Consider the following 266,253-nt stretch of genomic DNA (forward strand, 5'->3'; position numbering starts at 1 on the left):
AAGATAAAAGTGTGAATAGTGAGAGGCAGAGAAGAGCTTGTCAGAATGCATGATAGATAAGAGAAGAAAATGTGAAGAGAGTGGATTACTCAGGAAAAAGGAGGAATTTAGGGCTCCATAAATTTTTAATGTTTTTTAATAATTATTTACTAAAATAAAATTAAAAATAAACATATTTTTTGAAGCAAAATTTTGTCACGTTAAAGTATGTTTCGTAATAAAATTAATATTTTTTATTTTTAATTTATCTATTTAGTCTAAAATAAGGATGAAATCAACAAAACTTAACACGTATCATGTGTTTCCTATATAATAAAGATAAAAAGTAAAATAAAAATTTGAATTTAAGTTTGCAGTTTTATAAACACACGTGACCCAATCTGAAAAGGGAAGAGAAGGGAGAGAAAAATAAATAAAGTGTGTTAGTAGTAAAAGAATGAAAAATAAATGAATTATGTTAGTGGAAGATAAAGAAAAATAAAAAAATAAATGTAATTATAATTCTACGTTTTTTTAATAAATGAATTATTTTTTTTATTTTTCTCTCTCTTTCCACTGACATAATTCATTTATTTTCTCTCTCCACCAACAATATCATTTAATATTTTTTGGGGACTCTACATTCTTTACATAGCATAACTCATTTATTTTTCTCTTTTTTTACTAACACAATTCATTTATTTTTATCTCTTTCCCTTAATTGGGTCACGTGTGTTTGTAAAACTACAAATTTAAATTTAAATTTTTATTTTACTTTTTAATTTCTATTGTATACTAGAGATGTGACACGTGTTATGTTCTAACTGATTTCATCTTTATTTTAGACGAAAAAATAAATTAAAAATATACAAAATTAATTTCATTTTATTTAAATATAAAACATAGTTGTATCAAAAATTTGTCCAAAACAAAAATTATATTTATTTTTAATTTTACTTTAGTATATAGTTATTAAAAAAATTATTAAGTCGGAACTTAGAGAGGTCTCCTAAAGATTACTTCTATTTGATTAGGAAAATAATGTGTTTACACTCTAAAATGGACTTTAGAACCAAAGAGGAAATAAATAAATAAATACAAATATAATAGTTATTTTATTATTAATGTGGAAAAAAGAGACGTGGTTTTCCAATGTCAATAAACACTTTCATTTGATAATTATGAAAAAATGTATTTGAATTTAGGTGTGGATATTTGTCCAAAAATGAGAAAAGTCAAATGTATTTGATTTTCTATTTGATAGAACCTCCAGCTTAACACATTTTTCTTTACGTTTCAATCAAGACTTTTACTTGGAACACCTGTTTGTTGGAAAATTTGAATAGAGACAAAGTAAAAAGGAAAATAATAAATAATAATAAGAATAAAAACATTTTATATCATTTGATTTAAAAAATAAGAATAAAGCAAGTGAAAAAAAAAGTTAATATTACACTTTTTTCTTAAAATAATGAAAAGAGAAAAGGTTCATGCAAAAATATATTTTTATATACATGTAAAAATGATACGTAGTGTAATAATTTTTCAATATTAAATATTAAAACTTATTAAAATAAATAACTTAAAATTTATTGATAATTATTTTCATATTTTACAACAAAATTATTTATTTAAAAATAATTTTTTAATTAAAACAAATCAATTTTAATAAACACTTTCTAGCTGCATTTACTAGTGGTACACACTATGGCGCTTCTCATTTTCTTATATTTTGAATGAGTTTGCATTTTATGTAGGTATTACAGCCTCTCTTTTTTTTTAATTTAATCAAATCATATATATATATATATATATATATATATATATATATAATATCTCATTCATATTTATAAAATTACAATACTTAATTACTTATCATTAATTTTTTAAAGTTACATTTTATTGTTTTAATATATTTATAAGTATATTTTTAAATTAATTTAAAATAATTCTTTTATATTATATATTCTCATATAAAATTTATATTTTTTTATGTATTAAAAATTAATTTAAAATAAAAAATAAGCTAGTTTATTTATTTATATAAGTTTATATAAAAATTAAACAACTTAATTCAAATAACTTTTAATTAACTTTGATTTAGATTAATTTCTCTTAATTGATTCAAATATAACCAAACAATAATTTTATGATATAATCAAATAATATTTTTCATCTAAAAACTAATTCAAATCTTCCTGTTTTAATTGCCTGTACAGTTGCATATTGAATGAACGCTGAAAATCAGGAATGGAAGAGGGCTGGTTTCTACATTCATGGGATAATGTTTCCTCGGATTGACTCTGTAAACAATTGACCCTGGTAAACCCTGTCATCATTCGATGACTAAATTGGTAGAGTTGGTCCCATTATAAGTCATGGATTGAGTGAAGTCTTGTTGTGTGGCTGTTCCTTGGTCATCAGTGGCAACTTGTCCACTATTGCTAGTATTTTCAGAGAAGATACCCTTGCTGAAATCTATATAGTTTTCATACTCCATGCTTGACTCACTGTTTAAGTATAATTTAGATGCTTCAAGAATAGAAAAATCAATACATTTTATTAAAACTTTGCTGCAAGAATATTCTGGACAAATTGATCATTGGTTGTTTATTCCATGTATATTGGTATTCTCATTGTCAGTTCTTCCTTTACTTACAATATTACTGGTGCATTAGTGGTACCAACCAGTTCAATTTTGGTTTAAACAAAAGGCAGTATAGTTGTGCCATTTCTCGGTGAGGAAAAGCAGAAAATTGAAAGTTATCATAAAATCTCATCATTCGTATGGAAACAAACAAAAATGCCACAAAGATAATTTTTAACAAGGTTATATTATAAGATATGTGTGAAGTCATCTCACGTGAACCACTCATTCTTTAAGTACTCAACAAGTTAGTTACATGATTTTTTTCATTATACTTTCTCATACTTCCAGTGTAACTATGATACTAGAGTTAATGATGCTCTAAGGACAAGAAAAAGGAGTAAGATACAACAACATGCAAAATTGTCCATAGATTTATAACAATATAGGTAAGTTATCGGTTCATAAATATGCCACTTTTGTAATCTCTACAAAAATTATATTGAATCCTAGTCTTAAAAAAATTACAAAAGTTAGAAGATAAATAGCAAACTTTTCTTTTTGGTTTGCTATAAAATAAGGTAGGAGAAAGAAATTTAGAGCTAGTTAGCCCACCAAAACATTTTTAATTTAAAAATTATATATAAAAATTAAAAACACAAAAGTATCTTCTATGAATAAAAACATAATGTAATAAAATTGAATAATTAAAATGTTATGATTATTATAATTAATTTTTTTTATCTAAATTTGTTTATTTTTCATTTTCTCTTCAACATATTAAAAAACTTTTTATTTATATAAGTAACACTTTTTTTTTCATCTTACTTTTTTTTGTTTTTTTATTTATCGTCTAAACTACCTTAATTCTTATCAATGGATATAAATCACGTCTTATTTTATTAAGTAAAATTTAAAACAATTTTTTTAACATTTTAAAAATTAAAATTTCTTTAATTTTTTTAATAAGACACATTTTACTAAGTTAACAAAAGTTGTTAAAATTAGTTAATATAAAGTGAATTTTAAAATTTACGATACTCTTTAAAAAAATTTAGTATCATTTCTTACACGTAAAATAATTTTGATCATTAAATTTATATAAATAAATAATAAATTTGATAGTTTAATTGAAGAAAATATTAATAGCCTTTCATCATCTTTAAAATATTATAAAAATTATTAATTTAAAAATATATAAAATACCCTTTTAAATTTTCCATTACCGCAACAAACATATTTTAAATATTACCATAAAATGACAATTCATTTGACATCAACGTACTTAACTTCTTTATCAATACTTGTCTTTGATAAATTTAATTTGTGTTTCTATTAAATTTATTTATTAAATATATTAAATGTTTTAAAAAAAATACAATGTGCCCTATAAGAATAATTTCTAAAACTTTATAAAAAATACAAGAGAAAGTAACTTATTTCATATTTCAATTTATCTTTTTGTTTCCTGAAAAATAAATTCCATCACCAATTTTTTATCTAGGCCTAAGTTTGTGGAAGATTAATAAAATAGGTGCTATATTAGTTATAATTGAGGTGTCTTGATATTAAATGGTTATGCAGGTTTGCAGGTGTGTTTTTTTTAAAGATTCACAAATAAAATGCTTATCAACGCTAATGACAAAGGATATTAAACGATAACAGTATTACAACAATATATAATAAATACCTAAAAAACAATCAAATACATGTTGATAACTAAACACAAATTAACAATTTTATAAACTTCAAACATAAAAAACAAATATTCCTGCCATGACACGTGAAAGAGAAAAAAACAACTCTTTTTTTTATCCTTTCGAATTAGTACAGAATTTTATAATAAATGAGATTAATAAGGACCCACATTAAACTTGTCTATCCACAAAAATTGTTGCTGCAGATAGCCAGATACGGATTGGGCTGTGGCCTGTGGCATGACAAAGCGCTTACTAAAGGTACAACAGGGGCTCCGACAAATTTGATGTCAGAGAACAATGAAATTACTGTGAATGGAAAAAGAAGAAGAAGCGTGATATAATGGAAGAGAGATACATGTTATTCTTTTTTTAAAATACCCATCAAATGGAGAAGAAAATTCATCAAATTTACCAAAGAAAACTCTCTCGAATCAGCGATAGGATGTGGGTTAAGGGATACAGGATGAACTTTACTTCTTGGTTTTTTTTTTTTTTGGTCAACGCTTTACTTTTTAGGTAAAATATTAGATTTGATAGTATAATCTGGGCAAGATATGGTCATGAATCCATGGTCTACTTTTTGGGCCTGAAAGAAATAAAGGTATGGTTCATCGTTATTTTGACTAATTTGGGGTTTGAGTAGCAAAATGAAAACTCTGGGTTTTCTTTTTGGTACAATGCGGTTGTCTTGTTCATATGTGTCTTAGACCGTGGCGTAATTTATTTTTTGGGTCAGTGATCTTAGCATCTTATATGCGGCTTCTTTTCACATTCCAGTGAGCTAGCCAGCAAAATGGGCTTTTGTTGGGCTTTGTATTTGTCGGCTTTCTTGTATTGTTGAAGATGTGGGCTACTAAATTTTAATAAAATTACTCTAAACTTTTTAACTCAATCCATGACCAGGTTGGAATCTTGAGTTTAGCAAATTTTCACAATTTTCTCTCCCAATTCCTTAAAAAAGCTTGGTCAGGTTAACAAGCTCAGGCTGCCCATTTGACCGAAAAATAAAATAAGATTCTCAGGCTGCCCATACATTATTTCTTATTATCAAAAACATTTTGTTACAAGCATTGTGTTAAAATCGGCCATTGATTTATGTCAGTAAAAGAAAATTATTACCAGAATAATTATAGTGCAAAAAAGTGTAAAAAAATTAATAATGATACTAATGTGTGATTGCATTATTTGTATTATATATATTGTAAGGACTCGTCTAATCACTTTATTGTACATTTTGTGTTATATAAATTCATTTCTGCTTAAAATAACGTATTTATCTTTTCAAGATTATGATTAAATAAATAGACTATGCAACAAATTATGACATTAATTTGTAACTCCACTAGCTTTTGTGTTATATATATATATATATATATATTTTGCAAGTACTTATATGCAGTCATATTATCTTAAGATCCAACGTGTTATTTTAAGAAATTTTATTTATCTTTTCTTTTAAAGAAAATTAATTTACAGAATGAATTATATATATGACACTGATGTGTGGACAGATTAACAGGATGCTGCAAAAACTACACAAGGAGCCACATGTACAACCGAAGCAACTCTTAATTGTGAGAACATAACGAAAGTTTAATCACCTAACTTCGGAGCTTTAGTCTACATACATACCATTATACTTAATCCACAAACCAACAATAAATTTAACTAGTCACTAGAGGATTTGGCCCACTTGGACGTTGCCTTTCTTGCCTGTTGAAAAATGGGTACACATAAAACTTGCACGCTTCAAGGCGTAAGTTAATCCTGGCTATTTGTATTATCTTAGAAGCTACGCATCTCATTCAATAGTCAGAAAGTAACAAAAAAACTTGAAAATTGAAATGGATAATAGCGCTTCCACGTGAGTAGAAAATAACATTTACCTCTCCGTCACTAAACAGGTTTTAATTAGTTGAAAAATCACCACGTTGTTCCAGAAGAGCAAAAGCAGTAATTATTTTTGTCTTTTTTAACTCATTAAACTCGTTGTATCAACTTGTCACTAAACTAATAGTGTTGTTTTGACATGCACAATTGCGAGATATCACGTAAAGCAATCGCAACGCTTGCTCTTGTGATTAGCTTCAGGTCCTACTCATAGTCTCATACATATATATACGGTGCGTTTCTAATTAAGTGACAGTGAGGAGGGTGGCTTTCCATGTAAGATAATTAAGATCTCACCAAGAATTCTATTAGCTCGTCGTCAAATCAAAGGAAACTGAGAGAGCGAAAGTGAGGAGTGGGAGAATCATGGACAAATTGTATGGGTTGAGCCATCTCTTTATGACGGTATTTCTTCATAACTTCTCCACATTCATGGTGGTACCAGCCATCACCGATGTCACAATGGCTGCGCTTTGTCCCGGACAAGATGAATGCTCACTCGCCATCTACCTCACTGGTTTTCAACAAGCGGTGAGTTCCACCAATGTTACACCATTTTCTTATGTTTTGTTAGTGTTGTCCGTTTTCTTAGATATTTTAATTTTTTGATCTAACCTACTCTTTCGATAGCAGTTTTAAATTAATAAGCAACGCAAAACAGCAATGAACAAATATGAACTTTTATTGAACCGATCCTTTTATTACCTCAATATTTAACTAAAATCCAGTAATGTTTGTGTTTTCATTTCCTTTTTCTTTTCCCTTGATGTGTGGAGATTTATATTAATATTGGATTTAATATTTTCTAATCCCACATTTAACAGGCATATTTCTGCTTATAAATTTTGTTCTTTGGAAAAAAAACTGTGGGTATTTTTTAATTTTGTCAGTGAAGTTAACTTTTTAATTTATTTTATCAATTAAATATTGATATGTATTTCATAATGAATAATTAAAATGATTTTATTTGTGAATTAAGTTAATTTAAACCAATCATCTTAAGCAAAATTACTTATCTAAATTCGGTTTTTTAAAAAGAATTATATGATTGTTAAGTATAATTTTATTCTTATTAAACACAAATTGAATTTGTTGATCAATCAATGACGCCTCCATTGTTGTATCCGTGATGAATATTTCGAAGACAGATATCCTCAAAGTTCAAAATCCCATTCACTGGGAAAGGTAAACTGCCAACGTGATAACGTCCTTTCGTCTGTTAAAGTAAGCCTGTCCCTACTCAACCAAAGAAATTTCCTTGTGGCTTCGATAGTTTAATCGGCTCCCATTTTCTTTTACTCTTTACAACTGACTCCGTTGGCCCACTTTGAAGCCGTTTTTGTAATGCATTGCCATGCTTTTTCCTCGAATTTTCGTGGCTTTCCTCACTTTTTCTTATGTCTTGTCTTATGTGGACTGGATATAGTACAGTTCAAACTTTTACTATATGTTTGTCATTTTCAAGGCCCGTTTTAACTTGGCTGTGTTACATAAATTGAATTTTTGAATCCCCAAATTTTTAATTTGGCCCCAATCTAACTAAGATCAGGGGAAAGAGTTAATGGGTCTTGTTTAGTCCTTGGGCTTTTGTCTTGTTATGAACAGTACTGGTTCCTAGCGGGCCAGCTTCCATTCCTCGTCCCAGTCTACATTTCAAAAATAAAAATTGCTATATCTATTATTAATCACAAGAAAAACAATTTTAACATCTCTTTTTCCTTTTTAATTTAAACTATGATGATCCACAATTATGATTGACAATCTCATTCAATCCTACTTATTATACGGACTCCAGTGCATTTTTATGCTCTTTCGATTTACTTTGGTACGAATAACAGTTGTGCAAATGCACTATGCCAACCATTTTCTCATTACAATCCCCCCCTTCCTCTCAGTTCTTATATTTTTTCAATAATCTATGACCTTTGTTAGCATGAAAATATATATATACGTGTGATCTATGCAGATGATAGGGCTGGGCACGATTGTGATGATGCCCCTCTTGGGTAATCTATCGGATAAGTATGGGAGGAAGGTCATTCTCACTGTCCCTATGACCCTCACAATAATTCCCATAGGTACTTTTGCGTTCAGTTTTTCCCTTTGTTATGTTAATATGATAGTGAAAGAGTTAAATTTTGAAGGTAACTTTAATATGCAGAAGTTAAATTCATACCGTAATTTAATATTACAAATTAAAATGATAATATAAGAATATTTAGCTTCAATGTTGATTGTCAAGTGAACTTTTGCAATGGACTGCTGGCTGTTTCACAGGCATATTAGCTTACAGCAGGACGAGACAATACTTCTACGCGTACTACGTGTTTAAGATACTAATTTCAATGGTTTGCGATGGAAGTGTTCCTTGCCTCGCACTAGCTTACGTGGTAAGTCCTCACTACTTATCTAGTTATCTCAAATAATTACATTAGCTTTGCCCAGATGAAAAATATATGTCCTTATTACACCATTTTCCCCTCTTATGTTTTTATCCACTGTAATTGGTCGCGAAATTGGTTTATTAATGTTGTTATTTATGCAGAAAGCACCGCTCTAATGCTCTAGTTTATTTGATGTGCGAAAATGTTATAATCTTATTTAAAAAACTAATTACTGTTTGCATAATTTTAATAGAAAAATAAAAATACTAACGATGTATTTTAAATATAAATTATATTAACTAAAATTTATTAACTAGTGTAAATTAGTCTTACTTTCTATCAAACAATTTTACTAATAATTTGCGAGCTTTAATCAATTTTATTTGATAAAAAGGTCTTAATGGTGCATTATCTAGAAATAGAACTGCATAATAATTTAATTAGTTAATCAATACATTCGTAAATAACATATAAATAACTACGAAGAATCGTAATAATTCAAATACCAGGTTTTGATTTTAAAAAAAAGTAATATGCTTTTATTATCGGATAAAGTTTTTATAGAACTCACTGTAAGATGTGTCATTTCGGTGTAACTAACTTTATGCGAACTTCAACTAATATTAAGTAACGTGTTGAAAAGATTATGCTACTAACTTTTTTAAATAAATAATTGATTTAAAACTTACTATTAATATATTTTTAAGTCATTATTTGTTATTATATACAGTTTATGTAGAATTTATTAACTAAAAATGACATCACATTATTTAATTAACATATTTCTTATATATATATTTACATTTGTTTTTTCTATCACATCATAAATTACAATTTTTTTTCTTTCTCTTTTTTTTAATCTCTTTTTCTCCCTGCTCACATCACACTTAAAATGTAGTCATCAAAGTATAATCACAACTCATAAATTTAACTTAATAATATATAAAGATATTAAAAAGTATACACTAAAATATGTTACTATTATTTATCTTTGATTTGTTAAACAAGTAAAACAACTAATTAATTTATGAAAAATTAAAATTATTGCTTAAAATCCTTTTATTGTATAAAAATATAATATTTATTTTATCAATAATTAAAAATATAATAAAATATTCTAAAAATTACCAAACCTACGTTTAAAAAACGGATAGCAAGTAAGAAAAATAAAATATAAACACACGCTATTAGTAAAGGGTGATGATATTTTGACTGTTATTTTATATAAAATATTGTTTTAGTGCAAAGAGGAGAAAAATAAGAATAACAAAATGGAGAAAAAGTAAAGAAACATAACGTATGACTTGATAAAAAAAAAAGTGAATAAAAATAAGATTTAAGAGGATGAGAGAGTGAAAATATTATAATTTATAATCAACCATGAAATTAGCCAATCGTAGAAAATTTGTTAACTTTCCCTTCAATTTGTTTATGTTTTTTCAGGCAGATAACATTCCAGAAGGTGGACGAGGCACTGCGTTCGGAATTCTATCAGGAATAGGGTCTGCTGCATTCGTGTGTGGCACCTTATCAGCTCGATTCCTATCCACTGCCTTAACTTTTCAAGTATTTTACTCAATGCAATCACATATTTAGTTTTTTCTTTCTTTTATTGCAATGCTTACACCTATTTCTTTAAATAAGGTTTCCACTTTTGTCGCGGTGATCGGAGCAGTGTACATGCAGTTTTTCCTTCGTGATTCCGTCATTGATGACAACTACCTTTATTCCCCAATCATTTCACAAGCAAAACCCGCATCTTCTAAAATTGATGGAAAACCGAAAAGCAACATGGATCTTTTTAAAGCATTGCGCTCTTTGAAGGATTTAACCTCTTTCCTTAATAGCAGGTGAGGAAATTTTGCCTCCTTTAATCCTATCAAGCAAGCATTTTTGTTTTGTGTATAATAAATACTCAAATTTGCAGCTTAACTATTACTCAAATTTGCAGCTTAACTATTACTCAAGCAGCAATTGTTGCATTCTTCAGTAACCTCGCAGATGTTGGTCTTCATGGTTCATTGATGGTACCTTTATACCTTGTTCAAGTTCTCTTTTGTATACTTTCTATCATGCATATTTCACATTTATTTTATTTTTGAACGTCAAGGTTGTAAAAGCTAATGCACTTTTAAATCAATACCATTAATGCTTATACATATTCCCTGTTGGCTATTTAAAGACATATTCTGCTATAGGCTTCTAATATTGTTAACTAGCAATTTGACGCTTGATTTCTTGGATTTTCAACCTTTTCATAGTGGAGCACCCAAGTCCATCAGAAATTTACTATTGCATATTTTTGGCAACTTGACGATAAAATAAAATACTTTTTGCATAAAGTAAAGCTAGTTAGCCAAGTATAATATTTGATAACACTTTTTTGTCCGTGCAGTATTTCTTAAAGGCTCAATTTCATTTTGACAAGAATCAGTTTGCTGACTTGATGGTCATTTCTGGAATTGCAGGGACTGTGTCCCAGGTAATTTTTACATGACTACATTTCAATTATCAACTGCATTCGATTTTCTTTTTGTCCTTTCACAAATCTTTAATTTCTTTGAGTTTTATCATGAATCTAAATATTAAACATTGATTTTCACAGCTTCTGATCATGCCCATTTTGGCTCCTATTTTGGGAGAGGCAAGGCTGCTTTCAATTGGACTATTCTTTCATTGTGTACATGTAAGCATTTTACTTTTTACGAAATTGTAAGTAAAAAAAAGTCGTTCATTTATGAGGTTCTAAATTAGCGAAATGGAATGGGATGCAGATGTTCCTTTACAGCATAGCATGGTCCTCCTTGGTATGTTCTTCGTAACTCTCTTGCTAATTTTAAGTGTGTTTATGTTAATTGTTTTTTAGCATGTAGTATAAGGTTGTCACATGAGATAGTGTGGTTGATTATTTGTGCTTTTATACGATTCTAATATTCTTTTTTGTCCTCGTTTCCTCTTTTTTATGTTGTATAATTTCTAGTGTCTTGAATATTGACAGGTTCCTTATGTTGCTGCTATGTTCTCAATCTTGTTTGTTTTCTCACAGCCTTGTGTAAGTTTATTTCCTTATTTTATCTTCCTATATTACCCCTTAAATGGATATTGATCTTTCTCTCTTTGCCCTTAAATAAGTATTTGTTCAAAACATGATGTTGTGTAATTTACTTTTGCATTTTACAGATACGAAGTATTGTGTCAAAACAAGTTGGGTCTCATGAGCAGGTAAAATGTTTATAATTTTTGTGCCATGCATAAATAAATGGGATCTTGAGAAAATTTTTCTTCTTCAACAGTGCTTTTTACATTGCTAGAATTGATTTTCTTTGTCCTTATTAGTAAGGTCAAATTTAAATAGCTTTCAAAAAATTTAAAAATTTTGTTCAATGTAAGTAATAGACTTAAATTTCAATTTATAGATACATAAATAATATTTTATTAAATAAGTTAATTTTTATGAGTTGACATTGTGGCGTTTTATGAGTTAACGTGATATATAGCTCAATTGCCTTCATTTTGTTGGTACTGTACTGCCAATAAAATATAGTGTAATTGTTTTAATTAATGTAAATGGTTTCTTTTTCCTTCACTCTTCCTAGAGTTGACATGTGAATCGTATTCTAAAAGGTAAACATGAGTACAATTTTCTCAATGGAAAAATTGCTTAGTCTTTTATGATAGAATGCTCTTTGTTTAACATAGTTCCTATTTTAATTGATAATTTACCCTCATTGTCTTTCTCTTCAGGGAAGGGCTCAAGGTTGCATATCGGGCATATGTTCAGTTGCACATATAGTTTCTCCCTTGGTTTTCTCTCCATTAACAGGTGAGAGGAATGACATCATGTCTTATTAGGTTTAGATTACCACTGAAATTTATTAACAACTAGTGCTCTCAATTATCAGCACTCTTCCTGTCTGAAAGGGCACCCTTTGATTTTCCTGGCCTCAGTATTATGTGCATTGGATTTGCTTCGGTAAGAACATAACTTCAATGGAAATGTTGTACTATCTCTCTCTCTCTCTCTCTCTCTATCTATATATATATATCTTTGATTCTCTGTTATCCCAATGAATCTCCACTATTATATGTTGATTGCATAATTATTAGCTTAGGTCTGGTATAGAATTGAATTGTAGTTATTCGTTCATGTGATATAAAAACACAGCATAAAAGTAACGTCGCAGTGCATAATACTCTTTTGATGTCGGGTATTTCATCTCAGTACATGAATTTTTGTATATATCTACGTTGACATATTTATTTATATTTTATTTGGCATTTGTATGATTGAATTTTGTTTTGCAGATGGTATCTTTTGTGCAGAGTATAATGCTAAGAGTGGCTCCTCCCATTTTGAGTTAGTAGGAGAAAAATTGATTGGAGCCTTAAAAAAAAGATCGTGAATATTATTGTGTGGAACCATTCCTCTTCCATTCAAGCTTTGCCTTTAACCGTGCTTGTGATGAGGAAACAAGATGCTAAAAAAAATATATTGTTAAAAGTAGATATTTGAGAAGCTTTAGTAGTCTCTTTTTAGTAGACATTTTATTTCTCTGTTCATCTCTTATGATATTTAAATCAATAGATAGAAGGGTAAATTTTTTACTCTTACTCTTTCATTAGTTATGTTGTTGTAATTTAGAAACAGAGATAAGATATGCAAGTGCAACATATTATGTCTTTAATGCTATCCTCTTTGTAAGTTTCCTTTTTATGAAATGGGCCTTGATATTAAGGATAATTAATGATTTGTGTAAATTTATTTTATTTTAATTTATAATCTAAAATTTTTGTTTTATTAAATATATTTGTGTTAAATTCTTAAAGATAGTACTTTGTTATTTGTTGTAATTTTATTAGTTTAAGCTCTTATTTGAAGTTCAAGTTTTAAGAGAAATATTTTTGTCGTCTATTGTGTTTAGTAAAATCTATAAATCTAAACCTTAAAAAATAATGTTAATAGAATACTTCATATACTAAATATAAGATCATTTAAAAAAATTATCATAATTTTTTATATATATTATGTTCTTATACAAAATCATTATTGCAGATAGAATAATTAATTAGATTAAAATAACTAACTTCAATCATTTTAAATAAATTTTGAAATACTTTATATTTAAGATCAGAAATAGAAATTCTAATTAAACCCGGCCAAGAGTATATACAACTGGTAGGAAATTTGAATCATCTACTTTATTTTGGTCAACGCATCATGGACTTTTTTTTGGGGTCAAAATATCAGCGACCGAACATGACATGATTTAATGCAACCCTGTCCTGAGGCCAAAAGAGTCAAAAGGCCGTGAGGTATAAACCTACACCGTGGGAAGTAGTTGTAATGAAAAAACAGACAATACCTCCTGTCCTCCTCCAAATCCGTAACCTCCACGTGTACTTTAATTTGTTCAAAAATAGACGTCAACGACAACGGAACGAGTGGCCAATCCCGTTACCTTGTGTTTCCCGCTAACACCATCTTAATATTTATTGCATTTAGCCATTCGGTTTCGCCGCCAAACAAATTGATCGACCAAATAATGCTGTAGAGTCCGAAACGCCGATCTGCGTGTGATAGTGAGCGTTTGCGTTTCGCATCATTCAACGCTCCCTATCACCCTTTTCCTCTCCTCCTTCAATCTATTCTAACCTCCCCCACCGGTGACTCCTGCATGGTCACAATGCCGCAGAAATCGAATCCCGTGGTCTACGTCCACGGGACCCTCGATCTGAGAATCGTCGAGGCTCGGTTCTTGCCGAACATGGACCTATTTTCGGAGCGCATTCGAAGGTTCTTCTCCGCTCTCAACACGTGCAGCTCTTCCATCACCCGCAAGAGGAGTAACCACCACTCCCGTCACCGACACCGCAAGATCATCACCAGCGACCCTTACGTCACCGTTTGCCTCGCCGGTGCCACCGTGGCACGCACCCGCGTCATCTCAAATTCCCAGAACCCCACCTGGAACGAGCGTTTCAAGATTCCCCTGGCGCACCCGGCCTCGCAGGTCGAGTTCCACGTCAAGGACAACGACATGTTCGGTGCTGACTTGATCGGAACAGCCACCGTCTCCGCCGAGAAGTTTCTAACCGGCGACGTCATCAGCGATTGGTTTCCGATCATAGGTTCGTTCGGGAAGCCGCCGAAGCCTGATTGCGCGGTTCGGCTGGAAATGAAATTCACGAGGTGCGAAGATAGTGATCTGTTCCGGCCCGGCATTGCGCCGGATCCGGATCGGTTCGTGGTTCGGGATTCGTATTTTCCGGTTCGGCATGGAGGATCGGTGAAGCTTTATCAGGACGCGCACGTGCCGGAAGCAATGTTGCCGGAGGTTGAGTTGGAGGATGGGGTGGTGTTTGAGCATGGAAAGTGCTGGGAAGATATTTGTCACGGAATTCTGGAAGCTCATCATTTGGTTTACATTGTGGGCTGGTCCATTTACCACAAGGTGAGGCTCGTTAGAGAGCCCACGAAGCCCTTACCCAGCGGTGGGAATTTGAATTTGGGGGAGTTGCTCAAGTACAAGTCACAAGAAGGTTTGCGAGTTTTACTGTTGGTTTGGGATGATAAGACTTCCCACAGCAAATTTTTCATTAACACGGTATCCTTATTATTATTATTGTTATTATTATTATCATTATTATTACTATTATATCTTTTCGCTAAGTTAAGGTGAAAATTGATTTATTGGCTTCAATTCTGTTTTTGTTGGTTTTCCTACCACATGTATGTTTCATATTGATTAATATTATGGTCAACATACTCCTTATAATATGTTCAATCCTCCTCTCATAAGATAGCATGCAATAATTGTACTTATTTTTTGACTATTTGACGTGGTTGCTGATACACCTTGGGTTTTTTATTTTTAAAATCACGTTATAAGCACATGACTTCGTGTGCATTTCTGAATTTGCTTCCAAGTTCTAACTGATCTGCATTCAGCTTTTGTTTCCTTAATGTTACTTTTTATGAGTTTTGCACATCCAAGTTGCTTAAACAGAGACACTGGTTTGGGCAGATTTACTTTGTTTGGCATTCTGCCTGATTACCTATGGTGTTCGTTGAGTTTTTCTTTTTACAACCTTATAAGTTGGTTATTTGATTGCAGACTGGAGTAATGCAAACTCATGATGAAGAAACTCGAAAGTTTTTCAAGCATTCTTCAGTTAATTGTGTGCTGTCACCAAGATATGCCAGCAGTAAGCTTAGCATTTTCAAGCAGCAGGCATGCTTTATGCTATGGTTTAGTAGCTTTCCCCCGACTTCTTTAATTTTCCTGTTAGAGAGTTCTTCATACTTATTCATGCTTGCTTTCCATCCTTTCAGACTATCACTAATTTTTATTAATGGATCTTAACGTGAGATTTTTATAATACAAAGTAATATGAACTTTTTAGTCTTTTTCTTCGTAGACATTAAATAGGGGAAACCATATCCAAATCTATGAGTGTTTAAGAGAGAAATAAACACAAATTTTCACATAACATGATCATGTGAAAATGTAACATGCGATTATTCATTCCCATGCACGGGATAAATTCCTTCCTTGAACCTTTTCATTGATGTGTTACTGAATTAGTGGGCATCCTTTGTTTCAGAATGGCCCAAACTGCATACCTGGCATATTTAAACCGTTTATTTAACGGTTGATCCCAGAAAAAGAAAAACAAAACCGTTTCTTTAACAATCAATAATTGAGTATTTGGATTTTTTTATAGAAAAAATTTGGAAAACCTTTTGACTGTATTATGTGGCATTAAACTTCAGGTTGTTGGGACTCTCTTTACGCATCATCAGAAATGTGTGATTGTGGATTCGCAAGCACACGGCAATAATCGGAAGATAACTGCATTTGTAGGTGGTTTAGATCTTTGTGACGGGCGGTATGATACACCTCAACATAGAATCTTCCGTGATCTTGACACTGTTTACCGGGACGATTACCATAATCCAACGTTTTGCGTAAGTTCTTAGCCTCTGAGGATACCTTTCATCACTTATAAGTTGTGAGCATTCCTAAATCTACTTCGATTTGGGCTTTTCTTTTTAACGTGACATATCCAGTTTCTGTTTCCCTTCTCTGATAAGTAAAAATAGTGATTTCTTGGTCTGAAAGTTTGGTAAATTCTATAGTGCTATGAAAAATGAGTAAGTATTCTGTGTTTTTGTATACTTGAAACAGTGGAGTTAGTGGTATATTTAAAAAAGAAATAAATATTTTTTAATATCTTAGTATAATTTAAAAAGAATATTCAATGCCCCTTCAAAAGACATAAATAAACAAGCACTTTGAACTTCTATATATATATATATATATGACAAAAAATTTATTGGAAGGAGTACAATAAGTACTCAGCAATATACATCAAAAGTAAAAGGTATGATACACGTGTAGAATCCTTCTCCAGAGGAAGGATCGCAGATTTCCACTAGTCAACACTAACCAGATCCCTACGGAATATAAGGTCATAATCACTTCAAACCATATATCAGTTCACAGAAAAAATGCACTCTGTAATGGCTATTAAGAAGCGGTTTTTATTACCAGCAAAGCCCAACATCCCATATTCTGCAGAAGCATTTGAACAACACCGAAAGTACTTCTCGGTCTGAAGTATTAATTTCACATTGTTTTTGGCATACTGTAAGCGTTAACTTGACTCACACGATAAAGTTGTGAACAGAAAACTTTCATGCCATCCTTCCACTCAATTAGCAAGTTTGGCATGTTAGAGAGACAGCAATGTTTTTGCCACTTCGCATCTTGTAACTTCATAAACATAAATGTTGTCCAAGTTTTTGTTTGATCCCTGATATTGAGATCACCAATGCACTCTTACCAACTGAAATTTATCTTTTTTTTCCGTTTTTAATGATAGGCGGGAACCAAGGGTCCTAGGCAACCATGGCATGATTTACATTGTAAAATTGAAGGCCCAGCTGCATATGATATACTCACTAATTTTGAGCAGCGCTGGAGAAAAGCCAGCAAATGGTCTGAGTTGGGTCAAAAATTCAAGAGAGTATCTCACTGGCACGATGATTCTTTGATCAAGTTAGAACGCATTTCTTGGATTCTTAGTCCTTCTGAATCAATTCCAAATGATGATCCTGAACTTTGGGTTTCAAAGGAAGAAGATCCTCAAAATTGGCATGTTCAGGTTACTAGTTTTCACTGTCTTTAAAGTACAGCTTCTGTTAGCTTCTTTTTGTTTCAACAGAAAATTTGTTTACTTACATTTTTATTTATGTTTATCACAGGTTTTTCGATCCATAGATTCTGGCTCTTTGAAAGGATTTCCCAAGGATGTATATCAAGTTGAGGCTCAGGTAACTTTAAATCTTCAATGAGATGAATTTATTCAACATTGGATTGCTCTATATAGAGAAATGTTATAAATTATAAAACCTTTGGATTTCCCGTCTCACTAATTTCTATTTTATTGCAATTCATGGCAGAACCTTGTTTGTGCCAAAAATTTGGTCGTAGACAAGAGTATCCAAACAGCATATATACATGCGATCAGATCTGCTAAACATTTTATTTATATCGAGAATCAATATTTTGTGGGATCATCCTTTGCTTGGCCATCTTACAAAGAAGCAGGTTTTGGCATACTCTTACTCGTGTAACTTGTAGCATCAGCTTATCGCTCATAATTTCTGTATAAGCACCTATGGCTACTATTTAGCATGCCACTTGCATTTTGCTACTCTTAGCTCAGAACACTACAAAATACCGTGGTTTTTGGCTCACAGTGTAAATCAAACAACTGCTTAGTAAATATGATGAACTATAACTGGCTCAAAGTAATTGTGGGCTACGCACTACGATTGTGAATATCTACAGCGCTTGAAATATCGTAGTTTTTCCTCAAAGCTCACCTAGTGGGATAGGAATTGGTTATTGTCATTGATCCTTTTCATTAATTTTTTATGAAAACATTTTCTACTTATCTAAAATTCCATTCTATGATCAGGTGCTGATAACCTAATTCCAATGGAGTTGGCATTGAAGATAGTCAGTAAGATCAGAGCCAAGGAGAGGTTTACAGTTTACATTGTCATCCCAATGTGGCCCGAAGGTGTCCCTTCTTCTGCCTCGGTGCAAGAGATTCTCTTTTGGCAGGTAATATAGTGTAAAATAGGTCTAGATTATCATATAACCTTTTTAAATAGTAGATAATTTGCTCGTTGATCAATTGTAAGTGCCGTGTTTATTAATTAAAAAGGAATTCACATTTTCAGGGACAAACTATGCAAATGATGTATGAAATCATAGCCCGGGAATTGAAATCTATGCACCTTGAGGATAGTCATCCACTAGATTACCTCAATTTTTACTGTCTTGGGAATCGAGAGAAGTTGACAACTGAAGTTTCAAATTCAAGTTCACCTTCAGATAATGGCGAAACGGTAATCATTCAAAATATTTTTTTGATTCTGGTGCATCATTAATGAAAGGACTCAATTACCAGGCAGTATACAAAGTGTAAGGACCGTAATTTCAAGTATTATGTTTGTCACCCCTACAATACATGGATATCATAGAAGTAATATGTTTTCTCTTTAAACTCTTTGGAAGCAACCGGACCCAAAATCTCCTACATGTGTTGTATAAAAATAATTTTTCAAGTTATTATTTTAACAACGAATGATAAATAATACCATTCGTGTTTTATTGTGTATGTATACTTAATGAAAGAAGACTCATCTCGAATATGCTTCCTCGTTCTAGCAACAGTCCTTATCTCTAAGTTTACTAAGGTTCTGGTGATCTTCGAACAGGCCTTCAATACTACAGTCTTAGTTTATTTTGTTGTAGTGATCCCCTCGAGCAGATCTTCAATTATAGGTGTTGGTTTAGTTATGCACTTCATATGTGGGTCTTCGTTTCAGCATGGGATGAGGTGTTCCTTCAATCCTTCGGCCTATCTTGAGTAAAGAAATTAAGAACTACGTAAATAGGAGTGAGGAATTGGAACGAAGTAAAAAAGGAAGGAGAAAGATTGAAAGCTTTAATTATTTCTTAGGTCTTATTTCTCTTGGATCTTGAAGTTCAATTAGTCAGTCGATCTTGCTAATTGCTACATTCTTTTATGCTACTGAGAGTGTGAATGTGAAGTAATGACCAAACTACTTGTTGGCAGATGTGTATTTCAGGGTTAATATTCTTATTTTGAGTTTGATGACATTAAGCTAACCTCTTTCTGTAATAATCACTAGGTTTCATCCTCACAAAAGTTCCGACGGTTTATGATTTATGTACACGCCAAGGGAATGATTGTGGATGATGAATATGTGATACTTGGATCTGCCAATATAAATCAACGATCTATGGCTGGATCAAGAGATACTGAGATAGCAATGGGTGCATATCAACCCCATCATACGTGGAGCAAGAAAAAAGGACATCCACACGGTCAGGTTTGTACAATAAATTCATTGAATATATATACTCTAAATTAGACTACACAGTTTCTGCTTCATCTTCCTAGGTCTGTTGAGTCAATTCCCAGTTAGTTCTTTCAGGAGGACTTAATTAAGGTATTTACAGGTATATGGGTATAGAATGTCTTTGTGGGCAGAACACATGGATACCACACTTGCTTGCTTCAAGGAGCCTGAGAGTTTGGATTGTGTAAAGAGTGTGAATAAGATTGCTGAAGAAAACTGGAGGAAGTACACAGCGGAAGATTTTACTCCATTGCAAGGGCACCTTACGAAATATCCTGTGATCGTAAATGTAAATGGAAAGGTAAGATCCATACCTGGATATGAGCAATTCCCAGATGTCGGCGGCAAGGTGCTTGGCTCCCGGTCTACCCTTCCTGATGCTCTAACTACATAGGCTAAGCGCAAGCATAGCCTCTTAATTTCCACGTGAAATACGTACAGTCGCAAAGATAAATGGCAATTGGATTGCTGGACGTGCTTGGTACAAACAGTTTGTAAAGGGGCATTCCCTGAATTTTAATTTTTGAACCATCTACGGTATAGTATACACTAAGGTGCCCACGGTAATTACAAATTAGTGGATTGCATGCCACAGCCACATTGTATATTTGTATCGTTACTTTTCTACATATAGACATCGGAAGCGTACTAAACCCACCTGAATCGACTGCCACAGATTTCATGGTTGTCGTTAATCATTGATATAGTGCTAATTTAACATTTCAGTTGGGGGAAATATGTTTAAGATTTTATACTAACAGAAAAAATAAGAGTAAATGAAGATATTCTTAGACTAAAGCTTAATACATTCTTGTTATCAAATTGTTCTTTCGTTATTCATATATGAAATAATCTTTTAATATTAATTTCAACATTAGATTAGTTCACGAAAAGTCAAAAAAAGATATAAAATTTTGACATTATATGGTTAATTTTAGAGAAACCTAAATTAATAATAAACTTCCAAATTAGACTTCAAGATTATGAGTCGTATATTTTTATTTTGAAAATTTTAAAAAAAATTATTGGTTGTAATTTATAAATAGTATATATTTTCATATTCTTTTAGTATACAATAACAATAAAAAATAAGATAAAATAATAAAAATGCATGCTAACTTAAGGTTTGCTTTCTGCACTAATGCCTTGAACTTCAGGGTGGTACTACAGAGTAACAAATACACTAAACTGTTATTATATTAATTATGGAAACTATTTTGTAAACAACTATAACATTAAATTACTACTTTACAATATATTAAGGAGGCCGACAGAAAATAACCTTTAGCGAAAAAATATGCCAAATATTTTGAAAAAAAACTTCTCTAATAAAATTAGTTAAGCTTTAAAACTTGTTTTGCCTTTAAAAAAAGGCTTTTAAACTTCGCAGGCTAGGATATGGCATACTTAGTGAGCACATAAAGGTAAAAATTAATGTTACTTTTGACCGAATAATTGTCACTGATGGTTAATTTTAAGCAAACAAATGCTGATAATTTATTAAAAATTATATGGTTAAGATTAAAAATTGATTAAAAGTCGTTTGATTTACGTTTAAATATTTTGATTATTTGCGTGAAACTTAAGACTTCATATTCAGTCTTCCATGTCCTAGCACTGAACCAAAACAGGTGATTGATAATTACAAAAATATAAACAACAAATTAATTAGCTATCAAGACAGAAGTATCGTATTTAAAAAAATCTAACGCCGATCTACCAAAAAAGAAAACAAAAAAGCTAACGCCATGTCTAGACAAGGGGGGACGGATCTGAAACAAAGCGAAGTAAATGAACTACATTGAGGGCATTATATGGGTTCATCTCATACAACAAGGATGAATGAAGCTATTCCACAAAACCAAAATTAACAAGAACCATATGAGAAATTAGACAAGATCGCCCTCACGCGAGACATTTAGTTAACAGTGACTTTTCCCACCATACCAGCTCCTTGGTGAGGTGAACAGTAGAAACTGTAGGTTCCCTTTGCATCCAAAGTAACGCTGTAAGTCTCACCAGGCGCATTGAGAAGGTCTTCTTCGGGCATAGAGATTTTCGACGCATCAACGCCGCTAGGAATCTCGTCCTCGTCGAACACAACGTTGTGTGGGAACCCAGCATTGTTCTTGAACACGATCTTTTCTCCAGGGCTCACTGTGAAACTGTCGGGAACAAAAGCCAGACTCCCATCATTACCACCCAGCAACACTTCAATGGCCATAGCATTGCTCGCCAACACTGCACTCGCAGCAGTGGCAACAACAGCAACTCCAACGTCTTTAAGTGAAGCCTTGATGCTAAGCCTTGACAATTGGGGAGTTGAAACCTTAACTGTGCCACTAACTTTGCCAGTGTTTGTTCCACTTGCCTTGAGGCCAGTGAATGATGGAATAGCAACTGCTGCAGAAGTGACTGTGGCCATGTTTGAAGGAAGATTGAGTGAGAAATGAACTTGTTCGTGCGATGTGTTGGAAGAGAATCAAAAGGGTGTTACGCAAGTGCTTTTTTTTTATAGCGTGAATGAATGGGCAAAACAGTGGATTGTTTTTGTGTGGTTCATGTGTGCGGATGAATGGGTGATTCACATAGTACGGATGGGCTACGATGGAGTGGGTTATCTGATGAAGATTGCTTTGATTGGTTGGATTGGATGTTATCTTCTGACGTGGCTTAGATATTTCTTCCAGTGGATATGAAAGCCCAGTGTATTCCAAAGTTGTGGCCGCAGAAGAAGAAGCATTTTATTTAAACTTCGCTTTGTTCCAATTTTATTTTCATTCTTAAGCTAACAAAAAATTACATGGTTAAGTTCCATTAAGTTCAAGCCACAACAGAAGAGACTGATGTTAAAATGAATAACTAAAGCCTCAACCGTACTAATTTATTTTAAAAGTTTTATTAAAAAATTAAATACGCTTCTGCATAAATTTAAATTTTAAAATGATCAAATTAAATCTTAAAAAAACTTATATTAAGTATATAAATTGAATTATACTTTTAATTTAAAAATAAATTTCTTATGAATCTTTGTCAAGAAGATATTATTAATTTTTTTTTATCAAAAGAACTTCATTCAAAAAGATGGAAAGACATGCAAGAGTCTTATTTAGTATATGTCCTATATCTCAAATTCTCTTGTTTAAACAGGGGCGACAAATAGTGGAAATAATTTTGTAGAGATAGTTACAACAACTAATCCAAGTATAAGGATCTTTACCAAATCGATTTCCGACTGGTTTTGAATCACTTTTTTTATAAAACAATTTTGTTCAAAAAACAAAACTATAATTCTGGTTATTTTAGTTTAGGTTCTTAATTTTATCAGCACTAATCTTTACTACTAACATAATAATTGTTTCATTGAGAAGAAGAGCCTTCCTCAGATAAACTTTGAAATCCTTTGCATACTTTCTCCTTTATTGTCACCCAATATATATTTTTTAAATTAATCTGTTAAGTCAAGGAGCTTTAAGGCTTCCAAGTTCCAAGGGAAAAATCAGCTTTTTTAATCTCTTAACACATCCCTACAGAACGTAAGCTCAGCGCACTGTCCAGATCCTTGTTGCTGGGTCACTACAAGATTGTGCGGGACCCGTTTGAAGAAGATCCAAGAGGCCCATGTTAGCCGAAAATCAGAGGCCCAATATAAGATACAGCCCGTCATGTACATTAAGTAGGCTCATTCATTTAAAGTTCCTATGCTACTTGAGTTTCTTATTTAAATATTCTTTGCTTAAATTTTATTTTAATTTTAAATTTTCGTTGTCAATTTTAATCCTCCTAAGATTTAATTTTTAAAATAGTATTCCTATTATCACTTAATAATTTTTTGGTATGTATTTATAAACATCACATAAGTTATTATTTTTAAAGTAATATATAATGTAAAATATTTAGTATATGGTATGTCATCAATAGAAGATAACAGATAAAAACAAATAATTCCTTTTCTTTTTAGATCTGAAACCGTGATTGTCTGTGTTGTTACAAAAGCAAACAGATATTTGTGGCCTTTGCTTTTAAGGTGTCGTTTTACATTTCACAATGGTCTCAATAATCACGGGGAAATGTCCGATGTATTGTTAAAAATGGAAACTTTTAATATTTAAATGCATTTTAAAATGAAAACACATGAAAAAAAAATTTGATTTTAAATAATTTAAATAAGAAAATAGATTAAGCTATTCAAAGGGTAGCTCTAGGCTCTAGCAAAAGTTATCTTGCTTTATGATATTTTATAAATATTAAATTTATCAATTTAATCATTAATTTTATATGTTTTATCATACATATTAAATTTTAAATAACTTATATTTTAAAAATATATATTAAATATGAAATAAAGTTATTAAAAATTATTAATTAAAATTTTTCATTATTTTCTTGTTAATTGTGATTTTAGATTATGTTTAGATACAAAGTTTAATTAAATATTTATTTAATAATTTTTATATGATATTTTATATCATAAAATTTATTGAAATAAATTTTAAATAATTATTTTCATGAATCATGCTAAAAATATATTAAAATAAAGTTTAAAAAGTTCTAAAAAAAATTAATTGGTTTTAGAAGTTTTTGCCGACGACAATGTGGGTGACTAGGAAGAGAACGAGCAAAATGCAATTTCTTCAAGTTAATAAAGAAAACTTGTTTAATAGATTGTTTCTTTCATCAATTTACATAAATTATTTTAAAATTATATTATTTTGATAAATTATTTTTAAATTTTACTCATCGAGGATAAAAAGTCGTAGCATCTACAAATTTTAATGTAAGGTAGATAGAATTGGGTCCTAATTACGTAATATTTTCCTTTTAACACTGTCAACTTATATCGTGTTCGTGATTTCTCTGAACACGTACATGCAACTTTATTAATTGTTGCGTTGTGACTTAGGTTTTCTCTTTGCTAAAGTGTCTAATAGATATTTGCTTTCACATTTAAAGTTGATTTTACTTGTAAAAAAAATATAATTGATGTGGTTCAAGTTCTTCAAAGTCATGTAACTTTAAATGATTTGGAGAAGTTTTCACATTGTGTGAAATATATTTTAACTTGTACGTTGATCAGGAAATACAAGTGAATACATTTTACATTGGTTAATCAATTAATATAAACAAATTTATATTTTTTATATTAATTTTATGAAATTAACGTGTATATATATTCTATGTCAATTCTATTTGCCACATGTTATATCTTTATTATGAAAAATAGTTTATTATACTATTATTTTTAATGTATTTATCGACTAATAACCTTCAATTTATAATATTAAACATTAATAGAATAGTATAAAATAAATTATATATAAAATGTTCTAATTCTAAAAGCATTAAATAATATATTCAAGTTTTTCATTAAATATATTATGTACCGTAATAAAAGTTAAAAAATAACATAGTATATTTAATTTTTTTTTCATAAATTTTTAAAATAGTACTGCATTTTTTGTAATACTTTCTATATAATCAATATAATTTTTGTTACAGAATGTTATGTTTCCCATGAATGAAACGAATTGCTCATACAAAGGAAATCCATTGATTAGGCGCCATTTTTGTCTTCTCTGGTTGATTGGTCTTTCAACATAATAATTGCAAATCACTTTAGTTAATAGTTGTTATGAACCAAGCACCAAATGACGAGTGGAATCACAACTTTAAAAAGAAGCTTCTAGCATTATTATTTATGACCATTTTTTAATACATTTTTAAAAACATGCATTAAAAATGTACATATAATTTTTTTTATTAAATATTATAAAATATAATACATTGATAGCTTTAAATTAAATAAATAAAACATTAAATTTTTATTATATATTAAGTTAGAAAAAAATATTTTATCAGACAAACAAGAAAGTAATAGGCAATCACACAAAAGTTGTCTTGTTTCAATTTTTTTCTTTGCTTAATTTAATTTTCTAAAATATATAATTTGCTTTCTTGCCCTAGCACAACTCCTATTATTTTTTAGCATTATCCTCGCAACTGTTTCCTTGCACACTTTTCTTATATTTATATACTAATGTAATTGCTTATTATTAAGCATGTGAAAATGGATCAAGTTTCTATGAAATTTTAGAGAATAAGATTTAAATTTTTTGTTTAAACAGGGAAATCTTTTTATGAGTATCATTACTACTGATTTTACAGTTTATTACCATACGAAGATTCAAGAGAATTCAAAGGTCTTACCATAAGAGTAGAGACGATATATGATTTTGTTGGCAATGAGATTAAGATAAAAATTAATAAATAAAATGAGATTTAAATGATAACTCATGCAAATTTTTCATCAAAGAAAAATGAACTACGGAAGAGAGGTCGAGAGTACAAGAAAATATATAACTGAGACTAATATTAAACCCTAAAATGAATTAGATTGTATTATTTTGAATGAAATTATGGTAGATTAGCGAATGATACTAATTTCACATTCCTTTCAAAGTTAAGTTTCGGAAGGAATGTGAATTTTCGATTAATTTTCTACCTACACAAACACAGAATAATTATTGATATAAATTTTAAATTTTTTTAATGATATTTATATCCATTTAATAATGATGTATTTAATTTTAAAAAACTTAGCAAATAAAATAATTAAGAAACCAAAATAAATGAAATTAGAACTACAAATACATTTAAAAGAATAAATTTTATTTGTAAACTAAAAAAGATAATCATATGTGTCCAGCTGTCCATGCTGTAACGGATGCTAGTTGTTCTCCTGTCATTGTTGGTAATAATGTTTAAGAAAAACAAAATACAGATAATAGAGTGCATTTTTAATTAATTGAATAGAAAATAAAAAGTAACTTTAAAATTAGTTTTTAATCTTATTTTTCTTTAAAATAAACAAAGAATTTAGTCTTGCTACAAGATCCAACTGGATGGGTGCTGAAAAGGAATAAACAAAATATCATGATTACACGTCAACGAGATCACCCATGCCGCAATAATTAAGTTTTGATGAAAAAGTTATCAAAAAAGTTTTGTTAACTTTAATTTTTAAAGTTTAAAAATCTATAAAGTATAATAAGTTAAACTATCGAATTAGTTAAAAGTTATTGAATAAGATAGTTAAAAGTAAAAAAAGAAAAAGAAAGGTAATTAAGAATTGATTAGTTGATTAGATTAAAATATTTGATTGTATTAGTTTTAAACTAGCTAATAAATATAAAATCACATATAAGTATATAATTAATTATTGTAATAATATTAAAATTTAATAATTATATATTTTATTTTAATTTATTTATCATCTTAAAAATTAAGACAATAAATTTTTAATTTATTGAAATTTATAAATATTTTATTAAATGAAATAATGTAATAATATTCTTATTTTTATTGTAATAATTTTATATTATAGAAAGTTACATTTGATTATTTTATTAGTAAAAAGATTCGACAAAAAGTATTTATTCTTTACAATTGTGAAAAAATTTGTGTGTGACTATGTTTTGGGCCTTACATGTAATGTAGAAAGAGATATTGTAATTTTATAATTGAATGGATAAGTGTGGAATTATAAAAAATAATATTAGACATAAAACGCGAAAAGCATTTTAGCTAGTTACTAAAAAAATAAAAACAATAGTTGAAGTAGCGTTTTATGCTAATAACCAGTCATTCTAGCTACTTAATCAAATAATTTGTTTTTATTGAACACTTTGTTTAGTTAATAAAACAAGCTATTGACTTGTTGAAAAGTTACATGGAACACACTCATAGGAAAAATGATACAAAAATATTATTTGATGTATTTAAAATTATTGTTAAGTAAAATTTATGAGTTTCAATCAACAAAAAATGGAATTCAATTAGCCCCGCGTAAATTTTATATGACAATAAAATTATATGAAAAATAACATACAAAAATCTATCATATTAATATTTATTAATTATCCCTTAATTTGATAGATTCTGTGTACCTGACTTTGGAGCATGGCAATTTGATGGACTCCTTATTTCTCCAAATCTTGAATCAGATGCCAAATAAATTCGATGAATGGAAGATTGCAGCGCAATTTGGTTCATTTCACCCAGTCCCACTCATATATTTCTATAAAGTATACCCGAATAGGTTATAGGATTACCATTTAGACAGGTCTTACTGCTAAAAAAATCATTGACGGTGATTTTGGTATTAATTATTTTTATTTTAATAACATATATTAACATTTAAAACTAACATACTGTTTTTAATATTAGCTTTTATTATATAAATTATGAAAATATAATTTTAATTTTAATTAAAAATATCACTAAAAATATATATAATATTAATTACACTGAAGTTTTACGTCCGTGGAAACAAAGAATGACAAGAAGCCTTTATTTGCAAGTCAGGCCTGCACAATAACAGCTACGTCGGCCTAAGCATGTACGAGAATTAATTGGAATGCTAATTTTCTCTTTATCAAGAAATGAGCTTCAAATAAAGTTATTATTTCACTTAATTCACATTATCCTGAACGATAATGCTCAACTCCTACTAAAAGGCAAATTCATATTCGGTGATTTTTTATCTGACATGTCATACATTAAAAAAATTTATAAAAATGATTATTTATTGTATATTATTGAAGACGCGTGAATTAAAAAAATTGTTCTTGTATTTATGTAACTTTTACCAGGTTATTATAATTAATTAATTATTTGATCGCATCTACACTCTACGAATTATGCTTGGGCGATGTGTAGTTCAGTGCGACGTGTTTCAGTTGAAAATACATGCACAAAGGAATATGCTGATATATAGAAAACAACAACAAAGAAACGAAGTTATAAAAATAGTATGAACAATAAACAAAATTTTATTCCAAATATCGAAAGTTAGAAAATGAAAAAGGGACAAACGAGAGAGAAACCACGACCAACCCATACGCTATTATTGAGTTTCCCAAACAAAAGAAAGAGAGAGTTAAAACCTCAAAGGCATTTAGCAAATGCCAAAGGATCAGTTTAGGATTCGATCAGAACATGGTGTGTCCCTGCGGCCTGCGTGACTGGACTCAGAACATGCAAGGTATATTGACTTGGCTGACGAGCTAAACCCGTTGAAGTTGGTCCCCGAAGAAGTTGTATAAGCACCCATGTTGGGGAACACGAGCCAATCGTTCACTTGCAGTTCCGGTAGCTGGTAATCCCTGAGAACCGTGTCGATAGAATCGCAAGTGGGTCCAAACACAGTGGAAGGGTAAGTCTTGGAGTCCTTGCACGTAGGATTCTCCGGCTTTGAGGTGCAAGCGAGTGGCGTGCACGCGACCGTAGCGAAGTCAAACATTATGCAATTCAGAGTTCCGTATATCCCATCGTCAATCCAATACTCCCTCACCTCACCCCTCACGCGCTTCCCAATAACTCTAGTTGCCAATGTGAAAGCCGTTTCCGCAAAGTAACGACCCGGCTCGCCAATAACCACCAGCCCCTCTTCGTTCCCGAAGTTGGCTTGAATTGCGGCGTTAATTTTCGAAGCTGCGGCGTCAAACAGCGGGCCAGAAGTGAAGCCACCACCGATGTCGAGAATGCGCATTCTAGGCATTCCAAGCCGTGAAGCCGTTTCGAAAACGCTCTTGGCTCCGGCGATGGCTCCATTGTAGGCTCGCGTGTCAGCTCCACCACTACCAATGTGGAACGACACGCCGATTACCTTGAGCCCAGCCGAGTGAGCCGCTTGTAGAAGCTTGGGAACCTCTTCGGCAAGCGCACCGTATTTGAGACCCAAGCTGGTTCGTGCTCCGCTATCATGTGCAGGCTTAATGCGGAGCAGCAACTCGCATTTGGGGTGCCATTTGCGGATTTTTTCAACCTCGTCTTTGGAGTCGTAGGTTGTGACGTTGACGCCTACGGTCGCAGCGTATCTGATGTGTGACTCGGATTTGCATGGGTTAGCGTAGATGATTCTCTCCGGTGAGATTCCGAGAGACAAAACGGATTCGATCTCGGCTTTGCTGGCGCAGTCGAAGCTGGAGCCGAGTGCTGCGAGTGTGCCAATCAATGAGGGGTTGGGGTTGCACTTGACGGCGTAGAAAGGCTGAACCGTTGGAAGCTTGCTGGCCCATTTGTCCATTAGACCCATAACGACCCCTAAATCAAGCACGCTAAATGGTGTGTCTATGTCTGGTTTGTCCTCAATGACTGATTGAATGAAATTAGAGAGGCCATTTTCTGCCGACAATGCAGTGACTCGCTTGTCCTTAACGCCTGAAGCGCAGAAAATGGGCTTCAAGCCCAATGGTTCTGCGCCCATGGCTTCGGAAACCAGTGTAGGCATTTTTGGCTTCCCTTAGTGCGTAGTTAAAACTGGCTAGAGGTAAAGGAGAGAAAGGATAATGGAAATCGTGATTGAGTTGGACGTTGGAGAACGCAAATGGTGAGCATATATATACTGCAACTGAGCCATGTATCATGTATGAGTTCTGAAACCCCCGCCACAGCCACGTGAAGCACGGACGGGACAAATATAATTTACATGCAAAGCTAGGTTACTCCAGTAAAGTGGACCTATTAAGTCTCACCTTTTTTTTTTTTAAATTCTTCTTTAAGCTCGAGGTTGATGCCCTTTCCGTCTCGCCAACCTATTCCATTTGTAATCGATTTTCACGAGTTGGTGTTTAAAACAATAATTTCAATAGGTTTTTAAGACATATTCAAATTATAATTCTTATATTTAATTTATAAATAATATTTTTATATAGTATGATATTATTTTGCGCGTCAACAATCTCTTATATATTACAAAATGTGTTTAATTTTAATTAGATCTTGTCTCTTATATTATCAAGTCATATTTGGACCGAATAGGAAAGAAAATGTAAAAAATATTTGTATTCATGGATATATGTTAGTATATTCACACTAAATACTTTTGTACTCGTAATAAATACTTTAATATTCATAAAATTAGTACAAACGGATATTAAATTATACTGTCAGTTCCGCTCACGTAAAATATATTTTAAATTTTTTATTTTATGATTAAATAAATCTTATTTTAAACATTTTCATATATATATATATATATATATATAAACATCAGTTTTCAAAGTTAAATTTAAGAAAATTAAAAATAATAAAAAATATTTCCAAATATTATAATTTTATAAATGATAACTTTAATATGAAAATATATTACTCTAATAACAATCACTTACTACTTCTACGTACTTAAATTTAATCTTAAAGGTTAAAAATTAATAAAATTACATATATAAAATATAGAGATAAATACCTGTCCTGCACACAAATACTCACTGATCCTACAGGTAGTATACTATTTATCCTTGCCTCAGTGACATCCTCGTGTAAGAATAAAGATAAACAAGCCATGTTTACGCTCTTATTTTTAAGCCCTTTATATATATTGAAACAATTGCTTCAAAATTAATAATCAAATAGTAACATAAAATAAAATACTTTTAGTATATTTTAATTAAATTTTTTAATATTAAATTATATTTACGGGATAAATTATAGTAAATTATGTGAGACTATTTTTTTTTATTTTGATGATGTTTATATAAAGTTCACTGACAATAATAAATAATATTGTTTCATTTCTTATTTAGTAAAAAAATAATTATCGAACAATAAAATAATGTGCTAAAAAACACCAAAAAAAATGTATTATCAATGTCCGTAAAATTTATCGTTTCTTTTAATAAATGAGTAATTTACTTATATATGTATTTATTTTAAAATTAATTAATTATTAAGTATTTTATCACCTTCATCTTTTACTTACAATAAATAAATAATTTTTAACTATTTCGTTTAATAACATTTAAGTTTCATTGATTCTTTACTTATCATCAACGACTTTATTTATCTTCGTTAGCTTTGCCTTATATATGATTTTTACTGGTTTTGCCTTCAAATTTATTGACTCACTTACTTTTTTGGGTTGATATTGATTGTAGTAAATGAGAAGGGATACATTTATTAATTGTTTAGATAAGTACAGTATATTCATTGTGGTTATATAGAAATCAAATTATGTTTTTTAATGATGTTTTAGATGAGAGTAAAGTCCTAAATTTTATCACTTATTAGTAAGGGAGAAACTATTTTGATAGCTGATTGATATTTGAAGCCACGAAATTATATCAGTCTTAGTTATGTATAAATATATTTTTATTTTTTATAGAAAATATTACTTTTTTCTTTATGTATATAGGTTTTGAGTTTTTTTTAAACTCTCTCCAATAATATATGTTTTGTCTATAAAAAAAATATAAAAAAATAAAAAATAAGAAATCAGACAAAGAAAAATTTCTGTACGATGAGATTTAATTATATACTACCAAAAGCATGGTCAATAAAGTAAAGTGTGATAAGGTTTAATTACATAAATTATGGTTTCTGAATGTATTTTAAAAATAAAATTTATTGATTATTTTATTTTTTACTTAGTCGTATTTTTATCAAAATTTAATGTAATCTATAGATCATCCGTTAAGTGAAAATTGTAAATCTATTTAAAGATAGAAAGAGTGAACTTCACTCGTTTTTTCTTTGGTATAATTTTAAATAAAATTAACTTAATAATAAAAATATTTTTTAAAATATTCTATCAGAAAATGTATAATTAATATATTTTTAATTTTATCCTCACTTGTATAAAAACAAGTTATTTTTATTTATTATTTATATAGTTTTAAAAATAATAAAATATTAATTATTTTTCACTTTCTGCATTAATGGATGAAATGTCTGTTAAAATGTATACACATTGAAGAGATGTGAAAAACATATATGTTTTTTTTTTTTTTTAATTCTTTACGTGGCATCAATGACTTTATTAGTCTTTATATAATAATCTTAAAATAAATAAAAATAACTGAAAAAGCTATTTCTCAGAAAACAGATTATAATAGCATATTTCAAAAAGCACGTGGTCAATATTTTTGCTATTGTATTTTTTAAAAACAAATTATTAAAATAAAAATTCTTTAAAAAAGCAGACCTATTTGTATTACTATTTTACACATGCAAAACGGAGGTAGGGCAATTTTTCATGCATTATCCTAAAGCAGACATTTTTTTCTTTCGACCAATCCCCATCGTAAAAGTTATAAAAACAGGCCATGTATATATGCACAGTTTATAGCTTGTAAAATTATGCGTATCCTTCTTCTTTTTTATTATTATTATTATACTTTCCCCATTCTTATTGACTTGTTCTATGCGATTTTCTCGTCTTAATAGTTTTAATTACATAAATATAGCCTTTGAGTTTTTTTTTTTTTATGTTAAAATCGAATCTTTCGTCCTAACTTTAAGTCCAAGCGTTGACGGAAAGTACGGACCTAAAATCAATTTAAAAATTAAATTATAATTATATAAGCTATAATTATTATATTTTATATATTTATATTCAAATTTTTATTATATTATATATCACTTCTATATTTTTTTTATTTCTATCTTTCTTCTACATATGTTTTTGTAACTCTTTCTTTTGCATATTTCACACCTATTTAGTATATATGAATTTTTTTTTCATATAAGATATTAAAAAAAGCCTAAAATATAGTGATGGGATTTAAAATTCTTTTTCAGTTGACATTAAAATTATTTATAAAATTTATTCAAACATTAATGTCTGTATTACTTTTTACAAATATATATATATATATATATATATATATATATATATATAAGTTAACTTTGATACATTATTATTTATTAAATTAAATGATTAAAATATTTATAAAAATTATTAACAAAATATTTTAAACATTTATAACTCTTTTAAACAACTTATAAAAATATATAATTAAATTAATTATTATATAACTTTTTTATAATTCACTTATTAAATTAAATTATTCATTGATTAAATAAACAAAGTTTTACAAATACAGATCATGTCGCGTGACAATATCAGAATCATTGTATTGGGCAAAAGTAATTTTATCTTCTTAGAGACAGTATTTTAGCATGACTGTGAATTAATAACAATTATTATAAAATAAAATATATATTTTTATAATTTTTTATACTGTCTTTTAATTATAACAATTAAATAAGTTAATTTTATTATTTTTTATATTAATCATTTTAAAAGACATACTTATGATGATTAATAATTAGTTATAATATAAATTTGTTTATACGGAGAGATTATTAAAATCAAACTTTATATAATTAATTATTAATTTTATAAAAAACTGTATTTATCATTAACTTCATCAATGTTTTATAAATAAATATTATAATTTAAATATATAAATAATTTAGGTGAGATCCACTTATCGTAAGTTAAATTGAATGTTAGATCTAGATAATGAATTTTATACAACTTAAAAAGTAGATGATATTCTGTTAATTAAATTTATTTTAATAAATGCTATATTTTTTCAAATATCAGTCAATTTTTATTATTGAATAGCATATTTATTAATATTTAATTTAACTAAAATTCTATGTATATGAATATTTGATTTGTTAAATCTTTATTTTGTGACAAGTTAGCGAATGCAATATATAAGTCAAATAGATTTAGGTTTTGTTTAGATAAGTGCATGAATAAGTAATTTATAAAAGAAGAAAAATAATATTAAATTAATAAAAAATATAAATAAAAAATTTATAATTTATTTTAATATGAAGATATATGTTATTCTTAATTTATAAAAATAAAATTTATTTATTTTTATATTATTTTTTCTCTTACAACTATTTATCTGTAAATTCACCCGAACCTAATATTATTCTCTGAATAAGCAGAGATTCAATTAAATAATTGATAATATATATTATATATGTATATATAAATATTATGACGGTGTAAAAAACTAACATGATTTATATTTTTTTATTATTTATAAATAAAATTTAATAATAAATATTTGATACCGTCATATAAAAAATCATTTCACTTAATACATGGCCATATAAAAGACTTAAAAGAAAGACAACGTATCAGAATGATTTACGCGCGAGCATATATATATATATATATATTAAAATAAACAAATAAAAAAGAAACATTGAAGACAATGCATAGGATATGTATAGATAAAAATATAATGTATTAAATTTACAGAGATAAATCGCTAAAATTTATTTTAATTTAATATATGATTTCAGGTTCAAATATTCCTGAACAGAGATGTAATAAATATTTTAAAGGGTAGCGTAGAGAAAAATTAATAAAATCTTCTAGCAGATGCAACTGAACATGCTATGCCCAGAGGGAGCCCAGGCCCCATCCTGGTCGTCATAATTAAGCGGCGAACCGACCTTGTCAATTATTAATTATTCCAGAAACAGCTATTGTTCAACACAGCCCGGCGGCGAAGTGAACGTTGTAAAAAAGAAATATATACGTATCAATAGTGATTTTTTTAATATATATTATATTAAATTATATAATATTATTTGTTTATATAGATAACGAAACTGTTTAAAAAATAAATTAAAAATTTTCTTCGTCTGTTTGGAATTCATTTCGTTCAGTCAACAAAAGAAAAAGCAGTGTTTGCAACATGAAACACGTTTCCGTTTTGATATTAATATAATTAGTTTCATATGATGTTTTTCGATATTAACATAACTAGTTTTGTATCATATTTTTTTAATTTTCTCTCACGGAAGGGAAAAGAGTGTAATAATATTGGAATCTTGAAGGCAAGTGTGATTTTTGAAACGAGAAAAAATATTGAGTATAATTGAACTAAATTTTAGAGAAGGTCAATGTAATTTAACCTTTTCTTTTTATAGTAATGTTTGCAACATGAAACATGCCTCAGTTTTGATATTAATAAAAGGTAATTTCTATGGCAAGTAATTTAAATGTAATGTTTTTATATTGTCTACACATGATAAAATTTCTCACATACAAGTTACTCGATCTCTTCTTCGGTACATTCGTTTTACTATTCGAAATGGCATAATGCAAGAATCTTGTCAGATACTTTACATATATTCCCTTCCTTTAAAAGCAGGTAAGTTATTTGTGAATGGATTCAAATTTAAATATTATTAAAAAATAATGCGCACGTGTACATAAATTTAAAAGCATGCTTCTACTCTTCATTGAGCATTTATTTACATTTTTTTAACATAAAAGTTTCTACTCTAAAATTAATTAATTTATTTTAACAATAAAAATTTTATTAAAATAAATTAAAAAATATTTATAAAATTTATAAATTATTTTTGTAAATTATTCATATGCTTTTTTAAACATGTATTAAATATTGTAAGCAACTATAGATTCATTAAATTTAACCAGAGTTTACACCATCAACATTATATATTTATATTTTAATAAAAATATATTTACATTTAAAAAAAAGTATGTAATTTAATTTAGTTTATATGCATTAATCATGCATAATGATTCAGAATTAATTTTTATTAACATTAATCACAGTCAACTTTAAACCAAACAAAATCTAATATTTCACCTTTTTCCTTCTTTTAATTTTGACTATCTTTCCAGTATTTTGTTGGATTATGATTATTTTTCTATGCATGTAATAGGAAGGAAGGTTAATAATTCAAAAGCACGGATGCATCCAGAAAAGAAGGAAGAGAAATAAAAAGTAAACAAACTCTAACAATTATACAATCATGGCCAAGATAAGTCAATCAGCATTTCTTCATCTCTTCGGTATCATTCAGTACGCATACAATTTGTTTGATTTTTTAAATCAATTATTTATATTTACTATCTAAAATATAAAATTGTTTCTAATAAAACGATTCCCAAACATAATCTTAATTATATACGTTGGTTGGATCCAAAAGAGGCGGTGACAACGAAGTTGGTCTGGTAATGGTACGGGGTGCATTCTTCTGTCAGAGCCATATGCTTTATTCTACTTTTTGGTGGAATAATATCCTTATCTTTGACAGAAAACTAACGGTTGATCAGAACGTGTGATTTTGATGAATATTCATCGACGGCAGCGAGTATATACATCCGATTCCTGAGACTTTTCATCGTTAACATGCATATTCTGCGATCAATATTTTTTAAGAAATTTATGTTTATAGATTCTTTTAATATATTTTTAAACATGCAATAACTTGAAGTCTATTTGCTGTGCGGGTAACAAATTTACACATTACACCAGATTTGTTAACCAAATAATAATTTCCTCACAATGTTTCAGCATCGATCATCACATTTTACAACTCATGATTTTTATTACTTTTTCTGCGTGATCATTCTTTTAACAACTCAGCTCCTTGCCAAACACGATAATCGATCATACCGAATATCATTTGGCGTTTTCATTGATTACATATATTCCAAGTCTGATAACATGATACAATAATGCACTGCTTGAGTATTTTATTACGTTTTTCATTTTGAAATCCTATTATAATATTTATTAATATGTATATTTATTTAGATACTTACTTCATTCGAAAACGACAAGGGATTAGCAATTAGTATTCGTTTTAAAAGTAAAAGAACGTAAGAGGTACAAGATCATGAAGTTCTTTTTGAAAAAAATAAAAAAAACTAAGAGGAGAGGTGATACCTTCTTTGTGAAAATGGATGCAACGATTCTTTTGACACATTTCTAATATTTGTTACTGTTGATAAACTTTATTTAATAAAAACCAGTTTAAATTATTAATATGATTTACATGAGATTTTATTTAATGATAATTTTGTTGTGAACAAAAAAGGAAGCAAAGCTCACTCGTATTTTTGTCTGTCGATGTGCGGTTTTGAACCCTCTATTTTTTATTTAGTTTTATAAAATTTAATTATTAATAATTAGTTTTTTCATCTCAAATTTTATCTCATAAAATTCTAAAATGCAATAGAAGTGTAATATGACATTAATTTATAGGAATTAATAAAAATGCATGTGTAAAATATTTCAGAAAAACTTAAAACATGGCTTAAGTGTTGATTTTAAAAATTGAGTTTGTTTTTATTTAAAAATTGTATAATTTTTTCACTTTAAAAAAAATCATTTGTTAACAGACAAAAAGTGTTAACTACGTGGATAGTTTCCATTAATATAATCTGTCCAACAGAAATCAAATTGTTAGTACCAAATATTACGAATATATGCCAAAAGTATGGTGTATTTTATTATATTAATATTGGATATATTCATATAATATGTCAAATTTTTATACCTATAGAATTGCCTGTTATATGAAACATTATTTTATTAGTATAAACATGCAATATGTATATACTTATAATTTATGATTTTTTTTAGTATTCCTTTGTCAATTTATATAAATTAATGTCATGTAATATCTATGTTACATTTCTATTCATTATTAAATAAAATTTAAAACAAATAATTTGATTTTAATAATTATATATATATATATATATATATATATGATTAGTTACAATTAAAAAATCTAAATTACATACAAATCAAAACGTACATGAGGACGAAGGTAAGCCTAAAATTTTAAAGTGTTGAATTTTATTTTAAACGTTTTAATTTTTACCTTCTATATAATACTCTTTTAAGTAAAAAAATATTAATATATATATATATATATTACAAATCTGAATTATATGTTATCATTTTTGTTTGTTAAATGTTTAAACAGAAATACAACTCACTTTTGATTAAACAAAAAATCCTCAAAGTGTGAATGCTTTGTAACATAATTGTATGGTAAAATTAACTTTAAAACTTATAACTTATAGATGATAAGTTGGTTAAAAAAAATATGTCTAATGGCTGAAAGTTTGTAATTTATAATTAATTTATGTAATTAAAGTTATTTGGTAAAATTAGTTTTATAATTAATTAAAATGTATTAAATGACAAAAAGAAATGATAAGAATTATTTTGTGTGAGTATAATTTATTTAAAATAATAATAGTAAAAATATAAGACAATACTAATTATTAGCTTCCAATAAACTGAAAGTTGCTTGGAATAATTTTTCATAAGATAATTTTTAGAAGTTATAATTTTTTTAAAGACAAAATTAATAGATTTGTTTTCTAACTTTTTTCTTTTATTTGATCTTTTGTGTTCTTTTTATTTCAACAATCCTCTAACTTTCAAATATATTTTAAATAAGATTTTTTTTATTAAAAATAATAAACTTTGTTGATTTTTTTTTTCTATTAAATAATGTTCACTCATCATTATTCACGTTTTCTTTATCTTTTACTACTTACTTCCTTGTTCCTCCACTTCTTATTCTTTGCTATTCGCATCTTCTTTCGCTACTATCACTTTTTCCCCCCTTCTTACCATCATTATATCAACATCACAGGCCATTATCACCGAAAACCTTTGTCCACCGTCATCACACAAACACTGTTAGCATAGCATTCTGCTTACCATCATTGCACCAAGGTTGCAAGTCATCACAACCAACGTCCCAAGGTACCACACCCATAACCTTATATAGTGGAATACTAATTGTAGTGATTGCTAAAGTAATGCAATAGCTTGTGTAGTTAGGATTCACAAAACTTGGTTTTAATCAATCGTGGTGATGCGATCATGTTCCGATGACAATCAAAGATGGGTGGATTTTGATTGGACTAAGGATGATTTTCTTGGAATGGTTAGAGTTTATAGCGTGGGGAGTCTTAGTCTATGCTATTGGCAGTAATTGTCAATATTAGTCACCAATTGGCTTTGATGGTAATGAATTATACTAAACACAAATGATAGTTTAGATAAGTTTAAAAATATAGTAGATAATGCTCTATGATGTTGGCTCATTGTAAAAGATACGTTTCAGTTGGTTAAAAAAAAGGAGACCCTAAACCCTAAAAAAGAGAAAAGGAAGAGGAATAAGAAATATAACAATAAAAAATAATGAAAAAGTACCAATAATACTAAAAACAAAAAACAAAAAACAAAAAGTTAGGTGTTGAGACGACATGAATAATATTTAACATAGAAAAGACCGAAAAAAATCAATTAACAATGTAAAAACAAATTTCTAAGTTCTGCATTGTAGGAATTAAACGTTAGTAGCATTGAACAAACAATTACTTTAGGCCCCCAAGTTTGGACCTGTTTGGACTTTTAACCTGTTCCTGAAGTTGTGTCTTGAGCCCCCCTTTTTTTAATCTTTTTCCTCCTTGCTGTGAGCCTCTGACCGTTTGAACTGACCCAACCGATGCAAACATCTCACTGTTGTCTGGCCAAACCACCCCCGCGCCTGGCGCAACAGAGGAATAATTATATTTTTTTCACCTTTTATATTTATAAATAATTTTAATTAATAAATAAAAATGCAATAATTTTATATATAAAAAATTATAAATATAATTTTAATTTAAAATATTACAAATTGTAAAAAATTATAGCCCGAATTTGCAATAAATAATTAAATTATAATATTTTAGGACATTTTTTTTATAATAATAAACCTTTTTTTGTTTTTTGTTTTCGCATCACTCGTCTTGTCACTTTTTCTTTCTATCTCTTCTCTTTACATCTCTCTCTAATGTATAAACAAAATTATTTAACAAATATCATTTCTTTCTCGTTTTGCAAATGCCACCACGTTGTCCAACGTTTACAAAATCCAAGTGCACCTTTTATAAATAAAGAATTCGTCTCAATCCTTTGTATGATTCCTGATATGAAAAGTAGAATAAATAAATTATATTCAGTAAAGAGTTTGCAACAAAATAATTGAATATAATGGACATTCTATTATAAAAATTGAAAATAAAGTTCACCTAACTCACGTGGAATTGAGTCATTTGAGGGTATAAAAGTTTGACATTAAAAAGGACAAATCCAATTTAAGTGCTGAATGTTGCGATACTGCAAATGAAAAAGAATCCAAATTAATGTTTTAAAACTTATGAACTTTGGCAATATGGATCATTGTGTAAATAAACATTTCATAAGAATATATTTTAAAATAAAATAAACAGATATGTATTAACAAAAAAAAAAAACAAATGTAAAATATTAATTAAAACATGTCAAGAGGGTACCCAAGTCTATTCAAATAAGAAACTACTGTAGCAATTATTCTCTCCAATATTATTACTTAAACTTAGGTAATCTTAATTTATATTTAAATTTTGATACGTCATGTCAAATTGATAAACATAAAAAACTGTACTTTGAATCAAATAATTATTTATATGATTCCTTCAGAAATTCAAATTTTTTATTTTTATTTTCTGTTAACTACTCAAAAGTTAATAAATTGAAAAAAAGATTTAGGATATACTTTAAAATGTATTATCAAACCTTTTAAACCTAATTTAAAATACCTTAAAACTTGTTCACAGATTTAGGTATTGCATGGACTCGTTTAAAATGTCACACACACAAAAAAAAAAGAAAGAACATACGTTATAAAGACTTGGTTTAAGAATGAGCTTAATTTAAATAAATAAGAAAGCATTAAGCATATACTTTAAATATATAAGGAGAAAACAAGTACTTAAATACTTGTATTCGTATGATCAGATTATTTTTTGTAAATCATAACTAACCCAAATCAAATAAAACCCACTAAATCAGTATTAACAACAAAAAAGAAACAACTAAATCAAAGCAATATATATTTTTTTGGGTCAACAAATCAAAGTAATATATCACTAATAACATTCACAATCAAAACAAAACAAAACCAGCCACTATTTTGACCCGAGTGTGCTGATTATTTTGGTTATGTTGTTTTAAAGCCCAATGCTGTCTCACTTGTACCTAAGAAAAGAAAGCATCCCTAAACATGGGCTCATAGAGAGCCTGAAATAATTGGTGGGCCTGCAATAAAATCAATCTAAGGGAGAGAGCTAGCACATGTTTTCCAATTGGATGGAAGCTTATTCGAATGATTTCGGACATTGACATCAACTGGGAGAAGCCGGTATTCAACATCAAGTTCCCTGAACACTTTGATCATCTCTTCAATCAATTGGGCTCTCCTGCTCCATCTTTCTTTCATGTCCTGAAAATTTATTTTGTGTGTAAGCCACACTGACATGCTCAATTTGTTCAAGTCTTCAACATCCTTCATGATTACCATTGGTTCCGCATGCCAGTGCTCATTCTTCCTTTCAATATACCTGCAAAAAATATGCAAGAAAAATAGATTATCACCATTCCTTAATTCTATGTGTATTAAAATGCACTCTTCCACATACTCTATAATCCTTCTTTTCATAGTGGCAATTTTATCTAATGGAGTGGAAATGTGGATACAGAAATCGATCGCCTCTCCCATTTCTGGACTACGTTGATAATTACTGTGGCTAGAACACTGTTTGGGTATGTAACCTTTTGGTTATCGTACTTCAAAAACACTGTAGTTAGTATATTCATCTCTTCCACTTCCATCTGAGAATCACAAACAAGTTTGAAAGTGGATTTGTTACGTGCAAATTAAACTTGGAATTGGTTGTACCGATAATAAAATAAGAAAAAAGGAAAAACTTGGAGCTGGAAGTCGCTTTTGCTTTACCTGAACACCGTCTATTTCACATCGATCACCGACATCAAATGGGTGCATTACAAATAAGAAGATGATTGCTTCAAACACAGTCCTGCAGGTATTCCCGAACACAAATACTGCCACCAGAAGCTGTGATTGGACGAAGATAACGAAGTGCAGGATTGGAATTCCAAGTATAACAAGCCACACTATCAAAATGACAATACCAACGATGATGTTCAACATATAATGGAGCTCATCTACAGCAGTTTTTGTGTCTTTGAGTGATAATGCTAGCAACCTTCTCTCTCTGAATGCTTTCACCTAAAAAAATAAAAATGTAGAACAAAAGAATTATACACAACATTTCAAGGTCAAATAAAAAAACAAAAACCAAATAAATTTCCCTTGTACGTGTGTTGAACTAAAAAAACTTGGAGAAGGGTAAGTAGTAACCATGGCACCAAGGAACACATTACCATCCATTCTCTAAGAGAGGACAAGCTAATGCCCTGCTCACTACACCCTACCCCCAACAGATCCATTGCCTTCAAAGCTTCTTCTTTCCGCATAAACTGCATCACATCTTGCACGAAAAAATATCTGTTGCAATTGCGTAGGTTGTGACAAAATTCAACTCAAGACTTCAGGATAGGACTCCAAAAAGGATAAAACATATAATCAAGCAATCCTAGTTTAAGCACAGATAAGGAAAATTAAATAGTCGTAGAGTCATCTTATTCTAAACTTAAATAAAAAATAGAATTAATTTTAAACAATTAAACATAATTAAAAAATGTCAATTTTTTTAACAAACTGGGCTTAAATCCAAGAAAAGCACAACCTAACTACGAAGACAATTCCCAGAACATGACTAAAAGGAAGAATTAAGGGGAGAGTTGCTTTATCTAAAATATTATAATCAGTAAATTCATTATGAGTAATACGAGTTGACATATTTGCACAATAATTAATTTCACCAAACACATAAATGCAATGAATATAATTCATTTCCTGAAATAACAATGTAATTACGTTAACTAAACAAGAAAAACAACCATCGGATGAAAGAAATAATATGAAAATTCTCTCTAAAATCAACTTTAATCTCAGGCATTATTCTTATAAGAACATGTATTTTTCTTATTAAGAAGTGGGAAAATTGATTTGTTTAGAAGCACTTACTCGGATCCTGGTTGGGCCACGTTTTGAAATATTTTGTAAGCAGCCCATTTTGCGTGGCTAAGGGTTCTACTTTGGAGCAAAGTTTCATCCTCAATATCTGAACTCAATATACGCTCGTCCAGAGTGGTAAAGGCCCCATGCATGATGATATTAATCATTTTCTTCATATTCCAAGCCGATATATTTCTCTTATTCAACTTACGCAGCTGCTCAATTAACATGTCCTTATCTTGCTTCTTATCATCACACAACGACCTTGTCCACTTGCAGCTTTTCACATTCTCCATTTTACCCCTCCTACGTCTCCAACTTCTCGCAGAAATCGACGCCCCACGAGATCTATCTTCAGCTTCTTCTTCCCTCAACGGATTACGAGAGAGCGTTTCAATGACGTAGTGGCTGAACAGAGCCTCCCGAATCCGTTCAAAGAACGTTTTCACGTGAAAGTGCAAAGCGAAGACCTTAACAAGGATGGTTTTCAGAAGCCACACAAGAGTGCCCGAGAACAGACACAACAGAACCTTGGTCACATACGATAAAACTCTGTCGTTGACCTTTTTCTGCACCTCGTTGACCACCATAAAGTGCCAGAGGAGAAAAACCAGACCCAACCAGATACAGTTCGTAACAGAATTCTTCAAACCGTACACAAAATACAGCACCCGTTTTCTTAGTATAAAATTGCGTTCTACGAAGAACACAACAACGTTGATTACCCAACCTGAGAGTAAACGACCGCAAATTAGTACTAAAATCATTATCTCCCATTCCCACAAGGAAAGGCCACAGGGTTTAAGCTTTTGTAAGCGTGAAATCCAAAGGTTAGAAACCAATGCTAGTGCAGTAGAAGCAAGACATAGCCACTGGAAGCATTGAGAATGCACTGAACCTCGTTCTTTCGTCAACTTCTGGCATGTCCACAACGTTGTCCATATTAAGAACATCATCGTCCTCCGCCACATTTTGTCTTCCAGACTCTGAATTTGCAAATGATTCCTCTGGAGGGTCAACTAGCCTAGACTTTGTTCTGCTTATTGCTGATTTCCACGAGTATCGTTCAGTTGAATCGTTTGAAATAGACCTCACAACATTTTCTGCTGAATTTGAAGATTGGAGGCGGTTTTCCTGCGTATCTCGATCTCGAAACTTGTCACTTGGACCGCTGCCACTAGCTTTTGATGCTAAATTTTGTTCTTTGATGTTGCTACGGCCATAATTACCTTCACAATCAACCACAAATTCTTCTCTTTGGGCCATTACGTTCTCGTTTTCGCCACGGAATAGAGCCTACAGTGCTATTTTCTGTACGTGTTAGAGAGTAAAACAATGTTGGCGATGTCTAATTAAGCATAACTTCCGATAAAGCTCCTTATAACGGATCAGTGTGCATGCTAAATCTTCCGTAATGCATAAACTAAAAAAAGGGAATAAATCATCAAATTTTTTTTCATGAACTTTATAATATGTTTTTGGTTTCATTCTTAATTTAATAAAAATTTCGTTTTAATTTCTACCATGTATAAGTATATTCTAATTTAGTCACATTATTAGAAATTAATAAAAAAAATTTATATTGCATGCTAAGTTTTAATTTGATACATTAAATCATATGTCACACCCATAAAAGGCATAGCATGACTGAAAATAATTAGTAAATTCATGTTTAAATTTATTTTTCTCACCAAATTATAAATTTCTTATTTTTTCCCTTCATTTGCTTGAAGTCTACATTAATATATATTATCTAACCTAGAATATTGCTGTAATTTATAATTAACATTTTAAGTTTACATTTAATGTGTTACATAAACACTTTTATAAATGTTATTGACATTTATTAATAACTTTTTATTAAGTTAACAGAAAAATATATATAAAAAAGAGGAAGTGGATGATTTATTCTTCAAAAAGTGGAAGAGCAATATTATTCATCAATAGTTGTATTAGTTATATTATCTGACAAATTTTTTCCTAAATCATTGGGAGAGTAGAATTATCCAAAGTAGAATAGTCTATGGGGATTGAAATTTGAGAATATTTAACCATTATCGCTCTTTGGATGCCAAACTATAACACTCTGTAGAATGTGATGACGTGGGTTACTAATATTCGGCTTCCGCAAGCAATCAAAGTGAAAGAATAAAGCTATTGGAAGTGTTGAGAACCATGCATTAAGCAGAGGAAATGCTCCATTACATAGACCTTTAACAATTAAATGTTCCCAATATAACTATTCCAGGATGCTTCTCGTGTTTTACAAACTTCAGCTGTAGGAATAAAACCGAAAAAAAAAAAAGTCCTCAACACCAACTGGTTATCACTGATAGAGTTCTCCTTTTTTCTTTTAACCTGCAGCATAAAATATTAAAAAATACATATATAAATCGTAAACAATTCACCAATAAAAAAGTATAAATTTTTGTTGCATTTTCTTTTTTTTTTCTTTTATAAACTATGATTAATTATCAAATATTTGGAAAATTTTTACAAAAGTTCTTATACATACTATTTATTAGCCGTTCATAATAAACTTGGTATACTTTTTTTTATAGTAAATAACATTGTAAAACGTGTATCAAATATTTTTCTATCGGCATTTATGCTAAAAAATATTCAAAAATTTATTGCCGGCACTTAAATTTCTTTCTTTAAAAGCAAAAAGAAATCAACCCGTTGTGTTACTTGGAAATTGGAAGAGAAAAAAAATTGGTCAATTCACAAAAATGATTTCTCAAGCTTTTAAGCACGTTGTTTTACTCTGTCTCAGTTTAAAATATCTTACTTAACTTGTAAAATTAATTTTACCGTATTTTTTACATGTGTTTTTTAAGTTCAGACAAAAATGACATAATTAGGAGTGAATTAAAGAGGCATAAATATATTTTAATTTTTTATAAATATGAATGATTTTAATTTTGTTTATTTATTTGTTTATTTAACTGCATAAATATATTTTCTTCAAGATAATATCTATTGTCACTAACTAGTTCTATAGAATACATTTAACTATGTCACATCAATAATTATTCTAAAATAACATATGACGTGACATATCTAAATGCATCATTAGTAATTAGTAATTGAAAATTTGTATTTTTTAAAATTCATGAGGATTAAAATTAATAAAATAGATTTTGGATCGTCAAAATTAAATTCAATCATATTTACAGGAATTAAAAATATATTGTACTTACTTATAATAAATTATGAACCGAACGAGGAGTGAGAAAATTGAGAGCGACTAAACTGCATCAAAAGTAAAAGTAAATAGGAACTTTTTCACATGGTGAGGGGATGATTTTGGTGGTGCATGTTTTAAGATTAATTGGCATCTTATTCTATTCTCAAACAATAAAATACAATTTTTGAAGAAAAAAGATTTTTTTTATTATCGTAGTTTGGTTCCAGATATGGTATTTTAATAATAGCTGTACATCCAAGTTTATATACATCTTCTCTATGCGATAGTATCAACTTCATATTCATAATTTAGGGGGTCCAAGGTTCTAATCGACGAACTTAAATTAAATTAAGAAGTCCCATATTTACATGTGCACATAGTCTCTCACCATGTTAAGGGATGCCTCAGTGAATATTCATTCCCATGCATTTCCCTTGCCTTCACATTCTCCTGTAACCTGTTTAGAGAATTTTTAAGTATGCCTGAAGAAAAAATAGCATTTTAGAAGCTTCAATTTTTCTTTTGAACACAATTTGTCAATACTGCCCTCAACGTACCATTTTGGTCACATACAGAAGAAATTCCAGAATTTCGGAGAAATTGGGTCTTGTGGAGGGATCTTGGTGCCAGCACCAGTTAAGCAATTCCACTAACTTTGGATGAGTATGCCTTGGAATTTTAGGCCTTAAACCCTGCAATTCATCCACAAAGCTTATTCAATTTCACAATATTTTGTGGTTTGGTAGTTTGAACTACTATAGAGTTCTCAAGTTAGCAATATTTCTTCCTCTGACACTGGCAATTTTGTAGGGAGAAACAATTCCAAAGAATAAGTCACAACCTCTCATTTGTATCCATGACATGCAAGTTTACATTTTTAAAGAACTCCACTGTCTCCACACTTATCAACGGACATTGAGAAGAAAAAAGTGCATATGTAATTTCCTAGATAAGCAATACCTTTTGGACCACTCCGAGTGCTGCTTGCAATGGGGACAAATGCTCATATGGAATCTGCCATTCATTCATAAAGCTTAGATGAAAGTTGTGAATTAACTGAACGAAAAAAACACAAGAAATAAGTTTTCAAAGCATGCCTACCACCTCTTTTATTCTCCATTTCTGTTATAGACACATTTTTACTCACTTTTAAACCACTGAAACTATCATTACTTACTCTTCCCCATACTGAAGTTCGTATATTATCCATTAACCCTATCTGACTTAGTGTGGTCAACATTGGCTAGAAATTTCTTGGAACTTCTTCAGTTCTAGGAAATAATCTAGCTAATAGCATTAAGTCTATATACTTGTATTAAAAGGGTAATTTCATTACATGTTAAATGCCACTCCATTGAAAGGGACAAAAGTCTTGCATGTCAATAGCTAAGCACTATTAGTTCAGTCCCAACTGAAAATGATAGAGTGTAGCTAATAAAAGAAAAGGTTAATACAGTTTAAGAAGTACAGAGAAAATGAAGGGGAGTGTTTAATTCTTGGTTATTTGGATGTCAAGAAAGAGAACAAAGAGGGGAGAAACTGCAGAAAACATTATTACCTTTCCAGTGAGCAACTCCCAAAGAACAATTGCAAAGCTAAAGATGTCGGCTTTGTGATCATATGGTTTATGTTCAATAACCTTCCATATGTCAAGGAAATCACAAGTTAATTATAATCAATACAATGACCAACAGAAGGCCAGAAACATAATTTTTTTTACTTGTTTTGCATAACCAATTAAAGCATTCATAGGTAAAAACCAGAGTTAGTTTTGGTTTCAGCCAACGGGAGGGAAGGTAATCTGAGAGCAATGGTCTGCAGTTGTCTTTTATTGGAGATTGTTACAATAATTTTCTTTTGTGTAATATATGATTTTTAAAAATCATTATTATCCATCCGCACAGCGCATATGCAACCAAAAGAAGTACTGAAAATCATGTTAGCTTTAAGTATTGTTCACAAGGAAAAAAAATGTCATTCTCTTTCCAACCTGTCTAGGTTCGTCTTATTACATCACAAACTGCTGCCTATTGTATCCTTAAACAGCCTCATCCATGCCTGTAATTTATACAATTAATAAATTTAAAGTAATCAACCCTATGTTAATATTCATATATGTACACAGACCTCTGGAGCCATCCACCGATAAGTTCCAGTTTCTGCAGTCATTATACCAGACTGATCGTGCACTCTAGCTACACCAAAATCAGCAACCTTTACAACCTGTTGGAAAAGTTTTTTAAATTATAGATGCAAAGGCATAAATCACCCAAGCCATATGATCAGGTATACCTAAACGAAAACATGTAGTAGCAAAACGTCAAACTGAAGTAGGAAAAAAAAATATACAAAGCAAATATGTTTTGATTCCTTCATCTGCCAAGGTTGATTCAATTAAAAATTTTGATACATTTAATTGATTTGCATCTCCAATCACTTTATTCTTAATATACAATCAGATGGAAGACATCAAATAATTTACCAACCATAAATTATAGCCAGTAAAATCCGAAGTAAATATGCACTGTAAACTTACCCCACTCTTATCTATCAAAAGATTAGCCGCTTTAAGGTCCCGATGTATGATATCATGCTGATGCAAATATTTCATTCCTTTGGAAATATCAGTGGCTACTTTGAGTAAAGATGGAAGAGCAAGGACATTCTTCTGTTTATGCAGAAAGTCGTACATACTTCCGCCAGACATGTATTCTAAGAAAAATTATGCATTGAAATTGACAATATTTTCCCCATTACATTGACCTTTGCAATCAATAAGCAAAATGTAACTAGGAAGGATAAATTTTACCTGTGACAAGGTAAAAGTTAGGGGGTTTTGTACAAGCGCCTACAAATTTGACAATATTCTTGTGCTGAATTTTACTGCAAGAATTAAATTTAAAAAAGTAACCCTCACCTTTTATCAGGGCTTAGGATTGGCTATATAAGGATTTGCAACAAAGCATAATACAGGTAGGTTTCTATATAGCATAGAAACTGAAGACTACTGAAGTATCCCCTCTCTTTCTCTCCCTCTTACTACAACTTCAACTAAGAAGCATTCAGACAATAGATATGCATAAAAATTTGTAAAATGAAATTTAGGACATGAACCTCTGAGATTTTTCATTGTTTTATCTAATCTGATCGAATGATTGGACAAGTCTTCATATCTTGTTGGCAATTATATTTATTGAAATATTATGGAAATTCGAAGAAATCTCCAGGAGTGGGGTATGATGAATGGAAGTTGGAATAGAACAAACCTTAGGATATAAGCTTCCTGAGCAAACTCCTTTTGTATATTTTCGTTCAAATTCTCATTCTTAAGGACTTTGATCACTACATCTTGATTACAGAACGTACCTTTATACCTGTTTCAACTAATCAGTAACTCAACATTTACTGATCCACAAACAAATCAAGGAGATGGGATGATAATACTCACAAATCACTGAAAGGTCCAGATGCAATTTTCTTTTCATATCTCAAACATCTTGCATCAATTCTGCAGATATCATTTCCACAAGTAGGCAAATTTACATTTTTAGAGATGAAGTTCATCCTGGTTTGCTCTTGCTTTGCTGTAGGTAGACTCATATTTTCTTTCAGTAGAAGTTGCTCCTGGATTTCCACCCAAAATATAACACAAATAATTCTCTACCGTGAAAGTGAGGAGAAGGGAGATGCAAGCAACACTTAATTTGTTAACTACAATTATTATAGAAAGCTAATATTAATCTAGAACAATGAAAATTGCACCCGCACTTCTTGTATATGTATTTTTCTCCACTAGTTAACTTCCATTCAAACTAAAACATGAACTATTGAACTTTTTAACATGTGAGTACATGTTGAAAATAATCATCTTTTGCTATTATCCAGGGAAATTGAACTATAACCATAAATATGAGGAAAAATTAATTGCTACCTTAAAAAAAGTATAAAAGTTTGGGCACAAATCAAGAGACAGGCACCAAGGGGTGTGGGGGAACCATTGATCTATGTTAATTATAAGTAAAAGGTTCTTTATATGCATATTGATATTTTCACACTATTTTTTCATTCTTGTTTGAAAAATTAAAGGCAAAATAATAACTTTAGAATTTAATTTTTATTTTATTTATCAAAGAAATGCAATTAAAAAACGTTTAAATAACATTACGGTTGGTAAAACCAGATCTTCAAACATATCCAATTAACATGTAACCACAAATGGCATATAAAGGGCCTACCTGGAGTTTCTGAATTTTCTTTGCCAGTTCATGTTTTAACTTCTCTGTCTCCTATAAATTTTAAACATGGACATATATCATGGAAATTGGTCACAAAGAAATGAGAGGCAAAAATTGAGTTCAATGGTACATCCTATTGAAGTCTGAGTGCTAGTAAATTCTAAGTTGTCAAACTTAAAGAAGGGCTAGTTATGCAATTCAGTTCAAAACATTTTTCCCCAGTTGTGTGAGAAAAGCTGATTCCCTATTATTAGAACTACACAGTACTACAATCAACTAATAAAGAAAAGAAGAGAAAAATACCTCAACTGCCCAACCGCCAACAACAAAAACATCCAATGAATAGCCATCTAATGTTGAAAAAGCATGAGCTTCTTGAATGTCTAACTCAGTCTCAGACAGTAAAGAGGTCAACTGTAGTTCAACAGAAAAGTTTAAACTATAAAATCCTTGATTTCTGCACAGATTTAGTAAAGGAATAAAAATCTCAAGCATTTTCTGGATTGTGTGAAAGAAATGAATAATAAGGCAGCATATTACATCTCTAATCCCCTGTTTGTCAAAAATATAAACAATATATGCATTGTAATATTTATAATTGAAATTGCTTTAGCAGCCTCAAAGTCATAAATTTGTTTTTAAAGACTGAAAAGGAAATTCATAAGTTCAGTCCTCACTAATTAATCAACAATATCACTAGTTTTTGGTAGCTATCAATGTAGCTGACCCATCTAGTGGGAAAAAGCTTTAGTTGTATAAAATTAAGAGATCAATGAAATAAAAAATAGATTCTGGAAGCCATTTCAGATAATTATTATAAGCATACAATGAAATTCAAAGATATAATACCTGTTTATTGTAAGGGTTTAATATATATTTGCATTTTACTAAAAATATCTAATAAGTGTGATTAGGTTTGTGCTCTGTAGAAGCCTCGAGCCCTCATGACTTGATATTTTGTTCAAAGGTTGAGAAGGGAAGAGAGAGACACCTTGTTTGGTTCACAAGGAAAAGGGAGGAAAAATAAAGTACTTTACTGTTATGTCCTTAGAATAGACAAACAAAGTCATTAAGTTAAACATAATTTAGTCTAATTAGTAGAAAAACTTCTCTCCCCTCTAAATTTTTGGTGTTTACAGGGGGATAGGGTATTGAGGGAGGAGGGATTTCAGCCCCTATATTCTCCTCCCTTTCTCTCTAACCAAACTCTATGTTGGAATTATTAAGGTAAACACATAATCCACATGAAATATTGTACATGAATTTCTAAAATATCAGAAAAATAAAAGCAGTATGGCATAGGTTTTCCACATTAGCTAAAAATATTTTCACCACAACAATAAGATCAATTACCTGACAGAAAAGTTTTGGCTTGTCATGTGTGGAAATTGTGATTTCATGCATAGACCTGTCATAAGTAGTAGAATGAAAAGTGGTAATTAGAAACAAAGGTGAAAAGCAATATAAAAAAGGGCTTCAGCAAGAAAAAAGAGTAACATAAAAGAACAAAACTTAAATTTGCTTTTAGTTCCTAAAAAATTTGTGATTTCATCATTTGCTCCTCTATTTTAAATTTATTCCAAATAAGTCCTCCCAAAAATCCTTTTGACTACCATATGGTTCATCTATTAATGATTCGTTAATGTTTCTTACGCCTATATAGCATCCAACTTAACTTTGTATAATATAATATGGAATTAATGTGGATGATGATGCAATATCTACATTTTCATCATCTTTATATTTCTAAATCTTAATTTTAAAAATTATAATCTTATAAATAAAATTTCATTTAAAAATATAAAGGATATGAAATTGTTAATGACATATCTTGTGTATGTCTTATTTTAGTCAAATTATGAGTTAACTTAGATGTTATGTGACCAAATAATGGAACAAGGTAATAAATTACTAAGAAAAGAATCAAATAAAAAATTAATTTTTAAAAGATCTAATTTTAAAAAATTGAAAAAATGGACCAAATTAAAAAGTCCCAAATTTTTTTTAAGACTTTTAAAATCTTATTTTTAAGCCGAACAATAAATATTACCATGCTTATTGACATAAAGTCATAATTAAATTGTAAAAGAAAAAATATATATACACGAAGAAAATGTTAAAAAAATTAAAAAGAAAGGTAAATTAAATAAATGGATTGTAAAAAGTGCTAAGAAAAGGTAAATATTATCTTGAAGTCTTACCTGGCATAATGTGCATAAAAATTAACATAGTTGTCCCTATCTCTGACCTGTAACTGGCTCTCACCAATAGCAAGTTCCATGTTAACTGATGAACCGAAGGCCGGGGGAGGATGGAAGCTGAGAAAGCATGAAAATAAAGACAGTTGGAAAAGTTTAATAAACCTATCTATAAGACATCGATGACTGATAAGTTCAAATAACTATAACTGTGTATAAAGGAAGAGGAAAAAGGCAAGTAAATATTCACATAATCATGCCATCATGCCTCATGTTGCCTGGAATGCCAGAATCTTGAGGACTGACTTTACTTTGCACACCAGAAGTATAACGAACCTGCATTAAAGATATACTAACATGATCTTCCAAATCAATTGGTTAATGCAAGTGCCGGCTGGCAAAATTTCCAGATAGATGAATAAATTCTTTTCTAGATACTAATGAAGTCAGAGCATGTTAATTTCCTCGAGACTGAGCATTGAAGTTATGTTTAGATGAAAAAATTTAGAATTTTGGACGAATATGAATTCAACAATAAAGAATGATTTAAGTAACAGTAAAGGAGTTATAAATAATTATTGTAAAAAGTTAAACATAAGAAAACTATTTAGCTACAACTCTTAAATATTTTATAAATGGATACAATAAACATATTGAGTCATACAACCAACAAGCAGTCTAGTTATCTAGTACCATTTTTCATTGCTTATCTTATTGTAGAGATAAAAAATGATTGCGAAATTAAAACGAGGAGCAGTTTTAAAGAGTTTTGACTTCTTCCTACATATTTCTTTTTTATTTTGTCTATTTCACTTTTTATTCAAACAAGAAAAAGTTTCATATTTGTTCAATTTTCTTTCCTAACACGATGCAATAAAGAATACATGCAGGCTTGTACATAATAGAAAAAAAGGACTAGGTTTCTTTGCCAACGAAGTTGCCAATACCCATCGTTTACTTTCTGACCCAGTCAGTCAAGTGCGTAATAAAAAATATACAGTGAGTACTTATTTAAAAAAAAATGCTGGTATTTAAATTTTATTAAAAAATATTATTAATAAACTATCATTGTGATTTGTAATAAAAATTATTGATTAATTTATTGACAAATATTCTTAAAACAATAATATCGAGATAAGTAGAAAAATTAATTGATGAAGGAGAAGAAAACATTTAGAGGTGAAAACTTTATCTGCTAATAATAATCTTATTATGAATAGGTTGGGCATGAATCACCTGTACAAGACGAACTTCGACAGCAGGTGCGGTTGCTGCTGTAGCAGGTTTTCGTGCGATGTCCAGTAACCTTTTATGCATAAGAACATCTTGGACCCTCTCCACATTCATGTCCAACGCATACCTAACAAAGACATATTCATATTACATTGACAAACACCAGTTGCAAACAATTACAAGTCTTCACACAAGACAACTTAGTGCATAACACGTCAAAAAACAAACAGTAATATTTTTCCAAAAAATTAAATTAAACACCCTTTATGAAAAAACACAAATTAAACGAGAAGTACAATTAAAAGAAAGCTCTTGAAAATAATCAAATAGCAAAACTCCAAATTTTGGGTTGTCGCGGAGTGACACGCAGAATTAAATGTTACCTAGGTCTACAGGATTTTTAACTCTATAACAATTTATATCTCTCCCGTATAATCCATTAAAGAACAAGACTCATACAAATTCAAAGTAGTATTCCAATATTTTAAGACAAGAACACGAAGGTTTCAGGGTACCTAGCGGGAAGGCGATAGAAGTGCGCCCAAAGCTCATCTTCAAAACCAGGAGCCAGAGCCTCTGGGACATTCAATTCCCTAAGTCTACAAAGAACCTCGTTGTAAACTCCAACCTTCTGTCTCTGCTTCGGGCTTTGATTCCACCCAGAATCGAAAACTCTGCTGCTGCAACTCTCTGTATCTCCCATGTGTACATATATACATATATATCTGTATTCAGATTCCGAGTCACCAACACCACCAACCGAAACGAGACAGCACAAGGTCAACGCAATAGTGACATCATCCTCTGACAATCAAAGTGTAAAGAACGTCAAAAGCTCACTGCATGAAAGAAAAATGGCATTCAGCAACTCGCAGTCTCTGTCCCTCTAGCATCACATGGCAAAGTGAGTTTAAGAATAATGAGGGAGCGTAATGCGCACCCAATTTACAACGAGACTTTGCTTTGCTTGTACCACCGCATCTTATCCAAGAATTATTAACCATTTAGTTTGAGTTATGACGATAAACACAATAAAAAATCTTTTCATTAGTATAATATAATCCTTTGATAGCATCACCCACCCACCAAACACTTGCGTCCCTTGTTTCTCTCGCTTCCCACATAAACCTAACATTACATATCATAGTCAGACACAACTAAAATAACTTTAATATGGCATCACTGCTATTTAATTTTAATCCGGCAATCATTCGTCCCTGTTTATTGAGGATTCAGAAGATAACTTATGGTCCTAAATTAAGTTATTAACTACTCATGGAGTCACTATTTTTTTTTTCTTCCTGTCTTTATTATCTTTTTCTTTCCTCTCCTCATTTTATTTTGGGAGTATTTGTTAATTAGCGTCCTAAATATTATCTATAAATAAATAATACTAATAATCACATTAAGAATATATTAGAAATTATTATGGAAATACGGTATTACATTTTTTATATTTTTTAATTCTTAATTCTTTAGTTAGTGCTTCTAGCATTTTCTATACTTTATTCCCTTATTAAAGAGTATTCTGCTGTCTATTATCAAACTTCAATACATGCTAAAAAAAGCAGTTCTCAAAATATTGTTACGTACACGTGCACTCTATTTTTGAGATGTATGAGATGAAAAATGAGAGAGATAAAAAATAATAATAAATAATATATAAAAAATAATAATTTTTGCAATTATATAAAATAATTACTGTAATTTTTATATATATTTATTATTAACCACGTATTTTTATTTATTTTATACTCATAGCTTCTACTTTTTTATATTAAATAACGTCAATCTTTTATTTATTAATTAAAAAGTATTTATTTCTAAATATACTTAATTATTATTTTATAAAAATAATAATATATTTATTAATAATTATTGAAATATTTGTTATTAAATTATTATTGCATTAGTTACTTGTCGAGATGGAAGAACTTTAAAGGCGCTCTTTCTCTTATGTAAGTAAGCACCGGTGTAGTACAAGTTATTTTTATTTAATTTGAATGAATAATATATAATTTTAAAAATATATTTAAAATAAAAATGGATAAGAAAGAATTTAAATTAAAAATATTATGCCAGGTTTTTTATATCTTTTATTCTCTTTTATATTTTTAAATTATATGTTTATTATTAGATTATTTTATTTATATCAGGACCCAATTTGAAAAATTCTTGCACTATAAAAGAAAATTAGATTTTCATTTGAGTAAAAAATTCAAAACTTTATCTGAGGATAAATTACAAAAATATTTTATCAATCTTTAAAAAAATTTTAACTAAATATTTTTTAATATTGATGGCCTCAATTTATTTAAAAAAAATTGAAGAAAGAACTAATAAAAATGAATACTCGAAGTATTAAACTATATCATATTTGTGCTATTATAGAATATTACTGATAACACTTGTAGTAGTTATTACTGCTATAACAATTTTTAAAATCCTATCTTAAATAAACAATATTCATTAAATAATTTTGTGAATACAAAATATAAAATATATATATATATATATATATATGTATCCTATTTAAAATAAAATATTAAAATACTTAAATATAATTTTCCATTAAATAATTTTGTGAATACAAAATATAAAATAATAATTTATATTGTATGAAGTCCTTTCAATAATTTTACTCAAGCCCACGCTGCATAAAGGGTGTAGTACGGGTCACTTGCACGGCAACGATACACTATTTGGGATCCTCTGGAGTTAAGAAACAATAAGCAGTGGTGATCTAAAAGCGTGTTAATAGAAAATAAAAATTAGTTGGGTTTCTTAAAGTTGCTGAAACCGTAGGATTAAAACTGCATGAAGTGTTGCTAGTTTCTTAGTTGCAGAAAATCCAGATCGCCCACGATGATCTTTTCATAAATCAACGATGCTGATTATGGTTTCGTGTTGAAATTACCAAAATCTCAATTGCTTCAGAAATCTTGTCTTCAACTTAGTGTTAACATGTTAGACATCATTTTTAGTGTTAGTTTTATAAAGGTGAAAGTAATGTTTTGTTATTTTTAATATGTCAGGCATTATTTTTATTGTTGGTATGGAAGGCATCATCTCTTGAACACCTCAAACGTTTTTTCATGTTTCATTTTTTAAAATAACTTTTAAAATTTTTCTATAAAATAAATTTTAAAAACTTAGAAACGAACAAATTTTATTTATGAATATTTATTGCATTAAAAATATAAATAATAAATTTATTATTTTAATTACTTAAAAACATCTAAATTGATATTTTCTATATTTTAATTACAAGAGAATTGAAAAACAAAAATTAAAGTCGGTGGAATAGAGCCCACCGCCGTGCCTATCCAATATATACCCCAAGAACTTGATGTTTTCGTAATACTTAGTTGAGAGTTCCCACATTCGAAGCTCGAGGGGTCTCCGCCAGTTCAAAGGTTGACACCTCACGCTCATGACAAATTTTCTTTTCACGTTCTTTTACGAGATTTTTTAATTTAATGCTTGCGGTGGTGTTTAGAGCGAAACCGGAACTTGACGTTAGTTTCTTGAATTTTTTGGTTTCTTTTATTTTACGATGAACGTTCTGTGAGGAAATTTAAGTTGCAAGATACCAGTGCAAAGGTATGGAAGATGTTGGGGAAATTTACCGCAGGATTTGATTCAAATTGGACGGCAGCTTCTTTCACTTTCTTACCTTAGTCCTTCTTAATTTTTCCTTAAGACAAAGATTATAGTATAAAATTCTGAAATATTGAGTTGTTCTTGTAGAAACTGAAATCTTGACTTTCTTGGACTTCTTAATTAGTATTAGGTTGTTCAAACTCACATTGACTTTCGATTATTTGGAAAAGGATTTATTATTTTCTTAGTTTGCGTAAGCATCAGTAAGAGCCATGGCTGGTTTTTTTTTTAATAGTTTCTCAGCATCATGCAGGATGTAGGTAGTTATGTAAAACACTCAAATATTAATTTCTTTAAATGCCGCTGTAGTATCTCAATATATTTAAAGTAATTAAATAATTTATAGTAAAAATTTATATTTAAAACTATTTTTTATTAAAAAAAATTCATACATACTGTTATGAAACTTTCGAAAATTCTGGTTAAAACGACCGTAACCAGTGTCAAACTGCTTAAATTTCTTGACAAACTGGCTTAACCTCAGTTATTTTGGTGGTTGTTGGTTAAACTTAAACATAACCTTATTTGCCTAAAGCCTATGTCTATAATTTATTACAATTTTTTTTTTGGCTAAATTTATTACAACAATTTTAAAACCTTATTTACTATTGGGATACATCTCTTCTAAAATCTCATTTTTGCATTAAAAATATAAACATTATTCATGCAAGGATGCAGGGCACGCTACTGTTTAATTTTTTAAGAGAAGCAAAATTTAAAATATATTACTTGATAAAAAGAAAGAAGTGAACGGTTATTTTTATATTGATTAAAAAAATATAAAAACATTTAATTAAAATAAATTTAGCTTAAAATATAAATTTTCAATATATTAGTGTTTTTTAAAAACAAGAATAATGTAACATGGTAGATGTTATATTTTGTGGTGCAAGATGAGTGCCAAAAGTGATAAGAAGAAAAGAGAGAAAATAAGATTTAACAAATGATGTGATGTAAAAAACGAAAATTAGAAAAAAACAGTGTAAGAATATAACAATTGTTAAATGATAGTTTGATTGATTAAACTGAATGAAATGGTCTGACAATCGACACTCGTTATCCTAAAAGAAAAACAATTGTCTTGTAGACCTCAGCCAGTGGAGCATTATCCATAACAATATGCATGTAAGAGTCAACACATCCATTCTTTTGCAGCCATAAAGATTGAAGGCTACTTCCAGTGAGATTTTATGGACGTCCAACTTCTGAGGTCTGCCTCAGCTTCATTTTCTCTTTGTACTCTGTCAATTCTCTCTTGTATCTTTCTTTGTCTCTTAAGCCAATGTTCTGGTAAACCTGCAACATTTGGCAACCATCTATAGTCTGCATCCTACTCTAATTAAAACTATCAAGTAAAACTTAGCTGCCAGATAACAACAATGTAAATAATGCAGATGATCGACTAAGAAAAAACAAAATAACCCTTTTTATTACCATTCTTTCTTCAGGGCTAAGACTATTCCATGACTGGCCAATCATTTTCGTAAATTCCCTTTCTCTGTTTGGGTAGAGTGATTTGAGAGAGTAATGCTTTTCAGCAAAGAAGAAGTTATAGCCGCTCCTATTTGGCTTTGGGTAGTTGGGGTCCCACCTTCTTTTGTTTTTCCTCCTACGACCAGAACGGTGAGGTTTGCGTTTGAATGGTACAATGGCATTGCTGTGTTGCGGGATTGATGGAAGCGGATCCGACTGCTCTGGATGGTAAAGCACACCTCTAAGAACTTCTGAGCCCAATTTCACCGACACTAAATAACCACAATCAAATTTCCCCTCTATTGTTCCATTTCCAGAAAGACATGAAGTATCTACGCACATACAACAAACAGTAAAATTCAGCATTAAAAAGCTCTGAGAGAGCATGGAACATTAGTAGATAAGCAACACATTGTATCTGGCTTAAAATGGCAAATGCCAATAGCTGCTTCTGTCAGTCCACCCTTGGCAATAATTAACAATAAACTGAAAAGCTTAATTGGCATTGCATGTAAAGAAATACAAATACCAAAGAATGTAATGTGTGTCTCATTCTCAATGCCAATTTACTTCTTGTTGCTGAGACAAGCATGCTACAAGTTAAACAATTCTCTAGTCTTATAATTATTGATTTTAAATTACAATCACATAGCATCATCAGATTATGTCTTATTTTTCAGTTGAAGCCAACCTTGACAGCATTACAACATATATTTAAGTAGGCATTCAATTAGAACTCCCAGTAAGTTGCGTTGAGTTGTGTGCAAGACATAGATATGCAATAAATAGTATAACTCCACCAATTTTATTTATTAGCCATCAGACATCAGTTTAACATATATAGCACAGCAAGGACACCCACGAACGAAATTGAAATTAATCAACCTACTCCATGAAGATGGCAATTCCAATATAAGTCATCTTTGCAATTTATCGTTTTTCTTTTCCGACCTTTAAAAAAAACAGTTGTATTTTCTGACTTGCGAATTGTTGAATATTATACCTTGATGACGAGATTCAGGAGAATCATTTATGGACTTAGGCGAATATTGGACAATCGCCAATTCAGGTCTCCACGATTGGCTGTTGGCAGAAAATGCATCTGCAGGACAATAAAGTTGGATAAGTGCATTTGAATTTTATTTGGCAATAAACAAAACCAGAAATCTATAGATAGATAGAAAGAGTGAAGTACCTGGTGATGGAGTGTAGAGAGGACCCCGAGCTTTAAAGAAATGAACTTGTTCGTAATGAAAAAGAAGACTGAAGTAATGTTTTCTGAGTACAAAAGAAGCGCTTGTGGTGGTTGCTGAGAACCTGAAAACACTACCAACTTCCCTCCATTTCTTCTCTGCAACCACCTGAACTTGAAAAGGGGGGGGGGGGGTGTGGAGTTACAAAAACATTACTTATTAATATTGAAAAATAGGTGTAGGGATGGAGCCCACCTTCTCGTACCCACTTCTTCTGGTAACCTCCACGTAAAGAACGTGCAAATCCAGTTCCTTCCCTCCAATCACAGGAATCCTTCACAAGTTGGTATGCCCAAAAAGCTCCAACATTTTAGTCTCACAGAAATCACAATCCAAAAAAAAATTAAAAATACTCCGCCCCATAAAATAAAAACCACATTTTTAAAATATTATTGAGAAGAAATAGAAGGTTACATAAATTTGGTGCCCATGACAAAGTGAAAGCGCCTGAGAGTATCCCAGAAGAGAGTAGGGTCCTTGCAGACGTCGTCATGAGGGGCAAGTGGAGCGGGGTAAAGCTTTCCCTCGTCGCCACCGTGGCCCTTGCTCGTAGCCGGCGACGACATTCGGAGCAAAGCGAGAAATGAAATCTACGACTGAGGAAGAAGGAGGGTGGTATTGGTGTGTTTCATAAATGGGAGAGGCAGAGAGATATTTGATGTGAAAAGCGTAAATAGAAAGAAAGGAAGAATGAGAATATCGAGAAGAGAAATTGACAAACGAGAATAGCAATTAAGGGGGGGAATGAGAGTGACCAAAGGTAAGAGAGAACGGGAATTAAAGAAGAGGGATTGCCGCGTGGGAGAGAACGGTTACGCAGCAGAGTTGGCTTTTTCTGCCATTGCGGATGGTGTAAGTACGGTGCAAATTCCTAAGCCTTTTTATTTTATGAGTCTTATCTCAGTGACTGAGGCTGTGTTGATGGTTCTTTCTTTTTCTGTTGTGGGGTTATTGGTAGCCTGACATTGCTCTGTTTCTCACTTGTCTGCGTCCAGCTTCCAAGCGTTGACATGCACTTGTGCTTCTGACTCCTCTGCTCTCCTCTTCAATGCCCCAAACGTATCTTCCCTCTTCATCCAATAATCAAATCATATCCATCATTCATTTACTCCAATTAACTCATTTTGTATTTCAAATATTAAGGCTAAAATTAACTATTTTGTAATATATTGAATAAAAATTTCATTTTATAATTACTATTATTTTTAAAAATAATAACTGTTAAAAAGTTAGAGGTTATATATTAATATTTAAAAAAAACAACTAATTTTAAAGATAGCAGCTTTTGCCAGAATATTCATTTATGTCAAATATTAAAATATAAAAAATGTTAAAAAGGTTAGGACCGTTTATTTTTTAGTTTTTTGGTTAATGTTTTACATGCATTTATAATTAATAAATAAAAAATATCACGAGTGTGTTAAAATTATAATAAAAGTTGTTTTTATTTCAAATATGACAAATAATTTTTAACGTGAATGAAAACAAAACATTATTATTTTTTTAGTTAAAAAGAAACTGTTTTTTTTTTATCATGATAACGATTTCGATAAAAGTCGTACTCATCTCAGTGCTAATAATCTCAACAGTACGTATTACTTGGCCGCAAAACAATTAACAACATTAAAAAAATATATAGATTGCTAAACTATTGATAAAGTTAACTATTTTTCGAACTTCGAATAACAATCTAAACGTAAACTAATAGTTTTTTTTTTTATTTCTAAAATGATGCATGAATTTGTTGGTAAATATTTGGATAGTAAACTTTTTTACAAAAATATTATTTTTGGGCACTATTTAATTTTAGTTCATATTAAGCATGATGCTAAAGAAAATATTAAATATTTTAAAAATGTCAAAATAAGATACTGAGCATGTGAAGAAATAAATATTATCACCAGCACAATTTTTTTATGATTATTTATAAGAGGTAATTTTGTTCAAATTTCGATATTATACAGAAATATCATTTTTGGCAAAAGTTTTAATTGTGATTCGTTACTTTATGAGTGACTATCTTTTCCACTGGATCCATCTGTGATATATTGACGACACATCATCATTAATAAATATGTAATAGCATATTTGAATTTAATAAACAAATTTTAATCATGTAGATTTATTATTATTATTTATTTGAAATTTATTTTTATAATACTTAATTTAAATATTATATTTAATTGTATGTTTAATTAATTAACAGTATAAAATTATATTATAATTAATTTCTTTCAGAATTCTTATTGAATAATATTTTTATAATATCAGTCAAAAAATTAATACAGAATATTTTTTTATTAAAAATATATCAAACTTTATGCAAGTAAATATATTATTATATTTTCGATAAGGATTTTATAACAAGGGATATATTATTTGAAAGGGGTATTTTTGTTTTAAAACTTGACACTATAGGTAGATGTCACTTCTAACAAAGTTTAACTCGTGCTGCGTTTCTTTACAAGTGACAAATTTTCCTCAGCTATATCCAACCTTAATGTATTGAAAACATACTGCCATTAATAGAAATATTATCTTTAATCAATATTTAGATTTATTTACTCAAAGTGTGATCTTTGTGATTATATCAAAATATAATTATTTTTTATAAAAAAGAAGTTTTAGATTATATTATTCTGAAGTTTTAAAAATGACTATCACTTATTAATAAAGAAAAAATTATTATTTTAACTAATTATAATTTAAATATACAAAATTACATCTGTCTTAATTTTGTATAAATATATATATTTTTTTAATAAACATTACTTCTTGAATTCTCTTTAATAACATATATTTTGTCTATAAAAAAATTATTATTTCAAATATACTAATTAAGTATACCATAAATAATAAATTTGATAAAAAAAAATAATATCGTAAAACATATTAAAAACATTACATCATATTATTATTGTTGTTATTATAATATTCTAGCCAATATACTGAGGGTAAGAGTTAATGTTTTAATATATGGTTTTTTTATCCTATAATTTTTTATCATGTTATTCTAAATGTATAATATTGCTGTTGGTATTTGATTGATTTGGTAAAAGAATTTTGTTGTTTGTTTGATTTTGGACAATATTCGTTTAATAATGTTACCAATCAAAAACACTAATAATTATGTATATGAGTAAATTAACTAATTAAGAGGTGGAACTATTGTTTCATATTATTTGATTTGAAAGAAAACGATTGGACACGAATAGATGAAAAATAAAAATTAAAAAGTAATGGGTACCCTAAAAAATTACTCCCATAGGCCATAGATGTTTAACTTTTGTTATACTGCCATTAGAATATCCAGATTTTATCCTCCGGCCCAAACGTATTCATGTGTTTGTCAGTCATCTTATCCGTTTAACAATGTTTCAGCCGTTCATCTATCACCTGCATTGGGTGGTCTGTCACTGCCGACCTGGCAAATGCAAAGATCAAATGATAAATCTTCCTTTTTTTTATCGATTAATTAATTGATGAAATTTTTAACGCATGTTTAAAATTATAATAAATAATTTAATTAATATTAAATATTTAATATTTTAAATATAGTATGCTTATAATATTTTATAATTTTCGAATGAAATCTTATTATATAAAAATTGTTATTTTATGTTATTATATAAAAAAATGTATTAATTATTTATCCGGAATAAAAGCATGCATCTTACGACCGTCACAAAAAATTTCTAACAATAAAATATTATAATTTAAGAATACATTTAAAACAATATTATTACGATAACTTTTATTTTTATATTATTTACTAAATCTCCCATTTGTCAGATATTGGAGTAGCATTTTTGTTATTTAACATTGTATTGAAAGATATACCACCCCATTGTGTATATACATTTTTCTATCTAGACTTTCTATTCATACAATAAACATTTATAATAAATTTTTATAACGATACAGTTATTTTATCTCGCTCTACCGTATCACTTATGTAATCACTTTTTTTTTTAATTTTTCTTTAACTTGTAAATAAAAACACTGTAAAATTATTATAAATTTGGCATTTCACTTCAATTAATTTATCTTAAATCGAGTAAAATTAACTTATCTTATTATAGTACAATGAAATTAGCTCTTCCATAATTTAATCAATCTTATAAATTAATTAAGAACAACTTAAAGGATAAAATTCCAAAAACACTTAATAAAAAACACATTTACTATTTTCTAAAATAAAATAATTTTTGCGTATCCTAAACAATCGCCTTAAAAGTACTTTTCAACATTTGCACATAACTAGTTTATTTGTTTTGTTGCATATAGTTATTTATCTTATGGTGTTTGTGAGGTTCTTATTAACTTGTTTAAAAGTGCTAATATAATTATTTATTGTATGAGCTGTGGAACATCTTTTGGTCCCTGTCCCTTGTTTAGAAGTGTTATCAAGACAACTCTGCTCAGTATCTTTTTATATGGGACACAAAGCAAAGGCCGAGCGAGGCATGGCGTGCTCCTTCAGTAAGATTTTTCAATTTTGCAGCATAAAAAAGGCAGAAGTCTTTTACAATCTGCATATTATGCACGCATTTTCACTACACAGCTGAGAGAGGCTCAGTGCATCAATATATCGTTATCACTTATCATCTAAGGAAATTATGTCAAAAAGACACGCCAAAAAGATTTAACCGAGAAGTCTCAAGTCTAAAACACCACACATTAGAATAATCATCGGAATACCTTGTTCGTCAAGACCAAATTCACCAAGTATTACATAGTCAAACACATTACAAGTTGACAATGAAATACGTTGCTGCATATAACATCAAATAGATCATAAAGGCCACCTAAAAATGGCTTCACGCATTTACATTCAAAGCTCATAGTTCCACACAGGGTAATGCACATTTACATAGCATTTATACAACAAGACAAACTACTTGCTTTCTAATGTCACAAGGCATTTCGCTTAACGAAATTATGAAATCAGCACGGGTTGGGCGAAACCCAAATTGGGAGAGGGCAACGAAGCCTGGAAAATGAATTTGGGGAAAAACACGGCAACGGCTCAATGCTCTGATCTCGTAATCTAAAAATGCCCAAATCATGTTTCCCATAGGCATCATCGTCATTAGACTCCGAATAATCATCAGTGAAATAGATGCAATTCGCACAACACCCAACAAAATCAGACGCAGAAAAAGAAAGCGAAGAATTCCCCCCAACAAACAACGCGCGCTCCCCCAAACTCTCAATTTTTTGCCATTTCAACGAACCCCAATCCATCGAAAAAACCTCGAACCCCACCGTCCTATACACCAAGTTCGATTCATCCCCTGAAAACTCCTGTTCCAGAACCCGAGTCACCAACAACATTTCGTCCCCGGAAAACACCACGTAGTAAATATCACCATAGAATTGCAATGTCGAGGTTTGAATAATCGAGACACGAGGGGGAAAAGAACCCTCAACATCGCACACCGCAATAGCCCCTCCTTTGCTCACCGCAAAAAACAATCCATTGTGATACACAGCATCTTCCCAACAGTACAGCTCTTCTTCGTTCACGGGAACCCAAGAATCACAACCGTTTCTGCAAAATGCCAAATTATTCCGACCAACGATAGCGAACGCGGCGAATTGATCGCTGAGAGAGGACTAGCCGACAGGACAATCTTTCTGAGAAAAGAGTTGCACATCTGCCTCAGATTGAAAGCGTAGATGGTGCCATTAGGGTTTCTAATAAAGTATTCTCGACCCACGTTGGAATAACTGAAACTGGCGACGTTAGGGAAGGTGTGAAGCGGGGGAAGAGAGCGCGTGGCGCGTGTGATGGGGTTTAAGAGGTGAATCTCGGGGGCATGGTGGAGAATGACGAGCCAACCATGAGAGGAACCACAGATTCGGGTGCAATTGGAAGGGTGTGGGAGGTTGAGGTTGAGGAGATGGGTTTTGTTGAGGGAGAGATCGAAGAATGCTCGGGGAGAGAGCATGAGCCATGGAAGTTGCGGAGGGAGATGGAGAGGGGTTTTGGGAACGGAGGATCGCCAACTGCGACACACTGAGACAAATCGGAGGTAATCAGCGTAGATGGTGAAGCTTTTCGAGATTGATTCAACCAGTTCTGGGGGTAGTTCCGTCCAGTCCACGCCCATCCCTCTGAAATTTTCATGTGGCAATCATGGGTGCGGAAAGAACCATGCAATTTTATTATTGGACTATTTCCAGTCTAGTGCTTGCAAGTACTATTTTCCTTTGTTTGTCTAGTACTTGGGGAGTTATTGGGCCAAATTTAAGTGGAACCATTTTCCATATTTTTCTTGTTTTCAACTAGAGAAAGGCAGGCCCAATTTTGTATCAACAAAAATACGTAAAATGAAGCTCTGATCAAAAGTTTGCTTTATGGGCCCAAAGAAAGTTTGTTTTGAAATTGTGTATGTACAAATTTTACATATCAGACGAATAAGGATAAAAACAAATATTTCAACGATACAAGCAGTTAAGAAATGGTGTTTTACGAACTGAATTTTGTTGTCCCTTTTCAAAGTTTGTTGAGAAATTTGGCACCACGATGCAGAATCTCATTGCTGGTTTTTTCTAAACACATGATAATGGATCAGCATCATTGCGTCAGTGACTCCATGGAACTATGCTTTTCACCCAGAGGGAGAGGGTGTCTTTCACATGTTACCTATGATACCAAGTACAGAGTACTTTTGAAATGCCGAGGAGATACTACAAAACTTTATAATCAACCCATTTTCTTAGTGCCCCCTAATCCCTTTTTTTACCCTGCTCCTTGTAATTCATGTCCCTCTAGTTTTATCACTAAGCTATCAACCACGGAACAGTAACCATGCACTCTTAAACCATACAATTGTCTCGTTTGCTCTCGTAAATTAAACAAATATTTAACAAAAAAAATCGCCATGTTCTTGGTACTTACAATAGTTTTTTTTTTTTTGCCTGCGTCGTGTTCACTAATTTGGACCAAACAGTTCCAATTACTGTGTAGCTGGTTACACATGTACCTTTTGACCGAAGAGTTCTTTTTGACCAAACTAAAGGGACGAAGAGTTCTGTTTTTTAAAACTTCAGCGTTGAACATAGACAACTGATGAGTTAACTTGAAACGGGAATGAACTTGAATGGTCATTCTCAAAAGTGTCCTTAGAAGGTAATCTTTTAAATAATGACATAAACTCCTATATCTCCCTCTCCTTCTAGGGGTGGTTAATACTATTGGAACCTTAAATTGTAATGATTAGTGGATTTTGTTTTTGGGGCCTGATGTATTCGGAAGTATTGTGGTAATAATGAGTATCACTAGCATGACACATGGATGGGGGGTTTTGATCCTTTCGTTTTCTTTAAACATAATTGCCTCCTGAAATAGCCTACGAGATAGTGAAAAGGAGAGTCACGTGCGTCGAAGCTGGAGATTCACCCCCTCATCAAACATCAAATACACATTGTAATAGACTTCATCATTTAGTCTTTGAAACCCTCGTCTTCAAAGTTTAAAACCACCTCAGACTCAGATATGACATCGATGGCCCTAGCCTTCCCCAGATATCCAAACTCGCATTTAACCGTTCAACTCTCTCTTGTTGGTTATCTGTGCCAAACATCTTGTCCCGGTGAGGATTCATTTTATCAAAATAGTTTATTAATTCATTAAGATTAATAAAAAATAGTTATATGTTATTATTTGTAATATATTGTAAAAATATTTATAATAATAAATAGTTAAATTAATATCTCAAGAATGAATCATGTACTTACGTAAATAATAAATAAATTTTTTGTTAATATAAAGTTTATAAAAAATAAAAGTATAAAAAATTGATATATTTAAAAACAAATTTCTTTTTTATTAATAATTATTTTATAAAAAAAATCAATATAATTTTTTTTTAATTCTTAAACTATTGTCATTCGCTAAAGTTAAAAGCTGAAGATAACGAATAAGATTGCACATTATTTAGTGCCTTGTGTGATAGCTGCTCCACTTGGACGCAATGGCTCATAATCATTAAGAATAGTGGATTCTTCTTCATCGAGTTCTTCAAATTAGGTGAAAAACTAGCAAGCCCCTAGTTCCAAGTGTGGATAATACTCCATTGATCTTTTTTAGATTAGCCTCTGAAATTGTTTTGATATTCGGCCACTAATCAATCAAATATGCATATTTAATGGCCTAATGATACTACTTTAGAACAATTTCTATTTATTTATATTTCGTGTCTTAGAACTTGGAAGTAAAAATTTGATGCAGCAAGAATTAAAAACGATAAAAGGTAAGCATCTTTTTCACCCTTTTTGTTTGTGTCCCCCTAACATATATACCTTGGACATCCCCATTACATTAGTTGGCTAAATAGAAGTTTAGTCCCCACCGTTGCACCACCCCTTAATATGCCTTTCAATAAAGAAAACAAAAGAAGAATAAAAGTTGACGCTTACCCTGCATAGAAGGCAGGAAGCAAAGCGCATGTACCTTTTTGAAAGGTTAATCTGAAAGTGGACAGGAAAGTTGTTTCTATTCTGAATATCCTCAAGTCAAAATTTTCCAAAGTATACAACTTTTATGTGCACCTTTCTTTATTCTTCCTCTTTATGCACATACTTGCGCCATTCTTACAACAAAAAACAACTTTACTGAAGCAATTATTTTACATTCACTATAAATATATTTCTTAAAAGTAAACAAAATAAAATAAGCTGTTGTGTTGTAATTTTTTTTATGCTTCTTTTTAATTAAATTAAGGTTTCATATCAATGATTTGTGTTAATTTTTATGCTTCGTTGTGATGAAATATGAAATATACAAATTTAAAAAATAGACAAGAAAAAATAAGTAGGAAAGAAATTAAAAGTAAAAGCAGATAAAAATAAAAATTATATGTTATTTAAATAGATAAAAAAAATGTGAAAAAGGAATGAAAAAATTATTTACTTGTTTGAAAAATAAAAAATAAATAATTTATATGAAATATATTTTTATGGTAATATGATATTTTTTCTTAATACTTCTTTTATTTTTATTATTCTGTATTTTTTAAAATATTCCAGTAAAATATGTATTAAAAAAACTGCAAATCCTCTCCCCAACTAAAATCTCACCACTTTAAATAAAAAAAGCAAATGGTTCGCCCCGTTTAAAAGGAAAATTTCCATCTATGTAAAATAAGACTTATAATTTATCCTGTCACAGTCTTTTCCTAAGAAACAAACAGTGTTTATCTTAAATTGTAATGTCGTATGTTATCGAAATAAATCTCAGATTTTATTTAGAAAATATTGTCAAAAGATAACAATACATTTAAATTTTATTAAAAGAAGAATTCAAACTTGAGCCGAAGAATCCGTGGATTGCCTGCAACTATGACTCGCCATGAGAGACTAGTAGCTGTTGACTGATAGCAAGTCCTCTGCTCTTTAACCTTTTTATTTTTTTATTTTCTCCCGTGTCTATCATCTATCACATTGCTGCGTAGTTCTGTTTTATATGGAAGACACTGAGTTGGTTCGACGATAATACCATTTTCAATTCTTTCAAGTAAAAGTACGAAAGAACTGTATGCTCTGGTTTGCACTTTACACAGCTTTTTGCATACCTTCACTATTTGTTGGATGTTTAATTTTGCGTAAGGGCTCGCTAGTTGACTCACATAATTGGCATTAAAACTTCAACTTATTAACATCGGTTAAATTAGAGCTTGGTTATGCCAAAATCTTAATTTATTTTCAGAATCATATGTTCTCATTGATTGAAAAAAATTATTGATTTTAAAATTGAAAGACCTATTTGTTCAAAAAAAATTAAATTTATAATTCTCTCGCTTACATTCTATTTTATTTAGTACTAACATTTTATGGTTAAATTCCAAATCTTACGTACGTAATTGAAAAACTAGTTTATCGTAATACAAAGTGTTTTATGTTTTTTCCGTTGTTCCAATGATTTAATCATAGCTCTGACAATAATTCAGCAGGCCAACTGGTCTGTACCTCACAGACTAATAAAACGGAGAGGAGACACCTTAGACTAAAAAAGTCATCGTCATCGTCATCGGTTGCAGTCCATAATCCATATGCATGTTTCTGGGATCAACCGGATCCTGATTTTTTCTGTCCTCCTTGTTTGAACTTCAAAATCGTGAAAGGAAAAATTAAATTGGGTGTATAAGATAGTAGGAGGGTTAGATTTGATGCAATAAATAGGGTAAGTAAAATGGGTGGGTCTCATAAATGCACGTAGAAAACAAAAAAGACATGGTAATTATTTGTGTGGGAGTTTGTTCTTGTGATACATCGGGGTTTGGAGGAGCTGGTGAGTATTTCTAAGGGCGTGGCTTTGTGCTTGTGGGCGTGATGAGTGCGACGTATCGGATGACAAAAGGGAAGATTGAATCATATCCTCTTTCGTTGTGTCACTGAGAATTTATTCAATGGAAAAAGAACCCATGAAGAGAAAAGTTTTCAGTTAATATAAATATTATTTTTTTAACGTGGGTTCAAACAGTACATAAGAAAAAATCAATTATTAAAATTGGATTTAAACATATAAGTTTATGTCAAAAGAATATATACTTACTATATTAAAGTTATTAACTTATAATAAAATTTATTAATATTAATTACTTAAAATTAACTCTAATTTAAATATATTAATAGAAGTTTTTTTTTACCAACATTTAATCATATATTTTCATATCAGTAAGAACTATTGATTTTTATAATAATTAATATAAAAAATATATCTACACGGAATTTTAATTGGTTGATAGGGTAAATTCTTTTACACCACCAAAATTAAACCTTGAATAATATTAATGTATTGAATTTGATAATTTTTGTAAAAAAAAAATATTATACATGTATACCTATTTGAAGCACACCTAAAACAAACTGTATCACTATAGGGGAGATTGACCATTTAATCTTACATTTTTTATGACCAATACAAAGGGGTCACTCTTACTACATGTCTAATGCAATAGGTCAAAAGCCCTTTCTTTTACTGGAAATTTTTTGAAGTTCTCGGTTGTTGCGCAGAGTACACTTTGGATTCTTGACTAGTGGGAGGTAGGTCCCTTCCATGAAATGAAAAGGAAGGCTTGATTGGGGGCCTCCGTATTGCATGACGCTCCTCTGTCTCTTTTTTTACATCCTAAAGAATGAAACTAAACCAGCCTATGTAATGTTTAAGGATTAATTTAAAAGAAAAAGTACAAAAACAAAGTTATATATAAAAACAAAGCAGTGTGAGATGTTTTCCTTTGCTTAAATTAAGGACATTTATGTAATGTTGTTACAGAATATCGTATTATTTTCTACAAATCTATTAAAAATTTTGATTTTGAGAGTAAATAGATATTCAAAAGGAAAAGGTAAAAAATATTTAAATTGAAAATTAATTTATTCCATGTTTTAATATAATTTTATTAAATATAATCTCCAAGATTTAGACATCCAATCCCTGTTTTCTTCTTCATTCTGCTTTCTATACGCATAAAAAATATGTTTTTATATTCCTTGTCTTCTTCATTTCCTTTTCTTAGCATTCAAGTATTGTTTTGTTTATATATAAAGAACATGTAAATCACAGAGAGAAAAACTTTATATAAAATCATGTTGATATCATAGATAAATGACTAATCATTATTTTTTAAAAATTTATTCATACATATATGAAAATTTTATTAAACACTGTACTTCAGCATTTTTTTTATTAAATATTATACTCCAATAGTTGATAATACTGAAAATTTACTTATAAATATTATTTTGTTGATAAATTAAATCATAAAATTTTAGATTTAAATTTTTTCCAATTAGATAAATACTTTATTAATTTTTATATCATTAAAATATATATAATATTCCTTCCTATGTTACACAGATGACAGTGCTAATACCAATAATTATGTATGAAGTCATGTAACCATTTCCATGCCAACATGCAAATAAATAAAAGAGGATTTAACATTCATGGTTATTATTTGCATGGCTCTATTTGTATAATTTTATAGTTTGGTACTGGTTTGATAAAGTTTACTTAAAAATTATTTTTTTATAATTATGAAAGAAAATTAAAAAAAGGTTTATAGAATTTAGTCACTTCCAATTATTCCGATAGTCGAATGATAATTTCTGGTAAAGGAGAATCAACGTAGTATCACTAATTTCCTGTCAGCAATGATTCGCATTTGCAATGTTAGAGGAAATATTTAATCACCGTTCCGTTACCTTTTAAATAAAATAGATTCGTGAATTTTAAATTAATAAATCACATACATATACATACATGTCTCATGTCTGACAAAATTATAAGTTTTTAATTGAATTATAAATAATATTAAGAACACATTTTTTATAAACAATTTTTATTATTAGTTAATATTATTAAAAATAAAAATTATTAATTTATGAATAAAAAAAAGTAAGACCATAATTTTTTTATTATTTTAATTGAATTTTAACTCATAATAAAAATATGTTATATGATATATTGATAACATTAGTTTTAATTTATACTAAAAAAAAGCTTTCAAAATGATACCTGTTTTTTCTGTCAAAAAAATTATTTATTTTTCTCTATAACTCATCTTCTACTGCCACCCTATGCTCTTTCAAAGATGGCTCAATGGATTCATTTTGCACCATCCTTTTCTTTGATCTCATCTTCTGTCTTGAGTTTTGTATTATTCTCTTACCCTTGTTCTTTTTCTTTTTTTTTTTCGCTTTGTTGCCTTTTCTTTTTCTGTGCTCCTCATGTTACACATTAATAAATTTTAAGAATAAATATACATCTTGTTAATTAAAATCACAGTTTACAAATTTCACTTAACATATTTTTTGAATTTTTTTCCTATTTAAACATTAAAATGCATCAGTAATAAACTTTTTTTAAACATAATTTTTATTAGAAAAATAACTTAAAATTACATAAATTATATATTAAATTTAATAATTAATACTTGTACTTTTATAGTTTTTAATCAGGTCAAACTAAAAGAAATATATTAAAAACGTTCAAAAGGTATAATATTGTTTTTGGTTATAAAAAATAAATAATATTTTTAAGTCATAATTATAAAAAAAAACTACTTTCCAATATATTCATAGTTAATTTTTTTATCTTTTTATCAATAATATTTATTAAGAAACACTTATTTATTATTTATATAATTGAATGTATTAATTTATGTTTCATATAATATATTAATTTAATTTTCTATATTAAGAATATTTATCGAATAAAATATAATTTAGTGATATATATTTTCATATTTTACAGAATCAAATATTTTTAATAGATAAGACTGAAAATAATATTACTAACACCCTTTCCCTCTATGTTTCCTTGATTCAGATAAATGGTAAAAGCATTAGTTGTTAGTCTCCATGAGATTTTTTAAAAATAAAATACAAATTGATAATTATTAAAAAAAAACATTTTTGGTCATGAAAAACCCATATTCCAAAAATGTTTAGGTCTTTGTCACTTTCTGATGTCATAATAAGGAAAGAATAACACGAAAATGGTTCCCATACTAGGCCAACCCAGCAGCGCAAGCAAGCGGATAGATCCAAGTGCGTTTCGTGGGCATCAAAATCGAGGGTGTGAAAGCGCAGGTAAAAGGGAAGATCGATGGAGGGAGAGAAGAGTGGGTTTCATCAAGAACGAGGGAAGGGGGAAGAACAACTATGATGATCCTTTGATCTTTCTAAATATGCCTTCTCAGGAATGAACCATCCAATCTCATTGCTTATCAATCTTTTTGAGCCTGCAACAATATTTCTCTCTCTCTCTCAATAATAATAATAATTAATTGAAGTTATTAAACAATTAATCACACCCACCTCCTCCCACTTCTCTCTCCTATTTATTCTCATGCTCCGTCACATCTTAAATACGCCACAGCACATGCTCGCCCTTTCTACCCAATATCCCAATCTGGCTCTTGCTTGCGTTCTGCCTGCACGGTGGGGTGAGTCTTTCCAAGTTTCAAAGTGAGAAGCTTGGCTTTGTCTTCACGTGGGTTTAACAAAGGGTTTCTTACAGAGTTTTTTGGCATTCTGTCCACCTCCACTTCCGTCCTTTTCTCAATGGATCTCTCTCGTTGTCCTTAAACATGCGGAGGTGGGCATACTGCCAATAGAGCTGTGTTGGCTTCCCTTTGTAAAGCCTTCGTGATTGTATATCTCAATTACTTAAACATCTTTCCTCATATCTACTGTAAGGTAAAATAACTAGAATCCTTTCTTCTCTCCCCCCTCCCCTTCTTATTTGTTTCTGTATCTTTTGTGTCTGACAAGTACTTTTTGTATAGAATAACGTTTTATCTTATGTTATACATACACCTGAAGAACATCAATATTTTTGTTTGTCTTCTTGAGTATGTGTACTTTGTGTTTTTTCTCTCACATTATGTTTCTACAGGATCCTACTGTGTGCTTGCAAAATTTTGTCACGGGATCAGAGATAAAGGGTATCATGCCATAAGTCGCTGGTGTTGAAAACCCTACAATCTAGTTCCACTTCTTTCTTTTGAAATCCCTATGTTTCTCCTTGCATTAGATGGTTATTTTTTATTGCTTTTCTCTCTTCATAAGTTTGATTACTCTTCAAGTACAGCATGTAGTGGATATTTTTTGTTTTTCTTTATCTCTTTGACGTCGTGTATGTTTCGAGTTCTAAGATGCGAGATCTAGGGTTTTTAGAAGGTGGTTTAGTTTACATCGCTGAGGAGGGATGAAAATTGAACGAGTTTATTACTTTTTTAGGTTTAAAAACTTTTTAATGGTTAGGATCTGCAATTTCTGCAGGGATTGCTTCCTTTTTTGAGCAGATAAGTGCATACATATTTTTTTTTCTTGCTTGACCGATTTAATTTAAAGTTTTTTCCGCCATGGTCGTTTTATGTTAACCTTTTAATGCCAGCTGCGCCAGCTGATTTCTCTGTCAATGGCTTTTTGCATCTCACCGTTTATGTTTTCGATTCCCATTTGAAATTGAAAAATTGGTCGCATTGGTTTTAGTAATATTGATTTGCATATCCAGCGGCAGGCACAGCACAGACTATAAGATTAGATGGCGCTTTACTACTCTATGGCTGACCCCTCTTTCTACAACGCTACACGAGTCCCCTCTGAACGTAAGGGGTGGCTCATGATTGAATACTGACATTAATCTCTTATATAAAATACAAGGACAAGCAAGCACACTCTTTCATGGCGCGTGGGGTAAATAGTAAATAAATGCCAATTCTGGGGAAAAGTTGGTAAAAGTCATCCCAAGCACTCTTCTGGACGGGTGAATATTGTTTCATGATTTATACAAGTCCATGTGAATTTGGCTTTGTGATATTGACGTCGAATTCAAAGCCTTTTGATTAAGTGGAAGCGATTAAATTCTCAGTTCCTAGGTGAAAGTTTCAGTTAGCATTGCATCTCTCGCGGTAATAAGAGGACAACTGGAAAAGATTACAGTTATTTGAATTCTTATAGCTTGAATTCTTTTCCTTTGCGGAGAAAAGAATAGCATTGTAAGAGTTCTTTGATATTTGAATCTCTAAAAGTTTGACACTCTAATACAAGATTGTGTACTATTTTTTCTTTCTAAGCATATATTTTATGAATATATTATACTCATTTATTGTTATTTTAGTATTTAGTTGCAAATTTCAATTGTTTTGTTTTTAAAGTTGAATTAATTATATTTTTCACCTATATTTTTATTTAATAGTTATTGTAAATGAATTTTAATTTAAGTATTCATTTTACATTTTCACATATTTTTCTCTTGATATTAAATAAGGGTATTTTAGGAGAAAAAAGCTTAACTTATTTCTTTGATTAAAGCTTTTTAATATCGTGTGTAAAAATTTCAAATGATGAAACATAAGAAAAGAAGAGAATAAGATAGGAATTTAGTTTTAAAAATAAGAAGAGCATGTATATACAAAGATCAAGGTTAAAATTTATTAATACTTATATGATTATTACTTTTTTTTAAATTGTTAATAATGTTTCTCTTTCGTATTTAATAAGTGTTAGTCAATGTATTAATAATTTTTTAATATATTAATCCTTTTTTGTACACGTTATTGACTTTTAGAAAAGCAATTTAAATAATAGAATCAATTATGCGGGTAGAAATAACATTTTTCGAGTGGACCAAATAATTAACAATAATGACACTGAAACGAAATGTGATGTGAATACGGGACAACTGGGTCACTTTGTTCTATCTGTATACAGTAGTGGCGGCCCCTCAAATCTTTTGGGGAGGGCTTGGCTCTGCATCGGAACAGCTAGCAACTCGTAGACACGGCCTAGCTTAGCTTCAAACATTTGTGTTTTGCAGCGAGTCTTTTGTAGGAGTCAAATTCTTCAAAGTGTACGACTAGCAGAGTGCTAGGAATTAGCCTTAATTGTAGGGACCATTCATTATTACCGAACTACAGCACATGCCTGTTTTGACTATGAAAACCAATACCATCCTTCTCTGAGCATCCACACTGCCCGTTCCGTTTGTTCGCAGCAAAATTAGTAAAGTCGTAACCACTTCCCTTGTTCAAATCATCCAGATGTGTGAAGTTCAAAATAACTGTGTTCGTAGGGAAAAGTGGGCCGAGGAAAGTACCATCAACATAAAATATTGACGTGTGTTTATATCCAACAAGAGGACGCCCTTGCTCCACCATGATGTTATCATTAGGCACAAACTATTTCGTTTTTTAAAGGGTTTGGGTTCTCAACTTCAAATGATGCTAAACATTAATCAAATCTTTATCCTTCCTTTAGTTAAGGAAACAAATAAGAAAGGTTAAAGGCAAAATAAGATAAATATAGGAAAAGTATATTGTTTAAATGAATAGAAATATATTTTTATATGAATAAGAGAAGGAAAATAAAATGCAATGCAACAACAAATATTAGGGGTGTTCTCGGTCCCATTAACATTCGAATCATGAACACTCCTAATAAATATAAATTTGATCAAAAATTAAATTTTTAATAATATTTATTGTCTGATTTTTTTTATAAAAAGTTAAAACAGGGAATGAATTATAAAATATTTTTTTCATCCTTATAAAAGTGTTTTTAATCCGAGTTTCATATTAAATACAGAATATGAAACAAAAAATGTTAACTTTCAGCTCTTGAGCTTGTGTATTTATCATTTTAAAGGTATGAAAAAGTAGTAAATGTTATTTTTTTTAATGTGTATTTAAAAGTGATAAATGTCGTAAAAGTGAATTTAAATTTTTAAATGATTAACAATAAGGTATTAAAAAAATTAACATGCTCCCTGCTCACCTTGCCATCTTGCAAAGAGAATGTTTTTAGGTGGATTTTACACCTCAAATATTTCATCCCTGTAATCTACTTTCAAATCAATAGTTAAGTGGTACATTTCACCGTAGATCTCTCGTATCTATATTATCCTTATTAAAATTTTATCCATCCAGACATAATCAGAGGTGCTTGTGAGATACTTAACGTATAATTTTCATTCTAAAATTATTGAACGAAATTTGTGTAAATTTTATTGAGTAATGTCATACTAGTTTTTCTTAATGGGAATCTATTCAACCGTTCAAATTCATTTATTTAAAAGGGAAAAATGTATTTAAAGCCTAACGTTAATCATGATAGCGAACAGGAAGAATACACGTTTTTTTGACAGCGATTTTAGACTAAAAAGTATTTTCTACCTCAAGGGATTATGGATTATGGACATACATATATGCTGTTTTTCCCTCTAGGTTGATTTTTAAGTGTTTTACAAAAAGTAATAGTTCATGCCTGCCCTTTTGTTACATGCATTATAATTAATATAAAGTGTTTTTTAATAAAAAAATTTATCAATTACTTACAGTGGTTTTATTAAATGATAAATTATTTTATAAGCTTGACTAAAATTATAAAATTTTGCTAAAAGAGTTGTTTCGATAATTTTTAAAATGTAAAACAAGTTAAAGTAAATTTGTAAGAATGTCAAAAACTCCTTTACAAAGGCCAAGTGTGTTCATCTAACTGCCCTCATATTCATTTGTCATTTTTCTGCGTATCAACATTGGGAAATTTGTAAAGTTCATCCCTCATTTAGTTGTTATTGTGACTATTTATTGTTGCATTAATCAATTTAAGGACAAAGAAATAAACCTCAATATTTAATAATGTGTTGAGGCAAATATAAAAACAAGGGTTTCGTTTTTTTTTAATTTTAAACTTTTTTTAACGATATACAATTACGAAGGCTATGGTTAATGAAAAAAAGTAATATTTTGATAAATAAAAAATTGACATCATATCTGATTAAGAAAATTTAGAAGCATTTAAAGAGTAAGGTTTTTTCTTCTCCTTTAAGTGATAAATTAAACTTCGCTTTCATTTAATTTAAAATAGTGGTAATCAAGAAAGCATCTTACATGTAATCATCTCCCCTTTTTTTGACAGCGATTTTAGACTGAAAAGTATTTTCATTATCATTTAATAAAATCACTGTAAGCAATAGATAAAATCGTTTATTAAAAAACACTTTATATTAATTATAATGCATGTAAAAAAGGATAGGCATGAACCATTACGTTTTGTAAAACACTTGTCTTACATGTAATCACTCAAACGAACAACAAAGGAATGCGACTAGGCAGTAAAGAAGAAAATGCTGAAGTCAATAAGTTTTATTCTTAACATAGATGAAGAATAAAAATACACTTTACTTTAAAATAGTGGTATAATATTAGACAAGTGAGAGTAAATTTATAAAATATTTCATTAGGATTTATCGAAATAATTGCAACTTATTTGATTAAGCATTAAGCAACTTAGCCGAATCGTGCATTTTCAATTTCCTTACCAAGGAGCTGTTCTGCTTAGTACTGCTACTAAATCTCGGAGTATTTAAGTGAAACCGGAGCCACTTTCACACCACATCGACGTTTACCAATTCACTTTCACTTCTTTGATTCTCACGTCCTCCAAATAGCATGGCTTCTGTCTGTGCCCTAGACGAACCTCTCCAATACCCCCCTGCTCGCAGAGACGACTCAGTCATCGATGACTATCATGGAGTCAAGATTGCTGACCCTTACCGATGGTACTCAAAACGAAAATCAGTTATTGTCGTTGCTCTATTCGGCTAGATTTTGCCTTATTTTCGAACTTTCTGCAAATAAAGTAAAATTGAACTCGATGAGGAAATTCTAGAGGCAAATCTTATTGAAAAGTATTTTTATATGTTTTTTTTAATATTTGGTTTAAGGCTTGAAGATCCTGATGCGGAAGAAGTGAAAGAATTTGTGGAGAAACAGGTTCGATTAACAGATTCTGTGCTTAAAAAATGCGAAACTAGAGGGAAGCTTAGTGAAACGATTACCAAGCTATTTGACCATCCTCGTTATGAGGCTCCTTTTAGACAAGCCAATAAGTACTTTTACTTCCACAACACTGGGCTTCAGCCACAGGACATTCTATATGTGCAGGTTTGGTAGCTAATTATGTGTTCACGTGAGTTTGTTGAATGTTTTGCTTGGTTTTTCAGCTTCTCGGATTCAATTACGTAGTGAATATTCGCAGGACAGTTTGGAGGGAGAACCAGAGGTTTTGCTTGACCCCAATGCGTTAAGTGAAGACGGAACCGTCTCACTGAGCACACTGTCGGTGAGCGAAGATGCCAAGTACTTGGCTTATGCGCTTAGTTCAAGCGGTAGCGATTGGGTGACTATAAAAGTAATGCGAATTGAGGACAGGAATGTAGAGCCTGATACTTTATCATGGGTGAGTGTCATAGCGTGCCTTTACTAGAAATAAAAATGGAACCACTGATGGTTGGAGATATTTTGTTTCAGGTGAAGTTTTCCTCAATTAGTTGGACACATGATAGCAAAGGTTTCTTTTATAGCCGCTATCCAGCACCCAAGTAAGTGCATTTCCTATGCTCACATTGCTTCCAGGAAGTAAAGAATTTGGTTAAGTTCTCAAATGTGTTTGTTAAAACGTGATAGAATGTAGTCTATGGACTATTAGTGAAAAAGGAAGTTAGTAAACCGGAGCTTGTTATTCTAATTTGCAATTGCTATTTGAGTGCAAATATGGAGAGCAAATGGTTTTGAATTTGCTTGTTCATATCAAGATGATTTGAATTGGTATTTATTTCTATTAATATCTTGTAAATAACGTAGTGATGACAGTAGGATCAGTTCCAGTTCTTTTGACTTAAAGTTTGAATTAATTACCCTGCTTTTACACTTTAGAGATGGAGAAGTAGCAGATGCTGGGACTGAAACACACGCTAACCTGCATCATGAGTTCTATTATCATTTTTTGGGTACAAATCAATCAGATGATGTTTTGTGCTGGAGAGATCCTGAAAACCCTAAATATTCGTTTCAAGGAAGTGTTACTTATGATGGGAAGGTACTTTTTTTTTGTCATTGCTTTTGATTTACTGGACAGTTATCTGTATTCTTATTGTGTACAAATAAAATAACAAAATGTGCAACTGATGTCTTTGTGCCTTTTACTAATGTTACTGACATTTCACTGCTTCAGGCCTTGCATGTCTTACATAGTTTTTACTAGGCATCTATTTGAATCCTTCTGATTTAACATTGAATGTCTTGCTTGGAAAACCTAGTTCTCCATTGTCTTGTTTTGCATGATTTCTATTTTAGCGTTATGTTTTGGTTAAATGGCTGAATGTTATATAGAATATTTTGATAACATGTTTTTGCTCGATAGAAATCTGTCTCCAAGCGTCTTGCTTTAAAAACCTAGAGCTTTACTCTAATGCTTTTCAAGATTCTTATTTAAACTCACAAAAAAGGTACAGGACTCATTGTTATGTAATTTTAATATATTGTTAGATAACCTGTTAGCTTGTTAGTTATAATTAATAGTTAGTTACAATTAAGAAATAGTATCACATGTATAAATAGAACAAAAGAGAGGAAATGATAGTTAATTGTCAATTAGAAAAAGGATTGTACTCTTTGAGAATAGGGAGAGTCCAGGTTCTCTAGAATTACCTTGGAAATTCACTCATTCAATAATAAAACTTTTATTCTTTTTCTCTTTTACTGATTTGGTTTCTCAATTGGTATTAGAGCTTTTCATCATGTCTCTCAATTGCAAATGAGTGGTGCAGGTGGGGATACTGACATTGCAGTGTTCACCTGGGACTAGTCAAAGGGGCTAGTACAAAGCTAGCCTGCTCGAGTGCCAGGGCTTGCAGAGTGTGGTGGGATGTTAGGACCCACTTGAGTCTACATTGGATGTATGAGATTCTGATCTAAAGTTTATAAAGCCTTGGAGACTCAGCTAACCTTTGTGGTGTGGTTCTCCTAAAGTTCTTACAATTAAAAAATGGTATCACTTGTATAAATAGAACAAAAGAGGGGAAAGGAAAGCACAAGGCCTTATAAATGCCATACTTCCAATGTGGGAGTTAGAGTCCCATACCTTGCAATGCTGGCGTTGCCGACATGATGATGGAAATTGCTCCACTTGGTAGCTAGGAGACATGGTGAAAGGAAGAGGGCCTGACCATCATGCTTCAATCAATTGGAACTTCATCCCAAAGACAAAGTGAATGATGCTGGGGAGCGGGGGGGGGGGAAGAGAAGTATTTTAGGTAACCCATTAGCTTGTTAGTTATAATTAATAGCTAGTTTCAATTGGGAAATGATATCACTTGTATAAATAGAACAAAAGAGAGCAAAGGAGGGCACATTGTCAATTAGAGAAAGGATTGTACTCTTTGAGAGTAGGGAAAGTCTAGGTTCTCTCAAATAACATGGGAAATTTACTCAATCAATAATAAATTCAGTTCCTATCATATATCTATTGATTTAAGAATTTATATTCACTCTAAGCATTTAGATAAGATCGAACATAATATTGTTGAATTCATAACTTTGCAAGTCAAGGCATGGGAGAGAGTATATTTCGAATTTTTTCTTTGTCAAGTGCAATACTGTAACAAAGCTACAATGAATTTTATGGACATGATATTCAATTCTCCATGAATCGGACTCTTGGTTTTTGTTGATTTTGCAGTATGTTCTTCTTCATATTGAAGAAGGGTGTGATCCAGTCAACAAACTTTACTACTGTGATTTGTCCACACTTGCTAATGGGCTGGAAAGCTTTCGGAATCAAAATTCCCTCCTTCCATTTGTCAAACTTATTGATAATTTTGACGCACAATATGAAGCCATTGCAAATGATGACACTATGTTTACATTTTTAACTAATAAAGATGCTCCAAAATATAAACTAGTCCGAGTAGATTTGAAAGAACCAACTTCTTGGGTTGATGTTCTCCATGAGTCTGAAAAAGATGTACTTGAGTCAGCATGTGCTGTAAATGGTGATCAACTCATAGTGAGTTATTTGAGTGATGTGAAATATATTCTACAAGTAAGAGACTTAAAAGCAGGTTCCTTGCTACATCAATTACCAATTGACATCGGCACAGTTTCTGGAATTTCTGCTCGGCGTGAAGATAGTGTGGTTTTCATTAACTTTACAAGCCTTTTAACTCCTGGTATCATCTACCAGTGCAACCTGGGAACAGAGATCCCTGATATGAAGATATTCCGTGAAGTTGTTGTCCCTGGGTTTGATCAGTCTGAGTTTCATGTTAATCAGGTAAAGAAAGTATTCTCTAATGCTGCAAAGTTATCTTATCAAATTTTTAGGTTCACATTATTAAATTGACAGTTTCAAATCCCATTATCCTATATGAGGATGGGCATGCTATCTGTTAGAATCTGTATTCTTGTTGCTCAACTTGGTTGTACTTTTCTTTGATTTAATTTCCCCAATTCAGGTTTTTGTGCCTAGTAAAGATGGTACCAAGATCCCAATGTTCATTGTTGCCAGAAGGAATATTATTTTGGATGGTTCACACCCTTGTTTGTTATATGGATATGGTGGTTTTAATATCAGTATTACACCATATTTCAGTGTCAGTCGCATTGTACTCACAAGACATTTAGGGGTTGTTTACTGCATAGCAAATATCCGTGGTGGTGGAGAATACGGAGAGGAATGGCATAAAGCAGGCTCCCTTGCAAGAAAGCAGAATTGCTTTGATGACTTCATTTCGGCAGCAGAATACCTTGTATCTACTGGTTATACTAATCCCAGAAAGTTATGCATTGAAGGTGGAAGCAACGGTGGACTTCTTGTTGGTGCTTGTATAAATCAGGTTTAATTCATTTGTTTTCTCTTCCCATTTTTTCGTCTATACTTTCCCAATCTATAGCTTTGTTCATTAGATTCTCCCCCTCTCATTTATATGTACAGAGGCCTGATTTATTTGGCTGTGCACTTGCCCATGTTGGTGTTATGGACATGCTACGGTTCCACAAATTTACCATAGGTTTGTTTGCATCTGTTATATCCAGTAGTTTGTTTATACGAGTGTGACATATTGATTTAGAATAGTTGTTATTCAGGTCATGCTTGGACCTCAGATTATGGTTGTTCAGATACGGAGGAAGAATTTCATTGGCTAATTAAGTAAGGTTTATCCTATCTCGAAACATCAAGGATATATTTCTATATTTTATGAAAAAGATAATATAGGTAATCATAATAGTTATTAGTGGCAAATTGTTTAAAATTACTACCAAGTCATAGTGCTGCTAGTGCAGTGATGATGGTGGAAGTGTGGTGATGGTGGGGTTAGGTTTGGATGATTTAATTGAGCTGATGGGTTAAAAAGGCAGCATTTCATTAATACTTAATTGATGGACATGGGTATATTTCTCAAAATTTTGGTGCACAATGGGCAGAGCAATGGGTAAATACTTACACCCCACCTGGCCCAGTGTTGAACTTCGATACTATCCTCACCATTGGTCCTTGATTTCATATCCATTTGATCCTTCTTTCTTCCCAGAAGTTCACAAGCTACTCAATACACATGACATGCACCTCCTGGTTTGATAAGCAAGTAATGATTTTCATCAAAGAGATAGTGCCATTAAACCTGAGATATTAATTCTATATGGGATAACATGGCTTCCTCGTGTCTGTCATTTGATAGATTATTGTTGATCAATATAACAGGAAAGAATACGGAATTCTATATATCCGAATGAAGATAATAAACCTTGAGAGGTACTTTGGTCATATATGGCTAAACATTTTGACTCTTGTTGAGTAGCCTGTTTAGATACTCGGTATGCTGAATACACAGCTTATTATAGTTTAATCCTGAAGCTGATAGGTATAGGGGCATAAAACTATACATTTTATACTTGTTCTGTAATAATTCTGCAGCAGGATAATTAGGTTGGTGCAATTTTAACTTCCACATATTCTAGCAGTATCAATATATAGTTTCTTCCTGGTTTGTTGAAGTTGAAGATTCTCACTATTATTTATTCTCATATTTTAGGGTTCATCAAGAAAAATGTAAATAATATTTGGATATGTAATTTGTGTGTGTGAAAGATATGACGTTTATATTATCCTGTGTTATAGATATTCACCCTTACATAATGTCCGGAGACCGTGGGAACATCATCCAGGTCAGTCAATTCAGTATCCATCAACCATGTTGTTGACAGCTGATCATGATGATCGTGTTGTGCCACTGCACACATTGAAGCTATTGGCGGTTAGTCTGCTTCTCATGATTACTTGTATACATTAAAGACTCAAGAATAAGTGATCGTAATCTAAATAAATTAGTCAATTGCAGTTGCACATCGGGGTATCTGTCACTGTGACTTGACCACTGTGTGGGCAAGAAAATCATGTTCACTCCCCCTCCCCTTTTTCTTTCCTCCATTCTCTTTTTAACAGATTTCCAATTTTTATCAGACCATGCAGTATGTCCTCTGTAGGAGCTTGGAAAGAAGTCCTCAGACAAACCCTATTATTGGTCGCATTGACTGCAAGGCTGGACATGGAGCGGGTCGTCCAACACAGAAAATGGTAACAATTACGGATCCAGGTTGTTTTTCCCTTCTATCGGTTTGTTATATTATGTCTCAAGTTGAATATATATTTGCCAGATCGATGAAGCTGCTGATCGATTCAGTTTTATGGCTAAAATGTTGAAGGTGCATTGGATTGAATAGAGACCACTCTCAATCACAGGTTAGAATAATAATGGATTAATTTCAGACCATACCTGTGAACCATTTTATTTCTGTTTTCTTCTACTCTTCGACCAAGGAAATACCTTGAACATGAAATAATCTGAGAAGTGGCCTGTGGGGGTTAGATTATAAGTTATTAATGCTACTACCGTGCCGATTGAATTGTCAATCAAATTTAATTGGTGTTGGGTTCACAGTACATAAAAATAATAGTTTCCTAAATGTTGATTCTTAAGGGTTTGGTATGGTATATAACGATATTATTATGCGCGTTGTTAGTAAGATTGTTAAGCTTTTATTTTTTATTTTATAATAAATGTTTTTACAAACTGGCACAACGTTTAATAAATACGGTAAAATACAAGTACCCAAGTAAACAAATTTTATATACTGCAAGGCATAGTGCCATATAAAATGTAAATCACCATCGGGTTGTGTATTGTCTTCTGCTTTACTTTTGCATTGAGATACTCCATCAATCTTGTATGCTACTACTTTGATAAAAAATAAAAAATGTTGGTTTAATTAAGCTTCTTGTCGCTATAAAAGTTCATACATTTGAAATTAGTCTCTTAAAAAATTTAATCTCATGAGTGACTAAATAATTCTTGTTAAGTGTTAGCTATCAGATTTTAAACCTAACTTTGTCGCATGTCAAGAACTTGGCATACTATTATCCTAATTAGAATATTATTATTTTAATAATCAATTTTATGTTGTCACTTGAGTTTCATTTGCTCTTTGACGTGTTATACCAAACATCAAAGACAACATATGAATGAGACATACAAACATGGGAATATGCAAAGTATCCCGTAAAGTAGATTGGAATTGAAGGTTGGATCACAAAAGAGGTCAAGAAATATAAGGCTGTGACAGAGATTTAAAGGCGTAATGATCATTCTGAGTCAGGCTGTTGTCAGGAAAATTAGAGCAATCTACCTTCGTCTTCTTTCATATTGTTGTATCAAGATTTCACATCTTTTTCCATGCTATTGTATTAAGATTACAAATTTTCCGGACAAGAATGACTCAATGTTTGAAAACTTCAGCCAAATTTCAGTTTCAAAATTTGTCGCGAGCTAACTTGCGACAAAAACTTGCTATCACCATCGTAAAGCATAAGAAACCAAAAAAATTGAGATATTAGCGTGGAGTTCTAATCTAAACCTGTGGCAAACATCGAGTGCAGAAATGTGGTCGAAGAACTTGATGAAAACTTTGTCGTTGGTTTCAGATGCCGATACTCTTCGACCATAGGAACCCTATCTTCTGCATTTTCGGAGATGTGACTGGAACTCTTAAAATTTTTAACGTTAAACCTTTAATGAATTGACCAAGTGAGAGCGACAACTTTCGGATGGTGCTTGAAAATTTTCTGAAGGAATTTAGCACTATTTGTAGAATGTGCGAGGCGGTGGGCTTTTTTCTCCGCCAACTTACATTTGTATTATTTTAATTTTTTTTGTAATAATTGAAGTGTTAGTGTTTCCGTCAATTTAAAGCACTAAACGAATATTTACTAAAATTATAAGTGATAATTCACCTCCTTAAAATACATTAAAAATGTTTTTTATAATTTTAATATACTTCAAATGCGATTATTATATGATTATCGAAGTGGCAATACCGGTTTTAATATTATTATGTTGATGGATGATAGATGGTGAATACGGCAATATTTGCTGTAGGTCTTTAAAATTTTGTTTTATTGACTTTTAATGTATAGGATTAAATTTAAAATATTTAAACAAAAATAATAAATCCAGTTTAAACACCACATAGTAATACAATAATAATAAAATGCTAACAAATAGCCTTTTTAACTCCTAACTCCACAAAGTTTTCATTAAAAAATTGTATTGACTTGTTTTAATAATTGCTCAAAAGTCCATGCTTGTTGAATAATTTTGAAATTACTGTTATCTTGAAATATAGAAAATAAACTAAGATCTTTTTTATATCTATTACATAAAAAGAACTTTGTTTTAAATTTTTTTCTCCATTCAAATTTTAATTTCATTTAAACCATGATAATAACTTCCTATATAGATTCCAATGTCAAAAATCAAAATAATATATTTAAAGAAAGCAAAAGTGTGAAGCGGAATAAAATCAAACCAGAAGTCTACTTTTCTGATGAATTAAAAAAAAAAGGCTTTAATATTTGAGTTTTAAATTTTTTCTGTTAACCTCAATTTTCATAATCGATTTTAAACATTTAGAAGTAGTATGCTTTTATTAAAACTACGAAAGCATAATAAATATTTTTTTTTATAATATCTTATTATTATGAGTTAACTCAATCACAAAAATTCATGTTTTTTTTCCAAATAATAGTTTAGATTTTTTTTTCAAGTCTATGTTACTAAATATTCTACGTATACCAACTTTGAAATTCTAAACATTTAACAAACATTTTACAATTACTTCCAGAGCATTTGAATTGTGGAGTACTTAATTTATGGCAAACCTCCTGCAGATATTATCGAGCTACATGTTACTGAATTCTTTCACAGTGACGAACTCAAACCACGCAGATCAACGTAGCCAGAAAGAACTGTTCGCTGTCGCTCTTTCACCTTAGTCCGATATACAACCCTACACAATTTCACGTTTCAATCACTATTTCTATTCCCCAAGCATTTGAATAAGTTCGGAGAGGATAGTAGAAGATGATAATATATCAACATGGCGCAAACAGTGACTCTACCTTCGATTTTCAAGCCACATCTCAGTGACTAAAGTTTCACCAGGGTAGACATGTAGAAGAAAACGGCCCGCTATGCTTTTTATCAAGTCTGAATCTCCTCTGCATATGCTTTTGATGATTGCCCTAACAGCAAACCCTAACGTGCACAACCCATGCAATATTGGCTGCGAGAATCTTTGGCAATCAATTAAAATTACATTAGCCGAACAATTGAATACAATCCATATGAAGGAAAATGACCACAAAAGGAATAGCCACATCACAAACTGATGGCATTACATCTTACAATCCTATGCAACAACCCTTTCTTTGTATTGAACTCATATGACAAAAATCCTATTTACTTATAAAAAACACCATAGCTGAAAAGGAAGGAAAATTTCCATTCACCTAGGTACACCCGAACATAAACTTGGGGAATCTAATTTCAAGTATTTAACAATCTACTGGCATTCAGAAGACAGGATGAGAGTACTAACCCAGCAACCTTTGCAACTATGGGATCTGAATGCAGAGGATTGTAGTCACCAGATAGCCTATAGATCAGTGCCTGCCAAAAGGAAGACACACTCAGAATCCGTGTAGAAATTCATAAAGAAGCACGTCAGAAGTTTTCAAAGATGAAACGTGTTCTGGTTCTATAGCTTTAAGAATCTCAACAGAGTGCAAGAATAGTGAAGAATAGACAGTACAAAGATAGGAATGGGAGATAGGGTGAGGAATGAGTTATTAGAGAATTGTATTGTATGGAGAGAACTCTATGTCTACCTCACAAAGGCTGTCCCTTCTCAACTGAGTTCGAAGATTCAGCTCATTTACAATCGTTCTCCACTCCACTTGAGCTCTCCTATTTGAACCTCCAACCAACTAACTGAGCCTTTTGACTGAACATCTTACTGCTTTAACTACCCTAACTATTTCGATTCCTTCTAACATACACTTTCAACATCCTCTCCTAATTCTATTTTTGTTCAAACATCCTCTCCTTATTCTGCGTTAGTATTTAACCATCTCTTTTTGGGCTTTTCTTCTTAAAAGAAAAAACTGGGCCAAAAATTCCTTTAATAAAAGCTGTAAACAAAGCAGCTTATTTTTAGTGAAAAAAAAAAGGTATTAACTTTTAGAAAAACTAAAATGAGGATTGTTTTTCCCCCATCCTTCTCTGTTGAAATATGATGCCAAGCCGCAACATCTATAAGCCACAGAACCAGATCATAAATGCTATCCACCGGCATGCAGAGAACATCACTGCCCAAGTTGCCCAACCTCCATTGCAGAACCATAACCATCGACCACACTCCCAAGCTGCCTGACCACAGCAAACCAACGACCACCCAACTCCTAATATATTCACGTCTCTGCTGCCAGAAGCCTCTCCCATCTTCCCAGTACTGCTCTGGCCAGTTGGCTTCTCACTCGGATTGCTTTCTTTTGAATTTACAGGAATTTCCTTTCGAGGAAGAGGGTGCTCTGTTTTGTGTATATTGTGGAGAACGCACTCAAAAGTGACTTTTAAGCTAAACAAAAGAACTAAAAATTATCAAACAACTTTAGCTTTAATTTTTAAAAGCTCTTAATTCTAGCTTTTACTTTAAAGTGACTTTTAAAATGTTAAAAGCTGGGCCAAAAGGCTACCTGAGGCCTAACAAAATGAATTACAGATTATGAAGAGCAAAATAAAGGGTGAATATCTAAAAAAGGACAAAACTTAGATCAAGTTCCTTACAATCCTTGTGGACATGTGGATTTTTCTTTTTGAAATGTAACAATATATTTTTCATTGAAATTATTCAATGTAGGAAAAAAAAAAAAAAGGTCCACGTGTCATTTTTTGATTGGAGAATTGATGGCAAGGATATACAGAACTTGATGCAAGCTTTTTCCACTTAGAAATTGAATTGACAGCATAATTTAAAAATTTAACAAGATATTCCTAATGGAGGTTATTTAATGTAGAAAAAAGTTCCCCATGTCATTGTTTGATTGGAGAATTTGATGTAAGTTTTTTCTGCTTAAAAATTGTATTGACTGCATTACTGATGGAATTTGTGTTGCCATTAGATAGTTATAATAATGTAATTAAAACTGTTAACTTAATCAAAATTGTTTATTTAATAAAAGGAAAACTGAATTACGGAAATTGAACCTTACATGCACTGCATGAAATACTAATCCATTTTTAGACATTACAACTGTTGTATTCACAAAAAAGAATGATAATAAAATTCAAGGAAAAAAAAAAAGACAACTGTACTGAACAAGGAATTCCTTTTCCAAAATATTTGGTATAAGTTGGAATATTTTAATATATTTCACATTGCTCCACAAAGCAACCAACTGATTCCCTCAACTGCTTTACTGCAATCATTAGTGCACAAGGAAAGTTTCATACCAAGTTGTACCACAAATAAGCATTTTATAATATCTTGCGGGAACAAAAAAAAGACACAATTGCTTGCAACGCTACTTAATGAAAGATTTTGGAGAAAATAGATTTCATGAACAACTATTGTGGTCAAAGATATAGGACAGCCAAATATCTAAGGAAGGTAGAAAGCTAAAGGCTGAAGAGATAAATGAGGTTAAATTAATTAAATATGTAATATAGATTTACGATGTTATTATATGCTGATTCAGAATTGAAGATACAGATCCTACATTGCTTTCAAATATGCTACTAAGTGAATAACAGAGCACAGCCAAGTAAATGAGGGAAAGGCCCAAAAAGGATGGAAAAATGACGTAAAAGAACCAGCCAATTTATGTCAAACAATATTAAATAGTTTTAACATGCCTGAGATGGTTGGGTATGATCCTCAAACACTGAAAAAGGTTTACTTTCAGGAATTTTCGCAGCTGGAGTCTGGTTCAAAGGGTAGTTTGAGTAAGAAAATGGGTTAGATGACTTTGAGAAGCCACCAGCACCACGTAGATAGATAGTTGACCTGCAAGCCACAAGGTAATTTGAGTATGATGATAACAAAGCATTAAAAGGAACATTTTTAGCATTACCTGTTCATGCATAATAAAGCACCAGACTCCTTCTCATAGCTTTTTGTTTCAATCTCCAAAATTGCTGCTTTACCTAAAATTAAAAAAATGAAATTCAATTTTTAAGAAGCAGAATAAAAGTAGTAAAAGGAATAAAAACTTCAAATATGCATACATAAGATATATATTTTCCAGAGGTGTTAAAGTGAAACTATGCAGCAAACAAATGCACGACAAATCAAGTAAAAACTGTTTTTGCAAGTCAACCTTTATCATGCAATCCAGCAAGACTGGCTTTATTGAGTATCTGTAAAAACAATAATGTATCATGAGCCTATCTAGAAAGAATAAGAGAGAAAAACATAATAATTAGTAAATTAACCTCAGCAAGCTGATGAAAATCACACAGAACTGTTTTAGACTCTCAATTGTAAAGGTCCCGAATTAGTTTAACAATTCAATCTAAATGTGCAGTATAACAAATTTTCATAAAAAGAAACTTACATGACAGCTGGAAGGAAACGGTTTGTACAATTCTATATATTGCTGTCCATGAAGCAGAAGGCGTGGATCAAATCTAGCATGCATAAGGTTTTACTTTTGGTTAAGTGTCAAAAGATCAATATGACAGACGACGGAGTAAAAAAGGGAATGAATTATACATTCACCGATAAAATACATGCTGTGGAGATTATATATAAACAGCACATGAAATATAAGCACAGAATTAATGGAAGTAGTAAGCAGCACTCACTGCAATCCTGGGAGATCAAAGCCATTCGGCGCAGATCGAAGTGAAACCACAGCAGCAAACGTAGGCAAGACCTATAAAGTTAGAAATATTTTCCAATTATGTCAGCAGGGACTGCCTAAACAAAGATGAATTATAAGCAACATCTTTGCATAGGTTGCGGTTGAAGCAAATTGTGTTAAATTGTCCATTCTTATGACATACATAAGTGAATTCTAAGCAATATTTTTGCAGATGTTATTGGCGAAGAAATGCGTGAAATTAAACATTGTCCAAGAATAGTTTTAAAACAAAAAATACCTTGATACACTTCTGACCATTCTCATGGTAAACATATTTAAGTTCATCGGTATCAACAGCATCCAATAAACATGCCCCTACGCCTAAGGCATAAAGTGCTGCATCTCTGTTCAACATGAATTAAAGCATATTTACCCATCCATTTTCTATTTTGCATGAAATCAGACATGATAGCTAAGCCCTTACCTGTCTGTATAAGAGTATGTAGTCTGCAGTTCATCAAAATGATAACAGAAGTTTAGAATTCTGAATATGAATATGCTAATTCAAGAAATGCTAACGCAAGATAAAGGAGAAAGAGAGAGACATCGGGGAACTTGTGAGAAAGCGCAAGCGCTGGATCGAATTCTGATGAACCTGCCATGGAGCTGATATCACGCAAATTTTAAAACTCAGAATCGATAGATACAATATTTGGATATGATTAAAATAACATAAGTTGCGAAGTTACAATACACGAGAGAACTCGCCTGCCCTCGCAGATCGGGAAAAGGATCCTCCAGAGTGTGGGAGAAGAATGAATTCGGGTCAACTAGACCTCTTTTTCGTGAAATTACAAATATAAGATATTTTAATCCCTTAATTTTAATAATTTTATAAATTCAATAAATATACTAATTTATGTTTATAATTTCAAAAATTGTGGTCAACATTATCCGGCTTTTTTATATAAATAAATTAAAAAATTATTATTACTCCTTACATATTCTAAAAAAAAATTACGTAATTTTTTTTAAAAAATACATATAACAGAAATTGATTTACATTCTACTTCAATTTTTTAAAAATAAAATTTATCTAAATTAACTTCAATTATATATATAAAATTAATTATAATCAAATTTTTTATAAAACATATTTACGTGTGAATAAAATTTAATTTAAATTAATTAATGTGTAAATAAATTTTAAAATCAAAATAAAAGTTAAATTAAATTAATTTTTATATAATAATTCAAAAATAAAATAAATAAATCGACTGTATAAAAAAATTTTAAAAACATTTAAATTGACTTTTATATAAAAAAAATTAAACTTATAACAGAAGTCGGTTAAATTGATTTTTGTATAAAAATTTTTAAAACAAAAATAAAGATATATACTTTTAAGATATTTTCATAAATTATTTTTAAAAAAAATATTCAGCAAATAATAATTTTTTTGAATTTATTTATGTCAAAAAGTCACTTTATCCTTTGCTATTAACAACGTATTTGGACACCGTGCGACGTTTTCAGCAAGAAAATGATAGTTATATTAAAGAAGGAGTGTAATTAGACATAATAAAAAATAATAGTAAAAAAATATCGCCACTTGTGATTAATTTCAATCACAGACATGGTCGAAAAAGTAATAGTGAATTTAAGCATAAAAATTTACTCGTACTTTAATTAAATTCATTGTAACATGCTCAAAGTTTTAGCGTTTATAATGAAAATGATAAATATTTTCTGGACGTCCAGCGAGGATAAATTGTTGCTGTTTTTCTTTTCCTATAATGAATACAATATTTCTGAGACAAAGGGAAAAATAGAAGAAGAAATAAATGGTGAATTACTTAATTCTGATCCTATTATTCGTCTTTAAGATAGTGAATTTAAAAGAGAAAAAGTTATTACAAATTTTTTTAAGATAAAATGTTTATTTTTAACAAAATATCCTAAAATTTGAGTCTGAAACTTATCAAATCGCATTATAATTAGAGCAAGCATCACAAAATTGTTGATTAATCATGATTAGAGGAAAACTAAAAAATTAAATTAAATTGCACCGGATCCTAGACTCGAACCGGATCATCTGCAGTTTAAAATTAAACTGCACAACATTTTAAGCTAATTTTGAATAGTAGATAATTTTGAGAAAGCTTTCACGATTTATTTCAAATAAACATGAAACCGATAGATTGAAAACAGGCACTACCATGCAGTAGATCCTGGACACCGTTAGCCCAGTTCCAAATGCTAAACTTTCCCAATCCTCATCACTCTTTTTAATATAAAGGATTCATATATTAAGGACCTGTTTGTGTACAATGCAAAACGGAGTTTAAAGGGCAAACTCCAATATACAAAGCATATGATAAGAGCTCTATCAAAAAAAAAGTTTTTAAAAGAAGGAGCTTGCATGTCTAAGGCCGTAGAATAAAGAATAACATCACCTTTATAACCATACCAGTAAAATTATAGAAAATACAATATAATATGTTCTCTCGGAAAGAATGTGACCTCGAGCTGGGGTCATTTAACGATAAAATCATACAAGTTCATCATCCCACGGAAGCATAGCATAAATAAACGAAAGCACTCAACAACAAAATTAGAAGTAGATAACTTAACTACTTTTTATATTCTAAAGCTAGAATGCCTTCTCAAGCGTGGATTCTTTAAACCCTTGCAAGCTCAAAGGGGTCGCGTGTGTCTCCCACTTGCCCTACCACATAGAATTGCATTCTTTGGAACAGGAAACTCGTCTCTGATTGAGGTTGATGTTGTGTAAACCCGCAAATAAAACTGTTGGCCAAGGTATTGTCGTGCCCAAAACTCAGACCTCAAGTTCCACATTCCCACATTGTCAAGGGCAACATAAATAGCAGTCCATGAATAGGGATAAACCTGAACAAATTCAATAATAAAGCTTGCATTAGTTCTAATCTAAACTAGCAAGCAAGGACATCACCAACTGATAGGTAACTTAAAAATTGTTAGCTATGCCACGCAACAAAAATGGGCATTGACCATATGGCTGATTCTCACCTGCGTGGTGCATCGTGCAACTGCATCTCGGAGATTGTACTGGTTTCTGCTAGCAGTTGTCCATTGTCCTCCATCCATACTACAAATAAAATTCATATATTTTAGGCCAACAATACTGCATAGAACATACACAGTTGCAATATTTTACACCATGAGACCAATTTAAGAAAGCCTAACACAAACTATTAAACTTGCTGCGAATGTCTCATAAACCATGATTGTTAAGCGGTGAAAAAAATATATATATAAGCTTTAAAAAAGTTGATTCTGTTAGCATCAATTTTAATGTTTAGACATTTTAAAAATAATATTTTTTATTAAAAAATTATTATACTTATATATTGTTAATATAATCAATGTTATTTTCTCATAAACGCTTAGAAAAACACACAATCTTTCTACAATTTTCAGAAGTTAATTTCAGAGAAGGCATTGATATCGTTTTGATACTTACTAATCTATATCATACATGTACTTAAATTTAAGGATGAGGAGTTGTATGTGCTCACCCAACAACAAAGAAAGAGTAGCCATCAAGATGATAGCTTTGAACGATGTTCTCGTTGTTTTGGAAGACAATCTCGACGAAAGATCTGTAGTCTGCTTGCAACACAGAAGTATCGAGGTAAATGCCACCACCAGTGGGTCTGTCAGATATGCTTCCAGCGCGGAAAACACCTGAGATTTTGAAGTAATCGGCAAGCTTAAGAGGCGTGTCCGGGGCAACATAAGAAACGCTGTTTATTGCGTATCTTTGCTTGCCATTTACTTGACCAGCTGAACTGCCCAATATGATGGTCTTCGTCGTGTTTATGAGACCGTAATGGTAAGATCCTTGCGGGTTTGGCCTCGGTCCACTTGCTGTAAGGTTAGTCCTGAAATCAGGTACTCAAACGTCAGTAATTATTTCATACACATAAAATAATCAATTATACTAGTTAGTAGCTTAAATATTATAATTTTATTTTTTTCTTTTGCTTTCTCTCATTTCATGTACCAAAAATGAAAAACTATAATCTCAATACCAAAATATTTAACATTTTGTAAATTCATTTTCACAAATCGCATCCTTTTAAAAATAAAAAATCTAAAAATACTATTTTATCTTACTTTTAATTATTGACTAAAATTTATTAAAAATTACAAAAGTGAGAAAAACTTTAGATTAAGAGTAAAATATCCATAATTTTTAATAAATTTTAATTAAATAGTTAAAAATTTTCATAGCAATATTACATGTAAAATAGAGTTGTGTAAAATTCAATTTCTACACATCTTAGCCCAAATTTCGAACTCCAAAAATAAATAATAATAATAATAATTATTATTATTATTATTATTTTAATTCAAGATATATATAAAAGATTAGTTCATTTTAATCTCAACATATGGAGATTTGAGCTTAAGAATCAATTTAAAGTGATAAAATTAATCTGTTGGAGGGTTTTACTAAAATCGAGATTTGAGATTTAAGCGTTTCTTGCTTTTCTTTTTCCGTCCTGGATGACTTTTTTTTGGTCAAGGACTGTGGAGTAGAAAGAAGGTAACAATAAAGTACCTAATTGAGCGGGCCTGATTCAAAGACCAATCAATTTGGGTCGTGGGTCCACCAGGGGGCGGGCCTGATACTGGGCCTGCTGAGTTGCTATAGCGAAGTACTCCGGTGGTAGTTAGGATTTTATAGGAGAATCGTGTGGAAACCACAATGTAATAGTCCTGAGCAGGTTGATCGGCAATTACCAGCACTGAATAAGATTGGCCTACATGAACATCAATAGAGGAGTACGTAGTTTGAAGGGTGTGTGTTCCTTCCACTTCTACCAACTTCATTTTGTGGTTCTGGATGCGAAAGTTAAGGGAATGTTGCAGCCCCACATTTGATATTCTAAGCCTGTAAGTCTTCCCTGTAGTGGAAATTTCAAGATTGCCAAAACCATTGTTAATGTCTAAATGATTCGTTCTTTTCGTTTAATAGATAAACAGTTAATAGATGGGGTCCACACCTTGTTCAACGTTGAAAGATACTCCATTAGGACCGCGACCATTGATTAGCACTCCATCCGGAAAAGGCAGCTTCTTGCCCCTGTCAAGATGGGCTTTCAATGTCTGCATAACAATCCACATGTTCTACTTTGAGGAAATAAATTCGTCATGATCTATCGAACTGGATAATTAAATGTCCTCAATCACAGAGCAACTACTGACTATTATTTACTTCAACCTGCTCAATTACCAACTGTATAATTAAACATTTTGCGATTTTACATTTTTAAAATAAGAAAATAAAAGTTTATTTATCATTGATTTGAATTAAAATATTTTATAAATATAATTAACTTTAAATTAATAATCAATCTTTTTTTACCTTAAAGGATGACAGTTTGAAGTTACATATAATTTTCTTTTGGGAAGAAAAAATATATGTAAATGTAAAACGATAATTTCATTAATTTGTATGGAAAACATATGCTGTTGAAAGAGTCAGAGCAGCACTTGCTAATTTGCAGAAGACGGCGTGGGGCACCGATAGAAGAAGGTTATCTCTTGGCGCACATATCAAAAAATGCAATAACAAGAGTATTATTTATCATTGATGAATGGGGATGGTTATTGATTGACATGTAATGCATGGGACGCCTAGGGTTTTCCACCAACAAGTCCTTCCATTAATTTGACTCCTGGTTATCATAAAAATAAATCTAGAATAATGAAAAACGTTACCGTGTGGTTGGATTTGTACCAATCTCCAATAAGAACAGTGTAATCACCAGCGGGATCAGGGAAGGGAACTGGAATTCGTGGCCTGCTAAGGATCCTAATGCCTCCAAAACCACCAGCGGCTTTGTGGAATGCAAGTGATGGGAAGTAGTAAAAGCTCCCAATCTGATCCTTCACTTGAAGCATATAAGTGAAGTTCTTCCCCGGTGGGATGGGGCAGGTTGTTCCTAAAACACCATCTTCGAATGAGTTCCTTCTCTGCTGGATCCCGTTCCTGCATTAATTATTAAATCCCCTTGCCTCAAATTCATATTTCAGTTGTTGGGTTTTGTAATCAAACTAAATTCATACTATACTTTCATAGTATGTTGCTTCAATCTTTTATTCAAGACCAATCGTATAAATTTATACACTAAAATAGATGGATTCAGATAATGATAAAAATTAATAAATAAAAACATCATAAAAATTTATATAAAATGTATATACTATATACATTTAATTTCTTATTAATTTCCCTAAAGAGGATAATAATAATAATAATAATAACTTGAAAAATTAAAGGTCGTTATCAAAACAAATTTACGCCATCCAACATTAGTTAGGAATTATTTGTTTTAGAGTTAAATAACATTATGTTTAAATCGTTAAATAAACAAAAAATAATAATAAATATTTAATTTAAAGTTAAGAATATTTTTTTTTCATTACTTTGTATTAAAAAGGAAAACAAAACTAACTATAAAAGAAACAAAAACTTACTCATTAGGCTGTAGTTGTCCATGTGAACGCTGGGTAAAAATTATAAGTGTACGTCATTTCCATCACGAACCCAGCACTCGTGATTTTAGGAAATGAAAGATAAAAGATAGAGTAGGTGACAAGTCACCGTGGGTTCCAGCCTTTCCCCGAGACAACGGACAAAGTGAAATCGTAAATGGGCCATAACATTGATTGTTGTCCACTTTACATAACTGAAATTCAAATGATAATCCTAGCTTGACCCAAAAGAAAATGATAATCCTATAAACTTTTTTTAAAACTCCCTTTACTAGTTTCTACACAATCGGGTAAAAATCTAATTCAGACAATGAAAGAAAAATACTTAACTTAGTCTCTAAAAAATCATTAAACAATTCATTTATTTTACAAATATAAGAAATTTTAGTTTTCTATCAATTAAATATAAAAATTAAAGTGTCTCATATTTTTAAATTTCAAGAATTAAAACAGTTATTTATTTTTCAAAGACCAAAATATCTCTTATATTTTTTTTAGAGACCAACTTAAATACGCATTCTTAAGAAATCCAATTTGAATCAGTGGATGCTTTCTTATTAGTCCAAATTATGACTGAGACTTGTGATGATTAAGAATGTTCATTGAAAGGATAAGATGAGTTTATCTGTATCCTTATTTGACTTAAAATTTGGATTAGATAATTAAACGATAAAATTTAGTGTAGATTTAGATTAAATTTTTTCAATAAAATAATTATTTATTTTTAAATCTCTCACAAAATTACAAAAAAATAAACGAATATTTTCATTGTGATATACTTCACGATATATATATTTAAAACAAATAATATAAATATAAATATATTATTACATTGTATAAATTATTTTTCATTACATCAAAAGTCTTATTATTGATTATAATTTAAAAAATAAATTTTAGAAAAATATAATATGTCGACAAGAGATAAATAATCTGAATATAACTTAAACTTATCTTTAAAAAATATTAAATTTTATTTTTAAAAATTAACTTAAAACTACGTTATGTTAATAAATTAAGACTAGTAGTTAGGAACACTCTCAATGATAAAGGGCTTCCGTATCTATGACACGGATCATCCTTCAGTTTTCTAACAAAATTAAATACTGAATTTCATTAGAAAAATTACATTTACACCTAAATTTCGTATAAAAATTTATAAAATAAATAGATTGATTAAAAGGAAAGAAAATATTGGAAAACGTAATAATTATTATGATAAAATAAATAAAAAATACTTAAAATAATTATTGTATGACATGAAAATTATGTCTCTGTCCTTTTCAAAAAAAATAAAAAATCGTCACATTCTAATTTTTGTTAATATTACCTTTTAAAATTAAATTTAAATAATTAATAATAATATAAAAATATGATAAATATTTTTCAAAAAAGTGTTATTAATAATAATTATTTAAATTCAATCCTAACATTTTACGGAGGATGAGTGAGGCAGATCTGAATCCACGTCCACACATTTGGCTCAGCACATGGCAAATTTCAGTGTTTCCACTTTTAAGCCGGAGTCATATGACTTAACAACCATCCAAAGTAGAGAGAACGTGTCTAAGGAAATGTGCAACCGACCCCAACATCAGACATGCTCCTCGGTGGATCAACATCAACCTGAACACCTTTTTTATTTTTCTATTTAAAAAATTCCTAATCACATGCTATGCTTGGATCTTACTTATACTGTGATGCTCTGACTTTAATGATGGTTAACCAAAACCCGCAGATCGAAGGGACACGCAAATGTTTGAAGAGAGGGTAAGCAGGGAAGTGAACAATGGGAGGGAAAAATAATCGTCGAGGAGAAATAAAAATGTGGTATGTGATATAACGTCAATACAAAAATACTGTACAAAGACATATGAATATAATTGTTGAAATGGGAAAGGGTACCAGGAGAGGAGAAAGGGCTCATCCAAGCTGTTGAAAACGTTGATGATGAGATTGTCGTTGGTAACAGAATGAATGTCTGGACCTGGGAATTGCCCGTTAATTAATATCCCCTGTTAAAAGAAACATAGATTTTAATATTTTGAAATATTCACTGTGATTCAAATCCAGTAATAGTGATATGGAAATTGAATCTCATTACAGTAACCAAACAGAAAAAAGAAAAGGGTGAATTCAAGTGGAAAGAGTTGAGACAGAGCATACCCTTTGGCGAACCCCAAGCGGGTAAATGTCCCCATAAGTAACATTCCAGTTGAAGAACCTGTAGGGGTCTTCAGCCCAAGTAATGTGAAAAAGAGAAATAACAACGCATAGGAACAGGGCACCGACAGCGGCTCCTCCCGCCAACTCGAACGGCATTTTCGCTCCACTTAATTAACACTCTTTGCGCCTCTTCGCGATAGTGTGCTTAACTTAATGCTCACTCTATTAGTTGCGGTAAAGGGAGAGAGAGAATGAGAGAGAGACTTTAAAGGGGATGGGGAACAGGTCAGAAATGATTAGGGATGGCACACATTTAGGTGCGGTACAGAGGAGGAAGTGTTATAGCCGTGAAAAAGTTAAAAACTTAAATAAAAGAGAGGGAAAATTTAAGGAATTTGGCAGTATACAAAAAAAAAATGTTTTTCTCCAAAGGGTGGAATTGAAATGGAGTGTCGGTCGTGGGTCCTAGAATTAGTTTAATTATATTATAATTTGAACTGGGTGGGTTTGTCTTCCACATGGGTCCTTTGTGTGCTTACGACTTAGAACTGTGGGTGGTATAGGTTTTGTCTTGGTGCAGACATTAGGGCATTATCACACATGTAACTTTTCTAAAACGCAAAGAAGATCCAAGGGCCTTTCTCTTGTATATTCTAAACTCGGTAATTCAGTAAAGGCAGACACAGTCCCAGTCCTACGCAATTTCCGCTATGGACTCGTATAGACCGCTAGAGGTTTGTTACTTTGTCTGGACGTTCCTTAAACTATAGTGCCAATCGATTTACAGCTTACCAGTTTACAAAGAGTATCATCATTTCCTTGCCATTTTTAGGTATGTTCGGTTAAAAACTTTTTAAAATAATTATTAAATGTCATTTTGTTTATAAAAATTTCTAGTATACATTTTTTTTATTCTATACAAATCTATAAAAATTATAATTATTAATAAAAAAATTTATCAAATCAAATAAGTCTAAATTTTGTTCACCATTTATTTTCGTGCTCCTGTAAACTATTTTAAGGAGGCTAGCTTTATACACACATCAAGATACAACAGTAAAAATTAGGGTGTCCTTGAGGTGAGACCGGCAAACCTAGGGACATTGACTCAAACCACACTCTAAGCCAAGATAGTAGGGTTTTTTTTTGCCTTTATAGGGTTTAATCAAAAACATTTTATCCGTATGGGGTTCTTTGACAAAAAATTTCCTGTCTAGGGTGATTTGTAATTGTCGTCAAAACTGCTGGCGACACATGATCAAGTATCGACTGAAAGAATGCCGACACAGCTCTCATAAATCAATTTTAGAGAGCAGTTGTTACGGAACCGCTCTCTAAAACGGACTTTTGAGAGCGGTTCCAATTAAACCGCTCTCTAAAACGGACTTTTGAGAGCGGTTCCAATTAAACCGCTCTCAAAAGTCATGTTTTTAATTTAATTATTTTCTTATTTTTCTCTTTTTCTTTTTTTGTTTTTTTACATGCATAAAATTGTAATTTATTATTATTGATTAAAACCATTTAAATAACTACAAACTTTTTAAAATATTCAAATGTCTAAATTAATATTGATCTAATATTTTTATTTTCAGTCATTTATATTTTAAAATAATATTTTCAATTTTATTTAACTTACATTGCTTATATATTCATCTTTATTTCACTTAATTCCTTATATTTTACTCTAATTTTTTTAAAATTAATCTAATTTATAATTATTTGATGCATAACTATATTTTAATCTTTCACAATTTTAATTTATTTACTATTTCTTATTTATGTGACATAATATTTGTTAAAATATTATTACAAATTTAACAACTGCAGATTCTTATAATATAAATTTATTAATTAATGTTTTTCATTCTTATTATTTCAATTTTATTTTGTTATTCATAATTTTATATTTTATTAACCTTATAATAATAATCACACATAATTTTTCCTCATATATTTATTCAATTTAATTCTTTTATATTTCTTATTTAATTATTTTTTACATAAGTAACAAGAAAATTATATATTTTAATTTAACTATTTTTTTATTTTTCTATTTTTCTATATTCCTATTTATTAATTTGAGAAAATAAGAAAATAATTAAATTAAAAACATGACTTTTGAGAGCGGTTCAATTTGAACCGCTCTCAAAAGTCAGTTTTAGAGAGCGGTTCAATTCGAACCGCTCTCAAAAGTCCATTTTAGAGAGCGGTTCCGTAACAACCGCTCTCTAAAATTGATTTATGAACCGCTCTCAGTAGTCGGGTCTGACACCTATGTCGACATTCTTTCAGCCGATACTTGATCATGTGTCGCCAGCAGTTTTGACGACACTCACAAATCACCCTAAACAGAGAATTTTTTGTCAAAGAACCCCATACGGATAAAATGTTTTTGATTAAACCCTATACAGGCAAAAAACCCAAGATAGTACATTAATAAAGCTACAACGTTAAATATTAATTTGTAACTTGAGGGGCTATGTACTTCATGAGGTCTAAGTAATTTTTAACTTGAACAATCACTTAAGATCTTCAGTCGATACCCTAAGATGATAAGTATGGCTAATTATATAATACGGTCGGTGGAAATATTCAAAATTTCCCCATAACAGCACAACGGGTAGCATCCTCGATTACACCTCCCATAAATTTAGAATTGCGTTAAGATATTTAATATTTCCATAAGTTTATGATAAAAAAAAGTTTATATAGAGTAAGCTTATTTTTTAAATAAATGAGTGATGAATACAAAACATCGAAATTTGAATAAGTAAAGTTCGGTGTTTTTTTTTATTAGAACTCTAATTTTCAGACATCATATTAAATATTCAATTAATATAACTAATATATAATATTTCTATACGTTTAATACAACTAAAAAGGTTTCTGCAAAGTAAGTCTGTTCTTGTAAGTAAATAACAAATGCAAACAAAACTCAAATTTTAGGAAACTGATTATGAGTTTTTTTTTTCCCTTAGTCCCGGTACGTATTCAGACATTTCACTGAATATTCGGCGAATTTAATTCAAGCCAGATAAAAAATTTATTTATTTATTAAGAGTCCCACTTCCTCTAATTTCCTTCGTTTCACTAAAAGATAAAATCACAATATATATACTTCAATTCGTAAATAAGCCTTCTCAATTTCTTTGCTACAAAATCACCTCGTCCAAATATAGCATAAGATCCCACGCACAAGTCGTGATTTTCTACAGTTCTATTTTAACTAAACAAGGTCGCAGCCACCCAAACGATTTATTTTTAAATAAATATCATAAGTCAACATCCCATTTGCAGGGAAAGCAAGTCCATCTTACACACATAACATCCACCGGCAGAACTTTGTTCAGGTTGGGAGTAATAGCAGTCCCCAAATTTTTAAATTCCTTTGATTAAAAGTTAATATTCTACCAGTATATCTAGCAGGAAAAAAATACCGCAAAATTTAAAACTGAGGAACCTACTCTAACTACTGTCTATATGTTGGGATTATTGTTATCGTATAAGTAATCAACGAAAACAAACATTTCTTATTAAGAGGCCTCCAAAATTAAGGACTTCCACTGCTTACCACAGTGAACATTTTAGTTGCATGTGATTGTCAAATACATCTATGATCATCATATGGTACTTAATTAATTTTTAAAATAATTTTTAAACATATATATAATCACACACGATGAAATTTTAGTAAATAATAAAATTTTATTAAAAATTATGTAACTTTTAATGCACTAAATCCTGTAATTTTCACGTAAACTTATCATATATAAATTCTTATTGCATGTCATTATATATAAACTAAAAATAATTTTATAAAATTATCGCGCTTGTATACACCATCAAGCATGCGCTTACTAATCTAAACGATTCCACATCTTGATTAACGCACTTGTCCGATTTATCGAGCGAAATACATCAAGAACCGGCACACATTATCAGGAGTTCTTCTGTACCCAACGGTGTTGCTTTTGGGAGTCGATCGTAGTGAAAAATGCACTAATATGTTGCCGAGGCATTGGATTTAAAATTGAATAAAATTATAAATATTAATTTTAAGCTATTAAATTTAATTAAAATGTATGCGTAAGTTAATTTAAATCGCACATTTTTATTAAAATGTGTATTTTCTATTGAACAATATGATAATTTAAATTTTAGCTTTAAATCAAACAAGCCCAAGTTTCATTTGACCTACACAGTCAAATGTGTGATTTATGCTGTTCTGGCTTTTCACCTTGGAAGCGGAGCAAACACAGTAAAAACTTGTCCAGACAGTTGCCCAAATATCAATCTTTAAATACACAAAATAAAAAAGTGACAATACATTAAATTTTAAAATATTAAAAAAGTCTATTTGTAAACACGTCATCACAATTCCTTTTTCTTATTTCTGGGCATCTTAAGTGAGTGTAAGTGACACCTACCGAAGAACATTTCCAAGGTTTAAAACCTAGACTTCACATAAAATAGGGTTTTGCTTAAATGACGTTATAAAACTTGTTAAAAAAAGTATTAATTAAATAAAAAAATAAAACATTTAATACATTGCAAACTCAAAATTCTTTACTTTTCAGTTACTATCAAGTGTCTTTACGACAATAGTGAACAAAACCTTGTAAAATACCAAAATCCACTCCTATTGGTTTGATAGCTAACAACTAATGCCAAATAGTTTCTCGTGCCGAGTAAAATTAAGAATCAATAATGTTATTTACTCACCCTTCACACATTAGAGCACATGTCATATGATGTGTCAACTAGTCACATCAAGATTGGATAGGCTACAGTATCATATTATAAAAGTTGTAACAGCAAAAGGTAGCCTGAGGAAAGGGTGCTGCCCAACTCATTATAAGTAGTATTTTGACAATACACCTATCCATTGTGGAATCTTGACACTTAACCACCAGTTTAAAAAGAATTGTGATCATGTGTTACAACCTAGAAGGTAATCACCATACTATATGAAAAACGTTACCATTGGTCTTCTAGGCCAATTCAAAAGAATGATTTGAAGTTTTTTACAATGAAAGACTGAATTCAGTGGTTAAGTATACAAAGTTTTTTGTTAAATAGGTTTGTTAGTTGAAAATCCAAATGTGAATTCAGGTGACATGTGTGCAAGTGTGTGTGCTCATGAGTGAGCATCAAATCGCCATACAACAACCGAACCTTATTAGATGAACTCAGCTACACAAATCATACGACTATATTGAACTCGGTAATAAATCAAAATTTCAAAAATCTGATTAAGGTTTTTTTTACTCTCTATGGACCATTTTTTCCCGGACCAAGAGTGGTCAAATTTAATAAACCATTGTGGAAAGGGAAAACAGGCCAAATGACAGTGTATATTTCATTTTTTTGACTTCGACAGTGTGCAGGACAAAAATGTTACAAAAGTAAAAACAAGATAAAGAATTAACCAAAACCAAGGTAAGGTAAGAGAGGATGACACTTGAACCCCAATATGTATGTTTGATTCAACTAATTGTGATTTTCATTGAAGAACAGATTCACTGAATGTTTCCAATTATCAATCAAAGAAAATTGGTCACATACATGGACAAGCGTGGATTCAACTTGCTTAATAAACTCTGAAACTGCTAAAGTTTACAGAGCGCGCAACCTTGGCACAAAATAAAAAATACCTGGGGAACCATTGAATTATTGTACAACGAAAAAACTTATTGATTGTAGAGGCATATGCCAGAAGGAATACAGTGATTTGGCACCAGAATCTAAGGGAAATTAAAGTATTACTCCATCAAAGTCACTTCACATAAAAACACAAAATCAACATACACATAAATTCTAATAACCGATCCTCTTTAAGAAGAAAATTCATCTGATCATAGCAGGCAACAGTAAAACTTGTAACTCCACTTTCGACATTCCAAAAAGAGGCTTCTATCACTTCTATTTTTCCTTTATTCTTTCTCACAGGACATTGCATTAATACGAATTTTAACGTCCTCAGAAAGAAAGAACCAATATTATTCATGAGTCTGATTTTTATTATCAGAAAACTATAACAACTTATGAAGCATTAAAAAAATACAGTTTCTAAAAGTTAACAATGATTTCTTCGGAGAATGAGAAACATAAAAGCAGTAGAAAAAAAAAACTCACAGGGAGGGGTGAAGATCAATATTGTTGGCTAAAGAGAGCTCGAAGGCGAGCAGCGAAGAGGCCGGTGGGGTCATGAGAAGCTTCGCGGAGCAGGTCGCTCTTGATGTGTTTAACGCGGTCAACGAGTGAACCGTGCTCCAACCTGAGCGCGTGAATGTCTTCTTCAAGGCCATGGATTCGGTACTTCTGGCCCAAAGATCTCATGCTCAAGAGCATAATTCCCGTCATTGCGAATAATTGAATAAAGCTGTGCTTCTGTTTCATGGCGTTCGCCATAAACCCTAATACCTTCTTCGAATTGGGAGTGGATGAGGAAGAAGCCATGGGCATCGGCGGCCAATGAAAGTCACGCGATAACCACTCACCCTAAACCTCCCTTCTTTCTCCACTCGTCACAATGAAAATCGGCGGAATGACCTGTGTTTATGCATCTTACTTTCTTGTTACTCTATTGTTTTTTTGTAAACGAAAAATCTCAGAAAAAAAAAATCAAAGGAAGAAAAAATGCGATGGAAGGTATTTTTTAATTACAAAAATAATCAAAAGAGGCTCATGGTTTTAATCTGTATGTTAGATTATTAGAGAAATAGCGTTCCATTTTTCAAGAAAAACTCGGGTAACAATCTTGTTACTCTGTTTGTTACAGGAAACAATTTTAACATTTATATTATATACATTAAATAATTAAAATTGGTAATTTTTTATTAAAAAACAAAGCATTTATTACATTAAAGTTATAAAATGTAACAAATAATTTACTCTTAATAAAAATCATTTTTAAATATTTAAGCACATTCATGAGTTAAATCTAACAGAAATGAATTTTTTATGAAATTTTAAATATAAATGATTTTCTTATATATATCACTCAGCATAAATTTTAACTATATCACTGGTAATTTTTTTCGTGATAAGACTACTGTTGTAGGTTCCTAGATGAGCAAAAGAAAGGTGAAAGGATGAAAAAATCGATAATAACGTATAAAATGTGTATGAGAATGATGATTTTATATTCAAATTTGGCCAAACATCAATATATGAAGCATGAGAAGGTGAGTAATGTCTCTCCTTTAATTGCACACAAGTGACGCTTCTTGTATTAATTTATTAAATGTTATGTTCTTTAAAGTGATTCACGTGCTAAAATGTGGCACATATCTTTTTTAGTATGCAACTATCACATTTAATGTACGACACCTATTATTTTTGCTTAATATTACTCTTAAACTAACTAATTCATCCATTGTAGTTAATAGGTTTCAAAAAGCCTATAGCTTACTAACCCTTTTTTCGGCTCAAAAAATACTTTCCTTGGATTACATGACTTCCTCTTGTTATTTTTTTCTCTCTCTGATTTTTTTTCTTTGGTTTTAGATGCTCTTTTCATTAGCTTATGGGGCTTTTTTATCCTTTTGGGGTTAATTTAAAAAAAATTATCAAAATAGGACTTCATGGAAACAAATCATCAGTCTGGAATTAAGGTCCACGTGGCAAGAAAATCCTCCCAAATAGGGATGTGATAGTGTTGTCCTATTAGGAGACGACACTCATGAAATAGCGACATGTGTCATCCTACGAACTAGTGTCATCTCAGTTAAGACGATTTTAGTAGCGTCCACAGCAGAGACGATTTTAATGCGATTAGTGAATAAAAAATTCAATACATTCTTTTGTCCAAATTATAATGTGTATAAATACGACCATGGAGCACGAGAAGGAATAGCAGTGGTTCGACAAGATATAGCAAGTGTGGAGTTGGACAATAAATCACAATCATAGATTTTAAGCATTACAAATATATAAATTATTTTTAATGGCTATTAAGAATTTTTATTTTGAATAATGATATTTAAATTGTATTTTTAATGGCCATTAAGTGTTAAAGTTGTAATTTAATTTTTTTTGTTATTTAAAAATTAAATATTTACATATTTATAATTACAAATGAATTTATAAATATAATTTATTATATTATAAATTAATTTTTAAATGAGCTTAGCTTATTTTTAATGTAGGATGAATGAAATTGTTGTTATATTATATTCAAATGAAGACATAGATTGCACGATAAGTGTCTGTCAACAACCACATCATAGGAATGTAGTTGAAATATATGTGGATGTTGTGGTCGGTGAAACATCTTTTGTTGTGGCACGTCTGTTAGAAGTATTTATACACATTTCAATTTGGAATAATTTAGATAAAAGAATGTATTAAAATTTTTATCCATTTGTCGTATTAAAATAGTCTCTGTTGTGGACGCTACTAAAATCGTTTTAAATAAGACGATACTAGTTTATGAGATAACACGTGTCGTCATTTCGTGAGGGTCGTCTCTTAATGGGATGATACTGTCACAGTTTGACACGTCAGCACCTATGTTATTCTTGTTCGGGATGATTTTCTTGTCATGTGAACCTCCAACCCTAAACTGGGAATTTATTTCATAAAATTCTATTTTAATATTTTTTTTTAAAATTAACCCCGGAAGGGCAAAATAAAGCCGCTTATGGGGTAATGTTTTCTAACTAGTTTAGTCCTTCTTTATCAGATCATCATGAATCCATATATGGTCCAGAATTGAGCTCGAGCCCGATTAACAAAACGGAAAACAGGCCTAAGCCCGAATACATTAGGGTGTTCAATAAGCAATAATTGGGCTAAATTCTAAAGCCGGTAAATTGGGTTAATGTCGGCCCGTTTGAAAACTTAAACAAAATGGATGCTAGATGGTTCGTGCTCCAATTCCAATGAAATTAGTTTCTGGCTCTGAAAAGGTCGCCATAGAAGAAGTCTTCGTTTTAGAGAGAGAATCAAAGAGTTTCTTTCTGGTTTAAGAAGAGAGAGAGAGAGGGGCTACCATGATAACGCGATCGAATCTGGCCGAACAGCTGCGAGAGTATCAGATTCGATCCAAGCATGACTGGGCCTCCGTCTCGTTCTTCTCCTCAACTTCTTCAAATATCACCACTTCCAGGTATGCCATACCAGACTGTCGTGTTATCATTTTAAAATAATTTTCAATTTATGAATATTTGCCTTTTAAAATAAATATCTCCATTAATTCTTCAAACACCCTTTTATTTTATTTTTTCACAATAATTGTACAAATGACATTACAAATCATGTATTTCGTTAGGCTTCCTAGCTTTGAATATTTTTTAGTTGCAATGTTTGATTTTGGTACGATTCCTATTATTTCACTTTATGTTTTTTTTAAGATGGAAATTGTTGTTTGTAAGATATGATTTAGGAAGAAAATATTACAATAGATGAAATATTAGGCAGGTACAGGTTGATTCGTTTCGGTGTGGTTGTCTGGATTAGTATTCGATTTGCTCCCTGGCACGCACCCACTTGAGTTTGACATAATGATTTGCCTAATCTTGTTATCGAATTCAAGTTAGGTTTTCTTAACCGGGATATTGGATAGTTAATGAATACAGACATAAAACATGGTTTTGATTGATAGTATTTGGTAATCTTGAAAATAGAACTCATACTTTTCTGGGCATAATATTGAAAATTGAAATTAGGCTAGGGTGAAAATGGGGACAAGTAGTTATCAGGTTCATTGGCTGCAAAATCAAAACAAGTGCATAGACAGTAGTTACTTAGGGGGATTGTGATGGGTAGGAATAGGAGAAGATTGGTATGTTTTCAAATCTGATCTCGACGGTGTCTATATTGGAGTGCTTGTCTAGATTCTTTAGTTAAGTTCCAAGTGTTAGCACAATTGGTTAGGATGACAAGTATAGCTTGATCAAACCAACAAAAGTTTCTCCTGAATCACGACTCAAGTGATCAAGTGATGATTATTCAATCTGAATTTCCTCTTCCCATACACTTTTGATCTCAGATATTCTGCTTCTTTTGGAACAGGTTTTACTCATTTTATGTTAAGGGGGATCTCTAAAATATTTTCAATTTTGTACTAATAAATCATCTTTCTTCTGTTGATGGCATGTGTATTTGCTTATTGTCATTGCTTCACAAACCTTTGGAATCATCTATAATCATCAGTATGTCTTTTTTTTGTTGAACTTGAAAAGGTATTGCTAACAGTAAACACAAATTAATGTTTTACCTTTACAATTATCAAAGTTTGGGATGAAGAGGGTGAAAAAATGTTGACTGATTACTGGTTTTGTCTCCACCTGCTTAAGTTCTTTCTAGCTGAAGATGAATATCCTAATTGTTTTCAGTTGCCACACTTCTTGGTAACTGATACAATTGGAGAAACTTGAACCGTGATGTTTTATATTATGGAGCTGGACGACGGGGGTTGCTTCACTTGGTTGGTTTATGGAAGCATATTTAACAATTATAGTTTAAAAGATCAAATGTGTTTGTTTTATAAAAGAAAAAAAAAGTTGTCTTCATTTGATTGGATTCATTACCATCACGTATTGATGCATTCATGAACTGCTTCGTTCAAAGGAGCAGTGGGGAAGGGAGGGCTTTTTATTGCAGGGGAGGGGAGTATAACCTTATAACAATTAATGGAGGGCAGGAGAGGAAGAATAAAATCTCTGGACAATTTAGTCAATAAGTCCAAGTATTATAAACTACTTTCCCTCTCCTCTAAATCCCCCCAATATTGGACATGAGACAGAAATGGGAGGGGAGGGATTTTGGCCCCCATCATTTCCTCTCCCATCTAAATTTCTGAACCAAACAAGAGAAAAAAAATCATCCCTTCTCCCCTCTCCTTCCCCTCCAACTAGGGATGGGCATGGATTAGATTTCCAAAAAATTAATCTAAATCCATTTAAAATCTAATTATATGAATTGAATTATAAACCAATCTATTTTAATTTTTTTAAAAACTGGTTTAAATTTGGTTTTAAAATTTGAATTTGGTTTAAAACTAGTTTTAAATATGATAAAAATATATTATGAATATTTTTTATATCATTATTAAATTATTTTATTAAAAATAAAATATGAGTATAATGGATACTTTAATCCATTACATCTCTGCAGGAATTAACAATACATGTTAAGAAAATATTTGTATATATTTTATTAAACTAATAAATATTTAGATATATTCTATTTTTTTTCTCATCTATCTATCACACAAACTAACTATATGGATTAAATTTTAAACTATTTTATTTTATTTTTTTAATCGGTTTAAAAGTTGTTTTGAAATTTAAATTTAGTTTAAAATTGATTTTAAATTTGATTTTTGTTGAAGCTAGTTTTAAATTAAATTTTAAATTTAATTTTTAACACAATTAATTTTTAATACATCTATGAATTTTGTTTTTTAAGGTAAAATTAATTTGTTATTCGTAATGTTTCATTAAATTAGTGCATTTTAAAAAGATTTTAGTAATATTTATTAATTATATTATATTTTATAAAATATTTATTATTATTTTTTTGTTAATGATAAAAGTTTAAATTAAAACTTATAAAAAAAATAAAAATTATTATGTTATAATATTTTAAAAATTAAAAAATAAACATAAATATAAAAACAATAGTAGTAATTAATTTAAAAATATTTGTTATATTTTAGTATCTTTAATATAATAATTATATTTTAAAAATATTATTTTAAATATTTAATTTTAATTATAAGAATTAAGATTAATAAAAAAAATATTAATGATAAAACGTAGTTACGATAAAATTTTGTAAACTTATATAATGTGGAGATTTAATAAATAAAAATATAAAATATTATTTTCATACGAATTGATTTGGATAAATAAAGAAAAAAATCTGATTTTAAAAAATAAATTTAGATACTAAATCAGTTATATAAATATAGTTAATCAAAAAATTAATTTAATATAGATCTAGATTTTTTAAACTAATTTAATATTGGTTATGAATTCTACTTATAAAACTGGATTTTTTGTCCAGTCCTACTTCCAACAGATTACTTTGTCAAACTACTAACTTAGGAGTTAGGATGCCGAAATGTTACCAAAATAGTTTCAGTATTTTTAGTAGGATTGGTTGCTGTCTATTTGTTAGTGTTTGTTGTATAACATAATATGGTGATAATGATGTATTTTGTTTTTGTATTGTGGTGCAGGGTGGATGTCGTGGTTTTTGTAATATGGGAACTTGTTATTTTAGCTTTCTTGGTTTTTTCTGTAGTCTCTTTGTACTTCAAGCACATCCAGCTTGCTTTTATTTTAGTCTGCATCACGGTTCTATTACTTCTATGCATGAAAATCACAAAGCAAGTAAGACTGGCAAGGAAAAAGAAACGAAGGATGCTTCTTCCATTGTCAATGTAAAACGGTATCAAGTGTTGATCTTTGGCATATCCTTTTTAATTTCTTCCCGTTTACTGGCGTAGGGTCGTGGCCAATCTTGACCATTTCCATAGGTCCAGCTTCTCATTCATCACTGGATTGTGTAACTTCTGATTCCGCCTATAGCAAGTCACCTAAAGTATATAATTGATATTTCTACATCAACACAAGCTTATCCAATTGGTTGATGTAGATCGTTATCGGAGGTGGTATGGCTTAGTAGTGCTAAGGTCTTCGTCACAACTCAACCTATATATTTGGCATTTCTTTTGCTATTTGTTTTTGTATATGTAGTGCAACTGGTGCAAGGTACTGTTGAGGCTTTTGACCCCTTGATAGTGTAACGTGCTTACATTGAAAGTTCAAATACTGTCAGATGAGTTATTGTATAATGACGACACATGTACGAGATAGTTTTGGCACTGTAATATTGTGCACAAGGTGCTTAAATGGTAGATGCAAAGTGTTGCAGCTTTGCTCTTTCTTGGAGATATTTCTGTGGTGTTGCCCTTTTATGAAAAATGTAACCCTTGTTAACTTCACTTTGGATGATGATGTGAAAACATTTACCTATATGTCGATTCTTAATTTTTCAGTGGAATATGTATTGGGCCGTTCCACATTTAACTTAAAAAGTTCCATTAAATAGCGTTTCCACGTGGTAGAACTTTCTCAAGGAATATAAGATTTTTACGAGGCTGATCTTGAATTGCCATCTACGCACGAATACCTTCGGTTAAGAGAATGTTTTTGATGTATAAAGTTTCAAATTCAGGATCTTCCGCTGTGCGGATTTCTTGAGAATCAAAGTCTTTTTTTTTTCTTGTACATTCTTCATGTTAATGATATATGAAATAAAATTGACTCATGATTCATTAATGATATCAAACAATCAGAATACAATGGTTGAGGTTGCTACAAGTGAAGCATTCTCTCAATTTTCTCTCTAATGGGTCACCAGTAACAGCCAAGATTGTGCAGTCCGCATGCTTGATGCAAATGACCAAATCAACTTCGGGGATAGTGATTGATAGTAGTATAATATATTCTTACTGTGGATTGAAGAAATGGATCTCTATGCCCTGTACAACTATGCCCCAAATGGCTCCTATGACAACCAGTACACTCAGAATCATACCAACAACTCCGAGTATCCAGTTCAGATACCAGTTTGTGCTGCATTTCTGTGGTTTCCTAATCTCTATCCACATGAAACAGGGATAAGCTAAGGTTATTGGTAGAGCAACGCCTCCAATCAGTCCTGCCAAACTTGGTAAGAATGGTAATGCTACAGCAATAAAAAATGCTAGGCACCCAAATAGTCCCCTGAAGGTTACTCGTAGCCACCTCGGGCATGGTCTGTTCATCTTGCTTGTGTATTTCGATTCCAAATTATCAAATACTGGCATTGCATAGATTTGGAAGGAACTGAGGCTGTTTATGACAACTAACAAGCTTGTCAAAGCGATGATAGATTTTGATGTATCAAGTTCGTGGTATTTGTTCAAAGCACTTAACATTCCTCCGTTGGTAGGTATCTGGCATCAAAATGCAAGAGGTCAATCGTCAATAATTGAAAAAATAATACAGATTCCGTACTTACCGAAATTCCATAGGCCCAGTAACCTCCAATGGCAAGGGGAAACAAACACAAAGCAATGACTAGATAAGCAGACACGACACCTCTCCACATGGCCAAACGGGAGGGTTGCTTAGCATCCGAAGGCATGGTTCCCTAAAAACAAAGACATTTGAATTATGGGAGATAATTCAGCAACAGTGAAACTGCTTTTAATAGTTAAAGAAAAAATAACGATGTAACACAATGGATAAAGGCATCTTTCTTATCCTACCTGTATTTCCAACACAAGATTGTGACCTCGGAAAGCAAAGGCAATGATGCCTAGTGCATTCCACACGCTAAAAATCCTATTGGCCTCTGATTGTACCTTCGTTGGCTCATAGGACACATTATCAAGTCTTCCTTGGACTACAGATACTACCCATATAAGAGCACAATAACCTACAGCTGTGATGGCTCCGATCAAGGAAACCCCTGCTATGGAATTCAGGTTTGGTAGCTGGGCAAGCAAAATGGCAGTGCAAGTAAACAACAAATACCACTCTATGGTTTTGAGTGGGCTTTCCTCTCCGCACACTATCTGAAAGAATATCTTCATTGTGCCACCTCCGATCATTATGAGTGTCACACATGTCCCACCCGATAAGTACATGATTGGGAAGAGTGCCAACACTTTTCCCATCTTTTCTCCTGCAGTTTTGTCCTTTTGTCTTGTTAGTTGACTAAGATTTATTTCGGTCAAAAGATGATAAACATTATTTAATTGATTAAACCATTAATAACGATGGGTAGTTGTATACATTACACACACGCTTCTCTCTCTCCGTAAGTTATTCTAGTTATGGGTCCTCAAAAATGACAAAATTATTGTTAATGGACCAGCTGCCCAGCTTAAAGCACAACAGACGTCAGTATAATCAAAAGGAAAATGATATTTTTTTTTACAATTAAAGTTATACATTTTTTGTTCTTTTCTTTTTAAGGATGTGGTTAGAAGAGGTTACAGCAAATTTAAGTACATAAAACAACCAAATCCATCAACATACGTCTTTTTGTAACATTTGTCCATCTTGTTCCTTCACGATAGACTAGATTAGTACTTTAAGATATTACTGTATGTTATGGATTAATTATTTCAAAATCTTAGACTGTTAACTAAGAAAGGATCTTATTATCTAACGACATACAAGCAAGGTATCGTCATATCATTCTAAGGATTTGGATTCTCTATGTTGGAGAAAGAGATGTTTTTCTTATTAACTTTTTAATTAATGAAACTGGATCATTTGACAAAAAATGTATTTTTTCCTAGCATAATTGTATCATGTTAATTATTAACATGAAAGGATCCAACTTATTCTATCGATGTTTCCTTTCCATATTGTTAAAATTAGAAATATATAATCAGTATAGGTTATATATTTTCATCTATCTGTTATTCCTCAAAAAATCAAAGAAATATTTTAGTTGATGTTTTATTTGGTTAAAATATATTTGTCTTTTTCTTGAGTTTTTGAGACACAAATTGACTTGTTAATATTATAAGAAGAAAGGTGTGAGTATATATATATATATATATATATATATTTTTATTTTTATTTTTTGCTTGTAACCTTTGTGTCTTTTATTCGACTTCGCATGAGACAAGTACGGGTGTGTTTATATTTGATGAGAATCGTATATTCACGGTAGCAGATTTTGAAATTACCTATTCTTAAAATGAATAGAACCGTATGCAAATAAATCTAAAGTTTTATTTTAATAAATTGTGACAACATGAAGTTACCTTCATTTTCAAAAATGTTTCTTTAAAATTTTAAAAAGAAAAAGACTCGGCATAGAAGACGACTGACAGGAGGTCTAGTTTTCATTATAAAATTTTCTTCAAAGATGTACACGTATATGATAAAAAGATTAAAATTTGTGATAAAATATAATATTAAGTATGCATAGGGCTATTTATAGAAACTTTTTTAGGTTAAACAGATGTATTTGAATGAATTGATAGATAAAAGAAATACTCAAATTTGTGCCTTCTGTGCATCTATGAACTGGCGAGTTTGCACCCAATACGTAAAAAACTAACTGTGCTTACCGAATGCTGCCATAGCAAGTCTAAGGTACCTGCTATGGCGCACACCAGTGTCCGATTCGTGAAGCTGAACCAGTAACCATAAGGTGTAGAGTTGCCACGTAAAAGCCACACACAGACATAAGATTCCCCAAGTCCTGCGTCAACACACACCAAGTCACCAACATAAGAAGTGTTAGGCATTGATCACTCTACTCCAATTAATATATAATTAAATATTTTTTAACTTTGATAAATATGATTAAATTTAGTTTTATTAAAAAAAAACTATGGGTTTTCATCTTTACAATAATATAACATAAATTTAACCGTATTACACTAGTGAATATTTTAGTGATAAGTAACGTAATATATATAGATATGTGATATTTTTAAAAAAATTGCAAAAACTAAAATTAATAAAAAATAAATTAAATTAAATTGAACCATTTTTTCATTCTAACATATTTTATAGATGTATATTTTAGCTTAGTGTGACAACAGAACACACCAACCAAGAATGGTGAAGGCGAGGGGAAGAACAAGGGCCTGAAATCCTATCCCTGAGCAAAGCACATGAAACGCAGCGTAGTAGGCGTTTCCCTTTCTGGACTCACTGATGGGAAGCCAATCATCTTGTGGGTCAAGCTTAGTGAAGCGACCAACTTCTTCGAGGTAACCTTGCATGTTTTCAAGGGCCTTCTTCACGGGGCTGGCTAAGGGAGTGCTCATAAAACGAGATGAAAACGGGCTTTTCGGAGTTTTAGGAACCGAATCATTTAAGCCCAAAGAAGGAGAACGTAGCTGAAGTTGAAGTGGTGGAGTTGATATGGTCAGAGAGTTGTGAGCTTCTCTCTGTCTCGTACTAACCTTCACTTCCACCAGTTCCTCCATGATGATTGCCGAAGTTTTTGCTCTTTGTGTTGTGTCCCACTCTTCACAACACTCTTCTAAGTCAGGTCACAATCGACTTGGAGTTTAAGGTTAGCGGATCCTTTTATATATATATGTAACAACATTGGGTGAAGGGAACGTATACATATAATTCCTTTTTTCATTATTCCATTCACGATGATGATATTACTTAATTATTGGTTGTTGTGCATCGTGGTGTATGTCTCATTGACCAACCCACCGCTTGGATTCATGTGGCTGCTGTTTTATAATGGAAAGAAGTTCAGTAAATCTAGTCACAACACTCACAAGATGTGGTATCTAAGTAGTTTTGCAATAACTTGAGTAAAGATTTTTTTAACATGTATAAAGAGTATATAATAAAAAAATTAATAAATAAAATATATTTAAAAAATGATAGACACTGTTATCATGATTTTGAAAACAAGTTTTATCTATTAATATTTGAGTTTAATTGAAATATATTAATATGAAAAATACACTGTTATCAAATTATATTTTAGCATATTAGTAAGAATTATTTATCCATTCATGATAACTAATATAAAAATTATTTGTTAACTAGATGTGGTTTATTATTCATAATTCATTTTTATTGTAAAAAAACATATATAAAACTCTCTTGTACTCATTTATGAGAAAAAAATATTTTATATTTGATGCTTATTGTTAAATATGATTTTTATAAGATGGTTTTAAGTGAAAATTAAAGGATATGCTTAAATATACTTTTTGATTGTTCTATAAATATAATTTTATTTAATTTTAATCTTTGAATTATTTTGTTAGCTTTTATATATCCTAATAAATTTTAATTCTTTGAAAACGATATCTATCACCATTTAAAGGTAATGTAATATCATTACATTAGATGAGTGACTATTTGTTAAAACATTTGCTCCTTGCTTCCCCACCTATTTTATTAATATGAGACAGTGGGCATGTTTAAAGCTAAAAATAATCCCACTATAGACCGAAATTTCGTTACAAAATAAACAAGCACTTGACCCGAATGCTTGCGATCATCAAGTTGAGTTTAGAATGAGAAATGTTGCAACGATATTAGTGGTTCGTGATATTATTATATTGTTTTTACAACACTTTTTAATATTTGAATAAATTATATATATATATATATATATATATATATATATATATATATATATATATATGATACACATCTCTATCTCTTTTTCCCCTCCAATATATAAGTATAACAAAAGGTGTAAAAGAGTTAGGCACGATAATTGTTTATCTTATTTTCCTTACATGATTTGCATACTTTACATTATTACCATTTTTTCTCTTTTCTTTCTCATTCTCTCCGTTTTCTCGTTAATAATGTAACATTTTCCAAAAAAAACTGTTAGATCTATTTACAAAATCTTGGGACTCAAAGGACATATAGTAGATTTCTATTCTTAAGAAGATACTCGCGGAATTTGGTTTTTAAGGTTTATTTTGTAGTTTGTGTAGTTTTGAGTTTAAGCTTCTTTATATATACAAAGTTTAGTTTGGATTAACCAATAAGTACTTAGTAGAAGAGAAAAATGAAAAAAAAAAAACTTTATGTACTCAATTTATAAAAATAAATAATAGTTTCTTTTGTATCTTTATTTTTATATATATAAATATGTATCGATAAGTTTATAGACATGGAAACAAAATAAGATTACTTGCATGTATTGTGCATCGTTAGGTGGCCATGTGTATCCTTATTACCATGCACTTTTTTTTTCTAGAGAGGGTCTCAAAACTGTGCCCGTTCCTAGTTGTTTCTTCCCTCAATTGCTGTCCCACTGTTCGTTTAAATACTCTCTTTTTTTGGGTCTTCAGCTTGCCGTGTATTAAACATGTGGTCTATCTAGTTTTTTCTCGACAACCAACGAAGGCTCGAGGAAAACTACCAAAACAAAAATCTTTAGGCTTTTGAAGGCAAGTGCACCACCCATTTTTCAATGGTTTGCCATCAAATAGCAAATTAATCTTTGAGACCAAGTAGTTGGGTCTTGTAGTTGCATGCATGTTTGAGGCGGCGTCTTTTGCGAAAGTTGCTTTGGAGATTCCTTTGAAGTTTTTTACAAACTTTTTTGCTATCACTTTTTTTCCCTGTCTTTGCCCCAGTCAGTGTAAAGATACTTTTGTTTTTAGAAAAACAACACTATCCTATTTGACATTCTCCTTTTTTTATTATTAGGTGAAATTGAATTCTATTTTAGCTTCACTGATAAAAGTGAACCAACTTGTTTAATGAAACTCACACGAATATTCAATTATAAAAAAAATATTAAAAACAGTATATTAATTGCATTTCTCCTTTCATAATATGCAAAAGAGAGAAAGATTAATTTAATAGCTACAACTTTTTATAATGTGTTTAAGATATACAACAATAAATTATTTATATATTTTTATTAAAATTATCAAGTATAACTAAATTTAATATATTAATAATATTAGATGTTATATTTTAAAATGAAATTTTATTATTTAACTATATAATTATCATGGGTTTGGGGAGGATGTACAGGAGACAAACGTATGATTGATGACGTCCGTGTTTATCTTGTTCCTTTCACCTAACCGCCCATTATTTATTTTATGTTTGTCTTAACTATCATTACCACTGACCACTCGTCTATTATCCAGTAATCAATATCCAATAATGTTGTAATGAGAATGCAAAGACGTGTGCTCGCTGAATGAGATATAAAGTTCTATATTAACTTGGATATTATATGTTGAGAACATCTTATGCTTTTTCACTTGTAAATTTTAAAATATTTAATTATAACACATAATTTTTATTAAAAACTAAAAGCATTTAAAATTACAAAATATGTATAGTTAAATTTAAAACTATTTAAAATAAAAAAGTGTCATTTTAAAGTAGGAATAAATTAAAAATCTAATTACATTCAAGTAAAATAAGATCTAACAAGTTTAATGTACAGAGTGGATATAATTAACATTTATCAATTTTATAAGCTATTTATTTACCTGGTTTAGATTTGAACCTTCCTTTCAACATCTACCAATTAGAAGTTGTTGACTTGTATTTTTTTTTCCGTTCAATAAGAATTTACTCTACCACCTCATTCGGAAGACCTGGTTATTTTTTCCAAATTTTCTTTTTGCCTTTATGGGTAGTGGCCTCGTTTCAAGGTGATGGAGGGAAAAAGAAACTGGCCACGTTTAAATAGGGATTAGCTCTAAAAGGGTTTGAGTTATATTTTTCTCTTGTACGCGTGATTGAATTAACAACGGTTAGATGGTGAGACTTAGATCAGAGGCAATGTACGTGGAGCAGCAAGACCCAAAACACAAAATCACTTTTAATATTTACTTTTCAGAAGTGATTAATATAATCCAAATTTTTACTTTCAGATGATACCAAAAAAAAAGTAATTCGGAAAAAGGAAGTACAAACTACAAAAGGAAATTTTGCCAATTTAAAGGCCCCAAGTCCATGTAAGGTATAACAGCTTCACAATAAAGCGGTGAGTCCAGACTGAGGCAAAAGCCCACCAAAGGCCCAAGATGCAAAATCCGCGTTGAGGAACTTGAGTAGTCTGTACTCAAGCAAAGACGAAGGAAAAAAAAAGTTTGCATTAATCCTGCAGCCACGCCTTTTTTTTTTGGGCTTGTTGTAGAGGTGGCGGTAAATAAATGGATCCAGTGTAGGCCACGTATAAGAGATATAAGCACCACTCGAATTTATGGCATGGATTCACGCAGGTTGCCACTTTCCTACGATTCGTAAGCGAAATCGAAGATTTAATAATCCAGATTTCACAATTCATAAAAAACGCTTACATAAAACGGTTAGTTTAAAAGTGTAGCAGTGAGTACCCTTAGATTTTCTTGGGCAAAGTTTCAACCTCGGTGGTGCAGCCACACGTTCTAAATCTATAACAACTTAGAAGTGCAAAGGTTAGGCACTAGATAGAGTAGAGATCCAACGTACCCGCAGCACACTACAATGGCCTTCGCCACCAGCGCGTTGCTTTCTTCAAACTTCCTTGGAAGGAAGGTTCTAGTATCTCCTCCAACCCCCAAAACAACCAAATTTTCCACTCCGTTACCATTCTTTTTCAAGAGAACCATTTTAAACGCTCAGAAACCTAATAATGATTCAGAACAACTCAATTCCACATCTTCACAAGCGGCTATTGCTGCTCTTATATTTTCCTCCGTGAGTATGAGTGCGAACCCTCAAGCCCTAGCTGCTGATAACATTACCCCTCCACCTGTAATCGAAGCTCAACCGAACCAACTAAACCCTTCTAATTCTAATTCATCCCCTTTCTCTCAGAACCTTCTCCTCACGGCACCAAAGCCCCAATCTCAGGTCGCTTCTGACCTACCCGAAGGTACACAATGGCGTTACAGCGAGTTTTTGAATGCCGTGAAGAAGGGCAAGGTAGAGAGAGTCAGGTTCAGCAAAGACGGTTCTGCCCTTCAACTCACCGCCGTCGATGGCCGCCGAGCCACCGTCATCGTTCCCAACGACCCTGACCTTATTGACATTCTAGCCATGAACGGCGTCGACATATCCGTCGCCGAAGCGGAAGCGAATAATGGTTTGTTTAATATCATCGGCAACTTATTGTTCCCGTTCCTTGCATTCACGGGCCTGTTTTTACTCTTCCGGCGAGCCCAAGGCGGGCCGGGCGGGCCAGGTGGGCTTGGTGGACCCATGGATTTCGGGCGGAGTAAGTCCAAATTCCAAGAAGTACCGGAGACCGGGGTGACATTCGCTGACGTGGCGGGTGCGGACCAAGCGAAGCTGGAACTGCAAGAGGTGGTTGATTTCCTGAAGAACCCTGATAAGTACACTGCGCTTGGCGCGAAGATTCCAAAAGGGTGTCTTCTGGTGGGGCCACCGGGAACCGGGAAGACCCTTTTGGCGAGGGCAGTGGCGGGGGAAGCTGGCGTGCCGTTCTTTTCGTGTGCAGCTTCGGAATTCGTGGAGTTGTTTGTGGGGGTTGGTGCGTCGAGGGTGAGGGATTTGTTTGAGAAGGCGAAGTCGAAGGCTCCTTGCATTGTTTTCATTGATGAAATTGATGCGGTTGGGAGGCAGAGAGGTGCTGGACTCGGTGGTGGGAATGATGAGAGGGAACAGACTATTAACCAGCTTTTGACGGAGATGGATGGCTTTTCCGGTAATTCCGGTGTCATTGTTTTGGCTGCCACTAACAGACCCGACGTTCTTGATTCTGCATTGCTAAGGCCTGGTCGATTCGATAGGCAAGTTACCGTGGATAGACCCGATGTTGCGGGCAGAGTTAAAATCCTTCAGGTCTGTGAGCCCCTTATGTAACTACGTATTTCTAAAGCTGTTCTTGAAATATTGATATTTTGTTTAGATTTTTATTATGTTATCATAATTAATAAACCTTTTCTTCTCTGTCAGGTGCATTCTAGAGGAAAAGCACTTGCAAAGGATGTTGACTTTGAAAAAATTGCTAGGAGAACTCCTGGATTTACAGGGGCTGATCTGCAGAATCTGATGAATGAAGCAGCTATTCTTGCGGCCAGGCGTGACCTAAAGGAAATTAGCAAAGATGAGATATCTGATGCTCTTGAAAGGATCATTGCTGGACCCGAAAAGAAAAATGCTGTGGTGTCAGATGAGAAGAAGAAATTGGTAGCCTATCATGGTATGTATTTTTGTAAGTTAGATACCTTAGTTTGGATCCTTTTTTGGGTCTATTAACATTCTTTTTCCATGTTGATTTTCAGAGGCTGGCCATGCTCTAGTAGGTGCATTAATGCCTGAATATGACCCTGTAGCCAAGATATCAATTATACCTCGTGGCCAAGCTGGTGGTCTCACATTTTTTGCTCCCAGCGAAGAGAGGCTTGAGTCTGGATTGTACAGTAGAAGCTACTTGGAAAATCAGATGGCAGTTGCTCTGGGCGGAAGGTCAGTGGGAAAATGCACATTACCTTGTTTGATTTTGGATTTTGATATTTGCAAGTCAATCTTACGTATCGACTACTCTGATTGTCTATTGGATACATATATAATTTTATGGGACGTGGTTATATAGTCATATAGATGTGAGATACATAGTTTTCAGATTCGAATAGTATCTGATAAATTCCTTATCTCTATGGCAAAACAGGGTCGCTGAAGAGGTTATTTTTGGCCGGGAAAATGTCACTACTGGAGCGTCAAATGACTTTATGCAAGTTTCACGAGTGGCGAGGCAGATGGTTGAGAGATTTGGGTTCAGCAGAAAAATTGGACAAGTTGCCATTGGAGGACCTGGTGGAAATCCATTTTTGGGTCAACAGGTAGGTTGATGCCTTCGATAAATGTCAACGCAAATATAATCGTTGTTCTTGAATACCAATAAATGCCTCACCTTTTAAAATAATTGTAATTGCAGATGTCAACGCAAAAGGATTACTCTATGGCAACTGCCGACGTAGTGGATGCGGAAGTAAGGGAACTGGTAGAGAGAGCATATTCTAGAGCAACGCAAATTATCACAACTCACATCGACATCCTTCACAAGCTTGCTCAACTTCTCATAGAAAAAGAAACTGTGGATGGTGAAGAGTTCATGAGTCTATTCATAGATGGAAAGGCTGAATTATATGTAGCGTAATGATAAACGTAAGTCACGGAATGTATTCTCGTTTGTACTATAAGATAAGCTCAGACATGTACACTGTAAGAATCAATTAAATATTTTATCAAATTCAAGGACAAAAAATTAGTACCACAGCTTACGTACAAAAGAAATCTTGTTCTTCGTTCCTCTGTGTTATACCTTTGAGTAAAATCCATTTCCTATACAAAGGATTCATCGCTAAAACCACGCAGAAGTTTATGAACCCAAGTTTATTTTCCTCGTTGCATTTTCTCCTCGAGAGCAGCGGCCTCACTCAGCATGTCAGCTGCATCCTTATTCATGTTTAATTTGGAAAGAGCAACCGCTTGCATGTAAAATGCCGTGGGCCAGTCAGGATAGACACACTGAGCTTGCATGGCGTCTCTGAGAGCAGCATCTGGTTGATCGCATAAGAGATAGCAAAGACTTCTTCGTGCATAGACAGTTGGGGAAACCATGGTTCCAACATCGATGAACTGGATTGCATTTTTAAATCAAATTAACAGCATACGATAAAGTACACAAAGAAAAAAACACTGGGGAGCTCCGGGTCACATATCCACAATACAAACCGTTGTGCTAAGGGTTCAGTATAATAGCATGCTGATGAAGGTAAGGTACCTGGGAGTAACATTCAATTGAGGTTCTAAAATTCTTGTCACGAAATGCCAAGTCACCATGCTTTCTTGCCTCCAGCATATCCCTCGTTTGCTGGGTCCACTCTTGAAAAGATAACTAAAAATGTGTACGAAGACATATTCAGTGTTACGTTCGAAAGATTAACATTAGAGAACTTCGATCAAGTTAGTACCTCGTTACTCCCTTCGTCATCTCTATAGTTTGTCATCAATAAAATCTGATGAATAGCAGTAAGATCCATGCGAGAACAAGCATCACCCAATGGAGACAGAGGATGCTGTGGGGTAGGAGGTGCTTCCTCACGCTTTGGAATTCCAAGCATAATATATGATGGAACCTAACAGCAAGAGAGGCCATAATTATTAGCTCAACATCCCTGTCAGTTTCTAATTAGTTGTAGTTATATTTTAAATGGGCCAGAAAAGCCCATTTCCCCCTCTTTCAATAAGCTGAAGATATCTACGAGAAAATTGATGCTCTTACAACAAAGAGAACACAATTTGAGGAGAGCCATTGCATCTCAATAATATGTCAAATTCATGTCCTAATAAAGCGATCTAATGGTTTGCATTTGCAGAGGGTAATGTTTTTTAATCTAATTTTGCTTCTGTCAATAGCATTGCTCTGGCTACTAATAGATTCTACAGAACAGCACTGGCTTGGATGAGGCATAATTTATATGTAGGCAATGGCATACAGAGCACTCGGTTTATTTTGCAACAAATATACTTTAGGTGATGATGCAAAAGCTGATATCTAATGAAAATCATGAAGGAGAAAAACTAGTTTTTAAGTAAACGACAGAAAAAAGGGCAGCTCACATCTGGTTTAATTTGTAGTGGAGAAAGAGTCGTAACAAGGTCCTGGGTCTTGGGCCGCTCCCTTGGTTCATACTGCAAACATTGTGAGGCAAGATCAAAAACCACAGTTGCCTCTTCCGTTGAAAAGTTTCCCTCCAAATGTGAATCCATAAGGAGTCGAATGTTTTTACCCCTTATCATGTCAAGAGCCTGCATAGACAAAACAATACTATGCTAAATTACATGGAAAATGGAAATTATATTAAGGATAACACAAACACTACAAGAAGAAAGATTGTACAACGAAATAATTGTCACTAATTTTCCACAGAGCAATTCATGTATTGGACACAAGATATACATGATATAGAAAGAAGGCGCTGACCAAATCGTTCCAAAATATAGACTACTTGTTAATTAATGGTTTTGGGAATACTTACATGATTTGGAGGGATATGCTTTCCACTTAGAAGATCCAATAACACAGTCCCAAAGCTGTAGATAACACTTTCTGGAGTCACCCTCCCTACAAAAATACATGTAACATAGTTGTTACCAGAAGTTGTAAAACTACCATCATATTCATATTCAAGGTAAACAGAGCATACATACAACATAAAACATCACCTAGGAAGATCGACAATAATTGAGCTAAAAAACTATTTGAAAACTTGTAACTAATAGATACATAGACTCTTGGAATTCCCTTTCAAATATCTTTATCATATCCAGCGTCACATCAAATTGTTGAAGACTTGCAGCTTTAGACAATATGAATTCTAACTAAACTTCATAGATTTTATGAAGTTTTAGTTCAACAAGATAAAAGAGGACTTCTATTTTAATGCTAACACAAAAAAATGACAGGAATTTCAGGGAGGGGGGGGGGGGGGAGATCATGAGGAAGAACACCATAAAAATTGATGCGATACAGCATTACAGAAACGTGCAGGCACCATTTCTCAGATACTCAGGAGGTGTATAGGCAAGATTTGTGCTATAACTTTTCCCGTCCCTGCTGTTCTTAATCAGACCAAAACATGAAAGCCGGGGGTCGCCATTCTGCAAAAACGAAAACCTCTCATTTTTTGTTTAACAAATATGCATGTATATTTCACGTGACACTTTCCTACACTACCAACAAAAATCAGAGACTGAGAGAACAAGTGTGGGTGTGTGAAATTAAGCATATACACTAGTATAACAACTGTCAACCTCAGTGTAAGCATTCAAGTCATGGTATAATAGAAAAAAAAAGGATTGTCTTAAAATACCTCATCAAATAAAACTCTGTAAGCATTCAAGTCATGGTATAATGGATAACCTTTGTTACTACAATAATCTAATGCTTCAGTGATGAATAGGGCAACTCTTAACCGCATGTTCCATCCAATTGTCTGATTTTCCCCTGTCATTGATGAGGTAAAAAGCTATATACATAACTGCAGGGTTAACCTAAAGTGATAGGCAGTGGCTGTTTGAATTAATGCAAAAGGGCAGCAAGAAAGAAAAAAGAAGATAATATGTCAGATGCAGTTATAGTAGAAGGCTCTAGAAGTGCTAGATTCCCTGAAGAACAGTTATCAAACATAGCAACGACATCAACATCTTTTATGAGTTCATAGTGGAATTTATATTAACTGACAATAACAAAAACATGATTTATTAGAAGAAAAAACTGACTTTTGCTTACACTCTACCCCACCACATATGAAGAGAGGAGAATATTTTTCTCCACATCCTCTCACAGCAACAAGCACAACTCCTATTCATGAGGCTCACACGAGAATCAATTTAGTAGTCATTGGAGATGCTTGACATAATCACAATGAAACACATTGTCGTCAACCGAAGGAGTAGTTACCTTCCTCACCTATGAATAAGTGGTAATGTTAAAATTCCAAATGATCCTAAACACTACTCAGTCACAACAAGGATGAGAGTTACTAGCGAGTAGCGACTACCTCTTTTCCTAGCATTTTGTAGTATTTTTTGACACTTTTGTAACCTAGACTACAGCAAGTAACCATAAGTCATAGTTTGTACTCGTAGATTCTATGAATACCCAGAATGTACTTGAAGCCCTTTGCTGAGACACAATTTAAGTTCGTTTACAACAAGATTTTGGTCTAGGTAGCCATCGAGGTAGGCATTGTACTAGCTGATGGAAATCCAAAATGTTAAATAAACACCTAGAAGAGAAGAAAAGATGGGGAAAAGCAAAATAAAAAAAATTTGAATTGTTGATAACGTGGAAAGTGCAGAAGGGAAATAAAACATACTGTATTCATGGCAAGTTAAACAACCACGATGCTACTTTAATCCCTGATCTCATAAGGAAAGAGTGAGAAAAAAGAAAAGATTTCATAAGCCAAAGCTACAGAGCAAGACAATTTTACTGTAATGAATAACGCAAAGTGCATCCATAGTCGATACTTAAGTATCAGAACCAAAAGATTTTGTAACTTAGTTTTCGGTATTTATATTCAACTGAATTTTATTATTTTTTTATTATTCTATTTTTTTATTTTATTCTATCTATCTCTATATATATCTATAGATAGATAGAATTCTTTTTTTCTTTAACCTCTTTTTAAATTAAGGTTTAAAAAAAGGTTAAAGAAAAAAAAGAAGCGTCCATTGTTTTACAGAGGTCTTCTACACCGTAGGTATAGGTTCAAATCCTATTGGACGCAAATAATTTGCATATATATTTCCTTTTATTTCCGTATTTCTAAAAATATCTTGAATGATTTGGTGTTCATGACACAAGTACTGTTCCAACAAAAATCTAAGAGAACAGTGTAAGCATTGGTTCAAACAATGGAAATGGAAAACGCGACAAAAAAATACAGCGGCAAGGTTGAAGCAACAGCAACTAGAAAGCAAAGGAGAAGACATACAGTGGAAAAGATGTTTGGCGAGAGTGTCGTTGGGCATGTACTCTGCAACGAGAATCCTCTCATCCCCATCACAGCAATAACCAATCAAATTAGCAAGCCTGTGGTGCCTCAAATTGCCAACACCCCAAGCTTCGTCCTGCCAAAACAACTCAAAAAGGGTAAAACTCAAACAAACCAAACCAGCAAAGCCAGCGAAATCAGAATTCAGAAAGATTACAGAGAATTGTAAAAGAAACCGCACAGCGAACTGCTTGGGATCGGGCCAGGCCAACTTAGAAAACCTCTTAACGGCAATCCAACGACGGTTATGGTTTTGGAGGCGACCTTTGAAGACCACATTGGGGGCTTTCTCGCCGCTCTCGGAGACGATGTGGTCGGAGCTGAAGCCGTTGGTGGCGGCTCTGAGGTCGGCGAGTGAGAACTCGGAGAAAGACGGAACGTTAACGGCGTTAGAGGAAGAGGCAACGCCATGGTTACAATGACGGTTGTTGTCGTATTGAGAAACAGAATATTTGGAAAAATGAGATTGGCAACAACCCATTACTTGGAGGATGGGAGAGTGAAACAGCAATAGCGTGAAGCATAGAACATGAAATGTTGTGCAGAATAACATAGGGATAGTATAGTGTGTATAGAAGAGTGAGAAGGCGAAGAAGAGGAGAAGAAAACAACGGAAACGAGGAAATGGGGCTGACAACACACCCGTGTGTTTGTGACGTGTGTACGCGTGTGTGTGGTGAAAGAGGTTTTTTACGAAAACGGCCGCAGCTTTCTTTTCTTCTTCCTTCAGTTTCTCTCTCTCCCTCTTCCTCTCGTCCTCTCTCTGTCTTCACTGACAAAACCTCTCTGTCGCCTCTCTCTTCTATTGCATGATTTGTCTGTTATATACGCCAAGGGCCCTTTTGTCTTTCCACAATCTCGTAAAATCACGCTACTTTTTTTGGTGTGCTCTCATAGTACGTCCACATTAATTAAGGATTTCAACTCCTTATCATATATAAAATAATTGTTAAAGGAAGAAAAGCATTTCAAAATATATTAAATTTAAAAAATGAGTTAGGGAATAACAGTGTTAATCTGAGAAAAAGTCTTTGATTTATTTTTTGTTTATTATCTTTTATCATTACCTGTGTGACGTGTTAGAGTTATGTGCCGACGTCAATCATCCATAGGGGCAAGGTACGACCTAAGGCTGTAAATTGGCTTATTTATTTTTAATAACTAATTACTAAAATAATTTAAATTTTAAGTTACTTCGTTGTCTTAAAATCTTGTCACATCTACTCAACAGTTGAAATTTAATTTTTTATTTTTTAATTAATGCTTGTTAATTATTTTTTAATTAAGCATTAAATTAGTTTCGTCTTTACAGGTGAAATTTAATTAAAAAATTAAATTTTATCTTTTTTACATATGAAAACTTAATTAAAAAATAAAAAATTAAATTTTTTTCATTAGAGGGACGAAACTTGTGATTATGTGCCAAAAAATCTAAAACAAAAAATATTTTAATAATTGTTATTAAAAATAAATAAGTCCTATAAATTAGTTTTATACATAAAAAATAAAACTAAATTATTTAAATTTAATTAATTAATTTTAAAATAATATTTTCCTTTGACCGTTGTTTTTGTTTGGAATTAAATTAATTTGACTAAGATGATAATTATTTTTACTCAATGGAGAATGTTACTCTGTTGGAATTAAAAATTGTATAATATGTTGTGAGATTAATTTTTTTTAATATGCTTTTACTTATGGATTTTAAATAGTTTAATATATTTTTAATTTATGTAAATATAAATATAAATAAATTTTATTTTAGTATTTATTTTTAAAATTTTAGCCATTAACCATTTAATTTTTTAAAATATTTATTGTTAATATTACATAGCTGACATATATTTATTCATATCACGTTCAATAATTATTTTAAAATAAAAAATAAAGTGACATAAAATAAATATTAGTTATCACGTCAAAAAAAACCTTCTTATAATAATTAATAAAAAATATTTCAATTTAATTTATAGACTAAAATTTGTATTTCAGTACAAATGCATTATCCAACTCGAACAGGATTAGAAACCGTAGAATACTTGTGTTCTCGATCCAAAATTTAACCCAACTCGTTCCTTTTATTTTCATTAAATGGCGTGCATTTTTTCAGCTCCCTGTTTTCCACATCTCTCATGACAGTGTGATTAGTTAAGGCAGCAATCCAACAATAGTCCATAAATTCATTACAATCATAATATATTCTGGTTTTAAATGCATTATTAATATTTTGTTTTGGCTACATAAACTGTGACATTATTAATAAATTAAGTAAACATATATCTCTACACATAAAATTAGGTTCAGAAAATTTTGAGATAACTTCAATCCTACAAAAATCATCGAATCTAATAAGTGTAAAACTAGTCATTTTTGTTGGATTCTCCCAAAACATGGTAGTCGTCTAGTTTATTAATTTGTTGGCGAAGTTCTTCGTATAAGCGAGCAGTGGTGGCAATGAACCTCTCCATGGAAACAAAGATCTTCTTCAGACCCGTTTGCAGGTGATTAGCATCAACGATGTCACCATGATGCACAACATCCCCTCGTAACAGCGCGTCAGTTTCTTCTTTGGCAACTGGAACCATCTTTCTCTCTCGAGCCTGCACCACTTTATGCATCTTTTGCTCCTGCCTTTCCAACATTTTCACTTTTCTCTCCAATTCTTTGTCCAATGTTAGCTTTTGTTGAAGGTCTAAAATATGCTTTTCCAAGAGCTCATTCACTCTTAGCATAAACCCATTTACGGCTTCACTTACATTTTTTTCCGAGAGATTATCCACTGCTTGTGACCATTTGTTACAGATCACAAACACAGGTGGTGCTCCAATCTTGTCAGGAGAGAAGGGAGTTGAATCATCTGTTACTTCTTCGGGTTCATATAATAGACATTTTATTAGCCAACCATTCAAGGCTTTCACATGGGATTTCTGGGCATGAATCCAATCTGAGAAGCTCAAATTCCATTTCTGTACCTCAAATTTGAGGTTTATTGCGGCATCAATATGATCATTGCCACGTTTTCTGTTTAATGATGAGACATGTAAAGTTCTGGCTTCAGCAAGTTCCTGATATTGGCATTTGTAACATTCTTGCATATCTTCCCACATTTGAAGAAACCTTTTCCAAAGTGAATAACCGTTATTAGCCGGTGGAAGGAGAAAGGGAGAAAAATCGAAAGAAAATAACAATCTGTTATAGATGCCTTGAAGCAAGAAATATAGATGCATTAATGTTCAATTAAACATTCAAAAGAATCTATATAAAATAAATAAACTTGTAAATAAGGAAGTCACTCAGCACTCAGGAGGTTGACTCAATTATTTTGCCGGAAAAGGCACATACTCATTTTTTCTTTACCTTTGAAATTAGAATAATCTTTATTATTATCTAATTATCTGATTCAAGTTTCTATTACAGTTGAGTTTGTTACAGCATATAGGGGCGTCATTATTTTCTCGACCTTGCTGACTAATCATTCCTCAGTTCTTTTGCATACTGTTTATGGTGGTTGGCTAAAGACTGAAATACAAGACCATGCCATCAAAAGTCAAAAAACGACTTCTTAGTTGTCCAATTTTCAACCCTTTTCATAAAAGGTAAATCATAACAACACAATTATTTTGACTTAAGGTCATGGTTGCATCTGTCAACTACCGAGGTTCAAACAAAGAACTTAGCACGGACCGAGTTACAAAACTCCAGCTATGACTTACGTGAGAATAAATCTGGTGATCTGCGGCCATAGTTCCTCTTCCCTCAACTTACTAATGGTATTGGATATCTTGTCAACTACTTGGATAGAAATTTTCATTTTTGTAGCTAAAATCCCAATAAAAGTTTGAACAGAATCTACTTTGTGCGCATCGGCATCCGTTTTTCGCATGCGTCTCAACTGCCTACACTTCTTCTGGTGAAGTATGCGCAATTTCTCCTCAGCCTGCAAAAGAACAAATACACAAAACTTTCAACCCTCAATACTTTTTTATTTTGCTAAAATTTAAATGACAAACCAACAGCTTCTACCCATGCCAGTCTTCGTTACATATTCAATATGGATATATCATGATTTTCCTTCATTTTTTTTATCTCGGTAACTCGCTCTATCTCATGAGAAAACAAACGAAAAAAAAAAGAATCGAAAAACTTCATACCTTGACTTCATGATAGAGCTTCTTCTCCCACATACATAGCGTCTTCAGAGTAGAGCTGAGATTGGCGTAGCTGAGGCCATTGTCTTTATAAACTCCTTGATATCCAGATCCCATCCTCCATCCTAGCGATGAGGATTCCATGCATTTAACCGCAAGTGAATTTGAGGGAGTAAACACATGCATCATCTTGCACGAAACTGATCCCAAAAATCTCACGCTCGTTTATTACTTTAATCAATCGTAAATATAATAAAAAAGAAAAACATAGAAAACCAGTTTATTTGGGAACAGTCACACTCGTGCTTACCTGGGTTCAGATCAATGTTTCGATGGTAACGTAGTTTTCCAACGTCCAGCATTTCCAAAATCGGGTTCCCCGAATCCGACGCTCTCTCAAACAGAACCTGAATCTCTTTCACTGCCTCGGAAAAACCTTTCCCTGTTTTCACCTTCGCCGAATCGCTGCAATTGCATTGCTCTGACTCCACTGCCTCTTTTTCTGAAACCAATTTCTTTTCCTTCGAATCACCCTCCTTGTTGTTCACTTCTCCGTTCACATTACCTCCTCCTTTAGATTTAGACCCGTCACCTTTCTCGTGACTCGTGACCTTTCCCTTTTCCTTCTCCGTTGCATCAGCGTCACCGCCAACACTGTAAGGCACTTGGTATTTCTCGTACGGCTCAAAGAAGTTCAAGAAATCCCAGGCCGAGTTGCTCGGAGGCGGCGGCGACGGCGGCGGAGAAAATGGAGGGTAAAGAGGCTGCACGTAATTCGTGAAAGTGACATTATCAGAAGCTGAGGGTACATAATCATAACGACTCTGAGTGAACACTTGGAATCCTTTATCTACGTCTTCGGCTTCTAATTCAGAATGCAAAAGGACGTGCGCATCTGAGTCTGAACTAGAGGAAGATGGGGAACGAGGAGGTGGCGATTTAGGGAGGGAGGGTTTAGTTTCGTTAATTGGGGAATTAGTTTCTCCAGAATCTTCGAAATGAGCGAAGAAACAGAGAAGTGCGGGACCAAGCGTTTTGAGAGACTCCATGTGTGCCACGTGGGCATCGGCGAGGGCATAGCTTTGACGAAGTGCTTCGTTGAGGAATTTGCAACGTTCACGGCATAAAGCCACCGCCGGAAGCCGTTCAAGTCTTGAGCTGTTGCAGCCCATGATTCCGACGACTCCCTAAACCCTTAAGTAAATGCAAAACGCTTTTTTTGTTGAAGGGAAAAAAATTGATTTGGAGCTTCTTAATCTGTGACGTTTCGAATCATTGAACCATTTGGTTACGGGGAAGTTGATTGGATACACGAATTGTGTTAATTGGTGGATTTGATTATGGCGTTGAAGGAAAATTATTAGAACTAGGAGTGGACCGCTAAGTGTAACTGTGACAATAAAGTGGCGGGTAGTGCCATGTAACGTCTCTTTGTTGTATGTTTTGAGTTTTTTTGCACCGGTGGTCCTCATTTTACTGTTTATTACTTTTTTTTTGCGTGTGTTTTGTAAGTTAACTCAGAGTAACAGTGATCGCCGTTAGATGTATTCAAACTTGCTTGAACGTTTGCAAGGGAAAGGGAAAAAGACAACAAATCTTTTTAAGGAAATCACTGTATAGTGCAACTTGTCCCACATGCTGTTTTTACTTTTTCTTTTCTTTCTTTTTGTTTTTTTATAACTCACCCGTTTCTTATGTTGATCAAATTAAAAATCATTATCACATTATTTTAAATTGTTATTATTATGACAACAAATTTTATAATTTCTTAAATATAAGCTTAATTTAAACATATAAATCGTGTTATGACTAAATAATTTATATTATAAATTCTAAAAAACTAGTTTACCATAAAATTTATTTCAGACAAGTTTAGTACTTTGACTTAACTTTTATATGAATACTTTAGTAATTAAGGTATTTATATATAATTTATTGTAGTAATTAAGCTTCACGTATAACTGTAACTAACAGATTTTTGGTCAAAATATTCCCCAAAAGTCATCTAAACCGAAACAAAATATGAAGTCTTAACAAGATGCAAGGGTTTGACAAGAGTAAAATTCCACTTACTATTATCTAAAAAGTGATCTTATAAGATCAAAGAGATTGTTCTGGACCCTTCTAAGCGGGAATGAGGCACCAAGGGGGCAAGAATTAGGCAAGACAGCAAGAAATTTGAGCAAAAATTGTAGCATAACAAGTTTTGGAATAATAATTCACTTTGAATGGTGCACCATTCCTTAAAAAATAGAGATGAAGTAAGGACCATTAAAAGCTTGAAGTTAAACAAGGACAATTTGTTATAACGACGTTGGATGCCCAAATCATTGACGCTAAGAAAGGCATGGTAACTGCTATTAATTGCTATTGCAACCGGAGTAGTAGTCCGTTAATTTTGCGCAATTTTCAACCAGGCCATCAATGCTAATTATTGTTCGCCAAAGCTAAAGGCAAAGGATATTCTAGCTTTTTGAGCGATCATAAGGAAGATGAATGAAAGGATCCAAATGTTATCATTTCCTTTCATTAAGTTCAAAGTGAATTATAATGACATTACATGGAATTTTTAAGGGGTTGGTATCGAGGCAATATGATGAAGGTGGGAGGATGTGGAATGGGAACAAAGCTATTATATTTAGAATAAAGTTTCTAATTAATGTCCTTTACCCTCGATGGGAAGTTAAATCTGTCTTTACATCAAAAGAAGGCTTTGAAGTGGAATTCCAAGTCACTGAGTTGAGGAGTTTTGTATGCATATGTATGCCTTCTCTTCATCCAAGTATCTGCTTCCATCTTTTCTATACAGTGGTGTAGTTCTTCGGTACTTAAGCTGGACAAAATATATAGTAACAGTCGTGTCTTATATATTATTATAATAGATTTGGTTAACTTCAACTTTAAAGATTAAAGATAAATAATTAATAATAATAAAATTTTTATTAACGGATACTTAAATTCAATGTTAAAGGGCTGAGGATAATAAAACCATATTATAATTCTACTAAGTTTTCGCTCTTCTTAAATCGATAATTTTAAATACCTTGGGAACCTCGAATGCCAAACATTCCCCTTCCGACAGGAACAAGGCAAAAGTCTGCGACTAAAGTCTAAATGCACTGATACATATACGTATGATAAAAGGCAGAAAATTCGGAAATTGCAATTTGTTTAGAGACATGTTGCTTTTTCGGTGGGTCGCTGTCACTAAATAAAGTCGTTAGAGTTTTTATATTTTTCATCCTCTACATTCATCGTGGGGATTAGGCGTTTTTACAGATAACCATAACTTTATTGATTACAACCACATTATCATAATTTACTTTCAACTGAAAGTTACACTAAATATGTCCACCACTCGATGTACATAAATTGTTTAACATAATTAAATGTTATAGCTTTTATAATTTCACATCTATTTTCTTATACCTCAATTTTTTTATTCTCTCTTTCTTTTTTTACTGCATTGCTCGTCACATCTTTTTACCTCAAGAGTTTGTATAGATTATTTTTAAATTATTATTAATCTAATGAAGTCTGTATTAATTTTAATATGTAATTACATTTTTAGTATATATTAAAAATATTTTTAATTGATTGTTATAGATTCATTTTATAAACTAATATCTACTACAGTTATTTTCCTATTTCAATATGTTATCTCTTTTTCATTCTGCCAAAAGTAAGCATTGTAAACCAAATGGTAATTTTGGTCATATTAATTAGTGTGACGCACAACGGATGGCGTGTCAGTGTCAGATTATGGGATATATTTTTAACATTAAGCAATTAATTTTCCTTCCACTCCCAAACAAATTTTAAAACCACCAAGAAAAGAAAGAAGGAATCTCATACATCAGCAAATTCAATTCAGTCTTTGGTTACAATTTAATTAGTATTTATTAATATTTGAAACAAAATATTTCATTTTATTTATTCAACGAACCAACAGGAACGTTATAAAACATAGTTACATTAACAAAGAGCTCGTCTGGTGGACAGTAGCTAGCAAAAACAGAGTAATAAATGTTGTGAGATATATAGGGTAAGATGATGTTTCACTTCACATTTTTCAGCTTTATTTCTATTTAAAAGTAGGAATTTGTTCTTATTAATTTATGTGAGCTAGATAATTTTCCTGCGTCGCTAACTGAAAGTATAGGTTCAACCTTCGTTCTTTATCTAAATTTCTAACATCAAAGTAGCCTTGCTTTTCCTTGCAAAGATGGCTAATGTCAATCCTCACTACTATAAGAGTGTATTTGATTTAAAGGAGAAAAAGGAAATAAAAATTCTACCGTGCAAGTTTGTGATAAGTTTTATAATGTCTATACCATTCTAACATTTTAAAGAAAATCTTGGACTTATATTCACACGAATAACAACTTAAATGTCCATCTTTATGTTAGGTACATACAAATTTTATCCATAAAACTCATTATTCACATTTTAATTAAATAAAAATTTATATTTTACTTATAGAAATGAACCTGTTAGCTGATCTACGATAAATGTTCTTCAACAAATAAGTTTGAAAAAAAATTCACAGAGGTAGTAGTGTGGCGCAATTATGAAGACCAACAGATTAGTTTATTATGATAGTAAAATAAAGTTATTTATTTTACGATGAAAAAATTGAGTAAATAATATGCAATTTATGAGTTGTGACTACAAATTTCATGGTTATAGATGTAATGTTAATTTTTATTTTAAATCTATTACATTAAACAATGTACAAGTATACGGTGGATTAGATTGTAAAGCATCGATACCCATCCTTATTACACAAAAAAAATTATAAGTAAATCCTCATTCAAGTCGTAGGTATATATATATTTTCTGATTGCAGGTACTTTTTTATATATGCACATGTGATTCGGGTCTGATTCTGAACGAAATGTTAAACACTCTGTAGAGCCTTAAAGAGGCTTAGAGTTTAACGAAATTCTGCGTTCAGATGACGATAGGCCTATAACGTATTAACTCCACAAGAGCACAAGCCCGCACTGCCTTCGTAATGTGTCCAGGGCCCAAAAATTAAAAGGAGGTCAGAGTTGAATTACAAATTTTAAGTTTGGTTCATTGTAAAATTATGTCACAACATAAACTTATAATCTGTTTTAAAACTTGAACCGAATGGAACGATTGAATCTATAATGTCATTTTAGTTATCTCTTCTTCTTCCGGTGGCACACCGCCGAGAAAATTTGAAAAGTCGCTTAGCTTCAGAAACTTTTTATTTTTTAATTTTTTTATAATTTTAATATCTTATTTTTATTTTTAAAAATTTGTATAAAAATAAAAACAGAAAAAGTATTTTTATTGTTTATTGTACCAATTTTACAATAAATAAAATAATATGACAAGTTTGTAATTAAAAATAAAATAAAATAACATTTTTTTTTTATAAAATATGTAGCCCCTAAACTGCAGCGACAACTGTTGGATCACTTAATTGGATGTACGTGGTTCATGAAACCCCCTTAATTATTCGATCTACTAATTTATTAAGCCAAGTTATTTTAATTGTTTATGGTAGGGTGATTTACAATATGACGTCTTTCGTAGTCATGTGAATAGTCAAACTAAGATAACATTATTTTACTGTCCGTTATAGTTTTTCTATAGTACTTTTATTACTATAAAATAATAATCATTTTAAAATATTTACTTTTTTCATTTTATTTATGAAAACAAAAAAACATTATTTTTTTTTATCATTCTCTTTCATTGACAGTTTGATTTAAGAAAGAAAGACAAGGTCTCACAAGGAAAAGAAAAATAAAGTCTTCCAATCTAGGTGAGATACAAAAGTTGAAAGAGAAAAAAAAATAAAAATTTTCCTCTCTTCGCTGTCGTTTTTTTTTTTTTTTTTTTTTTTCATTTCTCTTTAACCAAATTGCTACAAAGGAAGAAGAAATATTAATATTGTAGCGAAAAATTGATTCAGTAAAATAAAATTACACTTTCTTAAAACTAAAATTGTTTGATAACCTTTTAATTTTATGAAAAATTCTCTTGTGTGTATAATTAATCAAGTGTCATCAATTGCTAGAATCTAATTTCTTTCTCAACATTTTTTTTTATAAACATTGCTAGGAATGTTGAATACTATATAATTTGTTTAAGAAATTTAGTTTTGTTTTTCCAATTATAGCGTATCTTGTTGATTTATATACGCAAATCTTAAATAGCAATTATTTTAGGAAAGCAGTTGTTTTGTACAAAACTTGCGTCTTGCAAAAGAACCGGAAAAGGTTGGTCTCTCCGGACATAAAAAAAAAATGAGCATTATAGGAAATAAAATTATGTAGAAGAATCATACAGACAATTTAGAAGAGCAAGATTTGACTCATCTTTAGCAGCTGCAACTCAAAGCAAAACATCATATTGCTGTAGATATTTAAAGTATAACCACGTTTTTAGTACAGTTGCAACTAACACGAGAACATGGACCACACCAACATGTGATTAGCGGAATTAGGCCTGCTAGAAGCATGCCAACCCCATACTGTCATGAGCGAAAATCCCCTGTCTGTGCCGGTGAACAATTCGTTTTCATTACACAAGTTGAGGAGCAAGAGGAACCAGGGCCAATTATTAGAAAGATTGATTTTCTTCAGCAACTGTCTTAATAATGAAGGAATGATTGAGAGACCCCGCATAACCTAACTTTAAAATTAAAACATACATACTGATTTAAAAATTCTTTAAACTGCATTTCAAGGGTTCATTAATCATCAATCAGCTCCATAAAATTATTATAATAATAAATGATCAACGATAAAAATAATAATTTATATGCAATTGTAATTTTAAACTTCAATATCACAAATCGATCGACAATAAAAATAAAATAATCATAATAATTAAGAAAGACTAAACCCACATCCTCTTAACGTTCAGTTGTGCTCTAATTATATTTCAGAAGTTGGCGATTTGAAGTAGGACTAACGTGCGACCCTTTTTATCCTTTGCGGTTTTAGGCTTTGCCTATATTGATTAGTTGTCATCGTGCTTCATGTCGTCTTCCTATTAAAGAACCCTGAACATGCCATGTGCGTCACGAATGGCTCATCGCGCAAACCCTGCAGTCCCAGGCTTTCCTCTTTTCTTCTCTTTTTTTTAAGGAAATTCGTAATTATTAACTCTTCTTCTCCGTTTCCTAAATAATGAAATGTAAAGTTGAAAAACAAACAATTTATCATATCTTATTCTGTAAAACGGTCACTTGGCTACGTGAACATGAGGTTAATTAATTCATGAGATATCGATCAATTAAATTTGCTTACACGTATAAGTCACGCTCCGGTGATCTTTAATTTCTACAGCGTAGAAATGCGCGATCTAAGTATTGAATTCACAGTCAATTACCAAGCGTGTTTATGCAGGTTCAATCCTCACAAATTCGGCGAAAATAACTTCAAAAAGAAATAAATGAGAAAGATAGGAAATGAATTCAAATTAATCTTTATAACGCCTTTCGATTCAATATGTTGTTGTCATAATATTTGTGTGTTTACATGAACGAGAGCATGAAATATTATCATTGTCGTATCCTTGTATGCCGTTAAAAAGAATAATAAGAAAAATACATTAAGAAAATGAAAAATATTGTTAAAAAAAATAAAAAATACAAGTATCTACTGTGTCAGGGTAAGAGTGTTGAGCAGTGCAACCCGAGAATTAATCAAAGCCCTAAAGACTTTCTCGCTAACAGTTTCAATGGCACAGATACATTCTTCCAAATCCCGCATTCTCTTAAAAACCAATCTCATCTCTTCATCTCCCTTATTTTTCAGATTCTTCAGGCTTTCCACCCCATCACGCTGTCGAAGTTCTTCAATGCCTTCATTTTCCTTCTTTACTCTCCCACCTATTCTAGACAACTTCACCATTTGCACCCACGACAACCTTCTAGACGCAAACGACGTAGCGATCCCGTTGAACAGAGCAACGGAAACGGACACCGTCACGCTCATAACATCAGCGATGACGTGTCTCAGTTCAGCGTCCACCACGGACGCAGGAACGTGAAGCATGCTTTGTTGATGTTGGGTGACACTGACAGTGACACATCTAAGACCAGACACGAGCATCTCCATTTCCTTGGCGATTTTCTTCTTAGCTTTGACGTACGCAACAACCTTGGATTCGTCGCGCTTCCTTAAAGCCATCTGAGCTGAAGAGTGGTCCTCCTTGAGAGCGAAGAGGGATGTTTGGAACATTCCATAAGCGTCAACGAAGCGGAGGAAGTGTTCTAGAAGATTCTCGAGCCACATAGGGTGGGAGCGGAGGGAGTCTAGAGTCTGAGGGAGGTGGAGGATGTGTTGAAGCGTTTCGTGAGTGTCTTTGAGAAGGGTCAATGCGTGGGAAAGGTCTTTGGATGCGAGTGGATGGGTATTGCAATTGGAGGCCCATTTTGTGAGGTTTTTTGTGTCCTCTTTGATCTGAGAAATGAGAGGGTGAGATCTTGATGGAAGACTTATGGACCTTATGTGGTGGGATATGTGTGGTTTATGTGATGGACGGTTAGGGTTTTTGTTTGGAAACGAAAGGGATCGCCGGAAAACGCCTACCATTTCTGTTTGTTAAGAGAGACAGATAGACAGATTAATTTCTTGTGTTTTGACGAGCATGAAGGGATTTTGTTGAACTATTTTTATACTCACACATGCACACGTACATATTTAATTATTATCTCTAAAAAAGTTGATAGGATTATTATATTTTCATTATTTATAAATGTGTCAGAAATGAGTAGAAAAACATCTAAAAATATAATAGAAAAAAAAAACATACGTAAAATAATGTAGTTGAGAATATATAATTTGTTTAGAGACATGTTGTTTTTCGGTGAGTAGCTCTCAGTAGATAAAGTCGTCAGAGTTTCTATAATTTTCATCCTCTGCATTCATCGTGGGGATTAGACGTTTTTGCAGATAACCATAAATTTTTAGTTTCCACGTTATCATAATTTACTTTCAAATGAAAGTTACACTAAATATGTCCAGCACTCAATGTAAATAAATTGTTTAACATAATTAAATGTTATCGCTTTTATAATTTCACATCTATTTTCTTTTACCTCAATTTTTTTATTATCTCTTTCTTTTTTTACTGCATTGCTCTTCACATTTTTTTTCTTCTATTTTTCCTTCTTTCTATTTTCTATCGTGGTATGAATTTAAAAATCAAGCAAGAGTTCGTATATATTAATTTTTTATATATTTTTAGTATATAGTTAAAAATATACAAAGTTACCTTAATAAAGAGTTCATCTGGTGGACAGTAGCAAGCAAACTAAACAGAGTAATAAATATTGTGAGATATACAGGGTAAGATGATGTTTGGCCTCACATTTTTCAGCTTTATTTTTATTTAAAAGTAGGAGTTTGTTCTTATTAATTTATGTGAGCTAGATAATTTTCCTGCGTCGCTGACTGAAAGTATAGGTTCAACCTTCCTTCTTTATCTAAATTTCTAACATCAAAGTAGCTTTGCTTTTCCTTGCAAAGATGGCTAATGTCAATCCTTACTACTATAAGATTGCATTTGATTTAAAGGAGAAAAAGGAAATAAAAATAGTACCGTGCAAGTTTGTGTTAAGTTTTATAATATCTATACCATTCTAGCGTTTTAAAAAAATAGTGGACTTAAATTCACACAAACAACAACTTAAATGTCCATCTTTATGTTAGGTACATAAATACTTTGTCTATAAAACTCATTATTCACATTTTAATTAAATAACAATACTATTTTATATTTTATTTATAGAAGTGAACTTGTTGGCCGATCTATACAATAAACATTCTTCAACTAATAAGTTTGAAGAAGATTTCATAGAGGTAGTAGTGTGACGCAGTTATGAAGACGAATATATTATATTCTTATTATAATAAAATAAAGTATTTTATTTTAAGATGAAAAAATTGAGGAAACAATACCCAATTTATGAATTGTGACTATAAATTTCATGGTTATAGATAAAATTTTATTTTTTATTTTAAATATATTACATTAAATAATATATACGTATGCGGTGGATTAGATAGTAAAGCATCGATACCCATCCTAATTCCAAAAAAATTTATAAGTAACTACTCATTCAAGTCGTGGGAATTTTATTTTTTTTCCCTCATTGTAGGTACTATTTTATATATACACGTGATTCGGGTCTAATTGTCATCTTTAAAAAGAGAAAGTCTCCTTGTTTAATTTTTAAGAAAAATAATAATATTATATCCTCTTAAACATTAATAAAAATAATATTGGGAAGTAAGATAAGATCAAAAGCCAATTTAGCAGACACATGCAGTTTAAAAATCATAATTTATTTTCCTTCAATACTAAGGGAGAAAAATATGAGAGATCTAAAACCTCGCAACTCACTTTTCCTCCCTTTCTAAGTTTTAAACAAAATGTTAATGTGAGTCGATAATAAGAAGTGAAGGGAAGAAAGATGAATCTGAATGTGATATATCCAGTTGTTGATCGATCATGTGAATAACTGACGCGCTACTGGTTCCTCATTCTGTCCCCGGGAGAAGGGAACACCACGCTGTGTGACACGGTGACTGCATGATTTTAGGAGAATATTATATTTTTTCACAATTATATAATATATGTGACAGCTTTTATTGTCTCCTTAACTTTAAAAAACACTTTGACATGTTTGTCTAAAAGATAAATAAAATATGATATTATCTAATATTAACTACCTATTTTTATTCGTAAGTTTGAAGAGGTCAGTATACTTTAAGAGAGAATGAAGACTGAGAAGACCGTAAGCAATAACACTAAACTATACCATTATATCTATGTTAATTATGCATACTATATAAATTTTGGATAAATTAAACAATCATAAATATATAACAAAATATAACTTTAACAAAAAAAAAAATATTCTTCAAATAACTTGACCTCCACGCTCACGTATATATCACTCAAGGCACGGCTGTTAAACTTTGATTTAAAATATTAATTTCAAACAGAATTAGAAAAGGAATAGTACTACGCAACCTCCTCGCATTATCAGGGAATTGCCCGAAGAAACAAACTACTATTTCTAAAATTTAAACATGTGATGATAACAACAGTAATAAAATATCACAACTTGCATGCATATATATCATGGTTCAAGCGTAAGAAATTTGGTTTTTCTAGGGAAAATTAAGTTGAAGTCTTAAGGGTTGAAATTTTTTTACTCTTATACATGAATTCATCTAACTAGATTCCAATTAATAGGGTCTCAATTTAGCTTTTAAAACAAGAAGTATTTGAGTTCATCGACTGTTTTCCCTAACTTATTTAAATAAGTAACATGGTTCGTGGAAATATTCTTCATCACAGTTTAGTCATTGGATTTATTTAAGTATTTGAGTTAATCATTACAGTTATAAAATCCCATAGCCATATCAAGAGTTACATAAGATGATATATACACGAAAGGCTGACGTGAAATTTATTAATTGAAAAATACACTGTAAATCGATAGTATTTTAATGAGTAAGTTATTTGTTCACACAATTTAAATAAAACTACAACTTTATGTGTTAATGACTTCTGAAACATGCTAAATATACATTTATTGAGGTGGCATAAGAAAAATATTAGTATACAATAAATATGATAAAATTAACTATAGTTGAGTGATAACAATGATGTAAAGTATAAAATGACTTGTATGTAATGTTATTCTATAATTATGTAGAACAAAACATTATCGCAGCGGAATAATTTTCTCTAACCACAAAAGATGGTTCCGGTTCAATCTTCGATGGGGCCATGTTATTTCAACGGTTAAAGATATTTTTTTAGGAAAAAATTATTTTTTCCCTATTTTTTTGGCCAAAACGTTTATATTTTCAGAAAAAATATAATATTAAAAAAAAAACCATTTTACATCTATGGGTTTGGTTCAGCATCACGTGAAAGAGGGGGTGGAGAATAAAACACCTTTCGTCTACGTGGCTTTCTTTCCCGAACCAAATTTGAAATTTGTGGCAGAATGTTTTGACGAAGAGGATCTTTTTTATACCCTTTTTTTCGAAACTTTAATTCTGAATTTAGAGAGTAATTTATAAATTATATTTTTTGAATTAAATTTATGGAATTCATGGAATGCAAACAAAATAAAATACGGAGTGTAAAAAATGGGCCTAATGAATCAAATTCGTCGGCCCATTTTCTCTATGGCCTCTCCTTGCGGCTAATTAAACCCTACTTCCCTGGACCAAAACATATATTAAACTCTGCCCCCTTTATGGCCCAAAAAATCCTTCCTACCCCTTAACAGCCCGTAAAGCGAGTTATATAGATTCAAAATATGACGATTAAAAAAAATGCGGATTAAAGATATGACCCTAAAGATTTGGATAGTGTAATTTTTTATAATAAAATAATTTTAGATGAGATGTTTTTTTTAATAAATCATCTAATATATTTAACTTTTTATAACTATTATATATAACTCTTATCATACTTTATTTTTACTTAAATTATTTAAAAATAAATAAATTTTTTCGTCAAAAAATGCAGAAAACAAAACAAGTAAGAGAGTTAGACACGAATAAAATGTTTTTAAAAATGGTATACACATTAGGAGGGTTAAAAAAAGTAAAAGAAAATGGATATAGATAGTCGATGAGAGTTAAAAAGAACATCGGTTGCGTGGCATGGATATGCGTCGCCACGTAAATAAAGAAAGACACTCGTCCAACTCACAAAGTGAAACGAAAGTCTACATAATCTAAGAGGCCTCTCAGAATGTGTTGCATCAGTTAGAGAAACAAGTGCATGGTGAAGTGGTGAAATTGTGATCAATGGAGAAAGAGGGTGAAAAGCAAAAGCTGGGTGAAGGTCCCCAAATCTCAAGAATGGAACCTGTTACACATGCTGCCTATGGTGGTGGAATGTACGGTACAGAAAAAGGGCAACAAGAGAAACAAACAAAGGCACCAGCTAGTGAGAGCCAGAGTGCTGATGGCCCTGTTGATAAAGACACTATCAAGCCCAATAACCGCTCTCCACCTTCATCTGGGGATCGAGATATAGATATCACTGGCCAGTCTTATATCCAGTGACAAAATATATAACCAAAATCAGCATAACAGTCATGGCGTTACTTCGTCTTTTTATTATTTTTGCTTTCTAGGTGGTAATTTATGGTCAGTGTCTTAGTGGGTTTGTTATCTCCATGAGTACCTTTGTAATGTTGTTTTTTTTTTTAAACCAAATATATATTTTCTTTTATCCCTTTTTTTTTCTGGGGGTTAATTTTTATCTGCTTGAAATATACGCATGGAATGACTGTATTTATAAAATTTAAGAACAGTAAAATCTACCACACATTAGGCAAAAACTTTAAAGTCAAACTAATATCTACACATGCAATGACACTGATATTTTTCAGATAAAATAATGTTCTAACTGATAAATGAAATGGTGTATATGATTTTTATTTACGTCATTGACTACGTAAAAATGATTCTAATTGATTTTGTTCAATGCACGGACAAATTTTATGGACTCTATCATTCCAACCTTGTTTTCTATTCTCATGTCGGCACGCTTGATTGGTTTACTATGCTCATGACAACTTCGTTGCCATTATTCTGATTAGTAGGATTACTGTTTTAAGAAAATTATTGGCGAACTTGATTGAGAATTAATTGTAAAATTAAAGCAATGTGCATTTATCTTCTGTTGTTAAACTTTCCACCTCGTAATAGAGATTGTTCTGGACCTTCTATTTTTGTGTGGATTCAATGGCAATTTTAAAGTATACACATCAGCTAAAGAAAAAAAGGAAAACAAATAAGGCGTTTTGGATGAACATCATCCTGAAATTTTGAGTTTAGTTGTATAAACAAACTCTAAGAATACATATGTAATACTTCTCAATAAATTGAAAAGTTGTTTTATTGACAGAAAAGTTTATTCGAGCAAAATAATTTAATTTGGCGAAGTATCCTTTTTAAGTAGCTTGGATTATTTTCTAAAGCGTTATTTCGAGTAAAGTTTATTTTCATTATCATTAAAGTAATGATATAAATTACTTGTTTTATTTAATAAAAATATCTATAAATGAAATAAAATAATTTATTATTTTATTTTTTAAATGATAAATTATTTCCAAAAATATATTAAATTAATATTTTTTTAAGATAAATGCGTTTTGCGGAGCTATGCAATGTCTTAGCTAGGTTAACAAAGGGATAAGATAGTAATACGATAAACAAAATAAAACTATCATAAACAAACCTTATCAGTGTCTCTCGATTTGAGGGAAAATTTGATAGAATTAGATTTAATATATTTAAAGTATGTTTGTATTTTTAAAAGGAGTTTTTTAAAATAAAAAATAAGTATATTTATATTTTTTATTATATTTTAAACTGTATACTTTTTAATTTAATTGATGAATTTTGAATTTATTATATTTAATTTTTTTCAACCGTTCATACGCGGTCTTAAAGTTTTGAAAGTAAATAATCATCTTAATTATTTGAATGTCACATGTAAACACAGATTTTTTTTTCTTTTTTTTCAAGAATAGTTCTATCAAAGATCTAATACATGTGCAACTCTGAACAAGTTACACGATTATGTTGATTTTAAAGTACCCAGTGGAATCTTTGGTGTAGTATATGAAAATATCAACCATTAGAAAATTTAAATAAGTTAGCGTAGTTGAAATCAGTCCCGTGAAAAGATAGGAAAACAGGGTGGCAGAGGCTAATTATTAGTTGCTCAAGCTGGTGATTATTGATTTAAATGAGACGACTCCAACGGTGGGTTATCTTAAGAAATTCATTTAATTTACATTACATATTTAATATTTTAATTAATTTCAGTGATGATATCAATAATTGTACCATGTGGAGTCTTTTCGACTGCAAAATATCTAACTCTTTTTTTTATATCTTCAAGTGATACATTATTATATATTTTACCCCTTTTATTTGTCACATCCACTTTAAGATGCTACATTATATACATATGCAACTATCAATATTTGGATACTATATTCATTGTTTAATTTATTTTTAAAAAGTCAAGTAAAAACGATGTGAGTATGAAACTATTACCTTTAAAAATTTAATGTATTAGTGAAAAATGCTTTAAGATGTTTCTTTTGTGGGGAGCTTCAAAATTTATATGAGTTTAAATTGTGATCAATAGTTTGTTTCCATTAAAAATATAATTATATGATAAGGCATATTTAAAATGTTATATGTTTTATGAAAATTTTAAAATTAATTATGCACAGAAAATGTATGAACTCGTTACACCATTTATTTTGAATAGATGATTATAAATGTTGTTAGGCTAGAAGGAAAGCTATCACACAGCATTGCTAAATTGAACTAACATTTTACCTGCTTCCATAAAATTTGTTGTTGTTTTTTTCTACGGTATAATAATTTATTACCTAATTTTTTATAGTAGCTTCTTTTAAATATTTATTTAGGAAAGTAATACTCAAATTAAAAAATATAATGAACACATTCGTGTATATGTATTTTTTTTATTTTTTTTTGGAGACGTGTATATGTATTTTTTAAATCCTTGGTACGTATTTTACTATTATTTATCTTTTGATTGTTTTAATTGTGTAATTATTTTGAAAATCATATAGAGACAAAGGAACAATTAAAGAATCAATTAATATTACCCTAAAACTTTTAACAAATAAAAGTTCATTTTTTTAATGTGCATAAATAAACAGAAAAAAAGAGAGAATGTTTTTAAACATTATAGTCAGTCGCTTTCTTCAAACTCTAGATCCTGGCAATCTCATATTTGTACTTTTGTTGACGGTATGTATTTGCGGCATTTAATTGATTTCGTTTTTTTATATAAGATAAAATTTTAATAAAGATTTGAATATGTAATATTGTCATTACATTAAATTATATTAAATTATTGTGTATAAATTTTCATCATATAATATTATACAAAATTTTAAAAACTAAATTAATTATCCTCCCCCAGCATCCGTAATTATACTTGATCCATAAATATATCTGGTTGAATTAACGAATAGTTAATTTAAATAGCACACGTTTAATTTTTAAAATATGTCAGATCATGCATGAAAATATCATTTTTTATTTAAAATAATTTGTATTTTATGAAATTATGAAAAAGTATATATGATTTAGATAAAACTACGATAATTATTTGAATTAAAAAAGGTATTAACCATATCAAAACAAATTAAAAGGTCAATAATTAAATCCATAATATTGCAATTGGGTCCATGCGATTAAAACTTCGTTTTTCTTTATTCAAATATCCGTCTATAAATCTTGAAAACCACGTGGGGTTTTACGCGTTTAAAACTAGTTTAAACATTATTTTAATTAAGTTGACAGTGCTTCTATTTTGACGACCACTTTAATATATGCAGTGTTTTTATTTTCTTTCATAACTCAATGTTAGGCTTCTTCTTGGATTTCAGCTTATATATATAATTTTTAGGCTTAAATATATTTTAACTAATTTTAAATAAAATTTATTTTAAATTATTATTTATTAATTTTTTTAATACTTAATTAATTTTTTGTTTTAATTCTATATTTGATATTAACATTTGTCGGTTAAATAGTGACATATTTTACAGTTTATTACATTATTTTTAATTTTTTTTTGAGTCACGTCATTTTTAATATTTTTTTACCTTATTTTTAAATTTTCATATTACGAATTTATATTAATATTTTATTTTTAAACAAAATTAAAATAATAAAAAATTAAGATTCAAATATATAGTGTTTAAAAATTAAGGTTCCTTATGTTTGAAGAAATTTAAAAATAAAATGAAAAAAAATTTAAGAGTGAAATAAAAAAGAGAAATTAAAAGTGACGTGACAAACTGTAAAAAAATATTATTATTTTAACTAACTGTAGTTAACGTCAAGTATAATATAAAAAAATTAATTAAACATTAAAATAAAAAAATTAATAGATAATAATTTAAAATGAACTCTGTTTAAAAATAGTTAAAAGGTATAAAAATAATTAATTCGTAGAAATATATTAATGAAGCAAGTAATTTATTTCAAATTTAAAACACTTCAAAAATCAAATAAAAACAATTATTTAAGAGGATATGTTTTTAAAAATAACTAGACATTCACTAAATCAAAACTGCAGTCGTAGTTATCCAATTCATACACATGCTTATTTCTAAATCAAGCCACTCTTTGACGTAATATTTCATTCTAACCATAATTAGTAAATATTTATTTGATAATTTATATTTATTTGTTTATTTTTCTTTCTACCATGTTTATCATTTTGTTCCTTTTTAGTTGATCTCTGCTTCCTCCTTTCTTATTTTTTTCTTCTAGATATTTACATTAGGGTAAAAAAAATTACTTGTAGGGTTAGGACCTAGTCTATATCAGACTTAAGACAAACAATAAATGTTTATAAAATAAAATAAAACAAATTACATTAAAAATCCTTAATTAAACAAATTTAAGTTTTAGAGCATTTAATTTTTTTCTTATTAAATAAACAAAAATAACAACAATAATAATTTAACAATTTCAAAATATATATTCACTTTATTTAAAGACTTAATTTGCTTATTTATGATTAAGTTTGTGCTTATTATCCTGTTGAAAATTATTAAGTCGAACCTTAAAAATATTCATACCATATACATACTTTTTTTGAAAAAATAAAAAAACTATTTCATGACACTTAAATATTATATATATACATATATATACACCTAAAAATAATCATGCTATATAAATATATCATGACTACAAGGTAACTTAAAAACAACGCTAATCAAAATGATTAAAAAGTAAAGTTATGAGATAATGTGACTTAGTTAGCCATTGAAGAGTCAGAAAACAGTTATTTGTTTTATGTATGGTTGTTCCATTGTACTTCGTTTGGTATTTTGGTTCTTCAATAGTTAAATTGGCATATACTAAATTCCAAAGAGCAAAAAGGAAAAAAAAGAAAGATATTTCCCCCTGTCTCTGCCAACTTCTCGCTCAACCCAAATAAATAATCACTGTACTAAATTACGTGTGAAACTAACTACAAAAGATATAAAGAATGAAAAAGCAAAAAGAAGAAAAGAAGGATGTTCAAGAAGAGCGATTCAAACCCAATCTACAAATTTGAATAACCGGAGGTGCACTCCAGTGAGAAGTCCGTTTTTTCAATTGGATGAAATCCTCAATGCACTGTTCCATTTTCAAAGAAGCAATTATCTTCCTAGCCGCAGCAAGCTTCTTTCCCGCCACCCGATCAAAAATCTTCTCCCAACCATTTTCCCAACTTTCGTGAGCATCACACAGCTCAAGCGAACCGTTACTCCAATCGGTCCAACTCCACTCTCTCTCAACCGACTCCATCACGTTTTCAACGCACGCGCCCCGACAAACCGGCTTGCACGGCCTGCACTTGGCTCCGCTCAGTGGACCGCGGCTCGACAACGCCGCAACCGGCACGCCGAACCGTCCCGGTAGGAAATCGTACTTGCGGTCCGAAACGATGCAGAAAGGGAGGCGCTTTGTGAGGTAAGTCACGTTTTGGGTGGTGAGTTGGGCTTTGAATGCTGCCTCTGAGTTGAGGTTCGTGAAGCCTGCGGAATCAAGTTGGGGAATCAGAGAGAGGCGTGACAAAGCCACTGTTGAGGCCGTGATGTCGCCTATGCCTAAACGGTCGTTGAGTCCCCCGTATGAGGAACCGGGTGGGACCAGGTACTTGCCTGGAACAAAGTTTTGTGGCCCCAGTGGTGCGTTCCAGTACCCGTCCACGCGCGTTCGGATTATCCAATCGTACGTGAAGTTGTTTTTCTCCTCATGTGCTTTTATCATCGTTAAACATCCTTCCACCAGGTTAAAGTATTGGAGAAGCCCCTGCACAACCACAGATTGAACTCTTATTTACCAATTGAAAAGAAAGCTCCAATATTTGTTAAACAGACGTACAATTCATCTTAAAGGAGAAAATAAATACAAATTACCATTAAAATGTATATTATAAATTCAAACATACTTTAAATAGTGTAGAAAATTAACAGGATGAGTTTATTTATTTAAATAAATGTATAAATTAATTACATAATTTTTAAGCAAATGGAATGACTAGTCAGATATGTTGTAAACTAAATAGCACTTTAATTTTCTCATTTCATTCTAAAATGACTTTTATAATTTGTTTTTAATGTCAGGGTCAAACTTTAATTCCGAGGAATTTTGGTTTTGCTTTGCTATTTCAATAATTAAAATAGTTCATAAATTTTCATGGAGGATAAGGAGTGGGTAAAATGAAGGGTCAGAGAGGAATATGTGATCCTTCCCCAGCCAACCATACTAAAACCAACTCCAAACTCCTTAATAAGTAAGAAGTAAACTAATGACGGTTTGAAGAATTTACGGGACCAAAATATTTTAGAAGTATAATTTTAAAAGTAAAAAACATATCTAATAAAAAGTAAAACAAATATTGTGAGCTAGATTTGCAACAAAGCACTAAGTGATAAAGAATAAAGAGGACCTTACTTGCCCCCGAATTAAGAATGTCATTGAAAACTCTCCTGTGGATACTGCTATAAAGAAAAAGTGTTCCACTAGAAAAAAACAGACTTTATTTGTTTTCAGCATAAAGTCTAGAAAATAGACCATAAATTAAACTTTTTAAATAAAATTCTAAGCAGATTTTATCAAATTTAATGATAATTTTATATAAAACATAAATCATTAACCCTTCAAATATTTTAGAGTTTCGTTTTATTTCACATTTACTATAATATTTGTATCTTGTTATATACAACTGACGTGTATAAATTCTTAAATGAACGTTACTAATTAAAAGTATTTAAATTAATTATATATTTTTGCATTATATCATGTAGTTTCTCTTACATCTGTATGTATTTTTTAATTTAATCTCAATATATTTTTTTATAATTTATTTCTTAATTGATTTTTTAATTTAATTATATTTAAATGTGTATAAAGCTTTTTTTTTCATAGATAAGTACGATTTTAATATAGTATCTTATACTATATAATATCATATACAATCCAATGTCATGGTTTCTATTATAATAACTTCCCATTTAATAATTTCTATCCGTTAAACTTAAAATATCATGTCGCAGTCATAAATGACTGGGTACTCTGACAGTTCTTCTTTAACCACCCTAAACGGGTTTGGTGGATGAAATGTAGAAGAAAAGATTTGTTATTATTTTTCTTTTCTCTTAAGTTAATTAGATAGCATCTGAAGTGGAGATGATAAAGAAAAGAATTCGGCACGGCACGATCACACGAAACAAAAGAAACAGAAAAAAATCCAGTACGTGTAACAATCCAAATGAAGTGGTATTTTAAATTTCGAGGAACGGAAAAGAGCAATAATAAATAAAAAGAAAAAAAATAGCAATGAAATTACCTGGATTCCGTTGGGCGAGTTATGCGGCGTGAGAACGCGAACAGAAGACTCGTTCTCCGGCAACGGTTGAGGGTGGAAGATTCGAACCGCGGCGACCTTTGGCGCAAACTTCAAGAGCGAGAACTTAAACGAATCTGAGTCTAACGGGCTATGCAGAAAAAGATCGGAATTGGGATACTGTTTAAGTATCATCTCGAATATGGAGGGTCCAGTGAGTTCGAACCTTCTAGCCCCACCCACCAAACACACGGCCATTCTCGACCGCACCAATTCATCTTTCCAAGCTGGATCGTTCTCGCTAATATCCCCCGTCTTTCCCTTCTGAAAAGGAAGACTGAAAAGAAATTGCTTAACTGGGTAAAACGATGTAAAGGCGTTTAAAGTGGTTGAGTGGAGAGAGAAGAACACGAAGAATAAAACCAGAGGGATTATCAACCCAATGAACCGCCAATCAAGATCAGAAACCCGTTTAGCAAAGGGCATCAAGAACTTTCTCGGACTCTTTAGCATCTCTGGCTTTTCAAAATCTCACTAATTAATTTTATTTTCACGCCACTTTTTTCTACTCACAAAACCCTGAGGCTTCCGCTTCGAGTAGCTTCTCCTTTTCCCAAAGGTTAATTCATCACGTGATATGCGGAAAAACTGACAGAGAAGGCAATATGATTCACATGAAGCGACGAGTAATCAAATGGAAGGAACATGCTTTGGCGAGAACCGGTACTAGGCTGCATATGAAGACTAAGGTTACCACGCGGCTATTTGGCTTGATGAAAAGCTTGGGAGGTACCATGCCAGAGGCAAAGATCGAGAAGAATGGGAAATTTGAGATGTTACCGGAGAGGTTCTCCATTAAAAGGTGCACCTAACTATAACGCCGTGTTTGAATTAAGAACGTGTATCGTCATCTTCGTTCATTTATTGTTGTTTTTCTATAATAAACTTTTTCTTAATTATAGTAATTTTCTAGAGTCTTGTATCTTTAGGACACTAGCTAGGAGTTATTAAAAAAATTGTTTTAAATATGCTGAAAATACCGTTTATAGTATATTTATAATTCTTTAACTAATGTATTAAATGTACCTGCTATCGTTTATTACTTTTATTCATGTATTATCTATCATAGGTTTTTAGATAAATTAGTAGTTTATTAAATAATTGTGTCAAATATTTCCTTATTGAAGAAAAAATATTTTAACTTTATGCTTTGAATCGAGATATAAAATATGAAAAAGGGTATGTCTTTTTATGAAATAAAAATAAAATAAAATATAAAAAACCCATGTATTAAACACGGGTGTTTAAAATAAATATAGAATAATGTATCTAAAAAAACAAAAGAATGGATTATATATATATATATATATATAATTCTACAAAATTTTCAAATATGAAATGATTTATTAAAAACAGGGAAATGTCGATTCCCATACAATAAGATAAGTAAGCTATTCTTTCATAAATAAAGTTATAGACACACAAAAATAATGTTTAAATAAAGATATTATGTAAATGTCAATTTACAAAGATAAGGGACACATTTTAAGAATTAGAATGAAAACAGATAGAAAAAACATCTATTTACTAATAACATCTTTTATATGAAATTGGTTTTTTGTGTGTATGTTATTAAAATAGAATAATTTTTAAGTACAATTTTTAAATATATTGTATACTTATTTTTATATTTAACAAATTTATAAATTTTAAAATATATATTTTATCATATGAAAAAAAATTGAATGAATATAATTTTAAAATTCAAATTAAGTAATTTAAAAAAAAACATAACATGATTTAATAGAAAATAATTAATTTTAAAAGTATTTTCGTTAAAGATAGTTTATAAAAATAAATATATTTGAAAATTAAAGTTCATATTCTATGTATAAAAATATATTATATTATAATGTTTTATTTGAAAAAGTCTCATATGCAAATATCTATAATATTTTATTTGAATATTACCTTATTTATTAAATATACTATTGTTTTATTTATTCGTTTAAAAAGTCTGGCAATATCAATTTGTTAAATTATTTATGTATAAAAAGAATGGTCAAATTAATTGAAATTCTTCTGAGAATGATGTTAACGCACTAATTCAATTATTTAGCCAGCTAGTTTTGTCGTGTTGATTTTTTGTCCTTTTCCTTTTAGGCTTAAAATATTTTAAAGCTAAGACTAGAACTTGGATATGATTTTTAAATGTATCGACAATTTAATAGAAAAGCATTACGTAATTGTAAAACAAATAAAATGTTAATTAAAACTTAATAATAAATAAATAAAAGCAGTAAGTGACATAATTAAACACTGAAACATACAGCTCTTATAAGAGTTTAGTGTTTTTTTAAAACAACAAATTGTCATGCATCCTATTGTTAATTATGAAGCGTTTCCTTTGCTGATCCTTTACCATTTCATTAATTTTGGGTTAATTTTATCGTGCGGGGATTCATGTGAAAAATAAGATAAATACTGCATAAAAAAAAATATTCGAATATAAACACAATTTAAAAAACGGAAGCATTATATTATATACAGAAGCTTAACTTGTTGAAAATATGTTTTATGTTTTTCTTCATATTCTTTTGTTGTTATAAATTACAAAAAATATATATTATTTTTTGGTTATGATATTTTTTTCAGAATCGTATCTAAATCATGTTACGATGTTTATCCACATTTAAAACTTTTTTTTTTCTTGAAAATATCTGGAACCGCAAGTGGGGAACGTGGGGACCAAGGCATCAGATGTATCCATTTCAACGATCACAGGTGAACTTCAATCATTTCATAAACGCTAGATTAAGTTCTGCGGTACATTCAGCAAGGTATAGCCATATGGTATCGTTTGAGCGGTAGTAAATTTATCCCATAACACAATATTTTCTGGTTGGATTTATCATCACGTAGCCGCGGTTAAAAGGAAGCCACGTGCACCCAACAGAGTTACTAAGAACGCGATCGGATGCAGAGAACCAACGCTTTCTTGATTCTTGCAAGTTTGTTGCTACAAGAGATTGGTTAGGAGAGAAAGGTGATAGACACTTGGGGAATGAAAATGACCATTTCCTGAATTCGGAACACATAAATAGTGTCACCAACTTTTCTTTTATATTTTTTCCCTCACTTTCTTTTTAAGTGATTCCATCCTCCTTTTTTAATTCACCTCCTTTATAGTAAGCAAAGGATGACGATCAAATTTTACCTAATGATGTTTGACAAAGTTGTGATAATGTTTTGTTTTCGGGGTAACTGATTTTGGAATATGGTTTGAGATTAAAACAAACCACATAGGAGTAAGCAGTGACGTGTGGAGTTTCGTGTTATAAAAAATAGATTTTTAATTAACTTTTAGCACAATTAACCACACTTGTTCATTTGTTAAATTTTATGCTCTGCCTCATTTCAAGCTACTACCTGTTCTAAATAAGTATGATAACTGAGAATTTGAATTCGTTATTGACTAAAAAATTATTAAATTTGTCTACTAAATATGTATGCATTGTTCACATATGGGTATTTTATTCACAATTGAGGATTAGTAAACACGAGTACTTTAAAACTATTATATTTTAAATAATAAATATTTATAACCTTTATTATATATTTAAAGGTTTACATTAGTTATTTTATTATGTTAAATTTAATTGAATTGAATTTAATGAAATGTTTCTTAAAATAAAATTATCATGATATAAAAAACTGAGCATATATAATGTTTTATGATTAATTATTTTATTATATTGAAATTGAGTTTAGTCCAATGTTTTATTTATTGTATTTCATAATTATGGTATAAAAATACGTTTATTTCGTAGAAAAAAAAACACGTTTATTTAACTAACCTGTGGATATTAAGTAAGGGTGTTTATATATTCATAAATTATGAGAGTCAATACTAAAATTATTATCCGTTAAGAGATAATTTTGAGGACAATTTTTTAATGTAAATACGGGGGTGAGTATTGTAGCTCCTAAATCCAATTCATACAAGTCCCAGCATTCAAGCAATAACATTATTATTTTAAAATAGTTTGAATTTGTATTCTTGTCCTACTTGATTAATTTGTTGAAACTTTGACTTTGAAAGAGTTATTTTCGTCTGCTAGGCAACGTAAGACCTATATAATAGTAGAGATTCTCCCACGACCAAGTCTAACAGTGGGAAAAGAACAATCAGAGATTCAGAGCTTTACTATTTCTCACAGCTTATGAATTTCAAAGTCACATTCTTTATCTTTCTTCCGTTTCTTCAAATAAATATTAACTTTCTATATACAGATAATCATCCTTTAAAAATTTATTAATTCTTCGATAATTAAAACATATTATTATATCCTGTAAATACAGTAAGTCATTTTTATTTCCTATATATATATATATATTTTTTTTTTTTACTTTTTCAAACTTTTATTTTAATCATTATTATTAATTTATTTTTAAATAATTAAAGACTTAATAATAAATGTCCAATCAAATAAGTTTTGTCATGGGTACCAATTCGTTATGTATATTTAAAAACATTCCACACACACACAAAATTAGAATTTTCGTCATTAAGTTCCATAAAAAATTTAATTTTATTTTCTCAAAATCAACTATTTCTGTGACTTTTTTTTTACACATATACGCTAAGTTCATACATGTGGTGAACTTATATAGAAAAAATAATTAATAAAACAATAATATCTGTCAATTTTTTTAACATAACGTAGCAGTAATAAACTATATTTACAAAAGTAATAACATGTTTTTTTTATTATTAAACTTTCATTGTTCGTTCATTATGAGGGACCGAATAAAAATCTAGTTCATATGTAACTTGCATAAACTGTGCAATTATTATCGTTTTTCATTACGTTGGTTGACTTGCACCTTTATTTGTTGGTTAGTTTACTTAAAAAAAAAAAACATTCACGTCGAAGCTACATATATTTTTTTAAAAAAGGAAACTCTTGAAAGTTTAGCAAATTAATACGATGCTAAAGTAAAACTCACTTCTATAAAAAAAATCTAAAACAAAAAGTTTATACTTAAAAAAAGGCAAAAGGAAAAAGCTAGATCAAATGCTGTTTATGCGTTATAATATTCGATGATACCACAACCTCAACCAATGAAAGCACTCTTACAATTTGATTAAACCACTCTCGCGGCCAATTGAACCAAAAATTGAAACTAGGGACGGATTGCAACCTGTATAAATCAATTATCAGAAACATGCATTAGCTACTTTTGCTTACAAAATAAAATAAAGATAAGAATGTTCAAAGAAACAAATAGCGACTACTTAATCCTGAAGATTAGCAAGTCACAGGTTCGTTGTTACTTTCCCAACCTAACGTTCTAGAAGGTAACAACTACCAAGCACCAACCATATTTGAAGTTTACGCATGAGTTATTTATTTTAAAAATATAATAATTACGCCATTTGCTATTCATAACTTTAGTTACTCTCGTCAACTTATATTATCTAAATTTAAGCATCATTATTTTCACGAGGGTTCATGTGAGGTGTATCTTAGCAATGGCGCAAGCTCGGGATGATGGTGACAATCTCCCTCTGCGTGTAACGTGCGGAGAGTTCTAACGTCTCAGGGCCTTGTCTTAGGCTGATATGTTTTACTAATAAAACCACGAAGATATTTTGATATCTGCATATCATCCAATTATAGCTGTCCATATCTTATATTTCGGGACATATAGCATAAGTTTAGGGGTAAATAGTATAAATATAAATGATTGTGTATACGAATTATATTATATATATATATTCGTGTACTATGTTTTGCATTGTTATCTAACATTATAGTGTTTTTATTTTATTTTGATAAAAAAATTTAAACAAAAAGTAAGAGTTCATACCAAAGTGATTAAAGTGAATTAAGCTAAGGTATCGTTTGGTTTTTTAAGTTTTTCTTTTCTCTTATCTCCAAAAGAAATTATTAGAATGCAAATAGAGATAGTTTAGAAAAAGGAATGTACAATAAATTTCAGCAACACCACTACATAAATGGAATTTTTTGTTTTTGTCTCATGTAGAGATACAACGGGCCTCATTTAATTTCCTTTCTTGAATAGCAGTCCACTTAAAGCCCAATGTAACTTCTGCTAATGCCTGAGTACAGGCCCAAACAAAAACACAGCTTCAGAAAAACAAAAAACAAACAAAGGAATCAGGAAGCAGCAATGGTGAATTGCCATTTATGCGTTTAACCCTGCTCTGTGAAGTGTGTCATCAACTCTGCATTAAGGTGGCGCACGGTATACTAGTAGATTCAGCGTCGAGCTAACCATCGAAAAAGAGCAATGCAAGCTGCATCTTCAGGCATCGGATACGGTCTAAAATATCAGGTCGAATTCACAAAACCCTTACAAATTATGGTTCCCGGATTCAGTTGACCTAATTTTCCCTTTCTTACATCTTCTCACATGATAGGCTAGATGCATATCAGATGTAAAGGCAGATACAGATCACACTAGCTTCCTTGCCGGCACTCTCAGCCTTAAGGAAGAAAATGAGGTAGAAATTCACTTTTCTGGTTTCTCGTGCTCCAATTCCGCTTGTCAGAGTTTGATCCGTGTAGACAATAGAGTGAATCGTTCCATCACAGGTACATCTGATTCGGCTTTCGTCGAGTGGAACCGAACTGTTCTGCGAGGGGTTGTTTTCTCACCCGAACGAGATCTGGGACCTTGCTTCGTGTCCTTTTGATCAGAGGATCTTTTCAACCGTCTATTCTAACGGTAATCAACCTCTTTTTTAACTCTTGGAATCGTATTCGAAAATTTTTCCATATATTGAGATAGCTTGTGGTTTTTGTGCATCGTTTTAACGCCCCTTAGTTACGAAGGCTTCTGATTACCTTATGTTGTTATTAAAGGTGAATCGTATGGAGCAGCAATATGGCAGATTCCCGAGTTATATGGCGAGTTAAATTCTCCTCAGCTAGAAAGAATTACCTCCCTTGACACTGATGCTGGTAAGATTAAATGGTGAGTTCGCAATTCCCGTATGCAGACATTTTTGGTCTGGACTCTGGGGCGATGTGTCAGTGTTATCTGTTGCACTTTGACAGTTCGGCCTCTATTATATGCTATGTCATTGCCCTAGGTTTAGATAATTATCTGAAGATGTTGAATATGGTTATGTGGGGAAAATCGTTGCATACCCGATGTTAAACATGACATGATTTCTGTATCTTGCACCACTGGATTACCCTTTTGGCTATGTCCTGGAAATTTTGCTTGTATTATCGAGGCTTCATTGCATGTCTAGTTCTTGTATCATGGTCAATGTGCGATTTTGGACCTCTGTGATTAACTTGGAAGCAATCAATCTTTCAAATTTTCTAATTACTGAAATCAGATTCCTGTATTAGTATGTCATTTAATTACTAATGAAGTCAGTGATGTGACCAATAATTTACATATGTGACATGACATTTTACTAAGTTGACATATTAATGGACTCACCAGTGACTTTAACATAATTGAATCCCCAATATATTTAAAACATAAAATGACACATTTAAATGGAGTACAATGATGTATTTAAATAGATTAAAGTCCCAGTTGGTCCATTAGGATTCTTTACTCAGTAAAATGTAATGTCATGTATATAAATCGTTGGCCCTGTCACTACTGTAAGTAGTAGGAGCAAAAGTGCAACTAAGTCTATTCTTTAATAATTGTCCTGTTTATTTTATGCTCATTATACACTTTGAATTTTATACCTTGATTTGTATTCCTTACTTATTCACCACCAAACAGCATTCTTTGGTGGCCATCTGGAAGGCATGATAAATTGATCAGCATCAACGAGGAAAACTTGTACTTGTGGAATTTAGATGTTTCCAAGAAAACTGCACAGGTATGAAGTTCATGCATGATATATACATTTTGTGACACATGTACACAGGAAAAAAAAGAATTGCATGTATAAATGTATGTGTGTATGTGCTGGCACAGGAAACATATATTCATACAAAATAATGTTATAATTATTCAAGTTACTGTAATTTGTTATAATAAAGAAATGAACCCTTACTGGGAGGAGGAAGAAAACAGAGATTTGGGAAAGCAAACAATGAAAGTTCATTTGGTCTTGTGCAAAAAATAAATGGATGGTTTCTCTGTGGTTTCGAGGCATCTTCAAATGAATTTTGTTTATGAATATTTTATTTGCAATTTTACATTCCTTAAATTTTTATCTATGAATAATGAACAATTAATCAGTTCATTTTTTTTTTATGAATCTTATAAAGTTATTTGAATGAGAGGCATTATAAAAAATGAACGGAAAATGAGTGAAGATATAGGTCAAGGCACTTCCCAAAACAAATCTGTGATGCTTCAGTCTAGAACATAAGTGACTCAGAAGTTGATCATAGTTACTGTCTGTAATCGATTTCATTTTGATACCTAATAAGTTTATTATTTGGGTTGGACAATTTAGCGTTAATATTAATTTCCATTGTCTCTGCAAGTTAAACACCACCAAGATTTTTTGGGAAGTTGGTATTAGGTGATGTTGTATGTACATGTAGTTCAGAAATTGAGCACCTAAGAGCTGATTGGGACTTTGATAATCATAGACCTGTGTGATTATGGTCACTACTATATGTAAATGCCTGGAGTTTTTGGTCATATTGACTTATTTCCTTCACCATCCCACTTCCCATGCATTCCAACAAAAATCCAGGTACAATCACAAGATTCCGCTGGCATGCTGCACAAGTTATCTGGAGGGGCATGGGATCCGCATGATGTGAGTTCTGTTGCCGCAACTTGTGAATCATATCTCCAATTTTGGGATGTCAGAACAATGAAGTATGTAATGTTCAAATAACATCATTCATTCTTGTTTATTTTAGTTTGTGACATGATAATATTTCACCACAGTGAGCAAAAATGTGACTTTATGATTGCACTTGTTCTCCCTCACCCCAGGGAAAGGACTAGGTTTAGTTTTGTTTGAACTTTGAATTATAAAGTAATGTGACTTTAGGTATCCTGAAAAATTATTCAATGTTATTTAATTCTAAAAGTCAATATATTTGCAACTGTTCTTTTCTTTCTAGTTATATAAAGTATAAACTAATTGTTTCTTTTGAAGTTCAGGATTGGGAGTGGTGGGGGAGGAATATATATTTCCCTGCAACCAACTAGTTTTTTGTTTGAATTGATACCCCTAGGAATTTCATGTCTACTAATAGGATTCTTTGAAACACAGGAAGACTATTTCAATTGAGTGGTCACATGTACGCGGTGTTGATTACCATCCCAAAAAGCAGCACATACTTGTAAGAGTTGATCTTTATGATCCTCACAATATTGATACATGTTTGTACCTCCCCTTAAAAATGGTTTTATAATCTGTCTTTGAGATAATGTATATTTATATTTTCTGAAATTCAACTATGATTTTATATGGATTATCATCATTTGTTGCTGATATTCAATTACAGATACAAATGAATGCATCATAGATATCTATTTTTACTTTTTTTCCAAGTATTAAAACACTTTGATTTGCATTACATGATTTTGCTGACTTCTATTTCCCGTTGTGTTTACAGCAGCAACTACATTCTGAGGTGGTAGTATTCTACCACCTTTTGCTCATGTTGGTAAAATTGAATTGCTACATTTCGTACAGGTTACTGCAGAACATGAATCTGGGATACACATTTGGGATCTAAGAAAGCCTAAAGTTCCTATCCAAGAGTTTCCAGGACATACTCATTGGTACCTATTATGTATAGTTGAAGAGCTGATTGTGATTTTTAGCTATATTCCCATTCCAAAAACCCTACAATGTTCCAATTTCCAATCACAGCCCTGCAGTGGAAAGTGAAAGAAAAACTAAAAGAGAAAAAGAAAGCAGAGAGGGAAATAACCACTCTACTTTCAGTGCATGCCATATTTTGTAACAACTAACAATCATATTTTGAAATAACTTTTCTTATTATTTCATACTTTGTCTAAAATGAAATAAACTATTTGATATTATTTTTCTGATGTCTGATTGGCAGTCTGTATTGTATTGCCAGGACATGGACTGTCAAGTGTAACCCAGAATATGATGGAATGATCTTGGTTCTCTCTCTCTCTCTCTCTCTCTCTTATACACACACACTCACCCACACACGGGGATATAGTTCCTCTAAAGTAAGCTTGTTTATAAAGTGAAGGGTGTATCTGTCCCTTTTTACAGTGGATTGTGATCTTAGCCAACTAAAATTTTAGGGTGGATACACCCTTAATTGCTTATTTTAGGGTAAAACTTACATTAGAGGAGCTTTTTGCCACACTCACCTGCACATACTTACTTACAATCACTTAAAATTTTTTATGGCTTCTAGATCTCTTGTTCATCTATTGGTGAAAGGTGGTCTGTATACTAAATTATCATGTCAATGGGGATATTTAGTTATTTGTCATGGAATGTGTATGTTACAGAGTGCTGGTACCGATTCAACTGTCAACTTGTGGCTTGCCTCTACAAATCAGGATGAGTTAACTGAAAGGTCACCTTATTATCTCAATATATTATTACTGTTCATTTTATGGCTTTTTTTTTTTTTTTTTCTATAAATTCATTTATGCTTACTTTTTAGCAGACAATCAGATTCACCTGCTCGATGGGTTGATGCACTACTTCATACGTATAGTGATTATGAAGACAGCATTTATGGTACGATCTGCAATTATTTTAATCCATGATTTTCATAGACTTTCATTTACAATTTTTTTATTCATGTTACAGGGCTCACCTGGAGTTCTCGTGAACCATGGATCTTTGCATCGTTATCGTATGATGGCAGGGTAAGACGACAAGTAAATCTTTAGTCTAATTTGCAATGTTAGGCGATAAATTCTCTTCATGAATGAATATAAATAAATGACAAAATTCTTCTTTGAGTGTTGAATCTTTCTGTTACATGCTCCGCTTGGGTAATGAATTTTCCTGTGAGTAGAGGTGCCAATGTAGCATAATATTATGATCATAAAATCAGACTACTTGATTAAAAACTTGAATATATTAACAAAAGTATAATTGGCTATTTTATTATTTGCCCGTGATTAGGTGATTAGATCTTGGGTATAACAGCAATCTAAATCAGTGACTTTCCCGAAGCATAGATAACAATTCGAAGCTTTTCGTGCTATTTGCTTGTCTACATTTATCAATGATCACCTCATTAATTTGACATTTCGTTTTGAAAACAGGTTGTTGTAGAATCAGTTAAGCCTTTCATTCCCAAAAAATGAAGTTCAACACCAACTTCCGTGTTGCTAGCATTTGCCACCTTCTTGGGTAGGTCAGTAATTTGCTGCCTCTCGGGTCTTGAAATAAACAGATGACCGAAAAACCCAAATGTTTATTATTACATCATGCTACCGCTGGGGGTTTTGACGTGGCAAAACAGGTTTGATGTTACATGTGCATGACATCTTTCACCAAGAAGCATTGATAGCTCAGAAAATCAACATTTTTTTTTGTTTAATTTTTCTATCTTTCAACGTTTAATTGTTTTAGGTTGAATTATGTTGCTGGTTTATTTTTTTATTAGACACCCACCTTACGTAATTCATATGGAGTCATTGTATAATCTGCGGAACCACAAGTTCTTTCTGTATCCCCCGAGTATGTCCTCTATTATATGTCTTCGTGGAAAAGTAATTACATCATTCCTTATTTTATTAATACATTGAAATTGGGAAACAGAAAAGTGCTAAATGAAATCGACCGAGTACTGTTATAGCTAAAAGTTTGTGTTTTTGCCGCGTCATGCCAACTAATTTGTAACTAGTTGATTAATAATGATGAAGCTGATGCCACTACTTCGAAATAATTTATGTTGCCTGTAGGGAATATATATAGACCATTTACATTTTACTCATCGAAGTCTAGGCAACATAAATCTTGTATAAGCGAAAGGAATTCTAACAACGAAAATCGACATATTCACTGGTTTCTGTGATTGTTGGAAACATTACTTTAAAAAAGAGTATTCAGTCAATTCCCCTAATAGATGCCACTTCAGGGACCTTCCTAATCCTGAACAATTGGATTTGCGTGGCCTATACATCACCATAAAAGCGGTGACCTGTGAGATTGCGATCAACTAGTATATGTAAAGAGATTGGCTAAAATTGTGGTCAATATTTAAATGTAATTGTGCTGAATTGCCTTGCCCTGTCATATCCATACTCCATATGCGGCTACGTCCTCTTTATTCTCGCTATGAAATGGATTTGGTGGTCTCCTCGTCAAAGAGCAATCAGAGTGATCTCACCTCCTAGCTGACTTGATCCGTGCATGAATTTATGTGTACATAGTTAATGTATAATAAATAAATAAATTTAACCATAATCATTATATGAAACATTATCATTACTTTTACATTAAACATTCAATGTTATATAATATTTGTAATATAAGATTTTTTATATAACATTTTTTTAATATATTTTTATATGAAAATTTTGTCAATATTTTATTTTCATGACTTTTAATGTATGTATATGTAATTGTTTTTTGTTGTAAATTGTAATTATTATTATTCGTTGAATTTGTATTTTCATATGATGAATATTTATCACAATGATTTAAATATTAGTTTACTTTAAATTATATTCTATACAAATTTTTATATTCATGTGGTACTTATATTTATCCTTGTGAATTAAGAACCAGTTATAATTTACCTATTAAGTAATATGATTTCATGTAATTTACTGTTTTCATCTTGTTGAACATATTAAACATTAGATATTAAATAAAATTATATTTATCATGATTATTTTTTATGTAATTGATTTAATATAAACAAATGAAATAATATATAATATATGAATTAAAAAAATGTTAATGTTAAATGAAAAGTGAAAGAAAATGGACAAATAAACATTTTTAGTTAAATAACTAATAAATTAAGTAAATGAAATAAATAACAACGAATATATGTATAAATGTAATTTGAATTTGATGAACAATACCTCTCTGTCTTCTCCTTTGTTTGCGGGAAAATAGATTGCCAAGGGCTTAATCACCATGAAATTTGTGTCACCTTTTTCTCTCGTACACGTCAGCGTACACTCAGATTGAGTCAGCTTCTTATCCAGAATTTCTTATTCTCATGGTCAACAGGTGCTTTGACGTGTCCTAATGGCAAAATTAGAGGACACGTGCTGAGGCAACGTTTAACGATTGTAGAGCAATTTTCAGTGACTAGACTTGGGGTTGGGGTGTGGATAAGGTGAGACGACTTTTGCATTCCAACGGGGATTCAACTCCACTTTACTTTTTGTGTCGTGTTGGTATGTCCCCATGGCTAATGCCCACGTTATCCGGCGTGGATCTTATTTGTGGATAATTCTCGTGTTTCGGAACTCTTCTTAGTCGGTATCATACACTTTTATATGGATCAAATTTAGTTAGCATTTTTTCCAGCAAATTTTGTTTTATTTTTAAATGAGCATTCAATTTTTATTTCAATAACCAATTCTAACCTTTAGTGTCATTTTTTAAATATTATCGAGATGAAATTTTAATTTTAATTTTAAATAACATCAAATGGATTTAACGTACTATTTCTAAATCTTATAAATTTAAATGTTCACTCTCTTCCTTAAGAAGAATCATTTTTTTTTTCTGTTTATTGAGTATTTCATTAACTTATGCATATTTTAATTTATTTAAATTATTATTTATTTTTAAAATCTAAATAAACAATATATATATATATATACATATATAAATGATTAAATTAAAGTACAATATATCCATTATATTATATATTTTTATTAATTTATATAAATCAATAATAGATTACATTTATATTATGTTTATGCTATTAGATAATAATTTAAACAATCTTAAAAATTAAAAGAGCTAAATATAAACAATTAAAATTAAGAAGGATAAATTATACAAATATTAATATATGATAACTACAAGTGTATTTAAATCTTTATTAAATTAGGAAATTTTTTCTTCGTTGTATTTTTATTCATTCTTAAGATTTTTAAATTAAATTAGACTCAAAATAATTTGCTTAAAAATAAAAATCAATGAAGATAATATTTAAGAAATTAAAGTCTTAATATACAATAAAACCTTAATGTGAAATATCTTATTATATTTTTAAAAAATTTGACTTTTTTTTCAAGCTATAAAAAGATGCACTACATGACAACAAAGTCACGCGTCATAAAAAAAAGTACAATAACATATGTCTTTACGTTTAAAATGTAAATTAAAATTTGGAATATAAAAAATGATTAATTAAAATTTAAATTACTTATACGATAAAAATGGTTATTGATAATACTACCGTAAAGGATTCTAATGCTTTTATTTTTGTATTCTGAAAAACGGTATGTACTGTGGAAGAGAAAACAACAAAATTATTATTTTATCCCCATAAGATTTTTTGTATAAATAACAAAAATTAAAGATGAACAGACATAATAACATTATTCATGGGCATTTTTTTTTGTTTTTTTTTTATCACATTATGTTTTTGTTTGAATTGGTCTTGGGCAGGGGATTTTGACCCGTGTAACTCATGGATGATTTTTCTATTGGCAATGTTTGTTTAAACATATTCATGTGCTACAATAACCTGGATCATGGATTCAAATAAAGGAATGGATTCCACGGCACTCTACCCTAACATAAAATTTTCATGCACCATGTCCGAGCTACTCACCAAAGATATCCAAATTCAAACTCGTGCCAAATAAGTTCAAGAAACAGCTTATATAAAAACTCCCAATAGAGACCAAAGTTTTCTTTGAAAATAATATCTTATTATTATTGTTTTCATACAAAATTCCTCATTTATCATCTCTATAATATCATTACATTTCTTATTTTATTAATTTTAATTTTTAAATAAAGTATTCAATCTTTGAACAAAAATTATAATAATTTAAAACTAACAAACAGAGAAACCTATAGTTATAATTACATTAAAAATATAGTTTTGTCCATCAAAATAAAAATATACTTTCATGCTATTTATAGGTGTTAAATAATTTAATAAATAATTTTACTAATATTTTCCAATAAATTAATTTAATATTTTTAGTTAAATTTAACTTTTTTATTTCTAACTAACTAGTAGTAATTTTTGCCAAACAGAACTAATATTTTTCAAGGGAGACTTCTAAGCAATGAAATGTCCCTGGAGAGACATACAGCTATGTATACAAAGCTTTATTTGATAATTATTTAACAAGAACAAAAATATACACAAGAAGTAAAATCTAAAAATACTAACTACAATTATTATGTTAATGAATTTGTTCACTTTCACTTAATATCTGTTTCACATTGTATATCTGTTTACTTTTATCCAATGCAAGTGTCTGTTACGAGAAATAATCTTGCTTGAAGAAGAAACATTTATATTATAATGGAATTAAATTTTTTAAAACATTTTTCCATGTATAAAATATAAATTGAAAACATTACTTAACTTGTTACTATAAAGAAATAAATAACAATTTAAATAGGGTGATTTCTGCTCCTCATCCAACAAAGATACATATGGCGGTTGAATACGTGGCACGTGGCACGACGAAAGTGGAAATATAGGAGTCACAAATGTTGGTGGACCCACGTGCTCACGTGTATATGTATATGCGAGTAAATCTCGGGATTCGAAGCATGATCGTCAAGCCCGGCCCAGCCCAGCCCGGATCTGATCTCATCACGCTCTCTCTCCTTTCCGCTCTCTTCTTTCTGTCTCAAATTCCACATTCAATCCCATTCCTCACTCTCAGATCAAATGCTTCAAAACAAACATTCCTCTTCCTCAGCTTCACGCTCTTCTGCTTCATCGCTCATTAAATATCCCTCAAATTCCAATTTCGTTCTCACTGTTATTATCCTTTAAACACTCGGCGAGAGAAGTGAAAGGGGGCAAAAAGTAAAAAAACAGAGACACACTGCACTTGGCATCTTTTATCAGTTAATTCGTCAATGTCATTTGGCATTAATGGCGGTGACTTCTAGAGGCTTCTCAACGACGCCGTTTGATTTCAAGCTAAGACTGAGGCGACTCAATGTTGCTCTGCTTCCTAACAATCACGTGCTGGAGTTGGGCCCGAGAAAGCGTAGAAAGCTGTGGTTCGATGCTGACCGAGTTCGACTCGGTAATTGCCGTGTGCGCTGCTGTTGCTCCGACTCAGTTACTCCGATTCGCAGAACGAGTGGACCTGGCAACGGCTCTGACAAGAACGAGGAAAGGATGTTCGATCCGAAAAAAACCCCTCACATTCATAGAGTGAGGGTTCAAGCTTCCCCTGCTGCAATGCCTTTCGCTTCTCCACCGTACGTTTATTGTTGAAATCATTGTTAAGTTGCTTGCATGAAAGTTAATTTCTATATCTAGGTCTCAGAACTTTGCATCTTCTCTGAAATCTCTGTATTGATGAAAAATGGAATGATAGTATGGATGTGCAGTTTTCATATGAAAGTGGATCTATAGTTAGTAGTTACTCTCATTATCAATTCAAATTACAGACAGTTTTCTTATCGCGATTTGTAATGTTAATGCATTAGTGATAACCTATTTGCTCCTTCGTTTTGGCTTGATTAGTTACTTGTGGTAATTCCTTGTGGAGTGGAGTGTATAGCAGCAATGCAATTAAAATCATTAAGATAATTACTTTTATTTGGTGCCGCTTCTTGGCATTCTCGTTAATATTTTCTAATTTTTTGGGAAACAAGAGAGATGTTTATGATTACCACGTTCTGGTTTACGAGATGGAAGTGGTCTTATACACATTAACCTAGTATGTAAGAATTAAGATGCATTGACCTTATTGAGGACTTGAACGATTAATTAGGTTAAGCACAGCATCAGCATGGCTAAATAAATTTTGATAATATTGAGTTGAATACATAAATTCTGAAGGTTGGTATAGTTACATACACTTAAATAGGTCCATTCTATTTGAATTGTTATACATGTTTCAAACGGAATTTATCTAGAAGTTAATGGTGTCATGGTTCTATCCTTTGCGCTGTTTTCTTGAGACAATAAATGAAGCTTTGTCTGTGGAAGGGATTATATCATTGAATGTTAATTGGCTGTTGTTTATACTTATACAACCTATGGTGGTAGCTGAAACTTGTTCTCAATGGTTATGCTGCTTTATGCCATGATGCCAACAGATCCTTTCTGAAGCAGGAAAAATTCTTTCCTCGTTGCACCCCAAGAAATTCTGGTCCACAGTCCCGTGATACCCCACCAAAAAGAGGTAGTTTATGATTTATATAATTATATCCTTACCTCTCTTTATACCTGCCCCAAACATTAATGAAGGCCATTTGTAGACATTTTCCATTGGTCACTCACTGAGTGTTAAAGTATTATGTCTGTTTGTGTTCACCACTTCCTGCACAGACACTGGTATAGCAAATGAGAAGGACTGGGGTATCAGCTTATTAAATGAAAATGTTAATGAGTCCGGCACTAATGAGGATGGGAGTACCTGGTACCGAGAAAGTGGGGAAGAACTTGGTGAAAATGGATATAGATGTAGATGGACAAGAATGGGTGGTCAATCCCGTGATGGTTCCTCCGAATGGAAAGAAACGGTATTTGTGATTTTAATATTTGAATGTCCAAGCTCTTTTTTTAAAAATAACGTGCAAATAAATCCACGGCAGCAGTCTATGTTAACCAAAGTTTTTAATTGTTTGAATGAAGCTATTTCTGTTCTTTAATGCTTAGTCATCAGATAGAAGATTGTTTGATAACTGCAAATGATCATTGTTTGCTTAAAGAAATCTTTAGACTATGATATTGGAGCAGTCTTTTGTACAGAAAATAAAAACGAATGATGTTAATTTCCGAACTGTAGATCATAAAGATTTTTGTGCTAAGTTTCTGTTGAGAACTTTTGACTGAATACTTCATGCTTTTGCTTTTAAAGACAGAGGACTAGAGTAATTTCTTACTAGTTGGATTACATTTACAGACATACTGTCGCTTAGATAAATGTATTAGTGCCAAATATCATGAATGTAATAAGGAGAGGATCTTGGTGCGTTAGCATTTCATGTACCCTGAAAATATTGAGCACTGCATTTGAATATTTCTAGAAATTTAGTTTTAAGTTTTAACCCAAGGAGTAGCTCTTGTAATTTGAAAGTTAATTGCTTTATTATTAATGATTTGTATTTAGGGCTGGATATAACCTTAGAAATGCTCACCTTATGGACACAGGAAATTTCCATATATCCTTGAATTATCATCACAATGAATCTTAATTTGGAAATCTTCAATCTATAATATTTTTATCACCTTTACTTACCTTTCTTACCATCGAAGTACAATTTTGATTATTGACAATCATGATCTGAAATGATTTTTTTTTTCTTGTAAATTATTTTTTCTTATTTTTGAACTATTTGTGGAAAAATGTAATTCTTCTGTAGCTAAATTAGGTATGATTACATGGTGAAATATTTGAAGTATGGTAGGTTTGTATTTGTTTGCTTTTGCTAATATCAACCCTTAGGATATATTTTAATCTATTAAAAGTAGAGAAATTTTATAGGAAAGAAAACTCTTATTGTACTTTTGTAATTTTTATTTAATAAATACTTTCTTTAATAAAAAAAAAATCACTTTTAATGACAGAAAATCAGTCCTAAGAGTTAATATTAAGGTGGATTCATTTTTAATGCATTAGATTGGCTGTATTCATAACCCTATCAGTATCCACACCCCAGGTGGATTCATTTAATTAGCTTTATTGATCTAATTGGCAGTGGTGGGAGAAGAGTGACTGGACTGGATATAAGGAGCTAGGTATGTTTCTTCCTTTATGTTTGATATAGCAACTTGAAATTATTAGAAACTTCTAAGAATTCTTAGTTCGTGTTTGGGGCCAGTGCATAAATTCTGAGCAAGAGGTACATGGTTGTGCTGAATGCTGATCAAACATAATTTGAGGAGTTTGGATAATTGCTCAAACATTTTTCTAGTACATCTAGCATAGTTCTAGAGATTTATTAAGTCAACTAATTATTAATAACATTTGGTTGGTCTACGGTTATATGTACATGTAAAAATGACAATTGCTTTATATATGACTGTGTACATATAAAAATGTGTCTTTGTATTTCCTGCTTCAATACATGCAATTTTTTTAGTGTCTATAAAAACTTCTAAAATATATGACTAACGCAATGACTGCATGATTGTATAATAGAGAGGGTAAAAAATAGAATAAATAAAAAATGGATGTGATATTAAAGATCTTTCTAATTAACGATGGGATATTTGAACTGTAATTTCATACAGTGTCCTACCCCTTCTCACAGTTGATTAGCAGATTGTGCTGCTAGCGTGCCATTTGAAGTTTCATGATCTTATAAGGAACGACAATCTCATGAGTTTTATTAAACTTTTGTCTGAATCAACTATCATTATCATCTAATGGAATAACTGATTTGAAAAAATGTCAAGTAACATGGTTGTTGTATCAACATTGTTATTTGTCGGACTCTTAAGTAATTTAAATGTTGTGATTTATGAGTATATCTGATTAATTCTGTAAGCTACTGCAGGTGTAGAAAAATCTGGTAGAAATTCTGAGGGGGATTCTTGGTGGGAAACATGGCAGGAAAATCTTCATCAAGATGAATGGAGGTCATTACTTTATTTCCCTACTTGTTGTGAATAGGTGAACCCCATGAATTCTTGACACAGTGTCTTGCCTGTTTAAATTTGTAGTAACATAGCAAGAATAGAAAGGAGTGCGCAAAAACAAGCAAAATCAGGAACTGAAAATGCTGGATGGTATGAGAAATGGTAAGTTGATGTATTTACAAAAAAGAAAGTAAAAAAGAAAACTGGCATTTTGTATGCTTATCAATAAGTCAAATGCTTTTAAAATTTGACTCTTTTCAATTTGGTTAGGTGGGAAAAATATGATGCTAAAGGCTGGACTGAGAAAGGGGCACATAAATATGGTAGGTTGAATGAACAATCATGGTGGGAAAAGTGGGGAGAGCATTATGATGGTAGAGGGTCTGTTCTCAAATGGTACGTATTTTGATCTTCCTGTCTAGTGAATTTGTTTTACTGTTATTTGCAAGTTCGTTGTACAGATTTGTTTTAAGATATTGTGGGTGTAAATTAACATGAAATTAATGCGCTTGACATGACGTACTTTCAAAACTTGTAGCTCAAAAGTGGATTTTGTGAAATTTTATCCTATAAAATGTTATTCGTAGGTGTAAGGTTAATTTGATTTATACTGATGTCAGTGGATACTATTAATTGTTGAGTTATGAAAATATTTCTTTATTTTTTTTCTGTCCAAAACCACAATAACAGTGTTTCAATTAATTTTTAGTTTGCTACAATTTTTCATTTTTCTTTTGTGGTCTCCTATATAATTTTAATTTTCCTATTGATTTCTTCCTTTGAATATGAGGGGATTTATCAAAATTCTAGTCTAAAAATCTTTATTTCTGATTCTGAATTTTATTTTCTTTGTGCGTCCTCCTCCTTGCTTACACTTCCTCAGGACAGATAAGTGGGCTGAAACTGAGCTTGGAACAAAATGGGGAGACAAGTGGGAGGAAAGGTTCTTTAAAGGCATAGGTTCTCGACATGGGGAAACATGGCATGTATCTCCAAGCAGTGAACGTATGTTATAATATAATTTTAGTGTGTAGTCTACCTTCACATTCATTTCATATTTGGTTCTTACCATTCAGTAATTAAACACCATGTCTTTCCTTACTTTTGATGATTTTGATAGTGCTCCCATGCATGTAATCTTTAAGATTGCATGCCATTTGAAATTGGGGTCATTGTCTTCATATAGAGATAATGAAATATAGAATGCATTAGCTCTTCGAAGATCCATAAATAAGTTCACTTTCCAAGGAAAAGCGGCTGCAAGAAGCTGCTTGCTAGGTCTATCTTGTTTTTTACGTGCTAGCATGATTTTCCATCTCTAACATAGTTAGCTAAGCTATATTTGTTTTACTATATTTTTTCATATTTTGAGGCGATTTTCATCCTTTTGCAAGGTTGGTCAAGAACATGGGGAGAAGAACACTTTGGAAATGGGTATGGTATCACTATCAAATGCTTTCGTCCAACTGATTTTTTGAATTATTTGTTCCTGATAACATGTTGCTTAAAAAATGACTTGAATTATCAAAATATCATTATCCAATATCTTAGTTTTTATTCAATTCTCGTCAAAATACTATCTTGAAATGTTACTTTTCTATTCTATACCATATTGCTAATCGTTTTAACTTTGATCTGTAATAGGAAAGTCCATAAGTATGGAAATAGCACAACTGGTGAGAGCTGGGATATAGTCGTAGATGAGGAAACTTATTATGAGTAAGAACACTCTTTTCAACTACCAACAATTTTATTGCATATCTATTTATCTCTCTATCTAGACCATGAGGGGTACCCTCACTCTTAATTGTGGAACTGACATCTACTCAGGTGTTTGGCTTAGCCCTAACAAAAGGTACTAAGGCCCTGTGTTTATCCTGTAGTCTACGATGCATGTGTACTACTAAATGTTTTTGTGCCGGTACCAAGTAAATATCTAGTGCTGGTGCTTGTTGGGTGTACACATGAACAGGCATCCATTTCTTTCGTTCTTTTCCTTTTTTTTGAAACTTTGCTGCAAAATATTTTTAATACATCTTGGTCAAACATTGGAAGCCAATAAGTTGATATCACTTAAATACAAGCCAGTACTTGTTTACCAAATGGAAATAATTATGGGTGATAGGCATATTGCTAGATTCAATTTGAATTTGATAATGTCTCTTATTTAGGGCCGAACCTCATTATGGATGGGCTGATGTTGTGGGTGATTCAAGCCAATTACTTTCGATTGAGCCTCGGGAGAGACCACCTGGTGTCTTTCCTAATTTAGACTTTGGTTCACATCAATCGCCTGAAGCCGATGACTCGACAGAAGATTTGCCCCCTTCACAATGAAAGATCTGAATTACAAGGTCCACTGTTTATTTTGTTCAGTTTTAGGGAGATCTCGTCACAACGAGTGGAACTCAATTTTTAATAGATATATTGTGGATCAATCATTTTATTCATTCTTTCTATTTTAATGTTTTTACTCCCCCCACCCCCTCCTTTTTGGCTTCCCACTTTAATTATTAAAAATTGATATGATATTTGGGCTGTTGTTGACATTCAATATTTTTTTCTTTGGTACAAGAATTATCTGTCAGAAAAATTTTCTATCTCTAATTGCTATACATGAACAGAGTTCACTCAAAACTCCAAATAGACTCGAGCAACATGCACGTTCGATTAGTGAAATAAAATCCACTTACTATTGTTACTTGGATAAAAGAATTTATCCATTGTTCTTAAAACAACTAACTAAACTATCAGGCCATCACTACAGCTATGTTCCCTTTTGGCGCAAAAACTATAGTTGGCATCCAATTGCTTCTAAAAATGAAGATGACTGTATCGATGTCAAAGAAAGACAGGAAATATGATAAACACTGTCAAATGTAACGATTTTTCTCAACGAAGATATACAGACTTTCCTACTTCTCGCAAACTAAACTTCGTCTGCAGCTATATGCGAAATGATTGTCCTCCCAACTCTACTCCCATCGCTCTCTTCTGATCACCTAACAATTACAGGTCCAAAACACCCCCAAATTTCTGCATCGAACCGAGGCCATTATGTCATGTCGTACTAGTAAATTTTCGAGATGCCTTTACTAAACTATATGGAAACTTGGAAGTTCAGCCCGTACTGAAAAGGACGTGCTTTTTTCCGTTTCCTGTTTTTGGGCTATATAAGCAACTATCAAATTGAGGGGCATCTGCTTAAGGGAACGTGATGAGGACAAAGAATCATAATGAGTCAACAGGTACATCACGCTCAATACTGCAGCTTCACTAATCTGATATAATTTCCTCCAACTCGGGATCCTCAAAGTTAAGTGTTTCATAGTCCGACAGTGTTTCATTGAAACCCTTCTCTACCAGATCATTCTGATCATCGTCATCATCATCCATTTCTGGCCATTCAGGCTCATTGTCAACATTTGGTTCATCATTTGCTACATTTTTCTTCATTGCAGTATCCTTACCATATTTTCTAGTTCCTGAATTTTTGTCTGCTTTGGCCACAGAATCTTCACATATGCAGGTGGATGGATTCTCATGAAACCCACCTCTACCAGGTCGAACCTCCTTTGGTTCCCCCATGAAGCCTTTCTGGAAAGTACGGACACTAGAAGCAAAAACTTCCCATGTCAAATTACTTCTATTCAAGAACAATCGATAGAGTTTTTTAGCATTTGGACGAATGGTTGGTTTATGTCCAAAGTATCTCCTGTTAGAAAGTTTCCAGAAAGCTAATTAGTAGGTATAGATATCGGTGATCAACCGAAAATAAAGAACGATGCAAATGGAGCACAACATACCTTCGCCCGGCTAATATTTTAGCCATATTTCCATTGTTATTGGTTACAAAGACATCACTTTCATCACAAACAATGAAGTCAAGTGCAGCCATGCGAGAAGAAAATGAAGAAAATGGTTCTAATTCTTCCTTGGTAGCAATGGTCTCTTTTGAATGGAAATTAGGAAATAATGCTTTGAGAGGTGCCAGTGTTCTCTCCCCTCCATATACTTCCCCTGATGCAACATAAATATGAACACCAGAGCCATACCCCAACGCTCTTAGCATGAGACCAACTTCTTCTGGGGTTAATGGGCATCTTCCCTGTCTCCTTGCCCTATCAGGATTGCTTCTCTGCATATCAATATTCCTCATATTCACTAGTCAGTGTACCCATTTTTCAAATCAGTTTTCACATAATGCAAACATAAAACATTTTCTATGAAATAACACCTATTTCCTTAACATCCTGCTAAAAAATCGGTGAAAGACCATTCAGATATTAAAAGCCATTGCTGATTTTCATTTTAGAAAAACATCCATTCATGTCAGTGTACTCGTAAGATTTTGCAAATGCACTCAAGCAAACAACCTAAAAGTGAATAAGATGTGATTACATTTTAATATCTCCGAATAAATCAGGGTTGATAATAAAATTTAACATGTGAGCCTTACATGTAATGTTTTCCACCTCCTCCTTATTGCGCCCAATTCCTTCTGCTCCTTCTCTCCTCCACCATAATCACATCCAGAAAATGCAAGCATATCAGGTTCAAATCTGTAGCCAAAAAAAGGCCAGTCAATTATAGTAACTATTTGATAGTCATATGTTATTCTACCCAGCCAACCGCATCTTAAATGTAATATTGTAAAAGCCATTGCTTATTTGCAAAGGGGAAACTGTTGTGGGAAAACTAATTCTCGTAAAATTAAACTAAAGGGCCTTGCACAGTCTTTGAACTTACAAGAAATAAATTGATATTGATTATATAAGTCCTTGGATTTCCAAAGGAAATAGCAAGCAGGTAGTTGTCCATATTATGAAAGTACAGTTTTAATATTCCTAGAAGAGACTCCAGTATCAAAGCTTCTCATGACAAATCCAAAATGAAAAAGAAGTGAATTCCAAGAAGTAGATTTTCCTGGATGAAACTGAAAATATGAAAATAGTAATGGGGTGGTGATGCAAGGAGGATTAATAACAAAGGTGGGGATAGGAAAGAGTTTAAGCAGATTTCAAAAAATAGTGCAGCATAAAATTTATTTTATTATAAATTCAGCATTAATGAATGACATGCACATACACCAAGCTTCTGCTAGCCCTGTCATTATCATTCATTCCCCCCATATTCAGCTAAATAAAAGAAATAACCCCCCTCCCCCTGCCAAGTATGCAATCTATTTTAACTATTGGTTCAAATTTATGAAACCAAAAACTTTTGAAATTAATCAGAGTTACACCAATGGAATGGTCCAGGCAGCTGATTGTTTCCTACCTAGACAGATAGTTAAACCTATGAGCATTATAGTTATTATCATAGCAATCAATCTCAGATAGCAGTGCGCAGAGTGACTAACTCCAAAAACATTATAGCAAGATTGCAGATAGCGGGAAAATCGCTATTATGAAATTTGGCAAGAGTAGCTATTGCTTCTATTTTAGGCATTGAAATGTAAAATAAAAAAAAGCAGGAAAATCAAAATAGAGAAAGAAAATAGAAAGCCGAGAATGGTCAATCACCAAAAAATGTGCAGGTTTGCTGGAATTTTCGTTGGAAATGAAAAAAATGACCAGAAAATGTCTAGGTCACATCGGAAGCTTCACTAGAGTTGAAGAAGATGACCCTGAAACGACTTTGTCGCACCAAAAGATTCACCAAAGATAAAGGACACCAAAAGCAAGAGGATGTCACAAAGAATAAAGATGAAGAAGAACAAAACGAGAGGAGAATTGAGAGATGAGAATGAGACTTATGTTTAGGGCTAGCTCACAGGGAGAAGATATAAAAAATGTAAAAAGGAGGCGAAATCCTAAGATTGCCCCCCCTTCTTTTAAAGTCACTCAACATTCAAAAAGGAAGGGTAAAGTCGGGATTTGACTATAGATAAAATAGCGGTCACAATGGATGCAATTTTCTTTGTTTTTAGCCTCGGTTTGCGGCACGACAGCTGCTACACTGAAATGCAACACAACAACAACTTCATAGCGGCACCTTGCTACTCTGCTCTACCGCAATAGCAACTACTATTGACTACTATGGTTGTCATGTCCAACCACTGGCTCAATTTGAATTATATTACATGCAAATGATGTTACCCTAAACTGCAATCCTCTATAGAACTAATCATTCTTGTATCTTCATGCTTCTGAATAAATTGGACATTTGGTGATATGCTTAGCTAGCATATGTAATAGGGATAACCAGCAGCAGGAATGTAAATATTCTTGTATGTATGAATGGATTACAGCAGCATAAGAATTATCCAGTTTTGACATGCCTTTGTACATGGATCCACACATAAGTATAACACTTTATTCTAGAGTTTTGGTGGCTACCACAATGATGAATATAATCGATAGAATGACTAGACCATGTGAATTGAATAGGACAGATAATGAGATAAGATAATAAGAGACCAAGAATCAACCAGAATACCTCAGGTGCAGTGCAATATAATGCCTGCTTCTCATCCTCATCCGATGGACCAATTTTTCTCCCATTGTTAGAATTGGTTTGGTAAATCTCAAAGCATGGTAATTAACTCTACATCTCAATTTCTGATATTCTGTATCCAACCTGTTTGCAAGCCTGTAGTCAAACTTGTTGAGCTGTACGGCCTGCCACAAACTGAAGCAAATAAATATCTTTCCCAGATAATCAAAATTCAAATAGTTACCCATTTATATGGTGGTCAGCCAAAAAAATAAAAATAAAAAACAGAATTTAAAGCATTAACTCGTTTATTAAATCTAAAAAAAAGACAACAATTGGCACTGACTAGAGCTTTCATGCCTTCCTGAATTTCCTAAAAATATCTTGCAGTTTCAGGAACACAAAACATCACATTTCGGATAACCAAAATCAAGATAATCAAATAAAGTAAAAATAGGAAATTGTAGAAACTCAAGAGTTTAAGTGCTCTAAAAATTGGGACTTGCAGGGTTTGAAATTTTAATGAATGTATCAATTAACAAGGTAGGCTCTCTCAGCCATTGGATATAATTAACATGGATCAAATCTATGGCTCTTAAGGTATGGTCAATGTTATCTTTAGTGTGTGAATTTTTTTTTAGGCAAATTATGAAAAAAAAACAAACAAGTGGTATGGATCTAGCAAATAGTGCAATTATGAGATTGCTTGGTGGACAGAAAAGATATACATAAGACTTTAAATTGAAGTAAAGGAGGAGAGATAACCTAGCTTGATTCATAAGGTACATAAGGCATCACACACTTCGGTTTATAATTTATCAGACTCAAACAACCAAGAGATTAATGGTCCAATGGTGAAAAGTTCATTTTAAAATAAAAGTATTGAATCAACCTAAACAGACTAACTATATTATTTACCTCATACAGATTTGGATTCTAGTCCTTAATCTAAACAAATTTAAAAACTTCCTACACCTCCTACTTAACAGAGAGAATCTAATAAGTTCTGCAACACGTTAGCAGCAGCAGTAGTTTCAGTAAACAAAAAACTTACATGCTTTTTCAGGAGTACAGGTAATATGCGATTTATATAGCATCTTTCATTACACTTCCTTGGAACCCGCATGCTGTATGGAGATAATGCTTTCCTACCCCTACTTGGTAGTTGCTTGATAATTTTGACATCTTTTGACAAATACGATATAAACCAATCAACATCAAAGATCTCTGAGAAGTTACTGCAAAAGGCAAAGTACAATATAATTTTACAATACTTGGATAACCAAAACATGTTACAATAGTAAAACTGCAGATACAGCCCAGACAATCTATTTCCCTTTTGTAACTGACCTAGAATCCTTCCAAAAAGATCGTTGATCCAGTTTTGGAACAACAAGAGTAGCATTCAGAATTCGCGCAGCAACAACAGCATCTGTAATCTGCCAGTTGCAGAAACAGAAAGATTGGCATTGATAGCAGAGTATGCAGATAGTTTGCAATCAATTATGACTGACAACAGTTATCGTATACAGCAGTATACTATCCTGATTTACAGGCTTCCATACACCAGACTTTGCAGCAAACAATTTACTAAAGCTTTTTTTTTTCCAAAGGCAAGCAAGCACAATCCAAAAGGATAAGGGATGTATTTCTTCTTTAGGCACAAAATTTGCAAACAATGGGATTGTCAAGAAGATTTTATTATGACATGAGAGAAAGAAAAGAAAAAAAGAAGCAATAGATAGTTTTGTAGTCACAGATATCATCTTGAAACATACCGTGCTTGTGCCTCAAAGCCTTTGTCATTTTTAACTGTTTCAACATGAAATCTAGCCTTCTCAGAAGACAAGGGTTTCAAATAGGCATTAAAGCATCTGTGAGCAACAGATCAAAGAAAAATTGGCCAAAGCACTAAATGCTCCATGATTATTTTATTAATATGTCGGTTTGAACTGTAACAAGTTTAGTCCCTTTTCACATTAAATGCCACATTACTTAGTACTGCAAGAACAAGTTTATTTTATTTGACAACAAATCTACAACAGAATCTGATTGAGGCAGCAGATGCATTTTTCCCCTTTTTTACAGTTCGTCTCTCATTTTGTCTACTCTAAGTATGTAAATAAAAAGGTCAGACTCAGAAACATACAAATTTTATCTTTTAAGAAGATATCAAAACTTTGCTTGCCTATAATAATGCCAATAGTCCAGATAATTACCCCAGTTCTTTGTTGATTCAAGCCTCCACTCGTTGCGATCAACAAGTAACGATTCGGATGTGTAACCACTTCAACTTCTGCCAAGCAAAAAGCATAGTTATTTGTCATTATGGTGTATTTATATATACAGAACCTAATCCGAGTTTTAAACGAAAAAGTTTTACATCGCATCACTCGATTACTGAACCAACGAGATACGCACTTGGAAACTTGCTGCTGGCATTGCAGCATCCGTGGAAGTGCTCTGAATTTCGAGAACTCCAGATATCGCGTCCCAGCTTTCCTCCTTCAGTCTGGTCATCGAATCGAAACACAAGCACGCGAGTACGGAATTAAGATCCAATAAGAGAAACGCGGAATCAACAGCAAATACAAATAGAAGGCAGAGAAAGCCCTAACCGGAACACGAAACATAGGATTTCCAATCGCATCATCCGCTTGAACGTTAACCTGCAAATAATTTCAAACGCAAAAAACAAAACGATGAGAAAATCACGATCAATTATTCAGATTATCCAATGCAGTGATTGGTGCGTAAGATAGATATCGATAGATAGATAGCTATAGAGAAAAAGAGAGTACCGAAGAGTGTTGGCGTCGCCGGTGCATATGATTGGTGTCTATAGGCGAAGGAGCTAAAAAGGAAAGGAGAGCGAAGAGAAAGAGTAGAGCGGCGGCGACGGCAGAAATGACCGGAACCATTAGGCGAAAGCGTTGGTAATAGTGGTGGCGCCGCCGCTGAAGTGCCATTTCTGTGTCTGCGTGTGCTTAGAAGCACGAATTTGATAAAACTATTATAATTGCATGTTCGTTATATATAACTAATTAATTTTCACTGGGCAGGGCATTGCCTATTGCGTGCTTAAAGGAACCTCATCTCCCTTGACAAGGAAGAGGCGGTAGCAGCATAATGCGTTATGCGTTATGCGTTTTGATAGATCTGTTAGATAATTGATATGTGAGAGATAGCGCCTGGCTGTGTGCTACGACACATAATGCTATTAAAAAGAGAGTCTGAGACTAGGGAGTGGCTACCCCTTCTCTCACTGCTACCAATATACTTTCCTTGTAAGTTGTTGCCCTTCCTATTGCCAAACTTTTGTTATTTTTTGTATTTCCATTTTCACCTTGCACGTGGATTGTCTTGCTGTCTTTCTGTTTCTCTAACAAACGCGCATCCACTGCTGTCTTGATCCAAATTGGAGGTTTATTGCTACCTGGCGATCAGGCTAGGCAAGTTGCGTCAATTAACAAAAATCTATTTTTTTGCTTCAGATATTTAGGTTGGATTATTGTTGACAGCGTTCTTTTGAGGCAATTTATACATTAATAGTGTTTAATCCTCTCATTAGTCTTGTAATAATATTTTTAAGGGTAAACCACTCAGTTGATGCTCTAAATATTAGCCCCCCCTGTAGTACCCTAAACCACGTCTCGAATATTTAATGATAAGTGAAAGACAATGAAATGGGACCAAATTCAATGAAGGAAAAAATGAAATGATTTTATTATCTTGTTACTTGGATATTTTATGATGCAATGAGAAAATTAGTTTCGTCTCGATATTATTAATTTTAAAAAAAATATTATGTAAAATAAAACTTTTGATCAAATTAATGTTTTTATCTATTAATTTTAAAGTAGATTTCGATTTCATCAATCTTTTAACTTTTTTTATGTTAATTTTAATATTCTAATTTTTACATATATTTTAAATAAATTATTATCTGTTAAAAAAATTTAACTTTATTAAAGTTAGAAATATAAAATAAAAAAAGTAAAATGATAAAATTAAAATTTAAAGTTAACAAACAAAAATATTAATTTTCTTAATTATTTTAATAAATCTTATTATATTTAATAAAAAATTGTATATTTTACTTATTTTTATTTGTTCCCGTCAATTCAAATGTAAATAGTTTTTATTTTTTTTACCGTTACTTTGTCATGTAAAGACTAATAACAACTTTTAATTACTATACTCTTTTTAGGATTTAAAATTTTTTTCCTAAGATATTTGTACATGTTACAGGGTTATGATTTTTTTTAAATAAATTAGTAATTATTGAATTTATTAACTATATCACTTCTTTTACATTTTATAAAACAAAATATGATAACATCTTAAGTTTTATGATGTACAGTGTAGTTAATTTAGTGAAAATTTTAAGCTATTTAGTATGATAAAATATAACATTTTAATATACTTTAATAATAAAATAAGTTATTGTTACGGTAATTATATAATTTGAAATATTTAAATATACTCATTACATTGCATGAGTTAATATGAATTAAATATGTTTATTTAGATTAATTTACATTATTAGTGATATGTTTTTAAAAGAGTTGTTACAATCTTTTATTGTTCATAACCGTGATAATTAACTTAAACATCATTGTTTCTAATAAAACATACTTGCATTTACACTAAAGAAATTGTTAATTAGAAATATCACAATAATCAATTTTATACTTTTTCAATTAAATTTGATTATTACGTTTTATTTTTTTTTCAACTATGTTCTTTTATATGTTTTTATAATTTTTTTCCATAAAAAGTGGTGACAAAGAAGTTAAATTTCATGAGAATCTTAGTTATATTGTCAAAATTAATGTTAATTCACAATTAAAAATTATGTCTGGAAATATTATTTGAGTGTGTAATAAAAAAATTATATATAAATTAAATTTTTCCTACTGTCAAAATTTTAAAAGAAGTCTGCAAAAAATTTACATTATTGACACTTCATATTTATTTTTTAATTTTATTATTTAAAATTTATTTTTAAAAAAATTAATTTTTATAAAAAAAGTTATATTTGAACTTTTTTCCTACCATTTTTCTCTATATCCTTTATTCACTCTGATTTCCATCTTGAAGGCTTTGAAGCTAAACAAGATAACTTCGTTCATTTGTTCTCAGGATATTTACACACTTTACTATGCACTTTGATCCTAATTTTGTACTTCTAACCCTAACTCCTAAGCAGCGATAAAAATAGATCACGCCTTTCGACAAAAGTTTATGATTTAGTATTTTTAAATTTTAGTTGAACTTAATCTATTTAATTAATAAATTTAATTTAAGTTTTTTAAACAATTTAACTAATTAAATAAGTTATGTTTAAGCTTCAAAAAAACTGATTAGACCAATTAAAATGACCTATTTAAAATTCATAAAATTTATAATAATATATTAAATAATTTGCATATAAAAATAATAATACAATAATATATTAAATTGATTAAATTTTAAAATAATAAAATTTTAAATTAAAAATTATAATCCTTTTACTTATAATTGAAAAATGTCTCTATTACATACCTTATAAAAAAAAAGAGTTATGCTTATTAAAAATTTTCATATATCTTGTATAAAAAAATATTGTTATTTATGTATTTTAAATTTGTGTTTATCGCATTTGTTAATTTTAGGTCTAAAACTTATTTATTTATATTGTATTTGTTGATTTAATGTGTAAGATTTTATACTATTAGATTTGCTTAATGATTTATAAATTGATGTTCATTTTATTATATTTTTTATATGTATAATAATTTACTTATTTAAATTAAACATATGATTTGAAAGTGATAAATAAAAATATGTAATTTTATTATATATATTTAATATGTTGAATATTTTTTTAATAATTTATTTATATATAAATCTTATAGCTTTTAAAATATACACTTATTTAAATGATTTAATAGTCTATTTATAAAAAATATCAATAATTTATTTAATATCTCGATATGATGTAAGTCATTAAACAAGTTAAGAAGTCAAATTAAATTTTAAAAAATGTTAGGTTATACTTAATAAAAAATTTATAAAAAGTAATAAGTTAGACTTAAGTTTTAAAATTATTAAATAAGTCAAATCTATTTATGTAAAGTTTAACTTAATCGAGTCTGTTTCTATCCTTATTCTTAAGTAGAAATTTATATTTTAAAAATAGTATAGATAAAATTATAATAATTTTTTAAAGATTTATCTTAAAAAAATACACTTTTATAAAATAAAAAATATAATTAAACTTTAATTTTATGACAGTTTAAATTAATTTTTTAACTATAAAAAATGTTTATCATATTAAAAATAATAAAATTTAATATATAATTTTTAAGAGTTAAAATTTTAAAATATTATTGTGGTAAATTTTTTTACATACATCATTGATATATTTTTTATATTAACTATAATAAAAATTAATATTTTTTTGCATGTTAATACATTGTACGATAACATAACAAATTTTTATATTATTGATATGTTTAAATGAATTAAAAATATTTAATATTTTTTCAAACCATCCCTTTTAAAATTAAATTACTTGATAATAATACGATACAATTAAGAATGTTGCACGTGCAAAACACGTGGGAGGTGCAAAATACGGAACCTCATCCCAGGGAAGTGGGAAGCAGAAGAATGCCGCTCCATTTCCAAGGGAGAAACTGTGAAACCTCGTAGTGGAAATTAATTGACGATGTATTCGTTGACACTAAAACCCTTCTTCATACCTCACTTAGTTTCATCTTCTTCAACTTCTACTTCTTCATCTTCAATTTCTTTCGTGCCTTTCCCATCTCGTTCCCTCACATCAATTAGCTTTCCCAGAACTTCAAAGCATAAAGGAAGACTTGGCTTCAGAGTTGAAGCATATGATTCCTCCAACAATGACGCTTCCAATCCTGCTAGTGCTGGCGATTCCAAGCCCCCTAATGGCACTCTAGTACTGATTCTTCTTCTTACTATTTTAAATTCAATGTTACCCCTATCCCATTTATTTTTCAATGCTATGTATTTTTATTTGAATATAAAAATTATTTTATGACTTGTGTAAAGAAAGCCCTTGGATTAGGTAGTGTGATGCTGAATCAGTGAATGGATATATCTAATTTTTAGACTATCATATAGGATTGGAGACGATATGGTTTATGTTTATAACCCTACTACTACGTGTGGTTTTGAATCAAATGTATTCTTTCTTAATTTTCTTCCAATTTACTTTATTATTGAGTCATTACTGGGAACTGCTACTGCTGCAACATTTATATGAAATTCTAAGTTTCTTCAGAATTGTAGTGATTATTTTGGTAGATATAAAGTTAAACTAGGTTCTGTACAGAAAATAAATTATTCAGGACACAAGTATTTACTTCTGTCTGATAAGTTATCTGTCTGTGTTCCTGATTAATGATTATATGTTTTGAAATCACCAGTCGAAGAGCAGAAGAGAAATTTTACTGGAATATGTTAAGAACGTGCAGCCAGAATTTATGGAATTGTTTGTGAAAAGAGCACCTCAACAGGTATGTTGTTTTCTTGCTGTGGACACGGTATTGATTTTTTTCATGCTACGCCCTCCTATTGAATGAAACTTATATTGGTGCTCAGGTTGTGGATGCTATGCGACAAACAGTGACAAATATGATTGGAACATTGCCCCCTCAATTTTTTGCTGTAACAATTACCACTGTAAGATTTTATGAGTTTATTTCTTACCTTGCTTAACTTTTACTATTTGATGATAAGCTATTTCTGCAAGCTATGATGGTTATGTTTGAGTGGATAGCTAATCTCCTTTGGTTGCTTTGATGAACTGTTTTTATGAAGTGGGAGACTTCGCTTATGTACTGGTTCCGGAAATTTCTGTTTTTCATGAAGTGTTTTCAATCACTATCCCCCTTATGGTACTACTCGTCTGAATTTACTAAGAAATATTATAGATGCCAATGACCATTCTGGTGTTGTGAGAATAACATATTTTTTGCACAAGATGGTCCAATGGGCAAAGAAGTATTGAGCCATGCAGCTGGATTGAATTGCATTCCTTTTTGTTTATCTTGCTCCATGCATCTCATATATTTCAGTGGAATCATTTGGCTTTTATTTAGGTAGCTGAAAACCTTGCACAGCTGATGTATAGTGTCATGATGACTGGATACATGTTCAAGAATGCCCAATACCGTTTGGAGTTGCAAGAAAGTTTGCAACAAGTTGCCCTTCCTGAAGTGCAAGATAAAAAGGTAACATTGTTTCTCTCTCTTTTTTGAAGGGTGCGTTTTGCTCATTCTGGTGGTCAGATGACTTATTTGGACCTTGTGGTCTAGTAGCTTCCAATCCTTTTACTACCTTTCCCTATTAACATTTAGGCTTAGGGGAATGAGAAAATTGTGAAGTCTTGTTTTTGGGTAAGTTAACTTGAGCCTAAGAATTAAGAGGATTTTGGGAATTTGGTGTTAAAAAATTTGCTTTGATTGCTAAATGGCATTGTGTTTTTCCTTTAGACTCTACATTTTGATGGCAACAAGTAAATTCAAGGGATGCTTCAATTTGTACATTTTTTGATATATACGCTTAAAATGTTGTAGGATGTGCCAGACTATGCACCTGGTACACAAAAAAATGTTTCAGGTGAAGTCATTCGATGGAACAATGTTTCTGGGCCGGAGAGAATTGATGCCAAAAAGTACATTGAATTACTTGAAGCAGAGATTGAGGAGCTGAATCATCAAGTTGGGAGACAATCTAGCAATGCACAAAATGAACTGTTGGAATATCTAAAGTCTCTTGAGCCCCGAAATTTGAAGGTTAATTCTACTTTCCTTTTGTCAAGATAAAATACTCTCCTCCCTTTATCCAGCTGATGTGTGCCATCTGCTTAGTATAAATTTTTGCATGTTGATCTGTGCTGCAGCTTTCATTGGGATTAGTTCTAAAAATATGGACTTATGCAAATTAATTATTCGTTGAGGATTGATTTTCGCAATTGTTTAATCATTATTGAACACTCTGTTAATAGATTTCTGTTCATAATTAGGTATTGCTTTGGTATTAATATACTGATCACAGTTATGTATCCACTGTTGTTGAATGACTTGCATAGGTGCTCTAGAGATTGTGATTCTGTAACTATTGATTTCATGATTTGACATTCCCATACTGCATATTCAACTTAACTGATTTATGTTTTCCTCAACCTCTGCAGTTAGAATTTAGGACCTTCATTTATTAAAATATGTCAATGATTTGCCACAATAATCCTTCATTTTATTGTTTAGGAACTGACTAGCAGTGCTGGGGAGGATGTTGTGTTTGCAATGAACACATTTATAAAGCGCCTACTGGCTGTTTCAGATCCTAGCCAAATGAAGGTTTGTATACTCCATATTTCTCTCTCCTTTTTGGTCTACATCTGATTATTGAATTAGACTTAATCCCACCTTACTCTTGTCATCTGTCCAAGTTGTCTTAACCTCTAAATTAATATTTCCCTACTCACTATTATTATCTAGGTTACTATTGAAAGTTTTAATTGTGGAGTATTTTTGGGTTGTAGGTGTTAAGTGTTAATATTGAAAAGGAACTCTTTTTTGGTTTGGTATGTAAGATCAAAGCCATATTACTTGGACAGAAAGTTGCTGAAAAGTGAACTTTTGACAGCAACTACCCTAATCATTGCTGACCTCATGATATATTATCTGTTACTTTATGTTAGGGTGCTTTACCTTTTTGAGTCCTGACTTTTAATAATTGAATTTGTAGCATGTGCTCTTTAACTGAGTGAACTGAGTTAAAGCATAGAGGCAATTTCCCAAGTCCTGACTAATAATATGGTGATGTGATATTAGGGAAATTGGTAACAGATTTCTTTTTTGCATGAACTGAGGCAACCGGATATAGATTTCTTCAAATTGATTTATGGACCTATTTTTTATGTGATTATTGTATTTGTGAGAGGGTGAACAGCTTTCTCTTTGCATACTATTACTATGAGTGGTATCATTCGAGACTTCTGTGTAACTTGTTTCAGTTCTGATTTTATAGACTAGCGTGACCGAGACCAGTGCATCTGAACTTGCCAAGCTGCTTTACTGGTTAATGGTGGTTGGTTACAGCATTCGCAATATTGAAGTTCGTTATGACATGGAAAGAGTACTTGGCACCCCTCCAAAGCTGGCTGAATTGCCGCCAGGTGAAAATGTTTAAGCAGTGTTGAATAAAGTAGGTAATCGAAATACTGATGCTCCCAAGTTGGAGCCAAGTGCCGCATTAGATTTTGCACTTTTTGTTGATTGGCTGAAAGGAGAAGTCTGCATTTTTCAACGGCCCTGAACGACTGGTCTCCTACTATAATTGATATATCTGATCAAACTTTTTTTACTTTTGGGTACTAAAACTTTTCTTCACAATTATAGTGACAAAGATATCAAGGTTGATCCCCTGAAGATGTGCTATGCTTTGATTTTTATGTAACTTCTTTGACAGGCTGAACTGTGGTGGATTTTTTTAAGGCAGCAGTGATTGCTGGTTTCATTTTACAGTATTTCATATTCGCCAGAATACATCCATATGAAATATATATATATATATATATATATTTCCCCCCCCCCCCCCCCCCTAATTTTGTGTATGTGGTAGAGTGGGCAGCAGTAATCTTCTAGTTTCTTTTTTTTTTTTTTTTTTTTGTCAAAGAAAGTCCTGAGAACAGCCTTGGAGCACATACATTAGACAATGGAGAATGACAAACTCCAAGAGTGACATTTCAATGTTTCAACAAAGAACATGATAGAGCAAAATATTTTCTGCTCAAAATACAACAAAAATAGTAAAGCAGAAAACGAACAGAGTAAAGAACAAACTAAGGCCCTTCTGTAGTGACTTTTATGCGGTTATATATATATATAATTTGGTAACTTTTTCTTTATTTTTAATTTTTTAAAAACTTCAAGTTTGAGAGAAATTATCCATACATAAGTTGATATTGCTATATAAATTGAAGTTTCATGTACCTAAAGAACTAAAAATTTTCCAGGGTTCGAAAGCTGATATTCCCTATACGTGACGAACCTTGTAACTGAAATCTAGCTATTGACTGCCATGGGACATTAGACCCATATTCTTGTAGTTTACTTTTAGCCTAGTATTCAAGCAGCTCTGTTACAACTTACAATATTGGTGAGTTCTTAAATTGCTCTTAAACGTACAAAGCTTCCATGGCACTTCTACCATGCTTCGTTCACATTAAGATGAGAGTATATCTATGCTTATTTTAACATTACTAATTATACTGTCTTCGTTGAATTTATCACGTATTTTTAAATATGCACTTTAGTTATTACAATAATGTATTAAATATTAGTATTACAAAATCAATTTAATTATACTTTTACTTTCTACTTTAATTTTCATTATTTATATTGAACTTTGATAATTTTTTAGTTGTGCACCGTAAAATAGGGCTAGGACTAAGGCTCTTAAAAGTAAAACTTATTTTTATATTGTTTTTTGTTATGTTCATAAAGATATACGTATTTTTTTATATTTTCAAATCAGGTTAATCTGAAACTTTTAAAAATAGTAATTTTTAAAAAAAATATTTATTATGTTTAAAAAATAATGAATATTATTTTTATTCTCATTTATCTGTTCTAAGAAAAATTTATACAATTAAAAAAAAATGTAATTATTTTATTAAAATTTATTGTTAAATTTAATATTTTATTCTTATTAATGAGTTTTTTCACATTTAAATTAATCAAATATTATAAATATTTTAAATGAATAAAAAGACATTAATAGAAGAGCAGTGGTTAATATTGTCTTGACACAGAAAAATAAATAGAAATTTTTTTTCTCTCTTAAATAGAAAAATAGAAAAAATATAATGTTTTTATTTTAAATAAAAATTACTCTTTAAAATATTTAAAAGTAATTTTAAAAGCTAATGTTAACATTTTTGTTTAATTTAACTAGCTTTAATATCTCTAATTGCTTTATAAAATAATAATAATAATAAAGAAAACGAATGTCTCTCCAATCCAATAATCCATCCATGGTGGGTACTGGGTGGTGATAAACCAGCTTCACCCTCTTCTATCTCACTGAGTTAGTGATTCATGATAACATGTTGGTTTTGCCACCACCGCTAACTACTCCATTCCCTTCCATCCACAATCACACAAACTATTTCCCCATTCAACTCCACCGTCACTACCATGTCTTCCAACCCCCGCAATCCTCCGCAAACCCCTTAGCCTTCTCCACCAAACCAACAATCCTCGACGAAGGTCCCGACGACATTCTCTCCCTTCAAAACCGCCGCTACGACTTCACACCCCTCCTCCGTTTCCTCTCCGACCCATCCACCACCCCCGAGTCCGACCCCAACTCGCTTTCACCCACTTCACTCGACTCAACCGAGTTTCAACTCGCCGAGTCATACCGTGCTGTCCCTGCCCCACTCTGGCACGCGCTCCTCAAATCCCTCTGTTCCTCTTCATCCTCATCCTCAATCTCACTCGCATACGCTGTCGTTTCATGGCTACAGAAACACAACCTCTGCTTCTCCTACGAGCTTCTCTACTCTATCCTCATCAATGCGCTTGGCCGTTCCGAAAAGCTCTACGAGGCCTTTTTGCTCTCTCAGCGACAAGTTCTCACTCCTCTCACCTACAACGCCTTAATCGGCGCGTGCGCTCGAAACGGCGACGTCGAGAAGGCACTTAACTTAATGTCTAGAATGCGCCGCGACGGTTACCAACCGGATTTTGTGAACTACAGTTCCATCATTCAGTACCTCACGCGCTCTAACAGAATTGACTCTCCCATTTTGCAAAAGCTTTACAGAGAAATCGAAAGCGATAAAATCGAAATCGACGGTCATCTCATGAATGACATCATCTTAGGGTTCTCAAAAGCCGGTGACCCAAGCCGAGCCATGCGTTTCCTAGCCATGGCTCAGGGTAACGGCTTGAGCCCCAAGTCAGCGACGTTCGTTGCTGTTATTCACTCGTTGGGTAATTCGGGTCGGACTCAGGAAGCTGAAGCATTGTTTGAGGAGATTAAAGAGAACGGTTTGGAACCGAGAACCAAAGCTTATAACGCATTGCTCAAAGGATACGTGAAAACGGGTTCGCTCAAAGATGCAGAGTTTGTTGTGTCTGAAATGGAGAAAGCTGGTGTTATGCCTGATGAACAAACTTATAGTTTGTTGATTGACGCGTATGCACACGCGGGGAGGTGGGAGAGTGCGAGGATTGTGTTGAAGGAGATGGAGGCGAGTAATGTGCAACCTAATTCGTATGTTTATAGTAGAATTTTGGCGAGCTATCGTGATAAAGGGGAGTGGCAGAAATCGTTTCAGGTTCTGAAGGAGATGAAGAATAGTGGAGTGATGCCAGATAGGCATTTTTACAATGTGATGATTGATACATTTGGGAAGTATAATTGTCTAGATCATGCCATGGCAACGTTCGAGAGAATGTTGTCTGAGGGGATTCGGCCTGATACTGTTACTTGGAACACGTTGATTGATTGTCATTGTAAGTCAGGCCGCCACGATAGGGCGGAGGAGTTGTTTCGGGAAATGCAGCAGAGTGGGTACTTGCCTTGCACCACCACGTATAACATTATGATCAATTCTATGGGGGAACAGGAAAGGTGGGACCGAGTAAGTGATTTGTTGAGCAAAATGCAGAGTCAGGGGTTGCTTCCCAATTCAATAACCTACACAACTCTTGTTGATGTGTATGGAAGGTCGGGACGATTTGGCGATGCAATGGATTGCTTAGAGGTTTTGAAATCTATGGGGTTCAAGCCGACTTCGACCATGTATAATGCCCTGATAAATGCCTATGCACAGAAGGTATGTTGTTCTGTGAAGTCTGTCAACAACTGCCATTTACTAGTTTGTATGCACCAATGTGACGCTGGTTGCATTTTTTGTAAACTGATATGACATTTTCATGAGGAAGTTTACCTGTCTACACCTTACTAGTTTTTCTGACATGAATGTTATTAGTCTTTCATTTGTCAACCTTTTCATGACTGAAGGCTAAAATTCATTCACTCAATCCCAACTTGCCATTTTGTGTCACAGTACTCTTTGAACCATGAAATCTCAAAAAAGTCCTCTGTGCCTACTTATTTTGCATTGGGATCAAGCACTATTGAATAGTTTTTTTCAAAACCTGATATTACATTGTCGTGCTGACACTTGACAGACATCAATTGTAATTTTTTTGTTGGGCAATCCACTGACTCTGGCTGGTTCTTTATTCTTCTTCCATTGAATGGTGTTGAGCACACTAGCTATGGTAAATGGGAATGGACTGGATGTTTGTTCAAAATGTCATCTTTAGCTCGTATTTGATGAATGAATTGGTTAAGTGATAAATTCAGTGGTATTTGGCATGCTTTGTACAGGGTTTGTCTGAACAAGCAGTAAATGCATTCAGGATGATGACAACTGAGGGGCTGACACCCAGTCTTCTAGCTCTCAATTCGTTAATTAATGCATTTGGTGAAGATAGAAGGGATACGGAAGCCTTTGCTGTGCTGCAGTACATGAAAGAAAATGTATGTTTTTTTTTTTTCACATGTTTTTTCTCCTTTTCTTGCTAAACCCTTTTTTATGGTTATTAAGTTGTCTTTCATCAAGTACTAACGTGCTTGTTTGTATTAACTGCAGAATGTAGAACCTGATGTAGTTACTTATACTACACTTATGAAAGCTTTGGTTCGTGTTGAAAAGTTCCAAAAGGTACATAATATTAACATTATCACAGTCACTTTTTGTTATCCCTACATGGATGATAGTGTGATTTTTCATGGAAGAAAAATAATGGGCAACTTTGGTGAGAATTTTTTGCCCTGTTATAAGTTTTTTGTGGTTTAATGTGAATCAACTTCATTGCCTGAATTATGCTGCATTATTTGGGTTACAGGTTCCTGCTGTGTATGAAGAAATGGTAATGTCTGGGTGCACTCCTGATAGAAAAGCTAGAGCAATGCTGCGGTCTGCTCTTAGATACATGAAGCAGACACTGAAATCATAGTTAAATTATCTATAACACTCTTTCACAAAGACAAAAGAGTCAAATTTGCTCACCCGATTTACTCAATTATAATTTTGAAGGTTAGTGCTAACTTGCAGCCTTTCTGCTTACAGTTGCAGGCCACTAGGCCTTAGTTTTGAAATGATTTTTTTCTTGCTAACTGCATTATGGGTTTTATGCCAAATCAAATAATTGGTCCGAAATTGGCTCGTTTATTATTTGGCTTTCCGTTGAAAAGGATATGTTTGTCCCACAAAATATAAAATTTATATTGATTATCTCGGTAAAAAAATATTAATATTGTTACTGATGTAATAAGTGGTGCTTGTGTGATTATTTTTGCAAAATGTAAGTCTCTTTCATGTTTATTTTACGGTATATATTTGAAAAGCTCAAATTATGATGAACTTTTAAAATTTTCAGGTTTATGTAATAGCAATACCATGATTACTGTTATAGACCAGCGTAAACAACGCACCGTAGATACATTTGTGCGATGTCATGCTGGATATGTATGCCCCAACAGTGCCTGAATGAGAAATAAAGTTGCAGAAATCACGACATGGAACGCCTAGAAAATTAATTGGCTCCCTGTAATGTGGAACCACGTTTATCATCAATCTTTGTGATTTATGTATCATACGTTTAATGTAAGTAAATTTATATGTTGAAATGCTTATTTCATGTTCATAAATTTGAGTTGTACATCAGAAAAAGAGAAAAGAGTGAGTCTGTATGCATATCATTTACATCCCCAATGTTTTTTTGTAGTCGCGGTAGTTACGTATAGGACTGACTTACTGAGACCCTGTTTGCTTAACACGAGAAACAGGGTTTGCAGAGTCCAGGCACGTTGTCTTCGGGTGAAAAATGGGTGTGCAATACAAACAGACCTCGAATCCTGCTTTTTCTTCAAAAATGGATATATATAACTATTTTTTTATTTGGCATGTCAATTGAAGACAAGACCTAGTTATTATGCAATTGCACTGCTTGTGCCTGACTGAAAGAGCCACCTTGTGGGTATGCAGGCCGTTGCACCTGTAACTTTGTGCCCATTTCTTATACATCTATTAGGATATCTCTTCCAAAAGAGGAACTTCTATCTTCCGGCATATCAATTTTAAAAGACAAGATTCTCCCTTAAAAGCAGGATATTTCAACTCACATAAGAATAAATTATTTACATAAAAGAAAATTACCCGTGCAACAAGTTCGTTTATCCTTGGGTTGGGCACAATAAAGAATCAGATTATATAGCCTGAAAGGAAAGGCTTGCGTTACGTAATAATACAGACAACAATTTAACTTACAACTTTTTTTTGTCAAAATTGGATATACAATTTAACCTACGACCTAATTTTAAAGAGGCATAGCAGAAACAATAGGTCTACTACACTTGCTTTTTGAAATTCTAGAACAGAACATGAACATTAGTAATACTGAAGATAATAAAAACAGCCTAAAATATGTTCTTATTTCTTGCATTCCAAGCTCAAGCACTTCCATCTTCTTTCCATATCTGTTTCTTCTTTCCATCAAATACCCATCTAGATATTCATCAATTGATACCAACTTATCCAACTTAAAAATAGAAGCTTTTGAATGGATCTCACCAAGCTGGTGCGGCACCGATTTGAAAATTGTAAAGAATGTTGCAGACCAGTCACTGAGAACTCTCTGAAAATGACAAAATAAAATATTTATAATCATTGCTGTCCCACTTTTTAAAAATGCTCTCCCTCATCTTTATGGTAAAAGGTAATACAGATCATGACACCTAGTGGGGTTCGGGAGGGGAGATATGTAACCTTACCCGTGCAAGCAGATGTTGTTTCCAAAATTTGAACCTACAACATCTAGGTTATGGCAGCAGTAACGTTTATCGTTGCATTAAGATTTGTTCTCTCTCCCTCACCTTAATTGTAAATTTAATTTTTTTTATTTATTCATTTATTTTTTAAAAAAATTCTTTAGAGTAAAGGAATAAAAAACAGAAGGAATGGAATGATCATTTGCTGAGTTAAAGTAACATACATTGTAGCTAGCAAGGTCGGTGGGATTGAACATTTTGAAACAGTCTCTTAATGAGGCTGTTCCATCTCCGTATATCTGCCAGTCAATAAAAAGACGTAAGGACACCACCTAAAATCAAAGGTAAAAAGCCCAGCAGACAAAAAGAGAAGTTCGGCACACAAACCTCAAAGGTGAAAGCCATGGGAACCCCCGCAATGTCATACATGAAATCAGTTGCTGTCCCGTGTGCAAAATACCTGGATAAGCAAGTTCAAAACTTGAGCAAAGAGTGACGAATAGATGGCAATTTGACTATCTCAAGGCCAGTAAGTTTGAGGCACTAACAGATTGTATATTTTGTAATTCAAAAATTTACAATTTTTATTCTTAAATTTATCGCACCTAAAAAAACGGTGCTGAGTTACCACTTATAAATTCAAATTATCGAAAGCATTAGAATAATTGAGACCCTCAAAAGTTAATTCCAATCAGCAAGTGCCATTTGAGTACAACTTGCAAATCAACAAGTTAAGGTTATTATAGATTTGCAGTGTTTTGAGCAAGGGTATATCTCCCATCCCATCTAACTCAAACTTTGATTTTGTTCCACACAGTCAAAACAAAACAAAACAATTGACACAAAAAACTGCAATGTCAATTTTTCTCCTCTGGTCATAACATTTAGTAAAATGGATATCACTTGTGAGCCAGGGATAGAAGGCAGAAGAAAACATATAACTTCAAACAATTTGGCAGCCATTCATTACTCATATTCCACTTCCACCAGAGATCAACTAACCCTACTGAACCAACTCTGGACCCAACGGTGCATTTTTTTTTAGCAACGAAGATAGATAGCAGATGCAAACACATATAAAATACAAACACTAGGCCAAATGAAAATTTGCATCAATCCACATCATATTCAAATAAAAACCAACTAACCCTACAGAACCGCCTCCAGATCCAATCATGCAACGGTTTTCGCAATGGAGATGGTTTACTTCTTCAAGCAATGATTTCATCCGTTGCAATGGCAATCCATCTGGTGTTATATTTTTATGATCGTATGGCATAAAAAGAGCCTGCAGAGGGAGGAAAAAGGACAGTGACAATTGTCATCTGAGGTGATATCTGAATGGTTCCTTACCATGTTGATCAAAGTAAAAATAATGCAGTTTACACATTTGCCCATAAGCACTGTCAAATGATGTAAAAGCAGTAATAACACCAACCACAACAATAGTATTAAATAATAGATTGAGATCCAGTGACAGATCCATAAATTTTGGTAGTGAAGACAAGACACATATCTCTTCAAGAGATAAATAATATGATAAAAATTAACGTGATGGAGAATGAGGCTTTAGTAACAAACTTAACACTATTGTATTGTAGTATTAAAGAATTTTTATTTCATGGCAAGAGCGAGGGCTTGTATCCCCACATTGCTAAACGTGCATCTGTCCCTGGAAAGAGCAGGAGATAATAGTCAAGTATGTACAGTCTATAACGAATGCCCATCCTAATATTTAAATTGACACTTCCTCTGTTTTGCAACTTTCAGCTGCATAAAAGTATGACAAATGTTGGTGGAGTCTTAAGCTTAACATTGATTCAGGCTGATTAAAACTATATGCTTCGTAAAATGAGAATTAGGTTTTCAAGAAAATAATTTGCTAAAGATGGGGAATAGAACAAGAGTACTAGTGCACATGGTTGCTCAGATTAGATGAAGGATCAAATATGAAGCTTGAGTTGGAAGTGAGACATTAAAAAAAGTATGAACCAGAATTAAGTCAAATGTTCAGTTGTCATTTTTTAAGACAGAGACTTACTTTTATAGGTTATGCTAATTTATCATGTTAGTTCGAGCTGGTTAATTATTGTGAAAAATTCATGCTTTGGAAAGACAAAATTGCAATGCACATCAGGTTGGCAAAATCCCAAGTGATGCCATTTCTGGTGGCAGAAAGCATGGCGGTTTGTAAGCCACAAGGGTTCTCAAAATACTAAAGGAAGCGTTTATAAAGGAATATTTGAGCCATGACATAAAGGAATATGTTTGAAAGACTGTAAAGAAATCGATGCATAATACTAAGAATCTATAAGAACAGGTACGAACTACGGTCAGCAATTCAATTACAAATAAGAATTCTTGCTTGGGTTATATAATGTGCAGATCCTGAATTAAAGCACAACTGTGGATAAGAAATCTAAGGGAACAACCATTTGGTTTTAGAAACAGGTGAAAAATGAACTGAACTTACCTCCATTCCAGAGTGCACATTAATCCATACATGTGGTTCAAAAGATATGGCAAGTTTCCGCATAATTTGACTTTCAGGCTCGCTAAATGGAGCAATTCCAGGATTCTCCTCATATGGATCATAATCCTATTGATTTGAGAATGATGAAAATGAAAAAGAGACGTATAAAAAATATTTAGCATTTGGAATACTGCTGAAAAAGAAAGAGATCAGCAAATAGATTCACAGGCAGACAACAAAAAAAATGATAAATTTTATCTGATAAAAATCTATTTGAGTGCCATACTATACACTTCTATTATCACAACTTATCCACAAGTTGCAAGTCAATAATAGACACAGGAAAAACACCACTATTTAATATGAACTGAGACATAGATGCAAATTGAACCTTCTCCTTTTTGCCCCAATCTACACTCCAATTCCGGTTGAGATCAACTCCTCTACCTGCTACATAATACTACTCAGGCATTTTCAAAGCTAGTCAACTATTACACAATAGATTATAAAGGTGAAATACAAGACCATTTCTTCTCTCACAGAGATCTCCAGCTTCAACAAGTTTGCGGCCATTCAAGTTTTCCATTGGAACCACCTGATAAATAATTAGGCATCAGCATTATACGACAAATAGTCAAATACATCTAAATTCTCCTCTGATCTTTTCTTCATTGCTAACTTCATGATACAACTAAAGATATAGTAACAATCCTTCAATCAATTGAGTGGCAAAAAATGCTTAAGGAAACAAATATGCAAGGGTATTAAATAATAAAGAGGAAAATAACAATATCACCCAACATAATAATTGATGTTGGTATTTCACATCAACTGGAGGTATAGTTAAAGTAAAACTTAGAAAGGCTTGGACAATCCTTACCTCACAAGCTAATTTTTATGGTTAAGTTAGGCTAATCAAAATCCAATGTGATATAAGAACTCATCGTAGATAACATTGATTGTTAAAAACGTCAACCCAACCCAATCCAAATATTGGAATTTGGGCTTAGCCTAACTCAATCACACATCAAGAAGATAGTTTTTGGGGTTGAGTTATTATGTCTGATCTAACTTCAAGAATATGAACGGAAGATACTTAAAAATTACAATGACTCTTAATGTAATCGCTGCACTACATTAAATACTTCATATAAATTATTCTGAAACTTCACTAGCATATTGCTAATCAGAGTCAATGTTCCATAATGGATTTCATAATTATAGCATACTTATGGGAGAAATTTCAACCTACCTTTATGATAAGCTGGTCAAGCGCACTGTTTAAGGAAGCTTGATCCATGCTGGGCAGAATTTTTTCTTCACTTAAGATAGACAAAATCCTTAAAGCAAGTTCTGAGGTAATCAGCTCCCTTCCATGCTGCCCAAAACTCTGGAAGACAAGGAATCATCTGTCAAAAACACCAGAATAACCAATTTGAGATTACTATCCACTACATGCCATATTATAGCTCTCTCTAAAAGAAAACCCCGTTGTGATTTTATATTATCATAACTTCTTCTCTTTCTGGCCTATCAACACTTGAAGAAGAATCCAAGGGATAAGTGGATAACATACAATTTTATGTGAATTTTACTGCCTAATCACATGAAAGTGTTGTCATTAACATAAATGAATACACGAAACTTACAAGAAGAATCCGAAACTTTGGTCTCTCATCATTCTCTTTCTTTCCCTTGGAATAAGTCACAACTGTAACCTCAGCACCGTATCCTTTGTTTCCAGCTTTAATTGCCTCCATCTATTAAGAAACAACAAAGTTACGAATTATGCATCCTAGAGGTGAGACACACACAATAGACAAACTAGATTCATAAAAAATGACCCACAGTGAGTTTATCAGGATGACGATGGACCAGAGCCCTGATCTCTTCCATTAAATTGCCACTGCAGAATCCCACAAATGGGCTTAGCAAACAAATAAACAATTTCATAAAAAGACTGAACTGGCCAAATTGCTTCATAAACATTGCTTCATCAACAAACAACAATTCATAAAGCAAAATAAGAATATCAGAACCTCGCAGACAGCATACCAATTGACAAAGCAAGTCAAATTACACACAGACAAGGAAAACTATAGTTCGAGAAAGCGTCCGCGAGATTCATTCAACAAAATCGTAACCTAAACTTAACGGTGATATAAAACGCGATCTGCACTACCAACAAAAAACAGAAAAAAGAAAAAATATGCATATACCGATTTCCATAATTCAATTATCAAATTAAAAACTAGCGATTCGAATCTACGGAAAAGAAAAGGAAGGTAGATCAGGGATTAAGTGCTGCAAGAGGAGTTACCTGGAATGGTAGAGATCGTAGTTGATTGGCGTAACTGAAGGTTGAGTGAGATTGTCTGATTGGGCATTAACCAAGACGAGATCTCTGGAAGAAGTGAGGGAGAAGATGCTGATTGAGAAGAAGGCAAAAAATGATAGAGCCATGGCAAGGCAAGATTGAAGATCCAGAATGAAGAATCAACAGATTAAATTTCATTTCATTGTTATGGCAATGCAATGTTTGATGTTGTTATTATTTGTTAATTTTATTTATTAACTCTCTCTCTACTGCCCCCAATCATCAATGACTATGAGGAAGCGATTCCAAGATATAAACCGCATGATCTGACTTTTAAAAACGGAGCATGCTATGATGCTTTTTCCACGTTCAGTGGTCTCGATTGAACCAGTTAGAAAGTCACATCACGTGTTTTTATTCATCTATACATTTCTTTATTGGTGAGATGTATTTTTATCTCACCTTTTTCAATTTGTTTCAATTGTTTATACAGAAAAAATTAAATTAACTCTTGTATGCACAATTTTTAACATATCTCTCGTTCTTAGAATAGATAAAATGAGTTTATTTAATTTGAGAGATTCAAACTTGTACCATAAATATAAAATTTGATTTTTAAATTTTATGTCAGAATCAAATTTAAATATTTAAAATCTGATACGATAAATTTGATGTGAAATATGTCCATTATAATTAAAAATAATTATTACTTTTAAATATCATTTTTATAAGTATGCATTATATCTACTTTTTTTAGCTTAATTCGCTAAACTTCGCTGATGGCAAGAAATTAATTTAAATGAGTTAGATAATTCAATTTTTAAGTTCTACCTATTGCTTGAAATTATAACGTTGTTCATTTGTTGAAATTATAGCACAAACTAAAAAAATATCAAATTAAAAGTAAATATAATATAATAAAAAAATTATTCTTATAAAAATTGTGTGACAGACATCTTCAATCAAATAATCTAATCTCAATGAGATCTTTAAAAATATTTTGGTCGTAGACTAGAGCATTTTTTTTATACTAAACGTATCATTCAATTAACAGCTAGATATTATTTTTTCAAGGTGTAAAAATAAGCAAAGTAGATTTTGTACATTTTAACAAAAATTTCATTTATAGAATATGAAATCAAACTTCAATTAACATATTTCAGAGATACAGCTTTTTATATACTACATTCAACTTTTTTTAGTGAGTAAAATATTTTTATAACTTGAATTGTGTCTATTTTTATTTTGTGTCTGTGTCAATTATATATACGTGGTCTTAATTAATATTTTTTAAGTGTAAACAAAAATAGACAAAAAAAAATACTAAATTCTAAAATGAACTACATCACCAACTTTTCTTAGAACTAAAGAGCTCAGTTAAGGATAATAAGTTTTCTATTAAACGAATAGAACGTCTAATGGAGCATCATACTTAACCAACCATTCTGCACAAAAGTAACCTTCCTGCAAAGTATGGGTAAAAGTCAAGTCCCAATCCTTGGAGGAGAAGGTTTTGAACTTCTCAATTATAGTTTCATAAGGATGAAATTAAAGAGCATCTTGATTTACCGGGAAAAAGAAAAGCGAAAAACGGTAGCAGAATCAGATTTTCAAACCACTCTCTTAGTACCGAGATTCCAAGCTGAAGTGAAACTATGAAAATAGCTTGAAGTTTAGCATATAAAAGGCCGGTTCTAATATCCTTCCTTTTAAAAAAAAAAATATTTTTTTAAAGCATAACTTTTGCATAAGTGATTAATAATTAAAACTGAGTTGTTGATCGTGACAGATTAAAATTAGATGACTAAGATTAAATATTGAAAAAGTTAATAAATGTGAATAGGAGTTATTAGTGAGCGGAATGAAGAGGGTTAATAACGTAAATTTAACAAGTTGTGTACATAAAATTGCATTAACATTATACGTCTCATACATCTGATGTAGATATGGTTAATACGAGACAATTGTAAAGAAGAGACATTACCTTAGTACCCAATCAATCTAAATACAGTTTATGCGCAATATGAAAAAGGTTATCGTGAGCGGACATGACCATCATTTGTTCTGTTATACTCAATGGACGAAGTAGTAGTAGATCCGGCCATTACTATCAAAGCTATTGGACATCAATGGTATCGGACTTATGAGTATTTAGACTATAACAGTTCTGATGAACAGTCACTCACTTTTAATAGTTATACGATTCCAGAAGATGATCTAGAATTGGGTCAATCACATTTATTAGAAGTGGATAATAGAGTGGTTGTACCAGCCAAAACTCATCTGCGTGTTATTATAACACCTGTTGATGTACCTCATAGTTAGACTGTACCTTCCTTAGATGTCATTTGTGATGTTGTACCTAGTCGTTAAATCATATCTCTATTTTGGTACAATGAGAAGGGATTTATTATGGTTAGTGCAGTGAGATTTGTGGAACTAATCATGCCTTTACACCTATCGTCATAGAAGCTGTTCCTAGTCAAGATTATGGTTCTTGGGTATCCAATCAATTAATCCCACAAACAACAGGGAAAGCTGCAGCAGAAATGAAAGAGTAGGGTAAGGGATAAGAGGGGAAGCCACTAAATAGTTTTAGCATACAACTGATGCAAGTAGAATGCATGAGCAATATCTAAAAGATGATCGCCTAATGACATCGGTTTTACCACACAACCTATGCAAAAAGAGTCCATGCGATAAATGTAGAAAGTGGTTGCCTAATGACATCAGTTTTGCCACACAACCAATGCAAATAAAGTCCACGCGCAAATGTAAAAGATGGTCGCCTAATGACATTGGTTTTATCACACAACCAATGCAAAAGTCTGCCAGACATTTGTTACACAGTGACCACAATTTAACATCTCTTAAGTAATGAACAATTATAGAAACTATCTATATTTCATTATTTTTAAGTTAGTGACCTACACAAAAGCCAATGCGTCCCAGACTGATTGGGCATAATGGTGAATTCTAGTGTGTAATGAATAAATAATACAAAGTAAAAAAATATCAATTTCATTTTAATATAATATGAATGTAAAATAATTATATAATATAATTTTTTTAAATCAAATATATACAGATATAATTTTATATTAATTTTATCAAATTCAAAATTTTAAATATAATATATCAATAATAGTACAATGGATTATAGTTTTATTTTCGTCATATCAAATAAAAATTAAGAATAATAAATTAGAACTGATATGATTTGAATTGAATACAAGATTCATGTACATAGCAAATCGGTTCTTTCACACAAAATAATATAATATATGATTGTGAGACAATGACATCAGCGAACTAGTTAAATGATGTAGAACACACATGCGTCAACATTGCAAGTTGAGAAAGAGCTCATCCATAAGTAACTTATTAAAAAGAAAAGAAAAAAACGTAACTTCTAAATGGATTCTCTCAGATAACTAATGTAAAAGTAGCGACTTAAACCAAATAATTTTCTACATCAATTTTTTTAGAGAATTAATGTAGAAAGTATATATATATACAACTATGTGAATTTTCTTAGATAACTAATGTAGAAAAAAGCAACGTAAAGGGGCACATTTGAAGGCGTGGGAAGAGATGGTGTTACTATATACTTTATCATACGTCATAGAGAGGGGACAATGGTTAATTAGGTCACAAAATGAAGTCAAAAGGGAATCAACATAATCCAAAATATAAAGATGAGAATCTCAAATCTGCTAGCTATGACTTTGTGAAAGACTATGAGTTTGATGCAATTTTTGATGCAAATTTCTAACCAAATCTTGATTTTCTTAAGCAAAGTGTGTAGTATTTCAAGGATAGGAAGAGAATATAAACATATTCAATAAGAATTTTTGGTAAATCTATATTTACTATGATTTAACATATGTGTCCTTTTATTACAAAACATGACTAATGATAAGAACTTGTTGACGCACCTCCAGAATATTAATTTATGCTTCCAGTTTATTTTTAGTGTTTTTTCATATTTTTCCTGAGTCTGAGCTATGTTATTAATGTTGAAGAAGAAAAGGGAAAAGATGAAAAGGGAGAAGACAAAGAAGAGGAACCGAATGAATGGGCATCAAAATTACTAATATATCATTTCTAAATGTAACTTGTATCACCAATTTCTTATCTTTTATTTTTAACCATCAAATTTTGATCAACGATTTACAATGTTTGAAAACTTTTAAAAAAGACATTTTTATTTTATTTCTTACAAAAGAAGGAAGGATATTAGAATCACCTCATATAAACAAGTAGATATTCTACATAAACCTAAAGAACCTGAATGTCAAATCTATATTTTCCTGAGTTTTTCAAGGTACTACCATCTACTTAACTTTGGAGGAGCCATTAATATGAGAAATGTAAATGTTAAGGGTGAACAAAAAATTGGGTTTATTATCTTTAAATCTTATTTGCATTGATCAATTATTTTAACATGATTTTTTTACATATCAAAATAAAGCTTTTATTATGATTCAACAAATTAAGTTTTTATTGTCATATTAAGATATTTTCTTATAACATATAATTCCACTATTAAATAATATATTTTCTTTTTATGTTGTAAAAGAATATTTGACTTGACTATTTTAACTTCTTTCTTTAATAATTCATTTTTCTAAATATTTAACAACATATATTTTTAAATTTTCAATATTTTTTTTTTCTACATCTAATCAATTACACTCGTGAATTATCTATTTTAAAAAACAATTTATATCAATTATATATATATTTATTGGAGTGACTTAATCTTTTTATCTATTCTCTAAATAGTTATGTAGTCTGTTCTTAATTTTCAATTTATAAACTTAACCTTTTAAAACAATTTAATTTTTTAAATTGTTAAGTATCTTGTATTTCAATATATTTTTTACATAAATTCTTTACAGACCAATTTTTTAATGTTGAAATTATGTTTATAAATCTTATTTAATTTGAAAATTTCATAATTTGCTCGAAATACTCATTAATTTTAAATTAATTTTGGAGTGAATATCCAAACAAATCATTTCTAATCAAACCATTTTAATTCCTCTCTAGAAACACATTAAATTGTTCTTCCACAGTGTACAAAAGTCAAACAAGGTTTCAAGCACAAAATTAATAAAATAAATACAAAAGATTACGGTCAGCAGAAGCATCAAACACTAGACAACAAAACCAAATAAAACTACCCCATATATTTGTATTTAAATGGAGTGGTTATGGTGTCTATTATTTACCATCAATGAAAACCATGAAGTGAACCAAATAAAAGAAAAGGGCCTACGCATTTGTCAAAAAGAAAACAATAAAATAAAAACAAAGCCGTAACTGAAAAGAAAGAAAGAAAGAATCTGGTTTCATAATGAGGCCCAATCCACCGTTTCAAATCACCAACTGTGACCCGTCCGATCTAAAATATGACCGTTATAGACGCTCCGCTTCCTGATTCAAACTCATTCTCTTCTTCCAATAAAATTAAAAGGCCACAGTGAGTAAAAGACAGACATCATTTGCACTTGCCATTGTTGTGTCATACTACATTTGCATCTTTGTCTCAGTCAATAATCATGTACTACGCAGCAGCATCAACCATGAAATCCATTTGCAAGCCTCCACTTCCTAGATCGCCAATGCGTCTTCGACCGCGTCACTCTTTTCATTCCTCAAACACTACCTCTCTTCAAACTCCACCAGGTTCTTCTTCTTCTTCTTCTTCTTCTTCTTCTGTGCTTCAATTTTTTCTCTTTCTTTCTATTTATCCTTTTCTTTGATGCAGGTTCTTTGACAAAATCTCAAAAACCAATTCGCTCCCCGGATATGCGACCCGAATACCGCACGATTTCGTGGGAGTTACGGGCTCTGGCGAAGATGGTTCGCGACGAGTTTGGCAACGCTGATTCAGAGGATCTGGCCGGCGCCAATTCTTGTGGGGTGAACCCTAGTGCTCTCTTTGAGAGAGGGAGGTTTTATGAAGAGTACTCTGCGAGAAGGAACGAGAGGCTAAAGAGGAAGAAGGGAGTGACGGTGGGGGATGAAAGTAAGGGTAAATCTGTTCATGCTCTTGGGGTTACGATGGAATCGGGAAAGAAGGGTAGTTCAAGAAAACTTGGAAGTTTGAGGAAATCTGTTTCTGCGGCTTACTCTGCGGAGGTGAGTGAAACTCCAAGGTACATGCTCAGAAGCAGGACCAAGGAAAATAATAAACCTCCTCTTGCTACCAAGTTTGAGAAATCTATCATGGCTGGGGAGAAGAAGGTGGGAGCAAGAAGAGTAGGAAGGATATGAAAAAGGTAGAAAGTGATTTATTTTTTTTTACTTTTTTTTATTGAGAACATGATTTAATTACATGTTTGGGTTGAATCTTGTTCTCTGTTTTTATTATAATTTGATAATTTTACTTACCTATGGAATGAACCGGTGGGGTTTATTTGAGATTGTCTTCTTTTTAATCCACATGCGGAAGTATGTAAATTTATTACTTGATAGATAAATTTTTCGCCAGGTGGATTTGATTTGATCATTATATTTATTTAACAATTTGCAAATTACATTTTTTTTTATTTACTGGGATTAATGAATCACTTTAATTAAATATGAATTTTACTAAAGACGATTTCTGAGTCGTAAATCATAACTGTAAACAAGGAGTTTCAGATCCAAGAACCGTTGAAGCTTTTTCCCTTTTTTTGTTGAAATTTCCCCGCAGGGCTACCAATATAGAGAGCTGTTTAGGCCCTACTAAGATAAATTTCGGTTACCCTGCTGTCTCAAATGAAAGAATAATTTTTCTTTCGGATTCTACTATCATCAGCGCCTAAGGGCAGTGGTTCACAGCCGGGTGCATTTGAACTTTTAATTCCGTTTTTTTTGTTTTTTTGGAAAGGGAGAGGTAAGGGAATTCACATGAAGATATGATTAAAGGTTATATTACACACACGAGCGGTAGAAATATACATGATGGATTGACAGACAAAACGTTACCAAAATTTACATCGAATTTCCTTCAGGAATATCCAAAAACCTACCTGCTTACCACATCTACTTGAATCCCAGACAATATCAACGTAAAAGACTAGTATTCACAAAGGAAAAAGATTCTCAGTTGTCTGCATCTTCTGGTTTGTCTTGAACATCTGCTGCAGCGGTGATCTCTTCCACTTTATCCAGTTTGTGTATCTGGTTTTATGTATGGTAAAGAAGCCAATTCATCGGAAGTTTTTCCAACATCAGCCTTTGCAGCAGCTGATGTCTTTTTCACCCCATCAACAGTGCTATCTTCAGTTCCAACAGAAGTCAATTCATCCGCAACATCTGCTGAAGCAGAAGTCTCTGTCACCCCAACCAAATTTTTATTACTGTCTTCTTGGCTTTCTTCCACTCTACAATATGCCTTTGGAAAATTTCAAATTAAATTAGCAATTCACATTGTTGTAGGGAAGAACAAATCAAATGGAAAGCTAACTTTGCAGCACAAATGTATTTAATAATAAAATAAAGTAATGCACCAGATAAACATACCACACAAGTGCGGGAAGGGGAGAGGACCTTGAAGGAATTGGGGCGATTGTTAAAATTTGTTTCAGGAATTCCCGGGATGCCTTCTGGGGATGTGAAGTGGTCTACATCGTGCCCCACCTAGGAGTGGAAGATGATAAAACATTAGCTGAAGAAGAAAATCAGAGTTGAACTCAAAAAATCAGATTCATGAACCATAGAATAAGAGCGACTTGGTTGAACTCTAAAAATCAGAGTCATGAACCAACTGTCTCTCCCATTCCATTTTTCCCTTCACTTCTCACCGCCATTTTGTTCTTCACTACCACTTACAGGGGAAAATCATAAAAGTTTATATGATTTCTTTGCATGTAGTTCCATTTTTTTTCCCTAGTTGTTTCCCAATCTCACTGCTGCTGCTCATAAGTGCCATTTGGCACATAATAAATCATTAGACTCGAGCATATACAAAATTTTAAGGTAAAACAAAATTTAGTGATTTATATTTATTTCAAAAAATTATAATAACTTAAGGGAAGCTGTTGCAATTTCAAAACAATGTTAGGGAGGACAGGCTGGGCCCCTTTGGTCTGAACATAGTTTCTCCGTGATTATACTAATGTCCAACATCAGAGAGATTAAGGCTCCTTACTCTTCCATGTCCTCCAAATTCCCAGGCATCGCTATCGAGTGCAACTTTGTATTTCCCAGGCAAGTCACACCCAACTTTATACCTGTATGTTCAATGTTTCAACCAAATCATTTGTGGTTAAAAATTACTACTATACTAACATTTATAGAAAATTTACCATACATAATACCAGATACACAAACTGGCAAAGTTAAAAACCCTAAAACACAAATGAAAATTGAACACAAATTGCATACCCTTCATATGTGTTCTCAGGATGAAAATTGAACACAAATATCAGATCTCCACGCTCAAAGACTATAACCTATAAAAGAAGAAAGCATTAGGCAGTTAATTATAACAGCAATGAGTTACACATGAAATTAGGAGTAAACAATGGCTTGTTAATGGTTTTATTTTCTCAAATAACTCAAGTTTGAGAAACACCTTCATTATGTTCGCAACACCTATGTAATATTTCTTCAAAGCAGTTTTATTTTAATCAGTCTTAATATAATACAATCTCCTAATTGACTGGCAAGTGACATAAAACGTCAGATTATGAATGAGTATAGTACAATAATTTGGCAGCATATTCACCTTGTCTTCATCATCTGTGCTGCTCACGATCTGTTTGGTTGATGCAAGGAATGGAAATTTATCATCAAGCAAGTTCATGGCTCTGTCAAATGCATTCATGAACTGCACAAGTTCCAGACATAAAACTAACATATATTCTCAAAGACAAGCAACAAACTGCTAGAAGAAAAGAGAAGAAACAGAGTTTTGCAGAAGGGGAAAAAAGAAAAGATCTGAAAATGACTGCACATAAGCCTTAGGATATAATCCTAACACAGCTAAATGGAGATATTCCAATCTTAACAACAAATTTTAATATATGAATTTCCAAAGTATGAGAATTTGAAGCCAAATTAAATGCATCTGTTTACCCCATTTTGTATTGTCTATATTGAACCCATGTATGAAAAAAATGTAAACAAGAAAATTCTTGTAGTAAGATACATATTTACTTGAATTGTTTAAACCCAATTCAACGAGGAATTAGGTTTTATAATTTGAATAATTGGTTTATTATACACAGTCAGATTCAAATGTGATCAATGTTGAAAAAATACAGCTTGATCTATAGAGGCATAACATCACCCAAGTCAACTGAGAAATGAAGCAACAGAAGAGATGTTGTCGATGTTATGCCTTAAGTGAATACATATGGGATCTATAACCCCCACCTCTTAACGAAAAAATACCACCAAAACAAGCATATAAATAACCACGCTACCTTGTATCTCAAGTGATCTGTATCCACCAGATTCCATTGACGCCTACACTTCTCATAACTCCATCCATTGCCTTCTCTTGGGAAATCAATCCACTCCGGATGGCCAAACTACAAATGGCCTCATGAATATAACTTAATAAATGGTAATGCATGATATACGACTATAGCAATGAGAGTGGAATGCTTGTAAATAATTTTCATTTTACTCAATAGAAACATAATGGTCAGTTGCACCAATCAACAGCATTGAGTAGCAGTTCTGCAGGTAGAAGAATGGAACTGTATGCATACCTCATTGCCCATGAAATTAAGGTATCCCTCTCCACCTAATGCCATGGTTATAAAGTGTATCATCTGCCAAAGATTAAATAACAATGACTCCAAGGAAATTATAAAGCAACAATAATTATGTGTTGCATTAGCAGCTTTGCAATCCAATTTCTATATGAATGAAGTAGTGCATCACTCTTTATGATCAGACAAACAACCTTGTGAAGAGCAATCCCTCGCTCAACAGTTGGAGAAGCATCAGACAAGCATGACATGCCAGAATACATTTCTTCATCCATTAGCAAAAATGCAATAGTCTTGTCCCCAACAATGGCCTGCCCAAGGCAAAAACTATAAAACACTAATAGTGCTCCCATTAAAAAAAAATGAAGAAAAACTCTTGATTATCTGCCCCCTCTAGTTTCCATCATTTTTCTGTTCACAAATTTAACTCAGCCTAAATTCTTGTAGTATTTTCATCACAGGTAACATAAAAAATACAGCAGCAAAGCTCATACCTGGTCATGACTTTCAGCATAGGAAACACATTTCTCAGTGTATCTCCTATTTGTCAAACTCCAAGAGATTTCCTTCATTGACCAGTCATAGTCATTCTTGTTCTTCAAGTGATCAATCCACTTATCAGGGATAGCCATGGCTAGACGATAGTCAAAACCAACTCCACCATCAGAGACTGCTTGACCAAGTCCAGGCATGCCAGAAACATCTTCTGCAATGACAGTTGCATCTGGCAAAATACTATGGATCAGACAATTAGCCATCATCAGATAGACAACAGCATCTACATCTGTTACTTCACTAAAATATTCATTATAATCCCCTGTAAATGTAATGTTGATTCCATGGTGATGATACAGCATTGATGTTACTCCATCAAATCGGAATCCATCAAATTTAAACTCCTCAAGCCACCACCTTAAATTTGATAAAAGGAAGCGAAGAACCTCCCAGTTAGCATAGTTAAAGAGTCTACTATCCCACAATTTATGATAGCCTCTATCTCCAGAATGGAAGTAAGAGTCTTGTGAACTTTGGCCAACATCAAAGCCATTGAGTCCATCGGTAACATTATTACTAGCATGACTGTGGACAACATCCATCAAAACCTGCAACCCTAGGCTATGGGCCTTATCTATCAGATATTTAAGATCTTCAGGGGTTCCAGATCTACTGCTCACAGCAAAAAAATTTGTTACATGATATCCAAATGATGCATAATAGGAATGCTCCATCACAGCCATCAGCTGGACTGTATTATAGTTATTTTCCCGAATACGGGGCAAAATATCATCTGCAAATTCCCTGTAAGAGTTTATGCAGGGTTCAGAGCTGCTCATTCCCACATGAGCCTCGTATATCCGGGGGGCCTTTGGCTTTGGTGGACGAGGATATTTAAACTGATACCTGGGGAACCAAAACGAGGGTGAACAAACAATTGACATAACTTATCTGAACTAAATCATGAGTTAAGTGTGAGGAAAACATAGATTACCAAATAGATTAAAGAATGGTAAGATCATTTTACAACTGAATATACAACCCAATCGACAGTTTCCTCTTTCTCTTGCAAACTAAACCCCAAACAACAAGTTTTTTTGTTATTCTAATGACCAGACAAAAAGAAGGAATAAAACATGCCAATCTTTGTGGAATATAAAATACTTGGACCTCCTTTCATTGGTACATGGACTTTTATCATATTCATAACACAAATTTGAAATCATTATTCATTCATTCACCAATCATGATTTGAAGTGACAATTTCAAATAATGACATTTGATAGGATTTTGGTAGTATTCATTGACAAACAAATTAAATTCATTTTATAATAAATCATATTTCGCGTCATCAAAAGTTAATATTGTGAGAATTCATTTATAATGCAACTGAAATAGTTGTGCACATTTTGACCCAAACTTTACAATTAATTGTAATTCAATTAAAAGATATAAAAAATTTTGAATGTCCGAAATTATAAGAAATTATTCCCATTGTTTTAAATTCAGTTAATATTCAATAGGTGCAATGTTTCAGATGAATATAAACCTCTCAGAAAGTGGTGGATCCCAGTAGACACCATCATATGGTGCCGCAAATTTGGCAGGATCAACAGTGGCAAATTTGATCCAAGCAGGGATGCGATCAACCCAAACTCCATCCCCGTGTTTGAATCTAAACTTCACTCTTGAATTGTGAGGTATAGCCGGATTTCCATCAACATCAGGGATCCTAATACTCCAAACACCAAACTGATTTTTTTCCATCCAGTGGTTGGAACCATCCCATTCATTAAAGTCCCCAATAATTTGTGCTTCCCTGCATGGAAAGAAATATAAAATCTGAAAAGAAAACAAAATAAAACGATGACAAACAAAGTTGACAAATCCATGTCATCAAAATAACTTACTGAGCAGCAGGTGCCCACTCACGGTACACAATGCCACCTTCTTCTCTGTTAAATCCAAATTTCAAATAACCTAAGAGAGAAAGGGAAAGAAAAGAAAACAATCTTTAAAGATGTCACTAGAATAAATCTAACAAATTAGTGATGCATTTATTGGAAATCAATCCAGTTGAAGCAGGTATATGACACAAGGCATGGATAAGATATGACATGGACATGGGGACACAATAATTTAAAAAAGCACAAGAAATGACCGAGTCTGTAATACAACATATAAAATTAGTAAAAATTAACATAAAACACAAGACTTAAATTGTTTGTCTTTTACAGTTAAAAACAAGGCTTCAATCGAAAAAGAATCAATGTTTTAAAAAAAGTGAGATAAGTCACTTTAGACATAATACAATGCTGTAGTTTATCTAGTGATTTTGATATTCCCATCTGTTTTGGTATAAAACTTGAAAGAAAAAGTATAAAATTATATAATGTAACTAGGATTATTTGAATTATCTGTGAAGTGTCTGGCATGGGTACAACACAAAAAAGAGGTATCTGCAACATAACTAATTGATTGTGTTCAAACATATTTATACTGGTGTAGGTTTACTTGTGCATGCCAGACAATTTACTATGACTTATCTACCACTGACACTGGTAGGACAGAAGGAAAAAGTGGTTAGGGACTGTTCAAGCAATTAGTTTGTTAAGGAGGATATCAATTAGATAAATTTGGAGAAAAAGGATGGAAGGATTCATGCAGATAATTCGAAAGTTTGTATGAAAGAGGTTTCCCTTTGCTATGAAAGAGGTTTCCCTTTGCAAAGGGGAAAACCCTTTGAGGAGAAATATAAAATAGTTCATTTCCTTTGTTTTTATCAAATTCTCAATTCTCTCTCCAGGGTTCATAAGTCATAACAGACACTCACCACTAAGTATGAGTTGAGTAAGATCCCAACTTAATCATGGACATATAATTTGTACTTTATGCACAAAATCTAACCAGTTATCTAATTGTATGTATAAATTTATAGAAAAGAAAATAAAGATGTGAAACATTGCCAAGAATCATAATCACCTCGTGCAAATTCCTCAAGACCTCCTTCGTGTTCTTCAATAAGCTTTTTTTGATCCACATATCTCTTGAGTCTATATTTGAAGTGATCTTTATACGGCTCTAGGGCTGGATCAATGTGCAAGATGCCAATGTTTTCTAAATCTTCCTCAGTGGATGACATTGTTGACTTGTCATCTGTCATAACAGCTATGCCCTTGAAATGAGAGTGCACCTGATTGGAGGAAAACACACTGAAACCACTTATCCACATGCAGCACATTTGCATATGCAATTAACAGACTATAGTCCAAAATGTTTCATGTTATTTTCATCAATTCATTTTGATCATTCATTACTAAGTGGGAAGATACAAGTAGAAAAATGAGCAAAGTTTAACACACTATGATACACAGTGAATTTTCCAGTTGTTACCTTGAATATAGTTCATGCTTAAACTTTAATGAAGATGACTCACCTAAACAAGATAATGGGCTCCATGATCACATTTAGGAACTGCCCACCCCAGAGCCAAATACACTGAAGACTGAACTATATTGTAAAAGAAAATTAATTCCGACAGAGAAGCCATAAACCAATCTTAAATGCATGCCCTCCAAACAACACTGTATATCAGTTAGGACAGCATATTTGCATTGAAGTTTCTCAAGAAATGTTGACTCAAGTATTAAACAACAGACATCAAACGTAGATAAAAAGAATATACCCTCTTGTGTATTGATCTTCTTGACCCGAAACTGAACCCATTGTATCCATGTGGATTCCGATAGCCAAGAGCTAGATCTACTGACTTTTGCTTTGCAAGATGCTGCTTATTTCTCAAGGTCTACCAAAAAAAGGAAAATTATAATGCAGTGCCGATGAAAACAATTCACATAACTAGCAACAGGCTGATAGCCTAGATCACTGCAGTTCAAATAGAATCATTAAAAGAGAGATTATGGACCAAGAGCAAAAGCAACCGGTGGTAGTAAAGATCTAAATTATGAGCACCAATATTTGAGTTTAACCTTACTCTCACCAGAGTTTTGAATAAGAACACGTTTTCAGTTACATTGGATTTTGATAAACAGGACCAGTGTTTCTGGTAATTATAATTCAGTTCAGAACGTCCTAGTATAAATATTAAAAAAAATGAACTACACTATAAGCGATTCACTCACTGATCACTACATAATAGATCTGTCTGGCTAGTGATTTCTCGAGCTAGTTATTCTAGAAACAACCGTAATAAATCGAGGGTTAAGGTTTTTCTCAAAAGGAACCAAATGCTGATTAGCATCAAATCATAATCAGTGCCGCAAAAACGGCATAAGATTTGTAGAGAGGAGAAACGAAAAGAAACAATAAATCAAAGTCAAAAGTTGAAAGTAGTGAATTACGTGAGTGGTACAGCTAATGCTTGAAGAGGCAGAAACAAGAGGATAGAGGCTCAAACAGGTTATCATCTCCCCGAAGTTCAAACAAAGCTTCGATCAAGGTCGCCAAATTCAACTTCAGCTTTAAGCAATGTCCATGGACATGAACAGAAGAGTATTGAAGTGCAGAGACGTTATTTATATGGCAATGTGGTGAATCAGGGACCCATTTTGGCATGAATTATTAACCCTAACCGTCTTTTCATTGCTAGATTACAAAGAAGAAACAGAGCAAAGTAAAGTATATCCTTCCCCACGTGAAGAAGCAAGCAACGGCGCAAGAATTTCCATCTGTTTAATTAAACTGCGATATTAAACATGTAATTATGTTCGTCCAGAAAATAATCGTCTTTTTCTGCTGGCAGTATTTCAAAATAATTAAACTGAGATATTAAACATGTAATTATGTTCGTCAAGAAAATAATTATTAGTATGTGTTTATGAAAAAATATATTATTTTTAGTTTCATAAAAATTAAAAATAGATAAAATTATTACTTTCCTTTTTTTTTTTGTTCATCTAACCTTTCAACTTGAACCAAATAAGTTTATTTTGTTAATTATGTTAATTTCGTTAACTTTTTGTTTATGTTTTTTTATAGTTACATTATTTTGATTGACGTCTTTTCTTTATCTTGCTCATCCTCCTCATTTTTTGACCCAATTTTAAATTTTCAGTAAGATTTTCCTCACATGAGCTTTTCCGACAATGTCACTGGTTTCCGCTTTAGTGACAACTTTTGAAAATTAAAGTTAAAGTACTTCTTCTTGTAAGCTTCCTAAATGATATTAATTATTAAACTTTGATAGGCTGGATTCAATTTTTATATTATAATATAAATTAATAATGGAACGGATATTAAATTATTCTATCCGTAACTTATTTTTATTTAATATTTTTTTACAAATATTAAATTTAACTAATTTAACTTTTAATAGTATAAAATTAATGTATTAATCATACATATGAAATTTTAAATAAAATATATAAAACATGTAATTATAAATTTAATATTTATTTATTTATTTGTAAAACAATAATAATAATAATTAAATCTTATCTCACCATATTATTTATTTAATTATATAAATTACATGATATTATTAAATTTATTCAAAATTCAAACTTAATATACTCAATAAAATATTTTAATTCAACCTTTAATAAATTTTAATATTTATATATTTTTTTATAAATAAAATTACATTAATAAAATTTGTTCTCAAAATAATTTTCAATATTAATTTTGTTAATGCGTTAGCATTTAATTAAATATAAATATTTTGTCAATTTTTTAATATATAATATCACACAAGATATAAAATTTTATATAATTTTTTATCAAAATTATATAAAAAATATTAATATTATTAAATATTATATTTTTAATAAAAAATTATTACATCTAACTTTTTATCTTGTGTTAAAAATTTAATATTTTATACTTTATAATTTTAGGTATAAATAAGAAAAGTAGAGTTGAATATTAAAGTACATTATTAAAAAATATATATTTAACTCATTTATTTAAACAAGTTACATTTAAATATTAAGTTTAATTTAATTAATAATTTTAATATTTAAGCTTGACTTATTAATTTATTTATAATTTTTATTTTAAATTTTTAATATTTTTTATAAATTTGATATTAAATGAAATTTACATGTTAAAAGTAAAACAAATATAAAAATTATTTTTTATCAACATGAATATTATTTAAGGTTGAAAATAAAAATTGTATTGTAAAAAATATATATTATTAAAAATATTATTATTTTTAAAAAATATAATTTTTAAAATATAAAATTTAATAAATGTAGTAAATTAAATTATAATGATCTAAATACATACTATTAATATCAAGTTTGTAAAGTAAAAAATTAATAAATAAATATAGTTGAATAGTTAGAATCATGATAAGTTCAGCTCACTCCTACTCACAACTAACTATTATTACTATTCATTGTAAATAGTTATTAAAAAAAGGTAAACATCATTTTAAGTTGAAAGTAAAAAGTCTTAATCGTTTGTAAGTAACTACTCTAGTTACAACCAGGAGTGGAGTTGGATAATTTTCATCTAACCATTGTGTATTAACTATAGTTAATTAAAAAAATAATATATTTCATTAGTTAATTGATAATTTATTTTTGTTAATTAGTCCTTAGTTTTGTTATATATATACTTTTGATTTATATAGTTCAAAAAATAAATAATATTTATTCTTTTAAATGTTTAATATTCAAGGACTTATTCTCTCATTATTTATATTTTAATATGGTATCAAGATAAATTTTCTTTTATTTTTGTTTTTTTAATCGGTTTAGTACAATACTTTTTGTTTATTTATTTTTCTTATTCTTACATTTTTACGACGCACCATCTGTTAGCTGCTTATCCATATATATATATATATATTTTTTATTTTTTTTATCATCTAAAATTAGTTTTGATTTCAGAATTTTTAACTGAGACAAATTATTATTCATAGAGCAAAGTAATGTGCATAATGTTAAACTCTAAAAAAAAACTATAATTTATTGATAGATCTATTTTAAGATAAGGTAATGATGCTAATCTTACTCTTGTTAAGGTTTTGACAATATACGAATCACATTGTAAGTTTTTAATTGTTCAATTCTATTTCAAAGAATCTTACTAAAAATATTATATACTATAACAGTGTTGTTGTTATGTAGTAAATCTCATTTTCTCTATGATAATGGATTAATAACTTTTTAATTAAAGCGTAAAATTTTTATTTTTTATTAAGACAATTTAAATGTTGTATAATATTTTTCTAAAATCAAAATACTATATGTTAGACTCCATTGTTATAAGTCTAATTTTGTATGTAATCCATCAGTAATATATTTTCAAATGTTTTACAAGTTTTTTTTTTATTGACTTAAACAAAAAAACTGCAACGATATTTAAAGATGACGCGGTACATTAAATCTATGAGCGTTTATTCTTCATTTGAGTTTTTCTTAGGAGGATACGTTATCATTATCAATATACATACTACCGTTCTCCCAAGAGTTTTTGCAAATTGTAATAATAAGCCTTATATCCAACTATATTTAAAGCCTTTCATGTGATGTTTGTGTCAAATTTCAAAAAATACATGCTGCAAGGCATAAAAATTGCGTATTTATCTGACATAAAAATTTTGCGTATCTATTTGACATAAAGAAATTGTGTTTTCCGACATAAAAAAATTATGTGTGTATAAATTTTGTAAAGGGCACGTGTGTAATAATTAAAGAAAAAAATAAAGAGAGATCGCGATGCCCCCTAATCGTGCAATAGCAAAAACAAGCTAAAAAGAAAAAGTTTATCCAACAATAACATCTCTCTTGGACGAGGTTATTAACACTTCAATGGCAAAATTAAACTCTTTTAAATATATTTGTATTTAATATTTTATAAAAGAGAGTAACTTGTTTTTGTCCATTAAGTTAAAACCATGTAAATATTGATGCGGTATTTATATTCATCAATTAATTATAATTAGACAAAATTATTTTTCTCGATGAATTTAATGATAAAATAATTTTGTACGATAATAGTAATTTTAAGAAAATTGTTTTAGTTATAAAATTGTTAAGCCTGAACAATATCATGACCCCCTTCCCAAGAGGGGACAAAAAAGGAATAGCACTCATCATTACTCAACAAAGGAAAATGTTGAAGCAGGTCATTCTTCACTCTTCTCTTCATGGGAATCTGTTAGGAAATAAGTTGTTACCTTTTTTTTTCAGTCTCCGCAGTTTGTTCTACATTATACAGTGAAGTAGAGTGAGGAGTAGAAATCCACGGTGAGTTAGCAATTTACATGGCTTGATCACATTCACTTATCCTGAGCCTTCAAAACTTGTCCTTTACGATATCACCGTTCAAACCAAATACGTAATACTGACTGTCTGGACGTGAGGGTTTCAAAATATTTTTTTTAGTTATTTTAATTTTATAAAACTTATTTTTATTAATAAAGAGTTTGAAGTGAAGGGGGTTATATTGAATTTTTTATTTTAAAATTAAATTTATAATAAATTTTAATATAATTTTTTTAAACTTAATTCAAAGTTACAATTTTCTTCTGACTAATGTGCTTTTAGGAGTAGAATAGTTTTTTGATAATTTCTATAACCTTGAAGACTAAAAGAATATTTTATAGTGAAATAATTATAATTATTAATTTTATATTAAATATGTATAATAGATAATAAGATTAATGATATATCTTAAAAAAATATAATTTTTAAAATATTTAAACAATCATGTTAATTTAAAAATATTATAAAATATTTTTTAAAATTTATAAGTACGGTAATAAGTACTTAATTTATATATAAAAAAACACGTTATTGTCCTATCAAAGTTAAATGCTACTAGCTTCTCCTTGATGTGAATACCTACTTGCTATATATATATATATATATACTCTAAACTATTTTATCTTTATTATTCAAACGGAGTTATTAGTTGTTTTAAAATCATATTAAAATAATCTACATAATTATTTAGGAAGAAATGCTTGTTGTACTTTAATAAAATTATTAAAAAAAGGGAGAGAACCCCCATTGTCGGATTTGATCATTCTCCTTGTAACTGACATTTTACGTGTCGTTTCAGCGAGATTCTTCTCATTCTTGACAAGGTATAAGATATACGTTTTTTTATGAACTGTCTGTGAATATGATAAATTATCATTCAAAATTATGCTCTGCCCTGATTTTAAAACATAATTGCCACTTTTTCTCTTTTATTTCTTATAATTAAAGAAAGTACTAAAACTTAAAGATTTTAGCTTAACATGTCATCAATGTAGGGTTAGATTTGAAAGAGTATACTTTTCTCTGTATAAAAGATTATCAAACTCTTTATCATATATTGATATGTGTTGTTAAATATATATATATATATATATATATATATATATATATTTATTTATTTTTGCTATTTAAACATATTTTTAAATAGTGGTGATGTAAGGGTAGGAATACTCCCATCTTAATATTTTTCTTTTATTGATAACAAATATTATTGATGTATTTTTTTTTTAACACTATTATTTTCTATATGTTGTAAAAAGTGCCATCTTAACCAGAATCAAAGATTTTTTTCTTTGGGGAGAAAAAAAACGTAGAAAGTTTAGGAGTCGTTGAAAATATACTATTTGAATATCATTCCATCGCTTTTTTTTTCCCCCTCATCAACATGTCTTAATTTTGGGTTAAAAAAAATAATCGTTTAATTTTTGTTCAAATAGTGTATTTAAGATTCTACGTGAAAAACTTAAAATATTATTATTGCTAAGAGAAAAGCCATGTACTTTTGTCACTCCTACTCATTTGTGTTTCACCATAGGAAAAGGTTAATAAAACATATCGTTATAATAAAAACTTTTCAGCGACCGCATATCAAAGTTATCCAATAATGCTTCTGCGCCTGAGTTTATATGCACAGGATTATCTCATCTCCTGGAAATAGGTGATTTTTTCGTATTAATATTTTTCGTAAAAGAATAAACCATAGAGTAGGGAAGGCTTGAACGTTGGCATAAACATGAATTGCACGCCCCAAACAAAATTGACTCTTTGGGTGCATCTAAGGACCATCATCATGCATCTGTGATTTGTGTAGATTCGAAGTAATTGTTCGAAATTCCATCCATAAAAATTATATTTATTATTAAAAAAATTCGAACCCTTCGATTTTAAAACTGTAACTAGTTTCGTTTCTTTTTTCAATTTTAGCTATAGCTGATCGTAATTAGGATTGGCACATCATCTAATTTTGGTGAGGGCACACGTTTCAAGGGCTTTAGGTAACGTGGCATATTAGCAATGGCCCATGTCTCCTTCTCACGAATTGCTCCGGCCAAATATAGAAGAAAACGCCGGAAACAAGATAAGGAACCATGAACGCATGACGTTCTCAAATATTTAAATGTTTTTCTCAACTTAATCCTAATCTCTTATCTATCTATTTTTATTCCCACCATAAAATATTAGTCCATTGTATACTAATTGTTAATATATTAGTTGTGGGTCCTAAGTTGTTACATTCCATGAAATATCGGCGAGAAGTTGCGTGGTTCCCATATTTATCCACAATTAGGTCTCATTAGATATTTTTTTTTATGTTTTATTTTTACAAAAGAACAGGAAAAACGGGCATAAAATATAATTAAGTCAAATTTCTCGATGGTTAAAATAACCGATCTGCCATCATTATTATCCTTGCTTCGATTCATACTGTTATGAACATGATATATGCAGTCAATTCATAATCTTTTACTTTCTTGTAATAGAAAATTAAATGATAATTATATAATTTTTAAAAATATGAAATAATCATAACTAGAGGATAAGAAATGTTAAGTTGATATTTTATATATTAATGTTTGAAGTCTTTAACACGTTTGAGTCTTTAAATAATTGCTACAATGTGTTTACAGTTTATTTATTTATTTTTTAAACATTTAAATAAATAAATGAGTAGAAGTTAATTTAAAGCAAAAAGTGATGAGTTTTGTTTTATATCATAATTTAAATGTATTATATTGTGATAAAATTGAAATATGGAGTTGATATATTAATATTTGAAGCTTTTAACATGTTTAATCTTTAAATGATTGCTGAAACTTGTTTACAATATTTTTTTATATCTTGTAAAACATTTAACTAAATAACTGATCAGAGATAAATCTTAAACAAAAATGATGAATTTTACTTATACAACAATTTAGATATATTATATATGTTATAAAATTGAAATATGGGTTTGGTTTTTTAATGTTGTTCCTTATTTGAACTCCAATACTAAAAATAAACCATCTTTGTTTTTTGTTTTCAGACTTTGAATGAATTTCAAAAAGATTAAAATGAAAATTTGAAACTATTCAAAGAATCAAATGCTTATGTTATGACATTATAGTTTTTATATACATGCTCATTTTGACATTTAGTATTTCTTAAATGTGACATTAAACTTGTTTTGCCTTATCGGTGAGATAATCAAAATTATAAAATTATTAGCAAGTTTTTTTATTATATGTATATTATTTAATTATTTTTAAAATGAAAATAAAAACAATAAAAACTGCTTAATATAATAAAAAATAGTTCCTGAAAATACGAATGTTAGTTACTGGTTGATAATTTGGAGCTCCACCGTTTAATGGTCTGAAACGAGATTTTCGTTCCTTCACGTTTTCACGTTTTACGAAAAAACAGAAATGTTCTGATCTCCGTAGTTCTGTCTCGCGAATTTCATTGATAATCATCGTATTATTTATATAGAAATATAAAAAAGGACAACTATGAATTAAAAAAAAAAAAAAAGAGATAAAAAGGAGGTAGTCTTTATAAGGCCGTAAGCCTCGCGATTGTCACACGTTCGCCACTCTTCTCAATCTCATTCTCATCCTCTTCTTTCTTTCATCTTTCACTCTACCGTTTCCATGGATCCGTACAAGGTATGCACCCAATACAATACGTGAAAATCAATTCCTATTTTCTTCTTTTATTGCTTTCTATCTTCTAACATACAATCAGAAAATTCCACTCATCTCCTTCTTTTTTCTTATTTTTTTTTAACAAAGGAAAAAAATTAACGTATAATATATCGATTTTGTTTTTATCGTTTCATTTACCTCGACTATGTCGGTTAAAACTCGCCAACTCTTTGAATTTGAGCTTCGTGAAGCTAGTTTTATGGTGTGGATCGATTATGAAACCGTGTTTGCTGACAAGTGTTTTATGTGATGCAGTACCGGCCATCTAGCGCCTTCAATTCGCCCTTCTGGACTACAAATTCTGGTGCTCCTGTTTGGAACAACAACTCCTCTTTAACCGTTGGAACTAGAGGTATCAACTAAACCATTTTCTGTAAGGGACTGACATGTTGATGTTGCATAATAATGCATTTAAATGCCTTGTTATTTACTGAATTTGTTTTCGACTTTCTCTGTTGAAGAACTTGCTTTGGACTTAATTTTGGTTTCATGCCTGTTAAGTAGAATCGCGGTAAATGATATGATTTCGTGCTATTAGTGCAGGATGTGCTCCCTCGTTTAAATAAAATACAAATTTAATGTAGTTGAGTATAGCGGACTGTGATTTTTGTTATTAGCTGTTACCCTTGGTAATTTTGGCTCACTGAATGTTCAGAACGCCTCACAAGTGACACAGATTGGTTTTTTGTTTTATTCCTGTCGTAGAAATTATATATGTCAACACATAGTTTAATCTTTTATTTTATTTTTCCATGATAAAATTATTTCATTTTTTTTCCTGCAATTTTTTGGTGTTGGTGGAGAGGGGGCATATCTATCTGTCTGTTACTGTCGTAAAGCTCAGAGTGAATTTGGCTGAATATTGTTTAATCAGAAATTTATATTATTTTTCCCCTTTTGGCAGGTCCTATTCTCCTGGAGGATTATCATCTTGTGGAAAAGCTTGCTAACTTTGACAGGGAGCGGATCCCAGAACGTGTTGTCCATGCTAGGGGAGCTAGTGCTAAGGGTTTCTTTGAGGTCACACATGACATTTCTCACCTGACGTGTGCAGATTTCCTTCGAGCCCCTGGTGTTCAGACACCTGTAATTGTCCGTTTCTCGACTGTCATCCATGAGCGTGGTAGCCCTGAAACCTTGAGGGATCCTCGAGGTTTTGCTGTGAAATTTTACACCAGAGAGGTAAAGATTTATTGAGTATACGGGATACTATCTTCCACTTCCAATAACTAAGGGCCAGTTGGATAAATTGCTCAACAAAAAGTTATAGGAAAAGAAAATAAAACGAATGAAGCAGGTAAAATGAATGAAACTTCTCTTTGTGAAAATCAAATTGTGTATCTCAACTTTTAAAGAAGTTTTAAATAAGTGAGCTTCTGAAAAAGTTAAGTTGAATAAGTTAATTTTAACTTGTGTGAGAACTATCGTTCATGTTACTTGATTTTTTTTTATTTTCTTCCCTTGTAAGTGTTTGTTGAGATTTTAGCCAAACTAACGCTAAAGACAATTACTTTATTACTTTTAAATTTCCCTCCATCTCTTTAGAAGAAATTCCCACTGCACCTCAGGGTACTGGTTTAGTTGCTGACATGTTAACAGGTTTTCAAATGGAGGTCATATGGTAATGGTATCAATCTGGCACTAATTGTGATTACTATTTTTACCTCGTGAACACAGGGTAACTTTGACCTTGTTGGAAACAACTTTCCTGTCTTCTTTGTACGTGATGGAATGAAGTTTCCAGATATGGTCCATGCTCTTAAACCCAATCCCAGGTCCCACATCCAGGAGAATTGGAGGATCCTTGACTTCTTCTCTCACCATCCAGAGAGCCTTCACATGTTCACCTTTTTATTTGATGATTTGGGTGTCCCACAAGATTACAGGCATATGGATGGTTCTGGAGTTAACACATATACCCTGATCAACAAGGCTGGCAAAGCAGTGTATGTGAAATTTCACTGGAAGCCCACGTGTGGTGTAAAGTGTCTATTGGAGGAAGAGGCCATTAAGGTGGGAGGATCCAACCACAGTCATGCCACTCAAGACCTTTATGATTCTATTGCTGCTGGTAACTATCCAGAGTGGAAACTGTATGTTCAAACAATAGATCCTGATCATGAAGACAAATTTGACTTTGACCCACTTGATGTCACTAAGACTTGGCCTGAGGACATTATACCCCTGCAGCCTGTTGGTCGCATGGTCTTGAATAAGAACATAGATAATTTCTTTGCTGAGAATGAACAACTAGCATTTTGCCCTGCCATTGTGGTGCCTGGTGTATATTACTCAGATGATAAGTTGCTTCAAACCAGGATATTCTCTTATGCCGATACCCAGAGGCACAGACTTGGACCAAACTATCTGCAGCTTCCTGCTAATGCTCCCAAGTGTGCTCACCACAACAATCACCATGAAGGTTTCATGAATTTCATGCACAGGGATGAGGAGGTAAATTAATATTTTCATTCTTCTTAAATTCTCTTATTTGTTTTATGTATAAGAAGCTGGTTGCCATGTTAACTACTTAGCGCTGTTAAGTTATTCATACACATGCTGATTGGGTGATATTGCAACCTATTATATAGTTATTTACAATTTTTTTTTCTTGTGACTGAGCGCTGCCAATTTATAGGTGAATTACTTCCCTTCAAGGTATGATCCTGTTCGTCATGCCGAAAGGTTCCCCATTCCTCCTGCTATCTTCAATGGAAGACGTGAAAGGGTTAGTCTTTGATCAATTGCTTAATATGAAAATGTGGAACATCTGTTAGTGGATTAATCCACCAGCTATAGGTTTCAGTTTAGGTTGCATTAGTTCATTTCATTTTTGGATTGTCAAAGAAACCATACATTTTATAGTTCTAAACCAAATTTTCTGAAAAATCCAAGGAGAGCATTGGACAAAAATTATCTTTCTTTGATGTGCTTTTCTAGTTGTTTAACTTAGTAAGTAAAGACTAAATAATGTTGTTGAGAAAATACAATATGAAAATTAAGCAAAGAAATGGACCTGTGACTTTGATTAAATATTTCTTAATTGTTGATGAAGTTAGGTGTCAATCAACACAATGTTAAGTTTTGTTTGTTTTCAGCGTTACTTTTGGATAGAAGAGATTTGTTATTAATGCTTTATAAAACAAATGATAAGATTTTGTAAAACAACAACAACCAAGTCCTATCCATCTAGGTAAATGATAAGGTTTTGCAAAACAATAAAATAGAACTGGTGAAACTGTTGAAATACTGCCTATATTAGGTCAAGAATGTTGAAGTATTAACAACTCTACTTCATAATGCAGTGTGTAATTGAGAAGGAGAACAACTTCAAGCAGCCTGGAGAGAGATACCGATCTTGGGCACCTGACAGGTTCCTGTTATTAACTATCGATGTGATCAATATGAAATATGTTTAGTGATATCTAATGTTGGATTCTCTCTGCTATTTTTTTTACTGATTTGCAGGCAAGATAGATTTATCCGCAGGTGGTTTGAGGCTTTATCTGACCCACGTGTCACCCATGAGATCCGCAGTATCTGGATATCATACTGGTCTCAGGTGAGATTTGAACATTCTAATTTAATCTTTATAGGAACTACAGGGTCAGGTGTATAAATGAATCTGCTCTGGTTTGCTCACATGATGTTCTTTGTTGGCATTGCTATGCAGGCTGACCGTTCTCTTGGTCAAAAGATAGCATCTCATCTCAACTTGAGGCCAAGCATTTAAGGTTGTTGCCAACCCCGGAATGATTTTTAGGAGTTGCAGATGTGCAAAGAGCATGATAAGTGCAAAAGAGTACGATAAGGATGTGGCTTTGGATCATTGAAAGGACTAGTCCTTTTCTTCCAAGATTATGTTGTGTACCAATAACTCCATGTATGCAACTCGTTGAGCTACTCATAAATGCCTTTTGTATGTGTTGGTATTTATTTAGCTTCTGGGGCTCTGTTTCCCTGCTATTATTGTTGTCGATTGTTACACATCCTTGTTATTCTAATAATTAAGAAAGTATTAAATAAAAAATTTGTATAATGAGAATTTGGAATCATTCATAATTTTTTACACTTAATATACATCCTGGCGTTTATGATTCAATTATTAGGCATATTCTGACGAATCTGACCTAATCGGCTGGAAGTTCAGATAACTCAATGGGTCCAAAGCAGCAGCTTCATATCTGCGAATGTTTTTCGGGTTGTTCAAAAGTCAAAATGAGATTCGAACCGCCCCAAAAATGTCAAAATGAGATGTAGTTTGGCTTATGTTGGTTGTGTTTGATTGGAACGTCCATTCTTCCTGGGAGGTAGCTTTGAGTCATAAATTCTTGCCATTATCAAATTAACTCGTTTTGATTGGGACATGTAGCTACCAGATAACATTTATGGCTTTAGTTGTTTTCATGAACCAAGAAATGGTGATTGTCGAATATCATTGCACCACCAGGATTAATTAACAAGTTCGACAAGTCTTGCTTTCTCTTTAAAGGAGTTAATGTTATGATATTGGTTAGATGGTTAGTGTCTTTCACTCTCGTTTCTTGTTAAGTCACATTATTAGTCCAGTTTTTATTATCATCTCCCATTTTTGTCAATCATACCCCTTTTTATTCTCTTAATTCTTTTCATTCGTTAGATTCTGTCATGTTTCTCGTTATAGTATAAATTCTCATGATATCAATCTTGTGCAGAATAGATCTTCCACTGTACTAAGCTCCATGAGTTCATTTTCTCACTCTCATTTTTCTTTTGCACTTTCGTCATTTTCCCACATTAGTTCCTATCTCTACAATTTTTTCTTTCAGAACTCATAAAGAACTTTGAACCTTGCTCTCTCTCATCTTTGCATTTCAAAAACTTCTCAGTTGTGTTCGTGGTAGAAAGAGTCCAGTCTTGGATCACCCCGCTGCTTTCTAAACCACTATTTGAAGCTGAGGATTATTTGAAGAACTTTACTTCAGCAAGTCCTGGATTTCTCTTTTTTTCTCTACTTCAGTGATCAGATTGGTCCTAAATAGTTTCTCCATTGACTGCCCCTACTTTGGCCTCTGGCACCCTTTTACATTGGTAGTCTCCACCCCGAAGTTTCGGACGTCGAGCTAGTGGATGCATCCTTGGAGTTCAAGACAAGAGCCTTGTTTTTGTTCATGTTTGTTGGGACCCTTATTGTGATGTCAACTCTGTTTCTCCTCAAGATGCAATTTATATAAATGAGCTGAAGAATCACTCTATGTTGAGGATCCAAACCGTTTGCATTTCTTGCAAACAAAACTGGGTCAAGGAACCGAGGATATGAACCCAAATGCTCTAAATCTAGTAAGAACAACTGATTTGACTTAGAGAATTTCAATTTAAATATTTTTTACGACATCAAGCGATTCGTGTAAGCATAACAACTGTAAAACAACAAAAACAACAACAAACAAGCTTTATCCCTGAATTATAAGATATCATTGAACTCGGTAACAAAGGTAGAAGTATAAGATCAAAAGTTTATCTACTTTTAATTTGTGATTACTGATTTGCTTCGGAAATGTCTTTTGGTTTAACTTCGGTTTAGGAGCTTGTTCAAATTTGTGTGTTACTTCCTCATTTTTTCAGCTCCACTGAAGCGTAATTTTGCTGTTATTTGCTTTTGCTAAATGGTCATGTGTTGGTTGTAGTTTCTACTTAAGTACTTAAGCTTTTGACACAGTTGGGAGTTTTGATTACACTTACATTTGAGATTGTTCGACATCATGTGATACATTTGAGGGTGGGTTGGTAGAGCCTTATTCTTCCGGCACGAGTGTAGTGTAGATGACTAGATCTAGTGAGAAGTTCGATTATTGGAGCTACATGCTTCGGTTGTAGCTAATATCATTGTATTTGTTTTCTTGCTTAGTTGATGTGATAACAACTTGTATGCATTTATCTGATTGCGAGAGTATTACAAGGAATTGGAACTCAGTTAGAGATTGTGCTATTAGTTAGATGGTTTGTAGGTTGGTTTTACTCTCTCGTATACAAGTCATCCCGTAACTTGATTCTAAAATGCAATAATCTTCTCTCGTTTCATTAATTACATACCATTTTTATTTTTCCAATTCTTCTCGCAATTTGGTCTCTGCTATATTCCGAACACTTCTTCCTCTCGTGATTTGTTCGTTTCAATTTGCAAATTTGTTTCTCATCAAATTTGGCCTTGTACAAACTCATTTGGACTTACCTCACCCATTCTCTCTTGATAAAAAAGGCTGAAAATATAATATTTTGCATCATTTGTCATACATGAATTAATTAAAATAAACTTTATTCTCTATTTATATATTATAAAATTGATTCCCTACGAAATGATTATTAAGAATTGTTTTGCTTCTTTAAGTCACGTAATTTCTCTTGCATTAACTGTCTCATTTTATTTATATTTATATTTTCATTCATATTAATTACTGTTATTTATATTTAATTAATCTTAATTTAAATTTGAATTGAATTGTAAAGTTTGAACGTTGACACGTAATTTTGAGTTAAAAAAATATAAAGATTATGTATCTTGATTTAAATAATTTTTTTAATTTTACAATCTTGTATGTTTTTTTTATTTAATAAAATTGAATATTAATTAGTTTTAAGTTTTTAAATATGTATGCTTTATGATTATTCTTACAACGATGATATTAGCTAATTTGGAAGTCTCCTGTATCAAGGACTTCTCCAACTTTATTTAGTTTGTTGTTCTCGGATGCCATTGGTACTACGCATTTGAGATACTAGTTCCTTTTCTCTTTTTTCTGTTTTCTAATTTTCCTTTATGTAACAAAAAAAACGATGATGTCATTATTTTTATTAAAAATTATAAATACCACATAAACTTGATAGTTGATGTTAATATCTCAACTACAATCGACGTCTTTGGCAACGTCCCACTCCTGCCCAGAAATAGATTAGGAGAGAGTAGAAAGGGAAAGAATTCTCGTCCAAGAGACCAGTTTTAATTTTCCATTACTCTGAAAGGAATATTCCAAGCTTAGAACTAGAATGTCATCCAGCATCTCCATGATTGTAAGATTTTTTTTAGGTGGAATTCTTTAAACATTGTTTATCAATTAAAATTAAAGTTTTATTTATAATAACATTAAATATAAATATTTTGTTAAAATAAAATTTAATTTTAATCAATAAAGATCACTGACATCACTTAGAGAAAAACAATTTTTTTTTCTATTTTATCTTTCCTCCACTCCTAAGCGGACAACTGTCCCTTGTCGTTGCTAGCAGCATGATGAAGTAAGAATCATCGGGTCGTTCTCTGGGGCGGGTCTTTTCACTTCCTTTACTGGGCCCACTATGGGCCTGTGTGGGCTTTAGTTGGGCCTAGGTTTGTTCCGTTATTTGTAATCACAACCACGACCACAAATCATAACCAAGTTGATTATAATGATCAGGATTATATGGTTGTGTTTAATAGCTGGGAATAATGATCTAACAGACGAAACAATACCATAGGAGAAAAAAAAAAAGGACAACAATGACAGAAGTGACCATTTTGGCGTCCCCCACAAGTAGTGGTTTAAAGGTCCCCGTTTCGTCTTACAAGTTACCAACACTACTCGTTCAAAGCAACCATCAATTTCTTTGCTGCCACCCATTTTTGGCCCTTTAACCTTTTTCCTTGAAGGTGACTTGTTAGACTCTCCTCTATCATAGTCATAGACAACAACTTCGAAAATTTGGGTTAATCTAAGTACATACATTACGCCATTCGTTAACTAACAGAAAATAGACATACGTAATTATATATATATATATATATATATATGTATATATATGTATATATATAATTGACATCATATATTTTCTATACAAATAATGAATGGAATCCAATTCTAAAATACGACAGGAATGATATTCAAGTGATCACAACAATCTTTGAGAAGATAAAGCCACCGCTGTGGTTCGGTTCGGTGTGACGAACATGCTGTAGCTTGTTTTTTGGTCAGAATTATTAAAAGTGTGACCAAACTCAGAAATATTATATAGTTCTCAGTCATGTGCCTTTTGTCTAGAAATAATCGATCATAAGGGTGAGTGAGGCATGCAGAGATATTGAGGAGCAAGGATGAGTTTCATCGATCGGGCACAAATTTGCGTGCCCTCTATTCTCTATTTCCAACACTACATAAGACATGACCCAGATATATCTTGTGTTTTATTATTATATATTTTTGGTCCTTTATATATTATGTGTTTTTTAAACTACTGCTTTTATTACACATTCGCGTTTAGTCCTATGCATGTTGTTGGCTAGCATGCAGCAAAGGCAGAACAGTAATAACATCATATAGTACATGCAGAAGCACCGGTTACCTTGGAACAAGTAACCTACCCTGGGTGCCGTCTACAACCGAACCACACAAACCCTACAATTAATAATCATAATTTGCTACAAATGTTATACAATATTATTTCGACGTCATCTTTCCAGCACAGAGAAAGAGACATTGCTTTTCATTTTTTAGGATTCGGGTTGCCGTATGAGACCGAATATTGTCGTTGTCAGATTTGTGGTGTATTGTGGATCTCCTTCGTTAATGGCCTCATCACCCTGTGGATCTCTTTGGCGTCAAACGAATTAAAAACCATTTGGTGGGGATGGATTCTTATTCCCATTTTAGTATTTAAAGCTTAAAACTTTAAACAATTGGATTGGGAATCTCGCAGCGAGTTTACGATTTTCACTCGTAAAAGCAAACTCACTATTGTTTTTTATACAAAGTTCTTAATAAATTAATGTTGGGCACGGCAAGTTGAAGGTGGACCACTTTTATTTTTCGTTTCAGTTATTTTTTTATATGAGTTGATTTCAATCATTCCAAATTATGCCGAAATCTATAAATGTATGAGACTCCGATACTTATGATTATTGAGAATCTCAAATCTTAATTGTAATCTCATTTCCCTACATGATGTATAGACATGGAGGAAGAGCTATATATGTACTATTGCAATATTTGAAATTCATTCAAATCTATCGATATCTTTACTAATCCCATTTAAATATTTTTTATATTGCGATAAAAATTTAAATTGTTTCCATTAAATAAGTTTAAATAAGCTTTTGAAATTCATTATAATCTATCGATATCTTTACTAATTCCATTTAAATATTTTTATATTGTGATAGAAATTAAAATTGTTTCCATTAAATAAGTTTTTGAACTAAAATAAAATTTACAAATATATTTTTAACATAAATTGAAACTCCAATTAACTAGCTAATGGACAAATATTAATGTCGGTTTCACTCCGACATAGCTTCTGTCAATTAAACATGTACTTTATTAATAAAAGTATGCGTAATCCTAAAATAACATGATGCCATATGTATCAATTATAGTATACTAAGACTTCCTGATATATTATTTGTTTAAAAATCAATGTTAAATCAAGATGATTTGTTTTAGTGAAGATTCATGGCCAAAAGTTGAGATCTTTGTACATCTGGTAATAAAATTAGAAGAAGTTCTCCTAATCCCGCGTCATAATATGCAAATCGAACAAGTTTTATTCACTTTCTTTCGACTTGTAATGCATGAGCATGACTGGGTCAATGCGGAGGCGAAGCCCCCCTCACGTCATTGACAATGCGAAATACTTTTTAGTTAAATGAAAAGAGATGAACTAATATGAATAAGTTTGATAAAGTGAGTTATTTAGTTAATTAATTAGACTCACACTATTTTTTATCTTAAATATCACCTCTATTTTACGTACTCGATCTCTCTATCTCTAGCAGTTACATAAACAGATGAGGAAATGGGTTTTGGTCAGACGTTAGCATAAAATTAGCTTGATTTGTTTCGTAAATTAACATTTATACCAAATTTATATGATAAATATTTTTTAAAAGAAGACACTATTATGCGTGAAGCTAGTCTCTTTTTCAGAGAGTTAAATCTAAAATTAAAAATTTTCAAGGAGCCAGAAAGAAAAAAAAAAAACAAAAACGAAAGGTGTAGACATTGAAGAAGATAAGTAATTGAATTTTAAGAAAAAAAACTTTAAATAAAATGACAACATTTCATTAAATAAATAAAAAAAATATATACAAAAATATTTCTAACATAATGTTTTTGTAATATTAAATGCCGGAACCTTGCATATTTTACAATAAGGCGTTTAAATATGTCAATTGGTATATGGATTGGTAGTCTAAACTCTATATCTTTATGTTAACTAATAGATTTAACCCATTAAATAAATTAATGAATATATAATTTAAAAAAATTAGTTGAGACAACTAAAAAAAATGCAAGAATAAAATTTAAATTAATCTAGAATTAACATATTTGGAGAATAAAACCATGAAAAAAATTATACTAATGTTAAATTTTCATAAATGTAAATTTGTAGAAGTATGTAAGACATGCTAACTAGTTAACGAATAAAGTTATATATGCACATAAATCCAGTTTGAACTGATTTTTAAAATGTGATTAAATCTAATTGGAAACTTTCAACATTTTAGTGTTTTTTAGCCATGTCATTTTCTATTTATTAATTTAATTTTTATACTTTTTATTGGATTATATTAGTTTATGACCACTTTATAAAAAATAACAAAAACACAAAATTAAGGTGGTAACTAATTAGATCATTAAAATTTAGTTTAACTAATATTATTATTTGTACTCGACGTATAAATTAAAAGTGTTAAATACTTTTTTTAACAATGTTAATTGATGAAAATAGATATTAAATAAATTTTTATTTTAAATATAATAATTATTTTTATTTTTAATTAAATAATTTTGTTGACATGTACATTTGATGTATACGATATAAAATTATTAATAAAATTTATTTATTATAAAAAGTTAAAATCACTTAAATTTTAGTTATAACAAAAATTTAAAGATTGTGTTATAAAATTTTATATTAAATCATGGTGTCAAATATTCATATCAAGATATCTAATTATTATTATTATTTTATTTGTATTATAATTAATAAAAAATTTATTTTTTATCTCAATAATATATACTTTTTATAAACAATTTTTTTCATTATAAATATGTTTTTATCTTAAGTTTTATTACGTACCAAAAGTTGCCATGTAGACTTTTGTTCAAAAGTCATCCCTAATTTTTTTTAAAAAACTATATTTATGTAATTTTGTAAAAAAAAAAATACCTATATTTCGCTAATTAAAAAAAAAAAAGCCTCCACTCTCTCTTAACATACTAAAAAGTTTTAACATATTAAAAAAAAAGCCCAAGCGATGAATAACATACTAAACAAAATGTCAAGCGGAGTTGACGTCATTTCCATAAAACAAAACTCAGAAATCAAAAAGCTTGGGTCCCACACGAGCGTGAGCCAGAATTATTATTAATTTTTTCAAAAAGAAAAAACATTTTAATAGGTTTGTGGGCCTTTCGGCTGAAACCACAGAGATTGAAAAGAAAGAAAAGGAATTGGCAAATTGCAGTGATGGTGGCAAATGTGGGACGAGCACAGCAACATTTCTTTTACCCACTTCGAAGGATTCTGATTCCAGCAACTATATAAAAATGAAAATAACAACTTTAACAACACAAACTATAAAGAATGTTATTGCTATGGGCATCATCATCATCATCATCATCAATCATAGAGATACACACAAACACTCAGAGAGGTTTACGTTGAGTTAGGCTTATCGTTTGACTTCACCGCGAGAACGAGAGTTCCAAAGGCGAATACTAACACTGTTGCGTGTTGGGTTTTGTGGGGTAGGAGTCCGCATCAGTATCTTCTCCCTCTTCACTTGGAATCATCGCCTTTCCGTGGCTCCTTCTCCTTCTAATATAATGCATGCTTGTCTTCTCGTGGGGTTGCCCACTCTTTTTCATCACCAACCTTTTTTTATTTTTATTTCTTTTTTTTACCATTTTTTACCTTTATTTTAGACAAATGTTTGGGACATTAATTGAAAAATTATTCAAAACATTATTGATTCACGTTAATTACTAATTTTAATATATTCTAACAAATTTCTAACTATTTTTAAATAGCACTCGTTGGCTAGACCGTTTATTTTGTTACCTTGTAGTAAAACAGTGGAGTGCAAAGAATAAAAAGAATAACAATAATAAAAAATAGAAACCCAAGTTGGGTATCTTCAAGAATCTTTACATGTCGAGTTATTGGTATTTGTTTTCTCTGCAGCTTAACTTCACCAGGTTCGGTTCCTTTCTGTATTCCCTCCTACAAAAATATTGGCTTCATTACAAGTGGTGGAACCTTGCATATCATTTGCAGTAAAGTGTATTTGAGGGACAGTGTTGTTGGGAGAGAATCTTTTCTTTTCAAGCACTGCTACGGTTTTTCTGGTCCAAATCTCATCTTTTCCGTTTCCCCTTTTTGATTCTTGCTTCGTGGATTTGGACGGGGAATATATCCTATTTCCATGATGAGGGTGTCAAAATTTCGGGTTGGTTCTGCAAAATCATTACTTTTGCTGTTTTGACTATGTTAGGATTTTCAGTAGAAAAGAAAAAGAAACATCATTTTTGTTGTCTCTCTATGTCTTATTCCTTCCATGTTATTCGTTGGCAAGATAGATATAATCTTCTGTTACTGACATTACTGACAAATTTGGACAGAGGACAAAGTTTGAAGAGTGAAGATAGTTATTATCATCTTGTGACAAGACACGATTTTTAAGATCTGTTTGGGAGCTGGACCTGTGCATCTAGATTCTAGCAAGCGCAAGTGTGGTTTTGGGAGGAAGAAGTAGAAGCACAAGCACCCCACCCATGATGGGAGATGGAGGTGTAACATCATCTGCTACCATGATGCAAGTTCCTCCACCAACTGATGGAACAACCTCAATGGATTTTGACTACATGGGTGAGCTTTTCTTAGACGGATGTTGGTTGGAAGCTGCTGCTGATGGATCTGACTTCTTGCTGCAGAGTCCTTCTTTTTCCAACCTTTACGACCCTTCATTCCCTTGGCCTGCTTTGGAGACCAACGACTACAATGAATCCCAGGAAGCTGCTTTTGGGAACCAACAAGGAAGCCAGAACATGGTTAATGTTGTTGCTGATGGTTGTAGACAGCAGTTCCAGTCTGAAACTCATTCAGTTGAAGGTGCATCTGAAGTAGTTAGAAGGTGGTGGTTTCCACCCACACCTAATCCAGGACCTGGCCCTTCTATAATGGAGAAGCTAATAAGGGCCCTCAAGTTGATCAAGTATTATAACAGGAACAAAGATATGCTTATACAAATATGGGTGCCTGTTCATAGAGGGGGTAAGCCGATTCTGGCAGCTAATGATCTTCTATTCTCTCTCGAATCAAGGTCTCCAAACCTTGCCAAATACCGAGAAATCTCTGCGAGGTATCAGTTTTCGGCAGAGGAGGAGGATTCCAAGGAGTTGGTGCCAGGATTGCCCGGTCGAGTGTTTAGGGATAAGGTTCCTGAGTGGACTCCTGATGTTAGATTCTTTAGGAGTGATGAGTACCCGCGAGTTGACCATGCTCAAGAGTATGATGTGCGTGGAACCTTGGCTGTTCCAATATTTGAGCAAGGAAGCAGGATGTGCTTGGGGGTTGTTGAGGTTGTGATGACTACTCAGCAGATCAACTATGGTCCAGAACTTGAAAGTGTTTGCAAAGCACTTGAGGTTTTTCTCCTTCCTTATTTGCACAAAACTCTGTTGTGTTATCATTTTTCCAATACTCAAGTATGTAAATAAATGTCCCAAGAAAACTTGAACCAAGGTTTTAGAGTGGTGAAATTTTTTCTTAGGTTGCTTTTAACATGCCATTTGCTGTTTCTGGAGGGATAAAATTGCTCAATTTTTTTCTTTCTTTATCCCTCTTGTCCATCGACACCCCTAGACCCCACAAAATATCCTATGTTCTTCTTTGTAAACCTGTGTTTTCATGGTAATCTGATCTTTCCCCTTTTCTTGTTGAGTTGCTTTTCTTTTATCATATTTTTTTTTATACGGTTTTTCTAATGTGTGCACAAGAGAATATAGTAAGAATCCATATATAGTTAGTTTTTATTGGAAATCATAGGATCCAATGCAATGATAACATTAAATATTATAATTGCTAATAAATATTTACTATTCATTGATTTCTTATTATGTGTTATTTGGACGCCCATTAAACAAACCATTCATTATAAATGCTCATGCTGAAGAATATTTAACATTCCAAACATGAGAAACTCTTTAATTCTAGTTTAATGATTAGAGGAAAGTTGTTAAATTGCAGGCTGTTGATCTTAGAAGCTCAAAACATTCAAGTATTCAGAATGTGAAGGTAACGGAAAATCAACTTAGAGGAAGATTTTAATGAACTTAAGTCCTCAGTTCTCCTGTGACAATTGCTTTTCTTTTATTTTAGCAGCCATGCAACAGGTCCTATGAAGCTGCACTACCTGAGATTCAAGAGGTGTTGAGATCTGCATGTGAAATGCACAAGTTACCTTTGGCTCAAACTTGGGTCTCATGCATCCAACAAGGCAAAGAGGGGTGCAGACACACTGAAGATAATTATCTACTCTGTATATCTCCAGTAGAGCACGCTTGCTATGTTGGTGATCACTCTACCAGGTTTTTTCATGAGGCTTGCACTGAACATCACTTGTTAAAAGGTCAAGGTGTTGCTGGGAGAGCTTTTATGACAAATCAACCATGCTTCTCAGCTGACATAACTTCCTTAAGCAAGATAGACTATCCACTGTCTCATCATGCGAGGTTGTTTGGATTGCGAGCTGCGGTTGCCATACGCCTTCGAAGCATTTATAATAGTACAGATGACTTTGTTCTAGAGTTCTTCTTGCCTGTTGATTGCAATGACAGTGAAGAACAGAGAAAGATGCTTACTTCATTGTCCATCATTATACAAAGGGTTTGTGGCAGTTTGCGGGTTATAACAGATGAAGAATTGGAGGAAACTAACTTGTCAGTTGATGAAGTAATAGCCCTTGCAGATAGTGGATTTGCTAGGACTCCAATTTGGTCACATCTCCAACCCAAAGGGATGGTTGCCTCATTGGAAACTGAAGAAAAATCAAGTGAAACAATGGGAAGAAAATTCTCTGACCTAAGGCAGCAACAAGAAAATCCTATTTTAAAAGGAAACCTTGACTGTGTTAGGGAATGTTCTACTTCTGTTGAAGGTAGCTTACCAAGTGTGGGAATAAGTAAAACGGTAGAGAGAAGGCGAGCCAAAGCAGAGAAAACCATCACACTGCAAGTTCTTAGACAATATTTTGCTGGAAGTCTAAAAGATGCCGCAAAGAATATTGGTGGTAAGCTAAGCCTTGTTCAAGAGCATGCTTCCTACTGTTTTTATGTGCAAACACCAGGGTAGCCTTTGGCATGCAGATAGAACAGAATGGAACTGAAAGGTTCTGTTCTATTCTTCTTTGTTCTACCCTTTCCAGTGGAACCAAGATGAGCCACTTTTTCAACCTCATCTTGTACTGTTCTTTTTTAAAAGTGAACCGAACATAGAATTCAACCTTATATGCTATTTTGTTCTCTTCTAACGTGTCTACTACCGAACACACTAAATTGAGGCACACAATCTGGATTAGTTTCTACCATATGGAACCTTTCAATTGTAAAAACCTATTATGAAGACTTTTCTTTAGGAAAAAATGCCAAATTCTGTCAAGTTTATAGGTGCTTATGAATCAATTAGATGAGCAATCTTTTAAAGAAGTTTGTGAATAAGTTCATTTTAACTAATGTGAGAAATTTGATTAATTTGCTAGTGTGCTTTCTACTAGTTTGTATAATCATATCTATTAGAAGTTTTTCATAAAAACCGTCTCTTGTATTCAATTTTTTCAGTTTGTACTACAACTTTGAAAAGGATCTGCCGGCAACACGGGATAAAACGTTGGCCATCTCGAAAGATCAAAAAGGTTGGTCATTCCTTACAGAAACTTCAACTTGTCATTGACTCAGTTCAAGGTGCCTCTGGTGCATTTCAAATCGATTCCTTCTATTCCAATTTCCCGGATCTAGCGTCTTCAAATTTATCAGGAACCAACCTGTTCTCAACTTTGAATCAAACTGAGAATCCAAACTCAATGAGCACACAGCAACATCCTGGCTCGTTGAGCCCCGAAGGCACGTCGAAATCCCCCTCTTCCTCATGCAGTCAGAGTTCCATTTCAAGCCATTCCTGCTCCAGCATGTCGGAGCTACAACCTCACACGATTAACGTAGTTGGTAACAAAGATCCTATGGTTGGTGAAGATTCTGCTGATGTTGTGTTGAAGAGGATCAGAAGTGAAGCAGAACTTAAAAGCCTGAGTCAAGAGAGAGCAAAGCTCTTGCCAAGATCGCATAGCCAGGAAACACTTGGTGAACAATCTAAAACTCAGTATCAGAGGCCCTTATTGGAAACCAGTCGCAAGGTGGATGCTCAGAGAGTTAAAGTCACGTATAGAGATGAGAAAAGCCGGTTTCGGATGCCAAAGAATTGGGGTTATGAACATCTTTTGCAGGAAATTGCTAGAAGATTTAATGTGAGTGACATGAGCAAATTCGATGTCAAATATTTGGATGATGATTGTGAGTGGGTATTACTCACTTGTGATGCTGATTTAGAGGAGTGCATTGATGTTTGTCAATCTTCTGAGAGTGGTACCATCAAACTCTGTCTACAGCCTTCTAGTCATTCTATGAGAAATTCTTTAGAGTTTAGATAACATTTTGATTGTAAATTATAAGATCCTTTGTCATGTATGTGAATCAGTCCTAGAAGTTTGTAGCTTTTTTTTTTTTTTGGTATACTAGGAGTTTGTAGTTTAAAGGCATGATTCTTTTTTTGTGTAAAAATTGTTTTGGTATTTAGTATGAGGATAAACTTATCCTTATACTGGAAGCAATAAGATTCAGTTTTTGTTTGTTCGGTATATATAATACTTAATAAAATTAATTATAAATTATTATAAAAATATGAATTTTATTTTTAATTGTCTTTAAAAATAATTAATAAATTATAATTTAATTTAAAATTTATTGATGGATAACATATTTTATATTTTTATATAATATAATCATATTAGTAAAAATAATTAATTTTTATAATAATTATTTTAAATTTTGTATCTGTTATATATTCTAATTGACTGATAATGTAAAAACAATATTGATAAGATATTAAAGTTATATTAATAAATTATTTAATATTTAATTCTTAAAATAATCATGAAAATAACTTTATAATATCAAGGATATAAAATGAAAATATTCTTGAAAGTTTAAATATATTAAATGTGCTTTTCAAAAAAAATAATAAAAATTAAATGTGGTATTTTTAATAAGCACCTTCAAGACATTCATTAGTGATAGATACTCTATAAAGTTAAAGCCTCATTTTTATCAATTAGGGTACACTCTACTCTAATAATTTCAGTCACTCCATGAGTTGCTTTAAGTCTTTTGTAGGACTTTCTTCGTGCATTGATAAATTATTTATCCTTTTATTTGTAGCGATGAATGAAGTCAACTCAAAATTAAACTATTAAAGGTCACGGGTGTAGGTCCCTCCACTTGATTTCGTTCCTATGTTATTTTGCTGCAAGTTGGGTCACATTGCCCCAGAGTACATAGCAATACTCCTTTTATACCTCAGCAATTTACTCTAGTTTAATGAGTTTTTAAATGGCAATGTTATCCATTCAGTAATTTTAGTGACGATTATAATATCCAACTACTCTGAGATTGACTGACAATTTACTGGACTTCCACAATCGTGTTAGTAGTCCGGCCACTCCAGCAAAATATTTACAGTTCAAAATTTCATCTCATGATCATTAAATTATGTGTACTTAATTCATATTCAACATTTTATAAAACTTATTGAATATTTGATTTGCGGGAAAGGCAGCATCGCTACAAAGGATCCAATTTGTAGTTTGAAGAAACAATTTTATGGACCTCGAGGGATACCCGTAAATCTAAATGGAAAAAAAATGAATCTATTTGAATGTAGGATTTGATTTTGATTTATTTTAATGTAAAACCTTTTACACTACAATTTAATCATACTTTTCAAAATTATTTACGAAACTTCAATTATAATGATAATTCAAAATAATAAATAACTAATTACACTGCCAAGAAAATATATTTGTTAGAAATTTCTAACATCTCGGGCTTAAGATACTCAAATAAAAAAAACACAATAATTTACTATCCATCCTAAAAAGTGGTTGTATTTATTAGGGAGTTTCTGTACAAGTGCGTATAACAATAGCTGAAAATGGAATATATTTTCCAAAATCGCTATTGCAAAATGAATGAACGTACCTAAGCCTTTTCTTTTTACACCTCCCTTATAAAACTCATTTCGAAAGCAATTTTTTAATTTAATATTCAAAAGTGATTAATACCTTCCAAAACCTAATTTTCAAAATATATATAACAAAAACGAAATGGTGTAACTAAAAAAATAATAAATCATAAATTCAGTCACTTAAATATAATTGGTAGTGTTTCCTGTTCAAAATTATAATTTATTTGTAATATCAAATGCAAGTTTTTTATTAAACTAAAAAATTAATTTTAATTAATAAACAATACTATCAACACCTATAAAATAATACAAGTTCTTTTTTTTTTGTCAATAAAGTTTTGTCCTTTAAAAATCTTTGTGCAAAAACCAAAAACCAGTTGGCTGCAGTCCGGGCATTTCAAAGAGCCTACTAAGTACTAATCCCAGCCGACTCGATTTCGGAGCTAACGGCTACTTGTAATGCTAATATGCTACTACTCCATTATCCTCACCATCTGAACCATTTTTTATTTATTTATCTTGACCGTCATCTTCTAAACGATAATATATAATTTATTTTTCTTCCACAAAACTATCATTTTAATTTATTTTTCTTAAACTTTAACTTAGCCTTACGGACAAGAGATTATTAAATGAGTACAAGAGTCATACATAATACACGAGTTTGGGCACGGGTGTGTCAAAATTGGCATATTTTCTATCTTCTGTTTGGCCTATATAACATTTTGTACTATACAGACGCTTCTGCACTACTTGCGGACGACCCATCATCCAATGCCTGTAAGTTTATACCTACGAAGAAGTTGATGAACGATCTTCCCCTTGCTCAATGATTGAACACCTTGAAGGTGGACCAAAGATGCTTAATATCACCTGCAGGTAGAAAACAAATCATAAAAGAGTATTTTCAGTATGAAGAACAAAGTTCATAGATGGCAAACCAACGTGTCTCGAACGTGTATTCGCTGCGTCAAACGAATTTGACACAAAAATATCCAAGTATAAACAAACAACTTATTTGCCCGCACAAAAAGGATTTAGATGGTCTAGAGGACCCGTTGCACTTCAAAGAGTAAAGGACAATTGGCAACTGTTGATATAAGAAAATCCATGCTTAGAATTTTATAAAATACAAGCATCTGAATAACAGATTATGGATATGTGGGAATCTACTCCCTCTGTTTTTTCGTCAGCAGTTACTATCACTTAACCTTCCCAAACTACACCCCTCAGATGGATCTAAATCCTTAGAAAAAAAATATGGAAACCAGAATGATGCCCCAATATCAATTTATGGTTGGTCAGAGACTAGGTTAGTTCACATAGGAGTAATGTTGATGTTACAGTTAGATTCACACTTCTGAAAAACTTGCAGCAAACTTCCACATTTTCTGTTGAGTGAATATTGAAAAATTTAACTCCACCAACGCGAAAAAAAAAAAAGAGAAGAAAAAAGTAGTGTATTTCATCAGTGAGTCTCAGCTGCAGCTTTTCATGCATTGTATTCTCAGTTATACGCATTTTCATAAATAAAGAGAATAAACTAAGTAGAAAGCATCAACTGACCGGCAAGAAAACAAGTCCATGCAAGAAACCAAGAAGTACCAACGACAAGTACATCTGAAAGTAATAAATCTGCAAAATGCGAAGGTTAAGTGTTACAAATATGTATAATATCAGAGTCCAGCCATAAACTAAGGATGAACTCTTAATACCACAAAAACTTCTGTTCTTGAGAAGCAAAGAACAATAACTCCAACCAGCTTTGTTAGTGTGATGCCACTGAAATCGCATAAAGAAGAGAATCTTATTCAGAAAAGATAATACACAAATTTAAGACAAAATAATATGTTGATGCAGCAAAATTGCCGTGAAATTGGTGTTTGAAAACAGCACTTTTGTCATGTAAATATGTTGAAAAGCAAACTGGAGGGAATGAATTCTGGCATGATTTTATTAAGGATCAGGGCATTTGGTCCTTAATAGTCAAGATATTGTCCATTATTTCCTTCACAGAATTAGTAGCTAACCAAAGAGCAGAACGAGGAATACGACTTCTTTGCTGCATGCATGCATGTCTGCAGTTCAAGAAATTCAACAATAAATTTTTCACTAGCACAAAATCACCTGAACACCGAAGCACCCATTGTACCCAAAGCCTCCTTAGCACGTTGATCTCTGTCTCCACTTGTTACCTGTAAAAACAAGATTTGGTCATGTGGAACTGATAGAAACTAATTCATAAAAATTAAAGAAAACATGATAATGATATGTAGCCAAGTATTACAGTTTGATGATTTTGCTAATATTATTACTGTTGAGATTAAGGAGTAATTGTGATCATGATACCAGCTGTATATTTTGTATTGTAGAAAATTAGGATTTTATTATATCAGATTCAAAAGTAAGAAAAACCTAGTTTTCCCACTGTTCAGTATTGTTCTAGAGGCCCTAGGAGATCTGGCAACTGTTCCATCAACGTCTTCACTTTCAGATCTGTTGTTCCACCAAACACCACCACCAGCCAATCTCCAGCATGCTGTCACGCACATTGTCTATGCCAAGGAGTTTGTCAGCGCATGGGATTTGCACGCCACTTTCCAAGCATTTGGGCAACCTCAATTCTGGTTTTGTTTCTGCTTGTTGAGGCATCCTGAATCTGTTTTGACCCAGCTTTGTTACAGGGTATCTCATCTAACACAACTTTTTGGTGATTTTGGTGTTGCACCTTTGGCTCTTACCTTATTCTGTTTCTGAGTAGGTTGCTGTTACTGTTTGGTCCGGGTACACAATGAATTCTCAATCAGAATCATATTCTATTCAATCCAATAATTCAGGGTCATCAAATAAGGGCCTGAGTTGCAACCTCTTTGGTCACACTTGGGACAAATGTTACTCTCTGATTGGATTTTCAGAAAAATTTAGTTAACGCAACTCAGTCCCCCAATGACAGAAAACAGCCTGAGTTGAGGAGCACTAATCCTAATGTATTATCTGATAAAGAGTACAGAAAAATTTTGCAGTTCAAGACATATCAAGCCTCATCCATGGCTATGATTGCTCATAGTGCTAATTCTATAGTCAATCTCTCAATCATCATCTGTTACCCTTGAGTTTTGGACCCTGGTGCTTCCAATCATGTAGCCAGCAATCCTTTTCTTTTCTCAATTGCCCTACCCTATAACTCATCATCACATTACTCATGCACATGGCTCAAATGCCAAAGTTAATGGCATTGATCAAGCCACTCCTCTTCCATCTTTATCACTTGATTTTGTTCTCTTTGTTTCTGGTTATCTTTTTAATTTGATATCTGTCAGTCATCTCACTCATACTCTTAATGGTTATAACCTTTACTTTTGACTATAATTATATAGGTCCGAAGTATGGGGCCAGTGATTGGCCAAGTCTTGTGTATGAGAATCAAGCTGCCTTGCACATTGCTTCTAATTCAATTTTCTATGAGCAAACTAAGCATATTGAGAATGATTTTCATTTCATCCGAAAGAAGATTCTATCTAGGGATTTACTACATACTTTGTAGGATCTAATGATCAGCTAGCACACATACTCACAAAGGCACTTCAAAGACCAAAGATAGACTACATATGTAGCAAGCTGGATGCATATGATTTATATGCACCAACTTGAGATGAAATGTTGATATTAAGGAGTAATTGTGATCAAGATATACATATTAGAACCGTATATCTTGTATTTCAAGAAATTAGGATTGTATATAGTAGATTGGTTGTATCTCTCATATTTGTTAAATCCTTTCCTCTTACTTTGTTGTATCTATTTATATTTTTATTATTCAGTGTTAATAAATCAGGAAATATTATATTTGCTCATTTTGTTCTTAAGTATTACTTTAAAAATGCACCAAAATACATGTCATTTTAAGATTTTTTCTTTTTCCAAATCAAGTTTTATGGAAAAAACATACAAAAACAATCAAGCCCTTATCTCATTCACTAGGTGAGATTGGCTATGTGGATCACACGACACCATTGATCTCAGTCAAAAATCAAATTTTCAAAAAACTGTACAAAGATAAAAATAATGAGAAACAGAGAATGACCAATTATAAACATTTATTTCTCACTAAATTTCACACAAATCAAGAAGGGAAGAAATGATATATTTAAATTTTAAAGCATCAAACATTTGCACATCATAAAAATGTGTGTTAGTGTAAACTGGAAAGCAGAGTAATACTAACAGTGAAAGAATGAGTCATATGCACACAAAACTCAACAGCAATGCCCACTGACATAACAAGGTTGACCACCGAGAGAGCATTCAACTGGATATTCAGAATGGCCATCACACCCTAAAAAGGCAAAATATCAAGCAACGACAAAAATACTAATATGTAAAAAGAACTATATAATATATTGCATATGTCAAGTAGCAAGAAAGTGAAAAATCAAATAAGGTTAAAACAAAGGTAAAATACCATAAGATCCACAACAATCATTGCCAACACCAACAAAATGATTGATGAACTCCATAAACTGCATAATGGTTGAAAGCAAAGAAGGATCAAATCAAGATTTGATTAATTCATCAAACAATATCTCAATGATAATTTCATTTAATTCAGGAAGTTAGAAGAAAAAATAGCTTAAACCATTTGCTAAAACAAGGCCATTCTCACCTGCATGTGATAACCAAGCACACAATAAATACTGCACCTGTTACATCATTGTATGATTAAGTTAATGTTTGACAGGCTTGACATCAATAGGAATAATAAATAAATTATAGATTGTAATCATTAAACATGTGATTATATAATCTGATTCTTCTCAAAATTTTTCCGAGATCTATATTACAGCAATATGCATAGAATTCTGATTAGACCAGTTTGAGAAAGCCACACAAATCTCAATACTAACCAATAGCTATAGCAAGGTTGACCAGTGCAGTCTTCCATATATTAAGGTATTGCTCAAAAAACATATAAAACACTGAATATGGGAAGATCTCAATCTGCACCAGAAAATTAATGTCAGTTTGGACATGGTAAATGTGGTAAAATGATGGGAAATGATAATTATTATCATGAACAGTCATATATTATTAGATAATAAGTTTAATATCAACTTTCATGGAGGCAGTTATGGGTAGAAATTAGGAGCAGTAATGTATAATTAGAATATCTGATAATGCGATAGAAATAACTTACCCTGCATTAGTTTCTCTATATCAGTTCTGTATTAGAATTAGAAACTACCATGATGGCAGTTATTCATAGAAAATAACTAATGGCAGTTATTTTCAATGAAAAAATTAGGGAGGAGGTGTTGTTATTTACAGTTTGTGGGCAGAGAATACTTCTCTACAGGATGCTTTTGCTCTGGTACAGCAAATATATTGTTGTATTATGTGTAATTCGAGTGCTAAATATAGAATACTTCTCTATAGGAGACTTTTGTCTCCAGTACAGCAAATGTAATGTTGTATTATGTGTAATTTGAGTGCTCAGGATAGAATAGTTCTCTATTGGAGACTTTTGTCTCTGTATTATCCTGTATTATCAAATGTATTGCTCTTTCATTCTTTATCACTTTTACAATTGCAAGAGAATGATATTTGCATCTACTGCAAGAAATGAGCTAGTCAATCAGGTCATGAAAATTAGTATTACCTTTTCTTTCTACATTATATTTCTAATAGCCAAAAACATTTGATTCAGGAAGTAGAACTGATTGATACACTACCTTTAAAGAACCAGAAACTCTTGAAGTGAACTCTCGAGCAGCCCTCATAGAATTAACATAGTCAATCTAAAACAGTTTACAGTTAAACCTGGAGTGCATTGACACAAATGTAATTACAAAACAAAAAATATAGAAATGCAACCTGCTTGTTGAGTGGGGTATGATATGTACGGAATGATGATGCTTGAATAATGCCACTGTCGTAGCCTGACAACCAAAGCACAGTCAAATAATTCATACCTCAAGTATTACAAACTCTGGAACTTACTGGTTCAATCTTCAGGACTAAAGACGAGAATTTGAACAGGACTTAAAAATCAATTTGAAAACAAGTATCTTTAAATCAATGAACCTTTCAGTTCAACACTGCTGGTATAAGCTCCATGACCACCTTTGGAACAATCAGCAGATGGCAGAGCACTAAGAAACCATGGCAGTTTCTCCCTAAATTGTGTTGTAGAAGGACGATCATTGTGGAGATCTGAGTGACGGAAACACTACACAATTTACGAAGTTTTTTATTAAGGTCCCAGAACAGACACATTAAACAATTAAAACAAGGACAGAAAATGAAGGTTGAAAAAACAATTGTTTAATTACCGTTGTGCAATCTGTACATACTCCAGATGAAACACAAGAGTTTTCCCCAGGAGCACAGCAAGGAGGCTGGAAAGAAAATTTACTTTATCAGCTACCATAAAGTTACTGTATGCTTTGACCGCATTAAAAAAATCTTATCCTACATCTACATCTTTTCTCTCATTATTCTTTTTACAGAAAACAATAATATCAAGAAGAAACTTTTTTTCCCTATAAATTTTACTTACCAATAGAGCAAAATCTCATCCTCTAGCGAGTCACTCCATTTCTTTGCTATTTATTAATTTTTCATTTAAAATATTACTAGATTATACAGCTAATGACAGGTATTAAACAAAGTAATTAAACTGAAAACCTTAGGTCCAACATCTAACACATTAAGTAAATCAGTAAACTCCAAGCGGTGATCATTAATCTTTATGTACTATTGAATCTGGTCATTACAAGTTTCCTATCAAGTCATCATAAACGCATAACAATCCTAACATAAAACACGAGCAAACATATATTATAATAGAATTGATAATTTTGCACATAAATCAGTAGCTTACTAATGTGTGCACCAGACCTGATCATCAGGAGGGCAATAACTCCCATTTGTAAACTTCCTGCAGCACCCAAATGCTTCTGGAGATACCCATACAAGAAAATCATCAAGCCATGAGGCAGCTGGCTTGGCAATATAACTTGTGTCTGGTGCTAGAGCTGCTTTAGCAATCTACAAGGTACAAAGACAACATCCAGTACAAGGAATATCCAAGTTATCATGGGTATCAGGGTATGGAGGGGAAAAGATCAACAATTACTTCCGCAAACAAGCAGATGGATAGCATGCACTACCAACTCAATACAAGCAAAATAACTATAAAAGGCAAACAGATGTCTCAATAAGAAATGATGGGTTTGTAAGGTTAAATGTTCAACAAACAACCAAAAACATGGTTACAAATCTGCTAATGGTTTACCTCATTTAAAAGAGAGTCTGAATTGCATTGGCTAATAGAGCAAAGCTGATTCGTCTGTGTTGATTCTGAGCTGAGGTGAGGAAATCACATTAGAACAAATCATCCTTAACATTAGAAGCATTTAGACAAGGTTAAGTGTTCCCCATTCAGATATGTATGCACGACTTATAATTAACTTAAGCAGATGAATCACATATAGCAGATCACTAATGAAGAAGTAAAGAATACACAATTTAAAGGAACATTCATTGGGCGTTTAACAACTTGCAATCAGTTGTATCTTGCAACCAAGGAGGATGTATTTTGTAAAGCACAAGTTACTACTTCATGCTAATGTCAACAGTAGTTTGTTTTATATTCATGCAAATTGCCTATGAACAAGAAAGAAAGATTACAAAAACATGGCAATAAATAATAATAGCATTAGGAGGTGAAAAAAAGTACTATGACAAAGGAAGTTCAATAAATAACATTATATCATGATTTAAGAAATTTATCCATTAGCAAGTTTGGACCATGGCTGCATGGATATCCATATTGGTAGTATAATATCAAAAAGTATTGAAGTTGGTGCAATAAGTATATGCATAACTGTGCCATCTACAAGGTGCATTAATATTCCTACCACTAACACATGCTCTCATGCATCCCTGCAAATTAACATACTGAGCCATAATTAATTCTCTAAACATAAAGGTTGATGCAGACAATAGATGATAGGACAAAAATACCTGTAGTTATAGTTTTTTACAACAAAATATAAAGGAGGTCCAATTCTGAGATATTCCGAAGCATTACTGAAATAACCCTGCAGAAAGACAGGTATTATTGAAATATTTAGTTTGAACACATGCACATGGATAAAAGTAAAAATGAATACGAGGTTGATCCAAAATGTAAACCTGAAGATATGAATCTCGAGGGAGAACAATCTGTTGCTCTAAACCAGGTTCAATTCTAGTGCTCAATGCCTGTGTGGTTCATATATAGACAAAATAAAAGGGGGAAAAAGAGAGAAGGAAAAATATGAATGCATTTGAAGCAAAAACAGGTGTAGTATAACTAATTTCAAAGCAGTAGAAACATATTTAAAGACTTACAATGCTAGCCAAAGCAAATCCCACAAAAATAGCAATGACAACTATTTTTACTCCCCAAATACTCAGAATGGGAGCATGAACCTCCTGAAAAGGAAAATAAATCAGCAGGATAAAAAACTGTTAGGTAACGCCCATTAGTAATTAGTTAAAATATATCAATCAGTTAACAATTAGTTAGTTGGGTGACAGTTTAAATAAGTCATGTTGCCTATAAATAAGGGAGGTTAGGAGAGGGATATCTAGTCTCTCAGATAGGATAGGACTCTTGAATACCCTGAATTGTACAAAAGATAGACATTTTGTCTCTTTTCTTCATATATGTTCATTGATTTCTCTGTTTCGATACACATTAGTTAGTTACAATTTGTAGTTAGTCAGTTTGTTACAATTCGTGAAAGGTATTAGATGCATAAATAAAATAGAAGAAAGGAGATGATCTTGTAATTTGTGAGAGGAATTGGGGCCTTTGGGCATTGGGAGGTGCAGCAAGTTCTGTAGTGTCTATGTTCTGTTCTGTGAATTATAGAATTCTTTTCCCCATTTTCCTAATAAAGATATCAGGTTTCTATCATCTAGTATCATAATTAGATCATGGAGCTATAGGTACTAAGTTCTTGAAGATTATTCCGCAATTTGAAAGGAAAATGCCTATTGGTGGCTGATTAATGTGGAGCATCACTTTTGAGATCACTACAATAGTTGAGGAAGAGAAGATACAAAAGGTTGGAAAGGCCATCCAATATGCTTTTGTTTGGTGGTCTGTGTGGAAAGAGAACCACCCAAGCGCATCGTGTTGAGGAGACTTTGTGAAGGATTTGCACAAGGAATTCTAGCCAGAGTTTGATTTGGATCTACTAATTTGGGTCCAAGACAAGGGGCAAAAAGATAAAGGGAAAAATAAATGCTTGAAGATCAATAATCATAATTGCAATGAAGAAATAAAATCTCAGAAGCATGAAAAAAGAACAAAAGTTGGAGGATGATAATTATAGCTGTAACCATGTGCAGTAATGCATGTCTTAGAGAGATATGGAATATCAATATAATTATAGAGCCTCTGATGTTTTGTTTGATAGCCAAAAAATTCTCAAAAAACAAAACATTGAGCATGGGGGCATCCACTTTTTTGTATTTTTCAAGTGCGCTTTTGGAATGGCCTTCAAACAATGGGACTCCAGTGGACTACTTTTGTTTATCTATCCCATTCACCAAGAGGACAAGGTGAAATTTTAGGAGGGATTGATAGATACCCATTAGTTAGTTACAATCTATAGTTTGTTAATTTGTTACAACCAGTGAAAGGTATTACATGTATAAAGAAAATAGAATAGAGGAAAGGAGATCATCTTGCATTTGTTAGAGAAAATTGGAGTCTTTGGGCACCGGGAAGTGCAGACCCTTGAAGTTTAGTATGGGGGTGTGTGTGTGTGTTCTGTTTTGTAAATTGTAGACTTTTTTCTTCATTATTACTAATAAATACAAGGTTTCTATCAAAAACCAAGTAAAACTAAGGAAATGAGTGAGGAAATCAACATCAAAAGTTGGCAAGAGATGTTACTGCTTTCAAAAGGAATGCAAAAGTGACTAAACAAACTCAAAATGTCGACAGAAACTCAAATAGAAAAAACCTAAACTCTTGAGGAAAATTAATTTGTTGGCAGACTGTTTGACGAAGAATTGTAGTCTTGAGTACTAGAAGATGAACATTTAATAAAAAAGAGAACCTATACATCAACCCAAATTTGAATCTCAACAATACTAAGAAAGTTAGCATACCAATTACACTCTGTGTATAATAGTACAGTTAGTAAATACTTTATAGAAGGTGCTTCATGAAAACATTGACAGTTATGCTTAGACCTCTACAAACTACCTTTTAAATGTTTATTGCTAACAAAGATAATAATGATAATTACCTTCATATATCGAGCCAACAAACCAGGTTTTCTTTGTCCAACACCTGAGAAGTTATGAAAAGAGAAACTTAAATAGAAGTAACCTAAACTTCCAGTATTTTTTTAGAAAAAAAAATTAAATGACCGTTTAGGTGGTCCAAACATGTGGTTATTAAACAGGTAAGAGGGAATCTTGCAATCAAATTGAAAAAAGACGCAGTGATAAATATGGCAGTTTCATCTCACATTAAAATTTTTATTATACCTATATCAGGGTCTGCATGCAGAGAATGCATTTTTATGCATGGAAAGCAATCAACCCTCTTATCCTCAGCTCGCAAAGAGTCAAGAACTATCAGAGCTACAAAAGCAGTAACTTGAAGGAGGAAGTCCAAAAGAACAGCTAACGCTGTGAAACAAAGCATGTAAAGGGAAGCTAAGGATTAGCATTTGACAGCCAATTGCAAAGGTATAAAATTCTGAGAGGATAAAAACTCACCTGCAAACATGGAGAACACGCGGCATGCAGGCATGGAAATAAAGCTCCCAACTGCAAATGCCAAAACCTCTGATAGACTTGCCAATGTTATTGATGGTCCAACTTCCACAAGTGCATTACTTATTCGTCCTTCTAAGGGCAACTCCAGCTGTTGCCTTTTTACAGCGTGAACTAATATACACATATTATCCACCCCAACCTAATGCAGGGATATTCAAAAAGACAAACAGGATCAAAAGAAAAATAAAAAAAAAGATAATAAGTTGGTGAGTTGAAATAAAATATCTGATTTGAAAGGACCAATCAGTCGCTAATATATTGTTCTGCTACTATACAAATCCATATCTATAGGAAGTCTAATGATGACACAAACTACATCGTAGCCAATCCAATCCACATGTTGGGATTGATGGGAAGACAATCATCAGCAGAACAATTCCAGCTTCATTGATGTTGTTCATCTGGCTTGAACAGAATAATCATATATTATAGGAAAAGTGCGTGATTGATTATCTTTATACTCATAAAGATTACTCTTGGTTGCACTCATGCTTTTTTTTCTTCTCAAGTTCTAAAAACAATATTTTGTTTACATATTTGTCAAAAAATTAATAAATATAGTTAAACAAATAAAAACAATCTTATAATTTAGCATGAGACTTTTTATTTTTATTAAGAAACTTGAACCTACCTTACTTCCAAGAAGTTATTTCATAGGAGAAAAATTATCCTAACCCTTATAAGGAGTATTCTGACTTTATTTTTAATCAATGTAAAATATTTTAACACACTCTCCTCCCCCTTCACATTCATAATTGGACATCTAGTGCATGACTAGACATCAGGTGGCCCAATAAGACTAGACATTTGTGAGTAACCTAACATTTAAAGTGAATTGGTTAGAAATAAAGTCAAAACACTTCCTATAAGAGATAGAATAGTCTTCCTTCTATGAGTTAGCTTTTTGAAGTAAATTGCAAGTTTCTTAACAATTCTAAACTTTTACTTCTCAACTACATATTCCAAAAATTTAAACATCATGTAGTTTCACATTTTTTAAAATTAAAGTTTTAAATTGCAGTCATTTTTTCAGAGAAGAGCAAGGAAACTTTCTTAAATTAGTCAACACTTTTGGAATTAAAAAAAAAAATCTTGAAAGAGGCTACAGTAGAGATATATATGACCATGGGCCACCCTACTCACCAAACCTATTTAGCATTTACCCTAATCTATTGTGGTATGAATGACAAAAAAATACACCTTTTTATGAATATGGATTTAGTATATATTCACCGGTTTACACAAATATGCACTAGAATATATTACTTTAGGGTGTGTTTAGAAACACAACTTAATTATCCACTTATTCAATAAATGGTTTTTTTAAACAAAGATTTAAACCATCTATTTTACCATAGAACTTAGAACAAGCTAAAAAGAGTTTATTTTGATAAGCTATACTGAATAACTTATTAAAATAAGCTTAAAGAACAAATAAGTCATAAATTATTTCTATAAAATTTTCATAAACTCTTCCAAATAGGGCCTTAGTATCTAGTGAATAACTTAATCTCATAGTATACTCTCCTTTAAAAAAAGATGTGTTATTCTCAGATTTTAACTGAATCTAAAAATTACCCATTTAATAGATGACATACTTTCCTGTATGTAAAATTATAAGTAAAATAAAAGTTTATTTAAAATGATATTTGAGTGTTTTATGGAAGGAGTGAGTGTGCATGGCCTATTTGAGTGCATAAAGTTATTTGTGTTTGGGACAAAACAAATAAGGGTGTGGGTAAGTGTATTCATGCCTATATGGTTATAGTAGAAAAGCTTCAACCTAGGGCCAAGTGTATGTGTGCATATATATCTTTAACTATGTTCAGAATTTTTTAAAGCTGAATTTTAGGATGACTGAATAACAACGCTAATATGGACTGAACTTTTGGGTAATTTGCCATCTTCATATTTTAGCACAGATTATTCAAAATAACTTATTATCTTCTAATTAATTTTAGAAATCAGACTTAAGTATAAACATGTCATTTCACCATTTATTATATCTTTAAATAAAAACCAAAAATAGTAAATCGTGATATTTTCCATAACTTTCCTTATCTTTCTACCCCATCTTTATCATATTCTCTCTGTGCACTCCTTATCATCATAAGTTTAATATTCTTTTAACTTCTTTGGTTTCTATCAGTTTAAAATTTTTAGAATAAAACATTTCTGTTTTTTCCATTACAATACTTTTATTCACACACTCCATTAGAAGCATGAAAGAATCTAGGATTTCAATTTCAAAATTCAAATAATGAAAACTTCTAGGTTTTCATTAATGAAAAAACAAATGACATATTAAGTGAGCCAGTTTAGAAGGAGATGGAAACTGAGTGTCCTGATTTCCGTGGCATAACTAATGGAGTTTTAAAAGAGCAAAAAATATTGCTTTCATCCAACCTCTGTTATAAACATCATACAAACAAAGCCTAAGCATGTTAAACACCATATCCAGGTAAATCAAACAGATCAAATTATAAGTACATAAACAATAGTTTCCCAAAATTTATGATAATCATTAGCAATAACACCACCACGACCAACACAAAAGACATAAACTATAACAATATTATTATATATTTTGCTAACAGCTATCATTTAATAACTTTATAAGCATAAGAAAACTTACAGCTAGGACAAGAAATGGGATAACTTCCATGATGATTAGAGTAGATTTTACACCAAGTGCACTAAAAAATCCCACAGATCCAAGGACAGACATCATAACAAGAATTACTCCTGAAAGACCAAGCAATACCTGTAATCCAAAAGTATACAATAGATGTTGATGTACATCATAAAAATCTATCTTCACGACATGAAATACTTAAAATTAGAAATTAATTCCATATTAGAAAATACTAATACTAATGAAGGATTAGGGAAGAGGAAAGGTAAAGAAAGAATAGAAGGGAAAGAAACATGGCTTGATACTGTGGTAGGGACCACACCTTAGATGAAATATAGAAAGAAGAAGGATGGAGTGTATCCCCTAAAGTAAGAGATATGTAAGCAAACATCACAAGATAGCTAACCTGCAATAAAATGAGGAAAATTTCAAAGAATAAATAATTACACATACAAACACAAAATATCAATTCCATAATCGTGCCTCGGACAAAAAAAAAAGGTTTTTTCAAGTGTTATTTAGGACAAACAAGTATCAACATCAAAAGGAAGGGGGATATTACCAATATAGTAATAGCATCAGCTGTGCTTTCTCTTTTCAACTCTTCCTCAATGGAGCTTTCAGACGAAAAAGCAAGTGTCAAATTTCTTGATTGTACCATTGGTAACAACTCATCCTATCACAAAGAACACAATAAATTCAGCAAATCAGGAAAACTATGATGAGATAAGAATAGTAATGGCCAGATTCCAGGATACATGACCATCACAAGGACAAGCAAGCAACTTACTAAAACATTTTATGCATCCTTTTATTGTTTTCTGAAATTCTTTCTACAAAGGAAGAGCTAGGACCAAGTTACAGGATGTGTAAATTAAGCTGTGTGTGTGAGTACTAACCTTCACCAACTGAATAAAAGTTTTCTCCCAAGCAACTGCCTTTGCAGTTTCATTGCCTTCTTCATCAATAGCATTATTTACTGGATAAGTTACAATAAACGCAGATGCCTGTTTTGAATAAATCATATTATTGTTATCAAATGCTCCACAAAATCCAATTCATTCACAATCTAGAAGAAAAGAGAAAGTACCCCCGAGTAATCATTCCCAGAAAAACCTCCTAATACAGTGCTTGGATCAAGAGGAGCTTCAAATGCGCTCATACATGTGTCTGCTGAGGAATAATGCTGAATGAACACAACATTAAAAATAATTAGGTCATTCTACAATTATATATTTATATTGTATGGATTTGACTCCTCTAAAGTGAGGAGGTGCATTTATAACCTTTAATTAGAATATCAACGGTTGATATTTTAATAACTTCAATGTTTACGTGAGGATCCAATTGTAAGGTATAATAAGTATATAAGATTCTAGTATGGAGTTTATAAGACCTTTTGCTCTCCCAACTACGATAACTAACTTTTGTGATGTGATTCTTCCCAAGTCCTTATCATTTGGTATAAATAAGAGCTTTTCACCACATCTCTTTATTGTAAACAAGTGGTGTAGATGGTAACACCAACATTGCAGTGCTAGTGTACAGCCAAGTGCCAAGGCTGCAAAGCATGATTAGGATCTAATTGTAAGGTATGGAACCTTGAGTCTCACATTAGAAATATTAAGTACAAGATTCTAGCATGGGGTTAGTAAGGCCTTGAACTCCCCAATTACGATGGCTAGCTTTTGTGATGTTCTCCCAAAAGCTTATCAGTTTTTTGTACGTTTACTTATATCTTATAAATTCAACAGTTAAATTTCTAATTATTATAAATGCATTTTAACCCCTAAAATGCACACCCTCACTTTAGAGGAGTTAAATCCATTTTATATTCATATCATAGTTATTATGTGAGTCATGGATAAAGTTACATGCTGATGCCTCTCCCCCTGGTTAAGCTATAAATCTAAGAGAGATTTAATGCAAAATGAAGCACAAGTTAGAAACTCTAGTCATAACCATCCACATCCTCCCCCCAACTCCCCAAGGATATAAAAAATCCCATAGCATTAAGGAAATTTTTATCAAAATGACATCAACCTCAATGCATTTATCAACCACTTGATATGTATGCTTTCAATAGAAAAATTTGATTGTGTCACATTAAAATTAAAATTTACTATAAATGCATCCAAGAAGGTATTCCCAGTAGTTGGCTCACTTCTAAATCTCTAATTATACCATGGAAGACAGTATTAAAAGCATGCAGAAAATGACATCTTTGATTGCTGTAGATAAATGTACAATACAGCAGGAGATCTTGGGAACTGATTTTTTTTGTGAAAATACAAAAGAACAGCAGAACTAAGAACATCTGCAACTACAGTCACGAAGTGAAGTTAACATTACCTCAAAACAGTAATTGAGATGCTCAACTCCTCCATAATCATCAAAATTGTTGGTGTCCATTTTGAAGTACTGTCAATGACGAGGGGGGAAATTGCAAATTAAAAGAAGCTAAAATTATGCAAATTTATTACAATAAAGATGATGAAAAATCAAAGTTCTCTGGCTGCAAAATCAGTAACTATACCTGCAGGACACTTTGAGTGGCACAATCCTTGTCAAGTGGTTTCATACAGATGTCTTTGAGAGATACCAACGAACCAGAATAATTAGCACGAATTGCATCAACCTGAAAAAAAAAATGTCCTCAATGCAACATAACCATCCAAAAATTTTCCGTAGTACTACAAGATGGAACACATACCTTTTTTTGTATTTCAAACAGAAACCTAATATTGTCCTCAGACACAATTCCCGGTGATGTATTATTCACATGATCTGGAACTGTTGCCAGTATAAGCTGCAAAACAAATATAACTGTCATTCACCAAGACAAATGAGTAATAACCTGAAGATTACTGCATGATGCTGAATGCAGACTCTTGTTGACTTATCAGGAAGATAAAAGTGATATAACATTAAGTTAAAAAGAAAAAATAACAACCTCTTCAGAGTGGATTAATACAGCATCATTTCATGCCATTTTGACAAAGAATGTATCCAGAGTAAAGCTTTAGTAAAGAAAGAGGGGTTTTTTTCCTACAAACAAGCTTGTCTTTTGGCACATGTTATCCTCTGAAAATGCATGCAAGGAAGCTACAAGCAAAATGAATTACAATACACATCTTTTTTTTTATTACAAAAGGAAAGGAGTAACTAAAAAATAATATTACCAAAACATTCACAACATGCAGTTGCTGCTACATTTATCGATGACAAACTTCATAAATTGATCTGTATAAGGAGAAAATGCCAAAGAAAAAACAAAGCCAAGTGAAGAACCTGTTCAATTCTGTAAAATGGAGCAAGATGGCTGTCAAAAAATTGTTTCTCTTGTGCTGCTTTACTCCCTGGTCCTACCCACAGCTGAAAAGTGTAGGAAGTTATTTTGTTGAATCCAACTAATGTAAAGAAATATACTAGGTGAAAAGAAATGTTCAGAAATCAGATAGCCTAGAAACAACCACAAGTCCACAACACAATAACAGCATGTTAAAGCTACTTCTTCCCAGCCAAAGCATTTTTTATTCCACTTGACTTTGAATTTGCAATGGTTTGTTATACTTGATGCTCTAACGGGCAATTATTCAACCAACATTTCAGTCATTATACCAGAGATAATGCCAATTGCTTATAAGCTTCAAAAGTGAGATAAAAAATCATTCATTATATGTGGACATCAATTACAACTGTATAACAAATATCTAACAGGTGGATACAAGCTTGTTCAGAAAGATAAAATTAAATAGAATATTTTAGATAATAAACTCGACCTATTTCCCATAACTGGTCCCAAACTCAGGTAAAGGAAGAGGGTCATATTATGCATTCGGCAGCCAACGTAAAACTTGTTAAAACATATACATAGAGCATTTTAGATAACAAGATTTACCTTCTCAGGTCGTGTCTCAACCTTGAATCGGATTAGACCTAGACAAAGGAGAAGAATTATAGCCAGAGATGAAGCCAACACCATAATCGGATTTCTAGCTACATATGATCCATATTTCCTGATCATAATTGTAAACATGGGGTCAGATAGCCTTCTACGTGAATTGATATGCATGTTGATAGCAAAGGCACTGACCTGTAAAAATTTGTCATGTATCCTTGCACAGCAGAGAGCTGGACTTCATTTCTGTTTTGGGGAACACTTTGCATCATCTTATAATCATCAACATCAGTCAAAACAAAGTCAGAATTGGATAGGCATGAATAAAGAAGAAAAGGAAGCAAAAAAAAAAAAAAAAAGAATTTCAAGAACAAAAGGAAAGACAGTTCTTAAACATGTATATAATAAAGAAATAGCATACTGACATGAACCTGCATTGGGAGATTCTCATCCTTCTCCTGATCACGAGAATACAGTGCACCATCACTAATGACATTAGACACTGATTTTGTTCTGTATGTTGGTTTTCTTTCCCTTATCCGATGATGCAATCCCCAACCCAAGAACACACAAAGCAGTATAATGTACAACACTGCTAAAATCAAGTCAACACACTTCACCTACAGATGTCAAATGGTAAAACCATGTTAGTTCAACATACAGAGTAGTCTCCTCAAACCACATTTTATTCACATCATAAACAGCAAATAAATACACTTGGTAATATCAAAGTCATTATAATATGCTCCCTTACCATTAAAGTCCCAACTTTTATGGAGCAAGAATCGCTATTGTGGGTGGTAGTTGAGGCTGAATTAGAGCATACTGAAGATGAAGGACAGTCGCCACAAGAACAGCCAAGAGAAATATCACCACATGAATAAGTTGAAACATTCATGGGTTTCATGCCAGATGACTCGGTTGGATTTGGCTGGAACATAATTGCATATGGTGAACCAGGAACATTAGGAGCTGCTTTTCTACCAATAAAAGCAAACCAATCTGACAAAACCAATCTCAGTATAAGCATCAAGCTTTCAAGCAATACACTGGAAAAATAACTTTATCCTACCCCTATCGTAATGAAGCTTTACATTTCCAATGTTGCTACTGTATCATGTTATGTGTTAGTTAAATTATCACAATGATAGTAATGATAGTCACAATAGTTTTTTTCTGCATAGATAATGCTACGCAAGGGTCAGCATATGTTAGAGAGGGAAAATCCAGCAATGCCACCTTGAAAATTAAATATAACAGGTGATGTATCTTACAAAACCAAGTGTACTCTACTAAAATCAAGATGGAATGTTTGTTTCCAGTTTCCACCATTGCCTGTATTCTTATCTATTAGCGCTACAAAATTACAAACCAAGAATTTTGATGATGCATTCATATACTTCTCAGTGTTCTCACCCTTAACACTTGCCACTGTACATAGTGTAGTCAAGAGAATGATTAGCAGATGCCCTATGTATATATTTCCATAATACACAACACATTACACGTGCTATTTTAGTGATAAGCTTTACCATCCAAAGTTCAGAAGAGCTAATTTTATATTTCTATGTTTCTATAATTCAACACTGCAACATGAAATCATAAATGAGCCATGAGAAAGAGAAGCAATATTTGGTTAAAGATTTTAAAGTACAATTTACCTTTAAAATTTTGAGCACCAGCACCAATAAATTGTATCGCTCGAGAATTCATAGTGCCAAACTTTACATCCTTGCAGGACTCGTATAGCCCTTCACCGAATGCATCAGTTACAAAATAGTCAATCCCACCCACTGTCAAATTACCACCAGCCTGTAAATTGTAATAATTGGAGTCTATCAGCAACAACTGCTTTGTTTAATTCCAATAGCAACTTATGATTTGCACCCAAAAAACTGATGAAAATAATATAAAAGAACAAAAACACAAAATAGGCAATTTTTCAATTGTTTGGATTTGTTACTATTGAACCAAAGAAGTATCATCTCATAGGATGCCTATTATTGGGCTTATGTTATTGTGATAAAACAAAGAAAAAATGTTATAACTTGTAATAGAAGACAAAAAATGAAGCGCAACAGCAAAAGACAAGATATGCATCTAAAAGTACAGAAAACAATGCATCTTCAGAGGAAAGGAATTAAAAAATATTCAAGACAAATTTCTTGCTGTTTAAATGAATGATAAATAACAAAACTGCATGTACAGAAGTACAAAATTACAGGAAAGACAGTAAAATAAAATAAAATAAATCCAAGAAATGTGCTTGAATTTACCTTGTCAACTGAAGTCACATTGATAAATAAACTCTGATTCGGAGAACATGTAAGCTCACAGAACAGATTCAAAAAGTTTCTTAAACATGCTGGACAACCTACAAGAAAAGGAATTGCCTGCAAGAATGTGCAATGTATTACAGGCATGTGCATGGAATTCAAAAAAATGGTTATATTAGCAAGAAAGACGTAGACACATATAGAGGCAACCCATTACTAGCTAGGAAGGATATTAGTATCCAAAATTCCACAAAATCTTTGGAGAGAGAGAGAGAGAAGCTGTGGGATCAATTCAAATTTAAAAACATGACGTATGTGCCTCAATAATAAAAAAAATGATAAAAGATTTACCTGTTGGACTTGCGCCTTTAATGTGTCAAACTGAGCTTCTGTACAACAAACGTTTCCAGTAATTGTTGGACACAAACTCTGGATCTTTGATGAAAGCAAATCATCTGGCTGGGAAAAACAAGAGTTTACAAGATCGTGACAACCTTTAATAGTTCAAACTAGAAAACAATCTTCATTATCACCTATCATGTCACGGAATAAAAATCTAAATGCAAAGAAGAGTTTCAAAAACAATGAATCATTTAGAAAGGAAAAGAAAAACAAACAGATGAACACTCAAAAAATTGATAAATGCGTCAGAAATACCTTCACCGCAGGGGAACCATATGGACAGTTCAATACTTTACCATCACTGCGCTTTCCACAAATGTTATACATTGCACAATAATTCTCAGAATGCCTTTCCCTGTATAAAAGAAAACGGAACTGAAAATTACTCTGTTTTCAAAGTGCGACACGTGGACACTCAACTCTTGTCCGGTATCTACATTTAAGAAGTGCAGATATAGATAAACAAACAGGAGTATAGAATTGAAGCACGGCTGCGCATGAATCAATTGATTTAGGGTAGAAACAACTCATGCTGAGGGTTGACATAAATATAGAAAAAGAAAAACAATTACCCAGTTGTTTTGGTGGCATTGGATGTCAAAAGAAGTCTCGTAGATAAATTGTCTACTTCTGCTAAAGATAAAATTAGAAAAACCTGCAAAACATAAATCACAGAAGTTAGTAACACAACCAAACAAAGTAACCAACGCCGTTGCGTCCAAATCTGCTTCAAGCCAGCAAACACAGCCCAAGCACATGACTCAAGTACTCCACTAAAATCCTCGTTTCCTTCTGTATCTTCAACAAAGAGGTAAGAGATTAAAGCATAGCTTATTCCCCGAGTCCACCAATTCATTCTCGTTCTTCAGTTTTCGTGGTGACCGAACAAAGTGCAATAGATACAAGAAAGACGAGTTGCATCCTATGAATTCAAGGAATGATGATGACCACGGGTGTCGAAAGCCAGCACAGAATTCGAATTGAAGAAACTCCATACAGAATCGGAGACAATGAAAGAAAGAGAAAGGAGAGGGGAAGCAGAGGAGCAAAATAAGAGAGAGAGTGATTGCCTGTAACAGAGATAGGGAACTGAAAAACCCTAGTCGAAGGTCCATGATTGAGCTCCTCGGTAGAGCTTGTTGGTTCGGTGCAAACGGGTGAAAAGTGGAGAGTCCCAGTGCAGAGAGAGTGAGGGAGCGAGCAAGCTTCACACCGTTTGCAGTAGTAGTGCTGAGGGTCAAAATATGCATTTATAGGATTACAGCCTGAGCCAACTCATGTGACACTCGGCTTTGTTCTCGTGACGTGCTAACATTGCGAATTTTAAGGGGCATTTAGATTCAAGTGTTGACTTTTCACATTACAATGCTCATCATTAAATATTTCCTTCACTCTTTTGTAATTTTCATTTATTAAATTTAATATTTTGTGAGATCAAAATAATTTAAAATAAATTAAATTTTATTAAAAATATAATTTCATTTTTTAAAATTATGTAAATGTAAACTTTTATTTTTACAATAAATAATTATCATTATTTATTAATTTTAACTATAAAAAATTATATATATCTTTAAATATATTAATTATTAAATAATTTAATTTTATTAATTATTATAAATTTTGTGCTGAAGAAACATTCACTTATTATTTATGTAAGTAAATAAAATAATTTACACACTTCTAATTATCAATTAAAAAAATATAAAATTTATGTTAATATTATTATTTCTTACTTTTAATTTAATAATTTTCTGTTGTATTTTTTATAATTTTCAATAAGTTTAATAAATAGTTAAAAGTGATTAAAAAATATGTGGATATAACTATTTATTTAAATTATTTTTATACCTTATGAAAGTAGGTTAGATTGTGTGGAAGAAACTTATGACTTAACATTTTTAAGTTTTGTTTGATTTTATTTATTTAAGTAATAGTTTTAGTTTTAAATTTTAAAAAAATTAATTAATAAAATAAATAAAGCTTGAGCATAAGAAAAAAATCAATTAAACTTAATAAAATAACATGTTTAAGACTTATAAAATTTAGAATAAAATATTAAATAAATTTATATAAAAATATAATATTATATTATATTAAATAAATTAAATTTTAAATTTAATGAAATTTTAAATAAAAAATTCTGATTTTTTCGTTTAAATTTAATAGTATTTCTACTATATACCTTTTTTCAGAAAAAGTGTTGCACTTACTAAAATTTTTGTCTTATATGTTATTATTATTTGATACATATTCTTTATTAATATATTTATATTTTTGCACTCATAAATTTATTTAATGATTTTTAAATTAATATTTATTTAACTGTATTTTTTATTTTCAGCAATTTATTTAATTAAATAAATATGTATTTTAAAAGAAATAAATATTAATGTAATTTTATTACAAATATCTAAGATGTTGAACAAATTTTTATTGTTTATTTAGATATAAGTTTTATAGTTTTATAAAGACAAATCTGCTTATGTAATTTAATAATTTATTTAAAATTTTCAATATTAATTAAGTTATCAAAAATGTTACAAGCTAAATATAATATTTAAAAATATTAAATTAAACTTAATAGAAAATCTTCGGTAAAATTTAAGCTTCAAAATTACAAAATAAATTATATAGTATTTTGAAACATTTAATACTTATATTTAATGATATTAGAATAATCATTTATTTTATGTATACTTTATTAGTTTAATATTTTTAGAGTACTTCTAAAAAATACTATAAAACCACATATATAACTACTTCAAAATTTTATATTAATTATTTATGTTCTGTAATAAAGGTAAGAAAACAAATGTTATGCTTTTAAATACAAATATTTTTTAATATATGAATTTTAAAGACTAAAGTAAATAAAATTAAATATATTTAAACTGACTTTTTTACTGTGTGTTTAATGATACATGATTAAAATTAGTAAATAATATTTTTATCAAATTATACTTTTTATTATTAATAGTACATTAACTTATATGGTATTTTTTATTTTTAATAAATTTTATTATATAAAATTTTTATTTTGTGTCTTTATGCATGCATCCAATTTTTTAAATTTAGATATATTTATTATTAAGTTAGTTAAAAATTTTAAAAAAATAAATTAATTGTATTTTAAATTTTATTTTATCTAAAATAATTATATATGTCTGTTATGATTTAAAGTATTTTAGATTTAAAAGCTTGCATTTTTTTTTTGTTTTATAATATACGTGTAATGCACATAGTGTTTGACAATAAAACTATATTTTTTAGACATGTTGTTTAATATTAAAGTCCTGTCTGGAATTGTTGTAAAAACTTAGTTTGTGTTTTTAAAATGCATTTCTAAAATAAAACTATCCTTCACCCAAATAAATAAAACTTAATAAAAAATATTAATTTATTTAAAATACTTTTTATATACTTTAAGAATTCTTTTATCTATTATGCTAGATATTAAAAAAAAATCAATTATGGTGTCAAATAATATATTTCTCTTGTGAATACATAGAACTAATTATTTATTACAATTATTATCGCAATAGTTATTATAATAATTATTCTTACAACTACTATCCTCTTGTTATTTTTATTTGTCTTTTTTTTATAGTTTTATAATTAATTTTTTGCTATTAGTTTTATAATTATTTTATTTGCTACAAGTTGATCATTTTTATCATTATCTTTTTCTTAATTGTTATCACCTTGTTACTTAACAAACTCAACTTTAAAAATATAAAATATTTTGTGTGTTTTTAATTCAAAATACAGTATTAAAAATTATAAATTATTAGACTTTATATATTTTTTTATTTTAACACTTAAAATTAATAACAAGAACAAAACATAACTTGAAATTTCTTGTTACCTTGGTAAATTCAGAAGGCACTGAAAGTATTTCCAAGCTTGAAAGTGTCAATTTTAAATATTTAATTGTAATCGAGGAATTTTTTTTATATGACTTGATTAATATATTTAGGACATATTTATTTATTTAATAAAATTTTGTTAAGAAATGTATAATTTTGTTATAAATGGATAGTTTAAAAAATTTGAATTAGAAAAATATCGTTTTGTTTTCCATTAATTAAAAATAATAACTTATAAAAGTTTTATTATAATTTAAAATTATATATAGCAATTGCAAATTGTTGTTATTTATATTTTAAGAATAAAATTTACTTCAAATTATTAACATTGTTTCTCTTTAATACTTATTTAAATATCTAAAAGATGTATTTCTTAATTTAT

The 266,253-nt window shown here is 31.5% G+C and overlaps 28 protein-coding genes and 2 pseudogenes across 62 annotated transcripts; 13 read left to right on the forward strand and 17 right to left on the reverse strand.

Moving 5' to 3' along the window:
• Positions 1 to 6,323: 6,323 nt before the first annotated feature.
• Positions 6,324 to 13,242, forward strand: LOC113865255 (tetracycline resistance protein, class A). Its single transcript, XM_027499689.1, has 14 exons — positions 6,324 to 6,687; positions 8,123 to 8,234; positions 8,434 to 8,546; positions 9,984 to 10,106; positions 10,185 to 10,390; positions 10,492 to 10,567; positions 10,936 to 11,022; positions 11,146 to 11,226; positions 11,315 to 11,347; positions 11,539 to 11,592; positions 11,721 to 11,762; positions 12,285 to 12,363; positions 12,443 to 12,513; positions 12,846 to 13,242. Exons 1-14 carry the CDS (start codon positions 6,523 to 6,525, stop codon positions 12,900 to 12,902), a joined length of 1,299 nt encoding a protein of 432 aa, XP_027355490.1. The 5' UTR covers positions 6,324 to 6,522; the 3' UTR covers positions 12,903 to 13,242.
• A 901-nt stretch (positions 13,243 to 14,143) lies between these two features.
• On the forward strand, positions 14,144 to 20,398 carry LOC113864985 (phospholipase D delta-like). Of its 2 annotated transcripts, none has more exons than XM_027499273.1 (10): positions 14,144 to 15,145; positions 15,656 to 15,825; positions 16,308 to 16,509; positions 17,427 to 17,708; positions 17,809 to 17,877; positions 18,007 to 18,154; positions 18,528 to 18,676; positions 18,796 to 18,963; positions 19,774 to 19,974; positions 20,105 to 20,398. In XM_027499273.1, the coding sequence occupies exons 1-10, from the start codon at positions 14,216 to 14,218 to the stop codon at positions 20,396 to 20,398; spliced, it is 2,613 nt and encodes an 870-aa protein (XP_027355074.1). In that variant the 5' UTR covers positions 14,144 to 14,215. The 2 variants fall into 2 exon arrangements, with proteins under 2 accessions (XP_027355074.1, XP_027355075.1); XM_027499274.1 differs by having other exon boundaries at positions 15,656 to 15,772; positions 16,315 to 16,509.
• A 1,379-nt stretch (positions 20,399 to 21,777) lies between these two features.
• LOC113864552 (plastocyanin) lies at positions 21,778 to 22,560 on the reverse strand. Its single transcript, XM_027498399.1, has one exon. The coding sequence runs from the start codon at positions 22,427 to 22,429 to the stop codon at positions 21,923 to 21,925; it is 507 nt and encodes a 168-aa protein (XP_027354200.1). The 5' UTR covers positions 22,430 to 22,560; the 3' UTR covers positions 21,778 to 21,922.
• A 6,418-nt stretch (positions 22,561 to 28,978) lies between these two features.
• Positions 28,979 to 30,295, reverse strand: LOC113866310 (ornithine decarboxylase-like). The gene has a single exon (XM_027501193.1). The coding sequence runs from the start codon at positions 30,293 to 30,295 to the stop codon at positions 28,979 to 28,981; it is 1,317 nt and encodes a 438-aa protein (XP_027356994.1).
• Positions 30,296 to 41,704: 11,409 nt separating this feature from the next.
• LOC113864605 lies at positions 41,705 to 44,900 on the reverse strand (annotated as a pseudogene).
• A 2,051-nt stretch (positions 44,901 to 46,951) lies between these two features.
• LOC113864606 (serine/threonine-protein kinase STY46-like) lies at positions 46,952 to 55,552 on the reverse strand. Of its 3 annotated transcripts, XM_027498523.1 has the most exons (17): positions 55,515 to 55,552; positions 54,944 to 55,232; positions 54,432 to 54,555; positions 53,464 to 53,531; positions 53,199 to 53,315; positions 52,351 to 52,405; positions 51,301 to 51,411; positions 50,998 to 51,048; positions 50,211 to 50,386; positions 50,029 to 50,136; positions 49,572 to 49,645; positions 49,299 to 49,474; positions 48,890 to 48,985; positions 48,321 to 48,401; positions 47,723 to 47,776; positions 47,320 to 47,454; positions 46,952 to 47,219 (listed from the first exon to the last, which is right to left on the reverse strand). In XM_027498523.1, the coding sequence occupies exons 2-17, from the start codon at positions 55,129 to 55,131 to the stop codon at positions 47,178 to 47,180; spliced, it is 1,656 nt and encodes a 551-aa protein (XP_027354324.1). In that variant the 5' UTR covers positions 55,132 to 55,232; positions 55,515 to 55,552; the 3' UTR covers positions 46,952 to 47,177. The 3 variants fall into 3 exon arrangements, with proteins under 3 accessions (XP_027354324.1, XP_027354325.1, XP_027354326.1); XM_027498524.1 differs by lacking the exons at positions 48,321 to 48,401; positions 55,515 to 55,552 and having other exon boundaries at positions 47,170 to 47,219; positions 54,944 to 55,146; XM_027498525.1 differs by lacking the exons at positions 48,321 to 48,401; positions 49,572 to 49,645; positions 55,515 to 55,552 and adding an exon at positions 49,877 to 49,935 and having other exon boundaries at positions 47,170 to 47,219; positions 54,944 to 55,146.
• Positions 55,553 to 59,094: 3,542 nt separating this feature from the next.
• Positions 59,095 to 61,888, reverse strand: LOC113865065 (high mobility group B protein 9). Its single transcript, XM_027499420.1, has 6 exons — positions 61,232 to 61,888; positions 61,013 to 61,091; positions 60,760 to 60,925; positions 60,568 to 60,666; positions 59,526 to 59,896; positions 59,095 to 59,387 (listed from the first exon to the last, which is right to left on the reverse strand). The coding sequence occupies exons 1-6, from the start codon at positions 61,381 to 61,383 to the stop codon at positions 59,280 to 59,282; spliced, it is 975 nt and encodes a 324-aa protein (XP_027355221.1). The 5' UTR covers positions 61,384 to 61,888; the 3' UTR covers positions 59,095 to 59,279.
• A 3,737-nt stretch (positions 61,889 to 65,625) lies between these two features.
• LOC113865707 lies at positions 65,626 to 66,943 on the reverse strand (annotated as a pseudogene).
• Positions 66,944 to 79,731: 12,788 nt separating this feature from the next.
• Positions 79,732 to 86,972, forward strand: LOC113864500 (prolyl endopeptidase-like). Of its 4 annotated transcripts, none has more exons than XM_027498277.1 (12): positions 79,732 to 79,898; positions 80,064 to 80,283; positions 80,378 to 80,578; positions 80,650 to 80,720; positions 81,055 to 81,217; positions 82,859 to 83,452; positions 83,634 to 84,014; positions 84,113 to 84,188; positions 84,265 to 84,328; positions 85,298 to 85,433; positions 85,640 to 85,753; positions 85,834 to 86,972. In XM_027498277.1, exons 1-12 carry the CDS (start codon positions 79,789 to 79,791, stop codon positions 85,897 to 85,899), a joined length of 2,196 nt encoding a protein of 731 aa, XP_027354078.1. In that variant the 5' UTR covers positions 79,732 to 79,788; the 3' UTR covers positions 85,900 to 86,972. The 4 variants fall into 4 exon arrangements, with proteins under 4 accessions (XP_027354078.1, XP_027354079.1, XP_027354081.1 ...); XM_027498278.1 differs by having other exon boundaries at positions 79,751 to 79,898; positions 80,064 to 80,288; positions 80,383 to 80,578; positions 85,834 to 86,110; XM_027498279.1 differs by lacking the exon at positions 79,732 to 79,898 and having other exon boundaries at positions 80,069 to 80,283; positions 80,383 to 80,578; positions 85,834 to 86,110.
• Positions 86,973 to 88,199: 1,227 nt separating this feature from the next.
• Positions 88,200 to 93,218, reverse strand: LOC113864692 (enoyl-CoA hydratase 2, peroxisomal). Of its 6 annotated transcripts, none has more exons than XM_027498704.1 (12): positions 93,146 to 93,199; positions 92,983 to 93,043; positions 92,862 to 92,884; positions 92,676 to 92,781; positions 92,379 to 92,449; positions 92,129 to 92,201; positions 91,892 to 91,931; positions 91,646 to 91,718; positions 91,428 to 91,578; positions 89,113 to 89,183; positions 88,634 to 88,807; positions 88,200 to 88,521 (listed from the first exon to the last, which is right to left on the reverse strand). In XM_027498704.1, exons 2-12 carry the CDS (start codon positions 93,037 to 93,039, stop codon positions 88,434 to 88,436), a joined length of 927 nt encoding a protein of 308 aa, XP_027354505.1. In that variant the 5' UTR covers positions 93,040 to 93,043; positions 93,146 to 93,199; the 3' UTR covers positions 88,200 to 88,433. The 6 variants fall into 6 exon arrangements, with proteins under 6 accessions (XP_027354505.1, XP_027354503.1, XP_027354502.1 ...); XM_027498702.1 differs by having other exon boundaries at positions 88,332 to 88,521; positions 91,892 to 91,958; positions 93,127 to 93,218; XM_027498701.1 differs by having other exon boundaries at positions 88,332 to 88,521; positions 91,892 to 91,958; positions 93,132 to 93,211.
• A 1,583-nt stretch (positions 93,219 to 94,801) lies between these two features.
• LOC113864678 (L-ascorbate oxidase homolog) lies at positions 94,802 to 101,838 on the reverse strand. Its single transcript, XM_027498673.1, has 8 exons — positions 101,093 to 101,838; positions 100,832 to 100,941; positions 98,150 to 98,420; positions 97,432 to 97,534; positions 96,987 to 97,332; positions 95,938 to 96,303; positions 95,429 to 95,507; positions 94,802 to 95,287 (listed from the first exon to the last, which is right to left on the reverse strand). Exons 1-8 carry the CDS (start codon positions 101,246 to 101,248, stop codon positions 95,075 to 95,077), a joined length of 1,644 nt encoding a protein of 547 aa, XP_027354474.1. The 5' UTR covers positions 101,249 to 101,838; the 3' UTR covers positions 94,802 to 95,074.
• Positions 101,839 to 107,122: 5,284 nt separating this feature from the next.
• LOC113865749 lies at positions 107,123 to 107,632 on the reverse strand. The gene has a single exon (XM_027500486.1). The coding sequence runs from the start codon at positions 107,555 to 107,557 to the stop codon at positions 107,243 to 107,245; it is 315 nt and encodes a 104-aa protein (XP_027356287.1). The 5' UTR covers positions 107,558 to 107,632; the 3' UTR covers positions 107,123 to 107,242.
• Positions 107,633 to 109,970: 2,338 nt separating this feature from the next.
• Positions 109,971 to 114,206, forward strand: LOC113865646. The gene is made up of 2 exons (XM_027500345.1): positions 109,971 to 110,204; positions 113,283 to 114,206. The coding sequence occupies exons 1-2, from the start codon at positions 110,089 to 110,091 to the stop codon at positions 113,488 to 113,490; spliced, it is 324 nt and encodes a 107-aa protein (XP_027356146.1). The 5' UTR covers positions 109,971 to 110,088; the 3' UTR covers positions 113,491 to 114,206.
• Positions 114,207 to 114,557: 351 nt separating this feature from the next.
• Positions 114,558 to 118,055, reverse strand: LOC113866311 (lysine histidine transporter-like 8). Its single transcript, XM_027501194.1, has 5 exons — positions 117,673 to 118,055; positions 117,186 to 117,319; positions 115,362 to 115,780; positions 115,112 to 115,243; positions 114,558 to 115,046 (listed from the first exon to the last, which is right to left on the reverse strand). Exons 1-5 carry the CDS (start codon positions 118,053 to 118,055, stop codon positions 114,558 to 114,560), a joined length of 1,557 nt encoding a protein of 518 aa, XP_027356995.1.
• Positions 118,056 to 121,828: 3,773 nt separating this feature from the next.
• On the forward strand, positions 121,829 to 124,829 carry LOC113864695 (ATP-dependent zinc metalloprotease FTSH, chloroplastic). Its single transcript, XM_027498713.1, has 5 exons — positions 121,829 to 123,378; positions 123,493 to 123,739; positions 123,822 to 124,005; positions 124,208 to 124,379; positions 124,475 to 124,829. Exons 1-5 carry the CDS (start codon positions 122,059 to 122,061, stop codon positions 124,694 to 124,696), a joined length of 2,145 nt encoding a protein of 714 aa, XP_027354514.1. The 5' UTR covers positions 121,829 to 122,058; the 3' UTR covers positions 124,697 to 124,829.
• On the reverse strand, positions 124,779 to 134,480 carry LOC113864696 (serine/threonine-protein kinase BSK1-like). 4 transcript variants are annotated; one of them, XM_027498715.1, is made up of 10 exons: positions 134,085 to 134,480; positions 129,286 to 129,482; positions 129,045 to 129,180; positions 127,416 to 127,549; positions 127,098 to 127,203; positions 126,582 to 126,667; positions 126,163 to 126,351; positions 125,514 to 125,678; positions 125,324 to 125,437; positions 124,900 to 125,178 (listed from the first exon to the last, which is right to left on the reverse strand). In XM_027498715.1, exons 1-10 carry the CDS (start codon positions 134,422 to 134,424, stop codon positions 124,933 to 124,935), a joined length of 1,713 nt encoding a protein of 570 aa, XP_027354516.1. In that variant the 5' UTR covers positions 134,425 to 134,480; the 3' UTR covers positions 124,900 to 124,932. The 4 variants fall into 4 exon arrangements, with proteins under 4 accessions (XP_027354518.1, XP_027354516.1, XP_027354517.1 ...); XM_027498717.1 differs by lacking the exon at positions 134,085 to 134,480 and having other exon boundaries at positions 124,779 to 125,178; positions 129,326 to 129,445; XM_027498716.1 differs by lacking the exon at positions 134,085 to 134,480 and having other exon boundaries at positions 126,582 to 126,652; positions 129,286 to 129,887.
• A 6,415-nt stretch (positions 134,481 to 140,895) lies between these two features.
• On the reverse strand, positions 140,896 to 141,834 carry LOC113866313. The gene has a single exon (XM_027501195.1). It carries the CDS (start codon positions 141,832 to 141,834, stop codon positions 140,896 to 140,898), a length of 939 nt encoding a protein of 312 aa, XP_027356996.1.
• A 4,248-nt stretch (positions 141,835 to 146,082) lies between these two features.
• Positions 146,083 to 146,343, forward strand: LOC113866314. Its single transcript, XM_027501196.1, has one exon. The coding sequence runs from the start codon at positions 146,083 to 146,085 to the stop codon at positions 146,341 to 146,343; it is 261 nt and encodes an 86-aa protein (XP_027356997.1).
• Positions 146,344 to 151,126: 4,783 nt separating this feature from the next.
• LOC113865393 lies at positions 151,127 to 154,600 on the reverse strand. The gene is made up of 2 exons (XM_027499897.1): positions 153,695 to 154,600; positions 151,127 to 152,154 (listed from the first exon to the last, which is right to left on the reverse strand). The coding sequence occupies exons 1-2, from the start codon at positions 154,202 to 154,204 to the stop codon at positions 151,378 to 151,380; spliced, it is 1,287 nt and encodes a 428-aa protein (XP_027355698.1). The 5' UTR covers positions 154,205 to 154,600; the 3' UTR covers positions 151,127 to 151,377.
• Positions 154,601 to 159,842: 5,242 nt separating this feature from the next.
• On the forward strand, positions 159,843 to 165,426 carry LOC113864651 (WD repeat-containing protein DWA2). 3 transcript variants are annotated; one of them, XM_027498615.1, is made up of 13 exons: positions 159,843 to 160,054; positions 160,140 to 160,223; positions 160,315 to 160,447; positions 160,585 to 160,696; positions 161,474 to 161,573; positions 162,405 to 162,532; positions 162,936 to 163,005; positions 163,362 to 163,450; positions 163,756 to 163,801; positions 164,165 to 164,232; positions 164,326 to 164,399; positions 164,472 to 164,530; positions 164,936 to 165,426. In XM_027498615.1, exons 1-13 carry the CDS (start codon positions 160,010 to 160,012, stop codon positions 164,975 to 164,977), a joined length of 1,050 nt encoding a protein of 349 aa, XP_027354416.1. In that variant the 5' UTR covers positions 159,843 to 160,009; the 3' UTR covers positions 164,978 to 165,426. The 3 variants fall into 3 exon arrangements, with proteins under 3 accessions (XP_027354416.1, XP_027354415.1, XP_027354417.1); XM_027498614.1 differs by having other exon boundaries at positions 159,858 to 160,054; positions 163,738 to 163,801; positions 164,936 to 165,395; XM_027498616.1 differs by having other exon boundaries at positions 159,858 to 160,054; positions 164,165 to 164,220; positions 164,323 to 164,399; positions 164,936 to 165,395.
• Positions 165,427 to 169,381: 3,955 nt separating this feature from the next.
• On the forward strand, positions 169,382 to 176,091 carry LOC113864298. 2 transcript variants are annotated; one of them, XM_027497864.1, is made up of 11 exons: positions 169,382 to 170,051; positions 170,898 to 170,983; positions 171,130 to 171,323; positions 172,503 to 172,542; positions 173,304 to 173,385; positions 173,470 to 173,547; positions 173,656 to 173,781; positions 174,269 to 174,390; positions 174,780 to 174,819; positions 175,030 to 175,104; positions 175,557 to 176,091. In XM_027497864.1, the coding sequence occupies exons 1-11, from the start codon at positions 169,717 to 169,719 to the stop codon at positions 175,720 to 175,722; spliced, it is 1,344 nt and encodes a 447-aa protein (XP_027353665.1). In that variant the 5' UTR covers positions 169,382 to 169,716; the 3' UTR covers positions 175,723 to 176,091. The 2 variants fall into 2 exon arrangements, with proteins under 2 accessions (XP_027353665.1, XP_027353666.1); XM_027497865.1 differs by lacking the exon at positions 173,656 to 173,781 and having other exon boundaries at positions 169,401 to 170,051; positions 175,557 to 175,917.
• Positions 175,928 to 183,225, reverse strand: LOC113864297 (O-fucosyltransferase 16). Its single transcript, XM_027497863.1, has 10 exons — positions 182,625 to 183,225; positions 182,442 to 182,492; positions 182,245 to 182,335; positions 182,043 to 182,119; positions 181,174 to 181,262; positions 180,878 to 181,061; positions 179,827 to 180,008; positions 177,845 to 177,947; positions 177,192 to 177,523; positions 175,928 to 177,100 (listed from the first exon to the last, which is right to left on the reverse strand). The coding sequence occupies exons 1-10, from the start codon at positions 182,790 to 182,792 to the stop codon at positions 176,662 to 176,664; spliced, it is 1,716 nt and encodes a 571-aa protein (XP_027353664.1). The 5' UTR covers positions 182,793 to 183,225; the 3' UTR covers positions 175,928 to 176,661.
• Positions 183,226 to 186,419: 3,194 nt separating this feature from the next.
• On the forward strand, positions 186,420 to 190,392 carry LOC113865203. The gene is made up of 7 exons (XM_027499609.1): positions 186,420 to 186,784; positions 187,275 to 187,364; positions 187,450 to 187,530; positions 187,950 to 188,081; positions 188,427 to 188,645; positions 189,117 to 189,209; positions 189,883 to 190,392. The coding sequence occupies exons 1-7, from the start codon at positions 186,539 to 186,541 to the stop codon at positions 190,042 to 190,044; spliced, it is 1,023 nt and encodes a 340-aa protein (XP_027355410.1). The 5' UTR covers positions 186,420 to 186,538; the 3' UTR covers positions 190,045 to 190,392.
• Positions 190,393 to 191,863: 1,471 nt separating this feature from the next.
• On the forward strand, positions 191,864 to 195,872 carry LOC113864524 (pentatricopeptide repeat-containing protein At5g42310, chloroplastic). 4 transcript variants are annotated; one of them, XM_027498342.1, is made up of 5 exons: positions 191,864 to 193,702; positions 194,263 to 194,415; positions 194,528 to 194,599; positions 194,784 to 194,974; positions 195,318 to 195,872. In XM_027498342.1, the coding sequence occupies exons 1-4, from the start codon at positions 191,963 to 191,965 to the stop codon at positions 194,892 to 194,894; spliced, it is 2,076 nt and encodes a 691-aa protein (XP_027354143.1). In that variant the 5' UTR covers positions 191,864 to 191,962; the 3' UTR covers positions 194,895 to 194,974; positions 195,318 to 195,872. The 4 variants fall into 4 exon arrangements, with proteins under 4 accessions (XP_027354143.1, XP_027354144.1, XP_027354146.1 ...); XM_027498343.1 differs by having other exon boundaries at positions 191,889 to 194,153; positions 195,318 to 195,648; XM_027498345.1 differs by having other exon boundaries at positions 191,889 to 193,702; positions 194,295 to 194,415; positions 195,318 to 195,599.
• Positions 195,873 to 196,101: 229 nt separating this feature from the next.
• On the reverse strand, positions 196,102 to 201,798 carry LOC113864813 (carboxypeptidase B2). Its single transcript, XM_027498952.1, has 11 exons — positions 201,501 to 201,798; positions 201,029 to 201,086; positions 200,830 to 200,940; positions 200,433 to 200,570; positions 199,706 to 199,775; positions 199,572 to 199,627; positions 199,181 to 199,306; positions 197,856 to 197,995; positions 197,095 to 197,167; positions 196,932 to 197,006; positions 196,102 to 196,574 (listed from the first exon to the last, which is right to left on the reverse strand). Exons 1-11 carry the CDS (start codon positions 201,641 to 201,643, stop codon positions 196,257 to 196,259), a joined length of 1,308 nt encoding a protein of 435 aa, XP_027354753.1. The 5' UTR covers positions 201,644 to 201,798; the 3' UTR covers positions 196,102 to 196,256.
• A 5,182-nt stretch (positions 201,799 to 206,980) lies between these two features.
• On the forward strand, positions 206,981 to 207,782 carry LOC113866315. The gene is made up of 2 exons (XM_027501197.1): positions 206,981 to 207,191; positions 207,274 to 207,782. The coding sequence occupies exons 1-2, from the start codon at positions 207,065 to 207,067 to the stop codon at positions 207,780 to 207,782; spliced, it is 636 nt and encodes a 211-aa protein (XP_027356998.1). The 5' UTR covers positions 206,981 to 207,064.
• A 596-nt stretch (positions 207,783 to 208,378) lies between these two features.
• On the reverse strand, positions 208,379 to 216,434 carry LOC113866402 (1,4-alpha-glucan-branching enzyme 1, chloroplastic/amyloplastic-like). Of its 4 annotated transcripts, none has more exons than XR_003505046.1 (15): positions 216,073 to 216,405; positions 215,397 to 215,516; positions 214,694 to 214,904; positions 213,622 to 213,691; positions 213,261 to 213,530; positions 211,711 to 212,617; positions 211,411 to 211,527; positions 211,214 to 211,276; positions 210,923 to 211,030; positions 210,223 to 210,324; positions 209,880 to 209,947; positions 209,644 to 209,725; positions 209,325 to 209,404; positions 209,016 to 209,132; positions 208,411 to 208,887 (listed from the first exon to the last, which is right to left on the reverse strand). XR_003505046.1 is itself a non-coding variant. In XM_027501310.1 (14 exons), the coding sequence occupies exons 1-14, from the start codon at positions 216,136 to 216,138 to the stop codon at positions 208,657 to 208,659; spliced, it is 2,532 nt and encodes an 843-aa protein (XP_027357111.1). In that variant the 5' UTR covers positions 216,139 to 216,434; the 3' UTR covers positions 208,379 to 208,656. The 4 variants fall into 4 exon arrangements, 2 of the variants coding, with proteins under 2 accessions (XP_027357111.1, XP_027357112.1); XR_003505045.1 differs by having other exon boundaries at positions 208,413 to 208,887; positions 209,300 to 209,407; positions 216,073 to 216,378; XM_027501310.1 differs by lacking the exon at positions 209,325 to 209,404 and having other exon boundaries at positions 208,379 to 208,887; positions 216,073 to 216,434.
• A 6,892-nt stretch (positions 216,435 to 223,326) lies between these two features.
• LOC113865186 (catalase-4) lies at positions 223,327 to 228,043 on the forward strand. Of its 4 annotated transcripts, XR_003504966.1 has the most exons (9): positions 223,444 to 223,595; positions 223,890 to 223,986; positions 224,539 to 224,816; positions 225,312 to 226,088; positions 226,273 to 226,362; positions 226,940 to 227,007; positions 227,103 to 227,196; positions 227,308 to 227,517; positions 227,744 to 228,043. XR_003504966.1 is itself a non-coding variant. In XM_027499582.1 (8 exons), the coding sequence occupies exons 1-8, from the start codon at positions 223,581 to 223,583 to the stop codon at positions 227,365 to 227,367; spliced, it is 1,479 nt and encodes a 492-aa protein (XP_027355383.1). In that variant the 5' UTR covers positions 223,327 to 223,580; the 3' UTR covers positions 227,368 to 227,600. The 4 variants fall into 4 exon arrangements, 3 of the variants coding, with proteins under 3 accessions (XP_027355383.1, XP_027355384.1, XP_027355385.1); XM_027499582.1 differs by lacking the exon at positions 227,744 to 228,043 and having other exon boundaries at positions 223,327 to 223,595; positions 227,308 to 227,600; XM_027499583.1 differs by lacking the exon at positions 227,744 to 228,043 and having other exon boundaries at positions 223,443 to 223,595; positions 226,940 to 227,016; positions 227,100 to 227,196; positions 227,308 to 227,600.
• Positions 228,044 to 235,107: 7,064 nt separating this feature from the next.
• On the forward strand, positions 235,108 to 240,553 carry LOC113864807 (protein NLP4-like). Of its 4 annotated transcripts, XM_027498943.1 has the most exons (6): positions 235,108 to 235,393; positions 235,830 to 236,094; positions 236,267 to 237,292; positions 237,894 to 237,941; positions 238,029 to 238,935; positions 239,483 to 240,553. In XM_027498943.1, exons 3-6 carry the CDS (start codon positions 236,420 to 236,422, stop codon positions 240,346 to 240,348), a joined length of 2,694 nt encoding a protein of 897 aa, XP_027354744.1. In that variant the 5' UTR covers positions 235,108 to 235,393; positions 235,830 to 236,094; positions 236,267 to 236,419; the 3' UTR covers positions 240,349 to 240,553. The 4 variants fall into 4 exon arrangements, with proteins under 4 accessions (XP_027354744.1, XP_027354743.1, XP_027354745.1 ...); XM_027498942.1 differs by having other exon boundaries at positions 235,256 to 236,094; XM_027498944.1 differs by lacking the exon at positions 235,108 to 235,393 and having other exon boundaries at positions 235,728 to 235,843.
• Positions 240,554 to 242,430: 1,877 nt separating this feature from the next.
• LOC113865998 (NPC intracellular cholesterol transporter 1-like) lies at positions 242,431 to 263,219 on the reverse strand. Of its 6 annotated transcripts, none has more exons than XM_027500857.1 (39): positions 263,073 to 263,219; positions 262,575 to 262,657; positions 262,258 to 262,357; positions 261,952 to 262,059; positions 261,601 to 261,717; positions 260,986 to 261,136; positions 260,079 to 260,326; positions 259,750 to 259,944; positions 259,520 to 259,596; positions 259,325 to 259,442; positions 258,715 to 258,798; positions 258,137 to 258,232; positions 257,960 to 258,061; positions 257,776 to 257,844; positions 256,514 to 256,609; positions 256,323 to 256,430; positions 255,986 to 256,099; positions 255,746 to 255,829; positions 255,424 to 255,552; positions 252,729 to 252,927; positions 252,495 to 252,638; positions 252,251 to 252,294; positions 250,335 to 250,418; positions 250,137 to 250,205; positions 249,966 to 250,042; positions 249,235 to 249,304; positions 248,838 to 248,987; positions 248,270 to 248,335; positions 248,022 to 248,166; positions 247,812 to 247,876; positions 247,670 to 247,735; positions 246,845 to 246,938; positions 246,604 to 246,640; positions 246,403 to 246,460; positions 246,166 to 246,276; positions 244,068 to 244,135; positions 243,656 to 243,722; positions 243,507 to 243,575; positions 242,431 to 242,813 (listed from the first exon to the last, which is right to left on the reverse strand). In XM_027500857.1, exons 1-39 carry the CDS (start codon positions 263,115 to 263,117, stop codon positions 242,733 to 242,735), a joined length of 3,888 nt encoding a protein of 1,295 aa, XP_027356658.1. In that variant the 5' UTR covers positions 263,118 to 263,219; the 3' UTR covers positions 242,431 to 242,732. The 6 variants fall into 6 exon arrangements, 4 of the variants coding, with proteins under 4 accessions (XP_027356658.1, XP_027356659.1, XP_027356660.1 ...); XM_027500858.1 differs by having other exon boundaries at positions 259,756 to 259,944; positions 263,073 to 263,189; XR_003505033.1 differs by having other exon boundaries at positions 242,506 to 242,813; positions 248,833 to 248,987; positions 263,073 to 263,189.
• Between the last annotated feature and the right edge of the window lie 3,034 nt (positions 263,220 to 266,253).

The sequence above is a fragment of the Abrus precatorius genome, unplaced genomic scaffold (assembly GCF_003935025.1).
Source record: "Abrus precatorius isolate BTA unplaced genomic scaffold, Abrus_2018 Scaffold4, whole genome shotgun sequence".
NCBI lineage: Eukaryota > Viridiplantae > Streptophyta > Magnoliopsida > Fabales > Fabaceae > Abrus > Abrus precatorius.

What these genes read in the sequence shown, in the direction of transcription:
- LOC113865255 (XM_027499689.1), top strand. Translation starts at nt 6,523, where the DNA reads ATGGACAAATTGTATGGGTTGAGCCATCTCTTTATGACGGTATTTCTT. An exon ending in CCACTGCCTTAACTTTTCAA is followed by an intron (nt 10,107 to 10,184) that starts GTATTTTACTCA and finishes TCTTTAAATAAG; the next exon opens with GTTTCCACTTTTGTCGCGGT. An exon ending in TATTCTTTCATTGTGTACAT is followed by an intron (nt 11,227 to 11,314) that starts GTAAGCATTTTA and finishes AATGGGATGCAG; the next exon opens with ATGTTCCTTTACAGCATAGC.
- LOC113864985 (XM_027499273.1), top strand. Translation starts at nt 14,216, where the DNA reads ATGGTCACAATGCCGCAGAAATCGAATCCCGTGGTCTACGTCCACGGG. An exon ending in ACCATAATCCAACGTTTTGC is followed by an intron (nt 16,510 to 17,426) that starts GTAAGTTCTTAG and finishes TTTTAATGATAG; the next exon opens with GCGGGAACCAAGGGTCCTAG. An exon ending in CTCAAAATTGGCATGTTCAG is followed by an intron (nt 17,709 to 17,808) that starts GTTACTAGTTTT and finishes TGTTTATCACAG; the next exon opens with GTTTTTCGATCCATAGATTC.
- LOC113864552 (XM_027498399.1), bottom strand. Translation starts at nt 22,429, where the DNA reads ATGGCCACAGTCACTTCTGCAGCAGTTGCTATTCCATCATTCACTGGC.
- LOC113866310 (XM_027501193.1), bottom strand. Translation starts at nt 30,295, where the DNA reads ATGCCTACACTGGTTTCCGAAGCCATGGGCGCAGAACCATTGGGCTTG.
- LOC113864606 (XM_027498523.1), bottom strand. Translation starts at nt 55,131, where the DNA reads ATGGGAGATACAGAGAGTTGCAGCAGCAGAGTTTTCGATTCTGGGTGG. An exon ending in GGGAGTTGCTCACTGGAAAG is followed by an intron (nt 47,777 to 48,320) that starts GTAATAATGTTT and finishes AATGAATGGCAG; the next exon opens with ATTCCATATGAGCATTTGTC. An exon ending in TTCTGTATGTGACCAAAATG is followed by an intron (nt 47,220 to 47,319) that starts GTACGTTGAGGG and finishes TTCTCTAAACAG; the next exon opens with GTTACAGGAGAATGTGAAGG.
- LOC113865065 (XM_027499420.1), bottom strand. Translation starts at nt 61,383, where the DNA reads ATGTCGTCGCCGGCTACGAGCAAGGGCCACGGTGGCGACGAGGGAAAG. An exon ending in TCTCTACACTCCATCACCAG is followed by an intron (nt 60,667 to 60,759) that starts GTACTTCACTCT and finishes ATTGTCCTGCAG; the next exon opens with ATGCATTTTCTGCCAACAGC. An exon ending in TCCTGAATCTCGTCATCAAG is followed by an intron (nt 59,897 to 60,567) that starts GTATAATATTCA and finishes GTATGTGCGTAG; the next exon opens with ATACTTCATGTCTTTCTGGA.
- LOC113864500 (XM_027498277.1), top strand. Translation starts at nt 79,789, where the DNA reads ATGGCTTCTGTCTGTGCCCTAGACGAACCTCTCCAATACCCCCCTGCT. An exon ending in AGGACATTCTATATGTGCAG is followed by an intron (nt 80,284 to 80,377) that starts GTTTGGTAGCTA and finishes GAATATTCGCAG; the next exon opens with GACAGTTTGGAGGGAGAACC. An exon ending in TTGGTGCTTGTATAAATCAG is followed by an intron (nt 84,015 to 84,112) that starts GTTTAATTCATT and finishes TTATATGTACAG; the next exon opens with AGGCCTGATTTATTTGGCTG.
- LOC113864692 (XM_027498702.1), bottom strand. Translation starts at nt 93,039, where the DNA reads ATGGCAGGTTCATCAGAATTCGATCCAGCGCTTGCGCTTTCTCACAAG. An exon ending in TGCTGGATTGCATGATAAAG is followed by an intron (nt 91,719 to 91,891) that starts GTTGACTTGCAA and finishes TTTTAATTTTAG; the next exon opens with GTAAAGCAGCAATTTTGGAG. An exon ending in ATCATACCCAACCATCTCAG is followed by an intron (nt 89,184 to 91,427) that starts GCATGTTAAAAC and finishes TCCTTTTGGCAG; the next exon opens with GCACTGATCTATAGGCTATC.
- LOC113864678 (XM_027498673.1), bottom strand. Translation starts at nt 101,248, where the DNA reads ATGCCGTTCGAGTTGGCGGGAGGAGCCGCTGTCGGTGCCCTGTTCCTA. An exon ending in AATCAGGCCCGCTCAATTAG is followed by an intron (nt 96,304 to 96,986) that starts GTACTTTATTGT and finishes ACCTGATTTCAG; the next exon opens with GACTAACCTTACAGCAAGTG. An exon ending in TACTCTTTCTTTGTTGTTGG is followed by an intron (nt 95,508 to 95,937) that starts GTGAGCACATAC and finishes TTTTATTTGTAG; the next exon opens with TATGGATGGAGGACAATGGA.
- LOC113865749 (XM_027500486.1), bottom strand. Translation starts at nt 107,557, where the DNA reads ATGCCCATGGCTTCTTCCTCATCCACTCCCAATTCGAAGAAGGTATTA.
- LOC113865646 (XM_027500345.1), top strand. Translation starts at nt 110,089, where the DNA reads ATGATAACGCGATCGAATCTGGCCGAACAGCTGCGAGAGTATCAGATT. An exon ending in TCAAATATCACCACTTCCAG is followed by an intron (nt 110,205 to 113,282) that starts GTATGCCATACC and finishes ATTGTGGTGCAG; the next exon opens with GGTGGATGTCGTGGTTTTTG.
- LOC113866311 (XM_027501194.1), bottom strand. Translation starts at nt 118,055, where the DNA reads ATGGAGGAACTGGTGGAAGTGAAGGTTAGTACGAGACAGAGAGAAGCT. An exon ending in ACTTGCTATGGCAGCATTCG is followed by an intron (nt 115,781 to 117,185) that starts GTAAGCACAGTT and finishes ACAAAACTGCAG; the next exon opens with GAGAAAAGATGGGAAAAGTG. An exon ending in ACTGGGCCTATGGAATTTCG is followed by an intron (nt 115,047 to 115,111) that starts GTAAGTACGGAA and finishes TTTTGATGCCAG; the next exon opens with ATACCTACCAACGGAGGAAT.
- LOC113864695 (XM_027498713.1), top strand. Translation starts at nt 122,059, where the DNA reads ATGGCCTTCGCCACCAGCGCGTTGCTTTCTTCAAACTTCCTTGGAAGG. An exon ending in GCAGAGTTAAAATCCTTCAG is followed by an intron (nt 123,379 to 123,492) that starts GTCTGTGAGCCC and finishes CTTCTCTGTCAG; the next exon opens with GTGCATTCTAGAGGAAAAGC. An exon ending in ATCCATTTTTGGGTCAACAG is followed by an intron (nt 124,380 to 124,474) that starts GTAGGTTGATGC and finishes TTGTAATTGCAG; the next exon opens with ATGTCAACGCAAAAGGATTA.
- LOC113864696 (XM_027498714.1), bottom strand. Translation starts at nt 134,424, where the DNA reads ATGGGCTGCAACAGCTCAAGACTTGAACGGCTTCCGGCGGTGGCTTTA. An exon ending in AAACATTGATCTGAACCCAG is followed by an intron (nt 133,453 to 133,562) that starts GTAAGCACGAGT and finishes TTTTGGGATCAG; the next exon opens with TTTCGTGCAAGATGATGCAT. An exon ending in ATCACCAGATTTATTCTCAC is followed by an intron (nt 132,222 to 132,817) that starts GTAAGTCATAGC and finishes ACTTTGGAAAAG; the next exon opens with GTTTCTTCAAATGTGGGAAG.
- LOC113866313 (XM_027501195.1), bottom strand. Translation starts at nt 141,834, where the DNA reads ATGGTAGGCGTTTTCCGGCGATCCCTTTCGTTTCCAAACAAAAACCCT.
- LOC113866314 (XM_027501196.1), top strand. Translation starts at nt 146,083, where the DNA reads ATGGAGAAAGAGGGTGAAAAGCAAAAGCTGGGTGAAGGTCCCCAAATC.
- LOC113865393 (XM_027499897.1), bottom strand. Translation starts at nt 154,204, where the DNA reads ATGCTAAAGAGTCCGAGAAAGTTCTTGATGCCCTTTGCTAAACGGGTT. An exon ending in ACTCGCCCAACGGAATCCAG is followed by an intron (nt 152,155 to 153,694) that starts GTAATTTCATTG and finishes GTGGTTGTGCAG; the next exon opens with GGGCTTCTCCAATACTTTAA.
- LOC113864651 (XM_027498614.1), top strand. Translation starts at nt 160,010, where the DNA reads ATGCAAGCTGCATCTTCAGGCATCGGATACGGTCTAAAATATCAG. An exon ending in TTTCCAAGAAAACTGCACAG is followed by an intron (nt 161,574 to 162,404) that starts GTATGAAGTTCA and finishes ACAAAAATCCAG; the next exon opens with GTACAATCACAAGATTCCGC. An exon ending in CGTTATCGTATGATGGCAGG is followed by an intron (nt 164,531 to 164,935) that starts GTAAGACGACAA and finishes TTTTGAAAACAG; the next exon opens with GTTGTTGTAGAATCAGTTAA.
- LOC113864298 (XM_027497864.1), top strand. Translation starts at nt 169,717, where the DNA reads ATGGCGGTGACTTCTAGAGGCTTCTCAACGACGCCGTTTGATTTCAAG. An exon ending in ATGCCTTTCGCTTCTCCACC is followed by an intron (nt 170,052 to 170,897) that starts GTACGTTTATTG and finishes TGATGCCAACAG; the next exon opens with ATCCTTTCTGAAGCAGGAAA. An exon ending in TGTATCTCCAAGCAGTGAAC is followed by an intron (nt 174,391 to 174,779) that starts GTATGTTATAAT and finishes TCCTTTTGCAAG; the next exon opens with GTTGGTCAAGAACATGGGGA.
- LOC113864297 (XM_027497863.1), bottom strand. Translation starts at nt 182,792, where the DNA reads ATGGCACTTCAGCGGCGGCGCCACCACTATTACCAACGCTTTCGCCTA. An exon ending in ATCCTATGTTTCGTGTTCCG is followed by an intron (nt 182,336 to 182,441) that starts GTTAGGGCTTTC and finishes TTCGATGACCAG; the next exon opens with ACTGAAGGAGGAAAGCTGGG. An exon ending in CTGTACTCCTGAAAAAGCAT is followed by an intron (nt 180,009 to 180,877) that starts GTAAGTTTTTTG and finishes AGTTTGTGGCAG; the next exon opens with GCCGTACAGCTCAACAAGTT.
- LOC113865203 (XM_027499609.1), top strand. Translation starts at nt 186,539, where the DNA reads ATGTATTCGTTGACACTAAAACCCTTCTTCATACCTCACTTAGTTTCA. An exon ending in AGCCCCCTAATGGCACTCTA is followed by an intron (nt 186,785 to 187,274) that starts GTACTGATTCTT and finishes TGAAATCACCAG; the next exon opens with TCGAAGAGCAGAAGAGAAAT. An exon ending in TTGAGCCCCGAAATTTGAAG is followed by an intron (nt 188,646 to 189,116) that starts GTTAATTCTACT and finishes TTTATTGTTTAG; the next exon opens with GAACTGACTAGCAGTGCTGG.
- LOC113864524 (XM_027498342.1), top strand. Translation starts at nt 191,963, where the DNA reads ATGTTGGTTTTGCCACCACCGCTAACTACTCCATTCCCTTCCATCCAC. An exon ending in TAAATGCCTATGCACAGAAG is followed by an intron (nt 193,703 to 194,262) that starts GTATGTTGTTCT and finishes TGCTTTGTACAG; the next exon opens with GGTTTGTCTGAACAAGCAGT. An exon ending in GTGTTGAAAAGTTCCAAAAG is followed by an intron (nt 194,600 to 194,783) that starts GTACATAATATT and finishes TTTGGGTTACAG; the next exon opens with GTTCCTGCTGTGTATGAAGA.
- LOC113864813 (XM_027498952.1), bottom strand. Translation starts at nt 201,643, where the DNA reads ATGGCTCTATCATTTTTTGCCTTCTTCTCAATCAGCATCTTCTCCCTC. An exon ending in TACGATCTCTACCATTCCAG is followed by an intron (nt 201,087 to 201,500) that starts GTAACTCCTCTT and finishes GGGATTCTGCAG; the next exon opens with TGGCAATTTAATGGAAGAGA. An exon ending in CAAAGTTTCGGATTCTTCTT is followed by an intron (nt 200,571 to 200,829) that starts GTAAGTTTCGTG and finishes CTTGTCTTCCAG; the next exon opens with AGTTTTGGGCAGCATGGAAG.
- LOC113866315 (XM_027501197.1), top strand. Translation starts at nt 207,065, where the DNA reads ATGTACTACGCAGCAGCATCAACCATGAAATCCATTTGCAAGCCTCCA. An exon ending in CTCTCTTCAAACTCCACCAG is followed by an intron (nt 207,192 to 207,273) that starts GTTCTTCTTCTT and finishes TCTTTGATGCAG; the next exon opens with GTTCTTTGACAAAATCTCAA.
- LOC113866402 (XM_027501310.1), bottom strand. Translation starts at nt 216,138, where the DNA reads ATGATAACCTGTTTGAGCCTCTATCCTCTTGTTTCTGCCTCTTCAAGC. An exon ending in TCTTGAGGAATTTGCACGAG is followed by an intron (nt 213,692 to 214,693) that starts GTGATTATGATT and finishes TTTCTCTCTTAG; the next exon opens with GTTATTTGAAATTTGGATTT. An exon ending in CCCCTTCCCGCACTTGTGTG is followed by an intron (nt 208,888 to 209,015) that starts GTATGTTTATCT and finishes AATTTTCCAAAG; the next exon opens with GCATATTGTAGAGTGGAAGA.
- LOC113865186 (XM_027499583.1), top strand. An exon ending in TGAAATTTTACACCAGAGAG is followed by an intron (nt 224,817 to 225,311) that starts GTAAAGATTTAT and finishes TCGTGAACACAG; the next exon opens with GGTAACTTTGACCTTGTTGG. An exon ending in GCACCTGACAGGTTCCTGTT is followed by an intron (nt 227,017 to 227,099) that starts ATTAACTATCGA and finishes TTTACTGATTTG; the next exon opens with CAGGCAAGATAGATTTATCC.
- LOC113864807 (XM_027498941.1), top strand. Translation starts at nt 236,420, where the DNA reads ATGATGGGAGATGGAGGTGTAACATCATCTGCTACCATGATGCAAGTT. An exon ending in CAAGTATTCAGAATGTGAAG is followed by an intron (nt 237,942 to 238,025) that starts GTAACGGAAAAT and finishes CTTTTATTTTAG; the next exon opens with CAGCCATGCAACAGGTCCTA. An exon ending in TGCCGCAAAGAATATTGGTG is followed by an intron (nt 238,936 to 239,482) that starts GTAAGCTAAGCC and finishes CAATTTTTTCAG; the next exon opens with TTTGTACTACAACTTTGAAA.
- LOC113865998 (XM_027500857.1), bottom strand. Translation starts at nt 263,117, where the DNA reads ATGGACCTTCGACTAGGGTTTTTCAGTTCCCTATCTCTGTTACAG. An exon ending in ATGGTTCCCCTGCGGTGAAG is followed by an intron (nt 262,060 to 262,257) that starts GTATTTCTGACG and finishes TGTTTTTCCCAG; the next exon opens with CCAGATGATTTGCTTTCATC. An exon ending in CAGACTCTCTTTTAAATGAG is followed by an intron (nt 248,988 to 249,234) that starts GTAAACCATTAG and finishes TGTACCTTGTAG; the next exon opens with ATTGCTAAAGCAGCTCTAGC.